Source organism: Sorex fumeus, unplaced genomic scaffold, assembly GCF_029834395.1.
Source record: "Sorex fumeus unplaced genomic scaffold, SorFum_2.1 ptg000030l, whole genome shotgun sequence".
Classification (NCBI taxonomy): Eukaryota; Metazoa; Chordata; class Mammalia; order Eulipotyphla; family Soricidae; genus Sorex; species Sorex fumeus.
The window spans coordinates 5,765,475-6,053,832 of record NW_026606087.1 but is presented as its reverse complement, the minus strand read 5'-3'; the positions used below and the strand labels follow the sequence as shown (position 1 = coordinate 6,053,832).

The window sequence follows — 288,358 nt, the reverse complement described above, 5'->3', positions numbered from 1 at the left end:
TGTGGTGAAAATGTAATCTCCATGTATGAATGATGAGAAGGTAATGACTAAATGAAAATGACTAAAATTTTAAAAAATGACAAAACCAAGGAACAGAACCATGTTTTGGCAAGGTTGTAGAACAACTGAAACTGACCTATGCACTGTGGCAAAGCAGAATGGTACAATAATTTAAACATAGTTTTACAGTTTCTTATAAAGTTAAACATACTTTTCGAATCTGAAGAAGCAATCAAATCCTTCATATTTACACAAGAGAAATGTAAACATATGTCATCACAAGATTTATGCAGCTTTATTCATAATAGCCAATAGCTAGGAACAATGCAATTGCCCATAGGTATATAAATATATAAACAAATTATGGTATATTCATGCAATAGGATACCATGCAAAAGATGAAAATTAATAAACACATATATGAAAACAAATAAATCACAAAAAGCACTCTGCTGAGCAACTGGAGTAGAGAACAATAAACAATAATCTTTATAGTGTTAAAAAGATCTATGCGATAAAATATTTCCCAAAATTACAAGCAATATTATCTAGTTTAAACTAATAAAAACTAACTTATCAGGAATATTAATAAAAGGTTTTAAACCTTGAACTCATTGATAATGAAAACTTGATTATACAGCTAAAATGATCTTCAAAAATTATGTTCTTAATATGCATGTAGAAAATTCAGGAATTACTCCTGGCAGTGCTCAGAAGACCATATGGGATGCCAGGGATCAAACTGAAGACTGCCACATACAATGCTAGCACCTGCTGTACTATCTCTCTAGCCCCTAACTAATTTCAAATCAACTGTCAGCAAGTTCATTGAATTTTCTTGAACTCAGTTAAATTGTTGTTTAGATCACTATTGAATTTTCAGTTGTATTATTGTGTTCTTCAGCTCCAAAATTTGTATCGATATGATGGCTTCTGTATCTTTGCTGAACTTTTCATTTTGCCCATTATTCAGTTTTCCTTCCATTGGTTTCCAACTTTTCCATTTATTTGTCCATCCATACTACCTTGTGGGTTACTAAGATCCTTTATGATAATTATTTTGAATTCTTTGTCAGGTATCTGATAGGTATTCACTTCTTTTTGGGTAGAAACTTCCATTAATTCCTTTTATTTATTTATTTTTCTTGTTTTTATTTTTTTCTTACTTCAATCCTATTTTGTTTTATCATGGTTCCCCAATTCTTCATGTCTTTTTAAAACTTTGTTTACTGAAGTACTCTGAGATAGTCCTTTACAAGATTCTTCACGTCTTTGTGTCTTGTATTGGTGTCTATATGTTCAAAGAGTTCACCTCTTCCAGTTTGACAGTGAAATCTTTGCCATTCATTCATCCTGACCAGAGATTACGGGATTCCAGGGTTCACTGAAAATAGATTCACTGTTAGGGTCTGCAGGTTAACTGCTGAGAACCTTGAATGCTATTGTTGATAGTTCCCATCACTTTTTTTTCCCTTAGGGCCACAAGCAATATAGCCATTAGTAAGATTTGCTCTATGTTCTGGGTATAGTAGAGATAGTTCTCTTAGATAGCACCTCGAAATGATGAGGAACACAGACATTCACTCTCCTTTACTCCTGTGGGAAAACCTGAAGAATAAGAGGACCACTGCACTATGTCACCATGGGTGAAGGGTGATATGGGTCAAATGAAACTCCTCACCTTTACTTTATGACACATTTTTTTCTCAGTTCTGTGCTCCATTGCTCACAGGGTTTTTTATACTCTTTTGTTTTGTTTGTTATATATTTTATTTTCATAAAGTTGTTCACAGTAGTTTATTATAGATAATATTCAAACACCAATCCCACCACCGAGCACCTTCCCACCAAAACAAAAGGAAAGAGTATGAAGGTTGATGTAATTCATTCAGGAGCCATTTAAGCCCTTATATAAGAGAATACAAGCAAGTATATTAAAACCAAACAAATGTGTACTACTTTTGGTACATCAGTGGGCTAGAGTATAAAAGATCTAGAAAATTCTGCATCACTCTCTTCTAGGAGCTTTATTTTATAGTCTCTGGATCTGGGCTGTTGATGCGAATACATGGCATGTGGGTAGAAGGGGGAGTTTGTGGATGTTACTGCCAAGCTACTGGAAAATTGGGGAGCTGGGAGCTGGGGGGAGGAGGCCCAGTCCCAATCTGAGCGGGCTTGGAGAGCTCAGTGATGGTCCTGCATGCCGAGAGAGAGAGAGAGAGAGAGAGAGAGAGAGAGAGAGAGAGAGAGAAAGGAAGGAAGGAAGGAAGGAAGGAAGGAAGGAAGGAGAAGAAAGAAAGAAAGAAAGAAAGAAAGAAAGACAGGGAGAGAGGAAGGGAGGGAGGAGGGAGGGAGAGAGGGAGGGAGGGAGGGAGGGAGGGAGGGAGCAAGGAAGGAAGGTCATAGAAAAATTATGTTGACACCATACAATACTTCACCATATTGCACACCATACAATCAATTTTGAATGAATTGTGTGACTATGAATGAGCATGACAATAAATCTTCTAGAATAGAATACAGAGAAGTATTTTCATGACCTTTTGTTTGCCAAATATTTCTTAAGCAGAAACCAAAATTAATAACCATAAAGAAAAAAGATTGATAATTTAAGTACCTTATAATTACATATAAATATAAATATATTATAAATTAAATAAATTATATTTGTGCAAAAGTAACACAGAGATTGAAGGACATGAGACCAAGCTTTAAATTAATAAAATAATATGCATAAGTAACCTACAAAAAATTGTATCAAGAATACAAAAAAGATATCAAAAAGAAAACAACAATGAGAAAAGGGCAGACAGTCAAAGGCGGGTTCCCAAATTATAGAAAACATCAAAATTTCAAGAAAACCAATTATAAATAAATACCAAGACCCATCTAATATAATGTTAAAAGTTTCATTTTTAATTTAAAACATTATCAGATTTTGTCAAGAAAGTAGAGCAACTGAAACTTTCAGATACTATGGCAGAGAATGAAAATTTATACTATATTTTAGAAAACTGTTTAGTAGTGTCTGTGAATGTTAACTGTATTCATAGCCCATGATTTGACAATTTCATGAAAATATAAAACAATCTAAATGCCCATGAATAATAAAATGGACAAAGAAAATGCAGTAAAAAATAAGCTGGACAGAATTCTGGGTATATGCAGCATCATGGTTGAATCTCATAATATAAAACTGAATGAAAAATAGTTAAGTAAAAAGAATATTGGGTGATTTTATTTATAGAGTTATAAAGTTCAAAACACAGCAAACAATCAATGATTCTAAACTTAAATTTAAACTCACCTTCAGTAGAGAGTGGGACTTATGGGTGAAGGAGGCCTTGGGTGTCTGTAGGGGTGCTGTCACTACTCTTTGATCTTGTTAGTGCTTACATGGTCATGTTTCCTTTGCAAAAATTCATGAAATTCACTTAGAATGCATGTGCTTTTCCAGATGGATGCTACCTTTCAACAAAAAGTTATTAAAAAGTCAAATTTGAAATGGTGATGCACAGCAAATACTGGGCAAAAAGGGAGGCCGAAACGTATAGATCTAAATTACCCCAGGGAGGATGCCAGGAAATACCAACCACCCAGGGAGCCCAATGCCTGGAAATGAGGAGCTTATCAGAATTCACTGCCAGGACCCAAGAGCAGGTGGAGCCAGGAAAGAGAGCCAAGATACCAGACCAGGAAGAGGTGAAGCTGAAAGAGCCCTGACATGCAGTGGCTGGCACACAAGGTCAGAAGCTGAAAACACTTTTAAATGAAAGAACTGATGCTCAGGTGAACATTCAAAGGGGGAATTACAGAGCAATGAGATGCTGGGAACATGACTGAAACCTGATCATGAACAGCTTTGTGATTGTATATCTCATGGTGATTTAATAAAAAAAATTAAAATTAAAAAATTGGAAAAAACTAAAAATAAAATAAAGTACAACTTATCTTACTTATGTTCCACTGTCACAACTGTCATCCCATTGTTCACCGATTGCTCGAGCAGGCGCCAGTAACATTTCCATTTTCCCAGCCCTGAGATTTTAGCAGCCTCTCCTTACTTGTCCTTCCCAAGGGTGCAGTATTGGAGGCTCTTTCAGGGTCAGGGGAATGAGATCCATTGTTGTTACTGTTTTAAGCATATCAAATACGCCACAGGTAGGTTGCCAGGCTCTGCCATGCAGGTGGGATAGTAGCTTGCCGGGCTCTCCGAGAGGGACAGAGAACGTATATAAGGAATACAAGCAAGTATGTTAAACCCAAACTCATATGTGCTGCTTTAGGTACATCAGTGGGCTAGACTATAAGAGGACATGGGGCCACAAATGCAGCTACATGCTTCCGAGAGCCTGTTTTATAGTCTCTGGATCTTGGCTGATCTTACTCATGTATCCCACCATTATTTCATTTCACTGTGCAGTGCTTCTTGGTTCCTAGCTGACACAGGTCTCCTCACAATCTTAGACAACAGAACTTAACTTCCATCTGACATTTCCCGGAAGGATTGGGGGTGGGAGGTTGGGTGGAAGAGAGCTATCACTGACAGATGATAAGTATTCAAAACCACCCTTTCTCTCTGTCCTTCATCTTTGAAAAACCAAGTATGTTTATAATACAATAATGAAATAAAAATAAAGTCATTCATCAAGAACCCTGTATTTATTTTCTTTATGTCTGAAGGTTGTTAAATCCTAATTATCCTGAACTATTTTCATACTGCTGAGCAGCCTCCACTTATGAAGTCAGTAATTAATATTCAATTTGCCTAGAGCTTTCAGATTTGCATGTTAATTATTGATTTCTTAATCACCACGATGGGTATTTGAGAGCTTTAGAAAACACTGACATTTTGGTAAATGTTACAGCGATCATCTCTGTAGATTGGAATTTTTAAGAAAATATTTTGCAATCTTTTGTTTTCAGATTTCCTCCCCACCTGCAGCTCTGATTCTTTTCCTGCGGCATCTGCTCCCGCTTGGCACCACTGTTACTGATAGAATTGTAAGTATACTTCAGAAAGGGACAAACCACCATTAATGTTCTCAGCCAGGCCACTCTAACCTGGTGTCTTCCTTCTAACATGGTAGAGCGAAGAACATTGACAAGTTGAAGAACAGAGGCATATTGTCCACTTATACATGGAATATAGGGAAAAATACAAACTTTTAGAAACAGAAAGTGGACTGTTGATTGCTGAAGGAAAGGGGTGAAGAATAAGGGAAATGAAGAAGGACCAAAAAGTACAAATTTCCGATTCTAAGATAAGTTCTGAAGATGCAATGTGCACTACTGTAGCTGTGGTCAATACTACTCTGTTGTATATTTTAATTTTCTAATAGAGTATAACTTAAAAGTTCTCATATCAAGAAAAAAATTGCAACTGTGATTTGACTGATGTTAAATTTATTGTAACAACCATTTATATATGTATGAGTATATAATCATGTTATTCACTTTAAATTAGTACAATGTTAACTTTCAATTATGTATTAAAATGTTGATCTTATATTTATATAATAAAGCTGGGGGAAAGAATAGAGGCAAAGGCAGTTGGGGTCAGTTTGGAAAGTTTGGGAGAAGTGACCTGAATATAGTTACTTGACATATTTGGATTATTCAAAGTGACTTAGTTGGGTGACCGACAAATTTGATAGGAGGAATTTGTGATAGTAGGTCACACTTGAAACTCAGCAGAAGTACCAAATTGCAGTTAATCAAGTCTTTCACAGCAAGACACAGTAAGTCATTCAAGTACACAATAAGTATGTCTATACAATTCGCAAGAGAAAGGGATTGACAAAAATGGAAAAGTTCTTATGAACTTAACTGAATGGGCTGTTTCAACAAGAACACCAGGGTTGGTGTTAGAGAAGCAACACACATACATACATACATACACACACACACACACACACACACACACACATTCACTCACTCACTAGACGCATTATCACTGATTCATTAGAATGGGGGTGGGGGGAGGCAGTCAATGAATGGAATAGTGTATGACTGAAGGAGGGGTAAGACCAATATTCCAAACCTACCCAAGTTGTGCTTCTTGAATTAGTCAAGAAAATACTAACCTAGAAAAAAATGTATTTTGTTGAGTATTGACAGAAGTGGACTTGAAAGAAAAGACAATACAGTGATGTAAGAAGTTGGATGACAAGCAAGCAAAGAATGGCTATGGAGTGCAAGATAGCTTAAAAATGTGTCTTGGAAATACAACTGCTAAATCTTTCTACTTGGGGCTTTACAACCTATGCCCAGATTAAGGTTCCAACTAGAACTGTAGAACAAACACTATGGTTTCGAGTTCTATAGTAATCAACCACACTAAAATACCAATTCTACAAGTTTGTAAGAAGTTCTATCCTGATTGGGAGTGATATAAATTTAGCTCCTGCTCTCTGGATTGACTAAGAAATGAGAGAGCCTAAATTCACAGAAGAAAAAACTGCATCATACAGATGAAAGGAAGAAGTACTAAAAGAAGTCTACATAAAATTCCAAGTTCCTAATCAATGTTGACCACTGTATTGATTTTACTCATGGAGTTGATCCAAAAATGATACTTACCAGCAAGAAACCTAACCAGCTAAATAACATAAATATCAATGGCTATATATCTTTAAATATTGAAAGCACCTGAATTTTAATAGACTCGTTAACTATCCATCCTATAAGAGAATAAATTTTAGAAACTTTAAATTACCCAGGGTGGTAAACATGAAATCATTCTTTTTTTCATTTTTTACTGTTTTAATGAATCACTGTGAGAAAGACCCTTCCAAAGCTCTTCATGATTAGATTTCACTCATACAGTTTTCCAACACCCATCCATGCACATTTTTGTTGTCAAGAGGAAGGCCAGTTGCACATGCTGGGGGAGAAGGCAGCTCAGAAATCACTCTTTCAGCAACTTTATGCAACATTTAAAACCTTAAAACTGGGGTACCAGAGTGGGTACAGTAGGTAGGGCGTTTGCCTTGCACATGACCAACCAGTGTTCAATCCTTGGCATCTGATACGGTGCCTGGAGCACTGCCAGGAGTAATTCTTGAGTGCTGAGCCAGGAGTAACCCCTACGTATTGTCAGATGTGACCACAAAAATAACTTCAAAACTGGGGATGGGAGTGGGTATCGTGACCATAGTAATCCCTAGGTATTAAGTATCTGAGAAGGAGTCAGATGCTGCACAATGTCATGGTCATTGAAGTATATCCATCTTTAAATTTCACTTCATCCTTTTCCTGTGACATTTTCCCCCATACTGAGTCTATGCCTGGTTTTAACCAATATAACACAGATTCAATGTAATAGTCACTTTAAGATGGCTCATCCAATGTGCAATTCTGACCCCGCTCTCTTCTGTTGCAGTACATTATATTAATTATGATAATTCATAATCCCTAATCTCTTTCCTGTGACATTTCAATCTTTCTCCTATGAAGGCAAAAATTACTTCCATACCCACCCTCATTCAGCCCCAGGTTGGGTTCAGAAACGTTCGTTGCTTTGTTAAAGTATATGTGAGAGGGCATGAGTAGAAAAAAGGTTTGGAAGGACCTTTATAATCTTGGCTACTACGAACCTTCTAGATCTCTGACCTTCTCTCAACTAATTCCCATCTCCATCAGAAAGACACAAGAAATACAAGTGTTATCCTTACTTCTTGGGCCAGCAGGAACTTGAGAGAGCTTTATAGGATTCTTTTTGCTCCCTTTACCAATATTTTAGTCCTGCCCCTAAACTGCGACAGCCTAGAAAATATAATATTCCACGATTCCACTGACAATATAACCATCATTGTCTTGTAGAGTTTATAACCTCAATATTACCAATTTGGAACTAACACTTGCCAGGTAGATCTTTCTCCAAAAATGTCACCTACATGTACCCAACTCCTTCACTCTCAACTCAGTTTCTCTCTTCAAACCCAGAGGTTTTTCTCCTTCTACAATTAATAGAAATAGGGAGGAAAAGTATTTGACAAATCCATTCCTCATGTCAGGATAATTCTTTTCTGTTTGTTTTCCTTCTTATTTTCTGCTATAATGTCCCTTCCTCAAAGACCAAGGTTTAGTTTGAATGGTTGTGGGAAAGAAAGCAAAAAAACAAAATTGAGGTAGTAACAGCAAGAAAACAAGCAGAAACCATTTAGTCCCACCTGTATACCAAGTTAGTGTCAAACCATGGACGGGGTCAGGCAAATAGACAACTCATATGAGGTATTAAGTCAAAATCAGGGGCTCAGAAAAACTATCAACTTATGGACACCAAATTAAAGCAAAGCTATTATGCTCTTTTGAATGTGGATCATAAAGAGATCAAATGAAAGAACCAAGTAAGAGAAGATTAAATATGAGGCTCCAAGCTCTGTCTCAGGTATCAGAGTTAGCAGAAAATAATCAAGACTGAGCTCCAATGTAAATATGCAAGGGCAAGTCAGATGCATGAGTATTGTCAATGTTGCTTGCTGTTTCAATTAGCTCATACCTCAACTGTACCAATGGTACTATTCCTAACAGCCATGTTCAGAAACCTCTATCTAACAATTATAAAGAATCTAGAAAGAATATGAGTTTCTCCCCCAAATGTATTTTAAACCAGAACTCCTTACTTTCTTGAATTTGTTTACATTGATCTTAAGTATACTTTGGTCATATAACCATAGGTGCAAATATTGCTCTCCTATAACCTAACTATATTATATAACAAGCCATCCCTGAAGTGAATCAACCCTGTACTAACACCAACCTGATATTTTGAGTGTTCTGGAGGATTAGAGCCAAGCACACATCAGATGATATGCTGATCTATTTGATCTTCCTACATCGGTAATGATAAAAGATAGAGGCCAAGGCCCATCCAAGCTCACAAGATCCAACACACTAAAGCAAAATCCCCTTTCCCTCTGAGACATCTTCCTGTAAGTTCTTGAGGCTCTTCCTTTATTATTTCTCTTCTCCCAAAATTGTTCCTTACATACTTGTCCACTTTTCAAACATGGGTGTAATTTCCTGACTCATCTCTACTCCCAGGCTGAATCAGGGTCCCCTGCCCTATGCTCTGTCTCATGCATCACTTTGCTACTGACTCTCCCATTATTTCTAAATCCTCTTATTATAAGCGTCATTGAATTGAATATTCCCACAAGGAGTTTCTAGGTCTCTTAGTCTCTTCTCTAACTCGTTCATCTCTATACTCCATGACCAACCTTCCATGGAATCTGGTATAGACTAGACCTCAGAAATACAGTGTTGTCATATTCCACAACTTAAATATTATTAAATTTTTTTAATCACTGAGATACAGTATAAGAATAAGAAGGAAATTGTCTGCCATAGAGGCAGAGGGAGGAGTGGGATGAGGTGGGAGGGATGTTGGGGATATCGGTGGTGGAAAATATACACTATTGGAGAGATGGGTGTTCAATCATTCTATGACTGAAACTCAAATATGAAACTTTTGTAACTAGCTCATGGTGATTCAATAAAAAAATTTTTTAATAAAAAAAAGAGCCAGAGCCCAGTAGCTTGCAGCAGAAAAGTGAATGGACCATGTGTTAAACTATGGTGCCATGCCTCCCCGGGAGGGAAAGGGTGTTGCTCCCTTCCGCCTTTCCTCCCTCCCCCCCCCCCCCCCCCCCCCCCGGGCAGCAAGGTAGCTGCCGCCTCAGAGCTTATTGGAAAGCCAGGAATGAGCTGGCAGTGATGGGGCAACTGCAGTCTCATGGAAAGGGGGACGGTACTGGCTCTTTCTTCACACCCTACCAAGGTCATGAGTTGCCCCACACGAGCGGCTCTCTGGCACGGCTATAACACCAGATGCACAGAAACCAATCTCGTAATTATCTGGCTCTTTGCAGAAATCCAAAATCAAGAGGCTGTTATTGCAGCCACGTGAGATTATATGATTCTCATAACCAGCTATAGAAAACAAAGTATTTCACAATGCCTTTTCAGCAATTCTGATTGTTGGGAGGCAAATTCTAAACAATAATGGTGCATCTTTTATCAAAATAATGAATGCAATCAACGTAGAGAAGAGTTAAGTGGAAATCACCTGCCTCACAGACATTGGAAGGGGTGGGAGGGGGGTATATTGGGGTTCTTGGTGGTGAAAAATGAGTACTGGTGAAGGGAGAAGTGTTCGATAATTGTATAACTGAGACTTAAACCTGAAAGCTTAGTAACTTTTCCCACAGTGATTCAATAAATAAATATAAGAAGAAAAAATAAATAAAATTATGAAAAAAAAGTAAGAGAGAGTTTATGCCCAATTCAATCAGCTAAATAAATAGCTGAATAAATAGCAGTATGCCTACATTAAAAAATAAAGAAATTTAGTGCTGAGTACAAACAGAGAATATAGGGGTTTAGATGTTTGTCTTGTATGTGACCAACTTAGATTTGATCCCCAGCAAAATATATGGTCCCCTGAGCACCTCAAGGACTGATCCCTGAGGACAAAACCAGGACTGAGCTCTGAGCACTGCCAGGTGTGGCCCAACATCCCTCGTTAAAAAAAAAAAGAAAGTTACAGTTATAAATAAGGCACACTTGAAGGTAACTGTAGCACCTTTGATTCTAGTCTAAAAATCTGAATCGTGGCTTTTGAGATCTTCCTGGAGCCACTGTCAGATTTTTTTAACAATTTCCTGTTAGGGCCTTTACCCATTACCCTGATCATGAATCAAACTGCCCAGACACTCCCCCAAGGTTCTTATATTGACTTGGACTTATCTTTGTTCATATCTCAGCTTATCACTGAGACTCAGCCAAGAGTCTCAACACACTACAAGAAATCTCTGGAGAAGAGAAAAAGAGAAGCATTTGAGTACATATAGTCTGAGCACCATCAGAAACAGACCAGGAAAGAACAAACATCCTCCATCTGTGAAGCAAAGTGCAGCACTCTGGGCTGCCTTGGCAGTGAGGCAAGTGCAGAGTGCTGTCTGGGTCAAGAATGATCATTATTTCTGTGGTCTGGGCCACTGGAAGCCAGATCCATGACCCCGATGCATAGCTTCCATCTTTGACATCTATTATTCTATGAATTTTTGATGCTTCAATCTGTGTGCTTTGGGGAGAATAGCGGTGATTACAAAAGCTCACTTTCCATTCTCCTGGGTGCATGATAGATGGTCGGCTGCCGAGCGTGTCTGCAGTCTGGAGAGGCTGCGGGGGCATTCAGCGAGCTATGAGCTCTTCTGTGCACCATTTCTAAAAGGTAGGCAACATCCTTTCAAGACAGAAAGCAGCGGGTTTGCCTCCCCCCAGTTCGGCAATTATCTTTAGGTTTCTCTTTCTGACGGTTATAGAGTGGTTATTTGGGATTAAAGGAGCAAGTGAATCTGTATCAAAAAATAAGCTGGAGATGTTTCACACACACACACACACACACACACACACACACACACGGCAAACATGTTATCACTGCCTTCACAAAAGGGGCATTTACCTGTCTGTCAGAAATAGATTTTGTGTTCGTTTTTTGTGTAAAATTCTTTCACATCTGCAGACGCTCCTGTGGAATAAAATGAATACTCCTGACTGGCATTTCCCAGGAGGATGCTCGAAACTTCGCTTTGCCCAGGTGGGTCCTGGCCTTTCAGCAGCACCGTTTTGTTGATGAAATTCAGCCATGGCCCAGTGTGCTTTAAAAATAGAACCCCATGGGTTTCCTTCATTTCCAAGGTCTCTGTGGCTGCCCTCACCTCACATGCTATTTAAAAGATTATTTTCCTGAACAGACTGACTAGTTTTTCATGTCTCCAGAAATAAGCACTTTGCTTATTTGAAAGGGAGAGTCCAATATGGCTCTGTCCCTGCTGAACCCTGGTTAAAGTAGATCCTGGGACGGGACGCCCAGTCTGTTTCCAGGATGTGCTCTGAACAGTATCTTCTGTGTGAGGCAACCAGCAATTCCTGCTCTCACCCCTTGTACTTTGTGAGCATGTCCTGACAAGAGCTAGCTCAAGGGCTGGAGCGAGAGTATGCAGGTAGTGTGATTGCCTTGTAAATTGCCAAGCCAGATTCACTCCCCAGTACCACATATGGTGCCCCAAGCTCTGCCATAAGTGATCCCTGAATACAGAGCTAGGGGCAATCCCTGAGCACCACTGGGTATGGCCTGAAAACAAACAAAATAAAGCCAGTTCAATAGCAGTGCTAATACCTAACTGGAGCTTAGGATTTGTACTGTCACTGTCACTGTCACTGTCCTCCCGTTGTTCATCAATTTGCCCAGTAACGTCTCCATTGTGAGACTTGTTGTTACTGTGTTTGGCATATTGAATATGTCACGGGTAGCTTACCAGGCTCTGCCGTGCGGGATACTCTCGGTAGCTTGCCCGACTCTCTGAGAGGGGCAGAGGAATCAAACTCGGGTCGGCCATGTTGGCCACTTGCAAGGCAAACACCCTACCAGCTGTGCTACCTCTCCAGCCCCAGATTTATACAATGTTTTATATTCACTGCCTCTTGTGCATTTTAATCATCTTAGGAAATAAATGTTTTCCCACTTTCCAAGTCAGAAAATAAAGGTTTGTTGAGGGGAATGATAGCACTGCGGGTAGGGCATTTTCCTTGCATGCAGCCCACCTGGCCGAACCAGGTTCGATTCATCCGCCCCTCTTGGAGAGCCCGGCAAGCTACTTAAAGTATCTCGCCCACACGGCAAACCTGGCAAGCTACCCGTGATGTATTCAATATGCCAAACACAATAACAAGTCTCACAATGGAGACGTTACTGGGCCCACTCAAACAAATCAATGAACAACGGGAGGACAGTGACAGTGACAGTGACAGTTGAAGGGAGAAGTCTTGCAAAAAACTCGAGGCATGGCCAGTTCTTTAAAGCAGGTAACCAGAACTCCTTCCACTCCCAAATTTAAAATGTTGCCAATTAAACCAAAAGCTTCAGGTCTGGGGCCTGAACCTGGGTGTAGGGTAGACACTCAGGCGCTCTCTCAGTCTTCTAGAGGATACTTAACGTAAAGGCAGAGCTGAGAACAGCTGCCCTCTGCCACACTCCTTCAGCTAGAAGCCAGACTAGGCTTCAGAGAAATGATGGGAGCAGTGACTTTGTAAACAGGAACCGCTCAGGGGCCATGTGTACGTGTGTGCGTGTGTGTGTGTGTGTGTGTGTGTGTGTGTGTGTGTTGTGGGAGAGGGTAGGAAGAGATATCTAATCTGCAAACACACCTCTGAAAAGTCAGGGCAGTCAGGGTCCTACTCCTTAAGTATCTTAGGCTTATTAAAAAGAAATAGCAAAAGAAATTTGGAGAAAGGTCACAAATTTAACACAGTGTTTGTATATTAAACATTTATTTTATTTCAGAGTTTTTCACCCCCTGCATTGAAAATTGGAACCAACTAATTCTTTTTTTTTTTGTGGGAAAGTGGGGTGTATGTGCCACACCCATAGGTGTTCAGGGCTTACTTCTGGCTCTGTGCTCAGGAGTCAGTCCTGGCAGTGCTCAGGGAAATTACATGTGTTGCTGGGTTTCAAATCTGGGTCTACTCTGTGCACGTCATGTGTGACCTGCTATACTATGTCCTTGGCCCCAGGGCCAGTTATTTCTGAATAACAGCAGGTATCCTCTGTATTGTAGGGTTCTTAGCAACATCCCTGACCTCAGGTCTTTAATATCAGTATCAAACCTCTCCTCATAGCTGTGAGTTATAAATGTCTCCAGATTGTTGGGGACTATGTTCAAGTCATTCAACCCCAGTCTGCAACTACTGCTTTATTTCATATAATGTGTGTTCATTCGTCTCCCCTCAACTGTGCACTCCTTAAGAGCAAGGGCTATGCTACACCCCTATCCATGTTCCCCAAGTCTGAAAGCTCACAGTAGAAACCATGAAATTCATAGAGGTCACTTCAATGTGTTCATCTCAGGAATGAGAGGTTCTGGAGGTCTGCCCCGGTCACTGGGCCTTATTTAATTGGTCAATTTAAATTCCTAATTCAAACACAGTGAATCAGATCTTTTCTCTACTGTTGGGACCAGGACTGAAATAGACCACATCATTGTGGGCTGGATTTTTTTAAATGGATGTGCTGGGAGCTGAGAGCAGCCTTGCACCTGTCATATGAACTGAAACCTAGAGAAAGTTAGTCTTCTGAGAAATAGAAATGAAACAGATGTTCAAGCAGAGACCAGGGCGGAGATAAAAGTACTTCTGGCTCATGGTGGCTTTTCAGATACTTCCTAAAAATGTTTCCAGTCTCTTTCTGGGTCCTGGTTGCATTGCATTTCTGCCCTCAGGTTCTTCATGAAATATCCACCCTTCCATCCTTATGACAATTTCCCTTTATATTGCAAAATAGCTTGAATTTCATCCAAAAAATACTATTTGTTTATAGGATAAGGCACTCAGTAGACAGTCAACAGTTTTGTGATTATTAAATATATTTTAATGCAGAAAAACAACAATTGGTACACTTCTAGAATTGAAATTGATCATAGAAAGGCAGTGGTAGAATTTTACAAGAAAAATAAAACAGCCAACCGTATCAAAAATTAGGGAGAGGAGGTGAACAGAAACTTCCTCAAAGAAGAAATACAAATTGTCAAAAGGCACATGAAAAAATACTCTAATCATCAGGGAGATGCAAATCAAAACAATGAGATATCATCTCATACCACAGAGACTGGCATACATCCAAAAGAATAAGAACAACTAGTGCTGGATGTGGATGTTGGGAGAAAGGGACTCTCTTTCATTGTTGATGGGAATGCTGACTGGTCTAACATTTTTGGAAAACAATATAGACATTCATTCCTCAAAAAAACTAGAAATTGAGCTCTATTTGACCCAACAATGCCACTTCTGGGAATTTATCCTGGGGTCCCAAAAACACACCTGCACTCCTATGTTCATTACAGCATTGTTCAAATTGAGCCAAAATCTGGAAACAACCCAAGTGCCTGAAAACAAAGAAATGAATAAAAACTATGGCACATCTACACATTTACACAATGGAATACTACACAGCTGTTAGGAAAATGACATCATGAAATTTGCCTATAAATGGAGAGTATCATGCTGAGTGAAATGAGTCAGAAGTAGAGGGCAGATATAGAATGACTGCATTCATATGTGGTATGTATTTTTTAAAAATCATAGAAAATTAATATCCAAGGCCAGGGAAAACAGGGGCTAGGATAAAATTTCAATGGTTGGAATCTATCACAGATATGTATGGGATAGAGGGTAGGTAAAATACACACCAGTACGACAATAAATAGTTGAAAATGATCCTGCTGGACAAGAACTGAGTGTTAAAAGTAGGCAAAGGGATATAAATTACAACCTTTCAGTATCCGTACTGCTAGCCACAATGCCCAAAAGGACAGAGAGAGAGAGAGAAAGAGAGAGAGAGAGAGAGAGAGAGAGAGAGAGAGAGAGAGAGAAGAAAAGTGCCTGCCTTTGTTCTTTTGAATGTGGGCCAGTCTCTGAGGTGTGAGATGGTATCTCATTGTGGTTTTGATCTGCATCTCCCTGATGATTAATGATGTAGAGCATTTTCTCATGTGCTTTTTTGCCATTCGGATTTCTTCTTTGAGAAAGTTTCTGTTCATTTCATTGCCCCATTTTTGGATGGGGTTGGATGTTTTCTTCTTGTGGAGTTTAACCAGTATTTTGTATATCCTGGATATCAACCACTTGTCAGATGTGTATTCGGCGAATATCCTTTCCCATTCTGTAGACTGTCTTTGTATTTTGGTCACTGTTTCTTTGGAGGTGCAGAAGCTTCTTAGTTTAAGATAGTCCCATTTATCTATCTCTGTTTTCACTTGCTTGGCCAGTGGCGTGGCATCTTTGAAGATACCATTAGCTTCAATATCATGGAGGGTTTTGCCAACTTTATCTTCAATGTACCTTATGGTTTCTGGTCTGATGTTGAGGTCTTTAATCCATTTTGATCTTACTTTTGCTGGCGTGGATGTGGCGAGAAAGGGACACTCCTTCACTGTTGGTGGGAATGTCGACTGGTTCAGCCCTTCTGGAAAACAGTATGGACGATTCTCAAAAAATTAGAAATTGAGCTCCCATTTGACCCAGCAATACCACTCCTGGGAATATATCCCAGAGAGGCAAAAATGTATAGTCGAAGTGACATCTGCACTTGTTTGTTCATTGCAGCACTCTTTACAATAGCCAGAAACTGGAAGAAACCTGAATGCCCAAGAACAGATGACTGGTTAAAGAAACTTTGGTACATCTACACAATGGAGTACTATGTAGCTCTTAGAAAAGATGAAGTCATGAAATTTACATACAAGTGGTACAATATGGAAAGTATCATGCTAAGCGAAATGAGTCAGAAAGAGAGGGATAGACATAGAAAGATTGCATTCATCTGGGGGATATAAAGTAACAAAGTATGAGATTAATACCCAAGAATAGCTGAGATCAGCACCAGGAGGATTACTCCATAACTTAGAGGCCAGCCGGGTATCCTAGAAGGAAAGGGCAGTTCAGATAGAGAAGGGAGCACCAAATAAAGGATGTTTGGAGGATCCTCCCAGGAGGGGAGATGCATGTCTAAAGTAGACTATGGACTGAACATGTTTGCCACTCAATGCCTCTTTTGCAGACCACAACACCCAAACGGAGAGAGAGAACACAGGGGATTGCCCTGCCACAGAGGCAGGGGGGGATGGGGGGATGGGGGTGGGAGGGATATTATCCATGGTGGTGAAAAACGGGCACTGGTGGAGGGATGGGTATCTGATCATTGTATAATTGAAACCCAAGCACAAAAAATTGTAAATCTATAACTGTAAAAAAATAAAAATAAAAAAAAAATAAAAGAAAAAATAAAAAAATAAAAAAAAAAAAGAAAAGTGCCTGCCACTGTGGGGAAGACCAGGGTTGATGAGAGCGAAACTGGGGACACAGGTCTTGGAAAATAATGTATAGTGGTGGAAGGATGAGTGTTGAAATTCTGTATGAATGAAACCTAATCATGAACAGCTTTGGAAGGGTCTATAGCACAGTGATTTAATAAAAAGAAAAAAATATTGGAAAAGTGATTCTATAACAAAGCTCCAATATTAAAAATACTCAATTTGTGTGAAAATTCTTTTAAAAATCTGAGTCACCACGAGATATACAGTTACAAAGCTGTTCATGATCATATTTCAGTCATACAATGATCCAACATCTATCCCTCCACTAATGTCCATTTCCCATCACCAATAATCTCTCTCTCTCTCTCTTTCTCTCGTTATCCAATTTTGGGCATTATAGTTTGCAGTACAGATACTGAGAGGTAGAGGTTATCATGTTTGTTCCTTTACTTACTTTCAGCATGCAGTTCTTATCCAGAGTGATCATTCACAACTATCTTTTTCATAATGATCCCTTCTCTATCACAGTTGCCTTCTCCTCTCACTTGAAGCAGGCTTCCAACTGTGTACTAATCCTCCTTGCCCTAGTTTCTACTGTCCTTGGGTATTAGTCTCATATTATTTTTTATATTCCACAGATGAGTGAAATCATTTTATGTCTGTCCTTCTCCTTCTGACTCTTTGTATGAAAATTATTATATCTGATGGTGATGATGCTTGCCTAAGAATTTAGTAAGCTGTTTGTTGCTAGTTGAGCCATCTGTGTTATTGTTTTTTGTTGTTGAATTTAATCATCTTTATGTTACTTTCCCATCTTATTTTGCGTGCTCCTGCTGGAATTTCATTATTGAGGAATTAGGAGATGTCCTAATAGGCGGCTATGCTATCTAGATACTTCAGGATCTACTATGGTCTGGGCTAATGAGTTGGTGCAGCCCCAGAGTTTTCAGATGTGTGGACCAGTGACTCCATCAATTTCAGCTGCTTAGCATGCATCTTCTGAGAGACTTAGTCAGGAATTGGTAGAGCAAGGTGATGGGTGAGTCAACATGGTGACAGTAGTGGGAGGTAGCCCTGGTTGCTGGGACTTTCAGAAGTACTGGAGGCTGGGAGGATGCTACCCACCCCAATTCCAAAAACCACCAGAGTTCTCAGCCTGGGAACAAAGTACCTGAAATTATTCGTAGTTTGACATCTCTGCAGAGAATATTTGTGAAGTGTGGAGTTAGGCACTTAGCATGACTGCAGCGATGAGAAACAGGTAGGGCTGTTAAAACTTCTGCTGGTGATATATTCAACCTGTCAGCATCCCAAGGGTGCTCCAGAGTTTTCAGCTCTCGGGGACAGTGATTCCATAAATTGTAGCTGCTTGGTGTGAATCTCCTGGAAGATGTCAGTGGAGAATTGGTAGAGCAGGACTAATGGGTGAGTCAACATGGTGGTGGCTGTTGGAGTGGTCCAATAGTCAACAGTTTTACTTGAGTAGTTGATTGATTCATTAATGGACCAGCCATCCAAATCAACAGGCAATGAGAACAATAGGGTTCTCCAGAGGCCCTCCAACAGCCACTTTAGACTCACTGTGGTGGAGAATTGACTCCTCACACCAGACAATTCCTCATCCTGCCTGGAGACCTCTAGCTACTGGGAGAGTAGGAGTTAGGAAGCAGAGACATGCAGTAATAAAGTCAAGAGAGTGCTCACGAGAATCCAGTCCTCAGAGATTTTCATCCAAACCACTGAGTTTATCTATCTGGGCCCTTCCCAGGGAAACAAGACTCTAGTTGGCTACCAAAAAAAATCTGCTGATCCACTCAACCACACCTGCTACTCTTAAATCATTTCCTAAAGCAAATTCCCAGTTCTTAATCATCCGGCAAGCTACCGAGAGTATTCGATATGCCAGACACAGTAACAACAAAGTCTCCAATGGAGACGTTACTGGGCCTGCTCGAGCAAATCATCCACACTGTACTGCAATCTCAGCCCCTGAGAACTTCCTAGCATAAGCAGGCACAAAGAAGACTCAATGGCACAAAGCAAGCAAATGTCACCTCTTCTTTGGCCTCTGGAAAGTAAGTAGATGAGTCTGAGTGAAGGGAGCAATTTCTGTAGCAACCAGGAAGCTCTACATCATTAAATAACAAGGTCTTCTGAATGTGGCACCAAATATAAGAAATCAAAACCCAATTCCTGAAACATTAACTGCTGTTCAACTTTACTAAGCTTCAGAGATGTGTAGATCAAAACTGCACTGAGACACAATCTCACATTAAACAGACTGGTTATTGCATATATATATATATATATATGTCATTTATACATGGCATACCGTTAGTTGAAATGTAAAATGGTGCAGCCAGTATGGAATCTCCTCAAAAAATTCAAAATAGAATTACCACATGATCCAATTCTGCATTTCCACTTCTGGATATATACCAAAGAAATGGAAACAAGGTTTGAAAGAGATGTTTGCATATTCATATTCATAGCAGAATTAGCAATAGCCAAAAGTGGAAACAGCCCAACTGTCTATCACCAGATGAATTGATAAATAAATGTAGCAGATACACCCAACAGAATATCCTCTGCCTTAAAAGATGAATGATAATCTGATATATATTGAGACATGGATGAACCTTGGACATTATGCTAAATTATTTTATATATTATATTATACTATATATACCACTCACAAAATGCAATATTTTATTATTTCTCTTATATGAGCAGTCCATAGAAATAACAAGCAGAATGTTATTGTCAGGGGCTTGGAGAGGGGAACTAAGAATTCTTCTTTAATAGATATAGTTTGAGTTTTGCAAGATGTAAAGAATCCTAGGGATTGGTTATTCTACAATGTGAATATGCTTATCATTACTTAACTATATACACTTAAAATGGATAATATTAAAAATGTCCTGTTATGTGTATTTCAATACCACTTTTTCTTCAACAACTGCAGCGTCTGAAAGAGGTACCAATATGTGAAGGCTTAAGGAAGCAGGCAACCACTGTTTTGCTCACAGAGCTTCAAGGGCTTTGCAAACAGTTCATAGCATAAGATAAACAACTGTTCACCCACAGTCTCATCTAAGGGTCTTATCTGCCTGGGTAGTTTCTCCAGGACACTGTTTCTCTGTAAATCCTGCCAGGCATTTTCACAGCACATTCAGCATCCATTTCCACTTATCTGTTTTACCATCTAAGGAAGATGGAGAGAGCAAAGGCAACCCATAGAGGAAATGCTGTCAGCCATGTAAGTGTGAGTCAGCCAAAAATTTGACCCCAGAGAACATGTAAATAAGAGAACTTTGGCACTGTTCACGCTGAAGACCACTGAAACCACAGAACATTCGAATAGATACTACCATAGCTGCATATATTTTAATTGAGAAGTACAACTTTGGTGTCTTGAAAGAGTAGCCTAGAGAAAAGTGAGTGATCATGAGTTAAACTTCCTTGATGAGGATGCTCACAGTGGGCATCTGAGGTATGACTCAGCCACAGCTATGATGAGCCCTAGGCAGGAGGAGCCATTTTCAAGATGGGTAGATCCTCCTCGGTCCAACCTTCCTGGGACACCTCCACCATAGAAGGTCCAACCTTCTTGAGGATGCAGTGATTCTACAAAGTCCCAATTCAACTCACTGTGCCTTATTTCTCAGCAGTCTTCTTGGACATTAGGGGCAACAGCCATAAATCACCAAGTTTGCTGTAGACATTAACTAGTCAGGGACACAGTTCTTGATGGGGGCTGCATACTGGAGTTTCTTCCTCCTGACCCAGTCATCACAGAGAGGACCCAGAAAAAGCCTGAGGGATCTATATTGCAATTGAAATAAAAACTCCTAACACCTAAATGGCAGCTGTATCTTGAAACCCTTGTGGAGGGATTGGTATAATACTCTGTAACTATAAATTTACAATTCCAATGCTACTACAAACTGTGATGCCTCAATTTTTTAATTTTTAAAATGAAATTAAATTAAAAATACAAACTTTCTAATGCCTCCATTGAAGTTGAGGGACTGCAGCAGTGAAGAAAGAATTAATCTTTCCATACAGAATTCTAAGGTGAAAAAATTATCTTCCTATTCTGATTTACAGAGAGTCAGAATTAGTACAAGGGTTAAGGTGCATTGTCTTGCATGTGACAAACCCTGGAACACATAGTTCCCTGAGCATTTAGGGTGTGGCCCTGGAGTCCTCATCCCAGTAGCTCAGGGTGGCCTGGGAAATCCGAACACTGCAGGGCCCCTGGATTGATCCATCTGCCTGATTGACCAAGAATTGTTGGGTGGGAACCCTGGGTTCCCTGAGTTCCCCCCAAAAAGCTGATCTGCTTCTCAGGCCAGTCACAATAAAATCATGGATCAATTACTCCAAGCAACTAAAACAATTTGATTCTCATTACTGATGGAAGTTGACTTTCTGATATCTCTGTTTTCATGTCTATAAAAAGGAATCAGGGGGCTGGAGAGATAGCACAGTGGGTAGGGTGCTTGTCTTGCATGCGGCCAACCAGGGTTTGATTCCCAGCATCCCATATGGTCCCCTGAGCATCTCCAGGAGTAATTCCTGACTACAGAGCTCCAGGAGTAACCCCTGAGCATCGCTGGGTGTGACTCAAAAAGCAAAAAAAAAGGGGGGAGGCGAATCAGAGAGACAGGACAGTGGTGGAGGGTCCATAGCACTTTGATGTAGTAGAATGCAGTAGTTTTTCATACCGATGCCATAAATTGACCACTGTTGTAACTTCCTAAACTGTCACTGTCACTGTCCTCCCGTTGTTCATCGATTTGCTCTAGCGGGCTCAGTAACGTCTCCATTGGAGACTTTGTTGTTACTGTGTTTGGCATATCGAATACATCACGGGTAGCTTGCCAGGCTCTGCCATGTGGGCGAGATACTCTCGGTAGCTTGCCGGGCTCTCCGAGAGGGGTGGAGCGATAGCACAGCGGTAGGGCATTTGCCTTGCACGCAGCCAATATGGCCGACCCGAGTTCGATTCCTCCTGAACTGTAAAAAATAAAATAATAATAAGGATCTCAACTCCCCAAAAGTCTAAAAACACATTGAAAGAAGTCCAAAATTTAAAGCACTGGCATGTGAACCTCTCAGGAAATAAGTTTAAAAAAAAATCAGTACCTTCTCTAGTTCCTGTGAGTTGGCGCTCTCTTCTCACACCCTAGACCCAGTTCCCATATGATCATCTACAGTACCCTAAATACACTTCCTCACCCTACCACGAAAGTATTATCTCGCCCAAATATCTACTGTCCTCATTTCTACCTTCAGGAGCTGGCCTAAGGATCATAGGCCAGTGAGTTTCCATACTTCCCTGGAAATTCCAACACCAGGCAGAACTGAGTAGTACAGAACCCTAAAATGGAATCCTGAGAATCAGAAGACATTCAGAGCCCCTGAAACTCAGTCACCCATTCCACACACTCTAGGGCAGTCCTTGAACAATGAAGCAATGACTCAAAAATCATCTACTGACAGGCCACAGTGATCAATTTTCTCTAACTCCCCCTTGCTCTTTTCCTTCCCTTTTTCAAGACAGGCTGGAGGATGGATGAATTGCCTATTTATCTGGTGGTGCCTTCTGATTTTATTGCAAATTAAACATGCACACATTATAAACAAACAATAGCTGTCTCCAGAGGAAATTCATAGCTTTCAGACCCCCTCATAAATTCTTTAAGAGCAGCTCTTTGCTGCTTATGCCTCAATATAGTTTTGTGTGAGTTACAGCTCTGTGTAGATGTCAAGAGACTTTTTGTGCAAAGGTATGGAGAGTGACTGTCCACACTCCTCCACTGATGCAAACTTATTCAGAGTTGGAGTTTGATGATGTTCTGATATCCAGTAGGCTTACTATTACTCTTTTTTTAGGACAGAGAAAGAGAAAGAAGAAAAGTGCCTGCCACAGAGACAGGCTGCAGGGAATGGAAATTGGGGGGCGGGGGGACTGGGAATATTGGTGGTGGGAAATGTACATTGGTGGAGAGATGAATGTTAGAGCATTGTATGACTGAAACAGTTTTTAAATGGTCTAACTTACAGTGATTCAATGAAAAACAAGAAAAAGATTAATATTGGCTATGAGATTTTTATGGATAGGAGTTACTAACTTGAGAAAGGTTCTTTCCACCCCGATTTTACTGAACTTTATTTTTTAACATGAATGGGAGTTGAATCTTGTCAAAAGCTTTCTCTGCATCAACTGACATGATTATATGATTTTCATCTTTCCTTTTACTGATGTGGTGTATTATGTTAATTGCTTTGGATATATTGAACCATCCTCATAACGCTGGTATGAATCCCACTTGATCACAGTGTATGACTTTTTGATGTGCTGTTGGATTCAGTTTGCGAAGATTTTGTTGAGGATTTTTAGCATTGATGTTCATCAAGGAGATTGATATGAAATTTTCTATTTTGGGGGTGGGAGGGCATAATATCTCTGTCAGCATTAACTACCCTTATTTAAAAAAAAAAAAAAACCAAGAAACCTCTCACCCTTCCACAAGGTGGTGAAGATGCTGTCAGAATAGTCACTGTAAACCAGGATGCAGTTTTCTCATTACATGGGACCAGTCACACCTGGATCCTGCTTCCATCACTGTGACAAATACATTCTTAAGATTTAAACCATATACTTGACAGCAATTTTCTATAGAAACCCAGTCTATCTTCTCTTTACTTTCTTTTTTTTCTATTTTTAAATAATACATACAAATGTTAGAGCAAAATAATATTTTTAAAATGTGCTTCTAATGGTGCCAGAGTATTAGAGAAGATAATCCAGTGTTTAGGATTTGGGTTCAAATAAGACTTGGGCTTAAGCATTAAGTACAAGTCAATTATTCATTGTTTCATTCCTCTCAACCTCCATTTCTCTTCCTTGGGGGATTGTTTCCCCTTTTATCCAGTTTGGATGAAAATAATATATACTCTTCATAGTCAGTGTGATATTTATATCAGGTAAGGTTAAAAAGCCACCTTTCCTTCCACCTGATGAATAATAAGTACTTCTTATATTTGCTATTATTTTTCTCATCATTACTGCTTCTTTTGCTATGTTTCCTGAAGGATTTATGAGTGCTGATAGGATCAAACAGCTTGGGTCCTTCATCTTGGTGGACAGGATCCCATGGTGAAGATGAAGATGAAAGAGCTAAAGGGATATTTGAACTTTGGGTTACAAAAGAACTACTGGCTGGTAGAGAAAAATAAATGAAGCTCAGAACCAAGGACACTGGCCAGTAAGCTAACCTAACACTCTGCTTCAATGAGTTTTTCTGGTTCCAGATCATGCAAACTGTCACTGTGCAGGAGGCTCAGTGTGTGGAAATTTTCTCAAGGAGAAAGACTCAAATTGTTTCCCAGAGTAATATGTGTTCTTTTGATTGGAACCTAAATTCATATCTTATTAGGGATGTTCCTGCTGCCCAAGTTATTCATCAATAAATGATGAGATATCGGGCAGTATCACAATAGAATGTCAAATAGCAATTACATTTCTCTGAAAAACATGACTCCTTCATGTCCAACAGACTCTGTTAGCATCTTAACACTGAGAATTTTTGACTGTGAAAATATTGGTAGTTTTCCCAAAGTGACTTATTTCCTTTAAATAAATGGATTGCCTTTATTTTAGGTTCCCAACTCTAACAGAGCAGATTCCAGTCCCTCACAGCTCTGGTCTGAAAATCGTACTGTTCACCTACAGCCTTGAATCTGTCTGCATATTCTACAAGCAGGCACAAGAAGGGGGGTCCACAGGGAAGACGTTCTGCCATTTACAAACCTCAAGTATGAAGGCGGTTTCCAGAATGAAGATGAAATCTGAGAAGTTCCACCAATAAAGAACTTTAGCAATGCCTCAAGGATCTGTGACACTGAAAGGTTTCTATCTGAAAGGTAAGTGAATGATATACTGTTGTTTTAAAATAACTGTAAATCCACAGAGCCCAGAACCATCTGTCCTTTTTCAAGATTAATGGTGAGTACATCCATCCCAATTTGCCCACTCTCTGTCTGAGTGTCCAGGACACTCTGTACCTCTGACCATCTGTGGTCCTCTCACCCATCACTAGGCGACTCAGGCCCTGTGGGGAAGCTAAGGGAGCTCAGTGCCAGAGAACAGGAATGGTTTTTTTAATTCTTTGTTTTGTTTCACTGTGGCAACCTTTCCTTTTCTTTGCCCACACGGTCACTTTTTTTTCCAGGGTTGGTGGAGGCTTAGAAAGAGTCAAGTTGGTTTTATGGAGTATGCGTTTTAATGAATATGAGTACATGTTTACCCCCAATTCATCCTCTGCCTTTTGGCAATAAAATCTGACTGCCTCTGAAGGAGATTTTCATAGTTCTGTAAAGCAAGGCAGCTTATAGTACCAAAAGCCTAAAGAAAAATTTTAGCCGGGGGTGGTTAAAAAAATAGTTCCCATATCCCTTACAAGAAACAAACTATCCTTCCCTGCCCAAGGTCTTTGCGATTTGTAGCAGGAAATCCTCCTTGTATTTGATGATTCCATTTCCACGGTGATTGGAACATTTCAAAGGCACAGTGAATGCCTTTCTTCTAGCTTTCTTCCCAGCATGAACATTATTACTGCCATCACTGTTAGGTTAGGCATCAGTTTTGCCCGTAGCAACAAGCCATGAAAGCCTCACAGTCTTCCAAGCTCTCCCTGAGTTATCAACACATCTGGGATGTATCTTACATTAACATTGTTGTATGCTTATTTCTACAAAGCTGGGACTCTTCAAACAATCTGAAAAGACTCCTTCCTTTGTGAAGAAAAAAGCATTTCCAGGCTACATCAACTTTTCCATTACCTGGAGGATTCAGAGCCTGGTGTTACTGTAACCTGAACTGACCAGGAAATTTCATTGCTTTCCATCTCCCATTCATTCTGTACTGGCCATGAGAAAGTCAATAATTCTAGAATGAAGACTTAGATGTGATACCCGATGGGCTCTCAGCCAGCAGAAAAAGAAGAGCGATTATGAGGAAATTTTATCAGCTCCTGGAAGCAGGCACTCGAACTTGGTTTTTGTTCTCTCGCACCTCGTGAAGGTGCTTAACTGCTTGCTGAATTTCAATCCCATCAACTGAAAAGGCTGATGCGACAAAGTCAACCAAATAGTCCAATATTCAGAGTCTTGGAGATCTAAGAGATGTACAGGAGTTTTTGTCTTGCTTGTGGCTAAACCTAGTTCACTCCCCAGCACTGCATGTGGACACTAGAGCACTGAGCCAAGAACAACTTTCAGCAGCTCTGAGTATAAGCCAAAATCCAAAAAACAAACCAAAGCCTCAGAAGCCAGAGAGACAGTACAGCAGTCAGGTCATTTGCCTTGCACACAGCTAATCTAGGTTTAATAACCAGAACCACAGATATTTCCAATACCACTACCAGGAGTGATACCTGAGCACAGACCCAGGAGCAATAGGAGTAATCCCTTAGAATAGCCAGGTATGTTCCCATAAAGAGGCCAGAGAGATAGTAAAACAAGTAGGGCACTTGCCTTCCATGTGGCTGACCAGGGTTCGATCCCCAGCATCCCATATGATCCCCCGAGCACTGAGTGAAGAATCAGGATCAATTCCTGAATATCACCAGGTATGCACCCCCCCCCCAAAAAAAGACTAAGCATAAGCAAGTATCATTGCTCTACACTGACTTTAGCAAGATATGGTTGTAATGTGATAGAGAATGGAAAAGAGGAAGCAGGTGACAGAGTACTAAAATGGCAGGATTTAATGTGGAGAGAGATGCACATAGACCAGTGGGAGAACTTCTAGTGATTCATCCATTTCTAGAAGCCCTTCACCCAAAAACTAAGGAGGGGATGTTCAGAAAAGAGATGTTAGGGCCTCCCCACCAACATCTCCAGCTAGGAAGAAAGAAACTGAATTGGCTGTGCATCCCAAGCAGAGAGACTTAGTTTAAGTTGGGTGCCAGTCACAAAGAGTGATTATACTACAAGTCACAGCAGTCAGGCTACCTGGAAGGAGTTTAGGAAGCTGCCCAATCTGGCAAGGTCCAATACTGAATCAAGAGGTGCCAGAACTGGGTGTCCCCTCAAGAAAGTAGAGCTAATCCTTGCCACTGAAAACAGTAAGCCTAGAATTGGGAGTTAACTCCAGCCCCTAGTAAATAGCATCAAGCTAGAAATGTGAGCTGTTTCATAGTCAGAAATAGCTAGGCGTCTAGGAGGTTCCAGATCTATACGTGGAGTTGAGAGAGATAAGCAGTTTAGTCTCCCTGATCTGTTTCTACAAAGGCTGCAGAAACATGGTCAGGGCTGGGGAGATAGCTCAAAGGTTGAAGGGCACGCCTTGTACATGGTTCCTGGGTTTCAATCCCTGGAACCGTATTTCACTCCACACACAAACCCAAAGCATCACTGGGCTACTGGGCATAGCCCTGGAGGCTCCTGAGCACTGCTATCCATGAGCAACACTGTAGTATTATGTCCAAAAATCAAAATGTCAGTCTACACCACCACTGGGAGGTCCTTATAAATAAGAAAGGAAGGAAAGATAATCAATAAAAGATGATCCTGTCCTGACTTCTTTGTTATTTAAAGGAAAACAGGCTGTACAAAATCATCTGTTTTTTCTATGTAGAAAATATACGTTTTTGGACTCCTTGATTTCTGACACAAAGTTTGAAAAAATTATTGAGCAGGACGGATGCTGGGGCAAATCTTCCTCAGAGCCAGTGATGAACTCTAAGCATTACCAGGCCACTGGATAATTTTATCAAGTTGGCAAAGATAGGAAAACAGCACAGATCTCCTAAAGCTATATTCTTGGTGGCTTCTGGGAGACAAGTACAAGGAAAAAGGAGAGAAGCAAATCACACTCACAATAACCAAGTACAGATAATAAGGGAAGGATATCTGCAATTTTCATTTTATATTTTAAAATGTTCTTTTCAAAAGAAATGGCAGAGGTCAAGATGGGAAGAATGAAAAATTTTTTCTTAAGATGTAAGGTGTCTAGGGATTAATGATGATGTGCCTCATGAGTCAAACTGGAATATAAAAAAAAAAACACCTAGAACCTCTCCCTTTTCCTCATTCCACAGTCACCCATCTTTGAGTTTTTTATATTCACTTAATCACTTAACTTCCCGTTAGTCGTCGATTTGCTCGAGCGGGCGCCAGTAACGTCTCCATTTGTCCCTGTCGCGTGCTAGTGTAGCCCAATGGTATCTCTTCGCTCCGGGAACATGGAGGGCCTCAAACCGATCGTTCATGATCTTGACAAAGAAGTCTGACCATCTGGTAGGTGGGCGGCCACGCGGTCTCTTGACATCCCGTGGAATCCAATCAGTAACAGTTCTAGTCCAACGGTCGTCTTTAAATCTCATTACGTGACCAGCCCATCTGATTTTCGACACCTTGGCATATGAGACAGCGTCCCTGATCCTTGATCGTCGACGGATGTCAGAACTCCGGATTCGTTCTCTCATTTGAGTGAAACGTGATATTCCAAGCATAGCTCTTTCTATTCTTCTTTGGGAGACCTGAATGGCGTTCTCATCTTGTTTGCGTAGGGCCCAGGTCTCTGAGGCATATGTTAATGCAGGAAGAACAGTGGAATCAAAGAGATGTGCCCGGAGCCGGAGGTTCTTCGTCCTCTTAGCTATTTCTTCGACGTTCTTGAAGGCGTTCCAAGCCGCTCTCTTCCTCCTGCTCAGCTCGGGTGCCAGGTCATTTCTCATGTTGACTTCTCGACCTAGGTACACATAGCTGTTGCATTCGGAGATGGTCGTTCCATTGAGAGCGAATGGGGCGTCAGGAACAAGGCTGTTTCTCATAAACATTGTCTTCGTAAGATTCAGCTGTAGTCCTACCTTTCCACACTCACGGTCAAAGTCGGCCAGCATTTGTGCCGCTTGGCTGATGTTTGGTGTTATTAAAACAATGTCATCAGCAAAGCGGAGTTGGTGTAGTTGCCGACCATCTATCTTCACTCCCATTCCTTCCCATTCCAGTCGTCGCATGATGTTCTCGAGGGTGGCACTGAAGAGTTTCGGTGAAATGGTATCACCCTGTCGCACCCCTCTCTTGATATCAACGATCACTTCTTTGTAGAATGGTGAGATCCTGGTAGTGAATCCGCAATACAGCTCACGGAGGATCCTGATGTATTGGGCTTGAATGCCCTGATTGGCTAGGGCTTCAATGACCGCTTCCGTCTCAACAGAATCAAAGGCCTTCTTTAAATCAATGAACGTTAAGCAGAGCGGCATCTTGAACTCCCGAGAAACCTCAATGAGCTTGGTTACCGTGTGGATATGGTCGATGGTGCTGAATCCTTTGCGGAACCCTGCTTGCTCGCATGGTTGTCCTTCATCTAGTGTTCTGCCAATCCTATTCAGGATGACTCGAGTGAACAGCTTGTAGATGACAGACAATAGGCAGATCGAGCGATAGTTGCCAATGTTTTTTATATTACAGATGATATTCCATATTATTTTCTGGGATGGAGCGATAGCACATCAGTAGGGGGTTTGCCTTGCACGTGGCTGACCCAGTCGACCCGGGTTCAATTCCTCCACTCCTCTTGGAGAGCCCAGCAAGCTACCAGAGTATCTCGCCCGCACCCGCACAGCAAAGCCTGGCAAGCTACCCATGATGTATTCAATATGCCAAACACAGTAACAAGTCTCACAATGGAGACGTTACTGGGTCAGCTCGAGCAAATCGATGAACATCGAGAGAACAGTGCTACAGTGCTTCCATATTAAGATTATGTTGTATATTAATATAAGAGGCATTATTTCCTACGTCCCTCTCCAAGTGCCCAGCAAGCTACCAAGAGTATCCCGCCCACATGGCAGAGCCTGGCAAGCTCCCTGTGGCGTAGTTGATATGCCAAAAACAGTAACAAATGATGGTCCTCATTCCCCTGACCCTGAAAGAGCCCCCACCACCACTAGGCTACACTAACATGCGACAGGGACAAATGGAGACATTACTGGCGCCCACTCAAGCAAATTGATGAACAACGGGATGACAGTGATACAGTGATTAATATAAGAATTTATATACACACTGTCCTCCCGTTGTTCATCGATTTGCTCAAGCGGGCCCAGTAACACCTCCATTGTGAGATTTCCTGTTACTGTGTTTGGCATATTGAATACTCTCCATATTAAGATTATGTTGCTAGGTTCTCCGAGAGGGGCAGAGGAATCAAACCCGGCTTGGCCGGGCTGGCTGCGTGCAAGGCAAACGCCCTACCGCTGTGCTATAACTCCAGCCCATAATATAAGAATTAAAGAATTAATATTGTATTCTATATTAAGATTATATTCTATATCCCTTTGATTAGCCTGAGTTCAATAGGAAAAAGAAATCAAGTTTTCCAAATGGGTAATTTTGTTTTATATAAGGGAGTGAGAAATAAACACAACCACCGAAAGGAGGTTGAGGAGAAAGATCTGTGTACCAGCTATTAGATCATAAAGTGCTACTTCCTCGTTCATGAAATCAAGAAATGACCACTGTCCACAATCCCAATCAAATGATCCAAGATACCTCCGAGTGGAGCTGCACACCTCAGGAACTACAGACAAGTTGCTGTCTTGGCTACTTGCAAGAAGTGGTTCACACAAACTCATGGGGAAACCTAAGTCTTTCCTTTGTCTAGAGGTGCAGCAATTTTCACATATGCCCTTCATCATGCCAGGGAATGCTGGTTTCTCCTGCCCAGCCACCTTTGACTTTCACAATTGTTGCCAATCTATCTCAGAACCATCCTAGAGAAGAATCCAGGAAATTCACTTATAGGTGTCTCTGTAATAGTGGTGTAAAGATAACCTTGAAGCAGAGTAGATACCTGCTTAGAAGAAAAAAACAATCTGGAACACTCATTTGAATGAAAGCCTTGTTTAGCCATGGTGTCACTGTCACTGTTCTCCTGTTGTTCATCGATTTGCTCGAGCGGGCCCAGTAATGTCTCCATTGGAGATTTTGTTGTTACTGTGTTTGGCATATCGAATACGTCACGGGGAGCTTGCCAGGCTCTGCCGTGCGGGCGAGATACTCTCGGTAGCTTGCCGGGCTCTCCGAGAGGGGCGGAGGAATCGAACTCGGGTCGGCCATGTTGGCTGCGTGCAAAGCAAACACCCTACCGCTGTGCTATCGCTCCAGCCCTTGGTAAAGAGAGAAAATTCATGCAAAGCACTTTGTAGAGCACCTGTAACACTATAAGTGAAATGGATCATCATTTTTGGGCTTTTGGGATACAGCTGGAAGTCCTCAGAGTTTACTCCTAACTTACTCAGAAATCACTCTTGGCAGTGCTCGCTCAGCAGACAATCCATATGCAGTGCCAAGGGTAGAACAGACTGCAAGACAAGTGCTTTAATCTCTGTCCTACCTCTCTATCCCTCGAGTAGATTCTCATTATTGTTATTTATATGTTTAAACATTATCGGGGGGGCCAAATACACCATTGGGCTACACTAGCACGTGACAGGGACGAATGGAGACGTTACTGGCACCCACTCAAGCAAATCGATGAACAACGGGATGAAAAGTGATATAAGTGATATTCAGACATAACTGGTTGTTATGCACTGCCCTGAGAAGCTGGTGTGGGTACAGCCTGGGAGGTGAAACAAGGTGAGTACAGGATGGGGAACCACTGAGTTTCCATATTTGCTCTGCCTTTTATCAGCTGTTACAGCCTAGTCAAATTCTTTTTTTTTTTAATTTTTATTAGTGAAACACCATGAGGTACAGTTGTAGATTTACAATTTTTTGTGCTTGGGTTTCAATTATACAATGATCAAATACCCATCCCTCCACCAGTGCCCATTTTCCACCACCATGGATAATATCCCTCCCACCCCCATCCCCCATCCCCCCCTGCCTCTGTGGCAGGACATTCCCTTTTGTTCTCTCTCTCCTTTTGGGTGTTGTGGTCTGCAAAAGAGGCATTGAGTGGCAAACATGTTCAGTCCATAGTCTACTTTAGACATGCATCTCCCCTCCTGGGAGGATCCTCCAAACACACTTTATTTGGTGCTCCCTTCTCTATCTGAACTGTCCTTTCCCCTAGAATGCCCGGCTGGCCTCTAAGCTATGGAGTAATCCTCCTGGTGTTGATCTCAGCTATTCTTGGGTATTAATCTCATATTTTGTTACTTTATATCCCCCAGATGAATGCAATCTTTCTATGTCTATCCCTCTCTTTCTGACTCATTTCGCTTAGCATGATACTTTCCATGTTGTACCACTTGTATGTAAATTTCATGACTTCATCTTTTCTAAGAGCTACATAGTACTCCATTGTGTAGATGTACCAAAGTTTCTTTAACCAGTCCTCTGTTCTTGGGCACTCAGGTTTCTTCCAGTTTCTGGCTATTGTAAAGAGTGCTGCAATGAACAAACAAGTGCAGATGTCACTTCGGCCTAGTCAAATTCTTTAACTGCAGTTTTCTCACCTAGAATACTGGAGGAATGGGCTATGCCCCTGTGCTGTTATGTGAAATAGATAGAATGATGCCTTTGAAAAAATGCTGGGAAGGCACAAAACAGTAGTTGCCCTTACCTGTGGATTTCCTGAATATTTCACTTTTTTTTTTTAACTAAACAGATTTTATTTGGAGGTTTTAGGAGGGAAGGAGGAAGGGATAAGCGAGAGAGTGGAGAGTAAGACAGACAGAGTAACACGCTCAAGAGAGAGCATGGGCTTCTAAAAGGGTGGAGAGAGCTATTTCACTTTCCTTTCCTCAGTAATCTATCTACTCCTTTTGGGCCTTCTTCCTTTTTCTAGTGAGTAACATAGGTCAGAACTGAGTAAATGGAAGATGAGAAAATTGGCTTGATCACCTGTCCATTTATCAGATTTTGATAATCCTGTACCACTGTAGGGGAAGTCATACCCACCTTCGTTCAGGCGCTATTCCTTGTTCTGAGTTCATGTGGTGCTCAATGAACTATATGTGGGACTGTATGTGGTACCGATGATTTGAACCAGGGTTCTGGCCAGTGCAGCCACATGCAAAACAAGTGCCTTCCTCCCATCTTCTCTCTCTCTCTCTCTCTCTCTCTCTCTCTCTCTCTCTCTCTCTCTCCAGAACAAAGGGGAAAGTTGAAGACATTATTGGCTCACTGCTCATACCCTGGCAAAGTAATTTTTCCCACTTTTCCCCCGCAGAATAAATATAGCTTAATATGAAGATCTGTGTTCTAACTTTTAGAAATATCCTTATTTCACTCCCTTCACACCTATGTGGTCCTGGGTGAATTGGTTAACTTCTTTGGTTAAACTTAAATTCTTCATCTATAAAGAATTTGGTGGCCAAATACACACAAAGGAATAAACTTGGACCCCCAGCTAACACCATACACAAAGTTAATTATAAATAGATTAAAGACCTAAATATTAGATCATAATTCATAAAATATGTTAAGTAAACCATAGTCAGAGCTCAGTTCTCCATATTTATTTCAGAGATGTTTCCAATGATTCAACTCAACTGCAAAAGCAAAAGTAAACAAATGAGACCAAACAAACTGAAAAGATTTTCTACAGCAAAAGAACCTAAGGCTGAAATAAAAAGGCACCCTACTGAATGAGAGAAAATATTTACCCATCTTACATCTGATCAATGATCAATAGCCAAAATAAAACACAGAGCTCAGCAACAAAAAAACCAACAACCCCATCAAGAAATGGGAAGAAGAGATAAACAGACACTTTATCTCTTTGACAATCTCTGATAATTTTAAATACTCAGTTATGAGATGAAGTTTTATCTATTGCTACAACCTGGATGAAACTATACAAGACTTATGATAAATAAAATAAGTCAGAAGAAGAACAAATACTGAATGAGCTCATTGATATGTGGCAAAAAAAGAAAGAAAGCAACAGAATGTTATAATAACCTAAAAGCGATATCTAATAACAGCATACCCATATGCTTTGATTTCAAGCAGTGCATGGAGAAGAGTGATGGGGGTAAGAAGAGGCAGACTCGGGGCTGGAGCGATAGCACAGCGGGTAGGGCATTTGCCTTGCACACAGCCAACATGGTCGATACAGGTTCGATTCCCAGCATCCCATATGGTCCCCAGAGCACCGCCAGGAGTGATTCCTGAGTGCATGAGCCAGCAGTAACCCCTGAGCATTGCTAGGTGTGACCCAAACAGAAAAAAAAAAGGAAGAGGCAGACTGGAAGTGACACAAACACTGTAGTTATTTGGAGGATCTTCAGTATTTGGATGGTGGTGGAGGGATAGTAACTTTGTACACTGAAAGCACAAGCTTTCACTATTGTCACCACATTACCACAACTAACATTTATTTTTTTTCACTTAATCACTTAATCACTTAACTTCCCGTTAGTCGTCGATTTGCTCGAGCGGGCGCCAGTAACGTCTCCATTTGTCCCTGTCGCGTGCTAGTGTAGCCCAATGGCATCTCTTCGCTCCAGGAACATGGAGGGCCTCAAACCGATCGTTCATGATCTTGACAAAGAAGTCTGACCATCTGGTAGGTGGGCGGCCACGCGGTCTCTTGACATCCCGTGGAATCCAATCAGTAACAGCTCTAGTCCAACGGTCGTCTTTAAATCTCATTACGATAGCACAGCGGTAGGGCGTTCACCTTGCACGCAGACAACATGGCCGATCCGCGTTCGATTCCTCCGCCCCTCTCGGAGAGCCCGGCAAGCTACCGAGAGTATTCGATATGCCAGACACAGTAACAACAAAGTCTCCAATGGAGACGTTACTGGGCCCGCTCGAGCAAATCGATGATCAACGGGAGGGCCTTTACCTTTTACCTTTACGTGACCAGCCCATCTGATTTTCGACACCTTGGCATATGAGACAGCGTCCCTGATCCTTGATCGTCGACGGATGTCAGAACTCCGGATTCGTTCTCTCATTTGAGTGAAACGTGTTATTCCAAGCATAGCTCTTTCTATTCTTCTTTGGGAGACCTGAATGGCGTTCTCATCTTGTTTGCGTAGGGCCCAGGTCTCTGAGGCATATGTTAATGCAGGAAGAACAGTGGAATCAAAGAGATGTGCCCGGAGCTGGAGGTTCTTCGTCCTCTTAGCTATTTCTTCGACGTTCTTGAAGGCGTTCCAAGCCGCTCTCTTCCTCCTGCGCAGCTCGGGTGCCAGGTCATTTCTCATGTTGACCTCTCGACCTAGGTACACATAGCTGTTGCATTCGGAGATGGTCGTTCCATTGAGAGCGAATGGGGCGTCAGGAACAAGGCTGTTTCTCATAAACATTGTCTTCGTAAGATTCAGCTGTAGTCCTACCTTTCCACACTCACGGTCAAAGTCGGCCAGCATTTGTGCCGCTTGGCTGATGTTTGGTGTTATTAAAACAATGTCATCAGCAAAGCGGAGGTGGTGTAGTTGCCGACCATCTATCTTCACTCCCATTCCTTCCCATTCCAGTCGTCGCATGATGTTCTCGAGGGTGGCACTGAAGAGTTTCGGTGAAATGGTATCACCCTGCCGCACCCCTCTCTTGACATCAACGATCACTTCTTTGTAGAATGGTGAGATCCTGGTAGTGAATCCGCAATACAGCTCACGGAGGATCCTGATGTATTGGGCTTGAATGCCCTGATTGGCTAGGGCTTCAATGACCGCTTCCGTCTCAACAGAATCAAAGGCCAAGAAGAGCCTGGCAAGCTATCCGCTGTGTATTCGATATGCCAAAACCAGTAACTACAACTGGTCTCTCTTATTTTTTTTAATTTTTAAAAAACAAAAGTATAAAAATAAAACAAATATGATAAGTACAATGAAAAATAACAATGGGATCACGCATCCTTCTCTCCCGAAAGGGAGCAACATGAAGCTTGCCATAACCATGCCTCCAGACCCTGTGCCAGGCTGTTTCACTAGGGACACCCCAGAGTTGGGCAGGTGAGACCCCTCCCCACCCCAAGGGACCCAAGCACTGGCGGCCGAAAACCACCAGAACTCAACCGCCACTCTCCACATGTGAACCTTTTCTTGGACCGTGGGGCTGACACACTTCATAGGACACATCCTACCCATACCCCAAGAGTGCCACACCACATTTGAGGGGTTTCAAAGTAGAAGACAACCAACCTTAGAAAGAAATATATTGTTTTGGTTCTGCTTTGGTGCAGGGATTAGGGTTTGGGATGGAAACACCTGAAATATGGTGGTGGGAAGGTGTAATGGTGGTGGGATTGATGTTTGAATATTAAATGTAATCAAATATTGTGAACTACTTTATAAAATTTTTTTTAAATTTAAAAAATACAAATAGGACTAAACAGACCTAACAAATAGGCTTATGAGATAGGTAAAATGCAATTATCTAGGTAAATTTGAAATTACTAATGGTAGTTATTCTAAATTGAAATATTTATTTGAAGTTTTTCAGATCATCTTATGGCAATGATTTTTAGTATTGCCAAGACCTTTTCAGGAAGTTCAGTGAGGGCCCAACCAGCTGACAGACACCAAATGCAACTCCGTCATTGTATGCCCTATCCTTTAGACCCAAGCCTTACTTCCTCAAATCACTAGACTACACACAGCTTTCTATAGCCACTTCCAAGCTACTTGCTTTCAAGCTAGCAGTTTTGACCATCACAGCTGCATGTATCAACAGGATTAATCTCTCTCCAGAAACAGTGTTCTGTCTGTAAGGAGTGCTGAGAGCTACTGTGTGCAGGCGAGCATTACACAGAGCCTTGGAGATCATTTCTACGGAACACACAGATCCCGCCACCCACGAGAAGCAGACCTGTCCTTAGCAGCAGTGCAGGCCCCAGGACATGATGGCACAATGCCTGAAGCTCCAGGGGGAACAAACACTGCCACTGAACAGCCAGTGAAGGTGATTTTTAGAGGCCACCACAAAGAACGGGGGAGAGTATGACATGTGATTGTGGAAAGGAATAAAATCTGAGCAGAATGAACCAAAGTTGCAAAGGCATGGGGACAGGAAGCAGGAGTGGTTTGGAGTGGCTGAAATGTTGGAGGCTGAGGAAGCAATGAAAGAGGAAAGTGACTAATGAAGCTGTCCCAGAAACAAGGATAAATCTCCAAATCAGACATTGTGCTAAAGGGAGCAGGGAAGACGTCTCTGAGGCTGCATCATCGGTGCTTAGCAACCAGAAGACAGTGGTGGAGAGGTGAAGTGGGGCGGGCATCTATGATGACAGTGCTTATGCATGTGAGCAGGAGGCTGGAAGGGCTGGGAGCTCCCTTAATAGAGGTGGAGCCCCGCCAGAAGGAGCAGGTGGCTGCCCAAGTCCCCAGCTCAGCCTAGCAGTGGGGGAGTGAGAGATGCTTGTGTGACTTCCAGGCCAAGGAAAGGGCCCCTTTCAGCTGGAGTGTGTACCATCCACCCTAACCTGTGGCCATGCCCACAGCCAGCCATGCTGATGCATCTGGACTGGACAGAGTATCTGTGTCATCCTCTTCAGGAAAGCTGCTGAAGTCAGTAGGTGGGAAAGGTACTCTTTTTTTTTTTTTTTTTTTTTTTTATATATATATTTTTTTTTATTAGTGAAAAACCATGAGGTACAGTTATAGGCTTACAAATTTTGTGCTTGGGTTTCAGTTATACAATGATCAAGTCCCCATACCTCCACCAGTGCCCGTCATCCATCCCCATGGGTCCCAGCATCCCCCCCCCCATCCCCCCCCCCCCCCCCCCGTCCCATCCTGCCTCTGTGGCAGGGTATTCCCCCTTGTTCTCTCTCTCTTCTTTTGGGTACTGTGTTTTGCAAGAGAGGCTTTGAGTGGCAATCATGTTTGGTCTATCGACTACTTTTAGCATGCTTCTCCCACCCTGGGAGGGCCCTCACAACACCCTTCATTTGGTAATCTCTTCTCTATCTGAGCTTCCTTTTCACCTAGAGCCTGTGGCTGGCCTTCCATTCATGGGGCAAAATTCCTGGTACTAATCTCAGCCATTCCTGTGTGTCACTCTCACTTTTTGTTGCTTTATGTTCCCCAGATGAATGCAATCTTTCTGTGTCTATCCCGCTCTTTCTGACTCATTTCGCTTAACATGATACTTTCCATGTAGTACCACTTGTATGTAAATTTCATAACTTCATCTTTTCTAACAGCTACATAGTACTCCATTGTGTAAATGTACCAAAGTTTCTTTAACCAGTCATCTGTTCTTGGGCACTCAGGTTTTTTCCAGATTCTGGCTATTGTAAAGAGTGCTGCAATGAACAAACAGTTGCAGATGTCACTTTGACTATACCTTTTTGCCTCTCTGGGATATATTCCCAGGAGTGCTATAGCTGGGTCAAATGGCAGATCAAATTCTAATTTTTTGAGAGTCGTCCATACTGTTTTCCAAAAGGGTTGGACCAGCCGGCATTCCCACCAGCAGTGAAGGAGGGTCCCTTTCTCGCCACATCCGCGCCAGCACCGGTTGCTTTTGTTCTTGTGGATGTGGGCCAGTCTCTGTGGTGTGAAATGATATCTCATTGTGGTTTTGATCTGCATCTCTCTGATGATTAGTGATGTAGAGCATTTTCTCATGTGCCTTTTTGCCATTCGAATTTCTTCTTTGCGAAAGTTTCTGTTCATTTCCTCACCCCATTTTTTGATGGGGTTGGGTGATTTCTTCTTGTGGAGTTTAACCAGTACCTTGTATATCCTTGATATCAACCCCTTGTCGGATGTGTACTTGGTGAATATCCTTTCCCATTCTGTAGGCTGTCTTTGTATTTTGGTCACTGTTTCTTTGGAGGTGCAGAAGCTTCTTAGTTTAAGATAGTCCCATTTATCTATCTCTGTTTTCACTTGCTCAGCCAGTGGCGTGACATCTTTGAAGATACCATTAGCTTCAATATCATGGAGAGTTTTGCCGACTTTGTCTTCAATAAACATTATGGATTCTGGTCTGATGTTGAGGTCATAAATCCATTTTGATCTTACTTTTGTGCATGGTGTTAGGCAGAGATCTGAGCCCACTTTTTTGCATGTAGCCGTCCAATTTTGCCAGCACAGTTTGTTGAAGAGGCTTTCCCTGCTCCATTTCACTTTTCTTGCCCCCTTATCAAAAATTAGATGATTATATGTTTGGGAGGAAATGTCAGTATATTCAACTCTGTTCCATTGGTCTGCAGCTCTGCTTTTGTTCCAGTACCATGCTGTTTTAATTATTACTGCCTTGTAGTAGAGTTTGAAGTTAGGGAGGTTGATTCCTCCCATTTTCTTTTTCCCAAGAATTGCTTTAGCTATTCGTGGGGGCTTATTGTTCCATATAAATTTCAGGAGTGTTTGCTCCATTTCTTTGAAGAATGTCATGGGTATCCTTATAGGGATTGCATTGAATTTGTATAGTGCTTTGGGAAGTATTGCCATTTTGATGATGTTGATTCTCCCCATCCATGAACAGGGGATATTTTTCCATTTCCTCGTGTCCTCTTTTATTTCCTGAAGTAGCGTTTTGTAGTTTTCCTTGTACAGGTCCTTTACTTCCTTAGTTAAGCTGATTCCTAGATACTTGATTTTCTGGGGCACAATTGTGAATGGGATTGTTTTCTTGATGTCACTTGCTTCTCTTTCACTATTTGCGTATAGGAATGCCATGGATTTTTGGGTATTGATTTTATAGCCTGCCACTTTACTATACAAGCCTATTGTTTCTAGGAGTTTCTTGGTAGAGGTTTTAGGGTTCTCTAAGTATAGTATCATGTCATCTGCGAATAGTGAGAGCTTAATTTCTTCTTTCCCTATCTGGATGCCCTTAATATCTTTTTCTTGCCTAATCGCTATTGCAAGTACTTCCAGTACTATATTGAACAGTAGTGGAGAGAGTGGGCATCCTTGTCTCGTCCCTGACCTTAGGGGGAAGGGTCTCAGTTTTTCCCCATTGAGGATGATGTTTGCTGTAGGTTTGTGGTAGATGGCTTTAACTATATTGAGGAAAGTCCCCTCTATCCCCATTTTGGCAAGGGTTTTCATCATGAATGGGTGCTGGATCTTGTCAAAAGCTTTCTCTGCGTCTATTGATATGATCATATGATTTTTATCTTTTCTTTTGTTGATATGATGGATTATGTTGATTGATTTCCGAATGTTGAACCATCCTTGCATCCCTGGGATGAATCCTACTTGGTCATGATGTATGATCTTTTTGATGAGTTGTTGTATTCTATTGGCTAGTATTTTGTTGAGAATCTTCGCATCCGTGTTCATCAGGGATATTGGCCTGTAGTTTTCTTTTCTTGTGGTGTCTTTGTTTCCTTTTGGTATTAGAGAGATATGGGCTTCATAGAAGCTGTTTGGGAGAGTTTCTGTTTTTTCAATTTCCTGGAAAAGCTTGAGAAGAATTGGCAATAGGTCAACAGAAAGAGCCTAAATCAGGCAGAAGGAAAGAGATCATAAAACTTAGAGCAGAAATCAACGACATGGAAAACAAAGAAACAATCCGAAAGATCAATGAAACCAAGAGCTGGTTCTTCGAGAAAATAAATAAGATAGATAAACCACTAGCAACACTCACAAAGAAACAGAGAGAGAGAATCCTAATAAATCGAATCAGAAATAAGAATGGGGATATCACAACAGAAACTAAAGAAATTCAAGAGATCATCAGAGACTACTTTGAAAGTCTCTATGCCACGAAACACGAGAACCTAGAAGAAATGGATAAATTCCTGGATCTCTACCATCTCCCAAAGCTGAATCAAGAAGATATAGAGTACCTGAATAGACCCATTCACATCAAGGAAATTGAAACTGTAATCAAAAGTCTTCCCAAAAACAAAAGCCCAGGCCCAGATGGATTTACTAGCGAATTTTTCCAAACATTTAAAGAGGGGAAAGGTACTCTTTGGGGCCTCCCCAACTCACTGCAGAGGGAAGAGCTCATGCCTAGAGCTTGAGGAAACGCAGCTGTGGCTTGACCCTCTAGGCACAGCGCTCCTCCCTAGCCACCTCGTCTTTTCTGTAATGCTCACATCTTTCTTCCTTTCATCTCCTCCTCCTGCTGCTCCCTTGCAGCTTCCCGTGAAATGCTGGATGAATTCTAGCTTAGCGAGTAGGCTAAACCCTCCACTTAGAAAACAAGCCGGAGCTTTTATCTTCCTCTGTGGGTTTGGGTCTGCTAGAATCAAAGGAACATTAGCACAATTTGTTTGGATTAGCATGAAGACATCTAATCCGCTCCTTTGCAATATTCCATATTTTAATAACTTTAATAATTACCACTTCCTTTTTCTAATTAAGAGCTTAGAGACGGAGACCTTGGAGAAGGACCAAAACGGTGGTGTTTGGTGCTGCAGAGAATGCAAAGAAACGTGTTCAGAGCAGAATCAATATTCAGAGCCAGATAAGAAGCACTTGGGTTTCTATTCCACAAGCGCTACTGTGTCCCAGTGTGGATGAGGCCTGAATACTAGAGATGCCAAGGTAGCAGGGGTGCTCTCCATCCTGTTTAGATGAGAAATCTTCATGCTCAATCAAATAAAACAAAATGGGGCACAACCAGGAGGCCTCAATTGCACTCGAACCACAAGAGCATCAAAGAGAACAATATCCTCCAAGAAATGCATCTAGAAGTTTTACAAACTTACCAGAGAAATCTAGATCATCTTGGTTCCACCTCACTCCAACTCAAGGAGTGATCCAGGAGACTGCGCAGAAGTTCATGAAAGGGAAACTGCCTTGTGCTCCTTATGCTCACTTCGGCAGCACATATACTAAAATCGGAACGATACAGAGAAGATTAGCATGGCCCCTGCGCAAGGATGACACGCAAATTCATGAAGCGTTCCATACTTTTTGAAACCGAAGCACAAAAATTTGTAAATTTACAACTGTACCTCATGGTGTTTCACTAATAAAAATTAAAAATAAAAAAAGATTTTAAAAAAAGGGAAACTGCCTTCAATTCACAGAAGTAACTTCAAGTCCTCAATCCCCAAGCAATTGAGAGTGTTCCTTGCCACCATAAGTGAACCCAAAGGACCTACACAGACCCTCAGGACCCCAAAACTCATCTTCTCCCTGCTGCCCAAGAATGAAAGTCATGGCAAAGGCAAGCTGCAGCCTGCAAGCTCAGCAGAGGGAAACAAGCCATCCCTTTGGGTGCAGTGCTCACCCTTTGATGAACCAGCTGGAGTTCAGAGGCAGCGGCAAGTCTGCTCCTGCTTCGCCTGGCCCAAAGGGAGCCTTTATGTTGTAAACCTTTCAGTGGGAGGCCCATCTTGGGGGAGGAGGAGGTCTGGGATCCCTTCTGGCTCCCCTAACTAGAATCATCACCCTATTCTCTCCTGGCGCCTGGCCACAAGAGATAAGCAAATTTTATTTTGAATTCTCATACTTAGACTTTTAGTATAGCCTTTCCCTTCCATTACACTACTCCTACTCTCTTAGTCACATCTATCTTTAGTGATTTCAAGCAACTTTCCCTTTCAAAATTGTTTTCTATTAAAATTCCGTGGCTTACAATATAGCTAATAGTGGTTTCTCATGTACACAATTCCAACACCACACCCATCACCTTTGTAGCCACCCCTCCTCTGAGGACTCCAAATCCCCTTCCTCACAAGCCCCCCACCACCACCACCAAAATCAATTGTATGGATTGGTTCTCCCTTTATGTTGCCTTTGAACCCTTATTGCTACGTTTCTGCATATCTTTAAGTCTCACATATTAGAGAAATCATTCTGCATCTGTCCTTTTCTTTCTAACTGACTTTACTCAGCATGATATTCCCCAGTTCCATTCATCTTGCTGCAAATTGCATGACTTCATTCTTTCTTAAAGCTGCATAGTATTCTATTCTATATATATACCAAAATTTCTTGATCCATTCATTTATCATTGGGCATTTCGATTGTTTCCATATATTGGCTATTATACTAAGTGGGATGGTGAATATGAGTGTGGATATATCAGCTGTGCCTTTCTAAAGGATACTATACAAAGGAATCCATTGCCCTCTAAATGCCAGCCTTGTGTTGGGAAAAGTATACTGGTGAAGGGACCAATGCTGGAACATTATCTGACTGAAACCCAATCATGAACAACTTTGTAATTGCATATCTCACTTTGATTTGATTAAATAAATAAATTCTAGCCTTGGGGAATCAGAGATGGCTTGCTGTACCCTTCTCAGAGGAAAGGAGGTGAAATCTGCACAAATTCGATTCTAGGAGGGACTCTAAACACTGGTGATCAATTTGATGCCCCGTCTGCCCCCCTAAAGACAGCACACATGGGCAATAATACTCTCACAAAGCTGAATATATTGAGTCTAAAATATTAGTTCAGAACAGTCCTCATTAATTCGATTTTGGTGAATAGCAGATAGTTTAACAGAGGGGGTATTTGATCTAGTCCTTTGGAGATAGAATTTAGGAGATGCATAATTAAGGAAGTGGTTACCAGGACAGGGTTTCCAAAAAGTCAGCCACGGAAGCTTAAAAATGCAAGATTTATTCCAGGAAGGGTCTGGTATTGAAAAAAAGCTGGGTCCCTACAGACCTGGCTGGCACACGGGGCTGAAATGCATTATGGTATCCCATTTTGAGGCCTGGACAGCTGTGGTAAGAAAAGAGCTACAGGGGTTATAAAACCACCAAGGCGAGTTTCACAAGAGGGGAAGTGACCCCACCCCTCCTCAAGTGAACAAACTTTGAATAGGTCACTGCTCATCTGCTCATCTTGCGAAGTCTGGAGACATTAGAAGCAGACGCTAAGTCTGCACATTGGTGCTGCCTGCCCAGCAACGAGAGACAAAATAGAAAGACAGTAGAAAGCAAAAGGAAAGATGGTAGGGAGGCAGTCTATACATATTTGCAACTGACCAGCTGAGGGATCACTGTCTAGTTATACATTTGATCACTCCCACATCCCACCATCACCCCTAGAGCACAAACCCCGTGAGCATGGAACCATACCTTATTCATCACTCTATCCTTAGTTTTTATCTCAGCTGACTCTCAGTAGACATCTTAACTTGGGCATCGTAGGGTTTCAAGAATGTCCCTCCAAATCATATGTGGCATTCTACATCTACGTCTCCACATACCTTTTTGTTTGGGACGGTCTCAAGCTTTTATCACAATCTCTAAAGTCCCTGTGATCCGGGGTTGGGGGTGAGGTAGAGGGGGGACAGTTAGGAATAACTGCTCTAGAAATGTGTTGCTTTCATAAATGCTCCTACCTCTTGGTTTCTGCTTTTATTCTTTCTCTAAGTACCCATTTCATGTTTTTTAAAAAGGACAGGCTTAACATCATTAAATGGGTGCTGTGACTATTATTACATTTTATTTGTAGTTAAAAATCCAACATATTAATTCAGCCCAGAGTCAAAGTTATGCTGGCACCCTGAAAGCCATTTTTTCCCCTGCCCACACCTGACCTCATTCTCTGGTAACACACAGTTTCAGAGCCTACTCTCTAATAGCTGGTGCTGCTATATGAGGATGTGAATCAATTTTAATTTGGACTTTAGCTTCTGCAGCAAGTGCCTTTGAAAAAGCACCTTCCTGAGAAAGCCAACTTGCACCTTTCAGTTGATTCTGTAGAATTAGGAGAGGCTCAACCGCCACCCATCCCAGTTCTCAGTGGGTTCCCAGTTCTCAGTGGGTGAGCTGGGCAAACAGGGCATTTCTAGGTAGTAGACATCTGCCAAATACAGAAAGGGACCATATTATCCAAATCCAGACCAAAGGAGTGTCTGCATGTCAGAGCAGTAAGGGAGATGTGGCTTGGCTACCAAGCTACTGGGTTTTCTGTGCCAACCTCATGGTTTATAGGGTCTACACAGTAGAGAACTTAAAAAAGAGGGGCTGGAGCGATAGCACAGTGGGTAGGGCGTTTGCCTTGCTCGCAGCCAGCATGGCCGACCCAGGTTCGATTCCCAGCATCCCATATGGTTCCCCGAGCACTGCCAGGAGTAATTCCTGAATGCATGAGCCAGGAATAACCCCTGAGCATCGCCAAGTGTGACCCAAAAAGCAAAAAAAAAGAGACTAGCCTAGAAAATCTGAAACATATTTTCCTAAAAGAAATCTTAAGAAAGCATGCAATCTAGTTGAAAGGATATGATACATACCTAGGGGCCAGAGAGCTAGTTCAACAGGCTAAGCACAAGCTTTGTATGCAGGAGGTCTAGGCTAATCCCTGGCCCCACACAATACCTGAACATGGCAGAGAGTGACCTTCAAGCAATAAACTTAGAGTATCCCCTGAGCACTGTCTGTTGTATCTCATAAATGGAAGAGAGAGAGAGAGAGAGAGAGAGAGAGAGAGAGAGAGAGAGAGAATCCCAGGACAAAAGAAGGGTACACTTGGCAAAGGGTGAGGAAGTGGTTTTTTTGAGGTGTTTTTTTTTTTTTTTTGGTCCAAGGTAAATTATTTAGCTAAGAGGTAGGGAGCTTATAGGAAGTCAGAGAAAAGAAATGTCACAGTGTAATGCACAAAGAGAAGAGGAATTAGAGAGAGGACAAAGGCAAGCAGTCAGCACAGTATGCACCACACACCTTCACCCTGAACTTAATTTCTTTTTTTTGTCCATGGTTGGAAGCTTGCCACAAGTGGGGCAGGGGTTGCAGAGGGAGGGCAGTTAGAACAGAGAGGAGACCATTATGATAATGATAGTTGGAAATGATCACTCTGGACAAGAACTGAGTGCTGAAAGGATGTGAAAGAATATACATGATAACCTTTCAATATCTGTATTGCAAACCATAATTCCCAAAAGGGAAGAGAAAACGAGAGAGAGAGAGAGAGAGAGAGAGAGAGAGAGAGAGAAGAAAAATGCCTTCTACAGAGGCAGGTGGGGGGTAAGGAGTGGGAAGGAAACTGGGGACATTAGTGTTGGGAAATGTATACTGGTGAAGGGATTGGTGTTGAAACATTGGATGAATGAGAGCCAATCATGAACAACTTTGTAACTGTGTATCTTTTAATTAAAATTTCAATTAAATTTTTTTAAATCAAAATCTTGGAAATTGCAAAAAAAATTACTTTTTCCTCTAACAATTCAGGTACTATATGCTACATACAGGCCAGGTGACCTCACATATATCACGTTAGTCCTGATGGTGCTATGTAAGGTAGAAATTGATGCTGTTGTTTTATGAATTAAAACTAAAACTTAGAGGGGTATGGTACGACCAACAGGTCAACCTGTAACTGCGAGGTGAATGCATCAGCAGCCTGATGGTGCCTTCAGGTTTCCTGATACCCCAAAATTGCTTCAGTGCCTATGGCCAGACCCCAACAACTTGGGACCAAGTTTACCAAGAAATTAAACAGCCAAAAGTTAGGTATGTGTGAGGCATACCCACAAACCACCTCCGGCTCAGCTATACAAGTTCATTTATTGGCCTTATTTCAGAGAGCCATAGATAAATCTCGAAAGAGATCAAAAGCCACAGTTAATCTTGGGCCCGCACATGACTCAACAAACTGAGGTAAATCAGAGGGGAGCAGGTTGGCCCGGTGGCCCGCCCAAGCAGAGCCCCCAGCAGTCATTTGCTTCCACAATCCAAAATCATTGCCATATTCTAGGCTGACTCCACCATCTCAGGACGAACCTCACCAAAATAAAATCTGCTGAAAATTCTAGCATGAAGGTTTTGTGACTGAAATCTCCAGGCTTTCTCAGAGTTTAGGTTGGCTACCTCTCCCCACTTCCCAATACACATGGAAGCACTGGCAGTCACCCCCATGAGCCAACTCTAGCACCTACCTATAAGCTCTACTGCCGGCCTTGCTTCAGAGACCCCTAAACAAATCTTGAAAGAGATCAAAAGCCACAGAAAAGCTCGGACACATGTATGGCTGATCTAGCATCTGCCCCTGGCAGGCAGGCTTGAATGGTGGTGGGAAATTTCAAGCAGCCCAAAATTAAATAGAGAGTATTGGGAAAATTGTCTGCCATAGAGGCAGGGTGAGGACTGGGATGTGGGTGGTGGAAAATGTGCACTGGTGGAGGGATGGGTGTTTCATCATGAAACACCTGAATCTCAAACATGAAAGCTTTGTAACTCTATCCTCCGCCCCTCTCGGAGAGCCCGGCAAGCTACCGAGAGTATTCGATATGCCAGACACAGTAACAACAAAGTCTCCAATGGAGACGTTACTGGGCCCGCTCGAGCCTTTAAGGTGATACAATTTGGGAAAAAAAAATGTGGAGTTCATGCCCAATTCAATCAGCTTAATCAATGGTTGAACAAATAACCGTACTCCTTCATAATTAAAAAAAATACTAAAACTCAGAAATAGTGAATAACTTTCCCAAGACACATAACCATGAAGTGGCTGAGTTAGAATTTAAGCCCAGGGCTGGTAGAAATGGTGACATAGCTAGAAGTGCCTTCCTTAAAGATGTGAGGCCCTGGCTTCAACTGTTAGAGCTGTTCACATGCATCTATTGCTGTCCCGGCAGCTCTGCTATCTGCAATGCACACCACAGCTAAAGATGTTCCAGCCCTGAACCTGGAAGCACACCCTGCAGGGTGCTCATGTGAGAGCAGCATGGGAACCCATGGGGAGTGCTACAGAACATACATAAACAAAGCCACTCAGAGAGTTCAACCCCCAACAACCACATGTGCAGGCTTCAAAACTAAATGGTACAGGCCCCCAATGAGCACGAAGGGTAAGTATAGGAGCACTGCAACCAAATGTGTAACCACAATGTACACCACCACGAGTTATGTGAACATGTGTAGCCTGGTCCTCATAACACTTGGAGCAAAGGGAAGGTTATGAGGCAAAGGAATAAAAACTCATGCTTTTCTGACCCAAGTAACTATTTCCTTTCATGTCACACTATGGCCCCTAAAAGCTTTGAACCACATGGATGAACCCAGAAAATCTGATGCTCAGTGAAAGAAGCCAAGTGAAAGAGGTCACCTCATATAAGATTCCAATTGTTTTAGGTATCCAGAATAAGTAAATCTATTGAGACAGAAATCTAGTGGACCCAGAATCTTAAAGAGTCAGGGCAGAAGGGAGGAACTGCTTAAGGAGTTTCTTTTTTTGGTGATAAAAATAACTTCAGGCTAGAAAGATATGACGGTTTCACCAAGAATCAACCAAATGCCACCAATTAGCACACTTTGAAATGATCAGTCATCCCTTTTTAAGTTATGTGAATTCCGCCTTAATTTTAAGGGTATCAGGAAATATCATTTGAGGAGATGAAATGAATATTAAAACACCCTTAAACCACCTGTGGAGAGAAGAGTATGAGGACCTGAGCCAAGTGGAGCAGCATTCATGCTAACGTTTTTCTTCTGAATTCAAGTGAAGGATTGGAATGAAGACAGGAGATACTCTTTTTGCTCAGCATGAGGGTTCCCAGATGCAGGCACCTGCCTTTCCTGATCATGAACCAAAGTGGCTTCCATGGTTCAAAATTCCTCAGAGCATCCTGGTCCTGTTGAGGGGTGAAGAATGCTTTTGCTTTTGCTGGGGCTGGAGCACAGCAGGGAGGGCATTTGCCTTGCAAACGGCTGACCGGGGTTCTATTCAATTCCCAGCATCCCATATGGTCCCCCAAGCACCGCCAGGAGTAATTCCTGAGTGCAGAGCCAAAACTAACCCCTGTGCATCACTGAGTGTGATCCAAAAAGCAAAAGATATAATATTCTGTTTTCAAATTTTCAGATGATTCTAAGAACCATGGCATATGGATTCTTCTATGTTCCATAGGCACAATATTGACATTTTGTAGACCTGAAATAACGACCCCACTCAGAAGAGCAGCTAGAGTGCAGTGACTCTCACAGAGGATCTGAGAGGTCTCTCGAAATATCTGCTTCAGTTTTCTTGCCTTGTGGAAAATGACTGGCCTGCGTTTTATGCAAGCAACCCATTAAACTGGGAAGGGAGCAGGGAGGGAGCAAACCACTGGGATCACTCTGTAAGTCAAGCCAAGGGTAGGCCTGTCCCAGAACTGCAATCCCCTTTCAAGGATCCCTGGGAAGCGTTTGCCTCTGCTTCTTGCTTCTCTCAGGAGTATTTATGCTATTGACAGTTGTTTCCAACAGTCCAGAGTGTCACACAGCAAATGATCACTTTCAAAGTCTTGTGGTCTTTCTGGGAAGAAGACAGAGGAGGTGAATGTGAACAAGTTCTGCCATTCTCTTGCCCTCCCAGGTCTCAATCTTCCTCATTGCCCCAGTTAGCTCAGAGAGCCTGGCAGAGAAGACCTGACTCCCCTCCTGGGTCTGGAGTTGGTTTCCCCACACAGCACACACTCTGTTCCTGAAGAGTGTCCATACCCGGTGTGGGATGCAAGCACCAAACTCTCTAGCCACTTATTTACACCTATTATTGGGGTCATGGAAGTGCTCACAAAGGTGTGCCTCCTGGGAAATAACTCAGAGTCATCCACATAACAATGCTGGTGTTGATAGTCACAACCTGTGTCAATTCCAGGACAGGTCCACATATGTTGGATTCTATCTGGTGCCTAATTCGGGCCCAGTCAAGTGCTCTACACGGTGGCTGCCTGAGCCAGTAAGGAATAAGTCTGAACATGCAGTCTGAATAGGTTTCATCATCCCAGACATAATATTTGGTCAAGAGTCCTATGTCACACTCAGCAAGACTTCCTGGTATGCTCTGGACCAGATACAGTGAGAGGTCTGAGGTGGTCCTCGTGCCAAAGAGCCTATAAATTGAATGTTACAGAGTGAATGGTCTGCAACTCCCAGAATATGACATATCCAGCCAACACGTTCCCCTGGTCTTCTGTTAATTTCAGTCCCACCTCCAACTTCTCCATAGGTTCCTAACGTCTACAGAAAGCCACATGTATCCCTTTTATCCACATAAACAGGTTGGTTCCAAACCTGAAGACAGATAAGAAAATATAACAAGTCTCCCCCACCCTCCCAAAATGACTAAAAAACTTTTTCTTAGCTTTGAGATTCTTTTTTTATTTTTTCTAAAATTACATTCAAGGGGTGGGAGAGTTATTGCAGGAGGTTTAAGGCCAGCCGACCCCAGTTTCATCCCAGCAATGTAGGGACCAACTAGCACAGCATTTTGGACCTTGCATGAACCTAGAATTTTCAGTCTAAGACCACTGGGAGAGACCTCCGGAACTCCTGAGTAACATTTAGGATTCTTTACCCCTTCCCTCCCCCAACAACAAAATCAGTGAAGTAAAACTTGTGAATACTTGTAAAGCAAAACAATATAAGAAAATAATATAGAGATCTACTAAGTACAAAGTAAAATTTTTTGTTCCCATTCTTTACCCCCACTGCCCCCCATCCGCATCTCCCATCAGGCATTCTTTTGGGAAAGATTGCATTCATCTGGGGAACATAAAGTAACAAAATAGGAGACTAACATCCAAGAATAGCCGAGATAAGTACCAGGAGGTTTACTCCATGGCTTGGAGACTAGCCACACACACTGAGAGAAAAGGCAGCTCAGATAGAGAAGGGAGCACCAAATCAAGGGTGTTGGGAGGATAATCCCAGGATGGGAGATCCATGCTGAGAGTGGACTCTGGACCGAACATGATTGCAACTCAATGCCTCTGTTGCAAACCACAGCATCCATAAGGAGAGAGAAAACAAAAGGGAATGCCCTGCCACAGAGGCAGGGTAGGATGGGGGGGATGGGGGGTGGGAGGGATACTGGGATCCGTGGTGGTGGAAAATGGGCACTGGTGGAGGGATGGGTGTTCAATCATTGTATAACTGAAACCCAAGCACAAAAATTTGTAAGTCTACAACTGTACCTCATGATGTCTCACTAATAAAAATTTAAAAAAAGAATGGGTAAGAGGAGGAGAATGAAGAGAATCCAAAGGTGGAATGAGGAGGAATCGGGGGAAGGTGAATCAAGAGAGAATGGAGATGAGATTGGTATAAACTGCAATTGATGCCAATCAGCCTGGCCCTCATTTTATCCTTCATCTGCCTTAGCTGCCCTGGGGTGGGGGCATGACAGAATTATACAGTGATCAAATACCCATCCCTCCACCAGTGCCCATTTCCCACCACCACGGATCCCAGTATCCCTCCCACCCCCCATTCCCCCCATCCCAGTGGTACTACATGGAAAGTATCATGTTAAGCGAAATGACCCCTTACCCATTCTTAAGACCTTAGTTATCTCCCAAATCATGAGGGGGTTGGGGTAGCAATTACACCTAAATGTGGTCATACAATCAATGGATATAAGGTCCCTCCCTCAGGGAAAGCCTCTTCCCAAACAAACTTTCATTCAGCAAGAAGACCCGCCTAAGGGCAAAATATCATCTATGTGTGAGTTTCTCCTTTCCTTAGTCCAACAACCATTTAAACATTCATCTTATTTCTACTTCATAATAATATTAGTCATTTGTATGGACACAATAAGAGATACATTAAGCTTATAGGATGGGTCTCCCCCTGGAGATCTCAGACTATAGTGCTCAGGCCAGATTAGTCTTTCCTAACCCTAGTAGGGTCCTAATCTAGTTGTTACTTTTTTGATCATAACAGAATTTGTCCATGACCATGGTGTTAATTATAGTTAAGTTTTATGGCGCTTGGCCTGGCCCATTTCTATGCCAGAGTAGTTCACAACTTGCCCTGGGTCCATTCAGTCCCTTGTAGAGTGCTAGGAACTAAGGCCAACTGAGGCTTAAGTCAAGAAAACATGAGTAAGCTTTATTCAGAGTCAATTAACTCCCAAGTTACAAAAACATAACATTTGTGTATATACAAAAAGGGACATTGCTCTAAAGCAGCTATGCAAAGGACATAAGGAGAAGAGAAAAGTAATATTCCACTTACAAATACAAATCCAGAGTCCTAGAAGGATCTGACCTTACAAGTTAACAGAGTCTGATTGTGGATAGAGGTGATAGACTGGTTGGGGAAGCTGAGCACAGAGAAGAGGTTACAGATAAACACAGAGGAATGGGAGTGCCTCAGGAGCACTGTGATGGGTATTACTCAGTAAACCTAAACTCACTGCTGTCAGGGAGAAAGGACATACCAATGTTATCCTACAGAAATCCAATCATGAACAACTCTTAAGGGTCTATCTCACAGTGATTCAATAAAAAAGTTTTAAAAAAAAAGTACTATTACTCATTTAACCAACCCTCAGTCAATGATGTCTGGATCACTTCCATTTTCACTGCAATCTATATGCCCTACATTTATTTTTTTTTCTTTTTTTTTTATTTATTTATTGAATCACTGTGGGAAAGGTTACAAAGCTTTCAGGTTTAGGTCTCAGTCATGCAAATGTCAAACACATTTCCCTTTACCAATACTTATTTTTTACCATGAAGAACCCCAATAAAACCCCACCCCCCACCCCTCCCAGTCCCTGTGAGGCAGATGAATTCTAGTTAACACTCTATCTGCTTTGATTAGATTCACTGTTTCAATAAAAGATTCACCACTATTATTTAGAGTTTACCCCCCCCCCAAATCAGACATGCTGAAAAAGCATTGTGAAGTGATTTGCTTTCTACAGCTGGGTTCAAGAATTAAATGTTGGTTTTGGATTTCTGCTATTTTACCTATTGACCCTGGAAGTATTTCTACTGAAAGTCAGATAGTTAAGAAATTGGTTTCTGTGTTCTGGAGTTGTGGCCGTGCTGGAGAGCCGCTCGTGGGGGGCAACTGGTGGCCTCGGTAGGGCGTGAAGGGCGGACCGAAACGCCCCCCTTCCCGTGAGGTTTTAGTCGCCCCCACACCCCCGGCTCATACCTGCTGTCCACAAGGCTCCCATGCGGCCGCCATCTTTCTTTCCAGAGAGGAGAGGGCGAATGGGGCAACACCCTTTCCCCTCCGGCAGACTTGATGGCCTGGATTAACGCATAGTCTGTTCACTTTTCTGCTCCAAGTTGCCGGGTTCTGCATTAAGTCCTTGTGCTTCTGGGGCCGTGGCTGTGCTGGAAAGCTGCTCGCGGGGGGCAACTGGTGACCTCGGTAGGGCGTGAAGGATGGACCGGAACGCCCCCCTTCCCATGAGGTTTTAGTCCCCTCCACACCCCCGGCTCATACCTGCTGTCCACAAGGCTCCCATGTGGCCACCATCTTTCTTTCCAGAGAGAGGAGGGCGGAAGGGAGCAACACCCTTTCCCCTCCGTATATGCCCTACATTTAAATAATATTATAAGATAAAAGGATCGTAACACTTTACACTTCTCCATAACAAATGTTACACAAATCTCTCCATTGTTTTCAGAAAGTCACCAGCTGACCCTATTTGAAGAGTCCCAGGAGTCAAGAGGTTCACAAGAGGAAGTGCTCATTCTCCCTCTATCACTGGTCTTGTGGATGGTTCAGGTCTTGCAACATGTGAGCTGCAGTCATGTCCTTGGCACTGTCCCTCAGGCATGGTGCCTGACCTCTCAGTCACCAGCAATGAAGACCTGTCCATTCTCAGTACATAGCAGGCAGGTGTGGTTCACATACCACCGGGATCCTCAGTACTCCCTCTGCCCCAGAGACTTTGTGAGCTGAACCCTCACTGAGTACAGAGTCAGAGGCCATCTCCAACTGCACAGAGCAGTCTTTCTGTCCATCCCATTGGTTTCTGTCCTGGTCCCTAGCTTTCCCTCCCTTCCCCACTAGGAAAGGTGCCCACTGACTAGGTCTCTACCTTTTATTTCTCTTCTCAATGCTACTTCCTATAAACTCAGCACAGCCTCTGTCTCAGCATCTTTATCACCTGTGCTCATGGAGACATTCTGGAGCTCCACCTGCTGTCCTGAACCAGATCAGAATTCACCTCATCCCTCGAATCGGGATATCGGATAGTGTATGCTCTCCAACATTCATCCTAGGCCCTCCCCTACCAGCCTCTGCTCCTCAGTCTCCTTCAGAGTCTGTGCTTCAATCTACCCCTCATTCAGTCATTCATTCAACAAATATTTGTTATATGGCACTAAACACAATATATATTTGTCTCCAAATTGCAAATTCCTAAAATAAGCTACAAACACATTGAACTCTGTATTGTTACTATAATACAGATGAAAGTTATCAAAATTCTACAGGTGGATTGGTAGTATAAGTAGTCCATTTTTAAAATTGCATCCCTTGGTGCAATTCAGTCCTCTTTCTGGAAGAGATGTTCTTCATGAGTTAACACTCTAGTACTCTATCTTTATTTGCTGGTCTATTGTAGAATAGCAGTCACCAAATGTGGGTTGAAAGAATGAGCCTGTATTGATACTCCTCACCACAATAATCCCATGAGATAAAAACTATTGTCATTCCTACCCTATAGGCAAGAAACTGAGGCTCAATAAATCAGCCAATATCACCCTGGCTGTAGTTAACCAAGTCAGTGTCTAAACCCCAAGCATTTGATATCAGAGTTGTCTTAACCACCACAGCCCATTCCAATGTGTTCTTTTTATATAATACCCCTGGGCAAAAGGCAAAAGAAGAAAAACAATGTGGCAGCTTTGAAGAAATCTGAAAGCAGGGTCCAACAGGATCTAAGTTAAGAACAACATCCCTAAGCTGGAGAGATAGTACAGCAGGTTGGAGACTTGTGTTGCATGTAACCAACCCTGATTCCATTCCTGGGACCACAGGAATGCATCTATTGGTCTCCTAGGCCTCACCAAGAGTGATCCCTGAGTGCAGAGTTAGGAATTAGCCCTGAGCACTGCTGGGTGTAGCCCAAAAACAACACAACAACAACAAAAGGAAAAAAGAATAGTAGTCCTGGATTATGGGCAGTGAAATTCCTTAGCAAGCCCAGGGTTCTGAAAGCAGTTGGGCACCATTTTTTTTGGCATTTTTATTTATTTATTTTTTTATTAGTGAAACACCATGAGGTACAGTCATAGACTTACAAATTTTTGTGCTTTGGTTTCAGTTATACAATGATCAAGTATCCATCCCTCCACCAATGCCCATCCTCCACCATTTTTACCTGGCGTGTTCCAGTGATGGATGAGGCCAGGTTTGAGATCACAGGGCTCTCAGCTCTCTCCCGCTGCTATAAATTCTGCTCATGGGAGATAGCTATTTGGACTTCCTTTTCTTTCATCCCTGGAGGATAAAACCTTTCACCTCCAAGTGTCTCTGCAAAGTAGTTAAGAGCTCACAGTGAAAACTAAGGGAAACTCTGGGATAAGGGAGCCCAGGTCCATTAAAACTATGGCCCTATCACTCCATAGATGTATGTCTTGAGTTTGAGTCAGTAAACATGACTGACTTGACTCGGTTTCCAGGTGTATAGTGGTGAATGTAACAGGATCTTTCTTAAGAAGATACTATGAGAGCTGAAATACCAGACATCTTACAAAATAGGTTAAGGGACCAATAAATGCAAACCATTCGGAGTTTTTTGGTTTGTTTGGTTTGATTTTGATTTGGGAGCCACGCCTGACTATGCTCAGGGTTACTCCTGGCTCTGCACTCGGAATTATTTCTGGCAATGCTTGAGGGACCATATAGAATGCTGGAAGCAGACCCTGGCCAGTGCAAGGCAAGCACCCTACCCACTGTACTTTTTTCAGCCCCAAACAATTCTTATAAACATCCCTCAGGCCTGGTGACCATCTGAGAGCAACTTCGGCAATAAACACAGAACTACAACAAAAATATATTCTCTCACATGGGTGCTCTTCAAGGTGCATTCAGAACGGCGGGTGGAGGGGAAGTGACCTGTGCAGGAAGGGAGAGGGGGAAGGCCATCAAGTTCAGTTTGAATGAAAAAAGAGCTGTATTCATTTGCTAGGGCTGCCATAAGAAAAGCCACAGACTCAATGGATTAAACAACAGAAATTTACTCTCTCTCAACTCTGGGGACCAGAAGCTCAAGGCTCCAGAGCAGGTGTTCAGCAGGGCAGGTTCCTTCTGAGGTGGTAAGGGCAGGATCTGTTCCCAGGCCTTCTCCTTTAGCTGCAGATGACCGTCTTCAAAATATGAACCTTCAGGTGAGGCAATTCAACCCCATAACAAGAATTCATGAGATAATCCCCACTTACTTGGCAACTACCATGTGTCAAACCCATTATAAACTCTATAAACCCTGACTCTTTGTTATACACACAGGTATCTAACTGAGAAAATTGAAGCTAGAGAGTTATCATGATTTGCTCAATAATATACAGCTAAGCATGGGTGAAGCTAAAATTTGGATTAGGACTACAAATTCATGCTCTTGAAATGCCAAATAGTAATGTCCTTTTAAAGTTTGTTTTTTCTAGCCAGTGACTTAACATGACTCCTAAATTGTGCATGGACTTATCTACTCTCCATGTTCCTCTGCATAAGAGGGGTGTCAGTTCCATTCACACTGAGATTCCTCAGACCTATATCACTTGATCATTTGACATCCCGTTACTCATCGATTTGCTCAAGCGGGCGCCAGTAATGTCTCAATTTATCCCTGTCGTGTGCTACTGTAGCCCAATGGCATCTGCTCATTCTAGGAACACGAAGAGCCTCAAACCGATCATTCAGGGTCTTGATGAAGAAGTCTGACCATCTCATAGGTGGCCACACAATCTTTTGACAGCCCGTGGAGTCCAATCAGTAATGGCTCTAGTCCAACGGCCATCTCCAAATCTCATTACGGGTACAGCCCATCTGATTTTCGATGCCTTGGCAAACAAGACAGCGTCCCTGATTCTTGATTGTCGACAGAAGTCAGAACTCTGATTCTTTCACTTGAGTGAAGCATGATACTCCAAGCATAGCTCTATTGATTCCTCTTTGGGAGACCCAAATAACGTTCTCATCCTGTTTCGTAGGGTCCAGGTCTCTGAGGCATATGTTAATGCAGGAAGAATGGTGGAATCTAAGAGATGTGCCCGAAGCCGGAGGTTCTTCATCCTCTTAGCTATTTCTTCGATGTTCTTGAAGGTGTTCCAAGCTGCATCTCTTCCTCCTGCACAACTCAGGTGCCAGGTCATTTGTCATGTTGACTTCTCAACCTAGGTACACATAACTGTTGCATTCAGAGATGTTCATTCTGCTGAGAGAGAATGGAACATCAGAAACAAAACCGTTTCTCATAAACATTGTCTTTGTGAGATTCAGCTGTAGTCCGACCTTTCCACACTCACGGTCGAAGTCGGCCAGCATTTGTGCCGCTTGGCTAATGTTTGGTGTTATTAGAACATTGTCATCAGTGAAGCGGAGGTGGTATAGTTGCCGACCATCTATCTTCACTTCCATTCCTTCCCATTCCAGTCATCGCATGACATTCTTGAGGGTGGCACTTAAGAGTTTTGGTGAAATGGTATCACTCTGCTGAGCCCTTCTCTTGACATGGATGATCACTTCCTTGTAGAATGGTGAGATCCTGGTAGTGAATCTGTAATACAGCTCATGGAGGATCCTGATGTATTGAGTTTGAATGCCCTGATTGGCTAGGGCCTCGATGACCGCTTCCGTCTCAACAGAATCAAAGGCCTTCTTTAAATCAATGAATGTTAGACAGAGCGGCATCTTGAACTCCTGAGAAACCTCAATGAGCTTGGTTATCATGTGGATATGGTCGATGGTGCTGAATCCTTTGCGGAACCCGGCTTGCTCACATGGTTGTACTTCATCTACTGTTCTGCCAATCCTATTCAGGATGACTCTAGTGAACAGCTTGTAGACGACAGACAACAGGCAGATTGAGCAACAGTTGCCAATGTCGTGGATGTCTCCCTTCTTGTACAGTAGTACAGTCCTGCTGGTTTTCCATTGGGACGGAACCTTGCATTCAGACAGGTAGCACGTGAAGAGCTGAACTAGCGTATTGATAAGAACTGACGGCAGGTTCGGGTCTGACCTTGTCTGGGCCAGGTACTGTTCGCTTCTTTACTGACGAAGTGGTGTGACAGATATACATGATAGACTGGAGGAGCAGTAAGGAATCTCTGATATCAGCCCTTTCATTTTCTGCTTTACAGACAAAAAGGTCACACAGGTAGAAAGGAGTAGTCCTGAATCAGCAATCTGCCAACACAGCCCTGGATGAAAGAAATCCTGAACTTCGCTGGTTGGTCTAGTTTACTTACATTGTTTAACAGATTTAAGTCATTTCTATCAAGTCATAAGATTGATCATTTTTCATCAAACACAGCCTGACACAGTTTGAAACAGCCACGGGCAGCTCTGTCATGCAAACAGCCTTAATTACTCCATGGCTGGAGTGATAGTCAGCATTTCCCATTTATCACCAGAAGCATTAAACTTCTCCGATAACTTATTCTCTACACCGAGGCATTGAACAATAAGAAATATGGGAAATGGTAATCTGTTCTTGTCACAGGAATTGCTACATTAAAGAAAGGAGAAAGGTATGGAATTTCTATTTCCCTTCTCCACACTGCAGACCCCGAATTCCTGCAGAATAGCATCCATCCTCTCTCCCTAGCTAGCTCCAGGGCACAACCATCTGACCAGCATCTGGGGCAAATTTCCTGTCATGCTGGCTTTTTCTGACCCAGAATACGGTCCCCGCTTCTCGGGCACATTCATCAGGCATAATATTAAGAGAATCAGCAACAACTCCTTCGCAAGAGCCCTGGTAGCGACAGGTGAGTTCCATCAAGAGTCAAACATCTAGTTTATAACCTAGTTCTGCCTTTGAAAAGCATCACAGCCTCAGAAGGCAGAGTATTCTTGCTTCCTAAAACTCCATTTGCTTACTTTAAAATGGAAGAAATCCTGGTCCATGTGAAAGATTTATAAAGACATGAGAAAATGCACAGTGCTATGGTGGGCGCACAGTGGGACTTTGCTTTTATTATTTTTTAATGAAGGTGTGTGACAAATCATCTGTTTCCCTTCCTTTATTCCTATACAAATAAGACAGGATTTATTGTTCCTTCCTTTATTCCTATACAAATAAGATAGGACTTGAGTTTATGAGAGCGCCCTAACAACCCATCTCTGTGCTATTGCTGCCACCTGCTGGAAAGTCAAACTCCCACAGATATTTCCAGGAAAGGCACAGAAATTAATGGGGTCCTAGATGAGGTGCATGCTCCCTTTCATTTCCACCCTTGGAATCTGAACAAATAGCAAGCTGGTCTATCTGATCCTAGGACTGGAGCCAATTTTTTTTTGTGGGGAGAAGATCCGGAGATGCTCAGGGGTTACTCCTGGCTCTCCAGAATCATTCCTGGCAGTGCTCAGGGGACCTTATGGGATGCCAGGGATTGAACCTGGGTCTGCCTTGTGCAAGACAAGTGCTCTATCCACTGTATTATGTCACCGGGCCCGCTAGTCAAATTTTCATTGCAGGAGAGACTTTACAAACCACCCATGATCCAGAGACTTATAAATAAATCTCAGAAGAGATCTTCTATAGGAGATTACTAACCTGTTGCAACAGGTTAAGCCTTGTGTGTTAATATTTTCTTATTTGAGATTGATTGCCTTCTACTTTACATTCCATCCAATGTGGTGTGCTACTCCTGGTACATCAGTGAGGCATAGTAGATGTCACTCCAGGAATTCTAAAATTTTGTGGGGTTAAATTTTTAACTGGTTGGTGACTTTGGAGTCTGGAAGCATCTCTGAAGCTCACTGATCTCTTCTGAGATTTATTTATAAGTCTCTGGATCATGACTGGTTAATGAACTTACATGGTGCCAAACCAGTTCATGGGCATGACTGCCAGGCTCCCAGAAAAACAGGGGGATGGTGGGAGGTCACCCATTCCCTACTCCATGGGAGCCTGAAGATTCTGGTCACAAAACTCACATACCTCAGGTTTTTCAACAGATTCATTCACAGATGAGGCTAACCTGAGCCTTTGGAGTCTGTCCGTGAGTTTTGTGGCAATTGGGTTCTGGAGGTTTTTGGCCACCAGGGTTTTCTATCTGGAGTTTCCTATATCTGAAATTCAGCTTGACTTGGAGTATGGAGGCATCTCTCTGAGTAATTTTCTATTGTATATATTTGCCACTTTTCTTTATCCATTCACCTGTCATTGGGCACCTGGGTTGTTTTCATATCTCGTGTACTATAAAAACCACTGCAATGAATATAGGTATGCATATATCTTTTTGAAGACACATAACTTCTGGTGAATTATTTGCCTTACATAAACTTTATGCCTCTATTGTTAATTTTGTTCTCATTTTAAATATGTAATGGGCCAGGGAGAGCATATAGGGAGTAAGGCATTTACCTTGCATGCAGCTGTCCCTGATTCAATGCCTGGCACCACATATGGTTCCCTGGAACTGAGCACCACTGAGTATGGCCCAAATTAAAATTATCATAAAGGGGTTAAGAGATAGTACTCTAACAGGGGAGTAGAGTGCTTGCATTGCATATGGCCAACCCAGGCTCAATCCCCAGAGCCACATATGGTCCCCCAAGCTCTGCCAGGAGTAATCACAGAACTCAAAAGTCAGGAGTAAACCCTGAGCAATACTGGGTGGGCCCCAAGATAAAAAAATAAAATAAATAAAACTTTGTTACTATGTTCTTGTTAACATCTCCAATTATTGTTATTTATCTTATAATGTCTTACTTTTACTTATCTTTCATCTAGATCCCTTGATATATTATTTTATTAACTCTAGAAAACTTTTACTACAGTTTCTTGGATTTTCCATTTATATAATTACTTGGTGATTTTAAAAAGCAGTTTTTTTTCTTTCTTCCCAGTGTTTTTAACCAATTATTTAATTTATTATATTTGTGAGAGCAATATTTATATGATAATGTTAATAATTATGGCTGAGCAGATAGTCCTCTCTAGTTATTGGTGTGAATTAACATAATTATAAAGAAATGAAACAATCCCCTATGTTAACAAACCCTTAGATGTGAACAATACAACTGTGATCTGAAGAAACTGAGGGTGAAGGAACCCTGGAATAATTGTGGGAGGGATCCTGGCTCTGGGAGTTGGTGTGGTATTGCCACACTGCAAGTATAAAACAATGTCAGTACCACTGTAAACTATGATACCCCAATAAAAACCAACTAAAATAAATAAAATAATATTTGATGTTCTGATAGTGTTTCTATTTACCAGTTAAGATAATATTTTCTGTTCATTTTTGGCAAATAATCTTTATGTTATTGAAATTTTTCTTAAGAATAGTTGCTAATTTCAATAGTTGATAACTTTCAATGGAAACACTGATAGGGGTTCTTTATTAGTGTAGTATATTGACAGATTTCAAATGTTGAACTATATTTTTTCTAAGAAAAAACTATACTTGTTCTTATTAACCTTCAATTTATTACTAGATTCTATTTGATAAAATTTAATTAAGTTTGTGGTTTTATTCATGTGTACCCAAATAAGTTTATCAAACATTTGAGCTACCTATTTTAAAATGAGAAAAAGTTAATCATGATTCTCTCTGGTCATGCTGTTTTCATCTGTCATCACTTTTTCTATCACCCTTCCAACATTTTGTATAACAACTGGAAAACAGACACCTATATTTCCTACTCATTCCTTTGGGGGATTTGTATTTCTCTAGGAAAACCAACTATTTTCCTATTTTCAAAAGAAATGCCATGGAACAGCACAGAGCATTCCTTACAATTACTTTACTCTATAATTTCCAATTTCACACTTTTATTTCTCCCTGTTTTTTCTTTCATCATAGACTCAGGACTTGAACTCTAATATTTTTACATTAAAACACTGCTCCTCCATAGTACACTAGAGATGAATTAGGCCTGAATCTATGTATGTAAATCACTTTGCTTGAAAGAATTAATCAATTGCAGAAATTATATCTTTACAAAGCTTAAATTATTCTAATTTTTATTCAAAATAGCTATCTTGGCATAAGTGGGATCAGCATTAATACATTCTTACTCGTCAAAACCTTGAGAAATCTTCATTTGCCTTTATTTAGTAAGCAGACTTATTGTTTCTTTCATGCTATACTGGTTTTTGACCAGTACAAGTAATTTCTACAGAAGAAAGCAAGACCCTTTTTTTCTGAGACGATGAATGTTATTTAACTCTTGGAAATGGTATTCAAACTAACATGAAATTTTATTCTATTTAATAAAATACCACCTAATTAGAAAGAAGCTTTACTATTATCTCTAGAGATATATTAATATCATTAAAAAGAACATATGGTAGAGAAAGTTGTATGTACATTTATAACTTTGTTCCCTTCTGAATATGAAAGACTATTTAATTAAAGTTATTACTATCTTTAAAGCTTTTTCCTCAAAGGAAAAATATTCTTCATTCTAAGCTACATATCTTCTTTGTAAAACATTCTGAAATTCTACAAGAACACATCCCTGGTTGTATTCAAAAATTCTTTTGAATGCATTCTCATTTTCCTTCTTTCATTGTATATCTACAGTAAAACATAAACCAAGATTGATTGCTTCTGTTTGCTTTCTCTCTTGATGACAATTTTTAGCAACAATTTTCACAAGTAAATCAGTAAATTAAGCCAATTCTTCACCTAACTCAGGCAAAATTTTTTAAAAAGGAAAGTAGGGTCTGCATGAGGACACAAAATAGTCCACTCACAGACCTACACATGGGCACAAATCACTGGTCCCTCCCATTTTTCTTTGTTTTCAATACAAACATTTTCTTTGCCCTCAAACAACTTCAATTTTTCCTGTGTACTGTTTCCTTCCATCCTGAAGTTCTTATTTTTCTGTCTCCTTTTCTTCCCAGTCATATCAATTTCTATTCACTATCACATCAATTATTAGTAGTAATAATTTTTTCAAATAATTCACTTTTATCAAGTTTATACTGGGTGCAATCCTACAAATTTTCATTCCATTTCATAGATGAGAAAATTAAGTCAGCAATATGAAGAAACTTGCCTGAGGGTCACACAACATGTTGCAGAGCTAACACTGGTTTAAATTCAGGTCTGTGTGACTCTAAAAAGCAACGTCTTACTTTCACTCTGCCTTCCATTCCTTCCCTATAGAGAATAGATCTCCACCCTCTTCTGGGATCTGATACAATTCTATTGCTCTTTCTTGTACTTGATACACATGATCTTGTATTCTGTATCTATTGAGCCATTTCCCTGCCATACTCAAGCCTGAATTTCTACCTCTACCTCCTTTGTTGAAATCAGAACTCCTCCCACTTCCTTCCAAATATATGTAGCTTCCTGCACTCCCTGTTGGTTTCACAATCTTCTCAGGACCCCATGCTTGGATATCATTTTGACCCATCTCTGTCCCTTGCCCTCTTTCATAATCAACTGCCAAACTACATTGGTTCCAAAACATGCATGAGGTGGTCCATTTATTGCCTACATCCCACCTGCCTGAGCTAAGTTAATGGTGGTTGGTATCTCTCCTTATGCCATCCATCCCTTCCCCCAGCTCCTGTGGGCACTAAACAAAGCTTCTAGAAGTTAGAGAAATAAAGCAGCCTTCCTGACATGCTTTCATCCAACAAGGCTCTGCAGGTCAAATTCAAGTTTAGTGCAGGCACTCTTCTTCTTTGAAAAATGTGCTCCAGATCTATCACTGGTGGTTGGGTTCTTATCTATCGCCAGTGGTTCCTATCACTGAGCTCACTTTACAATATATTAATTTATTTTTGCCTTTAATTCTTACCAGTTTCCTCCCTCAACTTCAGTCATTGGTCTGCATATCTTACATCCCCTACCAGACTCTGAGAGTGTGGAGAGCAGGGTCATGCTGTAGCACTTAACATAGCATGCAGCATGTGACGGGGGTTCAGAAGGTATTGCTTGATTCAGTGGTGGGGAGAGGGATTCCCCAGAAGTGCTCAGGAGGCCCAGGGGCTTCACAGGCAATTCTCAGCCCATGGTGATTCCAAACAAGGGCATAGGATGCATGCTCCTAGGGCCCTGAAGTTCTCAAAACTGCTCCACAGCTATACCCAGCAATGTTTAGAGTACCATGTGTTGCTGGGGATCAAACTGGAGTTGATGTTTATCATCGTACTATTTCCCAGTTCCTTGCTTAATTTTTAAAGTCTCAATGATGTTTGAACCAAACTGACTGAGTATTTGAACGTTTGAAATTCACAGAGCTCAGACCAGCTAAATCTTAAAAGTAGATTTAAGTCACCAAAATCAGCATTTGACTTGGTTCAGCAGCTACCACGGCACCTCCCTCCCCCCACTCTCCCATTCCTCCCCTCCCCCCCCCCCCCCAGCCAGACAAAGGCTGTTATTAGCGCAGAAATCCTGCCTCTGTTCCCCCAGAACATTCAGGTTCAGGCACCTAAGCCTTTTTCTCATTCCAAACAGACTTTGAAAGGTCAGGACATGTTATTATCCTTCTTCATGTTATCAGCCTACAGGATACCCATACCTCTTTGCAGTGATAACAAAATAACTAGTGCCAGAGCACTTTGAACTCTGCATGTCCCATTCACCCTCTGGTTATGACCGTTCTCGTGCCCAAAGGCCACCACTAGGAGGCTCCTGAATGTCCCAGGTGGTTCAGAAAGTCCATTAGAAATTAGAATAAAAATTTTAAACTCTTGATTTCCAGTCTCAAAGCATGAGAATATTGGACAATGTTAAGTGGCCATCCACTAAGGTGCACAGCCAAGAAAGGACTCGACGCCCTCTCCTCTCTGGAAAGAAAGATGGCGGACGCATGGGAGCCTTGTGGACAGCAGGTATGAGCCGGGGGGGGGGGGGGGGGGGGTTGGGGGCAACTAAAACCTCATGGAAAGGGGGGCGTTCCGGCCCGTCCTTCACGCCCTACCGAGGTCACCAGTTGCCCCCCACAAGCGACTCTTCAGCATGGCTACGGCCCCAGAAGCACAAGGACTTAACGCAGAAAATCAGCAGCTTGGAGCAGAAAAGCGAACGGACTATGCGTTAAACCACGCCATCATGCCTGCCGGGAGGGGAAAGGGTGTTGCCCCATTCGCCCTCTCCTCTCTGGAAAGAAAGATGGCGGCCACATGGGAACCTTGTGGACAGCGGGTATGAGCCGGGGGTCGGGGGCGACAAAAACCTCATGGGAAGGGGGGCGTTCCGGCCCATCCTTCACGCCCTACCGAGGTCACCAGTTGCCCCCCACGAGCGGCTCTCTGGCACGACCGCGACTCCAGAGCACAGAAACCAATCTCTTAATTATCTGACTTTCAGTAGAAATACTTCCAGGGTTAATAAGTAAAATAGCAGAAATCCAAAACCGACATCATTTAATTCTTGAACCCAGCTGTAGAAAGCAAATCATTTCACAACGCTTTTTCAGCATGTCTGATTTGGGGGAGGGGGGTAAACTCTAAATAATAATGGTGCATCTTTTATCGAAACAATGAATCTAGTCAAAGTAGATAGAGTGTTAACTAGAACTCATCTGCCTCACAGGAATTGGGAGGGGTGGGAGGTGGGGTTCTATTGGGGTCCGTGGTAAAAAATAAGTATTGGTAAAGGGAAATGTGTTTGATATTTACATGACTGAGACCTAAACCTGAAAGCTCTGCAACTTTTCCCACAGTGATTCAATAAATAAATAAATTATATAAAACACACACACACACACACACACACATACACACACACAAAGTGTAGGCTTGTTAAAAAAAAAAAAAGAAAGGACTCGATTGTGCTGAAAAGTTTGAGATTTCTGAAAGGTAGGGAGGAAGAGGGCATGGGAGGGGGCAAAATTTCCAGGCAGGACTTAAATCCAAAAATTAGAGAAGAGCTGGTAATTTGAATTGTTAACCAGATCTAATTGCTCTTCCCCAAGGTCAAGAAACTGCCAGAAGTCCTGTACTAGCTTCACTATATTATAATTTAATATTGTTAATATTGACATGCTAATAAAAATAGGTATAGTTTGTTGATGCTGGCTACACTTTAGCAAATATTGCACTTTATTATCTGTATATGATATTCTTTCACTTTCACAACACCCTTGTAAAAATGTTTATGAGAAAACTATGATCAGAAGAATATGTAAAGTCCTAAGGTCACACAGCTTTCAGATAGAAAGTTCCAAGACAAAGTAGAAAGCAAGAAACAAAAATAAAGCGGGGAAAATCCAAAGTATTTGTGAGATTTGCAAGGAGTTTGGGTGTTCCTAGAGAGTAGAGAATTGAAAGGCGCAAAGAGGAAGGCATTGCCCTTATATGCTGTCAGGCAATGACTTTTTCCATGCATATGCTTGGGAACCTTTGAAGAGTTTCAAACTAGGAGTGACAGGACACTTTAGGCTTGAGTTTGGAAACTGAAGTTGAGAATAATTGGAAAGGACAAGATGAAAGGCGGGAAGATCAGTTGGAAAGCTTTAGTAGTTGACAAGGAAGAGATGATGACACCTCTGTCCATCCATCCCTTTGATGAGAGGGGGACAGTGTTGCCATAAAGAATTACATGGAAGATAAAATCAGCAGGGCTTGGGGAAGTTTACACAAAGCTTCAGTAGATGACATCTCCAGCCTCTTTCACAGGGCCTCAAACACACATATCCAGTGACCTGTGTACTGTCCAGGTGTATTATGTCAAACAGTGCAGGGGAAACAGTTATGAACCAGACAGAGCTTCTGATCACCTTTAAGTTAGGACAATGCTTAATTTGGTTTATTTTTTTAATTTGATAGAAACAAATGTTATGTAGAAAATTAAATTAGGCGGTGTGATAGGGTTTGAAGAACTTAAAGAAAAGTCAGGAAAATATGTGTGAGTAAATACCTTTTATGCCACTGCTAAGCCCATGTGAAAAACTGGGGGGGGTAGTGACTTACAGGGACCAGAGTGGGGCACTTGCTTTGCATGTGGCTGATCCAGGTTTGATTCCCAGCTTTCCATAGGATCCCCAAAACCCTCCAGGAGCAATCCCTGAGCACAGACCCAGGAGTTATGGTATGCCCCCCACCACCGTACACACACACACACACACACACACACACACACACACACATGCACAAATAAGTGGCTTACTATTTTGAAGAAATCCAGCAAAGTCCAGTGTGATTTCAGTAGAACAGGCAACAGAGGAAAAAAAAAAAAAAACAAGCTGAGAGAGGTAGGCAGTGGTCAGATCACATAGATATTTGTAAATAAGTTTAGGAAATTTAGGTCTAGACTTGGAGGGAGGGGATCAGGAAGCTAGCTCAAAGGGATAGAGTGCATGATAAGCATGAGACAACCTTAAGTTTGAAATCCAGCACCACTTGGTTCCCCCAAGTACCCCAGGGAACAACCCCTTAAAAACAGACCAAGGGTAGCACCCAAGCACTGCTGGTTGTGTGAAAAAATAAAAATAAATAAAAAGCAAAGGAGTGATCTTACCTAGCATGAGCTGCTAAGTGATCACATTCAGCCGTACATAGAAAATTTAGGCAATAAAAGTGTGAAAGCAGGAAAACATTTGTATTTGCTTCATTTAAAAAATTATGGTGGCACAGAGAAAGGTAAATGCATTAAGGATCTGTTTTGGTTGGTTAAATGTGAAAAGCAAGAGAGACAGGAACCAATGCTGATTCCATTATTTAGCTTGGGCACTGAGAATAGTGAAGGCGATGAAGAAGTAACTTGACAGAGAGAAACTAAGATCTTTGTTTTAAACACGCTAAGTTTGTTTTGTTGTTAGGTGTGGGAGGCCACAGTTAGCAGAGCTCAAAGGTCAGGCTCACTCTTGGCAATGCAGTGAGTGGGGTGTATGCAGGGCCAGGGATCAAATTCAGGGCATCACGCATGTAAGCCAGGTGGTCCACCTCTTGACTCACACCCCTGGTTCTGGATAGGTTAAGTTTGGGATGCCTATTGACACACAGGAAGATTCCAGGAGAACAGAAAATGTATACTTGGAGATGACTAATGTGTAGACACTCTTTATCATCCCACAGGATGGGAAAATGTCTGGGTGACCAAAAAATCTGAGAACTGAGCTCTGAAACACTCAAACACTTGGAATTCAGACAAAAGAGAAGGAGATGGGGAAGGAGATGGAGGAGTTAATAAATGGGAAGAAGCCAAAAGGAGTGGGGTGTCTGCAAAGCAAAGAGCAGTGGTCAAGCAAGGACAAGAGATCAAGTGTGTCAAATGCTATAAACAAACAGCTCAGGTTATAAAAGGACTGAGCCCTGACTGCTGGTTTGACCAGACAGATGCTAGTGAAGCAGTTGAAAAGGTATCTCAGGACAAAGTTCAAGCACAGTTAGGCAAAGGAAGAAATGAAGTAAGAAAAAGGTCCTGGTGTTCTTAGAGAGGAAAACCTCTGCCAAATTTGGAGGGGGTGCGGTTCGGGGGTTGGGGGATGGGGGAGGAGTTGGACAAAAATGGGCTTGAGAGTGGTGAATGCACAGAGTCTACTCAGGGACTCTTAGGGAAAGACTAATCTGGACAAGATAAGAAATGTACAGTCCTGGGGATGAAGCCATAGCACAGTGGGTAGGGCATTTGCCTTGCACGCAACCGAGCTGGGTTCCATTCCCAGCATCCCATATGGTTTCCCTGAGCACCGCCACGAGTAATTCCTGAGTGCAGAGCCGGGAGTAACCCTTGTGTATCGCCAGGTGTGACCCAAAAAGAAAAAAAAAAAGATTAAAAAAAAAAAGTGTATCCCTGTCCCAAGGAGAGGGAAACAGAAATCAGATCCACAGACCATGTGGTTTGAGCCTGTTTTTCCAGCAATCTCAGCAGCTTGGGAGCTGAGTTGAGACTCTTGCTGATCTTGAGCTAAATTTTTGAGTTCAGCACATGGAGGGAAAATGATAGACATCCAAGTGAGGACAAGAAAGAGCTCGACAGTCAGCCCTGTGGGTATACAAGGCCCAGAGAGTACCTTTGGGCATGACTTCCTACTCCTGGAGAAGGGCAGGTGGGGAAGGAATGAGCTCCCAAGAGAGTGTCTAAGAAGCTGCCAGAGTCAGAGCTGAAGGTGCTCTAACCAGCAAAAGCCTGAGCAGTTCCTGAGTTCACCAGGGCAGGATCTACGTGAGCAGTGACTTCTCTTTATCAAGGACACCAAGGCTAGTCCTTTAACCTCTCCTGTTCCTCACTATTGCTTACATGAAGCAGCCAACCCCACTTAGCTGGTCTGCACTACTACCTGAGGGTCCTGGACTGACCTTCCAAGGACCTCTCTGCTCTTAGTAATAATATCTGCTTTTCTCTTTCAGAAAAGCACATAGTCGCATTCTTCCAAAGCAATCCCATCTGGTCTTTGCAATGTTCCCAGGAGTTCAAGCTTGGGTCCAGTGAACAATTCAAGAGAGTTTTATGCTCAGAAAGGCTTCCTCCTCTCTAAAGATGAGGTCTTATTTCTTAATTCAAAACCTCTGTATTAGGATATAATGCCTTCTTTCCTATCTTCTGCAAATAGACCCCAGATATATTTACAACTTCACACATGTCCAAACATACTTGGGCCCCTCACTGGAGAAGTGAGGAAAGAACATTATTTGGGGGGGGGGGGGGGGTGCACATAACATATTCTTGATAAGATTTTGTTTATAAAAGAATGTGCTTTAAAAGGGGGGGAAATGGCTCATCATCGACCACCATCCAGATCACAGGCTGCTTCTCCCGGTAGGGAGCATAAAATGAGGTCCTCATAGCCATGCTAGCAGATTCCGTGCCAGGTTGTTTTCACTCGGGCAGCCCCAGAGTGGGGCGGGTGAGAACCCTCCCCGCCCCAACGGACCCAGACCCAGCAGCCAACCTCCACAACCCAACTGCTGCCATGTTCCAGGCCACTCCCCACATGCTCGGGCCAAGCCTTACATATGAGTAAAGGTATTCCTGAATCACATGGCCTTTTCTGCGACCACGCAACACATCATAGGACACTTCCTACCTATTCTCCATAAGTACCACACCATATTTGACGGGGTTCAGACAGTAAGCAACAAATTATAGAGGGAAATATATATATATATATGTGCACATATACATATTTTCAGATATATATATACCAAAGCTCACATCACCCAAACAACATGTTAGTGATATCCTACAGAATATCTTTTTTTTTTTAATTTTTATTAGTGAGACATCATGAGGTACAGTTGTAGACTTACAAATTTTTGTGCTTGGGTTTCAGTTATACAATGATCAAATACCCATCCCTTCACCAGTGCCCATTTCCCACCACCACGGATCCCAGTATCCCTCCCACCCCCCCATCCCCCCATTCCACCCTGCCTCTGTGGCAGGGCATTCCCTTTTGTTCTCTCTCTCTTATTGGGTGTTGTGGTTTGCAAAAGAGGCAATGGGTGACAATCATGTTTAGTCTATAGTCTACTTTCAGCATGCTTCTCCCATCCTGGGAGGATCCTCCCAACACCCTTTATTTGGTCCTACAGAATATCTTAATGGCTCCTGCCAAAATAGAGTGATCTTCACACTGTCTCCTATATGAACACTTTTTTGTAAGCATGTTCAGCAGTTCTTCATAACAAATAATATAAAATATATTCTTTCAGTTGTGTTTTGGGACAGGGATTGGGGTTTAGGATGGAAACATCCCGAATTTGGTAGTGGGAAGGGAAAATGGTGGTGGGATTGGTGTTTGAATATTAAACGTAATCAAATATTGTGAACTAACTTATAAAAAAATGTTTTAAAATGTAGAAATAAAAAGGGAGATATGGGGAGTGCTGGAAAGATGGAACAGCTGGTAAGACCTTGCACACAGCTAACCCAGGTTAGATCCCCAGTACCACATGTGGTTTCCTGAATCTCACCAGGAGTGATCTCCAAGCACAGAGTCAGCAGAAAGCCCTGAGTATGCCTGATGTGCCTCATCCACACACATGCAAAGGTGGAAGAGGAAACCGGAAAGAGAGAGGAGAAAAGAATTCAAAAAAGCACAGAAGACTGGTAAAGGAGAAAGAAAGAAAAATGAAAGTTAGAAAATACAGGGAGGAAATAAGTGAAAATGAAGATAAATTTGTGATAGAGGAGCTAGTGAGGAGCACAAATAAAGGCACTAACCAAGGCTCTGTGGTCACTGTTCCATCAAAACATGGCTGCAAACACAAAGAACAATTGCTGAGAGTTGTTTGGCTGTATAGATAACAAAAAAAAAAAAACCTTAATTCAGGTCTCACTGCTGAATACACATCACCATCATGGACCAGAGGTTAGCAGAGCAGAAAAAAAATGTTCAGGGAATATTAGATATACTTGAATAGGCAAGATATTTTCTCAAACTCAAAAATAACATTTCTACCTTTCCACCTAAAAGTTTCATATCTATCACTGCCTGCAAAGAGGTTTTTGATCTGGAGAAAATGTCCCTGTGCAGGGCTGAGGATGTAGCTTAACAGTTGAAGACTTGCCTTGCATGTGTGAGGACCTGGGTTCTATCCCAGGATCCCAGGCACTGTAAAAGCAAAAAACAAACAAAAAAAATCTAGAGCCCAACAAGTTTGGCCACACAGATCGTACAGGGTTTAAGCATTTGCCTTGGATCCCACAGATCCTTGTTAAAATCCCCAGCATCACATTCGGGACCTTGAATACAGACAGGGGTCACTACTGAGCACAGAGTCAGGAAAGGGTCCTGAATGCCACTGACTGTGGCCCCTTCCCACCTCCAGAAAAAGCCTCCTAATACAGATAAATGAAAAGTGATATTTCAGTGAAATTCTAGTGTAGTGGATTTTACTAAACAGTTTTCAAAAAGTGAGACTGAAATTACCAGTATTTTAATGTCAACAACAAAAAGTACCAACATACTATGGTATTTTGTCCCAATAAATGCATCATAAAAATGAAAATATGACTTAGCCTAACCTGCCTTACATACACTCGAAATTCTTATATTAGTCTAGAGTTGAGTTAAATTATCTAACACAAAACCTATCTTATAGTAAAGTGTTGCATAGGTCACGTGACTGACTGACTACGACACTGAAAGTGATTAACAGTCTGCGGAGACTTGAGTATTGGCTCTCATGATCCTGTGACTGACTAGGAGTTAGAGCCACTTCCCAGTACCACAGAAAACCTGTTCCCGGGGGCTTTATTTCAAGTGAAGTGTGACATGAAAGCCACTGTCACTTTTTTGGAAATTAATATTTAACATAATGAGAAATGTGTCAAAATTGTATGAAGAATCAAAAACATTGGACAGGTACTGTGTCCTACAAACTGTAATTTCCAGTGAGCCCCAAAAAGGGGCATCTACCACACCTCTAGATTGTCTTAGCATGGATGAAAGCAAACAGAAAAATATTATGTATGATGGGAGACACGACAGCCATTTTGAAAACAAGTAACTTTCCAACGACATTTATATTATATGCTCTTCTATTGTATCTACACTTTTTCATCAAAGAAAGCTATACAATGCAAGAACGACACAAAAATACTACTTAAGATCCTAAATTCTTAAACAGTGAACTTTGAACCTCAGGAAAATGTTTGGAGTAATATAATTTTACTCTTCAATAATACCAAAAGACCTTGGCAATATTATCAGCAATTTAAGCAATCATGAGGAGTCAGACTCCCAGGTTTTGTTCAAATAAGTATTTCTCACATGGTAAGGAAACCTAAAAACAAGTATCTAAAGACGTCAAAGACTGAAGTAGATGTGATATGGTCATTTTGTTTTGTTGTTTGGGTTTGATTTGGGGACCACACCTGGCAGTGTTTAGGCACTACTTCCAGCTCCGTGCCCAGGGGACCATGTGATGCCTGGGCTCAAACCCAGGACTCCTGCATACAAAGCATGTGCTCCAGCCTTTTGATTTTACCAACCCTGGGATCTGATCATTTTTACATTTCCAAAAATTTCTTTGTCTGTGATCAAGTCTCCTGCTCCCGCACCTGATTGTCCTCGCCGCGGCCCCTTGGAGGGGAGCGGGTTGAGCTTTCCTCCCCGCTCCGACCAGGGCTCCGGCAGCTGAAGACCTCCAGGACCAGCCACCACCATGCTGAGACCACTCTCCGCACACATGAAGGTACTGGCAGAGGGACAAAGCCACGCGGGTTCCGGGGCTGAGATCTCCAAGCTACTCGGATTGGGGCCGAGCATCCTCCACCCAGATCCTCCAAATTCCAGTAGGCTGGGGTCACACCCACCAACTGGCCCCCTGGCGCCGTGTAATCCCATCAATGGCCAAGACTCAGAGACTATAAAAACCAGCTCCCGGACATCTTATTATGACATCTTATTCCTACTTTGGACAAAATGGCAGGCTACCGAATGTAGCCTGCCCACACGGCAGAGTCTGGCAAACTCCCCGTGGCGTACCCAATATGCCAAATACCAGTAACAATGATATGGGTCTCATTCTCTTAAAGAGCCTTGAATATAATCTCAGGGCTAGGATGAAGGAGACGTTACTGGGGCCTGCTCAAGGCAATCGACGAATAACAGGATTATTTGTGATTTGATTTGTGTGATTTTGTGATCAAGGAACATATTTTTTTAATTAACTGTTTTTTCCAAATAAACACAGTCACCCTGAAGATAACTGCATTTTTTCAAAACATTTTTTTTTTCTGAAAAGACAGCCAACTACTAATACTCCTTTTTTTATTCTTATTCAAAACAAAGGTCAGCTCCTCTTAGAACCTGTATTGTAAACCATAATATCACAAAAGGAAAAGGAAAGAGCGAGCAAGAAACAAAGTGCCTCCCGTGGAGGGAGACTAGGGGTAAAGGAGTCGGGAGGCTGGTGATAAGGGAATGGGGTATTGGTGGACGGTGGTAGGGAAATAGAGGACATTGGTGGTGGGAAATGCACACTAGTGGAGGGATGGGTGCTGAATCATTGTATGACTGAAACCCAAGTATGAACAGCTTTGTAATGGTCTATCCCAGGGATATTCAATTTAAAAAAAAATTTTTTTAAGTAATATGAAGTTCATGCTCAATTCAATCAGCTTAATCAATGACTGAATAAATAGCAAGACTCCTATATTATTATTTTAAAAAAGAGGTCAATTGACATTGCCTTCTCGACATTTTCTCATAACTCGATATTAAATCCCAAGAATTTGCTGTTCTCCTATTTCCACATGGCATTTCCTAATGTAAAGCAAAAAAAAAAAAAAACCACTAAACCTCCAAATTTTATGTGTGTGGTAAAGGTATGTGTTTGTCATGCTAAGATTTTTTAATTTTCTTAATACAAAATAACATTTCACCATTAAAATGGAAGCATTCAGCTTTGAAATTTAGATTCACTTTATTCCTGGGTAAGTTCTATTTAAACACTTTCTTTGTCTCATTTTTATTTTCACTACAGGCTCTTTAGGAATATTCATATCATGCTTAGTGTTTAAAAAGAAAGGATGAATTCAATTTTGTCTGAATATGTTTCATCCCATCTGTTCCTTCAAACACATTTTCCCCCTCTGGCTATCATCACTAAGGTCTATAGTCATTATACCCAAGCCTACACTATTGTCTTCTATCAAACTCATCACCATCTGAACCCCAGCACTACCATCCTGCTTCTAACAAAACACTGCTGGCTGTGTGGAGAATATTATTTAATTACTTTTACAATTTTAATAATAATAATACTTTTTATACTAATTTAACAATTGCTTAAATTGGTGAATGTATTGTCAAGGGCTTTTGCTATTATTGAATAGTAAAATTAAATTATTTTTACTACTTTTATTTTTAAATAATTAAAATTATTTATCTGTTTTTAAATTAAGTTCAACCAGACTCAAGATTCACAGGCTCCACATTCAAATATACCTTCTCTCTGAAAAGCACAGAAATGACTGACGTTGAAGAGTTATAGAAATCTCGGACCTGCCTGACCTTCTCTTGGATGAGCATATGATTTCTAATTATCTTAGGTCTTAAGTTGCCCTGTGTGAGATGACTGGACTCATGTACAGTTTCTCACTTAAAGATTACTGTCCACCTTCTGTAGAATCATCAAAAGATGACTTCCTTCCCTACTTCTGTCCCTGACGCCCTCAGGAGTTGCTAAAGACAAGTAACTACAGGGATTGCTGTAAAAATTGGGGACAGCCCTCAGTGCTTTTTCCAAACGAGTGTTTTGTGTTAGAAAAATCTCTCCATCAGAATTGCTGTCTATTTTGTCAGAACTCGAAGCACCTATTTGAGAAGGCCTCTTATCTTTCAGACTAGCTACCCCAAATTCATCTTCTGAGTTACATGTTTTTAATTCCAGCACATATGGAATGGTTGACAAAGAAAGCTCTATTCTATGAGGACAACTGTTTATTGCAAGAATGGTAACTCCTAATACAAGGCCAACAATGGTTTCCTTGTGTGCCTTTTTCTGTTTTTTTGGAATTTGCCAGGATACTATCATCAAAACAGTATGAAGTAGTTTCAAGATTTTCATTGCAATTACCTCTAGAAATGCTGACTACCTGGTGTTCACTGTCTTCATCTTGACAAGAAAAAAAAAATATACATATATATATTAGTATTTACACAGCCCTCATGATTTAATCTTGTTTTTTGTTTTTTGGGGTAATGAAATTTTTACAAAGACTTTTGAAAAGTTATGTCTGAGAATAAGCCTTGGAAGAGGTTTCTTTTTAACTTCTTAGTTATTTTTTATTACAGTATTTCAGTTATTTATTATTATTAAATTTTTACAATCTCTACTTTGCCTTTCTTTCCCCATCCTCTTCTCAGGCAGTTATATTTTAATTTAAAATGTTCACTGGTTCGTCTTATTTTGTTCTGGTTTGCTCATCACTTTTATTTCATTTTTAAACTTTTTATCTTTTTAAGAGATCATACCCCTGGATGGGGCACACAGGCAACCAGAGCTATACCTGGCAGTGTTTGTGGGTCATGAGATGCCAGGGATCAAACCCAGTGTCTCTCACATGTAAGATATGTGCTCTACGGCTGGAGTGATAGCACAGCGGGTAGGGCATTTGCCTTGCATGCGGCCAAGCTGGGTTTGATTCCCAGCGTCCCATCTGGTCCCCCAGGCACCGCCAGGAATGATTCCTGAGTGCATGAGCCAGGAGTAACCCTGTGCATCGCTGGGTGTGACCCCAAAACAAAACAAAACAAAAAAATCATACAATACTGACAAATCAAAAGGCAGAGTGAAACAAAAGTTCACTGGGTATGTGGACTACCCTCTATCCACTGACATATACAGCAACAGAGAAGGAATAAAAATAGAACACAACTCTAGATTTCATTGGCCAATTTAAACTGTGTATCATTTCACCTTTAAATCTGGTACTACAACCCAGTGGGTTGACAAGTCCATGGAGTAAAGCTTAGAGAATAATCATGTGAGAAAGAGAGAAAAGCTGTATAGAACAACATACCCAGAAAGCCCCTCTTCAAATAATGGCAAACAAAATGATTGTCACAGAAGAAAAAATAACAACCTGTTAAGTGAGCAAAGGCAACTTGCTTTACAAATATTCTTTTTCTTGGGCTCCTTATCAGTTTGCCTGTCAGTTTCTTTTTTACAATTCTTTAGTCCTTATGTCTGAACCCCAGTCATTTATACGTCCCACACTCATACTACCCTGCAAGCCTTGGAAACAAATAAAATAAAAATCTTCAGTGTAAATCAGTTGACCAGCTAATCTTATCAGAATTTTCCAGATAAAATCAGATGCCTGGAAGTGAACCTAGAAGGCGTGCCCCCTCATTTCTCATCCTCTGCATCCATTCTTCTATAATAATCCCCACACGAGGAATCCAGCCTCTGAGTAAACATCTCTTGATTATAAAAATCAGGCTTCCTGGGGGCAGCCCCATTCATTTCTAGGCTGCTGTAGTCATTAAGGTTCTCAGTCATGTCAGCCAAAATTAGCACCCTCCGGTTTCTCTTCACTTGGGAAATAGAAAATAAGTCCTTCTCCTCCTGGCAGCCTTTCACTTTGTTTGAAGGCAGCTGTCGCCTCCCCAGTGAGTATTATGTCTCTGAAGTTCAATTATGCCCAACTGTTCCTCATTGACATGATTTATGGGCTCCTGACCAGTCTGTTCAGTCTCTCCTGGTCCTGCTACAGTATAGTAAGAAACTTTGTATCCCAAAGGAGATCCAAAAACATTTCCTTTCGGGATTTGAGGCTCCAAAAGTGTTCCCCCCAAGAATAGAATGCAGTATTTGAGAAGAGACCTAAAAATTGATTGAAAGCTTTAAACCATTGGTTAAAATATGGCGGAGTCCAAAGATCACACGAAGGAAAGAAGACTTTCTGTTGTTATCACAGGTTTTGTTTTTTGGGTTTTTTGAGGGACAGTGAAGGGTGATGGTTAGGGATGAGGATTCACCATGCTTTACATTTAGTGATTCAATAGCAGCTACAACCATCTAATAATGTAGCCACAAAGCCATGATCTGCTGCTAAGGTACAATAAATACCTACATAAACTTCCCCCCCCGAGGACTGAATGACATTCCTAGTAGCAATTTACACTTGTACAGTGTGTTTCTGCTTTCAATAACACTTTCACATGCCATACCAATAAATGAAAAGGTGATTTTGAAATTAAATTAAAAAAAATGAGAGTCCATGTGTAGAAGGACCTCTGCTAAGGGCTTTTGGAGAAAATCAATGAAGCCATCACCCTGAAAGAAGTCACCTTTATTACTTGCCCATCTCTTCAGGTCCACTCAAGCACAATCTTGTAGGACTTTTAGTAAGGTAGTTTGTATGGGCCATTTGGGCTAGAGCCCCGGACACTTGGATGAACTTGGCCTGGCCTCAGAGCAGGCCAAAATATAAGCTCCTTTTCTTTCCTCTGTCTTGTCCCTAGATACCACACACCTTGTGGCAGTTCTCCCTGACTCCTTGACCCTGGGGGCCCTGCAAGAACAGAGGGCCCTTCTTGTCCTTGATGATCTGGAACTTGCCCGTCTACACCAGTGTCATAGGACCTCACTTCTCTTTGCCACTGGAGCCAACCTGCAGAAGGGACGAAAAGCAGGCATCTGCCATCCCAAGATGAAGGTATACACCCTCCTTAGGTCCATTGCAGACTGCCTCTTCCAGAACCAGAACTACAAAGTCTTGGGGATCAGTTACTTAACAGAGGACAAATTGAGGTTCAACCCCAAAGGCTAATTCCTGTTAATAAGCATGGACTTTTGATTCCCAGCTAGGAGTCCTTTCTGTCTGTTTTTTTAATTTTTTTTTTAATAGCACTGTAGCACTCCTTTCGTTGTTCATCGATTCGCTTGAGCCGGCACCAGTAACGTCTCCATCGTGAGCCTTGTTGCTGTTTTTGGCATATTGAATATGCCACGGGGAGTTTGCCAGGCTCTGCCGTGCAGGTGGGATACTCTCGGTAGCTTGCCGTGCTCTCCGAGAGGAATGAAGGAATTGAACCTGGGTTGGCCGCGTTCAAGGCAAACACCCTACCTTCTATGCTAGAGAATTTTAATGTGTTTGGTTTGGTTTAATTTTAAATGTCGCCACCAGAGGGGCTCAGTCCTGGCTCTGTGTTCAAGGGTTAGTTCTCACAGTGTGGTGCTGGGAGAGGAGGATGAAATTTTGTGCGTGTGCGCTGAGGAAGGTTGAACCACACCCGCTGTGCTCTTGGCTGACTCCTGGGCTCTGCGCTCAAAGACCACTATTGTCGGGGCCACAGAGGGACAATTTGCAGTGTTAAGGACTGAATTAGGCTGACGTCATGCAGGAAAAGCACCTTGCCCCCTGCACTATCTCTGCAGCCCTGGGCAACTATTTTACAATCACTTTTTTTAATGTAAATTAAGAAGTGGCTGGGTGTGCACAGGACTATCTCTTCCCCTGAATTTTTTGATAAATTCTTGTCCAATCACGAAACTCCAACCATACTCCAAGCATCCAAAATTTCCAAGTCTCCTACCTCTTTCTTCAGCAGAGGGCGAGGAACCGCAGGACACACGAGGTGATCTCGAATTTTCTGTTCTGGAGGCCATACCAGGGCCCGGACTCACTGGCCTGAGACTGGGGCAAGGGACAGAGTAGGGTCAGACACACGACCACCACACAAGCCTCTTGGGTGAGAAGTGCGGTCAGGCCGGGGTTAGAGTCAGGCGGGGATTTGGGCCCATTTAGGGAGTATCGAGGGAACCTTTTGCAGCTGCATCAGGAAGGGTCCTGAGACCAACCAGAGTGCACCCCTTCCAGGTCACGCCCCCTGATGACCACGCCCTCTTTAAGACACGCTTCCTCCCGGCCACGACCCCAAACCATGTGCTTGTTCCCTTCAACCATTAGTCCCCTTTGCCTGCCCTCATTCATCCTGCTGTGCCCATTCCCAGCTATGTTACTCCTCTACCTTTCAGCCTCTGACTGACTGGACCGAGGCAGAGGCAGTACCTTGCCTACTGGGTTGACTGGTGGAAATGAACGTGTACCCTTACCCTCAATGTTCTTGGTTTGGGGTCCTCTGGTAAGACTTGTGTATCCTTCCTGAATCAGTGAAATGGAATATAAACCAACGGAGAATTCTGTTGGTTACAAGTTCTGTTCTTGCTTTATCCCTATTTTACAAGTTGGGCCACCGAGGCACAACATGGTCAAAAACTTAAGGTCAATGGATAAAGCAGAAAATGCTAGGTTCCTACAATAGAATACTTCTGAGCGACGCAAAGAAACTAGCAACAGCTCCTCTCAGTCCCTTCCTTGAATCTCAACAACATCATCATGTCCTTAGGCCAGAGAGAAAGTACAGCAGGAATGTCACTTCCCTTGCCTGAAGCTCAAACCCCGCCCCCACCCCGGCCTCCACCCCCATGGTTCTCTGAGTCTTGCCAGGAGTGATCCATGAGCACAGAGACAGGAGTAAGTTCTGAGCACCGCTGGTTGTGGTCCGAAAACAAAGAACAGAAGTAGAGTATGGGGAATATTGTCTGCCATGGGGGCAGGGGGAGGGTGGAATGGGGAGGAGTATACCGGGGATATTGGTGTTGGGAAGTGTGCACTGGTGGAGGGAAGGGTGTTTGATCATTGTGTGATTGTAACCCAAACATGAAAGCTTTTAACTATCTCATGGTGATTCAATAAAATAAAATAAAAGAAATAAAAAGAAATAAATCATGCTAAATGAGAGAAGTCACACAGAGACTTTGAGAACACAAAATTCCGTTCATATGAAATTCTAAAAAAGGCAAAATTAATAACAAAAAGCAGATTAGTGGCTGCTTGGTGCCAGAGAAGGGGCAGCAGGAAGATCTTTGTGGGGAATGATGAAGTGTTCTAAACGTTAATTGCATAACAGCAGACCTTTACCCAAACTCATGCAATAGCGCATTTAAAAATGGAGTACCTCAGAATAGTGGGGAGGAGGAAAGTGAATAAGAAGGAAGAGGAAAGACAAAAAAGAACCCTAGATAACATTAAGGATAAATCAAGAGGAAAGTTGACAATCAATGGCCAGAGAGGTGTGCGATAAAGGCACAAGGCACCAAAACTACACCAAGCTTTACACAGTGAATGCCTGATGCATGTGAAGTACCGAATAAATGCTTGTTGGATGAAAGAATAAGCAGTGCCAGGAGGGAGAGAGTGGTGGGCTCAACACAGAGATCCTGGAGGCTGAGAGTTTTGAAGAGGCCCCTGCTAATGAACTAGAAACAGCCTCAAAGAAAAAACTTCTTTGACTCAGCTTCTGTGTTCTGAGAACTGCCAGAGAGAGAGCTATATGAGAATGTGTTGCTAGCAACAAATCCATTCATAATATAGTTACAAACAAAAAACAATGGGAAAGTGGATTTACTTGTGATTTTCCTATTATATAAATATTATGGAATCTAAGTGATCAATATAAAAATTCATCATTTTTATATTTTAAACTTTTGTTATATAATATATATTATATATTATATAACAATATATAATTATTTATATAGCACAGCGGGTAGGGCGTTCGCCTTACAAGCGGCCAACATGGCCGACCCGAGTTCGATTCCTCCGACCCTCTCGGAGAGCCCGGCAAGCTACCGAGAGTATTCGATATGCCAGACACAGTAACAACGAAGTCTCCAATGGAGACGTTACTGGGCCCGCTCGAGCAAATCGACGATCAACGGGAGGGCCTAAGTAAGTAAGTAAGTAATTTTGTTAATGGTGGTGGGAAGGTGTAATGGTAGTGGGATTGGTGTTGAAATATTGAATCAATTAGTGTAACAATTGTAATCAACTAATGTGAACAGCCTTATGAAAATAAAATTTTAAAATTAAAAAAATTAAATAAATAAAAACATTTCGTATGTGTGTGTTTTGTTACACAAAATTCAAGCAAAATTTAAGGCTTACTATGGAGATGATCAGGGGAACATATATGGTACCCAGAAAAACACTATCTGTATTAGTTCTCTACTTCCTCCAAATGTTTTTAATACCGCTTGATCAACGGCTTGAAAGGGGGTTGATCTGTCCTGTACTGATCTGTCCTATACTCTTATCTTTAAGATATAGGCTCATGGCCTCCAAAGACTGATAATCCTAGAAGATAAGTCCACTGCCGTGTGGAATTCCTGACAGTGACTTCCGTGGGTATAATTAGCAGTCTATGTGGTATTCAGTGAAGCTGGCCATAGAGCAGGCTACCCAGACCTCATGTTTCTTTACAGAATCTGACTCACAGTGACTAATGGAAGAGAGTGCTGCCTATAAGTTAAAGACTGTGGACTGACTAATGATCTCAGCATGAGGTTTTGGGTCTCTAACCTCGACAGATCATTAGCTTCCAGAATATGTCCAGCCTCTGGAGGTCATGGTTATTATTACAAACCAATAAATACATGAAAACATAAAACAGGGTAAATGGCCTTTTAAAACACCAGGGATATTTTAAAACTAAGTTGCATATTTCCCTGAATATAGAGTCATGTTTGTAGCATAAATCCTCCTTAGATTTCACAAACCCAAAGCAGAGACCATTAGAAGAGTCATACTTCACTGTTAATGTTGCATTAAATTTTAACCACTGCCGTCATGGTTAAAAAGATATTTTCATTATAATTTGGTATTTTCAAGACCTTGCAATTTAACTTAGTTCAGTACTCTCTTTTGGCAAATTAATTATATTCGTATTGGTTTCTTACTCGGAGACTATGACTGGTTTAAGTTTGATAAAACATAATCAGTCTTTAAGTTTATTTAAATGTTAAAAGAGAAAAATCTCCCCCCACACAATAATATGTATTATATGGAGGAAATATAAAGCCCCTATAGAAAGGAAACATTATTCAGCCACTGTTTCTTTGTTATTTGGTACAATATGTTCTAGTGAAAAAAATATGTATAGTACCATTATGAACTTGCAGTATGTTAAAAGTACCAGAAGCTCCAGACTACTAAAATTATTGTCTACTTTTTCACTTTCTACTTTATATCTTCCTGGGGGGAAAATATGAAGTGGCTAACAAAGAAATGCAAATACAATAACGGGGAAAACAATCAAGGGGGGAATGGGCAGACTGCAACTATTCCAACAAAAGGAGCCACTTCAGTTCTTGGGATGCTGCCAGGGACCTAGGTTCCCTGGTATGAGGCCCAAAGGGAAACTTGATAACCTAACTGTCATCAGAGAGGAGAAAGTATGTTTGAGAGCCTTCAGAAATACAACTAAATTTTAGAAGACTGCTAAACACATAATCATGTCTCATTCCCTTTATTCATTAAACTGTGGGTCCTTAAGTGATACTTTGCAATGAGGTAAATTTAAATTCCTATGTCAAAGTTCTAACTCCCAGTGTGACCATCTCTGGGTAGGGTCTTGAGGAGAAACATAAGAATTTCATATTTTTCTGTCATTCTGTTGCCGGTAGGCCCCACAGGTGACTTATGTGAAGCAGGGATGAGAAAGACTTTCACTTATGTGAAGCAGGGAGGAGAAAGCCACTTTCTCCCCATCCGCCTCCACTACGTGGGACCCAGGGTTACTGGGTTCTTGTCTCGCCTTGCAGAAAGGAATTTCAGGAGTAGACAAGCAGCGAAGTAAATAGATTTTATTTGGAGGGTTTTTGAAGGTGGAGAGAGAGAGAGAGAGAGAGAGAGAGAGAGAGAGAGAGAGAGAGAGAGAGAGAGAGAGAGAAACAGAAAGAGAGAGAGAGACAGAGAGAGAGAGAGAGAGAGAAACACATTCAAGCATTCAAGAGAGAACACGGGCTTCTCCCAGGTCAGAGAGAGCCCCTACACATATCCTAGCATCAGACATGAAAGTACACATCTCAAGAGGGGAGATGTGGGTGACACATGTGCTCGGATACCATATGTGCTCAGCAACATGAGCGCAAGCAGGACATGACTCTCAGCCCCTTTGTTCATGGTAGCTTTTATAGAGTTTCTCCAACCTGCCCCGATGTGGGGCTTCTTCCTAGGTAAAAGTCCATTACTAAGGAGGTTACCAGGGAGGTTGGGAATGGTGATGGTCTTCTTTGGACTGAATCACTAAAGTTAGGGTATTCGAGGAATTTTCTTCATGGGGAGGAGTCCAATCTCCTCAGGGTCTGTTGCTGCTCCAGGTGTTATCAGACCTTAGTTCCTGCTTTTCCTGTTTTCTGTAAGGTCGGCTTTTGCCATTGCCTTTGGAGGGGGCCTTCTCTATCCTATCCTACGTACATCAATTCTGCTCTGTGAGCACACAGTAAGAAGGTGGCCTCTGTAATGCCAGAGGACAATGACCACCAGGATCTGATCTTGCTCACTTCCTGAGCTCCCAGACTGACTCCAGACTTCCTATTGCTTAACTCATCTAGTATATGGGTCTCTTCTTATGTCAGCAAACTCTCATGAATACCTTGATGTAATCCAGGCTGTTACCCCAAAGACAAGAAGACACAATATACCTCCAAGTGTCAGTAGAACTGAATCTTGTCCTGGCTCTTTATCTTCTCTCATGACTTAGCAATGTAGAAGACAACAGGATATAATATAATTATCTACCCTGTAAGTCAAAAATTCATTAATGAATAAAGCAAGCAAACAAAAATAATAAAATTCTACTTCCTTATTGTCATACAATAAAGTCAAAGGTATTTATTAGCAAGCTAAGTTCTTCATTTCCATCTGTCTCCATATTGCAATAGTATTTTTTTAAAAAACCAAGGTGTCATATAGATGTCCAAGAACAGAAGACTAAGTTTTAATGCTTTGACTTTTGACTTTGAAATCTTTAGAAAATTTTGAAAAATATGTTAAAATAGGTCAAAAGAAATGTGATAGTGATTGGAGATGTTCATCTCACAGTAAAAATCAAAATAGTCTATTATTTTAAAATAAGAACAAGATAAGACAACAAGACAAGAAAAGACAACATAGCAATTGTGAGAGTGTAGTGACACTTATTACCTTTGACAGGGGTTGATAATCAAAATATATAAAGAACTCACACACTAATAAAACAACCCAATCAAAAATGGGCAAAAGATCTGGCTATGTACTTATTCAAAGAGACATACAAATAAATGGTCCATAGACACATGAGAAAATACTCAATATTACTTATTAGAAGAAATATTCTAATCAAAACCACAAGAGATTATCACCACACACCAGTAAGAGTGGCAGATACATTACAAGACTAGAAACAACAAATGTTGATGAGGATATGGAGTAAAAAATATCTCTGGTAAGAATATAAATTGGTGGAACCTCTATTGGAAATAGCATGGAGATGGCTTTTAAAAATAAATTATCCAGTAAACTCTCCAGTAAATTATCTAGCAATAAATATCTTTTAGGCATTTATCTAAAGGATGAGAAACATTAGTTCAAAAAGATACTTTGCACTCCTATGTTCTTAGCAACATTGTTCCTGATAGCCAAAACATATAACCCACCCAAATGCCCATGACAGAAGACTGAATACTACTCTGCCATTAGAACAGACAAAATTGCAATATTTTAGTCCCAATAAACAGAACTTGAGTAGAAAAGTAAGATAGCAAAATATTCTTATTTGATAGTTTCACTCATGTAAAATATAAAGAAAGTGAACAAATTGGCAAAACACAATAAAACTAATTTCTAAATGTAATGAAAACTCTGGTGGCTACTAATAGGCAAATTATGTGGGGGGGAGGAGTAAAATTAATGGGTAAAAGAATGTCTTTGATGATGAGATGACATTTGAATTTTTTTTATTATTATTTTTGAGCAACCCCCAGACCTGCTCAAGAACTATTGCTAGCCCTGTAGTCAGGAATCACTCTTGGAATGGGTTGGAGACCATATGAGGTGCTGGATCAAACCCATGACAGCAATGTGTTAAACAAGTGCCCTATTGCTCTGGCCTTGGCACTCAATATCAGTGGTGTTTGCGGAGATTCCTGTATCTTTATAAATGTGTAAAACTATATTCTGAACTTTTGTAATATTATAGATTAATTATAATCCCCTGCGGAATTTGATATGTGTGCAGGTGGACGTGGCTATCAAAGAGATCCGAGTAGAAGTCATGGATAATCTTCTTCATTGCCCTTCTGAAAGATTGGCATCAGGACGTCGGAGGGCAGTCATCTTGGTCTTGTAGTTGGAGAAGGACAGGTGGGCGTTGCGAATGCTTTTCCGGCCTTCTGCCAATCTGCCAGCACTGCTGCTCTTCTATCTTGAGGTCCTCCTTTATCACTTCTCTGCACTGCTTTGCAAGCTCAGACGTTCGCTTGAGGTTCCCTGATGCTTGCGCCAAGCCTTGGTGGCAAATGAGCTCAAGAGTTTTCGAAGACAGGCATCTTTTTGTGGCTATCTCTCTCGGCATTCCTCGCACAATCATGGAGGTGCTGAATCAGTCGATCAGATTCTTCATCAATGTTGTCATCGACGACGACATCTTCCCATGTTGCCTCAGTAGTGCCACAGAACTCCCAGTTGATGGTCATTCTGGAACTCAGATAGTCTCTCACCCTGTTCATTCCATTCTAGGCCATGGGTCCCGATGTGGAGTTCTTCGACTGATTTTCTCAGTCCTATCTTGGCATTAAAATCACCCACAATGATCTTGTAGAAGGTGTGGTCTTCTTTATAGAACTTCTGCAGCTCCATGTAGAAATTCTCAATTTCTCCTTCATTATAATTAGATGTTGATGCAAAGTTCTTAAACTTTGCAGCCCTTTCTCCCAGCTCCATGAAGTAGAATTCTGCATGAAGGAGACGGTGGTCCGATCCCGTTTGGAATTTTGAGACAATAGTGATATCGGTCGGGCAAAACTGTCGATTGAATATGATGTGGTCAATTTCGTTGTAGAACTATCCACCGGGACACTCCCATGTCCAATGTTTAGATTTGGCCTTCTGGAACTGTGAGTTACCATGGAAGGTCTTGGTCAACATGATGAACTCAGATAGTCTCTCACCCTGTTCATTCCATTCTAGGCCATGGGTCCCGATGTGGAGTTCTTCGACTGATTTTCTCGGTCCTATCTTGGCATTAAAATCACCCACAATGATCTTGTAGAAGGTGTGGTCTTCTTTATAGAACTTCTGCAGCTCCATGTAGAAATTCTCAATTTCTCCTTCATTATAATTAGATGTTGATGCATCTAACGAAGATAGAAACTGCGGGCAGTGAGTCACATCTATTCAAGTGTAATTGTCCAATTCGGGTTGTTAGGCATTCGAATGAATCAATGCTTATGGCCAAGTTTGTGTTGACAAGGACACCAACACCACCAACACCTCTTTTGTCACATGTTCCGAGCAACAGTTCTTCTCCAGTGTCAAAAACAGCATGATGTGATAGATGCCTTTTTGTCTTGGTCAGACCAATGGTGTCGTGCTTGATCTTTCGCGCTTGCACCATCAGGTCCTCGATGGATGCACCTGATACCAGTGTACGTGCATTGAAAGTATAGACAGTCATTTTTGCCCTTCTTCATTTTGGTAGCCTAGTTCGGCCTTGAGATTTTATCAGCCTGTCCTTCCTCATCCTTCTTAATACTGTCATATTGGTGTCTCTTTCAGCATCCAGGGAATAAGGCCCATTATATTTACTGGTTTTGGCATATCAAATACACCATGGATAGCTTTCCAGGCTCTGCCATGTGGGCTCTGTGGGGCTTCACTCGTGCATGAGTCTTAGCCCAATCATCAGGAAAGCAGCCTGGAGCGTGGCAGTGGCTGGGCAGTGGAGGTCGTGGAGGTGGTGGAGGTCTTCCGATGAGGTATTTATCTGGTACCGGTAGGGTGAGACTTCTGGGTATAACCCCTGAGTCGCTGGAGATTGGTGGAAGCAGGCAGGACAGAGTAGGTTGGGTCTTCTGGGTTTAATCCCTGGGTCACTAGAGATTGGTGGGAGCAGACAGAGGATCTCTGTTCCCAGGTCCTAATGAGCCTGGAGTTCAAGGTCACAGAATTCCGCTTACCTGGTTCTGTGGAGCCTCACTCATGTGTGAGTCTCTGCCCGAGCGTCCGCAAAGTGGCCTGGAGTGTGGCAGCGGCTGGGTAGTGGAGATAGTGGGATGGATATGTTGTTCCCACGTTCTCCCTTCCAAGATCCGACACACCATTTCATCGGTAAAGAAGCGAACAGCACCCAGCACAGACAAGGTCAGACCCAAACATCTAAAGAATCTGCCATCAGTACTCAACAATACACTGGCTCGCAGAATCTGGAAAAAACCTGAGTGCCTGAGAACAGATAACTGGTTAAAGAAACTTTGGCACATCTACACAATGGAGTACTATGTAGCTGTTAGAAAAGATGAAGTCATGAAATTTACATACAAGTGGTACTACATGGAAAGTATCATGCTAAGCAAAATGAGTCAGAAAGAGAGGGACAGACATAGAAAGATTGCGTTCATCTGGGGAACATAAAGTAACAAAATAGGAGACCAACACCCAAGAATAGCCGAGATAAGTAACAGAAGGTTTACTCCATGGCTTGGAGGCCAGCCACATATTCTAGGGGAAAAGGCAGCTCAGATAGAGAAGGGAGCACCAAAAAAAGGGTGTTGGGAGGATCCTCCCAGGATGGGAGAAGCATGCTGAAAGTAGACTATAGACCGAACATGATTGCTACTCAGTGCCTCTTTTGCAAACCACAGCACCCAAAAGGACAGAGAGTGCCCTGCCACAGAGGCAGGGTGGGACGGGGGAGATGGGTGGTAGGAGGGATACTGAGATCCATGGTGGTGGAAAATGGGCACTGGTGGAGGGATGGGTATTTGATCATTGCATAATTGAAACCCAAGCACAAAAATTTGTAAGTCTACAACTGTACCTCATAGTGTTTCACTAATAAAAATTTTTTAAAAATACACTGGTTCAGCTCTTCACACACTACCTGTCTGAATGCAAGTTTTCTTCCAAATTGAAAATCAGCAGATCTGTACTACTGTACAAGAAGGGAGACATCCACGACATTGTCAACTATCGCCTGATCTGCCTGTTGTCTGTCATCTACAAGTTGTTCACTCGAGTCATCCTGAATAGGATTGGCAGAACACTAGATGAAGGACAATCATGCGAGCAAGCCGGGTATCGAAAAGGATTTAGCACAATCGACCATATCCACATGATAACCAAGCTCACTGAGGTTTCTCGGGAGTTCAAGATGCTGCTCTGTCTAACGTTCATTGATTTAAAGACGGCCTTTGATTCTGTTTAGATTGAAGCGGTCATCGAAGCCCTAGCCAAACAGGGTGCTCAAACTCAATACATCAGGATCCTCTGTGGGCTGTATTATGGATTCACTACCAGGATTTCACCATTCTACAAGAAAGTGATCATTCATGTCAAGAGAGGGGTTCGGTAGGGTTATACCATTTCACCAAAACTCTTCAGTGTCACCTCGAGAATGTCATGTGACAACTGGAATGGGAAGGAATGGGAGTGAAGATAGACAGTTGGCAACTTCACCACTTCCGCTTCGCTTATGACATTGCTCTAATAACACCAGGCAGGACAAATGCTGGCCAACTTCAACAGTGAGTGTAGAAAGGTCAGACTACAGCTGAATCTCATGAAGATAATGTTTATGAGAAACAGTCTTGTTCCTGACGTTCCATTCACTCTCAACAGAACGAACATCTTCAAATGCAGCAGTTATGTGTACCTAGGTCGAGAAGTCCACATGACAAATAACCTGGCACCTGAGTTGCGCAGGAGGAAGAGAGCGGCTTGGAATGACTTCAAGAGCATAGAAGAAATAGCCAAGAAGACGAAGAACCTCTGGCTCCAGGCACATCTCTTCGATTCCACTGTTCTTCCTGCATTAACATATGCCTCAAGAGACCTGGGCCCTACGAAAACAAGATGAGAACGCTATTCAGGCCACCCAAAGAGGAATTGAAAGAGCTACATTGGAGTATCACACTTCACTCAAGTGAGAGAAAGAATCCAAAGTTCTGACCTCCGTCGACGATCAAGAATCAGGGACACTGTCTCGTTTGCTAAAGCGTCAAAAATCAGATGAGCTGGACATGCAATTTGGAGACGACCACTGGACTAGAGCCATTACTGACTGGATTCCACAGGACATCAAAAGATCATGTGGCCGCCCACCTATAAGATGGTCAGACTTCTTTGTCAAGACCCTGAACAATCAGTTTGAGGGTCTTCGTGTTCCTGGAGCGAGCAGACACCATGGACTATACCAGCAAGCAACACGGATGAATGGAGATGTTACTGGTGCCCGCTCGAGCAAATCGATGAGTAACTGGGTGTCAAGTGATCAAGTGATCAATTATAAACCCCAAAAAAAAGGGGGGCTGGGAGAAATTTTTTTCATGCCAAAAAAAATGAAATGTTATTCTTAGAAAAAGGGATGTTTTTAATTTTTACCAAAGCCAGTAAGCATAAATCACAAAGACCTCTCTACTTAGTCATTTATTCATTCAATTGACATTTAACAATCACTGATAGCTTAACAATTAAATTCATAGCAATTAAACCAAACTTCCTGAGTTTCCATTCTATGACTTAACTTTGGTTGTGATACTGTGTTAAGATAAGTTAGGTGTGCCATTGTGTCACAGTTCCTTTGGGCTGTTATGCCATAGACTGAGTGTCTTGAAAGCACTTAACATTTACCTCTTGCACTTCTAGAGGCTTCACTGAAGGTGTGCTGATTGAGCTGATTGAAATCTGAGGGGGTGGGGCCAAAATGATAGCACAATGAGTAGGGTGTTTGCCTTGCACACTGCTGACCCGGGTTCAATCCCCGGCATCCCATATGGTCTCCCAAGTACCGCCTGCAGTAATTCCTGAGTACAGAGCCAGGAGTAACCCCTGAGCATCACTGGGTGCAACTCAAAAAGGAAAAAAAAAAACCAGAAAGGAATCTGAGAGGTAGTGGAAGATAACGAGGCAAACGAGATGAGAACAGGAGAAAGAATAGGATAAAGAAATAAGTTCAAACATGTGCCAAAAGAGTTAGGGAAGGGAAATGGGACCATCTCAGGAACCAGAAGAATGTGAAGCTGTTGGAAGAAAGGTCCAAGGAATCTGGTGTGCAGGTAGGACCAATTGCAAGGGGCCTTGCTTACCAACACTAACATCCAGCCCTTTAACTTATAAATAACTGTAAGTATTGAAAATTATATTGAAAGTAAAGAAACAATTTATTCCCCAAATTTCATTTTTTTTAGTAAGATCATTTTTTAGTGAGTGTGGAAAGGTCAGAATACAGCTGAATCTTCTAAAGACAATGTTTATGAGAAACAGCCTCGTTCCTGACACCCCATTCGCTCTCAACAGAACGACCATCTCTGAATGCAACAGCTATGTGTACCTAGGTCGAGAAGTCAACATGACAAATGACCTGGCACCTGAGCTATGCAGGAGGAAGAGAGCGGCTTGGAACGCCTTCAAGAGCATCGAAGAAATAGCTAAGAGGATGAAGAACTTCCGGCTCCAGGCACATCTCTTTGATTCCACTGTTCTTCCTGCATTAACATATGCCTCAGAGACCTGGGCCCTATGCAAACAGGGGATGTTTCCCAAAGTGGAATTGAAAGAGCTGTGCTTGGAATATCACGTTTCACTCAAATGAGAGAAAGAAGCCAGAGTTCCGACCACCATCGATGATCAAGAATCAGGGACGCTGTCTCGTTTGCCAAGGTGTCAAAAATCAGATGGGCTGGTCACATAATGAGATTTAAAGATGACCGCTGGACTAGAGCTGTTACTGACTGGATTCCACGGATGTCAAAAGACCGCGTGACCGCCCACCTACCAAATGGTCAGACTTCCTCATCAAGATCATGAACGATCGGTTTGAGGCTCTTCATGTTCCTAGAGCGAACAGACGCCATTGGGCTACACTAGCACGCGACAGGGACAAATGGAGACGTTACTGGTGCCCGCTCGAGCAAATCGACGATTAACAGGAAGTCAAGTGATCAAGTGATCATCTTAACTGCTGTGTGAAAAAGGTATTAGAAGGAGAGAATAGAAATAATAAGCTATTTTATAAGTCCTAACTGAGAGAGGATACTTAGTTGGTCTAGCTTGTGGCAGTGGAGATAGAAAACCGAGAAGATTTGTGATATATTTAGGAAGTAGAAATGACAAAGAACAGAGACCTGAAAATTCAAGCTTAGTGTTTAACTTAGTGTTTAACTTGGTATTTTTAGAAATGACGTTATTGTCATTGTTTCAGACATTTATGCAGGGTTTTATGACAAGGTCAAATTTTATGCCCAAAGCCTAACCCTAAAATTCTGGGTTGTTGGATACATGTATACACATATATAATCAGATTTTAATTTTTATTGTATATATCATACCCTCATTCATACATGGCTGGAGCGATAGCACAGCAGTAGGGCGTTTGCCTTGCATGCAGCCAACATGGCCGACCCAAGTTTGATTCCTCCGCCCCTCTCAGAGAGCCCGGCAAGCTACCGAGAGTATTTTGCCTGCACTGCAGAGCCTGGCAAGCTACCCGTGACGTATTCGATATGCCAAACACAGTAACAACAAAGTCTCCAATGGAGACGTTACTGGGCCAGCTCGAGCAAATAGATGAACAATGGGAGGACAGTGACAGTGATAGTGAGATCATTGGAAACTTAACTATTGGGCTGGAGCGATAGCACAGCAGGTAGGGCGTTTGCCTTACATGCAGCCAACATGGCCGACCTGAGTTCAATTCCTCCGCCCCTCTCGGAGAGCCCTGCAAACTACCGCGAGTTTCTCGCCCGCATGGCAAAGCCTGGCAAGCTACCCGTGATGTATTCGGTATGCCAAACACAGTAACAAGTCTCACAGTGTTACTGGGCCCGCTCGAGCAAATCAATGAACAATGGGAGGACCGTGACCGTGACCATTCATACATGTTCACATAATATGTGAGTAATATGTTTTTCATTTGTTAAAATTCTATTTAACCCCTATTCATACATGTTCACATAACATGTGAGTAATATAGAATGGGAAAGAATATTCACCCAATACTCTCCAATAAAGGGTTAATATCAAGGGTATACCAGGCACTGACTGAACTCTGCAAGAAGAAAACATCCAATCCCATCAGAAAATGGGGCAATGAAATGAACGGAAACTTTCTCAAAGAATAAATCAAAATGGCCAAAAGACATAAAAAATGCTCTTCATCACTAATCATCAGGTAGATGCAGATCAAAACAACTATGAGATATCATCTCACACCACAGAGACTGGCACACATCCAAAAGAACAAAATGATTTTGGCATGGATGTGGGGAGAAAGGAACTCTCCTTCACTGCTGGTAGGAATGCCTACTGGTCCAGCCTTTGTGGAAAACAATATGGACGTTTCTCAAAAAACTAGAACTCGAGCTCCCATTTGACCCAGCAATACCACTTCTGGGAATATATCCCAGAGATGCAAAAAAGTACAATAGGAATGACTTATGCACTTGTATGTTTATTACAGCACAACAATAGCTATAATCTGGTAAAAACCCGAGTGTCTGAGAACAGTCGACTGGTTGAAGAAACTTTGATATGTCTACACAATGGAATATTATGCAGCTGTTAGAAAAGATGAAGTCATGAAATTTGCATACAAGTGGATCAACATAGAGAGTATCTTGCTAAGTGAAATGAGTCAGAAAGAGAGGGACAGACATAAAAGGGTTGCACTCATTTGTGGAATATAAAGTAACATAATAGGAGACTAACACCTACGGACAGTTAAAATAAGGGTCAGGAGGACTGCTCCATAGCTTGATAGCTGATCTCATGTGCTGGGGCAAAAGGTAGCTGGGATGGAGAGAGGAGCACTAAATAAATGATGGTTGGAGGGGACGCTCGAGATAGTAAATGCATGTTGAAAGTAGACTATGGACCAAACATGATGGCTGCTTGTTACCTGTATTGCAAACAATAACACCCAAAAGGACTGAGAGAATAAGAGGGATTGTGCCTACCACAGAGGCAGGAGGTGGGAAGGAGGAGGGTGAGGGATAATGGGAGCACTGGGGATGGAGAATGAGCACTGATGGAGGAATGGGTACTTGAACATTGTTCAACTGAAACACAATCATGAAAGTCTGGAAATCTGTAAATGTATCTCACAATGATTCATTAAAATTTTAAAAAGTGAGTAATATATTTTTCATTTATTATCATTCTATTTAAATTAATTAATACAATTATATAGCTTGTATTATATAAATGATTATATAATATGGAAACAAAATTTTACCTTTATGGATATATGTGTATATTCAAAATGTATTCTTGAGGACAGTAATGAATTCTAAAATGTTAGGGCATATTTCTGTTGAACACTGAGCCACACATATTAGTCTACACAGTCCAATTGCCTTTCTTGGAAAAGAATGAAAATAGTTAGAGAATGTGTTGTATTGTTACGCACATTGTAATATTACATAAGTTACATTGTCCTACAGATTTAATGCTATTTTTTTTCTTCCTCATTCCTGAGAGAAGAGGGTTTGTAACAGCAACAACCGCTGATTTCCAGGGAAGCCAGACACAGCAACTGAAGAGAAAAAAATATCTGGCTGCCTTCTTGTCCTTCTGCCTTCTGGAATAAAATTTTTCCCTGGCTCTTGAGAAAGTCTGGATTGCGAAAGATGAGTTATGACCATCTGGTACTTCTGGGGAGGGGCGTGTTATGGATCATGAAGAAAGCTCTCAGCTAGGAGTTAGGAAATAGGAAAGCTAACTCCAGTTTTAAACCTGGCTTCCTGAACTGCCTTGAGTAGATTACTTGGCCTCTCAGCTGTAGCTCTTTTGTGGTAGAATTTGCTGATTTAGGTCTAGAGTGCTCATAATATTCATCCTATAATTCTAAGAGTCTGAAGCCTCCTATCTGACATTCTATGCCCACAGTTCCTCTAATCATTCATCAATTCTTTAGATATATGAGAACTCATTAGATGTAGGTATCAGGAACATGGCAATGAAGAAAACCATCCTTTTGGAATTCAGATACTAGTATCTGTAGACGTTGAAATCCTAAATCATTCAGAATAACATCTTTTTTTTTTTCTTTTTGGGTCACACCTGGCAATTCACAGGGGTTACTCCTGACTCTGGCTCTTCACTCAGGAGTTACTCCTGGCCATGCTCAGGGGACCATATGGGATACTGAGAGTCGAACCCGGATCAGCCACATGCAAGGCAAATGCCCTACCCGCTGTGCTATCACTCCAGCCCCTCAGAATAACATCTTTAACAGTTTAAAAGTAAGTTTTGTGGACCAGAGCCCTAGCTCAAGGGGGTGAGTGCACAGTTTGCATACCAGAGGCCCAAGTTCAATCTCAAATCCTGCCTAACCTCTCTCCACAAAAACAAACAAAAAAAAAACCCAGTTTTTTTTAAACTGTGAGGAAAGAAACTTTGTTCTTTTAATATTAATCACTGGCACCATCTCCCTCCTCTCCCTCGTCTAGGAAGCAGCTCCTAAAAGACTGAAAGCAAGTAGTTAGCAAGTAGTCCCTTCTACAAATTATAGCATTTTACTCAATGTGATTTGTCCGTAATGTGGAGGCATATGCATATATGAATAGATGTAAATCGTTTAATTACAATTGACATTTTAGACTAGCGTCTGTCCCCTCAGACTGCAAACTCCTTGCAGAAGTGACTGGGTTGCCCCAGTAAATGATCAGTGTACACATGCTGAATAGCTCCAGTTGAGAGAATATGTTGGGGCAGAAGTCAAGCAGCCTCATGACTTGCCCCAGAAGAGCCGTCAGAGCATGAGCACCTATAGCTAAACCCAACAGGAGTGCTTGCCAGGTTTCTTGGTCCCGCCTTTCCTTCCCATCCCATGATTCCTACTTCCTCAGTTGTCAGCTTTGCCTGGCCTGTTGCACCTCTAAGATGCGGTAGGGAAATCACAGTGCCCTAGAAAGCCACTGAAGTGTGAGGAGAAAGGCATTAGAACGAACAATATGACAAGTACGTGCATTTTACTTTGTATTGAAAAATGGGAGAAAATTAAGATTAAATAGCATTTGACATGTGGATTGGCATTAGCCCTCCTAATGGCAGGCATGTCGTCTTCTTGGCACATACTATAACCAGGTCACGTGGAAGGGACTGGGGAGGGCATCTTCCACAGCAAAAGAGGGAGGTCACAGAGAGTTCAGTAAGGCATATTCACAGATAATGTTATCTGGCCTTAATTAATTTTGCTCTATAACTTCAATAAATTTTGCTCTCACAAAATTTAAAAGTGGCTTGCATTGTTTTGTCAGTTTTTTGTTGTAAAGATTTCTGACACAGGCTGGAGAAATAATACAAGGGGTAAGGCAGGTGCTTGCCTTGCCTGCAGCGCACCCACATTCTATCCCTGGCACCACAATGGTTCCCCAAATTATACCAGGAATGATCTCTGAGCACAGAGCCAAGAGTAAGCCCTACCTCAAATAAATAAACAACCTCTCCAAAAATCAAAGATTCCTGACCTCAAAAAATGCAGTTGGGATGTAATATCAGTAATGTTGAATGTTTACTAGTATTTACTACAAAATAGATTTCATCCTAAGTGTTTCATCCTAGTGACTTATTTAACCCTCACAGAAAAGCCTATGAAGAAGGGATTTTCAAATTTCATATTAAATATGAAAACAGGGAACTGGGAAGCATAAGGAAGTTACTAGTCAGCCAACGGAGGATTCCTCCACATGGTTTGCCTCCAGTTGGTGCTCTTAACTACAACAGACTCCTCTGAGTGAAAGGAAACTTGAAAATGGTGGTGCTGTTGGAACACCTCTCTTCTGCGTTCAACACTTCACTCAGACACCTTGAAAAACTCAAGTCTGACTAGTTTAATAGTCATAGACTCTTTCACGGAAATAAGAAAGTATTTGAAGGATATGGGAGTTAGCCCAGCAGTTTAGAGCAGCCGCCTTGCAACCTGGAGGCTTCAGGTTCATTTACTGGTGCTACCATTTGGGCTGAGGGAGGCCTAGTTGGTTCTGCTGTCTGTGATCCTTGGCTCTGCAAATGATTCCTGGCCACAAAGTTACTGTGTGCAATCACCACAACTAGAAGGAGAGGAGTGCGGCCTGCTGTATGTACCAAGCCTAAGATGATGTGCAAACACTATGGTGGGGAAGTGCCACTCAACAAACACTGCAGCCAGTATACACTGGAGCACCCCCGCTCACAGAGTTTGCAGGAGTAGGGTATTACAGTGGAATATGTGACTCAACAACCAGATCTTTGACCCCTGGCAAGCAGCACCAGAAAAAATGTGTGCCCCACAATCAGGTCTGTGTGTAACTCCCTCCCCCATCATTAACAACAAACGAGGATGAAGAGGAAAAAAAGGAGGGACGAAAAAAAGAAAGTATTTGGCATGTTGCATTCACTATTCTTAATGATAGACTTTACTTTGCTTTTATTGGGCTGTATTAAATAATGGGAAGTGTTTTAAATGCGTAAATAAAATTATCACATGTATGAGTGCTTGTTAAATATATACCAGGTTAGAAAGGTTTGAAGAACTCTGCCCCAGAGATTCAAAGGCAGCTAAAAAACTTCTTATCTGGACCAGAAGTTTATCCTTCAAAACTGTCTGGGGCCAGAGCGATGGTATTGCAGGTTGGGCACTGGCCTTGAACCCTGTGAACCCTGGTTTGATCCCTGGCATCCAATGTGATCCCCCGATTGCCACCAAAAGTGAACCCTGTGGGCAGAGCCAGGAATAAGCCCCCATCACTGATGGGTGTGGCCCCTAAACAAATAAAAATTCCTTATTGAGGTCAATTTCTAGGAAGTGAGATTGTGTGTGCAAATAGTTCAAAGATAAAATACACACATCTTACTTAGACTTAAGTAATATTGGAATTTCCCAATACATCATGAATCATTTTATAAGGAAAATTTTTACCAACAACCTTTGTTTGTTTGTTTGATTTTCGAAGGTGCCAAGGGGTCAAGTTAGGGCCTTAAACACAGAAAGGACTTCTGCACTCAGGAAATCCTGGAATTCAGTGTTTCATGTACAATGATCTTCTTCAGATCTCTTGATGTCCTGTTTGCTTTTGATGTCCAGGACTTTAGTTTCACTCGTGTGTCTTAGAAGGTCAGCATTCAACTGTGTCTTCAACCACTGTATGAGGGATGTAACCCATTTTGGACCAATCGTTTTCTCACCCATTTTCTATTCACCATCTGAGGCTCAATTATTTTGTCCTGTATAACCTATTTCTCTTTTGTCACAGGACTTTTTCCTGTGTTATATCTTTTTAAATATATTTATTTTTGTCATGGAGAGGGTTGCCATTTTGGTTATACAAGTTGCATAATGCACACAGATGTGTGGCTAACGGTAAGTGGAGGCTGAAGTTTAGCCCAAGCTTTGCTCACCATGCTAGAAACCTCAGAACGACTTTACCCACTGTGTACATTGACTAGCTATGTCCTAACTAGATAGTAATCTCCCGAAGTGTAGGGGGCATTCTTGTTCATCTGTCTAGTTTAGTTGCTGGTGATTGTAGGATAACATTGCTTTGTCCTTCTTCCACAAGAAGCTTAGGTTTATCTGGTTACACCCATCACAGTGCTCCTGAGGCACTTCCATTCCATTGTGTTTATCTGTAAACAGTCTTCCCTATGCTCTCTCCCCACCCAGTTAATCAGCTTTCCTCCTAATCAGACTCTGTTCATTTGTAAGGTCAGATTTCTCAGAAATCTATGATTTTATATGTATGAGTGAAATATTGCCTTTCTCCTCTCCTTATGCCTTATGAACAGTTTACTTTAAAGCAATATCCTTTTTGTATAGATACAGGAAGACCGTTAACATTATGCTTTGTAATTTAGGATTTGATTGGCTTTGAATATTATTCACTCCCAGTCATCTGCTTTCTCGACTTAAGACTCAGTTGCCCTTAGTTCCTAACATCCCAAAAGCAGGGTCTCGAGGAGGGACTGAATGGACCCAGGGCAAGCGGTGAGCTACCCCGGCAACGAAATGGGCCAGGCCAAAGTGCCATGATTCTTAACTATAAGTTAAGAATTTGATCATAGACAAATGCTGTCATGATCCAAAGGTAACAACAAGACTAGGATCCTGCTAGGGGTGGGAAAGACTATCTGGCCTGAGCACTGTAATCTGAGATTGAGATGGCCCTAGGAGAGCAATTCTATAAGTTTAAGATATTTCTTACTGTATCCATACAAAATGATTTATATTATATATTCTTATATACTTGTTGGACAAGGAGAGGAGAGACACACCCATAGGATCCCGCTCTAGGGTGGGTCGTCCTGCTGAGAAAGAATCTGTCCTAGGAGTGGCTTTCCCTGAGGCTAAGATTTCTATCCCTATTGATTGTGACCACACCTATGTGTAATTGTTCCCCCAATTCCTCATGGAGAGAGATATAATGAGACTGTAGAATGGGCAAGGGGAGCAGAGGCAGAGAAGGTAGACTGGTGTAGATGGAGAGAGGATCGGAATAAACTGCAACTAATACCAACCAGCCTGGCCCTCGTTTCCTTCCTCTGTCTGACCATCGCCATCGACCTCCCCGGGGTGGAAGAAGGGTGAGACTACCGAACGCGAGCGGCGGGAGAGATAGAGCCATCGCCGCTGTGTGCTGTGCCCCCTTTGTGTGAGTTTACACAGTGATGAAGTGATGAAGGCAATGGACTACTAGCAAAGTTCCTGGACACATGGCATCATAGAAGACTGTTAATAAATATCTATTGAGTCGAGTTTCAGGGTTCATTTTCATTTTTAAGAAATACTAAATTGGGTAGCCAGAGAGATAGTACAGCTGGTAGGGTCTAGCCTTGCACATGGCCAACCTGGGTTCAATACTCAGCATCCCATATGGTCCCCTGAGCACTGCCAGGAGTAATTCCTGAGTACCGAGCCAGGAGTAACTAGTGAGCCTAGCAGGGTGTGACCAAAAAATAAAACAAAAAATGTTTTTTGATTAATTGATTAATTTAGTGAAGGGTGGGTCACACCCAGTAGTACTTAGGTGCTATTCCCGGCAGTGCTCAGGGAATAGAAGTGGGATCAGTTACATACAAGGCAAATGCCTTACCTCATATTATGTCTACAGTCCCAGAATACCAACTTCCTTGGGGTGTTTTTGTTTCTTTGTTTGTTTGTTTGTTTGATGGTAAGGATTGGGGACTTACCCAACTGTGCTCAGGACTTATTCTTGGCTCTGTGCTCAGGGATCACTCCTGGTGCTGCTCAGGGGACAATATACACTGCTGGATATCAAACCAGAGTTGGTGGTATGCCAGACAAGTGTCTTAACCCATGTACTAGTTTTCCCACCCCCCAGACTAGATTTTCTGACATAAGACTCTTACGTGTATCAGGAGATGATTCAAAGGACTGTAGTACATGCTTTCTATATTGGAACCTTACTTAAATCTCTAGCACCAAACTGTCACCCAATCACTGGCAAAAGTAGACAGTGAGCACCACAAAAGGAGTGATTTCAAGTACACAGGAAGTACTTGAAACCCCTATGACCAATTCTTACAAGCATCATTGTTTTTAATCCTCTTTATTCAATTATATAGGATAGAAGTCACCACAGTGACTTAAAGATTTCTTAAGCACCCATCATAGCATCAAACACCTTAGAAATATTTAGTGAAGATTGAGTTATTAAAATGAATAACCCCTGATCACTTTCCATTCTTTCAATACACTTTGTAATCTATTTTTATGATAAATTTTCTAATTTTATTTATTTTTTTTATTGTTCAAAGAATTGTGAATGATCATAGTACTTACACATATATTTTGCACTTTTCCAGTTAAATAAAATGCAATGTTGAAGTTGGCTAAAAATTTATAGATTCCCATAAATAACAGTGTCTTGCGCATGGAGGAATTCAATAAATGTTGGTGATGGACAAGAATGATAATAATAATTGGTGTAAAAATTTGTGCTCTTCAGTATCATTTCAGTATAACTTCAGAAAAGTGAATGAGATAATTGTTGTAATTTCTTAAATGTTTTTAAAAAAATTCAGATTATCTAATGATCCATACATGAACAAATTCTACCAACAAACGTATGTCAATTTAAAATTTTCTATCATGTAAATCAATGAGAAAACATTCCTTTACTAACTTATGTTGGACTGTAAAGAGTAGCAATATGAAAGGAATAATAATTGCTACTCATCTTTCTACTCTTTTTTTCCTTTTTTGGTTATTGTACATCTGGTAATGCTCAGGACTTACTCCTGGCTCTGTGTTCCTTGCAGGGCTCTGGGTACCATATGTGGTGCTGGGGAGTGAATCTGGTTGGTCATGTGCTAGGCAAGGACTTTCCTACTATACTATCACCCCAGCCCCCTCTCTTCCTAAAGAACAAGTTGACTTTGAAGACACCCAGAGAGACATTGATAGTCCTCTAGAAATTAGTGACAATAAGGATTTAATAAAATCTCTAAAATAGGATGAGGAAGTGGGCACATTTCATCTAATGAAAACTATAAAAAATTAATTTAAGCTATAAAAGATCAAGTAGCAGAGACTTTAATTAACCCAAAGAAACAGAAATTAAACCTGGTAATACAGTACTTTCTTTCACTGATGGTTAATTATACTTAGCACATAACCATAAAATTAAAACATATTCTGTAGAAATATACACATTAGGGGCTGGAGTGATAGCACAGCGGGTAGGGCATTTGCCTTGCATGTGGCCAACTTGGGTTCGATTCCCAGCATCCCATATGGTGCCCTGAGCACCGCCAGGAGTAATTCCTGTGTGCATTGCCGGGTGTGACCCAAAAAGAAAAAAAAAGAATTATACACATTAAACCACATTCTATAGCATCTATAGATGTAAACAAGACTTCACCGATGTTGAATTTTTGTTTGCTTGCTTTTACTTTTTCTTGCATATATTTTATATTTATTTCTGGGCCATAGAATTTTTGCTCCTTCTGTTTCTTCTGTGAAACCTCTTCTTCTGGTTGAATCTGTGCTTTTTCAATCTAGATCAACTCCACACACCAAGGAGAGGTCATGGCAGTGTTAATACAACCATTAGCCCTGTACATCTGTGGCACACCTTGAGGACTTTGCTCACCTGGTTATGCTCAGTGATTAAGAGATTTACATTCAACCTTTAGTTCAGCACTATTTTCAACATTTTCAAAACATGTGCAATAAAATTTCAGTTCTCCTTTCAGATTACAGCTCTGTGTTCAACCCCACTGCTTGATCTGGTGCACACTTACTGCATTATAACCACAAAACTGTACAAGTTGCTTCTGCAGAGTGACAGCCCTTAAATCTTAGTGGCTCTTTGAATATGCATGCCATTCATGGCCTGGGTTATTTCATGGGCATTCTTAGAATGATTATGAATAACTGAACCTCTTAATTTCCATGATTCTGTTATTTTTCGGGTCAAATAACTAATGAACAATTTTAAAAAAACATTTTATTTATGCATCTTATTTACAAAACTATTAATAATAGAGTTTCAGGTATACAATGCTCATTGTCAGTGTTCCTCCACATTAATCAAGAGTCCCACATTCCCATTCCACCTCCTTAACAAACCTTATATATATATATAAACTTTATATATACAAATGTATATATATACACATTTTTTTTTCACTGTCCTCCCGTTGTTCCTCGATTTGCTCGAGCGGGCCCAGTAAAGTCTCCATTGGAGATTTTGTTGTTACTGTGTTTGGCATATCGAATACATCACGGGTAGCTTGCCAGGCTCTGCCGTGCGGGCGAGATACTCTCAGTACCTTGCCAGGCTCCCCGAGAGGGGCCGAGGAATCGAACTGGGGTCGGCCATGTTGGCTGCATGCAAGGCAAATGCCCTACCACTGTGCTATCGCTCCAGCCCATATATATACATATACTATATATATACATTTGTATGCTCGAGCGGGCCCAGTAACGTCTCCATTGGAGACTTTGTTGTTACTGTGTCTGGCATATCGAATACTCTCGGTAGCTTGCCGGGCTCTCCGAGAGGGGCGGAGGAATCGAACTCGGGTCGGCCATGTTGGCCGCTTGTAAGGCGAACGCCCTACCCGCTGTGCTAAAAACTTTATACATACAATTTTTTTTAGTGTATGTGCTGCAAGGGGCTGGAGCGATAGCGCAGTGGTAGGGCATTTGCCTTGTGCGCAGCCAGTCCAGCCAAGCTGGGTTCGATTCCTCTGCCCTCTCGGGGATAGCCCGACAAGCTACCAAGAGTATCTCGCCCACACAGCAGAGCCTGGCAAGCTACCCGTGATGTATTAAAAATATGCCAAACACAGTAACAAGTCTCACAATGGAGACGTTACTGGGCCTGCTCGAGCAAATCGATGAACAACGGGAGGACAGTGTTTTGTTTGTATATATACAAATGTCATTCCCAACATTCTACCTTCCGAAATCCAACACGCCATTTTGTCGGTAAAGAAGCATACAGCACCCTGCCCAGACAAGGGCAGACCCGAACACCTGAAGAATCTGCCATCAATACTCGTCAAAACACTGGTTCGGCTCTTCACATGCTACCTGTCTGAATCTTTTTTTAAAATTTTTATTAGTGAAACACCATGAGATACAGTTGTGGACATTACAAGTTTTTGTGCTTGGGTTTCAGCTATACAATGATCGAGTACCCATCCCTCCACCAGTGCCCATTCTCCATTACAATGATCCCAGTTTTCCTTCCACTCCCCCATCCCCCCCCCCCCCCCCCCCCCCCCCGTCCCATCCCACCTCTGTGGCAGGGCATTCCCTTTTGCTTTCTCTCCTTTTGGTTGCTGAGGTTTGCAAAAGAGGCATTGAGTGGCAATCATGTTCGGTCTATAGTCTACTTTCAGTATGCATCTCCCATCCTGGGAGGATCCTCCCAACACACTTTACTTGGTGTTCCCTTCTCTATCTGAGCTGCCTTTTCCCCTAGCATGTGTGGCTGGCCTTCAAGCCATGGAGTGAACCTCCTTGTACTTATTTCGACTATTCTTGGATGTTAGTCTCCTATTTTGTTACTTTATGTTCCCCAAATGAATGCAATCTTTCTATGTTTATCCCTCTCTTTCTGACTCATTTCACTTAGCATGATACTTTCCATGTAGTACCACTTGTATGTAAATTTCATAACTTTATCTTTTCTAACAGCTGCATAGTACTCCAATGTATAGATGTGCCAAAGTTTCTTTGACCAGTCATCTGTTCTCGGGCACTCGGGTTTTTTTCCAGATTTCGGCTATTGTGAACAATTCAGCAATAAACATTCAAGTGCAGATGTCATTTTGACTATACTTTTTTGCCTCTCCAGGATAAATTCCCAGGAGTGGTATTGCTGGGTCAAATGGGAGCTCAATTTCTAATTTTTTGAGAATCATCCATGCTGTTTTCAAAAAGGACTGAACCAATCGGCATTCCCACCAATGGTGAAAGAGAGTCCCTTTCTCGCCACATCCACACCAACATTGGTTGCCTTTGTTCTTTTGAATGTGGGCCGATCTCTGTGGTGTGAGATGATATCTCATAGTTGTTTTGATCTGCATCTCCCTGTTGATTAGTGATGTAGAACATTTGCTCTTGTGCCTTTTTGCCATTTGGATTTCTTCTTTGAGAAAGTTTCTGTTCATTTCATTACCCCATTTTTTGATGGGTTGGATGTTTTCTTCTTGTGGAGTTCAGCCAGTGCTTTGTATATCCTTGATATCAACCCCTTATCAGATGGGTATTGGGTGAATATCCTTTTCCATTCTGTAGATTTTTTTTTGTATTTTGGTCACTGTATCTTTTAAGGTGCAGAAGCTTCTTAATTTAAGATAGTCCCATTTGTTTATCCTCTTTTCCACTTGGGTGGTCAGTGGAGTGTCGTCTTTGAAGATACCATTAGCCTCAATATCGTGGAGAGTTTTGCCGACCTTGTCTTCAATGTACCTTATGGATTTTGGCCTGATGTTGAGATCTTTAATCCATTTTGATCTGACTTTTGTGCATGGTTTTAGATCAAAGTCTAAGCCCATTTTTTTATATGTGGTTTTCCAGTTATGCCAGCACCATTTGTTGAAAATGCTTTCCTTACTCCATTTCACATTTCTTGCTCCCTTATCAAAGATCAGAGGTTCATATGTTTGGGCTTGTGTGTATGGATATTCCACCCTGTTCCATTGGTCTGCATCCCTGCCTTTGTTCCAGTACCATGCTGTTTTAATTATTACCGCTTTGTAGTAGAGTTTGAGGTTGGAGAGGGTAATGCCTCCCCATGTCTTTTTCCCAAGAATTGCTTTAGCTATTCTTGGGCATTTGTTGTTCCATATGAATGTCAGGAGTGCTTGATCTATTTCTTTGAAGAATTTCATGGGTATCCTTATAGGGATCACATTGAATCTGTATAATGATTTGGGGAGTATTGCCATTTTGACAATGTTAATTCTTCCTATCCATGAGCAGGGAATATGTTTCCATTTCCTCATGTCCTTTTTTATTTCATGGAGTAGCATTTTGTGGTTTTCATTGTAGAGGTCCTTTTCCTCTTTAGTTAGGCTGATTCTGAGACATTTGATTGTCTGGGGCATGATTGTGAATGGGATTGTTTTTTTCCTGTCACTTTTCTCTGTCTCATTCTTTGTGTATAGGACATCGTTCTAATAACACCAAACTTTAGCCAAGCAGCACAAATGCTGGCCGACTTCAACCGTAAGTGTGGAAATCGTACTGCAACTGAGTCTCATGTAGACAGTGTTTATGAAAAACGCACTAGTTCCTGACATTCCATTCACTCTCAACAGAACGAATATCTCCAAATGCAGCAATAATGTGTACCAAGGTCAAGAACTCAACATGACAAATGACCTGGCACCTGAGCTGCGCAGGAAGAAGAGAGCAGCGTGAAACACCTTCAAGAGAGTAAAAGTAATAGCTAAGAGGATAAAGAACTACAGCTCCGGGCACATCTCTTTGACTCCATCATTCTCGCTGCACTAACATATGCCTCAGAGACCTGGGCCCTACAAAAACAGGATGAAAATTTGATCATTGTATAATTGAAACCCAAGAACAAAAATTTGTAAGTCTACAACTGTACCTCATGGTGTCTCATTAATAAAAATTTTAAAAAATTTTTAAAAATTAAAAAAAAAGAAAATGCTATTCAGGTCACCCAATGAGGAATCGAAAGAGCTATGCTTGGAGTATCATGCTTCACTCAAGTGAGAGAAGGAATCCGGAGTTCTGACCTCCATCCACAATCGAGAATCAAGGATGCTGTCTCGTTTGCCAAGGCATTGAAAATCAGATGGCTGGACATGTAATCACAAATCACAAATCACAAATCATCCTGTTAATCGTCGATTGCCTCGAGCAGGCCCCAGTAACGTCTCCTTCATCCTAGCCCTGAGATTATATTCAAGGCTCTTTAGGAGAATGAGACCCATCATTGTTACTGGTATTTGGCATATTGGGTACAACACAGGGAGTTTGCCAGACTCTGCCATGTGGGCAGGCTACATTCGGTAGCCTGCCAGTTTGTCCAAAGTAGGAATGAGATAATTCGCGGCCGCGCGGTTCCGGGAGCTGGTTTTTTTAGTTTCTGAGTCTGAATATTCCCAAATATTAGGAATTGCTTTATTAATGTATTATAATTTTAAATGTTTTTATTTTTTATCAACAGTTGGAATAGGGTTTCAAAGATTTCAGACATTTTAACATTGTTTTTAGAGCATTTGATTTATCATGTTACAAACATATTTATACAATTTTTTAAATTACAGTTTTGACAGTGGTGATTTGGGGGTGGTTTTATTTATTTTTTTATACTCTTGTATGTCATTTATTTCTTTTTTTATGTAAAATATATTTTAATTTCATTTTTATTTTATTTTTTTAACTTTTTTTTATTAGTGAAACACCATGAGGTACAGTTGTAGATTTCTAAATTTTTGTGCTTGGGTTTCAGTTATACAATGATCAAGTACCCATCCCTCCACCAGTGCCCATCCTCCCCCAACACGAGTCCCAGCATCCCTCCCACCTCCCATCCCCCCCCTCCCCCCGTCCCACCCTGCCTCTGTGGCAGGGCATTCCCCCTTGTTCTCTCTTTCTTCTTTTGGGTACTGTGTTTTGCAAGAGAGGCATTGAGTGGCAATCATGTTTGGTCTATAGACTACTTTTAGCATGTCTCTCCCACCCTGGGAGGGTCCTCACAACACCCTTTATTTGGTGCTCTCTTCTCTATCTGAGCTTCCTTTTCACCTAGCACATGTGGCTGGCCTTCAAGTCATGGAAGCCATCATTTTCTTAGTGATCCCTTCTCTATTCCATCTGCCTTCTCCCCTTTGCTCACGAAGGACTGCACTCATTTGTGGAGTATAAAACAATATAACATGAAGCTGACACCTAAGGATAGTAGATACACGGAACAGGTAGATTGTCCATAGCTGGAAGCCTGCCTCACGTAATGTGATTTGAAGACGACCGCTGGACTAGAGCTGTTATTGACTGTGTTCCACGTAACGTCAAAAGAATGCATGGCCGCCCACCTACGAGATGGTCAGGATTCTTCATCAAGACCCTGAACTAACAGTTTGAGGTCTTTTGTGTTCCTATAGCAAGCAGATGCCTTTGGGCTAGACTAGCATGTGACAGGGACAAATAGAGACAAATTGATGAGTAACAGGATATTAAGTGATCAAATAATCAAGATATATACAAATATGTGTATATATATACATTTTAAATATTGTGCTTAAATTTTTACAATACTGTTAATTATAGTGTTCCATGCATAACACAACCTCACACCACACCCTACCCAATGTGTCCACTTCCCTCCACTATTGTCCCAGTTTCTTCCCCTCACTTCAATCACTCCCTATTCCTATTAACTAAACCCGCACTAACTCCTACATTTAACCTATGTCTGTTTTGTGTGTGTGTGCTTTTAGTTGGTTGGTTTTTGGCTTGGGGGCTCCACCCAGATGTGTTCAGGTCATACTCCTGGCTCTGCACTCAGGGATCACTCCTGGTGGTACTCAGGGGTCCATATGTGGTGCCAGTGATTGAACCTGTGAAAAATGTACAAGACAAGCAACTAACTGTACTATCTCTCTGGATCATCCATATTTGCTTTTATTTTGCCTTCTCACTCTGTTTTTAACAACTGCACGGTATTATATAGCAAGTGTATGCCACAATTTACATAATATTACTAGCAAATTTTCATGTTGTCTGGGGTTATTATAAGCAATATTGTAATGAGTGTCATTATGTGTATATCTTTGTTCATCTGTGTTGAAGGATAATCTTGGAAATACAATCAGTGTTAAAAGATGTCTATGTTTTGTATGTAATTTTGTTATACATATTGCCCTATTGCCTCCAAAGACACCTACACTAATTCATATTCTACAAAATTCATATTCCACAAAATTCAAATGAGTTCCCATTTCCCCATAAGTCTTTCTAATCAAAGAGTGAAAATGGGATTTTTGTTGTTTTCATTTGTAGTTCTTTAATGATAATTAAAATACTGCATCTTTTCCTTCCGATGTATACCAGCAATTTGTGTTTCATTTCTTTATGAAATGCCAATTTATCTTCTCTAAGCATTTTCTCATACAGTTGTTCATCATTTCCTTGTTGATTTATAAGAGCTCCTTCAAATAAGGAAGTTAGCAATTTTTCATACTTTTTGCAAATATTCTTCATCTGATATTTTACCTTTTGATTTTGTTTTTTCATATTTTGCTAAACCTAAGAACTACCATATTTTTCATTACACTTTGTTTTTTTTTAATTTTTGTTATTTTTTGGAGTTGGGGTTACACATGGCAGGGCTCAGGTTCTACTGCCAGTGTGCTCAGGAATCATGTGGTTCTAAGGCACAAACCTGGGGCTTCCTTGTCCAAAGCATGTCCTCAAGTCATTGAGCCATCTCTCTGACCCCCAAACCCTTTTTCTTTTCTTTTTTCTTTTGTTACTGAATTTCTTCAGCCCAGAAAATGGCAAACACTTCTGTTGCAATAGTTTTTTTTTCACTTTATGTCAATAGAAAAATTCTACTTCAAGCTCTTGAATCAATCTTTCTTTGAGATCAAAGTGAGTTGAGAATTCCACTAATGTCTTTAGTCTATTGCTTCATAAAAATATTTGTTCATATTCCTAAGTTTCTTCTGGATTAAATTTTCTTGAATATCCCATTTCCTGTTCTTATCTTTACACTAAAAGTTAGTGATCTTTTTAAAGTTTACCAGAATATGGATAACTTTGTTTTCTGGTGGTGGAATAGCTTCACTAAACGCATTTCCCAATTATTTTTTATTTTATTATTGATTGTGTCATTTCTATGTTAAATAAAAGCCACAGATATTTTACATATCACTTTCTGATCTAGCCCAGAGAATCTATCTTGTGCCAGGACACTGATTTATTAATTTCTTTAACCTTATTGCTAATACTTTAATTTCTTTCAAGGCATTTAGCACAAAACTTTAAGCATTTTCATGAAAATACTAGGTTAATGGAGAAGAGTAGTCAACAATGAAATGTCAAGTATACTTATTAACTCATTAACAAGATTAATTCACTAGCTAAATGCCTAGCCAATTAAAAAATGTTTATTAGCACCTGTGCCAGGTTTAGAGCTGTGTAGTTCCTCATAGATCTGGATGTATAACTAATATACAGTGATTTACTATATTTAATATACCCCAGGTAGCCTTCAAAAGCTTTATGTCAATCTCCATACCTGCAAGAACAAGGGAAACATGTTCCTTTTCCTTTTTTTTCTTTTTTTCGGTATGGGGACTGAACCCACGGCCTCAGGGCCTCAGGACCTTGCTAAGCCACATCCCCAGTCAGCGATTTGAAACAAATTTTAGTTATTTTAGTTTTGAGATAATTATTATTTTCCTTACTATCTAATATAAGTTTATAAGGTGGGACTCTGTTTTTCAGCTATACCCAGAAATGCTCGGTGCTTACATTATTACTGTTTCTGTGCTCAGGGTTCACTCCGGGCAGTACTTAATGGACCTTAGGTGGTACAGGGAATCGAACTGTAGGCCAATATAAGGCAAGTGCCTTGCTCACTGAATTAGCTTTCCAGCTTTGTTGGACTATTATTATTATCTCTGTAAGATAACTGAATCTTGTGAATTAAAAAGACCTATCTAAGCAAGGTCATATAGTTAACAAAAGTAGGATTCAAATTCATATTAGCAATTTTCAGTTTCTTTCAATCAGCTGCATGCATCATACACTAGGCAATATATAAAATGAAAATTTTCTCTTCTGTGCAATTAAAGACGACTGCACATCATGAATTTTTCTGGTGAAAACTGCAAATATTAGAATGATAAATGTCAAAAGTCTATATAAAAATCTACATGTTCTAGAATAGGAAGGAAGATTCAGTTAGATTTTATGGCAAAATTGATAGAGCACAGATTTCAAAATTGGTTGGCTTGCTCCAAAGTGATAAGTACACCATCTAAAGATGTTTTCAACTATTTAAAATAGTCATGCTTGTATGGACGATTCTCAAAAAATTAGAAATTGAGCTCCCATTTGACCCAGCAATACCACTACTGGGAATATATCCCAACAAGGCAAAAAACGTACAGTCGAAATGACATTTGCACTTCTATGTTCATTGCTGCACTATTCACAATAGCCAAAATCTGGAAAAAACCCGAGTGCCCGAGAACAGATGACTGGTTAAAGAAACTTTGGTACATCTACACAATGGAGTACCATGCAGCTGTTAGAAAAGATGAAGTCATGAAATTTACATACAAGTGGTACTACATAGAAAGTATCAGCTAAGCGAAATGAGTCAAAAAGAGAGGGACAGATATAGAAAGATTGCATTCATCTGGGGAATATAAGGTAACAAATTGGGAGACTAACACACAAGAATAGCCGAGATAAGTACCAGATAGAGAGAGAAGCACCAAGTGAGGGGTGTTGGGAGCACCTTCCCAGGATGAGAGATGCATGATGAAAATAGACTATAGACCGAACATGATAGACACTCAATGCCTCTTTTGCAAACCACAGCACCCAAAAGGAGAGAGAGAAAGCAAAAGGGAATGCCCTGCCACATGGATGGGGTGGGATGGGGTGGGGGATGGAAGGGATGCTGGAAGCATTGGAGGTGGGAATGGGCACTGATGGATGGATGGGTACTCAATCATTATATAACAAACCCAAGCACAAAAAATTTGTAAGGTCAACAAGTGTACCATATGGAGTTTCACTAATATATAAAAAATGAGAGAGAGAGAGAGAGAGAGAGAGAGAGAGAGAGAGAGAGAGAGAGAGAGAGAGAGAGAGAGAACAAAAGGGAATGCCCTGCCACAGAGGCAGCGGGGGATGGGGGGATGGGTGTGGCAGGGATACTGGGATCCATGGTGGAGGAAAATGGGCACTGGTGGAGGGATGGGTATTTGATCACTGTATAATCGAAACCCAAGCACAAAAATTTGTAAATCTACAACTGTACCTCATGGTGTTTCACTAATAAAAAGAAAAGAAAAGAAAAGAAAATAGTCAGGTTTGTCCTTCCTTCTCACATTACAAAATACGTTTATATTATTAATAGATAAGTTATGGTGAACATTATCATTAGCTCTTAAATTCTCTTTTAGTATATTTTAGTATATGTCTCAGAAAAATTAGTTTAGGAGCGCTCAAAAGGCTAGTGTATATGTTTTGCATGCTGGAGGCTGGATTTAATTCCTGGCACAGAATTGTTCCCTGAGCATAGCCCCTGAGTACCATCAGCTGTGGCCCCTCAAAAACAAAAGTGATAATTTGTTTCAAAAACAAAAATGTTTCACCAGAAACAAAGATAAATACCTTAAATATTTTCATGAATATTTACAAGTACAGTTTAATTTCAAATAAATTTTAGATTTGCAGAAAAGTTAAAAATAGTACAGATTGTACATGTTGTACTCCTTCTAATTTTCTTCATGGTTTTAATATCTTATATTACCAGTACACATTCATCAAAACTAACAAACTGAAATTGGAACATAATAGTAAGCAAACTACAGACTTTATTTGGAATTCACCAGTTTTTCCACTAATGTTCTCTTTCTGTTCCAGAATGTAATCCAGGGTACACATTACATTTACTTGTTATGTCTCCCTGGTCTCCTCTGGTCTGTGAGAGTTTCTCAGACCAAACCCAGCACTGTTTTTCTTACTGGAATCATCTGGAAGAACACCCTCTATTTGCCTCTAAGTATTCACCCCACCAATCTGGGTCTACCTGATATATTTTCCATTTTTTCAAACGGGCTTAAAAGAAAAATGTTAAAAAGCTTTAAAAAGTAGCAGAAGAAGCAGGTCTCGTAAAACTCATATGTATGAAGCCTGGACCAGATTAGATCCCAGTAACAAAATAACAACAACAAAATACCAACCCTCCCAAAAAACATAAGGTAAAAAAGAAGTCTCCTTTCCCTTCTTCTCTCCTCCCCTTCTTTCCCCTTCTCTCCCCACTCCTCTCCTCTCTTCCTTATTTTGGCTTGTGGGCTACCTGCTGGTGCTCAAGGGACCATATGTAGTGCCAAAGATTGAACTGGATCTGTCTGCATGCTAGACAACAGCCTAAACCCCTATACTCCAGCCCTGCCGTTTATATTTTACATGAATCTCATCTGAAACAACTCATTAGTTCAATGCAATTTTTTAAGTGTAAAGGTTTGGTGTAATTATAAGTTTAACTTAGGCAGGATTATTTAAAGTCAACACATTTTTATTTAAGCCATTTCACATGGTATCGTTTCCTCTAAAGTTTGAATCTTGCTCTTCAAAATTTTGCTCTGATTAATCTTGTTTAATCTGATTGTCACAAAAATAATTTACTAAGGAAGTATCTATTGTGTCTGTCACTGTTCTAGGTATAGAGGAAGTACTAAGGACAAAAATTCTAGGTGGAATGGTCATGAATGTCCTCTCAGAATAAATAGGGCTGGAGTGATAGTGCAGTGGGTAAGGTGTTTGCCTTGCACGCAGCCAAGCCGGGTTTGATTCCCAGCATCCCATATGGTCCCCTACTCACCACCAGGAGTAACTCCTGAGTGCAGAGCCAGGAGTAATTCCTGTGCATCGCCAGGTGTACCGGGTGTAACCCAAAAAGAAAAAAAAAAAGGCTTAAATAACAGGATAGGAGTAGGTAGTGCTGTCGCACTGTCCTCCCACTGTTCATCGATTTGCTCTCTAGCGGGCCCAGTTACATCTTCATTGAGACTTTTTGTTAGTGTGTTTGGCATATTGAATATCTCACGGGTAGCTTGCCAGGCTTTGCTGTGTAGACAGGATACTCTCGGTAGCTTGCCAGGCTCTCTGAGAGGGGCAGAGGAATCGAACCTGGGCTGACCAAGTCGGTCGCGTGCAAGGCAAATGCCCTGTCCGCTGTGCTATCGCTCCAGCCATAGGAGTAGGAGTAGGTAAGAGCAAAGATTTCGAGGAAAAACATTTTAGGAAAAAAGAAAAACAAAAAACATATTTGGCAAAAAGAATTTGTTGTAAATTTAATGCATTAAAAATTCTCTAAGCAAGGCAGAGTAGTTGTGTCAGTATAGAAGAGAATGGTAGATAAGACGAGCAATAGAGAGACAGCTACTGGGTTTGATATCCCATGGCAAAGAATATGAGTTTTATGACAAACATGGTGGGAAATAGTTGAAAGGTTTTTGCTAAGAGAGGGACCTAATTTTCCCAGTTTTATTAAAATCTGACATATTTGTAGGTTGGAAGGGAGACTATGCCTGGCAGTGTTCAGGGGCTATTCCTGATGTTGCTCTGAGAGTCATACCGTATTGAGGATACTATCTGTACTTCTGCATTCAAAGCATGAATTCTAGTCCTTTAAAATATCTTCCTGACCACAAACATAATTTTAAAAGATTACCCTAGAGCAGAGGTTCCCAAACTTATTTGGCCTCCTGCCCCCTTTTCAGGGGAAAAAAAAAATTGCTGCTTGTTCCCTGGGAGAATAAACAGAAAGTGTCTCCCCACCTCGGTGCACCAGAAGCTACAACTGCCGCCTGGATTATTCCAGAGTTCCCCTGGGGGTGGGTGGTATTTCGTGTTGTAAAACATGGCTCTAGATGCTGTTTGGAGTACAAATTGTTGGGTAAAAAGAGTAGACCCCTGGGCTTCAGTAAAGAGATATCTGAATGGTCTTGGCAAGAGAATTGGAATGAGATGGTGGGAATAGATTTGGAATATATTTAAGAACAACACCAGCAGCATTTAATTGAATGTAAGATGAAGATTCTCCAGATTTTGATAAACTGAAGGCACAAAATACAGTAGTGGGATAAATGACAGAATATGTAGTACAGGAGAATGGTGGGTAGATTTGGAAATCAAATATTTGATTTAAATTTGTTTAGTTTGGTAAATTTGTTTTGTTTGGTGAAGTTAAATTTGAGGTGTTTTGAATCATTTAAAAGTAAATAAATATTTGAGTTTGGAGCCATTGGGAGAGTATACTTCTCTTATGGAGTCACAGAAATCCATTTATAAATAAACAAATATAAGTGTGATCTAAGTAATTTAATAAGAAGAGTAGTCAAACATCTCTATTTGTTCATTTATGTACTAATCAATTCAGACATTCACATATTTAGTCCATAAATATTTATTAAAATTTAAATATTTATTAAAGCTACCTCCCTACTAGGCTCTGATATGGTCAGACCACTATCTTCTAAAACCTGTATAAATAAAGAAGATGAATCATGGAAAGAAAATATAATATTATGTTTATTTCTACCAAAAATAGCTTTACAAATATTTTGTATGTAGATAGACACTGGTAACTCACCATCAAGAAGCTATACAACATTGAGAATTCAGGAATTTGTTTTTTTTTCTTTTACTATATTTTGACTTATTCGAATTTATGTGCTAGGTTAAGCAGATTTTCTGAGCATATTATTTCATTTAAGTTAACCCTGACTACAGCGTAAGTGGTTGAAAAAATTTTTCTAGAAGGAAAACATGAATTGGAGATAATACAAGCATAAGCCAAAGGGTGGTGGCAGATGACAGGACTACTTCTACCAAGACCTCTACAGATGCCACCTTGTTCAATGGGGATGGCATTTTAAGATGGAGTATTTGAAACTACTTCATTGTGTGATTGTAATGCAAAATTATGTATGTGTGCTATTCAAGTCAGTGACTACAGCAAGCTATTCATTCACCTTAGATGCAAAATTTCAGGGATAGGCCATGCTCAGAAATCAAGATAATATGGTCTGCACTATTGAAAAAAAAAAAAAAGAATGCAAAAATCGGCAATGAAAAAATATAAAAAATTTAAAAACAAAAAAGAGTACTTTTTATCAAATGTATATATGTACACTAAAACTTGAATAAAACCTTTGCCTATTTAAAAAGTTCAAGTAATCGATTCCAAAGAGTTTTGAACCCATTTGTAAAAAATAATAGAGTATGTATAAATATCTATACATATTCATACATAGCACTGTAGCATTGTAGCACTGTTTTCCCGTTGTTCATCGATTTGCTCGAGTGGGCACCAGTAACATCTCCACTGTGAGACTTGTTACTGTTTTTGGCATATCAAATACGACACGGGTAGCTTGCCAGGCTTTGCCGTGGGGAAATTCGTACATACATACATATATATGCATAACCTTTTGGTTGACATCAGTAAGAATGGAGACTTACACGAGTAGAAACAGCCTAAAATGTAGTACTTCTTCCATGAGAATCTACATAGCTCTGCAAATTCTTTCCCAGCTTATAACAGTCATTAACATGCAAATAATCTGAATGGGGGAGTGGGACAGAATTCAGTGATAGAGAACATGCCTTGCAGTATGACCCCAGGGTTCCATCCCTGACATCAAAAATTGTAACTTTTAAATCCAATGAAACAATTATTTAATCATAATATTTTAAGTAATATTAATGTTTTCAGTAATTGTGTAGTTTTCGAGGACTTATCTCATTAATAGAATTATTTTAAATGTTTCATTTTATCTCATCCACTTACTTAAAATATAGTGCCATACACAGATGTGTAAATATACAAGTATCAATTTGGTTGTTGACAGGGGAGTGTGCAATCAAAAACAATTTGTCTGGTGAAGACAGAGGACTCGGATTAAAGGTGTGGAGCAACAGCACAACGGGTAGGGCATTTGCCTTATTTGCCTTGCACATGGTCGACCCCGGTTTGATTCCTGTGTCCCTCTTGGAGAGCCTGGCAAGCTCCCCGTGATGTATTCGACATGCCAAAAGCAGTAACAAACAGTCTCGCAACGGAGACAATTAGTAGTGCCCGCTTGAGCAAATTGAAGAACGATGGGAGGACAGTGCTACAGTGCCTTGCAGGAGGCAGATCCCTGCATGGTACTGTATTTGGTTCCCCTCCAGCACTACCAGGGCTCACCCTTGAGCACAGAGCCAGGAGCAAACCCTGAGCACGGCTAGATGAAGTAGCCCCTCTCCCCAACAGAGGGGCACAGTTAAAGGAGTGCCAAGGCGGAGGACAACACAAGATGGGGTTATATTCTCCAAGGCCTTAAAACTCCACTCTATGGAACAAAGACCACCGCGATCCAAGTCTTTCTAAAGGCAACTTTGAAGAACGGGCAGAAAAAATATATGTAACCATTGCAGCGTTGGTTTAGCACCTACGCAACAGAATACTTCCGACGGAGGAGGTGAAACCCTCCTGAAAACATTGTCAAGACGATCCTGGGCCCCAAAGGGAGCCCCACTCGCAAGCTGTCCCACTCCCAGACTGCTGGAGGGGGCCGGGCTGTCCCCGCGGGCGCGGAGGGAGGACGGGACTCGCTCCTCCGAGGTGGGGCTGCGGCCCGCCCCAGGAGGGCTCAGGCCCGGGGACGGAGCCTGGGATCGGGGCCGTGCAAGTCAGGGCGTGGGGGGTAGGGGGCAGCAATCGCAGCCTTCCCCGGCCGGGTGCGAGGCGGCGGCGCTCTCTGCTGCAGACTGTGGCTCGGGGCGGGAGAGTGCATTGCCGACACTTGGAAAGGGAAGGGGCCGGGAAGGGCCGGTGGGCTCCGGTCGGGCCCTTCCTGGAGAGCCCGACAGCTCGGAGGACACTGAGGCCTAGTTCCTTCCTTCCCGGCCGGCAGAGGGAGCCTCCAAGACAAAGATCCTGATTCCCTTTCACCAACACCAAAAAAAACCCAAAAAAACCAAAACCACCCAAAAAACAACGCTCATCAGCGCCAAGCAGCGAACCGGGGTCGTCTTTCGGCGGGACGAGGGCGGCGATGCAGAGGCGAGAGGGGAACACCGTCCGAGCCGCCCAGCGCCCGGCCCCGAGCCCGACGGCCCGAATTCTCGCGAGAGCGGCGCCGCCATTTTTCCATTGATTGCCGCGGGCTGGGGGAGGGGCCGACGACGACGACGACGACGACGGCGGCGACGACGACGACGACGGCGGCAGCGGCGGCGGCGGCGGCGGCGGTGCCGGCGGAGCAGCCGTGGGTCGGTGTCTGCGCGCTGGTGTCTGAGGCCCCGACTGAGGCCTCCGCGGTTGGCCGGGCCGCAGGCGGCGGGGACGATGACGGCTGTGGCCTTTCTCTCCTGAGAGCGCGCCGCCACCCGCCTGCCTCCCTCCCCCGGCCGGGCGGAGAGGGGCGGCCGGGAGTCGGAGCCATGGTGCCCGGCGAGGAGAACCAACTGGTCCCGAAAGAGGTGAGGGGCCGGCGGCGGCGGCTAGGCCCGAGGCCTGCGGCCGCCCGAGTCCACGCAGGCCCGCGCCGAGGCCCGCGGGGCGGGGGGCGGCCGCGATTGGGGGCGGGGGCGCGGGGGAGTGCGCTGAGCAGTTGGGAGACCCCCCACCACTGGCCCTCGGTGTGGGGAGGAGGTCGGAGAGCGTCCTCCGTTTGCTTTTTTTGTTTTTTAATTTTGGGGGGGGGGTTCGTGGGACTGGACGCACACACACAAACACACACGCAAGCGCGCGCGCACACACACACACACACACACACACACACACAAACACACAAAAAGGAGCGGGCAGGAAAAAGAATCAACCCCCGCAGAGTCGAGAGAAGGCGGCCTCAAGTCTCAGTCCTTATTTACCATAATCGTGCAAAGCTAGAGAGGGAATACAGGGGAAAAATTTTTTTATTTTAATTAAAAGAGAAAAACAAAATTGCCTGGGCAGTTGCTGATGGGCGCTCCGGGGTGACGCTGCTGCTGCTGCTCCTGCTGCTGCTGCTGCCTTTGCTGTTGCTGCTGCTGCTGCTGGCGGTGACAGTGGCGGCGCCCGGAGCTGCCCGGGCTTGGGAAATCGACGCGTTACTGGTCCGGGGTGGGAGGACGCAGTTAACTGTTGGCGCTTTGGGGGCAACTCCTGCTCCGCGCCGCTGGGTCCTGCGGGCGCCCGCCGGCGTGGGTGCTGCCAAGCCCTGGGCGGCGGGCCGGGGGGACCGGGGCGAGAGCGGCTGGTGGCGTGCAGGTGAGGGAGATGGGACGGGGAGTGCTAAACATTAACATATGGCGAGCGGAGCTGCTCGCTGCCATTGGGCCGTAGCGGCCGGCGGGGGCGGCTGCTGCGTGTCTTAAAAGCAAGTGATAGGAGAAACCCTTTTTTTTTTTTTTGGCTGCTTTCGGATCGAGGTAGATGAGTGGCTGAGTCCAGCCCTTGGCCAGTGGATTTCGACATATTAATAGTCTTTCTCTCTCTCTCTCTCTCTCTCTCTCTCTCTCTCTCTCTCTCTCTCTCTCTCTCTCTCTCCTTATTTATAAATATCTCCAGTTTATCCAAACGTGTATTTTTAACTAGTTGGTCATCAGGCTAATGCTTTGGATTTTTATTTGTCATATACCTTAAATAGAGGGACATGCAGACTTGAAACGACTTCTGTGTTCTTCTGGATGTTTCTGAGTGATTCATGAATTTAAAAAAATCAAAAAGACAACTTTTGGTTTTCTTTCCTTTTTTTTTTCTTCTTTCGTTGCTTTTGTAGCAATTTGTTGCTGCTCACTGAAGTAAGATCGGGCCGTGCAGTTAGTGTATCTGCGATATAAGTATTTTTCAGTTTTATCATATGAGAGTTGTTTTGCAAGGACGACTTTTTAAAACCTCAAGTTTAGTGTCAGTATTTATCAAGCATTGATAACTTCGTGCATCGATGATTTGGATAAATTAATTCATTAGAATTCTTGCCTGGGGAGTTTTCTAATCTAAGAAAGCAACACTAGCCCTGCTTTCTTACCTTACGCTGGTTGCTTTTGCAACGGATGTTATGAAATAGGTGCTGTAAGCTGCAGATTTGCATTAAGAGTTACACAGTGCTTGTTTTTATTCTTGAAAAAGCAAAATTAGTTAACTTTTTGACCACTAGAAAAAAGCAGGGTGTTTTTTTTTGCTTTAAGAATGACTAATTAATTTTAATAAGCCCAATATTATACATGTATTTTTAATTTTATAGAAAGCGTGGTATAGGCATATTTTTTATGGAATTGTAAGAAAAAAAATGTATACTGCAGTGTTGCTTTTCTCTTTGGGTTTTAATGATTTAATACCTCTTCGGGGTAATTTATTTACCTGGGACTTCAAGCCCATCAGACTTTATTTTCTCTATTTTCCTTGAACCGTATGCCTTTATTTTTTATTGCCTAGACTCGTCTTCAGCATTTCTTTTTTTCTGGTTTCTTATAGCATTCCTGGGAGCATGCATAATGTTCTCAAATCTTAAGACTGCTTTTTGAAATACTTTTCTCTTGGTTTTACTTATTTGTTAACTAGCATGTTCCTCTTTTGATAGTCAGTTATGTTGAATTAGTCTTTTCCTTAAATTTTTTTGTTGCACTTGATACTTAAAAATATTTTTTAATTTAAGTAATACTGTAGTTTCTGTTTTCCCCCTACCTGTTAACTGCCTGCTTAGTGCCTTTCTCTTCTGTGAAAATCATCACTTTTGACCAGCCTTTTTTAGTAGTAGCAAATAAACTAACGTAATTTACTATAGTAAAGTTGAGGGGGAGAGTAGAATGATTATTCAGTAATTTAAACCCCTTTACTTTAGAGATGATGAAGTTAGGACAGAAGATTGAAAGTGACTTGATTTTCATTTTTGGACCATACCCTACTGTGCTCAAGGATCACTACTGGCACTGTTCATCAGACAGCATGGCGCTATTAGGGATTGGACCATTGCAAGGCAAGCACCTTACCCCACATGCTATCTTTCTGGCCTGGAAAGTGACTTGTTTTTAATATCACCATATGAGTAAATGACAGAGTTAGGATTAAAACTGACATATCCCCCGATGCTGTTCTTATGTTATATTCTATGTTATAGATCCCTCCATTTAACCTAAAAGCTCTGTAGGAGTAGTTTGTAAGTACATTTGCTATGTGAAAATAAGTCACACAATTTAAAAATGTCTTGGTTCTCTTTATCATCAACAATCTGGAGACTTTTTTGCTTGTTTTTAGCACCTTTTTGATGGGGGGGTGTTTGATACCTACTGGATTTAGATCTTGGTTAAAATTTATACATTTATGTGTATGTAGTTGCTGAATGAATTCCGGTTCCCGAAACTCAAAAATGTACCTTAGAGCAGTGGCTTGCAACCACTGGTTTGAAGAAATTTTCTGAAATTTCCTACTGGTTTATAAAAAAGGTATTAACACTTGCTTTCAGCTGTCAGTTTGTGTACTGTTGCTGGATTGCAATTGTTAAAAAGTTAGAAACCCCAGCCATATAGGACTGCTGGAGAAGGCAACTCACTGCAGAATAAGGGTTAGTAAATTATGGTCTATGGGTCAAATTCAACCTGCAGTTTGTTTTCACATGGCCCATGAATTAAGAATGAATTAAAATTTCAAATTTTCAGATTGTTGAAGTAAAGAAATGGCATTTCATGACAAATGAAAGTATATGAAATTAAAATTTCAGTGTTCATAAAATCTTACTGAAAGCCAACAATGCACATATAATTACTCTTGCCCGTGGCTGAGTTGAGTAGTTGCTAGAGATCAGAATGCAGAATAAGTTTGAAACTACTTAGTTTGGTATTCAAGGTCTAGTACAGTTAATTCTGGCCACAACCTGCCTTTCAGCTTATCTCTTCTCCCATGAAACAAGTTTTTAAGGCAGCCAAACAGGTTTTTCTCTCTGACTTGCTCTCATTCGATTGGTATTGTCGTCTTTCCTCCATTTTTGCACCTGTTAAGAATCTTCATACACTTTTTTTTTCTATAAGTATCTCATTTATTTAAAGGAACATTATTTTCCTGACCATTTTAGCCATGAAAATTTCTCCTTAGAAGACTTTAATATCTCTATAGCATATAGATTTGGGCTGGAGTGATAGCACAGCGGGTAGGGGTTTGCCTTGCGAGGCCGACCTGGGTTCAGTTCCTCCGCCCCTCTCGGAGAGCCCTGCAAGTTACCGAGAGTATCTCGTCTGCACAGCAAAGCCTGGCAAGCTACCCGTGACATATTTGATATGCCAAACACAGTAACAAGAAGTCTCACAATCTGTTGTGAGACATTACTGATGCCCGCTCGAGCAAAATCAATGAAAAACAGGAGGATAGCGCTATATAAATATATATTAATAGCATTTATGCATTATTTATTACAAATTCCTTGTCAGTAGAGCTCTTTGGGCTATTCTCATTGTTCTGTTTGCAAGTTATAAATTAGGGAATGGGACAGTATCCTTCCTGGGACAGATACTCAATATTTATTGATGACACATAATACTCAATATTTATTGATGACACATAGGATTGTAAGAAAACTTAGAATCCTAACAATTTAATCTTTGTTTGGATATTTTGTACAGCATCATTAGCAGCCCACATTCATGACTAATCTTCTGGTTTTTTTTTTTTCTTAGTTATTTTGTTGAGAGAAGTCTAAATCTGAAGCTACCATGTTTTGGAAGGCAGCAATGCTTACCATTATACCATCAATGTAGACTGGAGTTGCCATCTTTTGATAATTGCCTCTGTACTACAGGGAAATTTTAATCATTAGGCTGGAGTGATAGCACAGTGGGTAGGGTGTTTGCCTTGCATGTGGCCGACTCGGGTTCAATTCCTCCACCCCTCTCGAGAGCCCAGCAAGCTACCAAGAGTATCTCATCTGCACAGCAAAACCTGGCAAGCTACCTGTGATGTATTCGATATGCCAAAAACAGTAACAACAAGTCTCACAGTTTGTTGTGAGACGTTACTGATGTCCGCTTAAGCAAATCGATGAAAAATGGGAGGACAGTGCTGCATAGAATAGCTTTGGGGGGTATCCCAACTCTACTTTCTCTTCCTGGCTTTGCTAAGAGGACCGTCCCAGCTGTATTGGCCACATGCAAGGCAAGTGCCTTTAACCTTTGTGCTATCTTTCTTGTTTCTTGCTCAGGAACACTTTTTTGTTTTTGTTGAAGATGGGGGTAGCTAGCAAAGAGCAGCCAGCCCAGCCTCTCTATCTTCCTTTTTTTTTTTTTTTTTTTGCTCCTTGGGTCACACCAGCGATGCACTCCTGGCTCTGCACTCAGGAATTACTCCTGGTGGTGCTCAGGGAACCATATGGGATGCTGGGAATCGAACGTGGGTCGGCCACATGTAAGGCAAACGCCCTCCCTGCTATGCTGTTGCTCCAGCCCCTTAGTTCTTTATAACTGTTTTTATTTTGTTTTCTCTTAGACATAGTCTAGTGTTCCTCTTTACTGGTTGTATCCAGAGAAGAGTGAACAGAATGTGATCTGGCTATAGTTAACAACAAGGATTTTTTTTTTTTTGATGGTTTTTTAAAAAATTTTAAGTAACAACAAGGATTTTGACTTCACTTTTCAATGTGTTTTTACTTTTATAATTTTTTTGTTTTTATTTTTTGGGTTTGGGACCACATCTAATAGTGCTCAGCGATAACTCTTGGTAGGACTCATGGAACTTGGTAGGACTATGGGGTGTTGGAGATCAAACCCAGGTTGACTGCTTGCAAGGCAAGTGCGTTATCCACTGTACTACTATTGCTCTGGCCCTTCTATATGTTTTTAAACAGATCTTTAATAATCACTGGAAATTTTTTTTTCAATGCTTTATTTTTGTTGCTGGGTTTCTTTCTTTTTTTTTTTTTCTTTTTGGGTCACACCTGGCACACACTCCTGGCTCATACACTCAGGAATTACTCCTGGTGGTGCTCAGGGACCATATGGGATGCTGGGAATCAAACCTGGATAGGCTGCATGCAAGGCAAATGCCCTACCCTACTGTAGGGCTATTGCTCCAGTCCCACTGGAGTGATAAATTTTTTTTTTTTAATTTAGGCACTCTGGTTTACAAAGCTTTTAATAAGTTCTGAGCATATATACTGTTCCAACTTCAAACCCAAAACCAGTGTCAACATCCTTCCATCATGACCCGTTATTCATTCCCTCCCCCACAGCAAACTCATTAAATTTTTAAAATTCATTATAGTTTGAGTCATACATTTATAATAGTTTTCACTTTTATGTTTTTTATGTACAGTTACTTCACCTCTAAACCACCAAAATGTCTTTGACTTGTAGCCTGTGTTACAACAGCCTTCTTCCTCCATCCCCTTCCTCCCTTTGCCCCCACTTCTTCCATGGCATCTTATTTCTAATAATTCAGAACCAAGGGTTTCCCATCATTTGATACCTTCCATTTCTTCCTCATCCCTTTGTATACCACAGGTGAGAAGATCGATATTTTCTCCTTCCTCTTGACTTTGCCATTTCTATCCAACTTGCAGGGCACTGCATGATTTCGTTTTTTCTTGTGACTACATTGTATTCCATTGTGTATGTAATTCCATTTGTTTGTTGCTGACCATTTGGGTTGTTTCCGTATCCTGGCTATTGTACTAAGCACTTCAGTGAACAAAAGTGTGCACGTATTTTTTTGAATGAAGGTTTTGGGAGTTGATATGAAGAAGTGGAATTGCTCTATTAGTTGTTTGAGAAATCTCCACATTGTTTTCCATAGGGCTGAACCAGACATTTCCATCAACAGTGAATGAGGGTTCCTTTTTAACCATGTCCTCACTGTACTGGTTGTTTTCCATGTTCTTGATATTTACTATTCTTACTGATATGAGATGATACTTTATTTTTGCTTTGCTCTGGATTTCCCTGACAGCAAGTGGCAATGTTCAGTTTCCTTAAAAGGATTTTTGGCATTAGTACTTACTGAGCTCTCACTGTGCAAATAGAGAAGATTTAAAAGAAGTAGCACTGTAGCACTGTCCTCCCGTTGTTCATCAAGTTGCTCGAGTGGGCCCAGTAATGTCTCTTTTGTGAGACTTGTAGGCATATTGAATATGTCACAGGTAGCTTGCCAGGCTTTGCTGTGCGGGCGAGATACTCTCGGTAGAAAAATACTAGTTTTCCTCTTTTTTATAAGGGACATCTTTCTAATATTTTTAAAATTATATTTTTGGGACCAGAGAGATATTATCATGGGTAAAGCATTTGCCATACTTACAGCTGACCAGGTTTTAATCTCCAGCACTGCATATGGTCCCTCAAGCCAGCCAAGAATGATTCCTGAGCACAGAAACAGGAGTAAACTGAACACAGCTTGGTGTGACCCCAAAATGAAACATCACAACACAAAACAAAATTATATCTTCATTGCAGTAGGACTGCATAAATGTAGAGAAGATGAAAAAGCTGAATAAAAAGTATAACTTCCGGGGCTGGAGTGATAGCACAGCAGGTAGGGCGTTTGCCTTGCACGTGGCCGACCCGGGTTCAATTCCCAGCATCCCATAAAGTCCCCTGAGCACCGCCAGGAGTAATTCCTGAGTGCAGAGCCAGGAGTAACCCCTGTGCGTAGCCAGGTGTGACCCAAAAAGCAAAAAAAAAAAAAAAAGAAGTAAAACTTCTCATCAGTGTATTTTTTTCTGTTTCTCCTTTGCATACAAAAACAACTTGAATTTATGATGATAATAACAACCAAGATTTATTCAGCATTTATTGTAAGTTAGATACTGTTAATGTCGTATGTGATCACTATTTGATTTTAACTGTGACTCCACAACTTTATAAAAGTTGTGAGTATTCACAGCTCCCAGAACATCAAAATGTATGTTTTTAAATAACTTAAAATATTATCAGGATTTATTATGGAACTTGTTAAATATTCATTTTATTCTAATTAAATCACTTGACACATACTAAGGTGATCATTCTTGATTTGGGTAGTTAGTCTTTACCCGTAAATTTGGAGTGTTGCTTTTCCTCTACAAGTATTTATACTAGGTATTTATGTGCTCGCAATGGTTTACATAAATTACTGTTTAAATGAGCTGGAGCGATAGCACAGCGGTAGGGCGTTCGCCTTACAAGCGGCCAACATGGCCGACCCGAGTTCGATTCCTCCGCCCCTCTCGGAGAGCCCGGCAAGCTACCGAGAGTATTCAATATGCCAGACACAGAAACAACAAAGTCTCCAATGGAGACGTTACTGGGCCCGCTCCAGCAAATCGACGATCAACGGGAGGGCCTTTACCTTTTACCTTTACTGTTTAAATAAAATCATTAGTATTTCAAGTACTATAGAAAATAAAGTGAAGAAACTGAAAGCATTTTGATACCTGATTCCAATTTTCTCTTGGAAAATGAACCATATAGAACAGTATCCATAGAATGATTAGAAGGAAAACTCTGAAATATTTGTAGTTGCTGCTTATGGATAATGGATTGTTGAGCTATTCTTAGCTTTTCTTTCCTATTTCAGCAGTGTCCACTCATTAAGAAATTTATATGGTCTGATTATAGTTTTTTTGTTTGTTTGTTTCTTTTTGATTTGGAAGTCACATCCAGCAGTGCTAATGGAATTAAGTCCTGGCTCTGCGCTCAGGGATCACTCTTGGTATGGCTTGAATGGAACCATATGTGGTACTGGGATTGAACTGCTTATGGTTGTTCCTTTTTAAGGGGGGGTGGGGTGGGTTGGGGCACACCCAGTGGTGCTCAGGGCTTACTCCTGACTCTGTGCTCAGGTATCACTCCTGGCTGGGTTCCCGGGACCATATAGAGTAACCAGGATCAAACCCAGGTTGGCTGCATACATGGCAAGTGCTCTTCTTGCTGTAATATTGCTCCAGCCTTATGGTTGTTCTTTTTGTTATTTGTATTTTACACAGACGAATATGAGCCATTTGTATTGCTTCAGCCTTTGATTGTAATTTACATATCTGTACCCCCAGTCTTTGCCATTTTTCTTGTAGGTTTCAGATTTCTCTTGTATAGTGGTACCTCCGAGATCTCCAAGCCTACTTGGATCTGGGCCGAGCATCCTCCACCCAGATCCTCCAAATTCCAGTAGGCGGGGGTCACACCCACCAACTGGCCCCCTGGCGCCGTGTAATCCCATCAACGGCCAAGACTCAGAGACTATAAAAACCAGCTCCCGGAACCGCGCGGCGAAGCGTGACATCCTATTATAACATCTTATTATCTCATTCCTACTTTGGACAAACTGGCAGGCTACCGAATGTAGCCTGCCCACATGGCAGAGTCTGGCAAACTCCCTGTGGCGTACCCAATATGCCGAATACCAGTAACAGTGATGGGTCTCATTCTCCTAAAGAGCCTTGAATATAATCTCAGGGTTAGGATGAAGGAGACGTTACTGGGGCCTGCTCGAAGCAATCGACGATTAAGAGGATGATTTGTGATTTGTGAGTGGTACCTCTATTTTGTGGTACTTAAATTGGGGGGGCTGGAGCGATAGCACAGCGGTAGGGCGTTCGCCTTACACGCGGCCAACATGGCCGACCCGAGTTCGATTCCTCTGCCCCTCTCGGAGAGCCCGGCAAGCTACCGAGAGTATTCGATATGCCAGACACAGTAACAACAAAGTCTCCAATGGAGACGTTACTGGGCCCGCTCGAGCAAATCGACGATCAACGGGAGGGCCTTTACCTTTACCTTTTAAATTGGGGGGGAGGTCACACCCGGTGATGCTCAGGGGTTACTCCTGGCTGTGCACCCAGGAATTACTCCTGGCAGTGCACGGGGGACCATTTGGGATGCTGGGAATCGAACCTGGGTCGGCCACGTGCAAGGCAAATGCCCTACCCGCTATACTATCACTCCAGCCCCTGGTGGTACTTAAATTTGTCTCCTTTTTAATTTAAAAAAATCGTTTATTGAAGTTTGCTTATTTATTGAGCATCATACCTGGCCATATTCAAATATAATTCATACTCTGAGCCTTTGCAAATATCCTTTTTCTGCTTATGTTTCTCTCTAATTTTATTATCTTTGAATTTTTTTACAGTTGTGTTGTTTTAGTGCTCTCCTCTTAAAATCTACATTTATTAATTGAAACTTTCTTGGAGAAGAGTTGTTACGTGGTTGTTGATAAAGCTTAGTATTAGAATACCTGTATTGCACTATTGTACTTAGAATGTACTTCTGAAAGCCTGCCTCGGGTTCTGGGAGAGAAGGCAGCTGGGATAGAGAAGGAACCACTATGGCAGTGGTAGTTGGAAATGATCACTCTGGGTGAGAACTGCTTGCTGGAAATACGTAAAGGAACAAACATGATAACCTCTCAGTTTCTGTATCACAAACCATAATGCCCAAAAGGAGGGAGGAGGTGCCAGAGGAGGAGGGAGAAGCAGGAGGGAAGCTGGAAACATTGGTGGTGGGGGAAGGATGGATGTTGGAACACTGTATAAATGAAGCCCAAATATGAGCAGCTTTGTAACTGTGTGTCTTACGGTGACTTAATTAAAAAAAAATTTAAAAACTAAACAAAAAGAATGCCTGGGTTTGATTTCACGCACAGATACACACACACACACACACACACACACACACACACACACACAGAGAGAGAAGGGTTGTTTCTTTATGCCTTTTTTTCACTTCTATTGCATAACCTATTGGATACTTATTTTATTCTTTAGATTATTTTTATATTAAATATTTTATTACTCTATTTCAGGGTCCACACCCAGCAAAACTTGCAGGGCCTGGAGCCAGCAGTTCTCTAGGTTGCCAGGGCTGCATCTGGCAGTGTTGGGGGGACAGGGCAGTGCTGGGAATTAAACTCCGGGCCTTGTCCATGCTAGGCATTAGTTGTTCTACTGCCGCTATTTCCTTGGTCTTATTTTTGTGTGTTATAACGTAATACTGTTAATTATCTTGTTGCTCAAATTGTTCCAGCCTTGACCAGGGGGAACTTTTCCTGATTGGCATTTGTGTTCATCCTTGCATTTTACACGCTGCAATACGTCATTGCTTGCACCTTACAGTGTTTCACATCCTATATTTTTCTTGCTCATCTCTAACATTTTCCACTTCTACAAAGAGTTTAAGACTTTTTAAAAATGAAAATATAAGTACTTTATAAACCAGGTGGTTCTGGTTTTTCTCTAGGCTAATCCAGATTCAGTGTTCCCCTGTGTAATGGTTATCAACATTTGTTCAGTTTTCCAGTTTCTAAAATTGAATTTCTGGTTTCTTTTTTTGCAGTGTTAGGGACCAAACCCAGGGCCTGACACATGCAGGATGCCTATTCTCCCACTGACCTCTGTCTTTTGCCCTGTTTTTGGTTTCTTACTAATTTTTTGCTGAAATGAAGGGGAAGGTATAATATTTCAAGAACTAGAGTGTCATGGTAACGCAGGTTGGAAGAAAAGATTTTATCGAACATAGGGGTTGGTATTTCCAGATATGCTGTGTGCTTTGATGTGTGGCTTCTCTCTCCCTCCTCTGAGTGATTAATTGTATTTTTTTTTTAATCATTCAGGTTTTTTTGAGGAGGTTGTTGGATATACCTGGTTCTGCTCAAGGACCATATATGTGGTGCTGGAATTTGAATCGGAGTCATTATAGTCAAAGTGCGTCAACCGTTCTGGCCCTATTGCCAAGTTTTTAGGGAATTTTAAGTGGGTATACTCTGATTTTATATAAAAACTATTTAAGTACATTTTAAAGTATTCTGTAGGATTCTTGGCTCAAAAATAAAAGTATGATTTTTATTTTTCTCTTTGTAATTCATGACAAACTTTTTCTCTTAGTGGTTGACTGATTTTTTGCTGAAATGAAGGGGAATGTATAGTACTTCTAGAACTAGAGTGTCATGGTAACTCAAGTTGAAAGAAAAGATTATATCAAACATAGGGGTTGCAGAAAACAGCGTTAAAATATTTTAACACCTATTATAAATTAAGATTCCAAAAGACATCTACTTTTAAAACTGATTCATTGGTGTTCACCTTCAGTTAAGGCAACTTATTTAGGTGTCATGGTGTGTAGAGGCATTTTTTTTTTTGAGGCATTTTCTTTTATGAGGCTTATTGACTTTTAAAATGATCTAGCAAGGCATTGCTTGCTTAAAATCTAATTTTGTGCAAACATTTTCCTGTATAGTCTTTGTCAAAATGATAGTGATTAGAAATGATTGGAAAAGTGATCTTTCGTGTGTGTGTGTGTGTATGTGTGTGTGTGTTAGCACTGTAGCACTGTCCTCCTGTTTTCTCCTGTTGTTCATCAATTTGTTTGAGCGGGCACCAGTAATGTCTCTATTGTGAGATTTGTTACAGTTTTTGGCATACTGAATATGCCACCGGGAGCTTGCCAGGCTCTGCCATGTGGGCAGGATACTCTCAGTAGCTTGTCGGGCTCTCAAAGAGGGACGGAGGAATCAAACCTGGGTCTGCCATGTGCAAGGCAAATGCCTTACCCGCAGTGCTAGAAAAACAAGGTCTGTGTAGATAGCACAGCGGCAGGGCGTTTGCCTTGCACGCAGCCAACATGGCCAACCCGAGTTCGATTCCTCCGCCCCTCTTGGAGAGCCCGGCAAGCTACTGAGAGTATCTCACGCGCATGACAGAGCCTGGCAAGCTCCCCGTGACGTATTCGATATGCCAGACACAGTTACATGTACTTAAAGGCATATATATATATAATTTATGTATGTAATTTATGTTATATGTGTATATATACAACAATATGTTATATATCTAATTTTTGTTTGTTTATTGGGGCACACCTAGTGGTGCTCAGGGTTTATATCTGGTTCTATGCTCTATGCTCAGGGATTATGCCTGCAAGGGATATGTGGTGCCCTGTCAGCTGCATGCAAGGCAAGCATCTTACCCTCTGTATTTTCGTTTTGTCCCCATATATCAAGATTTTTAAACAGTATATAATTTTCTTTTTTTTTCATAGTTGTATTTATTTATTTTTTGTCTTATATTTATTGAATCACTGTGGGAAAAGTTACTAAGCTTTCAGGTTTAAGTCTCAGTCATACAATGATCAAAACACCTTTCCCTTCACCAGTACTCACTTTTCACCACCAAGAATCCCAATATACACCCCCGCCCACCCCACCCAATGCCTGTGAGGCAGATGATTTCTACTTAACTCTTCTCTACATTGATTACATTCATCATTTCGACAAAGGATGCACCATTATTGTTTAGAATTCCCCCCCCCCCCCCAGCAATCAGAATTGCTGAAAAGGCATTGTGAAATACTTTGTTTTCTATAGCTGGTTATGAGAACCATATAATGTTGTGTGATTGCTATTGTGGCCACGCAGTTTTGGATTTCTGCAAAGAGCCAGATCATTACGAGATTGGTTTCTGTGCATCTGGTGTTATGGCTGTGCCGGAGAGCCGCTCTTGGGGGGTAACTCAGGACCTCGGTAGGACATGAAGGACGAGCCGGTACCGCAAACCCCCCCCCCCCACCCCGTCCCATGAGACTGCAGTTGCCCCATCACCGCCGGCTCATATCTGGCTTTCCTATAAGCTCTGAGAAGGCGACCACCTTGCTGCCGGGGGGCGGGGGGGCGGAGAAAAGGCGAAAGGGAGCAATACCCTTTCTCTCCCGTGGAGGCATGGTGCCATAGTTTAACGCATGGTCCATTCACTTTTCTGCCGCAAGCTGCCAGGCTCTGGATTAAGTCCTTTTGCCCCTGGAGCCATGGCCGTGTATGCAGTCCTGCCAATTGCTGCTGGGTTTCGAGATTTGTTTCTGAGTCTCTGGGATCATGGGCATTAATCAGCTTGATCAGGGGCCAGAGAGGCCATTTGTAGGTGGCGACTTGGGGTCTCGCTGGGATGGGGAGGAAAGGGCCTGTTCCACCCCCATCTGGTAAGGCCCCGCATGTCTTGTCACTGCAGGCCCAAACCTGACTGTCCAGTGGCCTCTGGAGGATGATGGTCACCAGGCCAAGGCACGAAACCTATTCCCACCTAGAGTGGCCCAGCCCCAGTAACCTACTGCAGGAACAGGACGCATTTCTGCCAAAAGCTTTTGGGTTCCAAGACTCGTTTCTGAGCCTCTGGGATCTAAGCAGTTTGATCAGGAACCAGAGAGGCCCTGCCTCCAATTATATAGCTGAGCCAGAGGTGGTTTGTAGGTGTGTCTCCCACATACCTAACTTTTGGCCGTTTACTTTCTTGGGAAACTTTGCCCCAAGTTTTTGGGGTCTGGCCAAAGCACAGCAGCATTTTTGGGGTATCTGCAAGCCTGACGGTGCCATCAGGCTGCTGATGCACTCGCCTCACAGGTACAGATTGACCTGCTGGCGGCATCATACCCCTGTATATAATCTTCTTAATAGTTCTTATATTGACAGAGTGGTAAGCAAGTGTTGGAGATAGGAGATATATAGTAAGTAGGTATCACTTCTCTGTTCCATAGTTTATATCTGTGTTGTAGAACACTAATTTTCTCTATTAATGTAACTAATATGAATTATGTTTTTATATAATAATGAATATGAGCATTTTTATTTACATAAAACTTGCTATAACTCATTGGTGAGAGATTACTTTTCAATAAAAATTACTGATATGTCTTGAATTTTGCTTTTTTGTTTAAAAACATGTTCCTGAAATGTTCCTATACAACTCTTAAAATCCTGTGCTCTTTAAAGTTTCTCACTGAAAACATTTCTTATTAGAAACTTTTCCTTTGCTCAGATGTGGCTCAAAGGTGAAAGTGCATGCCTTGCATGTTAAGAGACCTGAGTTTTAATCCTTGGCACAGCAAAAAACAAAGTAGCAAAAATTCCTTTTCTGATCATCTTCAGTATGATTTTATGTTTCTAATGCTAAAATTTAATTTGCTAGATTTTTTTGACATTTGAATAAAGTTTGCTCCTTTATTATAAGGTTACTGTTAATTGCATAATTATCATTATTAGATTAGAAGATCTTTGAAGTCTTGGTTAAAGCATCAGTTTTGTGACCTTGGGTAAGTAATTTAATTTCCCAATACCATAGTTAAGTGAGGATGCTGGTATAAGGAACATTAAAGTGCCTTCCACATAATAAGCGTTTATACACGTTAACTGTGGCTGTTACTATCCTTATTACCATTACTATCCTTATTATAATCTTGCATTCTTCCTGGAAACCAGTACAAAGTACTATACAGTTTTGCCCAGTAAATATTTACTGATTAGATGAAAATGAAGCCAAATTGCAGTTATTAAATCTGATAATAATATAACTTCTCTTATACTTTGTCAACATCTTAATGTGTATAGCATAAATCCTAAGTGAATGTGAGATCTGGCAAGTTCTTTTATGTCATAAAGCAAAACCTGTTAGCATTATTTTAATTGAGAATTAGACTGTGGAACAAAAAATTACAAATATTAAAATTTAAAAAGATTTGAGTCTAAGAAGTTCTTGGAGAATAAGTCGCTTATTTATAGAAATATTTGTCAAAATTCACTGTGAAATGTTATTTTAAAGAAGGATCCATGTGAAAATTAGAGTCTGAGAGAACTTTGTGTATTTGATAATTCTGATGGGGATGAAGTTCCTCCTAAGCATTGCTCAGGGGCCACTCACAGTGCAGGTTGGGTAGTTGGGCTTGATGGTTCAGTGCTTAACTTACCAGTGCCTGTGGTACTCAGGATACATCCAGGGGTACACCTCGTGGTCCTTGGGAAGCTGGACTCGGGCGACCATATGTGTTGCCAGGGCTTGAACTCTATCGTCTGTGTATAATGCATGCACTCCAGGTCACTGAGCTCTCTCCAACCCTGCCAGTAGTAAGACCTAAAACTTTGTCAGCAGGTTATCCAATTGGAAAATTAAAGATATTTCCAAATTTTTCTTATCTGATAGAACTGCTACTATCCTGAAAAATATTTTGAAACTTTAAATATTATAAATTATAAGTTACCACAGTTGAGGATTATATATTCAATCTATTATGAAGTTAACCAGTTGTTCTATATTAATGCTTGTCGTATGTTACTGTACACAATCATATTTTATGTACATAGAGCATTTTCAACATAGTCTCTTTTTCTATCTTTAGAAAAACTCTTTGTGAAACCTGAGAGTGTTAGCTGATTTACTTACACAGGATTGCACAGCTAAAAAAAGGTAGCCATTTTGATCAGTCTAGCTTAAGTTTGTTGCCACTGCAATACTCTAGAGGCTAGATTGGAGGCTACTCTAACATATAACAGGAATAGTTTTTAAATACTTACACTTTACATAATAATATTTCTTTATAGTTTAATTCACGTTTAGAATACTACAGGAATGTAATCTTCATGCTTGCTTAGGTCAAAAGTATGGCAAGATAATATAAACAAGTTTCTTCAATTTAGAAATAATGCAGTAGAACATTTAAGTCCTGTAAACAAGTCTGTTATCACAAGCTGAGTCATTGCCTGTCAACAGCAATCTACTCGGAGAAGAAAATTTAACTGTAATCAAAATAAAAGTAATAGAAATAGCAAAGGGCATATTATTTCTCCTCCTAAGAGTAGTTTGTTTAGTTTCTAAAGTTAGAAATCTACAGTGTATTATTACTTGGTTACCCATTACCATTTGTAAAACAACTGATGAAAAGGAGTAAGGCAGACATGAAGAGTATTAAGGTAGAAGTGAGCGGGAAAAGAATTTCATAATAATGATAATTTCTCATGCCTAACATTATGAAATAAATTAATAGCTATTTCTTAGGAGATCTTATTTATATGTGACCTTAAGTCACTTCAGGTTTCTGTATTTTTTTCATCTGTAAGTAAAATAAAATTGCTCTGATTTCCAAAGATTCACAGGATTTATTATTTCGTTTTTGTTGTTGATTAAGGGAGCCACCAGGGCCAAACCCTGTGGTGTAGCTGTGCAGTGCCAGGATTGGACACATGGAAGACATGCGTTCTACCCACAGAACTACAGACAGCTCCCTACCCAGCTTCAGACATTATAATTCTATGCCATAAATGATTAGTCATTTGATTGGCCTTTACTGCCAATTAAATTGGTTTTTCATAGTTAAATGATTAACTAACACTGATAAATTGCTAAAACTTGTATTTGACTTAATTTTACACAAATAAAAGTAAGTTATAAGGGACCCAGAGAATTTTGCATATTGATATGTAAGCAATAGCACAGCGGTAGGGCGTTTGCCTTGCACGCAGCCAACATGGCCAACCCGAGTTCGATTCCTCCGCCCCTCTCGGAGAGCCCGGCAAGCTACCAAGCACGGCAGAGCCTGGCAAGCCACCCGTGATGTATTCGATATGCCAAACACAGTAACATCAAAATCTCCAATGGAGACGTTACTGGGCCCGCTCGAGCAAATCGATGAACAACGGGAGGACCGTGACCGATATAAACTGATATAGAGTTTTCTAATTATTATGGGGGTTTGGTGTTTCTTTTTATGGGTACTTTAATATGATATGTATTGGAGCCGGAGTAATAGTACAGTGGGTAGGGCGTTTGCTTTGCACACAGCTAGACCAGGTTTTAATTCCTGGCATCCCATATGGTTCCCCCAAGCATGCAGAGCCAGGAGTAACCCCTGAGGATCTCTGGGTGTGACCCAAAAAAGCCAAAAAAGGGGGAGAAGTTGTAGTTATTTGAGGACACTTGAGTACTAGAGCACTAAGAGTGGATATTAGAACTTTTCTTTTTTTAATATACTACCCAAATGACATTGTTATTTATTACTTGAGTGTTGTTTATATTGGCAGTAAATGTTTACAAGTATTTAAACTGAAAATATTTAAAATTATAAGTATTTAAATGGGTAACTGCTGATTTTTATAGTTAATCAGAATAATAAAGTAGAAAATACTTACACTTTAGGTTTAGACTAAATTTTTAAAATAGGTGCAAAGCTTTCTTTTTGACAATTTGTATATGAAGATTTGAATTTAGAAAACAAGTAAAGTAGTTGGTGATTCTTATTAAGCTTCCTTTAAATAGTAGCAAAGCCTTTGCCTAAAAGAATTTCGGATTTCAAGTTTAGTTTGGAAATATTTCAGATATTCAAAATCAAGTTAGAAATTTAAAAGTTGTTTTGATGTACAGCGGGGGGATCAAATGCAATACCACACACATGCGTTAAAGTTTTACAAGCTTAATTTATGCTTTCAAAAGCAGAAGCTATAAAATACATTGAAATTATTTTCCAAATGAATACATATATCATTTGGTATTACAGATTTATACTTTCTACTTTTGTGATTTTTCATTGGTTATAGTACAAACTTTAAAAAAATCCTTAGCTATATGAAATAACTTTTTGAGATATTTGATCCTAAAAAATTAATATTTTGAGTATAAATTGATTATGATAAAAATGTTTGGATTAGAGAATATTGGGGATTAGCCATTTAGAACAAGAGGGAATACCAGTGGAAATGGAGTTGAAGATAAAATGGTTCTAAGAAAATAATGACATTTTAAAAATAAATAAATTTAAACCTGTAGCACTGTAGTACTGTCCTCCCATTGTTCATCAATTTGCTTGAGCGGGCACCAGTAACGTCTCCATTGTGATACTTGTTACTGTTTTTGGCATATCGAATATGTCACAGGTAGCTTGCCAGGCTCTGCCGTGCGGGCAGGATGCTCTCTATAGCTTTGATTATAACAATGCATAGAGATATTTTATTAGAAAAGTGTGGTGCATTCTTAAACCATCTTGGTAGCATCGCTCTACTTGGCTTCTAAGGTATGAGGGAATGCTATAGAAATTGCAGGGGAGTCCAAAGGGCTGCGCTTCTCCTGTGGCTCAGTCTTATTTCATACCTGCGACATAATTAAAAATGGTGGTGGGGGGGGGATATGGTTATGTAGGATAACTACCATAGAACTGGGAATGAAATGAGAAATGTGATGTATCTAGTTTTATTTATTGTTCTTCTTTAATTAGTCACTGTGAGATTACAGACTTATTCATACATTGTTTCAACACCAATCCATTCACCGGTGCCCGCTTCCTAACACCAATTCCCGCCCCCCCTTTTGCCTCCCACCCTCCAGTCTGCCTCTGTGAGAGGCGCTTTTTAAAAATAAATGTTTCTGCATTGTGCTTTACTCTCCTGTTGCCGAGAGTAGCTCCTGTTGCTACTCTTGGTAGCTTGCCGGGCTCTCTGAGAGGGACGGAAGAATCGAACTCGGGTCGGCCGTGTTGGCCACTTGCAAGGCAAATGCCCTACCGCTGTGCTATCGCTCCAGCCCTTTCATTTACATACTCAATTGATTTCTAACTTGAAATAGAAAATATACCAAATAAAAAGTTAATGATTCTATTTTTTAAATGTGATCAGTTTTTTTTTGTTTTGTTTTTTTGATGGTACCATGGGCCAATGCAGACTTCATACATGAGTAATCTTTCTGATATTAACTGTCATATTGAATAAGTAATTTTTTATCAGTACATTTTTACTTTGTTTTTATTGAATCACCCTGAGACAAACAATTACAAAGTTGTTCATGATTGTTTTTCAGTCATACAATGTTCCAACACCCTTCGCTTCACCAGTGTGTTTCCCACCACCAGTGTCCTCAGTTTCCCTCGCACTACCACATTCCAACCTCTGTAGCAGGCACCTCTCTCTCCCTTTCTTTCTCCCTTCCTCCCTTCTTCCCTTTTGTCCATTATGCAATACAGCTTCTGAAAGGTTTTCATGTATATCTCTTTATCTACTTTCAGCACTCAGTTCTTGTCCAGAGTGATTATTTCCAACTACCATTGTCGTACTGGTCCCTTCTCTATTCTAACTGCCACCCTTCGCCCCCTCCCCATGAACACACACACACCACCACTACCATTTGTGGCAAACTTCCAGCTATGGACCAGTTCTCCTGGAGGACTGAATAAGTTATTCTTGTTTTGATGTTTAGATTATTCCAGATTTGACTAACTGGCTCCTGTGTTCTCATTACATACTCTGCCATGTATGTTTGGAGTACTTCCTCACTTTCTAGCAATACAGGTTATTCCAACTTTTCTTAATTTTTCCAGTCTTAAAAGTGAAGTCAGCTATTTCTGCAAGTGATCTCTGGGTCCTTTTTTGTGGAGAACAGTATTTGGAAATTAAGATCTGTGTCTTAGATCTGTTTATTGCTACAGGGCTATGATTACGTCTAAATGTTCTTATTGGAAGTAGGTAGAAAATATGCACTTCGCACTGTAGCACTGTCCTCCCTTTGTTCATCAATTTGCTCGAGCGGGCACCAGTAACGTCTCCATAATGAGACTTGTTATTACTGTTTTTGGCATACCGAATACACCGTGGGGCGCTTGCCAGGCTCTGCCGTGCGGGCGGAATACTCTTGGTAGCTTGCCAGCTCTCCGAGAGGGACGGAGGAATCAAACCCGGGTTGGCATGTGCAAGGCAAACATACCCTACCTGCTGTGCTATAATTTTTGCACGTAGATGAATGTAGCACTGCACTGTAGCACTGTCTTCCCGTTGTTCATCGACTTGCTCGAGCAGGCGCCAGTAACATCTCCATTATGAGACTTGTTACTGTTTTTGGCATATTGAATATGTCACGGGTAGCTTGCCAGGCTTTGCCATGTGGTCAGGATACTCTCGGTAGTTTGCCGGACTCTCTGAGAGGGGTGTAGAAATCGAACCCAGGTCGGCCTCTTGCAAAGCAAATGCCCTACCCGTGTGGTACTAAGACAAGAGCAAATTTCAGAATAGTCCATTTAGAATGAAAAAAATTGTGTATTGAAAATAGGACATTTATGGGGGCTGGAGTCACAGCACAGCCGGTAGCGTGCTTGCCTTCCACACGGCCGACCAGGGTTTGATTCCCAGCATCCCATATGGTCCCCTGAGCACAGGTAATTCAGGGGTAATTCCTGAGTGCAGAGCCAGAAGTGACCCCTGTGCATCGCCGGGTGTGACCCAGAAAGCGGAAAAAAAAAAGATATTTATATGGGCACAGAAAGATGTCCCAGAGAAGAAGCCAAAAAAAAAATGGGTTTTCGAAAGAGCAGTATTTATTTAGGACTCAGTCTTTTTTGCATTTATTTTTATTATGCTACATAAATTCATATAGGAATTTAAATTATATGAAAACCCTTAAAAGGCAGGTTTTTTTTGGTTTTTGAATAATAAAAAATCAATTTTATCTTGTACTTGTGTTTTCATATATAATTTATTGTCAATGTATACTAAGTATAATGTAGTCATTGGAAACCCAGTTTGATGACAAGGTTGCTCTTTCTCTAACTTATGGTCATAAGTTTTCTAAAAAAAAATTGTGGTTTTTTTTTTTTTTTGGGGGGGGGGTCAGGCCTTGCACATGGCTGACCTGGGTTTGATTCCTCTGTCCCTCTCGGAGAGCCTGGCAAGCTCCCCATGGCATATTCGATATGCCAAAAACAATTAACAAGTCTCATAATGGAGACATTACTGGTGCCTGCTTGAGCAAATCGATGAACAACGGGAGGACAGTGACAGTGCTTTTTGGGTCACACCCAGCGATGCACCAGGGTTAACAGGAATTACTCCTGGCGGTGCTCAGGGGACCATGTAGGATGCTGAAAATCGAATCCACGTCGGCCACGTGCAAGGCAAACGCCTTACCCGCTGTGCTATCGCTCCAGCTCCTCTGAAAAATTTAATTGTGGTAAAAGTACTAACATAAACTTTACCATCTTTGCCACTTTTCCCTCTCCCCCATCTTTGCCATTTTTAAGCTTGAAATTCAGTGTTATTAAGTGCATCCACATTCTTTTTGTTTTGTTTTGGACCACATTCACTGGTGCTCAGGGACCATTGACTAGCAGTGCTCAAGGAACCATATGCGGTGCCCAGTGCCATGGTTTGTATCAGGGTTGCAGCCACAGCCCCATGCTAGGCAGGCTCCTTAACCTTTGTACTCCTTCTGGCCCCACATGTTTACATTCTTACACTACTACTTCATCATCAGCAATTAAGAGATCTTGCAAAACTGTACCCATTAATAATTTTGCATTCTCTTACCCACTCCTCCACCATCAACTGCCATTCTATATTTTTTACCTATAAATTTGACTATTCCAGTTACCTCATTCAAGTGTTACTATGTTTGTCTTTTTGTGACAGGCTTATTTTGCTTAGTATAATGTTCTCCAGAAGGTTAACCATATTGTGGCATGTATCATAATTGCTTTTCTTTTTAAATGCTCAGTACCATTCTGAATTGAAATTGATTTTTTTCTGTTTGTTTTAGGGCATATCTGGTAATGCTCGGGGTTCTTTCTGGCTCGGTGCTCAGGGTTCTCTCTCTGTGGTTCTTGAAGTACTTTGTGGTGTTGGGGCTAAGACCCCAGCATCCTGCATGCAAAACACATTCAGTCTGTTGCTCTGTCTCTTTGACCTCTGTGTTAGCTATTGTGAATATTGCCTCTATAAACATGGGGTTGCTAATATATGAGTTCCTTGTTTCATTTCTTTTGATTTTAAACCCAGAAAAGAAATTGCCAGAACAGCAGGAAGTTTGAACACTTAGAGCTGGTCATGTTTTGGAAACCTTTTAAACGAAGCTGATGTGTCTTTCCCCTCTTTCTCCTTTTTCTTTTAGTATTTGCATAGCATGTGAATCGGATAAGGTTCTGTCTGTTAAATCTAAGACCTGTTAGACCTTTAGGTGCTGGAGACTGATTTAAGTTATTTTTCTTTGTCCAGGTAAAGATTTCTATTGCTCTCACCTTCAGACACTGATTCTTTCCAGTGTAATTGTCATTCTGGTTTTAAACCCACCTAGTGAGGTTTAATTTTATGTATTTTATCTGCCTTTTCCCCCTTTGACTACACTCGTGATGCTCAGGGTTCACTTTTGGTTCTGTATTCAGGAAACACTCCTGGCTCAGGAGATTTGGTTGCTGGGGATCAATCAAACCCCAGTCAGCCATAGGCGCCCTACCTTCTGTACTATTCTGTTTGCTGTTTCTTTGCTGATAGTTTTTTTCATTTACTTCATGTGTGTTCCTAATTTTTATTATGAACAAAAAACAGTGTTTTGTACATTTTTATAATGTCTACTCAAAATTCTTGCCAGATTATTTCAACATTCATGTCTTCTTGTTGGCATCTGTTAAATGCATTTTCTCAGTGAAGTTGAGATTTTCGCAGATCTTGGTATGAAAGGGGATTTTTTTTTCCATTTTATCCTGGCATTTGGGGTTTTATGAGTTTCTGGATCCTACATAACTCTCATATTTTGAGAGATGTTCTTTTAAACTATGACAGCAGGGGAAAGTGAGCATATGCTTGTTACTGTGAGGTAGGGTTGAAATTCCAGGTTTTTATCTGCTTTTATTTACAGCCATTGGTAGGAGTGGTGCCTTACTCTTGCTGGGTAAGGGTAAAGTTCATGCAGTTGCAGCCATAAACTTCAGTGTTCACCTGCCCTGCTATGGCAGTAAGGCACTTTGGTATTCTTCCCCATTTGACACCTGCTAAAGTTAAGGGTGCTTCTTGCCACTAAGCTCTGATGAAAGTCCCCACTCGGTCTTCACTGACTCCATTCTGTTGTGTATGAGAGAAGGAAAGGACTTCCTTATAACCAGGGGAGTAAAGAAATCAAGGCTTCTCTCTTGATCTAATGTTTGGGGAAGGGGCAGGCAGCAGTTGTTTATTTTTCCTGTGGTGTTGGGCTGGGAGGGTGTGTTAATGTCTAAAAATGTCCTGTTTTTTTCAGGTCGCTCCTTTCTTGATATTTTTGAGGAGACAGTCTTTCCTTGTGGTTTTTTAATTTATACCCACTCAGAATGACTATATTAAACAAAAATCTTGAGGATTAACTGTCATGTCCTTTGTTCTTGGGATCCTGAGATTCCTAGCCTGTTTCCTGTACAACTTCTGGTACCTTTTTAATCTTTGGTTTATATTAGTATGTCGTATAATGAATATACAATGTAGATGGTTTTAGTTTTTCAAGAATAACTAGAAAGACTGGGGAGATGACTCTGGTCAGAGTCACATACATACTTTACATATGCAAGTAACCAGGTTTGTTTTCAGACTTTTTTTTCTATCTTCTGTTGTTTTCTAGAGGTTTTCTGCCTCTCATCTTGGAACTTTTTAATTATTTCCTCAGCTACCGTTATTCTGCTGCCCAGATGTTCTATTCATTTTTTTTAAATACCATCTACTGTATTCCTATAGTCACTTATGATTGTAGAGTTCTCATTTCTGTGCTTATAGTTTCTTGTACTTCACCATCTGTGATACCGTTTCTTTGCTCTTATAAAACATCCTCGACATGTCACTAAAATCACTAAAATCATTCTCTAAGAATTTACAGAACTGGTTGCTGGTTGTTGGTAGTTGAGCTGTTACTGTTAACTCACTGAGATTGGTGGGCTTCTAAGTATCTTCCCCATTGGACTTGCTGTTTTGCTGGGAGGATGGGGAAACAAGTAGAATTTAGGAGATATGAAGCTGCTGATATGGTGGAGATCAGGTGTGGGTGCTGTGAGGACACAGATGGAAGGGAAGGGGATTCTGCTGGGTTCCATAAAACCTGGAAAATGTCAGCCTGGAGATTAATCTCATCTGGGAGGATGGGAAGGCATTCAGGAGATGTGGAGCTGGGCCTATTGATAGCAGGTTTTGTTATACAGGAGGATTAGGGAGAAGTGCCATCTACTCCCATTTTTATTTCAGCAATGAAAACACTTTACTTTGTTTTGGTTTTGGATACACCAGGTGGTATTCAGGACTTATTCCTGGCTCTGTGATCTAGGATCATTCCTGACAGGACTTGGGACCTTATGGGTTGCCAGGAGTTGAACTCAGATTTAAGTCCGTGTGCAAAGCAGGTACCCTACCCGCTGTACTATCTCTCTAGCTTGAAAATATTAAGGAGTAAAATACAGTGTGTGTCTCTAGGACTATAAATTATGAAAGTTCTTTTTTAAGTCACTACATAAATTTATACTATTCATTTTAAAATTTTTCTTAGTAAAGACTTCTGCCCTTCACATGGTTCTCTCCTCTATTATTCCAAATAAATATTGATTGATGATGATGTTAAGTTCACAATTATTATGAGCTTTTGTTTTATGTATCTTTTCAATTCCTTCAGCTCTTCGTTTTTGGGGTGGTGGTGGGAGGGTGTGGAACTCAGCAGGCCATTGGACATGGCACTGGGATTCTTCGCCAGCTGGGTCAGTGATTTGGTGATAGGACTGGGGATGTTTCTGTTTAGACCGTGATAGTCCTGGGAATTACATATATCACTGTGGTGTTGCTCAGAGGTCTCCTGGACAGCACCAGTGGTACTTGGGACTAATCAAATGGGGTCATTTAGCTGCGTACAAGTCAAGTGACTTACCTCCTACACTTTTTCTAACCCCTACAGCTCTTGTGTAGTATTCCCAAATGTTAGTAATCCATCTATTATTTCCTATTGATGTTACCTACTCTTTGACTGTGATAGTTTTTGTTCCTTTTTTTCTGTAGAAACATTATTCAGTTAGCTTATACACACTTAGGAGTGTCATCCTTGAAACCCCCCAAATTATTTTTATTTTTACTGCTGCCTAGGCAGTTTGCTTTCATTTTCTTATCAGGAAGTTTTAATTTGTCTCTTTTGATTAAAAGTGTAGGAGGGGCTAACACTTCATAATCGTCACCTGCAAATGCCAAGCTACCCCCCTCCCCTTTTTGTTGTTTGAGAGGGTATACTCACCACTGCTTTGGGACCACAAGGGGTACACTTGGAAATGCTAGAAGCCAGTATCCAGGACCTCACAAATGCAAGGCGTCCCCATCAGTTTTATCAAAGCCAGAGATTAGCTCACTGGAAGACATAAACTTTGAATGTATGAAGCCCTGGATGTGGTTCACAGTGTGTATAAGTGTGTGTGCTCATGCCTGTACATGTGCCCCCACACACTTAGGTTTTGAAATAAATACATATGCCCTGCCAAAGAGCAGAACATAAAAGAAAACATAAAAGAAAAAGGTAATTTTTTTGTCAGATTTTGTCCCTCAAGGACTTTGTTCTGTGCATTTTTTCACAGAATGCTGTTCTGTTACATATTTTAAAGCTCACCATCTTTTGGGGACTGTTAGTGTTTCATTGGCCAAAGCACCTGTTTTGCAAGCTTGAAGGTGTAGTGTTAGATTCTGGTGCCGCCCATTTGTGCTGAGTACAGTTCTGTAGACTCTTGTTTGGAATCTTTAATGCTGCACACTGTGGTGATCTTCATCACTGCACACAGGTGTGTATGAGCACAGCAATTAACAGGTATGACCTCAGTGAGCACCACAGCAACAAAGGGAAGAAAATGGGGAAGAAAAAGTACAATTTAAAAAGAGTAAAAATTATTTTTAAAAATCTAGTATTATTTTTAACTCATGTGTGTTTACTATTTTTATCAGTAAATGACATGTACCATTTTTCAAATCTGAAATATATCTACTGCATATATGTATATTATATATGTATGTATGTATGTGTGTTTGCATAATTTTCGTATAAACTGTTCCCTTTGGCAAATCAACCAACTCTCATGTTGCATAGGGTGTTCTGATAAGCATCCTTTCATGTTCATGTTTGATGATTGGCTCTATCCTGGGTAAATTTTTTAATATTTTTAATTTAAAGTTTTTAAATTGAGGAATCATAGTTTAGTTTTTTTTTAAATTTTTTTATTAGTGAATCACCGTGAGATACAGTTACAGATTTACATATTTTCGTGCTTGTGTTTCAGTCATACAATGCTCGAGTACCCATCTCTCCACCAGTGCCCACCCAGTTTACTTTAGTATTGAAGTGGCTCCTCTAAGCTCAGGGTGGCCCAGGCACACTCTTGGCAGTTTTTGGCCAACCTGAGTTGATGGTTCAATGTTAGGGGTCCTTTAAATGGCACTGTTTGAGCCCACTGGTGCTGGAAACCTCCTGGGGCTACATCTGGTGATTCTTGAAGGACAGTATTGTTCTGACGTTCTGTCTTGGGTTCTTGTTCATATATGAACAAGCCTCTGATTCCTGAGCTTTCTCCCTGCCCCCATGGAACTTTAAAGATATAGAGGGCTGGAGTTATAGTATATCAGATAGAGTGTTTGCTTTTGCATGAAGCCAACCTGGATTTGGTCTACAGCACCTCAAATGGTCCCCTGAGCCCTGCCTGATGTGATCCCGGAACACAGAACCAAAAGTTAACCCTGAGCACCATCATGTATGGCTTCCAAACAAAAAAAATAATAAAAGAGAAAATTGATGAATTGCCATATATGTCTGTTTCATTTTTGGAACAAAAAATGGGCTTTATTTCTAGTAGTTTTAATCTTTGTTTGATCCTGTTGATACTTTTGAAACTTGATTCTATTTGATGTATTTAAGTATTGATTATTGAAATTTAGCTTTTTTTTTTCTGGTTTTGAATACTTTTAATACTGATTTAAACAGGGCCAAGGACAATTTTTTGTTGTTTTTGGCCATACCTGGTGATGTCAGGATTTACTCCTGGCAGTGTACTCAGGACCACACTTGATACTTGGAATTGAACCAGGACTTCAATGGCAAATCAAGCACCTTAATCCCTGTACTGTCTATCTGGGCCTCAGGGATACCCATAAGACATAATTATTTAGTTGGGACTTTAGTTAAGTGGTATAATTATGTCGGCACATTTTGCCTTTTTATTCATGTCAGTGTTATAAGTAATAATGACTGGAGTCATGCTTGGTTATGGTGCTTAAGGTTTGCGTGTGGGGGGTGGTGTTACATTTCTGACTGAGGTATTTGCTGGAAGTTGTATTTTTCTTTTGTGTGGTTCTAAAATCCATGAATAGTCTCAGTCGCATATTAAATATGCAAAGTCTGTGCCTCATTAATTGGCACTACATGAGCTCCTTGTTTAGACATCTTATATACACTGAATTGATAGTAGCACTGCACTGTCCTGCCCTCCTGTTGTTCATCGATTTGCTTGAGCGGGCCCAGTAATGTCTCCATTGTGAGACTTGTCATTACTGTGTTTGGCATATCGAATACGTCGCGGGTAGCTTGCCAGTCTTTGCTGCTCGGGCGAGATACTCTCAGTAGCTTGCCAGGCTCTATGAGAGGGGCGGAGGAATTGAACCGGGTGTGGCCTGGCCAGCAGCTGTGCTATCTCTCCAGCCCGAATTGATAGTGTTTTGTTTTGTTTTGTTTTGTTGCTTTTTGGGTCCTACCCAGAGATGCACAGGGGTTACTCCTGGTTCATCCACTCAGGAATTACTCCTGGCCATGCTCGGGGGACCATATGGGATACTGGGAATCGAACCTGGGTTGGGCTGCATGCAAGGCAAGTGCCCTACCTGCTGTGCTATCACTCCAGCTCCCGAGAGTGATTTTCCAGAAAGATCTCTTCATGGTGATATGATTATGGTATCATATAGTTGCACTCCAACATGATTGTGGTGCTGTATTGTTTAGTGGAAATGAGTTATTGTTCACTGTCATTGGGAAAGTTAGTTAGATGAGAACTTACTTATCACCTTTCCTTTAGTATAACTTTTTCTGCCCAAACATTACGTCTTCATGTCTTCTATTGCAGTTCTAAGTGCAAGAGGTGCCTCAGACTTTTCAGATTTTTCTTGATGATGACAATGAAAGCCTTTAGCGATCTGTGAATTGACCTGCCTCAGTGGAGTCTCTCTCAAATGGAGTCTCTCATATAGTTACAGTCTGATGTTGACTGGGATTTTTAACCTTGAGAAAACATTAGTAGACAGGACAAAACATTAAATGTTTGGGAGTTGGCTTAGAAGTTAGTAATGACGTATACTTTTTTTTATGGGTATTTTCAATTAAGAATCTACTAGTAACAAAACTTATTTCTGAATAACATTTTTGCTATATACAATGGAGACATTACTGGGCTTGCTCGAGCAAATCTCGAATGGGAGGACAGTGACAGTGACAGTATTCTAGGATAAGATACTCCCTCCCCGCCACTTAAAAAAATTGGAAGTATGTTCCAAGCTTCTGGCTTCCAAGTTTGCTTTTGAGAAATTATCTTTCAGCTTTATTGATTTTTACTTTAATGTCTTTGGCTGGGTGTGGGTGGTGTGTGTGTGTGTGTGTGTCGCACACGCGCGAGTGTGTGTGTATTGAGTATCATGTTCTATATTTAATAAATTTGGTGTTAAATTTTACTAATTGAAAGTATCAGTTAAATTTGATACATCATATTCTGTAATATGATTTTCTGTGGCTGCATTTAAACTCTTAAATTTATGCTTGAGATTTGTTGGGTTTTTCTTAATTTGACTTGGTATTTTAGTCCATTCTTGAAATTTCTTAGTCATTCTCTATTTATTATATCTATTTCCAGTCTCTCTTCTCCTGGCTGTATATTAGATCCTCTTACACTATGGTTTATGTGTCTTAATGCCCAAGTGTTCTACATCTCATGCCACTAGTGTCTGGAAAATTTTAGTTTTATCATGGAGTTCAATAATTCTTTATTTGTTTTTTTTCCTTAAAGCCGTTGAGTTCTTGCTTTAGTCTTCCATTACATTTCCCCCGGGGATTTTTTTGATAATTTTAAAATCTAGTTTGCTGCTATTTGCTCAGCAATTGAGAGTTCTTTAGAAGTTTCTTGTGGGGGCTGGAGTGATAGTACTGAGGGTAGGGCGTTTGCGTTGCACGTGGCCGATCCGGGTTCGATTTCCAGCATCCCATATGATGCCCCGAGCACCACCAGGAGTAATTTCTGAGTGCAAAGCCAGGAGTGGCCCCTGTGCATCGCCAGGTGTGACCCAAAAAGCAAACAAAAAAAAATTTAAAAATTCTTGTTATGCTTTATCTCTGTTTTTTGTTAGTTTCTAATTCTCATGATACTTTTTCCTTACATATTTAGATAATTTAAATTTTTCTGGAAATTTGTGTTTTTTTCCTCTATGAAAGTAATTTTTATGGAAATTATTTGAACTTTAAGATACAGCGAGAGAGATTCTTCGAGGAAAAAAAAGAAACGGATTGTTTCTGTCAAGCTCCTGAAATCACTTAGCCATTATTTCTTAGCCATTACCTATTTATTACATTTTAAGTAATAAATGTTAAGTCTTGGTGTGGAGTTTTATACCATCCAGTGTGTGTGTGTTTGGAGTTTTAGACCACCCCACCACCTGGTGTGTGTGTGTATGTGTGTGTGTGTGTGTGTGTGTGTGTGTGTTATGTCACCCAGAGGGGTGTGTGTGGGGGGGGTGAGACTAGAAGGGAGAGAGGAAGGAAATGGACAAAGGAAAGAATACAATTAATTGATTAAATAGGAGCTGCATATGTCATCATGAAAGCCAGCTGTGTCTATCCATTCTCAGGAGTATTATTCTCACCCTATCTTCCATTTCCCCCCTTTTCATCTCCTTTTTAGGTTTATTTATTTATTTATTTAGTCTCCCGGGAACAGGGAAAGAAATAGTAGGTTGGGTGTGCTGAGGTTTTTTTTTTTAATTATTATTATTAAATTTAGTTTTGAGATAATTGTAGATTCGTCTGTAGTTATGTAAAATAAAAAAGGGGCCTTCTGTATTCTTTACCCCATTGCTTCCAGTCCTCCCACCAGTACACACTCTACCTGTGTCTACCTCACTTCACCATTTTTAATAGTTTCTACTGCTATTTTCTTTTTGTTGTTTTTTGGTTTTGGTTTGGAGGGCATACACAGCAATGCTTGTGGTTTATACCTATTTTTTTGTTTAGGCATCAGTTCTGGAGGTATTCGGGGGATCACTGTGCAGTTCCAGTTTTATCTCAGATATACTACTTATTCTAAAATGGAAATTTGAACATGCAGCTTCCTTTTTAGATTGTAAGATTGAAAGGAAGCCCAATATGGCTAATTCCACTGTTGAGGGTCTAATGACTACTTCTCATGGCCCTAGTGTTGTGTGTGTGTGTGTGTGTGTGTGTGTGTGTGTGTGTGTGTTTTAATTTTTTTAATCTTGGAGAGCCTGGCAAGCTACCGAGAGTAACTCGCCTACACGGCAAAACGTGGCAAGCTACCCATGACGTACGATATGCCAAACACAGTAACAAATCTCACAATGTTACTGGGCCTGCTCGAGCAAATCGATGAGCAACGGGAGGACAGTGACAGTGAAACTGAATCTGTCAGGTGGTAACCATTATGAACACCTGTGGTTTTTTTCAGGTAATATTCTCCCTGTCTTAGGCAATGTTTTCATAAGCTTATGCTGGTATGTACTGAGCTGAATACTCAAGGCAGACTGCTCTTCTGGTCTCTGGAACTTGTTACAAACAAGAAAGCCTAGCTTTCTTCTACCCAATATTCTCTTTGTAAGTTGTAGAGCAGATGATCCTTTTGAGACCACAGTTTCATCTCTTCAATTCAGAGAGTATTGGACTCACTACTCTGTTTCTCTCACAGCAGCTTTGAGCTGATTTATCTTGTTTTCTTTGCTTTCATAGGGATTGTTATTTTGTGTTGTCAGTTGTCTAATATTTAAATACTGCTTACTATACTAAAGTAAGGAATATGTATTTGCTTTATTTTGTCTTGTATGCAAGTAATATATAAACACATGTATCAAGTGTCTATAAGTACTCTATAAGTACCTAAAGCAGGAAGGGACGTGAGTATTATTTGGATTATAATCTTAAAAAAGAATGTTGAGAGAAGGGCACATTGAGTGAGATATTTGATGATCCAGTTGTCTTTCTCTGTGTAGTCTTTCTCCAAAAGCATTGATTTTTCTCAAAGATAATGCATTTTGTGCAGAATTGGCATGACCAGCTTGCTTCTCCCTAGCTGGCATCAGCTAGGGCAGCTGAAAGTCTGGGGGCTGGTTTCATCTGAATGCTTCCTCACTCATATGCATGGTGGTTAGTGATTATTGCCAGCTGGATCTTATGTAGACTGTGACTAGACCATCTACATATGACCTTTCCCTTTGACAGCCTAGTGGCCTGCTTCCAAGGGCAAAATCTGAGATAGCCAAAAACCTATTGCCTTTTTTTCCTAACCCAGCCATTGTAAGTCATATTGTGTTTCACAGAAAGGCACTAAAAGAAGCCCATGTTAGAAACTGCACATAGATTCTTGTGCTTGCTAGGAGGCATGTCAAAGATTTTGTGGACATAAAGGCACCACAATGAAATTGAGTCAAGGAGGAGTCTTGGGGAGAAGAGCACTTCAGGTATACTGTACAGAAATGCAAAGGTTCTGAGGCTGGTGAATGCATGGTGGTTTAGATTTGTTTATGGTTGAATTTCTGCTTTATGGTAGTAGCATTTTGAGAACAAAGGCTTTGTTCACAGCTATTTTCCCTGCACCCAGAACAGTGTTTGACAAAGAATTGCAGTTCAATACTTGTGAAGGAGAAAATCTTGTTTTTTTGCATCATATTATAAAAAACCCTAAAAAATGAGTATGAACTTGTAATTCTCTGGGAAATTATATTTTAGAGAAAAAAATGGTACAAATAACCAAAGATTTAGAAAAATGAAGGTTCCTAAAAGCCCATTAATAGTAGTTAGAATATAAGATAATGAAGTTTATTGATGTAGGTGGAAAAAACCAAATATATTAGGAATGTGGAATTATGTGGAAGATTTTCTAAGAGATTATCTTTCGATTATAAGTTGTCTTTATTTTTATATATGTGTATATGTATCACTGTCACTGTCACTATCCTCCCATTGTTCATCAATTTGCTCGAGCGGGCCCAGTAACGTCTTCATTGGAGATTTTGTTGTTACTGTGTTTGGCATATCGAATACATATACATATGTACATGTATATGTATATTTTTTGCTTTTTTGGGTCACACCCAGCAATGCACAGGGTTACTCCTGGCTTTGCACTCAGGAATTACTCCTGGCAGTGCTCAAGTAACCATACAGGATGCTGGGAATCGAACCTGGGTCAGCCGTGTGCAAGGCAAATGCCCTACCTGCTGTGCTATCTCTCCAGCCCCTATATATTTTTCTTAATTGTTATGATAAACTCATCATACAATAAGGCTATTTATATTAAGAGAAAATGTAAGGCATTTGCCTTGCACGCTGCCGACCCAGGTTCGATTCCTCCACCCATCTTGGAGAGCTTGGCAAGCTCCTCGTGACGTATTAGATAATGCCAAAAACAGTAACAAGTCTCACAATGGAGACATTACTGGTGCCCATTCGAGCAAAATCGTGGACAGTACTAATTACTTGGTAATCATGGTCCTCCTGTTGTTCATCAATTTGCTCGAGCGGGCCCGGTAACGTCTCCATTATAAGACTTGTTACTGTGTTTGGCATATCGAATATGTCACGGGTAGCTTGCCAGGCTCTGCCTTGTGGGCGAGATACTCTTGGTAGCTTGCTGGGATCTCAGAGAGGGGCGGAGGAATCGAACTCGAGTCGGCCATGTTGGCTGCATGCAAGGCAAACGCCCTACCGCTGTGCTATCGCTCCAGCCCTCATGGTCACGGTCACGGTCCTCCCGTTGATTGATTTGCTCAAGCGGGCCCAGTAACATCTCCATTGTGACAACTGTTACTGTGTTTGGCATATTGTTTGGCATATGTCACGGGTAGCTTGCCAGACTTTGCCGTGTGGGCGAGATACTCTCAGTAGCTTGCCGGGCTCTCCGAGAGGGGAGTATTACTACTACTTGGTAATAATACTTGGTAATAATTATTAATAAAATAATTAATAATTATTACTACTTGGTAATAATACTTGGTAATAATGTTAAGCAGCCTTTAAGAATACCTGTTGTGAAAGACCTGGCTTTATAAATGAGCAAAATTTGGGGTGTTGGTTTTTTTCTTCAGAATTCACCAATGATTAAGAGATATTTATCACTAGACTTAGAAAAATCACTATCATATTATCATATATATATCTAATAAAAAAAGAGAAAAAGCTAAATTCAGAAACCGACATATCGGTGGTTGCCATAGTCAAATAGTTGAGGCTTTTTGAGGGTGGAGGAAAAGCATGAAGTGGGAGAGGATATCAGAAATTACAAAACTTCTAGTTATAAGACAGGTAAGTTTGGAAATTGCATGGTTTCAGTATTCACACAAAAGTAATTGAGACCTAAGATAAAAATTCTGTAGCACTGTCCTCTCGTTGTTCATCGATTTGCTCGAGCGGGCACCAGTAACATCTCACAACAAATTGTGAGACTTGTTACTGTTTTGGGCATATCGAATATGTCACGAGGAGCTTGCCAGGCTTTGCCATGCGGGCGAGATTCTCTCGGTAGCTTGCCAGGCTCTCCGAGAGGGGGCAGAGGAATCGAACTTGGGCCAGCTATGTTAGCCGCTTGCAAGGCAAATGCCCTACCCGCTGTGCTATCGCTCCAGCCCAAGATAAAAATTACAATTTTAAATTCTGAATCAAATCCTAGATGGTATAATAATACTTTTTAACACTAAGTTTGTAGCAAAAATGTTTTTAGGTAATTCACTGTCATACCTTTATTTAAAAAAATAATTTGTAATTCATTTTGTTCTTATATACCATAGGATGTGTTTTGGAGGTGCAGACAAAATATCTTTGATGAAATGAAGAAGAAATTTTTACAGGTAGACTGCTGATGTAATTGCTTTAGTGTGACAATCAGCAGAGCAAGTAATGGCATGTTAGTATTTTTATTAAATAACACGGCATGGCTTAAGTTTTATTCTTGTTTGGCTAATTTATTTGTACCTTATTTTAATAATAAAGTCATCTTAAATATGTGCCCAATAACCCCTTTTTTAGCACATCAATGAAGGGAAAACCATATCATAAAACCCAAAGAACCCCTTGTTTTGACTTTGGGGAATTTATTTTTTAAAGATAATGTATATAGTTTCTGGACTATTAATAGTACCAGATTAAATAGCTAATATTTTTACAGTCAAACCCCAGAAGTCTAATTTGAAGTATTAAATAAAACTATTACCTTACTGACAGCTTGTATGCTTTGCAAATCTAAATTTTTCTCTGATGTGACTTCCCATTCTAACATTCACTTAATATGATAATATACCTCCCCCCACCCCCACCCCTTCTGTCCACTTACAATGATCTCTAGCTAGAGACTACTTTGAAAATGATCATGTAACTTCAGAGATATGCAGAGTGTGGGTAGTGTGGAGGAGGAAGTATTTTAAAAATAAGGTAATTTTTTTTTCATGTAAGTTAGGAACCCCTATTCTGATTGTCACTTGTTAAACTAAAAATGCAGTCTGAATGAGGCTGATGAATTTAATAAAATCAGCAAAAATATTTCCACCATCAATTCTTTTTTATTAAAATCCATGGCCTTATGTTAATCACAAATGATGATTCCCAGAAGTATAATATTTAAGATAAATTTCTTGATTTTAGAAGCTTTTATACCAAGAAGTAGATAAAAATTGAATGGGGTGTGGAGAGGAGAATTATTCTTTGTAGTAACATAACAAGAAGTAAGTTTTAAGAAAAACATGTCTTAAATTTAGAGGTAATTATATCCCTTCATAGTCATTAAAAACTAAATTTTTCTCTACAGAAATCTGGATTTGGATAACTTTGAATTTTGTTTGCTATTTTTTTCCACATGCTAATGTCATACTGAATAAAAAACATCAGTTGTATGCCTTTGTGTATTTAAATTAGATGCACTTAGTATTTTTCATAATACAAAATTTATGATTTTAACTTAGGAGAACTGTTAAGATTTGAATGTAGAACTACTAAAATACCAAGAAGAGAAGGCAAGATTACTTAAGATGTACATATGCTTTGGATAGGCTTTACGTACAATTTCTTACAAAAACTTTTGTGTCTGTTACTTATAGACATTGAGCCTCCAAAGGAAGAAAAACAACTTTTTGTTTTGTATGTGTTTTACCTTTAGTAATAAGACTATGATATACTGATTTTTTACTTTACCTTTTCAAAGATTCTTAGTACTTTCCTAGGAAATCTAGTGTTTTCATAGTGCATAGACACAGAATATTCTCTTAGCGTATGTCATGTTAATATTAACTTCTGTTCTCAAGTATACTATTGCTTTCCATAAAGTATTGATTTTGTACTTTTTTGGGGTATATTTTTCTCTAACTTGTTAGATTTTCTGTTTAGAAAACTTTGTGCATCTGTTAGTAGCTCACCTAAGTTATATTGAATGTTTTCCCAAGCAATAGGCAACTATAACAATTGCTTTCTTTTATTCATCTTGACTCGAAAATTGGGCTTACTTTCCTAAATTACAACATAGCTTCAGATACCTTAATTTAGTGTTGGTTGTAATAATTATTAGGACGACATCTTTCCCACTTCCAATACCATCATTGTTATTTACAAGTAGGGCTTGCATGTACTTAATATATATGGATATATTTTTCCTATCTGTTCAATGGAATAAGTCTATGCCCAAACTTACTGACTTCAAACAACTATTAGTTTATAAACTCAGAATTCTGTGGTGGAGGATTTGTACCAAGACTCAGATGGACACTTTTCCTCCTTTTGTGATATCCTGTGAAATCATTAGTTTCCTTCACTTGATCGTTAGCTGACTTATGTCCTGGAGGTTTTTCTGAATACTCAAGAAGTCTCTACTTTCTCTCTGTGTGGATTCTAATTCTGATGTGGCTTCTTCACATCACAGAGATCGTAGGGTAACTGGGTTTCTTTTTGTGCTTTCTGGTTTAAAGAGGGACATTCTAAAAGATGCAAAAGCAGAACCCATTGATTTAAGGATTCTTCTTTAAATCACACTATCATTTCCCTCATATTACATTGGTCCTAGCTTCTCTAAGGCAAACCCAGATTCATGGGAAGGGGGGAAAAAAGTTGCAAAGACTTTTTTTTTTTTTAACTATCTTTAATTAACCTCAGTCTTGTTTTTTCTTTGGTTTAAGTTGGATCAGCTGTGTGTAGAATGCCAACAAAATCAAGAAGCTACCTCATGTTCTCAGTTCTGATATATTTAGATGATTTGAAAATCTGCATATTTAATTCAGTATTCTAAAGGGTTCTTTTTTCATGAAAAGCTGTTATAAAATTATTGTTGCTATCTTAGGAAAAAAATATCAGTTCTAAATTGGGGATTATATGAGAAAGATTTCCATTCATTTTGATAAATGTTGGCAGTAGTGATAATCAAGAATTTAGATAGTTTATTGATGATAATCACATATTGCTTAAATTAGAAATAAAAAATGGTCCAGAAGTTTAAATTTCAAGTAATAGGTTTACAGGTGTCCAGCTTTTAGCTTTAAGGGAAAAAAACCCTTTGTTCGCTTGTTTTAATTTCCTGTAAATGCGAAAATAAAGTATGATTGGCCGAGAAGTTTTAATAAAAACAATATAAACAAAAAAGTTTTGTACTGTGGATATTCACTGAGTTCCTTCACTCTTTTTTCTTCCACAGAGTTTTGTAAAGTGTAATAAAATTTAACCTAAAAGTCATAAGTACTATTATGTACCTACATATGTGTATAGTACTTCATATAAGTACTTTGTACTAGCATACTATTCAGTTTATAAAATAAGTGAAATAAAATTGACAGGGAAAGATTGATTACATGATTTACTTGGAAGTAAAGAAAGAAATTACAAGACAAAGTATACCCTAATTTGATGCTTGTGTTTAAAAACAAAAGAAGAGGGGGGCTGGAGCGATGATAGCACAGCAGGTAGGGCGGTTGCGTTGCACACGGCCTACCCGAGTTCGATTCCCAGCATCCCGTATGGTCCCCTGAGCACCGCCAGGAGTAATTCCTGAGTGCAGAGCCAGGAGGAACCCCTGTGCATCACCTGTTATGGCTTCAGAAGAAAAAAAAAATCTTCATCGAAAAACAAAAGAGGGTGCATGTGTCTATGTGTGCTTTTAGAGGAAAAATATTCGGAAGAATATTCACCAAATGTGAATAGTTATGTGTTTTATAATGCAGAGATGATTTCTGTTTTTGTGCTTTACTTTTCCTGTTAAAGCAAAAAAATTTATATTAACAAAACTTTTACTAAAAGAATAAAGGATACACTTGAAGATAAATTGCATTTCTTTAGTGCATTTGGACTTCTAGTGAGATTCAATTAGAGATTAAAATCTGGCCATTTTATTTTATAGTTAGAGATCTTGAATCTGCCTCTTATATTTACTACTGAAAGTAGTGTGTGAAAGTAGATTTATTTTTGATAATTGAATTTTATTTTTTGTTTACTATTGTAACCCAGAAATTTTTTAAAAAGATGCAAATTTTTATCAGTTTTGGATTGTGTGAAAATAGTCAATAGTATGTTAATAGTAACTTCTTAAAAATCTAAAGTTATATATGGCATAAATAGTAATTTTGCCTCACCAAACAAAACAAGTTGACTGCCCCATCTTTACTACTACCCAGTGATAATTATTATTTAAAAATAAACAATATGAAAGATACTAGAGGTTGGAGTTGATATCATTGTTCTTTAAAGAAGAAGAGAAATAAAAACTTGTATACAGCTCCACTCTGTTAATGTTTTAGTTATATATAGCCTTTTGGAGGATAGTGAGAGAAAACTCCTCAATTAAAAGGCTACTGTGCTTGACTTTGCAAGAGAGGAAGCATTTTGCATATTAAATTAGCACAGTGGTAGGGTGTTCGCCTTACAAGTGGCCAACATGGCCGACCCGAGTTCGATTCCTCCGCCCCTCTCGGAGAGCCCGGCAAGCTACCGAGAGTATTCGATATGCCAGACACAGTAACAACAAAGTCTCCAATGGAGACGTTACTGGGCCCGCTCGAGCAAATCGACGATCAGCAGGAGGGCCTTTACCTTTACCTTTACCTATTCTGGATTGAAGTGTTGCCTGTGTTCCTTAGTTATAAATTTTGCCATCTGGATTGAAGGAGTAAGTCCTGAGCACTGTTGGGTATGTGCCCAAAACCCAAAAATTAAGATTCTGTTACAGAAATAAAAAGAGAGAATTATAGATATTTTGAGAAGTTAGAAATTGTAATATATGATGGATATGTGAGGGAGGAAGAGGAAAGAGATGAGAAAGAGGCTTGGCTCTGTTTCCAACAGATGAGAGGTGATGGTACATTCCATTGAGTGAGACATTATAGGAAAAGTAGGCTACTTCTTCCACTAAAGTATCTGAAAAAATCTTCTGGCCCTATGGAAAGTGGAAGAGGAAAAGGAATGACTTTATAGCCTGAGGACTAGCTTCTCCGAGAAAGTCTCCTTTAAAAATTAGTGTCTTGATAATTACTGACTTGCATACTAGATGGTAAAAAAACAAGAAAGGAAAATTTGTGACTCTTTACTCTATTTAGTAATAGAAAAGTCTTTGTTGTTTTTGTTCTTATTTCTACCTCTCCATTTGGATAAGCATGTCATCTTCTAACATATTGATGGACTTTGGAGTAGCTAGTCAGTGGATACATCAGGCCTGTGGTTGCCTGTGTCCCTTAGTTATAAGTTTTGCCATCTTACCAATCCTTCCTACCTACATATCTATACTTTATCTTTTCAGTTTCTTCAGGAGACCCAGAAAATGGCTTGGATTTGACTGTGTTAGTGTGGTAATGACTTATCTTTAAGGATCACATTTTGTTTCAATGAACAGTTGCTCAAGTTTTCTTTATGACCTGTTGACTATTAACTTGCAGTCTTAAAAGATGATAGGAAATATCCAATAGAATGGCTGCTGATTCTTGATATGCCTCAGTCTTTCCTGTCTCCGGTCTTTCCAGAGCAAACATGCATTTTTTTTGTATTTCCAACATGTCCATGAGAGGTTTTCAGACATGACAAAACAGTAATACTAACACAGAGAAAATAATATTTTGTGGATTTATTTGACATTTAATTATAGATACTGGCCAACTGCAGTTATTTTTCTTCAAAGATTTTTTTTTTAATTTCAGATAGAAAATGCTGCTGAAGAACCTAGAGTTTTATGTATAATACAAGATACTACAAATTCAAAAACAGTGAATGAACGGATCACTTTAAATTTACCAGCTTCTACTCCAATCAGAAAGCTCTTTGAAGATGTGGCCAACAAAGTAGGCTACACAAATGGAACCTTTGATTTGGTGTGGGGAAATGAAATCAATACTGCTGACATGGTAAAAATCTAGACCTTAATTATCTTCTCCTACCCTGTTAATAACATTAATTATGTTATGTATTTTTCACGTCTCTTTCTTCATTATGGACTCAATATTTGCTTATCCTAAAATTTGCATAATGTAATTTCCTCAGATTTAAAATTTTTAATGGCTCATATAAACTACAGCAAAATTTCCAGTAATGAAAGTTACATTTTTAAATGAAAATACAGATATAATATAAAATTTTATGTTCTGATTTTTAAAAAGAGAATAGCACTATAGCACTGTCCTCCATTTGTTCATCGATTTGCTCGAGTGGGCATCAATAGCATCTCCACTGTGAGACTTGTTACTGTATTTGGCATATAGAATACACCACGGGGAGCTTGCCAGGCTCTGCTGTGCGGGCAGGATACTCTGGGTAGCTTGCCAGTCTCTCCGGGCAGAGGAATCGAACCCAGGTCGGCCGTGTGCAAGACAAACGCCCTACCCATTGTGCTATCGCTCCAGCCCAAAAAGAGAATAAAGAAGAAAGGATATATACTTCATTGTAGCACTGTAGCACTGGCCTCCCGTTGTTCATCGATGTGCTTGAGTGGGCACCAGTAACGTCTCCATTGTGAGACTTGTTACTGTTTTTGGCATATTGAATACATCACGGGTAGCTTGCCAGGCTTTGCTGTGCGGGCGGGATACTCTAAGTAACTCGCCGGGCTCTCCGGGCAGAGGAACCGAACCCAGGTCAGCCATATGCAAAGCAAACGTCCTACCCATTGTGCTATTGCTTTAGCCCATACCTCAGTGTACATTAACAAATTATTATGTCCCAGAGTGGTATGCTTCTGGTTATACTGGTTGGAAATATTGTAGCATTTACTTAGAGAATCTCCTAATCCAGTTATAGAGACCAGCGGTGTGCCAATAGGTAATTGCAATAACATGTTTTTAAGTCCTTTTTTTTTTTTAATGTGAGAGGTTGTTTTGATTTTTGGGTATACCCAGCAGTGTTCAAGGATCATTCCTAGCAGTGCTGAGGGAATTGTATACTGTACTGGGGATCAAACTTGGTTTGGCCATATGGAAGGCAAGTGCCTTAAGCCTTGAATCTATTTGCGCCCCACCCCCCTTAAAAAATAATTTTCTGGGGCTAGAACTATAGTGCAGCAAGTAAGTAGGGCACTTACCTTACATGTGACTGACTTGCATTCGATTCCCCAAACCCTATATGGCCCCCTGACCCTGTCCTAATGTGATCCCTGAGAACAGAGCTAGGAGTAAGCCACAAGCATCACTTGGTTTGTCCCAAAAAAGAACACAAAAAATATAATTTGCTGTGAGTGCTGAGAGGAGATCTTGATTGGTATTACATGGTGAAGGAAACTATTGAGTTAGATCTCAGTTTTACTATTAGAGTAGTATTATTAATAGTCTCTTTCATTTCCTGTCTCAGGTTAGATTCACCCTGTGTATTGCTATTAGAATAATCTTTATCTTAAATAATAGCACTCATGTTAACCTTAATTGGGGCCAGAAAGATAGCCCAAAGAACTGGAGCACGTGCCTGACATATATAGGACCTTAAAATCTATTTGCATGGCCTCCCAATCACTGTTGACCCTTGAGGGCTGATGACCCACAAGGCCTCCAGCACTATTGGACCCAGGCAGCTCTGATTCCTGAACTGGAGCAGTGAACTATTTAGCTGGGTTGGTCCAATATCGCTTGACAGGGTAGTGGATCCTGCTGTGCCACTGGGTGATTTCTCCTCTACTCTAATAAAAATAAAATAGGTTCATTTTCTCTGAAGTTGATCAATAAATCTGGTAGTCCACAAGGTAATCAGTATTTAATCTGAAAGGAGAAGCAATATTTATTTATTGAAAATTTGAATACTTCCCATTAATATAACTATGTAATTTATAGTTTTGCCTCCATGTTGCAAGAATAGTTTATTCAAGTCATACCTACTTATTTTTAAGAATCCATATGTGATGTTTCCTCATGCCATTTTAAAATTAATCTTTTTCTCTTTTTCCTCCTTTAGTCTCTCCATCACTTAATATAGTGTCCTTTTATTATAATATTCTATATTGATGTCTTTCCATGTGGTAAAATGACTTTCTATATGATAGGATTATTGTGTTGACTAGAAGCTCATAGTATAAATTTGGTATTCTCCATAGATACTTACCACCAAACATTCCAAATATGCTAAATTATACCTAAAATCATTTAAAATAGCTCTGTATCAAGATTATGTATGTTTTCAATAGCTATGATTGTTCTCATGCACCCAGTTTTTATGTGTATTTATATATTTTGTACATTTCCACAAGTATACTCTTTTCACTTGCTTCACAGTGTTGTATGTATTTCCACAAAAAGCCCAATAGACTTATTAATTGAACTGTATTCAAGGTTTATCATCTGATCTTTTTAATTGCCACAGTTCTAAGAGACTCAAAAATCCAATACCTTTATTTTTCATGTGGCTTCTGTTAGCTTCAGTCTTTGTGTGTCCATTTTTTTTCCCCCCATAGATTTCTGAGTCAAAGTCAAAATTGAGAGATAGGTTTCATAAAGTGAATTATTTTATTTGCTTAATACTTGATTTGTACTTATTAACAGAATTTACCAGACAGTGTTTTTAAAGACTGATTTGAATCCAATAAATGTAGATATATGTTTATTATAATTAGTGTTTCTTGTAAACTATTTTATTTTATGTTTATAGGGTCCGCTGGATCATACCAGTGACAAGTCTCTTCTTGATGCTAATTTTGAGCCAGGAAAGAAGAACTTTCTGCATTTGACAGATAAAGATGGTGAACAGCCTCAGATATTGCTGGTAAACTAAAAAACCAAATTCTTGATTTTTATGCACTGTCATCTTCTACTTTGGAAGCAGTATTTTCAGAGAAAGGGATATATTTTGTAATTTAAATATGATAAATTATTTTTACATTTTATGTTGGTATAGTAAGTATGTATGTTAATAGTATACTGGGAAATTTATAGTACTATGACATCTGTATATAGTATGATGTATATAGTATGACATCTGGTTGCTGTCCTCAAAATTGTTGCCATAGGAATAGCAATGAGTCTAAGGTGAATAAAAATGTTAAAAAAAAATAAGAGCTGCAGTTGTGTTTCACTAGTCCTTTCTTGGCTAAGCTTTCTCCAGGTTGCTGTAAATGCTATCAATTTTACCCAGAATTTTCAGTAGTTGGAGGCAGGGAAAAATCATTGTCATTTTCATGCTCTCGTTCCATCGCTTAGAATGACTAGTTTATAAGTTATATGTTTTGTTCAAATTTTTTTCAGTGTTTAGCCTAATTAAGATTTTAGTAGATTTTTCATTTTTCCCAGTGACCTTAAGCCTTACTAATTTAGTAACTAGTTTCAATATATTTTCTCAGAGAGTTTCTGACTTTTGAAGAGGTGGACATGTGTCCATCAGTTTATAATCTATGCTTAAAAATATTTTTCATGTATATTAAAAACTATGGAGGTTTTTAATGTTCTTTTTAAGTAGAGAATATGGATTATAAAAGGTAGTTGAAATTTGTCTGGGTTATCTTGCAATCCAAAGCCTGAGGAAACTAAGACTTAGTTCAGAATCTTTTTATTCTCGAAAAATACTTCTTTTATCTGGTGCTTTCCTTTGAGAAGTGTTTTGTGATACAGTGTGCCAGTACATTAAACAGTTAAGCATACGACATTCTTACTGAAAATGTTTTCTGATCTTTCTCTATCTCATCATTTATTTTTATGACATCACAAGATTTTGACTAATTTGAGTGAAATTGAAACCTAAATGAGCTATTGAGGGAATTTTATGTTCACATTTTGGGAGTTCATATTTTAAAATGAATGATAATTACTATTCAATACTATCTTAATTGTAGTGCTGATTATAACCTAATTCATTTTGATATTTTCCTCATAAATAGGGAGTTTATCTTACACAAAATAAATGGAGACTATGCATTCATCTAACTATTAATGAGTGTCTTCTATCTGCCTCCTGGGAAAAGGCATAAGAAAAAGAATGACAGACTATTAATAGTATTTTTTATTCGTCAGTACCCAGAATCTTTGAAGTAAACAAATTTTTGTTTTGTGTTTTGGTTTGGGGCCACATCTGGCAATACGCAGGGGTTACCACTGGCTCTGCACTCAGGAATTACTCCTAGTGGTGTTCAGGAGACAATATAGGATTCTGGGATCGAACTTGGGTGACCACATCCAAGGCAAGCACCCTACCCATTGTACTAGCACTTTGGCCCTTGGAGTAATAAAATTTAAAAGAGAATTAAAATTGAGACAGTTAAAAGCATGGGAAGGATCACAACATGTAGAGGGCATCTTTCAAATTTTCTAAGAGGCAATGGTGACTATTTTATATGCCGTTGAAACTCATGGTTGCAACTGTAATAATACTGATATTTTGATTTTTTGCGAGTATTTTTTGTCTCAGCAGTTAAACTTTTTTTACTATTATTGTTTTAGCAATATTTGCTATTTACTGAATATTGGTTTTGCTGCATTTTAGGAGGATTCCAGTGCTGGGGATGACAATGTTCATGACAGATTTATAGGTCCACTTCCAAGAGAAGGTTCTGTGGGTTCTACCAGTGATTATGTCAGCCAAAGCTACTCCTATTCATCTATTTTGAACAAATCAGAAACTGGTAAGGTATATTAGCTTTTAAGAATATTAGCACATTGTAATAAGTTGGAATTTTCAGAACTTATGCATTAGAAAACTAAGATCTAGAATAAGATCATTAGTTAGCAGAAGCAAAATTAGAGCTAGAGTGTAAATTCCTTTTCATCAGTAATCATTTTACAGTATTGTTATTGTCACAGTTTAGTGATAAACACCATTATGTTTTGAAATAAGGTCTTTACAGTTTGTTTTGAATTGAATTTTAAAAGATTAGCAGTTGACTTCCTCTGCAAAGAAATGTCTATCTCCTTTTGGATTAAACCACACTACAGGGCATGTTTCCATTTTCAAGCAGGCTTGTTTTACCAGTGGTGGTACAAGACTGATCATGCACCTGAAAATTACATATTTTTAAAAAATTTTTTTGACTTTTTGGACTGGTGAAGTTAGTTGCTTTATTTTTCACACTAGTGATTATCCATACATGCATGCATAAGATTACCTAAAAATATAATCAGTATTTTTATGTATCACTTAATCACTTAATTTTAAAACAGATCTTTGCACTATGTAGGCATATTTATGTTAAAAGAAATGAATCTGGGTTTTAGAGAATCCTTTGATGTCACAATTTGATATTTTGTGCTGGGTTTGACTTTAGAAACCTTACTGTAGAACTTTAAAAGATACTGTTTTACATACTACATGCCAAATACTAATAGAAGGAAAACTAGTTACATTGCAGTTTGTTCTGATGTGCTTTCAATTGACTATAGTCTGTGATTAAGAGTAATTTCATAATTAATTATTTATGTAGGCTTATGGTATATATTTTTGGAAACAGCATGGTCCCTTTTATGTTTGGTAATTTAAACTGTTCATATCACTGAGATTTATTGTATCAAACTACCAAGAATATAAAAGAGTGAGAAATTATTTTTTATTTCAGATTATGAGTTGGTAAAGGTGTTTTTTATTATATAGCATTGATTTTTGAATTTTTACAATTTTAACTGTAGGTTCCAAGGTAATAATTTTCAAAATATTAGTATTTAAATACTCTGAAATGGGTTGGATAAAAATGCATTTTTGTAGTATATATATTTTAAATAATCACCTTAGATATATTAAGATGAAATTGAGAAAGTTCTGGGTTTACCAAATCAGAATTGTTGAAGTATTTGCTTTGTATTCTGACAATCAGTTGAGTCATTTATGCAAGAAGTATTCACAGATTGCTCTTGTTTGTGGGGAAGGATATGTTTATGTGAACTACGAAGGAATAAAATGTTTTTCTTACTATTCATAATCTGGCTAAATAGAATACATGTTTGTGTTACTTGACTGTGCACCTGTTCTTGTGCTAATAAGTAGTAGAGTAGAGAGATAAATCAGATTCCACTTTCCACAGTGATGAGGAAGATAGGTCATTGCTGCACAGTGAGATACAGCTCTCATATGGATGTAGGACAGGATGTTATGAGAACAATACAGGTTGTCTTGGTCAGAAGTTGAGTATTTTAAAATTGAAAGATTTTAAAATAGATTGAAATAGATTTAAAATTAAAATAGATTTAAAAATAGATTTAAATAAATTAAATTTTATTTTAATTAAATTAATTAATTTAAATAATTGAATTACATTTAAATAATTTAAATTTAAAAATAGATTTAAAAGAGAATGAAAGGCATTCGAAACCAAAGTTTGAGTCCAGAGTGAAAGTTGGGTAGCTAATTTGTCTTTCCTTATGAGCACCTTAAGTAAATATAGTATATAGAAACTATCTCTTTTCCTCAACTAATGTTTATCATACACGTTTGTGGTCTTTTTATTTTCATAAAGTTGTTCACAGAAATTGTTTACATTCAACATTTCAATACCAATCCCACTACGATTACACCTTCCCACGACCATTATTTCAAATTTTTCCTCCACCACCCAAGCCTGCCCCCTAGGCAGATGCTAAATAATTTATTTTATATTGTTTGTTATGAATAGTATGAGATGTCATGTGCCCACAAAAGCGGATGAGGGCTCATGGAATTATAAAATTTTTTAGATATTTGGAGCCCGGGGGCAACTCTGCTGAGTGCTGCTCTCTTCTGAGATTCATTTGTGAGACTCTGAACCATGGTCATTAGAGCACTTAAATGGTGCCCAGAGGCAATTCTTGGGCCTGACTGCCAGGGAACCAGAAGGCGGGGACATTGGGGGAGGTTGCTCATCCCAAACTCTGTGAAACCTGGAGTTTTGGGTCACTGGTCCCGCATACCTGGGTTTTTCAGTGGATTCATTCTCATGCATGAGGGGCTCAGGACAAGCCTGTGAAGGTTGGCTGTGAGCATGGCGGCTATTGAGTTCTGGAGGTTTGCGGCTGCTGGGGTTCATTCGGGGCAGGCAGAGAGACACACCTGATCCCTTCTGAGATGCCTGGTAAAATCAGCCTTCCACAGGGTGCAGAGACATCTCTGCAGTGTGCTGCTTTCCTCCAAGATTCATTTGTGAGTCTCTGAATCATAGCCATTAATGCACTTAAATGGCATGCTTTTGATCTCTTTTGGGATTTATATATATATGGGTCTCTGAAGCAAGTCCGATAAATGAGTTTGTATAGCTGAGCTGGAGGTGGTTTGTGGGAATGACTACCACATAACCTATCTTTTACCCACTTAATTTATCGGGAAACTTGGTCCCAAATTGTTAGGGTCCAGCCAGAGACACAGTGGCAATTTTGGACTACCAGGAAGCCTGAAGACACCATTAGGCTGCTGAGGCACTTGTTCTGCAGGTATAGATTGACCTGCTAGATGGCACCATACTCCTCCCCTACCCCCATGCTTATATTTTAAAAAGGGGTCTTTTTAAAGTTATTTTGAATCACCGAATTTCCCTTTTTTTTTTTTTCTTTTTGGGTCACACCTGGCGATGCACAGGGGTTACTCCTGGCTCTGCACTCAGGAGTTACTCCTGGCGGTGCTCAGGGGACCATATGGGATGCTGGGAATCGAACCCGGGTCGGCCGCGTGCAAGGCAAATGCCCTACCCGCTGTGCTATCTCTCCAGCCCCGAATCACTGAATTTCAAGGTTAAAAAAACTACGATTGAGTTTTAGCTAGATCATACTTCATCAATACCATTTCCTTCACCAGTGCCCACTTCCCTCCATCAATGCCCCCAGATTTCCTCCCAACTTGCGTCAATGGCAGGCAGTTTTTCCTTCCACCATGCCCTATGACAATGCTCCTCTCTGACCTATTCCTCACCCTAACCCATCTCTTTCATTCCAGTTTAAGCTTCCTACTAAGAATCACTTCTCATGCTCTTCCTTTCTATTGCCTTTGGGTATTTGTTATTCCATTACTGTGTTTCCCCATGTGAGAGAGAGCTTTCTTTGTTTCTTCCTCTCCCTCTAACTTCACTCAGCATAGTGCTATCCAGATCCATTTACCTAGGCAGCAAATTGTATAACTTCATTTTTTCTTACAGCTGAGTAGTATTTCATTGTGTGTATGCACTGTAGTTTCTTTATCCAATCATCTCTTCTTGGATGCTTGGGTTGGTTTTAGATCTTGGCGATTGTGAATAGTACTGCAATGAACATAGAAGTGCAGAGATCTTTTCTGTATTATGTTCTTGGACGCTTAGGGTATATTCTAAGGAGTGAAATCACTGTATTGTTTGGAAGCTTAATTCTTTCTTTTTTTTTTTTTTTTGAGAAATATCCGTATTGTTTTACTAAAAGGCTAGACCAGTCAACATTGCCACGAGCAATGAATGAGGGTGAAAAGGGATTTTTATATGTATTGTTAATAAAAATATTTTTCAGGCAGTAACTTTAACTTCTTAAATTTTACACTATATTGATTCTTGTTTATAAAGTTTTCATTTAAGTATTAATTTATGTTTATTTGTGTTTTCTTTTTAAAGGATATGTGGGATTAGTAAACCAAGCAATGACTTGCTACTTGAATAGCCTTTTGCAGACACTTTTTATGACTCCAGAATTTAGGAATGCACTATATAAGTGAGTATTCAAAATATTGTTTAAATTAAACTGAATTAGGAATGAAACTATATATAGTTTAACTAGTAAAATATAATAAATTAGAATGAAATGTAACTTACCTTCTTGTGCTTACTTGTAATGTCCAGAGGCATTATTTTATGAAACATGAATTGAGCAGTATATATGAAAAAGATCATGATGAAAGACTGGGGCCAGAAAGGAAGTATAACCACTGGTCACTGCCAACCCAGGTTTAATCCTGGCACTATCTGTGGTGCTAAACACCCTCAGAAATGACCCCTGAGCCTAGAACCAGGAGCAACTTCTGGGCGCTGCTGGGTGTGGACCCCTCCTCCCCTCCATATGCAATTTTTGTGTGTGTGAGGAGAGAATAAGTAGAGCGTAGACATAAAAATTATTTTTATCAAATCCTCTTCAAAGCTTTAGCGTATTTTTAAAGAAATATTTAATTTGTTTTCTTTTTGAGATAGTCTGAATATGTAAACCATATTGTTTCCACTTCAGTTTAATAAAGTTGTCATTTTAAATTTCTTTCCTCCCTTTCTCTCTTCCTCATTCCCTCTCTCCCTCTCCTTTTCTCTCTCTTCCTCTTTATTTGAAACTTATTTAGAAAGATGTGAGGGGAGTAAAAGGGAGAGCTTGGTGTTCAAGAGAGAACACCCACTTCTCCAGAGTGGAAATAGGCAAATGAAGAAGCATAAGCAAGTGAGATACATTTTCAAGGGAGAACATGGGCTTGAAGAGCCTACCAATTTGCTAGTTTATTTTCAAATTAAACTATAATGCAATTGTTCTTTATGGAAAGTGTGAGTGTGTTTCTAAAAGACAATAGATAATTGAAAACTCTTTGTGCAAAAAGAACTTATTTAAATAAGTCCCGGGTCGGACATTTGTTTCTGTATGTTCTATTATAATCCACTTACATACCTTTGCTTTAATTTTTGTAAGGCATTTTCAAGAATAAAGACTCTTACAGTTTTTTATTACTTTTGAGTAACATTTTAGAAATGACTTTAAATTTGTAAAGTATTTTAAAGGAAATTTTAATAATATAGCATTTTTCAAATAATATTGTTACTATTTACATTCACATAAAAATTTGTCATCAGAACTTGCAAAAGTTGACATGTTCTTTATTCAACAAGTATTTGCGATTCTAATGTTCATGTACTGAGCACTTCATGTTTAAAGATGCTTTGAGTAATTTGCAATCTTTTTACAGTAGTAGTAAATGTATGCATGATACATTTTAACATTTAAGGACAGCCAAATGTCATTCAGTTTAAAGAGGAGGGAGATTACTGAAATTTGGAAAAGTAATTTACCAGAGAAAGTTGAAATAGAAGTAGGTCAGTGAAACTAGATATAGATGACTGAGTTGAGAAGGAAGGACATTGCAGACAGAACTTTAAAGCAAAAATGATTGACTAGTAGTAAGTGTTGTCTAAGTGTTTGTTATTTCTATCAGACACTGTTCTGAGCACTATACATAAAAACTCACTACTCAATTCTTAAGTTAACTGTATCCACATTTTGTAAAGGAGGTAACTGAGAAGGCATAGAGAGATAAGTACTTTGCCAGAGGTCATAATACTAGAAGTGGCACACCCAGTAGATGCTGAATCCACTACCCATTGTGCCTATATTGTAGTTGATGCTAATAAGTATATATTGCAGCAGCCCCAGGGTATCCAGAGTAGTTGTCAGAGTACTGAAAGTGATGGTTAATAGATAAGTCTAAATCCTACTCTCAGAGCTGGAACAAATGAGTCCTACATGATATGCCTGCTTTAGCACATATGAAGGAATATCAAGGAATTTGATTAACCATGGTGCTAAGATTTTTTTTTTAATTCCCTTGGGCTAGGGGTTTGAGGTACTCCGAGGGTCCTACGTAGGTCCCTGAAGGTCTGGAACTCCTCCTAGCAATTTTTGGCCATCCAGCAATTCAGCACAAGGGTCTGTGGATGCAGTGCTGCTCAGGCCCTAATTCTGGGCATTACCCAGGCCGCTGCAGCAGTGTTAGGGGACCTCTAGAGTCATAGCCCACAATGCTCGGAGCCTTGGGTTGGCTTTACCCTGCTTATGGATTATGTGGTGCTGGGAATCGAACCAGGGTTGGCCATATATAAGGCATGTGCTTTAACTCCTATGTCTTTTCAGCTCTTAACCATGAGGGGTTTTTTTTGCTTGTTTTTTTAATGGGTTGAGGATTTGGGGCCACAGTCATTGGTGTTCAGGAACAATTCCTGACTGTGCTTAGGAATGACTCCTCGCGGAGTTCAAGGAGACCATATGTGGTGTCATGGGTTAAACAAGTCAGCTGTGTGCAAGGCAAGTGTCTCCTGTACTGTCTCTCTGGCTCCGTTAATTAAGGGTTTTGATATGCTGAAAATAGTCTGTAACCCTCTAAAACTGAAGAATAGAGAGTATAGCCAGAGTTATTCATTCAGCAAGCTTACGTTAGGTATTTGCTTTGATAGATACATAGATTATGGTGGTGATGAAAAGAAAGTTCCTCCTTTAGCCATTCCATAGAGGATACTGTATAATTGAGCTCATTTCACACAGTCCTATATGCTATGAAGAAAATTAAGTAGGGCTACGTGGAGGTAGTATGGTGAGTAGTAAGGAGGGGACTGTCTTAGGAAATATTGTGTGAATGGATGTCCTAGGAATCACTGTATCACTGTCATCCCGTTGTTCATCGATAAACTCAAATGGCACCAGTAATGTCTCTATTCGTCCCAGCCCTGAGATTTTAGCAGCCTCTCCTTACTCATCTTTCCCAACGATTGTAGGCTCTTTCAGGGTCTGATCCCCTGACCCTCCTAGGGATCATCCTGTGAAAAACAGTGGAAAGAGTGTTCTCACAGAAAAAAAAAAATTGCAAATGCAAAGAACTTTGAGGAGCAAAAAATCCCACCATTTTGGGACCGGAGAGATAATACAGTGGGTAAAGCACTTACTTGCCTTGCACATGGCCAAACCCAGTTTGATCCATATGTAGTCTCCAAACTTCCCCAGGAGTGATCCCTGCACTCAGAGCCAGGATTAAGCCCCATGTATGCATGCGCTTGCGCGCGTGCGCACACACACGATAAAAATTTTTTTCCAATGTGGACTAGGGATGTGGCCTATCGGTTAAATACTTGCCTTGTGTGTGTGAGGCTCTTGGTTCTGTTCCTGGCACCAAATTTTTTTTTTATTGTGACAGGAGCAAGTGAGGATGGGGAGTGAGACATAAATTTAGAGAGGAAGGCTTGGAGATTGTTAGGAGAGTGAAGTTTACTGCAGATGAGGAAGCAAAGCTTGAGAGCACCAGTGATGTTTCATCATACAGAACTGAGGAAGGGCCGGTTCCTTAAGAAGTCTGGACCTCTCTGGACTAAGAGAAGCTAAGACTAGTATGACAGCATAAGGTTCTGTTTTTTTCCTTCTTTATTTGTTGTATAATAGGCAACAGAGAACATGCCACATTGGATTTGAAGGCATGTAAGTGATAAGTACATTATTTTAGGAAAGTGTATGTATTGCAGCATGCAGGATTGATCTTAAAAGATGGGGAACTCAGAAGCAGCCTGTTACTAAATGAGGCTAATGGTTAAGGATCAGCATGAAGGTGGTGGTTATGGTTATGACATTGTAGATTGGCAATTTATAAGACTTAGTGACAAATTTTAATTAGTAGTGTAGGAGCATGAAGAATCCAGTATGTTGCCTAAAGTTTCTTAATTTTGGTGACTGGTGGAGCAAAGTATCATGAAGATTTAAACCCCTTGAAGGTACGTGTATCAGAAATAAAGATCTGTTGAGAATTACTGGGAAGAGATAGTTCAGTACTTGGGCTGCTCACATGGGCATGGTAATATTGGGGCGCAACAGGATTATCCCAGCAGTGCTCAGGAACCACCAAAGCTATATCCTAGGGTGCTGGGAGACATTAAGGCTTCAGCACCCGACTTGTGTGTAGCAGGGATAGAGGTGACCGTACTGTGCCAGGGATAGAATTCACTCCTGGGTCCGAGTCCGCCCCAGGGTGCGCTGTGGCTTGGATTGGAGGGAGCAGTTGCATCTACAGAGGGTCGACTGGGGGATGGGGCAAGAAACGTCTTGAGGGGTCCCAGAGAAAGCCACACACAGCCATCCCCCTCTTCTGGCGCAGGAGACTTGAGGGTTCCTAGAAGCGCTCCCATTACCTACACCCCGCACCCGGGTCGTTATTCCGCACCAGCAGTGCCTTGCCAGGGGGTCCTGGAACTCCCAATCCTCTAATAGCCATTAGCTGCCGCTGGTAGAGGGAGCACTTCCTGTCTCCCTCCCACCCCCATCCCAGGCTGAATTTCATTTCCCCCAGAAGGGAAGAAGCAATCAGGCCAGTGGACACCCCACCCTGGGGGTGGGGGGACGGTGGTTCCCCAATCCGCCGGAGGAAGAGGGTGATTTCAGCGGGTTTTCTACCAAAAATACGGGCTGAAGGCTGGTGACCTCCCCTAGCTCGTGCCCTTCCCCCCACTCCGGGGAGGTGAGCGGGACCACCCTGCCTTAGTCCGGGGCCGCCAGGTCAAAGCAATACAATGTGATGTTGGGGGTCCCTCCCCCGGAGCTGCCCGTGGCTTTATTTATGAACCTGGTGTGTCGGGTGGCCAGGGGGACGCACGATACCCCACCTTCCAGGAGCCAAGACTCAAAGGGTGCTCGGACTTTTGTTATACACACTTGCTTTGTGTAAATAAATGTTTACAGTTTTATATTAAAGATGGAATAAGCGTTAGAGCTTCGGACTATATTTTTTACTTTTATAGATTTTTAAGAACTATGATCCTTTATGTTGGGGGGGGCGTGGCTATGATACGTTTTCTGCAAACGGTTGGTATTGTTGATTTTATATTGTCGGTCAAGTACAGATCTGCTTGTCCCCCACCGACTCTCCTTAACTCTGCTCCTTACCCCCAAAACACAGTCTTCACTTTTTTCCTTGTTTTCTTATTCTGAAATAATAAAAGTATTTTGCTAGTACGTAAAAAAAAAAAAAAAAAAAAAAGATCTCAGAGTCTTTTGTGTGACTTGTATGCAGTCCAGTCCTTGAGCTATCTCTCTGGCCCCGAGAATTTAGTTTTATATTGCAGTTGTTCCTTCTCACTGGTAAATTTCCCTTGAAAGAAGAGCATTTAAATTTTTCACTTTTGAGTTCCTTCACTGCTACCAGGAAAATTTTAGATCCTATGTCAATTTTAATTCCTTTCTACTAAGGAAAGTAACAATAACTCCTTCCTGCTTTATAGATACCAAATAGAATACACTTTACTTTCCCTCCCTTAGGACTTCCTTGTAAAAATCTTTACTCTTTATCTGATGTCTGTTTTTTCCCTGTTCTTCTGTAGCCAATCCCTGGCTCTCTAGCCTGTTAAAAAAAGGGGCAAGATCAGTAGGTTGCAATTTCTAAGCCTTGTAATAAAAGTGAAGTATAAAATAAGAGAACTATTAGATACCGAAGCATCCTGTCATAAAGAAAATATAAGCCCATTATTTGTAAACTGCCACAGAAGGAAATAAATGCTCCAGCCTTCTTTCAGAACTAAAGTCATTAGTGAGGAAATAGAAAATAATCTTACTGTTAGCTTAAGATATAGAAAATATTAATGTTGTTATTAATTTTTCTTCTTTGTTTTATTGTCTGTAAAATCATTTTAAGGGCTTTTGTAGTTAGATGTTCAGCTTTAGCTCCCCAATCATTTTTTTCCCCATATGACAATTTTAAGTTTTTTCATTTATAAAATTGATAATAAGATAATTCCTAAAACTGGAGTTAGACTAGTGTTTCTTAAAAGTTTGTGAAGGTAAAAAACCTTAACTGCATTCTTTCATCTACTCTTTTCTATTTTAGAAATTTATTGAGGAGTCTGGGGGGCTGGAGCGATAGCACAGCGGGTAGGGCGTTCGCCTTACACGCGGCCAACATGGCCGACCCGAGTTTGATTCCTCCGCCCCTCTCGGAGAGCCCGGCAAGCTACCGAGAGTATTCGATATGCCAGACACAGTAACAACAAAGTCTCCAATGGAGACGTTACTGGGCCCGCTCGAGCAAAATTGAGGAGTCTGGGATATGGCTTTAGTCGTAGGGTACCATCTGTAAACTATAATTCAGGTCAATGTTGGTATTTCTGATTGTCTCGTAATTTCAAACAATCTGTTAAAATAAGAGTGTATACAAGAACTATTGATTTTGACTAATAACCCTTAGTTTACTTATTCCTATTTTAATCTTTTATCTTTCTATCTTCTATCCTTGAAAATATACAAGATGAAAACTGCTGTAATTTGTTATGTTGTTTTCCAACTTTGGGTTTTGATGTTTGAATGCCATAGTGTCATTTAATATATTGTTCTTTTATTCCCTGATGTTTTAGCAAATCAACAGTCTTGATCAGTTAAATTTGAGAATGACTTTAAAATGAGCCTGTCTGGCCCGGAGAGATAGCACAGCGGGTAGGGCGTTTGCCTTGCACGCGGCCAACCCAGGTTCGATTCCCAGCATCCCATATGGTTCCTTGAGCACTGCCAGGAGTAACTCTTTGAGTGCAGAGCCAGGAGTAACCCCTGTGCATCACCAGGTGTGACCCAAAAAGAAAAAAAAAAATGAGTCTGTCTTTCATTTTGTTGTCCCTTATGCTTTTTCTTTTTAATGTTCCTATAATGTAGGAATGAAAGACTTATGTTAGATGTTAGTAGATTCAATTATTTCAGAAACTCAGTATAGCCTCCTTGAGTTAAAGTTTTATGTTGATAATAATACTTTAAGGAAAAAAAATACTTTGCAAATAATTTTCAAACATTTTATTCCAATAGGTGGGAATTTGAAGAATCTGAAGAAGATCCAGTGACAAGTATCCCATATCAACTTCAAAGACTTTTTGTTTTGTTACAAACCAGCAAAAAGAGAGCTATTGAAACCACAGATGTCACAAGGAGCTTCGGATGGGATAGTAGTGAGGGTACTATTTTTCTTTTAATAGTATTTCTTATAAAGGATTCTGGAACACAGTATTATAAATAGCGAAACAGAATTAGCTTTACCTCAAATCTCTGTTGATTTTCGATGGTATTTAATAATTTATTTTTAAATTTTAACCTTTTAGATAAATTTATGGTTAGTCCAAATTTCACTATGTTATCTACTTAGAAGTAAAAATTCAAAGTTGTTGTATGTTTCTTAAAATACATTTTTAAGTCTATAGTAAAAGATTAAGAAATAGCAAATACAGTGGAAAAAATATATTTATAAAATGCTTTTGATCCCTGTTTTTTTTTGTTTTGTTTTCTTTTTGGGTCACACCTGGCAATGCACAGGGTTACTCCTGGCTCATGCACTCAGGAATTACTCCTGGCAGTGCTTGGGGGACCATATGGGATACTGGGACTCGAACCTGGGTCCGCTGCATGCAAGGCTAACGCCCTACCTGCTGTGCTGTTGCTCTAGCCCCTTGATTCCTATTTTTCCCTTTTTGAGATGAATGTACATTCTGTATTTAAAATTTAGTGTTATTTTGTATAGACTTTTCTGTCTTTCTGACAGTTTGAAGTAAATTGAGTTTTATAACATTAAATATTTTACGGTATTTTTCTTAAAATAGCTTGGCAGCAGCATGATGTACAAGAACTGTGCAGAGTCATGTTTGATGCTTTGGAACAGAAGTGGAAGCAAACAGAACAGGTAATTTATATTTAAAATGAGAAATTAAGTCTTATACATCTTGTCTCTTAACTTTGAAAACTATATACATGTACATAGACACTTTTATATAATTCAAAATATTTAAGTAAATTAGGTCATATTCTTTGTAATGTACTGTCTATACATTAAGGATTACTATCATTTTAATGAATAAAGTATAGTCATACTTTTGACATGTAGGCCCTTTATTAATCCAATTCTATTCTTATCCAGTGAAAAGAGGAATTGTTTAAAGTGGGGAGAACATTAGCTGTGCCACCGGTGCAGCCAACCTTACAAAATTCAAGCAGTCAAATCAATTCCTTCACAACTGCATCCAGTGGAGATAGTTGTACATAATGAGTCAAACACAGTGACTGCATGCAATAGGACTCCCTGGCCTTTTTATTTAAGTATGATATCACCTTACCCTTGACTCCATGACAAGGGCTATTCTTTACCTAACATACATGTTAAAAATTGAGGCTGGGGCTGGAGAAATAGCACAGTGGGTAGGGCATTTGCCTTGCCCGCGGCCGACCCGGGTTTGATTACCAGCATCCCATACGGTCCCCTGAGCACCGCCAGGAGTAGCCCCTGAGTGCAGAGCCAGGAGTAACCCCTGTGCATCGCCAGGTGTGACCAAAAAGCAAAAAAAAGAAAAGCTGGAGTATTTATAAAACTGTTGCCATAGAATGATAAGCACTCAGCAAATAACTTTAATATATAGCACTGAAGTTAAGATAATCTCCTCCTATTCTGCCCAGGTGGGCCACTTAGGATCGCTGCAGAACTTAGCCATTATAAATCTACCTTTAGCTATTTTTATCTAGAGGACTGCCTGACCTGGGTTTTTTTATTAGGGGAATAATGATTTTCAACAGTTGGAATGAGGAGTAAGGCTAAACTGGTGGGTCTTAAACCCAGTACAGAGTGGTATTTTATACTGAAGGTAATAGTAGAGGATCATAGGGGTTCATAAAGAAAAGTGTCTGTAGAGGTGCCTGAAAATTTTGTTATAAGATTGGAATAGTTTCAATTGTGTGGACCAGAGTTTTTCAAACTTTCAGATTGTAGTCCAGTCACAGGTTATTAAATCAGTTTAATGAGTGTACACTAACACTTAAAACATCATAAAATACAGAGGGAACTATAAGAGCATTGTGAAAGTGAGGGTAACTTGTGAGGCTTTTGTTACAGCTAAATATTCTAATCTCTCTCTTTCTCTTACTCTCTTCTCCCCCTTCCCCCACTCCCACCCCCACCCCCAGTTTGCAATACAGGTACTGAAAGGTTATCCTATATAACACTTTACCTACTTCCAGCACTGAGTTCTTGTCCAGAGTGATCATTTCCAACTATCGTCTTAGTGGTCCCTTCTGAATTTTTTTACTTTATTTTCTTTTTTGGGGGGGGGGGGGTCCACACCTGCCCATGCACAGGGGTTACTCTTGGCTCATGCACTCAGGAATTACTCCTGGAGGTGCTTAGGGGATCATATGGGATGCTGGAAATTGAACCCAGGTCGACCACATACAAGGCAAACGCCCTACCTGCTGTGCTATCGCTCCAGCCCCTTATTTCCTTTTTTAAAAAACTTTTTTTTAATTCAGTTTTATTTTTATAAAGAAGTTCACAATATTTGATTGTATTTAATTTTTTTTTTCCCTTTACCAATACTTATTTTTTACCATGAAGACCCCAATAAAACCCCACCCCCCACCCCTCCCCGTCCCTGTGAGGCAGATGAATTCTAGTTAACACTCTATCTGCTTTGATTAGATTCATTGTTTCAATAAAAGATTCACCACTATTATTTAGAGTTTACTCCCCCCCTCCCCCCCCCCCAAATCAGACATGCTGAAAAAGCATTGTGAAGTGATTTGCTTTCTACGGCTGGGTTCAAGAATTAAATGTTGGTTTTGGATTTCTGCTCTTTTACCTATTGACCCTGGAAGTATTTCTACTGAAAGTCAGATAGTTAAGAAACTGGTTTCTGTGTTCTGGAGTCCTGGCCGTGCTGGAGAGCCGCTCGCGGGGGGCAACCGGTGGCCTCGGTAGGGCGTGAAGGGCGGAGCGAAACGCCCCCCTTCCCATGAGGTTTTAGTCGCCCCCACACTCCCGGCTCATACCTGCTGTCCACAAGGCTCCCATGTGGCCGCCATCTTTCTTTCCAGAGAGGAGAGGGCGAATGGGGCAACACCCTTTCCCCTCCGGCAGACTTGATGGCCTGGATCAATGCATAGTCTGTTCACTTTTCTGCTCCAAGCTGCTGGGTTCTACATTAAGTCCTTGTGCTTCTGGGGCCGTGGCCTGTATTTAATATTTAAACACCATTTCCACCACCATATTTTGGATGTTTCCATCCTGAATCTGACCCAAAGCAGAATCGAAATAATTTATTCTGTATTGTTTGTTATGAGTAAACCGCTGAAAATACTTTATTTGGAAAATCAATGTTAAACCTTGAATTTTTTAACAGAATTTTACATGAGTTGCAATGTCTTTCAAAAACTTCAGCAGTCAATTCTGTACCTTTTGAATCTTTCTAAAAAGCAGGAATTACTGTTTTCCCATATTTAAAGTTATTTTAAAAAAAATTTTTTTTTTTTTGGCTTTTTTTGGGTCACACCCAGCGATGCACAGGGGTTACTCCTGGCTCTGCACTCAGGAGCTACTCCTGGCGGTGCTCAGGGGACCATATGGGATGCTGGGAATCGAACCTGGGTCGGCCGCGTGCAAGGCAAATACCCTATCCACTGTGCTGTCTCTCCCACCCCAGGAATATTTTTTAAGATGTAAATGTTCTTATTTCTAGGCTGATCTCATAAATGAACTCTATCAAGGCAAACTGAAGGACTACGTGAGATGTCTGGAATGTGGTTATGAAGGCTGGAGAATTGACACGTATCTTGATATTCCATTGGTCATCAGACCTTATGGATCCAGCCAAGCATTTGCTAGTGTGGTGTGTACCTTTCAGCTGACTGCTTGTGTTTCTGTACACAGAATGCATAATAGCACAGTGGTATAATCTGTTATAAGGTAAGTATCATCCTAGATACACCTTCTTGGGTTGTTAGTCATGCCTGCATTTAAACTAACAAGATACCGGTTTTTGACCCTTCAGTGAGTCCTAATAGTGCATGTATGAAGTAAAAAGTGGATGTAAATGTACTGCCTCATGGTTTAGTTAGTATTTTATTTGCTTTTTGTAGGCAAATAGGTCATTTCACTTTCATCACTGTCTCCATTTTTTATAACCCGTACAATTTTAGTTTTTAAGTTCATTTTTGTTTTTTGTTTGGTTTTTTTTTTTGCAATTGGAGTACTTCGTGTTTCAAGAGTTTTGTCTTGTTCCATACACATTATAAAATTGGAACAAGAATCTCAGTTTTTTAATGACAGAGACCTTATTTTAAAAAAGAAACATCCCTATTCTAAAATTTGATTTAGAATAGCACACAGAGTATTGAGGAACATTTTAATCTGTTGTGGGTCAGGAGAAACTTAACTGCTAGGACAGTTAATTTTTTTTCTTCTTTTTTATTTAATACTTTGATATGGTTATGAGGAGATAATGAGGAAAAAGGTTACAGAATCAACTAGTGGAAATCCACTAAAAGCACTTTTGATGAATTGTGGAAGATCATATCTCTTTTTTCAACTATTTTTCAGTCATCATGTGTAAATTTGAAAAATTTTTGTTAAATGTTTAATAGCACCTTTGTAAACAGCCATTTTATGTACATGAAAAATGACCTAGTTTTCAGTAGCTAGTTTTAGTTTTCTTCATTGTTTCACTTTTTTGTTGTTGTTGGGGAAGCAGTTTAAGGTGGAAGTTAACAAACTGGAAAACCATTAAACAGTTTAACTTTTTTTTTTTTTTTTTGAGCTGGGAAAGGGGAGTCTGGCGGGGACACACCTGTCAATGCTCAGGGATTCCTCCTGACTCTGCACTTAGGGGTTACTCGTGGCAACACTTAGGGTACCATGTCGAGTCCCAGGGATTGAACCTGGGTCGGCCGCCTGCAAGGCAAGTGCCCTCCCCACTGTATTCTCTCTCCAGCCCCAGAGCAGTTTAACTTTCATTATCTGATTTCCTAGCATATTTTAAAGCATTGGTATTTCTTTAGCACAGTATACTGTGGAAATGTTTGGTAGTGACTTAAACTATTTTTCTATTTTTAACAATGAAAGTATTGAAGTGTCTCATTTTCAAATAGAATTCTTCAAAGTTATTTTCTCTTAACACTGATGATTGTTAGTGGTAGGTGATGGTAATTATTCATTGGGAGGTTACAGCTATGAAGCAGTTTATGAGCAAGTTTATAACATACATGCACTAATAGGGCTTGCAGAAGGGAATTAAAACTTTCTAGACTTCACTGGAATCTACTGAGAGAAATTTCAGCAGGTGAAATGACCCAAGACAGGGTTTCTAAGGAGGATACTTACCTTCAGAGAATTTTAGTGAGAGGTAAGTGATCTATTTTTTTCTGAATTTAAAACCCATAACTTATAATTTTTAAACTATAGAAATTACACAGCTTTTAAAATTAGTTTTATATCACTGCTTGCCATTGTGTATTTTGTTAATGCTATATGTTTTTAAAAGTTTTGGTACTGTTTTAAAATCTCATTCAGGCAACATATTTGATGTATTTGATTTGAATTGATTTCAGGTTTCTTTTCAGATTTCTTTTCTACTATTATTAAAGATATATAGACTTACTAGATATATATAGACACACCCAAGCACACATGAATATACATAATGACACAATGTTGATAATTATATTTTCTATTGTAAGTTCTGTTCAGTGAGCTACAATACTACGAATTTGTGTTTATAGTAAAGTTAACCCCGGATATTTAATTTCAGTAGCTGACTACAAGTCTCTGTTACATGTTATAAATTTTAAAATTTTTTGGGAGAGGGCAGTCTTCTCAGTGCTAAAGATTGAACCCAGGGCCTCATGCATGCGAAGTTTATACTCTACTGTTGAGCTGCATTCTCAAAAGTTACAGGCTCGTTAAAGGCTTCATCTCAGACATCCAGTTTTTAGAGTTGTTGTACCCACATGTTGAGACATACTGAGTTGAGAATAATATTTAAGATTGAAACATGAATGAAATTATCCTATAGCTTGTAACTAATAATACTTGTAACACCTATCATCAGTTTTGTTAGCATTATTGTTAAGTAGATTTGTAATGAGGCCTAGGAATCGCTTGAATTTAGAGCTTTTCATCATCATACTTGTTGATTATAATACTTAAAAAACTTTTTACTTATATTAGCTATATACTCATTAACCTACTGATTTTACTTTTCCGGGACAAGTATGAAATCAGTACTTATAGGCTCTTTGCCATTCTCTGTCTCTTAGATGGAATGCCATTCAACACTGATTTTCTTTTAAGAGGTGTTTGGAAGAAGGCTTCTTTGATTAAAAAAAAATATTGGGAATTAGTGTAATGGTAATCATCTTTGAAAATTTAAGTTGTGATTAATTTTAAGTTCCCCTGAGGATTTCTGAATCTGATGATTTACAGAAAATTATTAAACTGCTTTGAACCTAACATATTCTTTTTCTGTGAGATATCTGTTAACATATCCTAGGATTCTAAACATATTTGGGGAAGCTTTGCATTAGGTTAAAACTTTTTTATTAATCCTGAGAAAGTAGTATCAACTACATCATTAGTCTTTTAAATATTTCATTTCTAATGATTAAGTAATAAAGATTTTTTAGATTTATTTTACTGATTCAAACTGTATATATCTAAGTTTCAGAATCAAACCTCGAATCTCCTTATTCCCAAATACATTTGAGAATGTAATGTTATAAGGAAATAGTTCTAAATTTTCTGATGGTACATAAAAATTGGTATATACACAGTTGCAGTTGTTGAATTATGAAAGCATATCTCACAGATTAAAACGTTATGCAGCCTTATGCTTGACATTAGCCTGAAAAGTTATTCTCTGTTTATCAGTAAAAGTTTAGATACTACCTTTTTTTAGTTAATTATTATTACTAAATTACTTGTTTTATGGTAGGCACTGGCTAGGCTGTTTTTCATTAATAATCTTTTATTTTATTGGGTAAGTACATTTAAATATTTTTATCATGGCAAAATGTGCTCAAGGTGTGATTGGATTTAGTTTAATAACTTTATGTAGTTTTGGAAAGCGCAGATTATGCAAGACTGTTCCCTAAGTTAACATACTGTAATAATTATCTTAAAGTCTTGAATGGGAAATTGTTTAATTCATAGACATTTATGAACTCATAAATTTCATGTATGCACAAGTTTATATTAGACTTACCCGATTTAATAGGTGATTCAGACATTTTTTTATATGGCTGACTCAGCCAATAATTTGGATGGCAGACTGGTCCATGTTTGTCCAAGTATGTAAGCATCACATAAAGAAAAATATCTTCCACAGAATTTACCCTCATTTTTCCAGGAATTTGTGTGGTTGGACTTAGTAGGAACCAGTTTAAAGAGTGGGGACTTCTGCTTTCAGGAAGATGGAGTAGATGTACATTGCCCTATTCCTTCCGTAAAACAACTGAAAATCATGAACATTATATGTAAAATAAACATAAGAAGACTCTGAAAGGTGGAGAAAAGGCATAAAGACTAGGGATCTCAGGACTCAAGGAATGATATGGGGTGAGTTCCCTAGGTTTTCTTTTTGACTAATACGTCCCTTATTTTGGCACTGAAGAAGCTGGCAGCCTGGAAACAGTGTCAGGTACAGAGTTGATAAACCTACTGTCTCTTAACACAAAGACCAGGATAAGGACAACCTAATAAGGTAGAAAACTTTCAGACAGTAACCATTTTGCTCTAGCCAAACACCGTAGCAACCCACCCCAATCCCACTGACAAGTGGAGACTGAGTGGGGAGCATAGACTGGGAAACAAGTGATAGTGACACTGTAACAAAGCTTCCCAATCCACCTCACTCCCCAACCCCACCAGAGTGGTTTCTCAGAAGGGTGAGTAGAAAACTAGTAGTTTAATGCCTGCAGGGTAACAATCTCCTCACTGTCCTTCCCTTGTGGAGTGAGAGTCTGGCTGTCCATTTCTACCTTTTAGTATAGCAGTCTCTTTTTCCTCTCCATCGGAGAAAACCTGGTGGAGAGTTAGGATTTTCACCAGCTCTTGCTGTGGTATCAATGAATACAAGAGAAATAGAAGTTATGTATCACTGGCTCTCAATGCCAAGGTGATATCAGTAGGTATCTACAGAACAGCAGAGTCCCCATCCTTGACCAGCATTAATGAAGAACCTTATACCACCTGGATTCTCAACAAACTTCAAATGAGAAACTTGTACACAAATCTGATAGCAGTTAGGCAGGAACCTTTTCTCTAGCTGGGCAGTCTCAAAGTTAGCTAACTAAGCCAGGAGATTTAAACAAGGTTTCCCTTACATAATCAGATTTCAAGTTAAAAAAGAAAACTTTAATGCCTAGGATGTGGGAAAATCTTACTTTGCGTGAAAAACTATAGTAGCACTCAAATGTCATGTCAGAATTATCTTGATGACTTAAAGCAGCATTATAGAAATACTCAGTAAAAGAATTCAAATCTACCTGAAACAAATGAGAAAATAAAAAGTTTGAAAGAAAAACAGAATGGTAAATTTACAACTGAAAAAGGCAAAAACCAAAACTTGAAACTCAGTGTATAGATTCAGTAGCAGAATAGAGGAGGTAGTGCAAAGAATATTACGGAGAGTTAGAGAGATAGTACTGTACGTACTTACTTGCCTTATGTGATTGACCCAGGATTAACCGGCACCACATATGGTCCCCAAACTCCTGCCACCAGTCATCTGTGAGTGTAGACCCAGGAGTAAGCCCTAAACACAGCTAAATGTGCCCACTCTCCCCAACAAAAAAGCTCCACGTGTATGTGCCCCACCCCATCAATAGAAATAGTTCAATTGTAATAGAAGAGAGAAAACAGTCTCTTTTAGATAATAAAAGGCTTTCAAAGGACTGTAGGACTTGTTACATTGGAATCTGGGAAGAAGAAATGAAGGCAAGACTAGAAAAAGCACTCAAGTAAAGGTAAAACTGTCCCAAATTTAGGGCAAAAGCAAAACTTACTGAGCCAAGAAGCTGGGACCTGAATAGGATAAACCAAAGGAATTCCGTACTAGTTCTAATTGCAGTCACATGTCAGAGGTAGGATATGCTTTGAGAAATGAGTTGCTAGGTTTTTTTTATTGTTGTGCCACTATCATTGAGTATAAGTTCACAAATCTACATAGTTCCATGCCTTCCTGTCTAGGCTATATAATAATATAACTTATAGGAACCCTCAGGAAATGTGGCTTCCATCAACCATTTATTGACTCGTGACTGTAGTCAATTTTCTGAGAACTAAAGTTGTGTCTTGAAATACATCTTGAAAAGTAGCTTGGAAAAGAGAGAAGCTACCTTATTTCTAGCAGTTAAAGACTTAAATTCTATTTTCTTAGTACTTGTTAATAGAAGCTCTGGATAGGAAATTAACATACAGGACTAAAAAATGCCATCAATTTGGTAAAATAATAGATATTCCTAAGATGATTCTTAGAGATACCAGCGTCATAGTGCACCTTGGTTGAAGTATTTGTGTGTTGTATACCAAGAAACACCTTGCTTTGTCCATAAAATAAATCTCGTATTTAAAAGAATAAATTATAAAATGTTTTTATTAATATAATATTAACTTGAAAATCAGCAGAAAGATAACAGGAAAATTACCAAACACTTGAAAAGTAAACAGCATGATACATGGGTCAAAGAGATGTCTCAAGGCTAATTGAAATAGTGTATACTTGGGCTGGGAAGATCACTCTTTAGAACTGTGTATGCTTTGGTTTCACATGCCCCATTCACCCACCCCCATCCCCCAAGCATTGTTAGGAATGACCCCTAAGCAGTGGGTTGGGGCTTGGTTGGGTCCCCTTTCCCTTGCATAAACTTCAAAACAAACCCACAACTGTGAAGTGAAAGAAAGTAACACTTTTGCATCTCTACTTTCTGAAGTTCAGCTAAAGCAGTTTTTTTTTTCTTTTTTTTTTTGTTTGTTTGTTTTTGCTTTTTGGGTCACAGCCAGCAATGCTTAGGGTTTATTCCTGCCTCTGCACTCAGTATGCGTGGGGGATCATATGGGTTGCCAGGAATTGGTTGGCCGTGTGCAAGGCAAATGCTCTACCCTCTGTACCATCGCTCTGTCCCTAGCAGTTCTTAAAAGTAAAAAAAGAACTATTATTTAGTAAAATGCTTTTATTAGGAAATAAAAAGAAAATAGTCTCATTAAATATCTTAAGCTTCCACTCAATCTAGAAGAAGCTAAGAAGTTTTGGGTGTTGGAACACTGTATGACTGAAACCTAATCATGAACAACTTTGTAACAGTGATTCAAATAAAAAGAATTTTGAAAGAAGGAATAAAAAAACTTAAGAAATACAATAAGGAAAAGAGCAGAAATCAATGAAAATTAAAATGGAGATGTAGAGAAAAACCAATAAAATATTTGGAATGACCAATAGAGAACCTGTATTAAGAATAATAGGGACCGGGAGAAAATATATCATATATGGCGCTTTCCTTACACACAGCATACCTAGGCTTGAGCCCTGCGACCCCATAAGATCACCCAAACCATGCCAAGATTGATTCCTGAACACAGAACCAGGAGTAAGCCTTGAGCACTGTCAGGTGTAGCACAGAACTCAAAAGGTAAAAAATTAAAAAATAAAGGAAAGACAAAATTTTCAATATTGTGTTGTAATTTCCACTTGCAAACATCAAAGGGCTTATAAGGGACTACAGCACACAACTGAACAAAAACACAAATTTGTGCACTTAGATGAACCAGGGTGATACACAGGGGTTACTCCTGGCTCACGCACTCAGGATTTACTCCTGGCGGTGCTCAGGGCACCAATATGGGATGCTGGGACCATATGGGAACCCGGGTCAGTTGCATGCAAGGCAAACACCCTACCCGCTGTACTATTGCTCCAGCCCCTGCTTTGAATTTTTAATCACTAGTACATCTCAGGAATAAATCCCATTTAGTTATAGCATATAAAAATGAAAATGAAATACTACATAATCCTTTTTAAAAAAGAAATGACAACTATTTTCAGTGTATTTTATGAAGCTAACTATATTTTGATACTCATCTAGACCAAGACAATTAAAAGTCAAACTATAATTAGTCCAGTTATCAGTCTTTAATAATTGCAGTAAAGAAAAATTCTTAACTGTGAATAGAAGTAAGCAACAAATAAAAATAGTTTTGCATCATGACCAGTAGACTTTATTCCAAATATTTAAAGGCTACAAATATTTAAAAAATCAGTTTTTATAATCTGTCTATTAATAGGCAATAGAAGAAAATCCAGATATGTGTGTGTGCGTATGTAGAAAATCCATATGATCATATCATATCAGACTTACAACAAACATCATATCCTCTGTCCATTCAATAAAGTGAAGAATAGAGGATATTCTTGTCAAGTTGTTAAGGACCTGCTTTTTAAAATCTAGGACTAACATCTTCCTTTGCAGTGATAGTGTTTTCCCCTAGAATTTCAGTGATGTCTAGGCAAGAACATCTGTCGTACTCATTATAGAAAGACCTAACCGATTCAGTAAAACAGGAAATTTAAAGCATACTAATTAAAGGAAGGAATAAAACTGCTTATTTTTAAATAGTATTAATTAAATAACACTCTAGATAACAGAAGTTCTTTAGAAAGCAGATTTTCTATATTGAAAATTATCATTCTCAAAATTCTACATACCCCTCTCCCCAGAATCCTTAAATTAATATGTGTGTTTAGCAAGGTAATACGAAATAGTATCAATTGTATTTCAATATAATGCTAGCAAAGACAATGGAAACTGAAATTTAAAATGCATTGCAATTTATAATTGTAAGGAAAAGATCCTTAATAGTAGGTCCAACAAAATATGTATTGGATTTATATACTGGAAATTACAAACTCTGAAAGGAAGGTTTAGACTGGAGAAACATATTGAATCTTCCCTTTGATTGGAAGATTCTTGTAGTAAAGATATCATACATTTCTCCCCCAAATTTCAATTTTTATTGCTTTCCTCTTAAAATCTGGAAAGATTTTTGACCATCAGTCTACACAAGTTCATTCTAAAATTTATATAGAAGGAAGAGGAGCTCAGAATAACTACAGAAACTGCAAGAAATTTTAAAAGAAATGGAGAAATCGGTATACTTGATTTCAAGATAAACTCTGTTGCTACGGTATTCAGCACTGTGTGATATTGGTAGAGAAAAAGATCAACGAAGCAGAATAGAAAACTTGACAAATTGGATATAATCAAAGTGGCAAACTGATTTATTTGTTCTTTAGGACCCATGTTAAGAGAATAAAAAGTGAAGTCACAGATTGAGGGAACATGTGTCATCACATATCTGAGTGAAGACTAATATATTGAGTGTGTCAAAACGTTTCAAAATACAATAGTAAAAAAACAACTGACAAAGATGATAGACACTGGTTCATTAAAGATAAATGTGATAAATATAGGAAATGATGGTCAACATCACTTAGCGTAATGCAAATTCAAGCCACAGTGAGTTACCACTCTCTACCTACAGAATGGTTAGAGCAAAAATTGACAGCATAGAAAGTTGACAGCAGTGTGGGTAAGCTAGGTCACCCAGACATTCATGATTGTAATATGAAATATAATCTCATAAAATTAAATATACAATTATCATCAAATCCAGAAATTGTACTCTAAATTATTTATCCCAAAGAAGTAAAAACTTAACATATGCATAAAAACTTATACATGGACATTCATAGCATTTATTTCAGTATCTTAAAATTGGAGTAAATCCATATGTCCTTCAAAAACTTAATTGTTTGACTTATACATACAAACTGTAGAAAACTATTGAGCTTCAGTGACTCTGAAGCAGAGCAGAGAAAAGCAACCGTAAAGGGTTGTATGTTATATTCCATTTATATTGCAATGTGCAAATTTGAGAATTGAAAGACAGGTGAATTATTATCAGATTTATAGAGTTGAAGGAACAAAGGGAAGGCACGGTAAATAAATGGTTGTAGCTTTAAAAGGATAACATGAAAATTTCTTGTGGTACACTAGGCTATTCAGTTTCTTGATTTTTCGTGGTAGATAGAAATTGGGTAGAACATGCAGACAAATGAGTACACTAAAATTAGGAAGAAACTGAGTAAAATAGATTCTGTCAATGTCAGTATCCTGGTTGTTATCATTTTGTTAGTCATTAGAGGAAAGTGAGCAAAGTATACAGGGTTCTCTGTCCAAGTGTGCACGGGTTCTCAAAATACATAAGGAGTCTTTGTTTTGCTTTGTTTTGAAGCCACACTCAATGTGTGCACAAGGAACTTACTCCTGACTCTATACATGGGAGTAACCCCAGGCAGTTCTCTGTGGACCATATGTGGCAGGGATCTGAACTGCATGCAATACACCTTCTGTACTGCATCTGCACTCTCTGGATTATTTCTTAATATTGTGTATGAATTATCTCAAAAATAGGAGTTGTAACAGGTAGATGGTTTAGGTAAAAGTATCTGCTAAAACCTTAGATACTCTTAGTATCTACTGAAACAAAATGAAAGCACAACATAAAGACTCTATCTTGAGTATGAATATTATTTGTAAGGAAGACATATTGCTATATGACACTTGGCTACATATTGCTAAGTACACCAAAATCAACTAGGAATAATTAGCCCAATCATCTTTTGTTATTTTGTAAAATAAGTGGAAAACTTCAGATACTTCATAAAACAAAAGCTTAAAGGACTTCAAACAAAACGTTGCTCTCAGAGTGAAATTCTATACAGTATTATTGTCAGAATATAGAATATTGATTATAGACTGGGTCTTGGCAGCTGGACCTTGAACACATGATAAATTATAGAATTAAGGATTAAATGAAACAAGGAAGGATTCATGGGTAGAGAATAGTTAGAAAATGGTTTAGTTAGAAAAATTAGGGACCAGGGAGTACAGCATGTAGGGTTCTTGCCTTGTCCATGATTGACATGACTTAGCACCCCAGATGATCTCCAGAACCTCCCTGAATGGAGCTAGGAGTAAGCACTGAGCACCACTGGATGTGCCCCTCTACCTCTACCCCTTACCCCACCAAAAAAAAAAAAAAGAATATGACTTTAAAACGACAAGAAAAGGAAAAGTGAACTACTGGAAAGGAGATGGATGGTACCATTTAAAATAAACCAACCATATACTAAAAACTTAAGTAAGAAGAAAAGAGGATTCAGGACTCTAGGACAAAAATAAGAAGTTTAAAATACACTAGAAAAAAATAGTGTTCTCCCTAAGTACCAAAAAATATTGTTGTTTTATTAATTTTGGGGTCACAGAGTAGCACTCATGGCTTACTCCTGGCTTTTCGCTTAGGGATCATTCCTAGTGGTTCCAGGGGCCATATGAGGTGCCAGGTCAGCCGCTGGTGAGGCAAGTACTTAATTGCAGAGTAGACAGCACATAGAGGTAGGCACACAGTAAATATTTACTTAACACTCAGCGTACAGTAGTGACTGAGATGAAACAAAATATGTCACACCAAGTATCTATTGAAGGAAAAGAATTTTCAAAGTATCTCAAAAAACAAACATCCTACTAAAATTTGGTCTTAGGATTGGCAAGAATTAATAGAGGATGATAAGTCTTTGTTAAGATTGAAGTTTTTGCATGGTCTTGAAGTACCCTTAAATTTCTTATTAGCTGCAGGAGTTAAATAGTGATTAGATAGTAGAGAAAATGAGCAACACTTTGGCCATGTGATCAGTAGTAGAGATAAGGAAATTTGAGAACTTCTGTGACTCTTTTTGGAAAAGACACTTTGTTAATAGTAAGAATAAATAACCTGAATTTAGTAATATGGAATATCAGACAATCCTACAGGAATCTTTCATAGAATAACATATTGAGAAATACCATTGTCATGAAAAAAAATTTAGAAGCATTTCAGAAAAAAGGACAAAACCAGATCTTTGATTCTTCACTGAGTGGGAATAAATGCTATAAAGGATATTATTAGAATAATTAGTAGAATTGTAATAAAAACTGTCACGAATGAGCAATATTAAATTTGCCTGAATTCAGCAACTACAGTTTAAAAACATCCATATACTTAGTCAAATTATAAATGTTAAGAGTAAAAGTTAATGTGTGGACTATTCTCAAATGATTTCAAAAAATTTAGTGGTAAAGTGTGTGTGTGTGTGTGTGTGTGTGTGTGTGTGTGTGTGTGTAGATAGCAAAATGTTCAATGTTGGTGAATCCTGAGTAAAATGTTTATCTGAATTAAAAAAAAAAAGATGACCCTAGCTCTGTAAACAATTATCTAAAGACCAGTTTATACATATCTTGTTCAATAAATTAAAATTTGAGTAGCAGAAATGTCTACTTCCTCCCTTTTCTCCCTACTGCCTTTTTTTGGTGGGTTTGGGGGTAGGGACACACTTGTGGTGCTCAGAATTACTCCTAATGAGGCTCCCGGGACCATGTGGAATTCCAAAGACTGGACCAGTTTGGCTGCATGTGAGACAAACGCCCTACCTGCTGTACTATTGCTCTGACTCCCTCCCCCTTTATTCTAGATAACTGAGGTTTTTATCGGTATAAATTTTCTGTTCAGAAAGTTTTATTTATTTGGTATCAGTTGCCGTGACCGTGTTGTCAATCCGCAGATATCATTTCTCTTAAGCTTTTATCTTTTTTTCTGTTTTTCCAGAAGTTGTCTTTGTTATTATAAAAATATACCTTCGGGCTAGTGCCATAGCACAGTGGGTAGGGCATTTACCTTGCATGTGACCAACCCGGGTTCGATTCTCAGCATCCCATATGGTCCCCAAAGCACCACCAGGAGTAATTCCTGAGTGCAGAGCCAGGAGTAACCCCTGAGCATTGCCAGGTATGACCCAAAAAAAGCAAAAAAAAAAAAATGCCTTCACTGTCGCGGTCACTGTCATCCTGTTAATCATCGAATTACTCGAGCAGGCGCCAGTAACGTCTCTATTCCTCCCAGCCCTGAGATTTTAGCAGCCTCATCTTTCTCGTCTTTTCCCAATGATTGAAGGCTCTTTCAGGGTCAAGGGAATGAGACCTGGTAGAAAATATATACCTCAAAGAAAAAAATACCACTTTTTAAATGTGTTGTTTCTTATTGCCTCATGTAAAATGCTGGTCCAGTGGGGGGAAAATAACCCTTCTTATTCCTGCCTACTCCTTACCTCTATGTTGCTTACTTATATTTTGACAGCAGAATAAGAGATGGATATGGTCAGGAGCAGTGTACTTGGATAGTAGTTAACAAACTTGGCCAGTTTTCTTTTCACAAAGTGAATCCATTCTGCCAGGTCATGCTTCTTTATTTACCTTTCACAGAATAATATGTACATTATTAAAAAATTTGAAGATACTTTGTCATAATGATTCCACTTCTATTTATGTGACATTGTTAGTTTTGTAAGACTGTGATGACATGAAATTGATGAAATGTGAGATTGTGCAACCCAACCTTATGTATATCAGTGAAAGTTACTTAATTGAAAACTGATGAAAAGTTATTTATTCTCACTGCTTATTCAAAAGTGTTCAGACTCTTGCTTCTATCTTATGGCTATTTGGAAAAAAAACCCATATGGTTCTACTCGGTGAATAAGGCAGGAGCTCTCATTCTACATTTTAAATAAGGCAGTATCAGACATGCAGCGGGAAGGTTGCATAATACTTTTCAATCTTTATAACTAGTGGTATGGTACAGTCTTGACTAACCTTAATTATAGTTATTAAAAAATGATCATTATATTATAAATGACTGGATATTGTAAATTTTTCAGAATTTGTGTTATTCAGAAATGTTTCATCTTACAAGAAAATTAAATACACATAACTGCTTTTCTGAAAAGTATGAAATTACTTTAAAATCTAAAGCAGAGTTTTTATAATTTAGCCAAACACTGTGATATGCAACACTGGCAAAGACATATATGATGCAAAGTGGAATAATTACTTTTTTATGAGTTTTTATATTACACTGTGTTGTGCAGTACTGGGAATGACTTGTCTGATGCAAAGTGAAATAAAATAGTAACTTTTTTGATCAGTTTTTAAAATAGTCTTTTGTTATTGACTATTCTTTCGTTTCTACAACTTGTATTGCTAACTTTCTAGGCATTCTGTTTATGAGTATTTTTGATGATTCTACTGTTTCTATTTCAGAGCTTTATCATTAGTGTGTAATATTTCTAAGTAGTTATTTTTTTTCTAATTAGGAAGAAGCATTACATGCATTTATTCAGCCAGAGATCCTGGATGGCCCAAATCAATATTTTTGTGAACGCTGTAAGAAGAAGTGTGATGCACGAAAGGTAGATGCCATGTAGAAATTAATATTTAATTATTTGAGATAATATTCAGTGTTTAACATATTCTTTTCCTTTTAGGGTCTTCGATTTTTACATTTCCCTTACTTGCTGACCTTGCAGTTGAAAAGATTTGATTTTGATTATACAACCATGCACAGGATTAAATTGAATGATAGGATGACATTTCCTGAGGAGCTAGATATGAGTACATTTATTGATGTTGAAGATGAGGTAAATGTTTCATTTTCTTGTTAAAAGATCTTTTTTATTAATGCACTTTGATCAGTCATGTGTTTAAAAGACTGATTTAACATAGGGCCCTTACTTTTAAAATTGTGTTCGCTTATCCCATAGAGTGTTCCATAACTGAATGTGGGGGTTATGAAAAAATTGTAACAGTGAAATGTTTATGAATGTGGGACAGCCAGAAATTAATTTTTAAAATCCATATAATGAATCCGAGGTGTTTCTGGTAGTGTTGCATTTCTCAGGAAAAAAAGCAGGGTTGCTACTAGAAAAATTTAAGAACTATCTTCAGAAATTTCTGGGTTTAAGAACTGTTAGCTTTATTCCCTGCAGAACAAGTTCTTGGAAAAAATGTTGGTACTTCTTATTTATTGTTTGAATAATTCAAGAACAAACATTCTAAGAACCCACATTATTATGTAGTTGTAATTAAGGTGATATGTTTGTAATGGTGTTGACATTTATGGTCTTGGTATATATAGTTGCTTCACATCATCACTATCTGGGTGTGCCAGACCCCTGTGAATTCAAAATGTGGAAAAAATTTCAAAATTTGTTTGGTGACCAAGAACCACCTCCCCAGGCCTCCCCAGCAGAGTAACATAGAGACAGGGACCACAAACTGATGGTCAGTATGGCCCATTTAATGCAGAGCTGTTAGCATACTTATAGCACATCTGAAGGGATTCCAGGTATGGGACTCCATGTAAGTGTGATTGATCATTTACAGAGAGGTAAAGGGTTTTGGCGGAGGCAATTCTCTTGGGAGTAAAGACTTAAGGTGAAGACACTGTGTCTCCCAGGGACATCTGTATTGCTTTTCTCCTTCCCTTTAATTGTACATATTAAATAATTAAGTTTTCTTCTTATTAATACTTGGAGTTGTTTGGATAAACGCAGTAAAATATAAAGATTTCAAAACTTAGTTCTCTGGGCTCTAAGGGTGAGCAAGGCTTTAACCGTAAATCTCAGACCAAGTCCTCAGGTCAGTTTCGCTTGTCCTTCCCCATGGAGAGCTTGCCACTTAAGTCATAATGGCTTGCATCAAGACCGTGCTTTTATGCTTTCTAGACTGTCCCATTTCGATGCCAGGGTAGCTTTGTTGCTCGGCCCGGGTCTGTCCAGGACCCACAGTGGGACCCCACTTTTGAGGTGTTAGGAATTGTGACAACCAAAGCCTGACTCATGTAATTATGACAAATACCCAGGAGTATATATATTTCAAAGTTAGTCAACTCCCAAATTTTGGAGCACAGCATTGATGTTCTTTCTTTGTTAAAGAGCCTCCTGGAAGGCTGTGTATTTAGAGCTCACCCAGTAGTGCCCAGGGTAGTAATAGTAGTAGTAGTGGATTAAACCTAGACTGGTTTAATCTTTGTAAGACAAGCACCTCAATCCCTGTACTATCTCTCTGGCTCAGCTGTAGTAGAATTTTGTTTGTTTATATCTTGTATCTAATATGCTCCATAGGGATCACTCCTGATATGTTGAGGATAGAACCAGGGTTGGCTGCGTGCAGGACATGCTCCTTGCCCACTTTACCGTCTCTCAAGTTTCTGTAGTATTAGTAATGTTTCCTTTTGGTTTTGGGGGACCACAGCTGGCAGTTCTGAGAGCTTACTCCTGGCTCTGCTCTCAGGGATCATTCCTGGCAGAGCTCAGGGATCAAACCCAGGTTGACCATGTACAAGACAAGTGCTCTGTTCCATAGTATTATCACTCCAGCCCCAGAATTTTTATGTTATTCTGCGAGAATGCTCACTGTTCTGATTTTGTAATAATTAGTACAAGCTAAATATCTGCTGTAATAAGACCATACATGTGTCCCCAGATCTGGTTCTTTACCTACCTAAATCTGGTATTAGAAATGCTTGTGATAAATCAAGGAGGATGTGGGGGAGAAGCATTTTTATGTTAATAGAAGTACTTGGAAAATATTTTTTGTTTAATTTTGTTTTTGATGTCTTTTATTAAGAGAATGTGATTAATAAAAGTATCTTAAACTATGTAAAAATTTAGCAACACAGGAGCTGAAGAAATAGTGTGATAAGTAAGGCACTTGCCTTGTAGGTGGCTAACCTGTGTTCAATCCCTGCCACCCCCATATGGTCCCTGAGTTCCACCAGGAGTGATCCCTGAGCAGAGCGAGGCAAAACAAAAAATTAGCAACACATAGACTTAAGTTATGCTGTATTTTTTCCCTTTTTTAATTTGTAATTGTAAAATTATTATTTTATTAAGAAATCTCCTCAGACTGAAAGTTGCACTGATAGTGGAGCAGAGAATGAAGGCAGTTGTCACAGTGATCAAATGAGCAATGATTTTTCTAATGATGATGGTGTTGATGAAGGAATCTGCCTTGAAAATAATAGTGGAACTGAAAAAATTTCAAAACCTGGACTTGAGAAGGTACGTTTTATAATTTATAGTTTGTAGAGTTTGACTAATCTCTGAGCTGCTACACAGTTGTATATTTTTTGACTGACACATTTTTGGGGGGAAATTTAATTTTTAAAAGCTGACTTTGGGTGTGAGATGTTCTTCTGAGCAGTGCATTGAGGCCATGTCGTGCCCTAAATCAAACTGGGGCCTACAAGCCTGTTTATCAGTCCTTTGAGCCATCTCCATAACCCCTGAACGATGCATGACTTTAAACGTGTGTGCACACACACACATACACACACTCACATATATACACAACATTTTCATTGAGGTACCGGGGTTTTCAATGCTCTTGTATTTTTATATCTTGAAGTATAGTTTTCACGCATGTTGTATATACATTATTCAAGCACCACGCCCATCACCAGAGAGAGCCTACTTCCCTCTTCCACTTTCCCAAAGGGGTCCCCACCCTCTTGTAAGCTCATTTTCAGACAAAACTTTCTGGTTACAGTGATTTGGGCCATTTATTGTTTCCTTGCTATGTTTTGAAAGAAGACTTTTTTGAAAGTTATTTTTATGCTTGTGTTAGGGGTAGGAACTTTCTAATAAGAACCGTTTTAATGTTTATAGCATCGTTTGTGGGCCGTCCAGTACAAGCAGATGAGAGAAGCATTCATTTCTGCCCTGTCGTGCATCACAGCCAGACCACCTGATTTTTTTTTTTTGGTTTTGGTTTTGGGTTTTTTTTTGGGGGGGGGGGTCACACCTGGCGATGCACAGGGATTATTCCTGGTTCTGCACTCAAGAATTACTCCTGGCAGTGCTCAGGGGACCATATGGGATGGTGGGAATCGAACCTGGGTCGGCCACGTGCAAGGCAAATGGCCCTACCCGCTGTGCTATCACTCCAGCCCCCAGACCACCTGATTTTGAGGGTCATAATGTCCCGTTGACCATCTGTTCTCCACACCTGAATATGTGACAGTAACCATATGACCTACCAACAATGATTTTTGATATTGTAGACAAATTATGTCACTTTGGACTAAGCGCTTGTCTAATGTAGCTTTAAGTTGCTATATATTTTGAAAACTTTAAAATTAAATGTATTTTGTTTTTATCTGGAAATCTATTGTCAGCTTCTTATTTGAAGAATCATGACCATTACAGTTAAATAATATTGTTACTTTATTACACAGTAAAAGAAAACAATGTTAAAATATGTTTCATTGTGATTTTATGTAGAAATCATATTACTAACTTGGATGAATTCACTCTTCTCCCTCTTTTTTTAATTTGAAACTATGATTTTTGCCTTTAGAAAACCTCCTTTAAATAGATGTATTCTGTGAGATTATTTAGTCTTTTCGCAATTTATAATCTGCAAGATGTTGCCATTATAATTTTCCAGAAAAAATATGTTTTCTTTTGCTAATACTAATTATGGTGAAAATTTAAAATTATAGATATTTATTGGCAGAGTTTTTTTCTGGTTTCTTTTAGCTTTTTTGTAGGGGAAGACTTGCTTTCATGGCTATTTGTGTTATTTAAAGATTTCCTCCCCTTTTGGTGCTTTGACCTGTTCTCTATGCTTACTGAAGTGATTTTAAGATTTAATAATGAACAATCTATGATAGTAAACTACATACATACTATAGTTCTGACTATAGTATTAGCTTGAAGGCCCGGAGGTACCATGATTTAAAAGTTTACTGATCTGAACATAAATTTTGAAACTTCCTATCTGTGCAGAAATTTTAATTTTAGGAGTGAAAACAGGAGTGACATGGTAGTTTTCAGGTATTTTCAGAATTCTTGAAATTATAATCTTAGTAATTATTAGTAATAATCCACTGAAAATTATTTTCTGGATAAATTAGAATGTTGAGTCATAATTTACCATTGCTCAAATATTTTTTCTAAGCAAAAGATATAAATAAGAGACACTGGTTTTTGTAGAAATTTATAGCACAGCGGTAGGGCGTTTGCCTTGCACGCAGCCAATATGGCTGACCCGAGTTCGATTCCTCCGTCCCTCTCGGAGAGCCTGGCAAGCTACCGAGAGTATCTCGCCCGCACGGCAGAGCCTGGCAAGCTCCCTGTGACGTATTTAATATGCCAAACACAGTAACAACAAAGTCTCCAATGGAGATGTTACTGGGCCCGCTCGAGCAAATCGATGAACAATGGGAGGGCCTTTATTATTTATTTAAATAAAAGAAAACTTGATTATTGTAAACTAAAGCCTTTTCATGTAAAGCTGCCTTTTTAATCTATAAACTTCTTATTTCGATATTTTTTTCTAGTTTTTCTTGGGATGGTATTTTTATCTATAAGATTTCTAGTATCTCAGACTGTCTCTGGAATGTGCCTGAACTTCTGATAGAAAAAAATAACCTGAAACTTGAAAATAAATTTTCAAATCATATACTTTTATTCCATAAATTATTCCTCTATTCCTATTTTTCTTCAGCAAATACTAGATATTTAGTTAAAATGGTCTCTTGTTCCAAGTAATGCAGAATCATTTTACAAAAAAAGTAAATAATTTTAATTTGACTACAGATTCAAAGTTTAAAGTTGTCAAATCAGTAGATCATTGTGTTGTAGATAATCTATATATACATTAAAATATGTTCCATATCATTTTATATTTCATTTTTTGTAAAGGAAATAGAATTTTATTTGAATAAGAGATTGGTATTTGGGATTTATTTTTAATTTTGACTACACATAATCAAAACAGTCTTGTATTTAGCACTTCTAAAATTATTTTTCTCATATAAATAACTTTATATTTCACATGTTTATTTCTAGGGAACTTCACATATTTGAAAGGTGAAGAACTATACTGATTGAAAGTTGTGTTACATAAAATCAATGTTGATTTGGTGTTTTAATTAATTTAAAGCAAAATTTAACATAAAATAAGGACATAGCATACAGAGAAACTAACTTGTATTCATAGAGAATAGGAACTATATACATAATTATGTCTTTTATGTTTCTTTCTTCTCTGAGTCGTTTTTATTTTCACCCCTATAGAATTCGTTGATCTATGAGCTCTTCTCCGTTATGGTTCATTCAGGGAGCGCTGCTGGTGGTCATTATTATGCTTGTATAAAGTCATTCAGTGATGAGCAGTGGTACAGCTTCAATGATCAACATGTTAGCAGGGTAAGGAGAATTTTTTTTTTTTAATTAGTGAGACATCATGAGGTACAGTTGTAGACTTACAAATTTTTGTGCTTGGGTTTCAATTATACAATGATCAACAATGATCAAATACCCATCCCTCCACCAGTGCCCATTTCCCACCACCATGGATCCCAGTATCCCTCCCACCCCCCATCCCCCCCATCCCACCCTGCCTCTGTGGCAGGGCATTCCCTTTTGTTCTCTCTCTCTTATTGGGTGTTGTGGTTTGCAATAAGGAGAACTTTTAAATTGAAAAGTATTTTTATGAAAACAGTGCATGATTTTTTAAATTTTTGGTATTCGTTATAAACCTATATCTGCATATAAATGACAGAATAAGAGCATTTTTTTAGTTTTCGAAAAATGAGTTCTAGCAGTCGAAATCTCACTCCCCACTCTTCCCCCCCCACCCCCGCCATTGATCTGAGGTAAAATACTTGCAACAGTTCCCATGTTAATTGTTTTAAGAATATTAAGTAATAAGCAAGCCGGATTCTGAAAAGGATTCAGCATGATCGACCATATCCACATGGTAACCAAGCTCATTGAGGTTTCTCGGGAGTTTAAGATGCCACTCTGTCTAATGTTCATTGATTTAAAGAAGGCCTTTGATTTAGCTGAGGCTGAAGCGGTCATCGAAGCCCTAGCCAGACAGGGTGTTCAAACTCAGTACATCAGGATCCTCTGTGAGCTGTATTACAGAATCACTACCAGGATCTCACCATTTTACAAGGAAGTGATCATTGATGTCAAGAGAGGGGTTCAGCAGGATGATGCCATTTCACCGAAACTCTTCAGTGCCACCCTCAAGAACGTCATGCGACGACTGGAATGGGAAGGAATGGGAGTGAAGATAGACGGTCAGCAACTACACCACCTCCGCTTCGCTGATGACATCATTCTAATAACACCAAACACTAGCCAAGTGGCACAAATGCTGGCCGACTTCAACCGTGAGTGTGGAAAGGTCGAACTACAGCTGAATCTCACAAAGACAATGTTTATGAGAAATGGTCTCGTTCCTGACTTTCCATTTGCTCTCAATGGAATGAACATCTCCAAATGCAACAGTTATGTGTACCTAGGTCGAGAAGTCAACATGACGAATGACCTGGCACCTGAGTTGCACAGGAGGAAGAGAGCGGCTTGGAACGCCTTTTCAAGAGCGTCGAAGAAATAGCTAAGAGAACGAAGAACCTCCAACTCCGGGCACATCTCTTCAATTCCACTGTTCTTCCTGCATTAACATACACCTCAAAGACCTGGGCCCTACGAAAACAGGATGAGAATGCTATTTGGGTCTCCCAAAGAGGAATCGAAAGAGCTTTGCTTGGAGTATCACGCTTCACTCAAGTGAGAGAAAGAATCCGGAGTTCCGACCTCCGTCATTTCATTGATGAGTAATGGGATGTCAAGTAAAATAATCAAGTGATCAATATTTTTATGAGATACAGGAGTGGGAATGAATAGTTTATTAAAATTGAGCAACTTAAGTCTTTTCTAAGAAGTGTTTTAAGACCTGTATCAGATCAGTCTTTCCTTTTTTATATAAATGTCCCGCGTTAGTTATTTTTGTTCTTATTTTTGTGTTTCTTTGTTTCAATTGGGGCTTGCTGACTGTTCCCAGAGTGCTGTTCTTACCCTGAATCTTTGGCTAACTGTTCAGGTACACTAGAACTGATTGACCTACATACTATTATTAGTCACTTTTGTGATTGGTGTCCATGTAATTTATTTACTTCAGAATCAGGTTACATATTAACAGAAAGATAATGCTGTTATTGAGTTTACAAAAAAGTAATGTAACTACTTAACAGATAACACAAGAAGACATTAAGAAAACACATGGTGGATCTTCTGGAAGCAGAGGATATTATTCCAGTGCTTTTGCAAGGTAAATTAATTTCTAATTTTTTTTGTATTTATAAGATAAAATTAATTAAAATTCTCACTTTTTTTTAAACCATTTAAGTGTTTTAACCTAGAGGTTAACAAACTATAACCTTTCCTTCAGTCTGCTTCCAGTTTTTGGAAATGAAACTTTATTGGAACATAAACTCATCTCTTTAGATGTTGTATATTTTTTTTACTAGAATAGCAAAGTTAAGTAATTGTAACATGGGGCCTGTAGAACATAAGGCTTTAACTAGTATCCTTCCAGAAAATACTGACTCCTGAGTTAACTATGGTGATTGCTTTTTGAACTTTTTGTTTTGAAAACTTTTATGTTTCAAGAGGAGCTATGAAATCTTTATTTTGATTTTTAAATGTAGTAATACATCAAATTTACAAATCAAAGTAAATTTCACCCAGTTTCTTTTGAATGTATTTAACTTGTCCAGCATTAGGAACGCAATTTTTTAATTGGTTGAGACTACAACCAAAAATGTAACTTAAAATGAATATTTGATGCTTAGAAATGGCATCTTTATAATATACTTTGTATGCCTGTTTTGTTTTTACTAGCTCTACAAATGCATATATGCTGATTTACAGACTGAAAGATCCAGCAAGAAATGCAAGTATGTTATTATTTGATTTAAATCTCTTATGTTTATTTTGCAAATTTTATAAACCTAGATAACTTTTTATAGTTTGTTATACCTTAATTTTAAGACTTGCTATAATGATGGATTAAAATACCAACCTAAACTTACACTACGCCCAGAGGATAGCTCCATGGGCTGAGTTCATGCTTTGTATGCAGGATGCCTTCACAGCATTGTTCACCAAGCACTGCTGGGAGCTAGTTATGCCCAAGCACAGAGCAGGAAGTAACCCCAAGCACCAAATATGACCAAAAACAAACAAACTGGACTGTAGAGATAGTACATCAGGTAAAGTACTTGACTTGTACATGGCCAGCTCTTTTGATCCTGGTACCACATATGGCTCCTTGAGCCCCGTGGCCCTTGAGCACAGAGCCAGTAGTGATCCCTGAGCTGCACCAAGTATGAAAACAAAACAAAAGACCTTAGGTAACATGTTCTGGACCTTGCATATGTGAAGATCTGACTTTGATTCCTGGCACCAGACACTCACACTCACAAATAACAGCTTTATTGTAAATTAAATATTTATAAGGTAATACTATATGCAACTTACATGGTTATTATATATGATAGTATATGACCAAGATGCCCTGAATACAGAGTCAGGAGCAACCCTGAATCTCTGCTGGATATGACATCACAACAACAATAAAAGTAAAGTTTTTTAAGTCTAGTTTGCATTTCTAATTTTTAAATTTTATTAAGAATCTTTGGAATAATCCTATGTACAAACATGAATATTTTTCCTTTTTTCTGTAATTATTTTTAAAATTGTACTTCCTATTTGTTGATTCTGATGTAAGTAGTATTGCAAGTAGATAGGGATATGTTGTGCAGTTACTTTTAATACAGATTTATACTCATGGGCTTGCTCATGTTTTTTTTATAATTATATCACTTCCTTTGGTATCAGCATATTTCCTTTGTCAGATACTACCGAACTGTCAGTAAATGTTTTAAGCAATATAATGCTTTTTGTTTCTGTTTTTGTAAACCACCATTAGTTTGTAGCTCCAACTGATTAAGGCTTAGGACTTAGTTTTACTAGTGATACACTGTCATACTGTGGGCTATTCAATAATTCACTATAAATTTGATGAAAAAAATTGAAATTATCATTTCAGAATGTGAATTTAAATGATAGCACAGCGGTAGGGCATTTGCCTTGCACGCAGCCAGCATGGCCGACTCGAGTTCGATTCCTCCGCCTGTCTCGGAGAGCCCGACAAGCTACCGAGAGTATCTCGCCCGCACGGCAGAGCCTGGCAAGCTTCCCATGACGTATTCGATATGCCAAACACAGTAACAACAAAATCTCCAATGGAGACGTTACTGGGCCCGCTTGAGCAAATCGATGAACAACGGGAGGTCCTTTACCTTTTACCTTTTTACCTTTAATTGAATCACCTTGAGTTACAAAGTTGCTCATGATTGGGTTTCAGTCATACAGTGTTTCAACACTCCCTTCACCAATGTACATTTCCCTACCCTCAGTGTCTCTCCTGTAACCTGCAGCGCCCCCACCAGGCCTTTATGATAGGCTCTCTTCCTCTCTTGCTCTCTCTCTCTCTCTCTCTCCTCCTCTCTCCCTCTCCTCCTCTCCTCTCTCCATCCCTTTTGGGCATTATTGTGGTTTGCAGTACAGGTACTGAAAGGTTTTACATATATATATATATATATATATATATGTGTGTGTGTGTGTGTGTGTGTGTGTGTAAAGTCAGGAGCAACCCTGAATCTCTGCTGGATATGACATATATCATATATATGTAAAAGTTTTAAAGGTTTTGCATATATATATATATATATATATAAATCCCTTTACCTACTTTTCACCACTCAGTTCTTGGCCATTTCCAACTAATATTGTCATAGTGGTTCTCTATCCTGACTGCCCCCACCACCCCACCACCACACACATACACAAACACTTGTAGCAAGCTACCAACCATTGACCAGCCCTCCTAGCCCCAGTTTCTTCTGTCCTTGGGTATTAGTCAAGTCTCATACTATGTTTTCTTATATTCCGTGAACGAGTTCAGTCATTCTATGTCTGTCCACTTCTCTTTCTGATAGAGTGCTTATTCTTATTCTTCAGATAAAGATAATATACCTCCCAAGATAATTTGTCCTGGATCATAGTTATCAGGATACAGAGGCAACGTTGGATCTTTGTGTGTGTCTTCTGTAGTACCCAGCCCACCAGAGATACACAGTAGTTGAGTAACTTAGTAGCTTCCCTTTATCCTCTTTTCACACATTTTGTGATGAAGCACCAGAGGGCGCTGTATGTTTAAGATGGATTTTTCTTTTTTAATTTAAGAGCTTATGTCTCAAACAATGGAATTTTCCGTTTCATGGAGGCATGATTTCATTTATACTTTTACCTATTTAATACCTAATAATTATTGGTGTTAGTAAACAGTGTCATGGTCTCCTGTTTAATATTTTTTTTCCGGGGGGGGGGGGGGCGGTGGCTGCCACACCTAGCAACACTCAGGGATCATTCCTGGTAGGGCTCAAGGGACCCTGTAGAGTGATGGAAATCAAATCCAGGTCAGCTGCATGCCCACATATGGTTCTTTTAATACTTGAAATTAACATGAAGTTTTTATTTTAAAGAAGGCAGCTGAAAGATTACTTAGAGGACAAAGGAAAGAGAATTTTATTAGTGAATATTAAGCAGCATTTTCAAGAGTAGTAGCAGCATTTATTTCATTTTATTATATAGCAGGCAATGACCCTATGGGGTGGGTGATGTTAAGCTGTTAATAAACTAAAGAAACCTAAGGCTTAAAAAGTAAACTTGGCCAAGAAAGATCACACAGCTTGAAAGATCACACAGCTATTTGAAGTTAAAAATTATTTTATTTCCAAGTCTTGAATTCTCCATTGTAAAAAGTTTGGTTTATATACAAGAGTTATCTTAGAGCTGAGAGTTATTGCAGATAAATATGACAATTTGTGCGTGTGTATGTGTGTGTGTGTGCATTATTTGTAGGTTCAGACCCAGGGACTCACCCATGCAAAGCATGTACTCTACCATATTCTCCATTCTTCCTTCTCCCTCTCCATGCCTCAGACATGTTAGACATGTACATCACCTTGTGCCTTTTAAACACCAGATTTGTCACATGTCATTATCAGATACCCCTTCACCTTTAACTGAAAGAAAATCATGTTCCAAATTAAGAGATTGGTGTAATGGAGATATGTTTTGGTAGAAAACAAAAGTATTTATTGTAGTAACATCATAGAACAAAAAGAAGCACAAGTTCATTGGTAACATCTATATTTTTATTAATTCATAGAATTTCTAGAAGTAGATGAATATCCAGAACATATAAAAAGCTTGGTGCAGAGAGAAAGAGAATTGGAAGAACAAGAAAAGAGGCAACGAGAAATTGAACGCAATACATGCAAGGTTAGATTTTATAATTTTGCTCTTAATTGGAAAGTCTATTGAAGTCTAACTGCAGTTTTCTTGACTAATTGGGTTCTGTAGAAAATATTATGCTATGTGATCATTAAGCCAGTTGTATATATTGAAGCAGAGTATAATTTTATTCTAATAAAAGCCAATAGCAGGGGCCAGAGCAGTAGTATAGTGGATAGGGCATTTGTCTTTCATATGGCCTACCCAGATTTAATTTCTGGCATCCCATATGACCCACTGACCCCTGCCAGGAGTTACCCCCTGAGCGTAGAGTCAGGAGTAAGTCCTGAATACTGCCATTGTATGCCCAAAAATGATAATAAATTTAAATGTAGCATATAGTAATAATACTCAGGAGTGGTGAAGTTACATTGAGCTGGGCATTGTCATAATTCTGGCACAAGAATAGTAAATTGGTGGAGCCCTTTTGCATAGAACTTGAGTAAAATTTATTAGGAGCTTAAATAAATTTATATTACCTTATGATTCTCTGAAGAATTATAACATGCTGTAAAAATTTTGACTACATTTACATTCATCTCAGTCTTTTCCAAACTAGGGACAAAAGAGAAATGAACTGAGTCTCAGTAGGGGAATGATAATGTAATATATTGCACATGTTTATAAAGAAATATGCCTTCATTTAAAAGTTTGTGAATTTTTAATAATATCTAATACAGTCACTGTAAATTATTAAGACATGAGAATGATTCCAGCTTTTTTTAAAATTTTATTATTTTGAATAATAGGAAAATAATTAAACTTTGCTGAGCTGATTTGATGGCGTTTTATATTTTCTAGATAAAATTATTCTGCTTGCATCCTGTGAAACAAGTAATGATGGAAAACAAATTGGAGGTTCATAAGGATAAGACACTAAAGGAAGCAGTAGAAATTGCTTATAAGGTAGGTTTAATTATACTCTTGGTATTTAATTGTAAATATTTTGGAAAATAGTATTAACTGTTTTTCAGAGTTTTTATTATAATCACTCTAAGTGTGTTACCGTAATCCTGATTTCATTTTAATCATATATCTCTAAGAGATATAACTCTCTTTTGTAAGATAGTTGATTTTGAGAATTTTCACAGTCTGAAAGCTAGTTACGCTTTCTAGAATTCAAGTAGAAGTAGACTTTATGTTTTTTGTTTGGGGTTACAACTGTTAACGCTGAAGGCTTACTCTTCACTTTGTACTCAGGGATTACTCACTCTTGTAGTGCTTAGAGACTTTTTGCTTGGGATAGAACTAGAGTTGGTCACATGCAAGGCAAGTACCTTAACTTCTGTTCTATCTCTCTGGCCCTTAAGAATATTTCTTTTTTATGGGGCTGGAGTGATAGCACAGCGGGTAGGGCGTTTGCCTTGCACACAGCCGACCTGGGTTCGATTCCCAGCATCCCATATGGTCCCCTGAGCGCTGTCAGGAGTAATTCCTGAGTGTAGAGCCAGGAGTAACCCCTGTGCATCACTGGGTGTAACTCAAAAAGAAAAAAAAAATTTGTTTAGCTGATACTTATTGAGGGCCTATTATATAAGACCTTAGAGAAACTCAATCACTTAACTTCCCGTTAGCCGTCGATTTGCTCGAGCGGGCACCAGTAACGTCTCCATTTGTCCCTGTCGCGTGCTAGTGTAGCCCATAGTCATCTTTTCGCTCTGGGAACATGAAGAGCCTCAAACCGATCGTTCATGATCTTGATGAAGAAGTCTGTTATAGATCTGTATCTTTAACAAGAGATATGCTTCATTATCCTCACAGAATGTATACTCCATTAGGGAAAACCGAAAGAAAATATGTAAACATTACAATTTACAAATGTTTAAATCAAAGTTTCCAAACTTATTTGGCCTACCACCCCTTTTCAATGAAAGCATTATTCACTTCACCTGGCAAATTGATCTTCTTTAAGCAAACAGAAAGCATCCCCCTTTAGGCTCCACAGATACCTCCCCTATGTTGTTCTAGTGTTCCTTGGTGATCAGTAGTATCCTCTTCCAGAAACATTGCTTCAGATGCTACAATACCCTCATTCTCTGAGTGGGAATGTCTAGTTCAGTCTCTATGGAAATAGTAGGGAGACTTCTCATAAAAGTAAGGATAAACTTCCATATAACCCAAAATTTTACTTTTCGGCATCTATCCCAACAACACAAATCATTAACTTGAAAACATATGCACAACTGTATATGAGTTTATTGCCACACTAAGCACTATGGTTAGAATATGGAAACAACTCAGATGTCCAGTGATAGAGGAGTAGAAAGACTCGGCATATATACACAATGGAATACTATACAGCTATAAGAAAAGATGAAATCTTGCTGTTTGCTTCAATTTGGATAGAACGGAAAGTGTCATAAGTCAAGAGTAAGAACAAATAACTGAATGATCTCACTCATCTGTGGTATATAAAAAAAACAAAAGAACAGACAGTATCGAATGATTAAAAACTCTTGGCCCTCCAGGAACCGAAATGGTAATACAGCAAGTAAGGTATTTGTCTTGCAGATAGCCAACCCAGGTTCTATGTCTGTCATTTCATATGGTCACCTGAGCCCACCAAGAGTGATCTCTTGAGTACAGAGCCAGGAGTAAGCCCTGAGCACAGCTGGGTATGGACCCCAAAATGAATAAATAAAATAAACACTTGGCCTATCACTACAAAACTGAGGTTACCAAACAGTTGTGGACGAGGGGGCTGGAGTAGAAGGAGAGGCAGATGAGAAGTGACAAAAGGATGGTGGTACAGTGGAGGAGGGACTTGGACACTTTGGTAGTAGTGGTGCAGTTACTATACATCAGAAGTATAAATAGAGCAGGAACAATAATAACAGCAGGCAAGATGCCTGCCTTGAACTCAACCAATCCAGGTTCAATCCCTGGCATTCCATATGGTCCCCATAGCACTGTAAGGAGTGATGCCTGAATGCAGAGCCAGGAATAAGCTCAAAGCACCACCAGGTGTGCCCCCACCCATTCAAAGAAGGGGGAAAATCAACCTCTCCCATAAACGTTAATCATTTTAAGCAAGTACCTCAATTAAATTGTAGATATCTTGAAATTCCAGGTACTTGAGGCCTGAGAGATAGGTCAGTGGTCTTTGCATATGCACTGGCATGCAGGAGACCTGAGTTCAGTCCATGGCACATGTTCCCCTGAGCACCTCTGGAAGCAACCCTTGAACAGATCCAAGAGTAGGCTTCATAAAAAGGAGTGTTGCTCTCAAAAAGTTTGAGAGCCACTTATGTCCCTCTATAGCACTCACTAGTATTAAGGACCCAGAGAGATATGTCAAAAGCCTTAAGCACTTGTTTTGCATGCAGGAGCTCCTGCTTTGAACCCCAGGACCTCATGATCTCCTGAGCACAGCTGGGTGTGGCAATAATAAATAACAACAATAATACAGTTGTACTAGTTACATGAGGCAGTTCTTCTTGAATCAAGAAATCAGGGCCAAACCTATAGTACAGTGAGTAGGACATTGACCTTTCATACAGACAACCTGGTTCAATCCCCAGCATCCCACATGGTCCTGTGAGCACCACTAGGAGTAATTCCGGAGTGCAGAGCCAGGAATAACCCCTGAGCATCGCTGGGTATGACCCAAAATGCAAAATAATAGAGATTTTAAAAAATCAAAAGATACATGCTCTAATGAATTCTTTCACCCTCACATGTTCAGCTTGAACAGTACCTATAGTAGATTGTCTTTAAGTTCATTAGTTTAGAAAGTTCACCTTTTTCAAATTCACAAAGTGTAAAATGTTAGTGCTTAGATTGTATTGTTTGAGGAATAATGAAATTAGTCATTTAACATATTGACACGGGCGCTGCCATGATTTCAGCCACAGTCAAGAGGTGAGCCATTGGTGGTATGTTCTGGTGTCAGTGTGTTAAATACAGCATCTAAGTTGTTCTTTAACTTATTTGAGCTTTGGTGCAAATTATAAGTATAAATAATACAAATTTCATTATAAGGACCTGTGGGCCAGGGCAGGAGGTGGGGGCATAGGGGGGCACTAGTCAAACCAGTTACACATCAAGACTAAAGTACTATTTTTTTTTTCTTTTTTCTGGACGGGTTTATTTTCTTACCTTAGATGATGGATTTAGAAGAGGTGTTACCCCTGGATTGCTGCCGCCTTGTTAAATATGATGAGTTTCATGATTATCTAGAACGATCATATGAAGGAGAGGAAGATACACCCATGGGACTTCTACTAGGTGGAGTTAAGTCAACATACATGTTTGATCTGCTGTTGGAGACAAGAAAACCTGATCAAGTTTTCCAGTCTTACAAACCTGGAGGTAAGAAATTATAAGGTAGTAGAGTTGTATCGGTCTTAAAATTTTTATCCCTGTGAATCAAAAATTTTTTGTGTACTCCAAATTGTAGAATAATCTTGACAGGTAGAGAAGTAGCAGCAAGCTTGGAGTTATGTTCTAGATCAGTGTTTCTCGGTCTTTTTCAACTTATCATTTTCTTTGTTACCTCTCTGGTTTTCTCATTCCTCACTTTCCTCTGTGGTCCACTCATCTCACACCATGGCCAGATGTCTCCTGGTTGCAAGCTCACTGATCTAGATTACTTCCAAAGAGTCAATACTGATTTTTAAAAAACAAACAACAAAGCTTCTAGTTATAGTTTTGTTTTGTTTTGTTTTCATTTCTATTCATTTGCACAGGTTCCAGGACGTCAACTTTTCCTGGTTTCCATTGCATGTATTGCATTCCCCCTGCACCCCCCTCTCCCGTTTTTCTATTAGGATTAATTTGGCATCGAAACACTATGCTCCTTGATTACCTGGTGTAAATAGATAAATTATAGAGAATATTTAATTATTTTCAGTAAATCTTTACCATTTCTTTACATTGTTATTAATCAGAATTCACTTAGTTTAAGAAAAAAGAATTCACTTAGTTTCTGCTTTTATCATTAGAAGTTAAATGAAATCTTTTGCTTCCATTTTTGCCCTGTGAATTCTGTATACCTGCATTTTGTAATAAAATCTTTTTAAAAATACTGATTGATGTATTTTCAGTGTCTCCCTCATTTGGACTCTGCCCTATGGTGTAGTGTTTTTAACTTACCAAGTACCAAGTTCCATTGCCATCATACTATAAATATGACCCACCTACTACTTCCTCCCACTGTTTTTTTCCTCCCTTTTGTAACTGTAAGGTTTTTAACAGAGCCTGTTATTTTTGTGTGTGATTTAACTGTTTACTTTATATATATATACACATATACTACAGTTGAGTGAAAATATTTAGTAAATGTCTTTCACTTTCTTACTTTTGTTTTACTTAGCATGATCACCTCAGTTTTTATCCATATTGTCACAAAAGAAGTAACTTAGTCACTTTTAATAACTGAGTACTATCCATTTCTTTGATTATATTTACCACTTTGTTTTATTTGCTTTTGCTCCACACCCTTTGGTGCTCAGGGATTATTCCTGACTTTTTACATTTAGGAATTACTCCCCGTGTGCCAGGGGAAAATATGGGATTGCCAGAGATCAAACTGGGTTGTCCATATGCAAGGCAAATGCCTACCTGCTATATTATCACTCCAGCCCTTTATTTACCAATTTTTAAATCTATCAGTGGATACATGTTCTGACCATGTTTTGACTATCATGAGTAATAATATTGTATTTGTCTTTCATTATTAGAGTTCTATTTAGATAAATGTTTACAAGTGGTATTGCTTGATTGTATGACGTTTTTCAGTTTTTTAAGGAGTTTTATATCACAAAATAACTTTTTTAAAAACTATGAATATTAGTATAGGTTATAAATTTGTAGTTCGGGTCATCTTTATTTACTCTTTATTCACCTTACTGTAGCTATTGAAACAAGACTTCAGCAGGATACTTTGTTTTATTTGGGTTAAAAATTAAGGATTGGGACTGAAGCAATATCTCAGCGGGTAGGCCGTTTGCCTTGCTTGCGGCCAACCTGGGTTCGATTCCCAGCATCCCATGTGGTTCCCCTGAGCACCGCCAGGAGTCATTCCTGAGTGCAGAGCCAGGAGTAACCCCTGTGCATCACTGGTGTGACCCAAAAAGAAAGGAAAAAAAAAATGAATCGACAAACTCATGTTAAAATATTAAACTAAGAAATATTAAATGTATTTGGAGATCATTTCTTTTCTGGCAGCTACAAAACTTGAGATATCTATGTATGATCTCCTACAAAACAGAATAGAATAATATGGGATTAACTCTGAAGAATTCAAACATGTAAACCAAGATAGATTTTATATAGAATTTTTCACAGAAATTAGAAAATACTATTTTGAGCAGAATATGACTTTAATTACAAAGTGTCTTGATAGTTTTATGAAGTATGTTCAAAAATAAGTAGCTCTGTTCTAGCCCTGTCATACTTGCTTTGTATCCTCCGTATATTATTATTATATATTATTTACATACTTTTGTGGTTTCAGTATATATTTTAGAGTACTTCAGATGTAATTTTAGTATGTTTGAAAATTTTGATAACGGAATTTGTTTTGATTTGGGGGTCATACTGGTAGTACTCAGAGGCTCCTCTTTGTTTTGTGCTCAGGTTCCTCTCTGGGCAGTGTTCAGCATACAGTGTGGTACCCGGAAGTGAATCTGGGCCTTCTGCATGCAATGCATATACTTCAGCCACTAAGCCATCTCTCCCAGGGTCTTACTACAAAATACAAACCATGACATTTATATTTTTTTATTCAGAAACTTTTTAATTTTTTTGCTTTTTGAGTCATACCCAGTGATGTTCAGGGATTCCTCCTGGCTCTGCACTCAGGAATTACTCCTAGTGGTACTCGGGGGACCATCTGGGATGAAAGAGATATCACTGTCACTGTCCTCCCGTTGTTCATCGATTTGCTTGAGCAGGCCCAGTAACGTCTCCATTGTGACACTTGTTATTGTGTTTGGCATATCAAATAAATCACGGGTAGCTTGCCAGGCTTTGCCACATGGGTGAGATATTCTCAGTAGCTTGCTGGGCTCTCTGAGAGTGGTGGAGGAATCGAACCTAGGTTGGCAGTGTGCAAGGCAAATGCCTTACCCGCTCTGCTGTCACTCCAGCCCTTAATGAGATATAGGGAGCTTTTTTTTTTTCATATTTCCAATTCTTTATATATGTTTATGAGGTTTTAAAATTGTGAAATGGAAATTTTAATATGCGTATTTGTGTGACATAGCTATTTTTGAGATAATTAGGGAAAATGTTATCTTATCCATTAGAAACATATTAGGATGACATTGCTTTAGTAGTACTGTTGTAAATCACGATACTTTACAGTAACATTTTCAGACCAATAAATAATTGTATTGCTTATATGAAAGACATTTTATAAAATAACCTTCAGTTTTTTGTTTTGTTTTCAAATGTGACAGAAGTCATGGTGAAAGTGCATGTTGTTGATCTGAAGGCTGAATCTGTAGCTGTTCCTATCACTGTTCGGGCTTACTTAAATCAAACAGTCATGGAATTCAAGCAGCTTATTTCAAAGGTAAGTTTTTTAATTGGTTAGTGATTGTTTTGAATGTCTGCTCTGTACAAGGTACAGAAGCCAGTAAGTGCTTTCATAAATCAAATTTTATAGCTAGAAGACAACTAGTTCATAGAGAAGAAACATTCATGTGTGGAGGAAGGAAAGTGAAACAGGTGCTTAAAATAATGAGTGTTTTCAGTGAAGCTCGTAAAGTACATGCCTGGAAATACATGTTCAGTTTATTTCACAGAGGTTTCTAAAATAGTTCGACAAAAGCTCAGGCTTTATTTGATTGAGGCAGCAGTAAGTAGATTTTTTTGTTTTTCTAAGTACAGAGATGGTATGATGAGCACTCTAATGTCATCATTGGTAAGTCTGGCAATGCCAGACTAGTGTTCCAAATATATTGAGCAGAGGAGTCATGAATGTAGATGAGGAAGTTGTCAATAATTCAGGTAAAGGTCTATGATCAGAAATGAGAGAATTTGTATATTGTAAAGATAATTAAGTAAATAGAATCTACAGAACTAATGACTGGTTAATGTTGGGGTAAGACAGTGGCACAGATGACCAGGAGTTTCATACTTCAGTAACCAGAAAGGTGGTAATAGATTTATAGAACAGAAGAGTTTGCAGATTTGACAAAGAAGTTGATATTGGACACATTTTGCAAGCAACGTAGCATATGTTCATTCAGAATTTTTGAACTAGAAAAATGTGATTAAAACATTTCAATTTCTGGGCTGGAGTGATAGCATAGCAGATAGGGCATTTGCCTTGCATGTGTCCGACCTGGGTTCGATTCCCAGCATCCCATATGGTCCCCTGCGCACCGCCAGGAGTTATTCCTGAGTGCAGAGCCAGGAGTAACCCTGTGCATCACCAGGTGTGACCCAAAAAGAAAGAAAAATTCCAATTTCCTTGAGCTAAAAGACTAGTGTATTCCGGAGAATTCATTATTTCTTTACGGAGGTCCTGTACCTTATAGAACACAGAGCACACAAACATAAGCAAAATTTCTACAGGGTTGCTAAACCCCAGGTAAAGATTCCTGGGTGTGTTGAAAATCTTTATGAAATCCTTAATAAGGTAAGAAACAGCTCAGTTTTTAGTAGTTCACCTTATTTTAAATTTTATTTTAAAAATCTTTTAAGTTATTTATTATTATGGTGGTTACTATGGTGGTGATAAAGGTGGGCAGGGAATGACATGTGTTCTACCACTTGATCCCTATCCCTGGGGCTTCATCTGGGTTTGTAAAATGCTGTTTTTAACTGGGTCATTGTAGAAATCAATAAAATAAATGCTGTGCATAAAAGTTATGTAAAGTATTATATATTAAAATGTTGGTTTGTTTATAAAAAGAAACAATGACTTTTAACACTTTTGCCAGAGTACTAATTGGAGAAAATTGGATTTCATAGTGTGAAATCATAAACTATGACTGAATAGCTCATAAGATTACATTTGTGTAATGCTATAATGTATTTGTTTAGAGTATGAACAGGTAGGTTATCCAAAAACTAGATTACAGCCCTTTCTTGAGCAGCTAGTTGACCTTATTGGGGGAAAATATGCCTTTAGAGAATAAAGCAGTTATATACCGTTGTGCCAGTCACTAAATGTTTAAAATATAACTAGACTGCTTAGGAATTAGTTACCATTAATTGTATTTTGAGAATCAGTTATGTTATTTAAAATGTAAATTATTTGTATTTTTCTAATTTTGTGTGAGATTCACAAAATGATACCAAAAATTAAGGACGGGGATTTTAGGATAACTTAAAATGTTTTAGTACTAATTTAATTATTATATAAAAGAGAATCGAATTAATGAAAGTATTAAATAAGGGCCTAGAGATAGTATAGCAAGAGGCAAGGCATTTACCTTGCATGTAGTGTGGCAGCCACAACCCTCCTTCGAATCCCCTTCACTATATAAGGTCTCCAGGAGACTGCCGGGGTCACTCCTGAGCACAGAGCCAGTAATAAACCCTGAGCACTGCCATCATGGCCCAGAAACCCAAACACCATTCCTCTCCCTCAGAGTATTAAGAGTTCAAAAGAACTCTTAAACTCTAGTAGTTAAATAGATGTTGGTTTGACAACAGTTGTCAGTAGTTATTTGGTTTCTTTGGATTCAAAAATGATTTATTAGTAAATACAAGAAAGTTTTTATTGAATGAAATTTACTTAGAATGAGGGTAGGGAAAGAAAAGAATACATGTTTGAGAGAGAAGATGGCTTGAGAGAGCAAGCTTAGAACATATATTTGTAAGTATTACTACTGATTTATGGCATTGATTAATGGTTGGAGCTAATATTTTTTCCCCTTGTCTTTGAAAGTTTATAAAGTTCTAGTTGTTTTAAGTTTGTTCCATTTTTAAGAGAAATTCATCAGTGTTGAACTGATGTCAAGCAGAATTTTTTTTTTTTTTTTTTTTTTTAGTGAAACACCATGAGGTACAGTTGTAGATTTACAAATTTTTGTGCTTGGGTTTCGGTTATACAATGATCAAATACCCATCCCTCCACCAGTGCCCATTTTCCACCCCCATGGGTAATATCCCTCCCCCCCCCCCGCACCCCCCCATCCCACCCTGCCTCTGTGGCAGGGCATTCCCCCCTGTTCTCTCTCTCCTATTGGGTGTTGTGGTCAAGCAGAATTATTTTTAAAGAGAAGGTTTTTTTAATTGGACCATTTTCATTGCAGGCCATCCATTTACCTGCTGATACAATGAGGATAGTGCTGGAACGCTGCTACAATGATTTACGTCTTCTCACTGTGCCCAGTAAAACTCTGAAAACTGAAGGATTTTTTAGAAGCAACAAGGTATGGTTTTTGTTTTTATTTTCATTATTATCTCTGTATTGTTACTGTGTCTGGCATATCCAATACTCTCGGTAGCTTGCCGGGCTCTCCGAGAGGGGCGGAGGAATCGAACTCGGGTCGGCCATGTTGGCCGCTTGTAAGGCGAACGCCCTACCGCTGTGCTATCGCTCCAATAAAGGTAAAAGGTAAAGGCCCTCCCGTTGATCGTCGATTTGGTCGAGCGGGCCCAGTAACGTCTCCATTGGAGACTTTGTTGTTACTGTGTCTGGCATATCGAATACTCTCGGTAGCTTGCCGGGCTCTCCGAGAGGGGCGGAGGAATCGAACTCGGGTCGGCCATGTTGGCCGCTTGTAAGGCAAACGCCCTACCGCTGTGCTATCGCTCCTGAAATTAGGTTGAATGATATAAGTGGCCCATTTGACTGCCCACCATCTTTGTAACTTACGTTTAAAATTCTTTTTTTTTTTTTTTTTTTTTTTTTTTTTTTTTTTTGCTTTTTGGGTTACACCCGGCAATGTACAGGGGTTACTCCTGGCTCTGCACTCAGGAATTTTCCCTGGCAGTGCTCAGGGGACCATATGGGATGCTGGGAATCGAACCCGGGTTGGCCGCGTGCAAGGCAAACAACCTACCCGCTGTGCTACCACTCCAGCCCCACGTTTAAAATTCTTAAAGCCTTATAAAGTCTTACCTTCCTACTAAATTTTTAAGGAACCATAACATCTCCCAGATAGAAAGAACACAGTGGGCTGTGCTCAGGGCTTAGTCCTGGTTCTGTGCTCAGGGATTAAACTCCAGCCAGCCACATCCTTACCAGATGTTTCATCTGAGGCCCCAGGATTTCATTCTTGATAACTTTATTGATACTTTTTTCGTGCCCTGGGTGTGGTCCAGCCTAGTGAATATTCCATATGCACTGGTGAAGAATGCATTCAGCTTTTGGGGTGCGGAGAGCCCCGTAAAAGTTCCATTCTTCCAACTACTTGTTTAAGGCTGTTTCATGTTGATTTCCCTCCTGGTTGATCTGTCCAGTGGTGAGAGTGCAATTGTAAAAGTTTCCTGCTATTACTGTGCTCCTACCAGTGTCTCCTTTAAGGCCTAGTAGAAGCTGAATTGTATATTTCAATTCCCCTTCTTCATGCATGTGGAGAGTGGTCTCAGTATGGTTGTGTCTGGTTCTGGAGGTCTTCGGCTGCTGGGGCTCTGCTTGGGGCGGGGAGGGAAACTCATCCTGCCCCCTCCATGGGACCCCTATGAAGACAGCCAGGCGCAGGGGCAGGAGACTCTGTGCTGTTCTCTTCCAGGAGCTGGGTTTTATAGTCTCTGGGTCTTGGCAATTGATGGGATTACACAGCCGCTGATGGGATTACACTCTCCACATGCATGAAGGTACTGGCAGAGGAACAAAGGCATGTGGGTCCCGGGGCTAGATCTCCAAGCCACTTGGATCAGGGCTGAGCACCCTCCACCCAAATCCTCCATCTTCTAGTAGGCAGGGGTCACACCCACCAACTGCCGCCCAGTGCCATTGTAATCCCATCAACGGCCAAGACCCAGAGACTATAAAACCCAACTCCTGGAAGCACGTGCCCGAATTTGCAGCCACGTGACATCTTATTATCTCACTCTTACTTTGGACAACCTGGCAGGCTACCAAATGTAACCTGCCCACACGGCAAAGTCTGGCAAACTCCCCGTGGTGTACCCAATATGCCAAATACCAGTAACAATGATGGGTCTCATTCTCCTAACCATGAAAGAGCCTTGAATATGGCACTTTTTAAAATCTCAGGGCTAGGACGAAGGAGACGTTACTAGTGCCTGCTTGAGGCAATCGACGAACAACAGGATGATCATGATCAAATGTCCCTTCATTTGATGTAGATGTTAATTTTCAATTGAGTAATTATATTAAGCACAAAATGCATGCCAGGTACTGTTTGGTGCTAGCACACATAGGCAAAACATACTCCCTATTTTTAGTGTACATTCTTCTAGGAAGAAAATTAAGATGAATGAATACCTGCCATGAAATAAACACAATGTTTAAATATTACGGCAATGTTAATTCACCCAAAAGACGATTTTAATTTTTGTTTGGGGTCTTGCAAACAGTCTCTTTCCACAGCTCTTGCCCCAGAAAAGGAAATTTTACACTCGATAACTTTGCTGCAGTTTCTGAATCTAAAGTAAACTAAAGGGTATTGTGATTTTTAAGGTATTCACTACAGATGCGAAGCATGTTATTCAAGACAAGACAGTCACTGTCACTGTCACTGTCCTCCCATTGTTCATCGATTTGCTTGAGCGGGCCCAGTAACGTCTCCATTGTGAGATTTTGTTGTTACTGTGTTTGGCATATCGAATACATCACGGGTAGCTTGCCAGGCTTTGCTGTGTGGGCGAGATACTCTCAGTAGCTTGTCAGGCTCTCCGAGAGGGGTGAAGGAATCGAACTCGGGTGGGCCATTGTTGGCTGCATGCAAGGCAAACGCCCTGCCTGCTGTGCTATGGCTCCAGCCCAAGTCAAGACAGTAGCTTACTTGTTTTGTTTGGGGGCCACAGCGGTGCTCAGGGATTACTCCCAACTCTGCTCAGGAGTCACTCCTAGTGGTCCTCATGGGACCATATGGGATCCCTGTGATCGATCCTGGGTTGGCCACAAGCAAGGCAAACGCCCTCCCTGCTGTACCATCACTCCAGCCCTGTAGCTTGAATTAGGTCTCCAGGAGACATCTCCTGAATCCCCACCTTGCCACTTTATGTGTATGGAAAACAGGAATGTATCATTAGAACAACACAAGCCCAGCCACTTGGGAATGTCACTTGAGGGCTTAGCTCTCTCTTAAAAGATCATGTGTGCTGAGCAAGGAATCAGTAGGAGGAGAGATGTCACCGACAGAGCCTGTCTAAAATCACTTAAATTCTCCCTATTCTGTGACCAGAGCTAGAGCGATAGCACAGTGGGTAGGGCGTTTGCCTTGCAGGACGCCCACCCAGGTTTGATTCCTCCACCTCTCTCGGAGAGCCCGGCAAGCTACCGAGAGTATCTCGCCCGCACTGCAAAGCCTGGCAAGCTACCCGTGACGTATTCAATATGCCAAAAACAGTAACAGTAAGTCTCACAATTTGTTGTGAGATGTTACTGATGCCCTCTCAAGCAAATGGATGAGCAAGGAAAGGACAGTGCTACATTGTTAATGAGTGTAAAATTCTCTTTGATTCCTGGTCACTATATGTTGTGCCCCCTATCCCAGGTAATTGAACCCAGGTCCTCATACTTATAAAGCGAGTGTTCTGCTTTTGAGCTATGTCCCCATTCCCTAGTCCCATTTTTGACTTACTACCTTTTTCATTTCGAAATCTATTTTGTCTGATATAAACATGACTATCCCTGCCTTTTTTTAAGCTGCTGTTTTCCTGTACAGTTATTTTTCAGCCTTTTATTTTGAACCTGTGCTAACCATGGAATCATGTCTTCTGTGAGAAGCATTGGATTTTCTTTCCTGGTTTATCTGACCATTTTCGTACCTTTTGATTGCAGAATTCAGGCCATTAAGCACTTAGTTCAGGCCAGTAATGCTGACATTGGTGTGAAACTTGGTGTCATATAGGAATTTATTGCAATTTTTCTATATGATTCTGGGTGTTTTTCCAATTTATCTTTGTTTCTTTGGTCCTACTCCCTCCTCCCCCTCCTGCCTTCCTGCCTCCACCCCCCCCCCCCCCGCCCCCGGTTGTACTTTGATATCTGTGTGTTGTGTAGTGATCAGGTCCCATTTAAATCTTCGTGTTTATTTTATCTATATATTTTTTTGTCCTGTGATCACCGTGAGGTTTCAAATCTAATGTTCTAAGCTTATATTATCTTCTAAATTTGAAGAAGTAAGTCATTAATTCATGCTAGGAGTTGAATTAGAATGGACCCACATCATTACTTTCTTTCATGAATTTATACTTTTTAAGTATTTTACAATTTAGAAATGATATTTCATTGGAAAGACCTGGATTAGTGGTAATGAAATACTTTAATTGTTGTTTGAGCAGTTTTATCACTCCTTTGAATCTGAGTTATAACCTAGCTTTATAGAGTATTCTGGATGGGAGGTCTTTTCCATTCAACATTTTGCCTATATTGCTAATTCCCTCTGGCTTGTAGATTTCCAGTTGGTTGCTCCTGCTATGAGTTTTCTGGGGGAGGGGGGGTTCCCTTTATATAAGACTTTCTTCTCCTCTAACTGTTCTTAGCATTCTATCTTTATCTTTGGCCTTTCCTTTTAATTACATTGTGTCTTATTGTGTGTTTGTTTGGGTTTGTTTGAAAGCTTTGGGTTCTCAGCTATCCCCTACCCCACCCCAGATGGGAAAGTTCTCTGCTGTTATTTCAACTAAGAATAGTTTTCTTTTTCCTCTCCTAAAACCCTCATGATGCAAATACTGTTCAACCTAATACTCTCGCCTAAATTTCATGTTTTCCTCATTTTTTCTAAGTTATTATTATTATTATTATTATTATTTTATTATTTTGATGGATTCCTCTACCTTATCCTTGAGTGCACTGGTTTGATCTTTGCTTCTGCTGTTGTGTTCTCTGTTGTATTTTTTATATTTTTGTTATATTTTAATGATTTTTTGCTGCTTATTTAGGATATTATTTTGCAAATATTCAACTTTCTCTACCACCTCTTTTTACTTTATGTTTTAAATTGTGGTATAGGTAACATGATTATGATAGTGGTAGTAACTTTTATGGTTTTTGATATACAAAACCATGTATTGTACCTTTAACACCACCAAAGAGTGTACTCTTTTAAAGAAGCTATTATTTCAAGTTTTATATTTACTCTTGATGTGGTAGTATTTTTCTGATTAATAAGAATGTCATTAAATGTACTCATGATACACTATAGCTCTGTCTTAATTTTTTAGGTGTTTGTTGAAAGTTCTGAGACTTTGGATTATCAAGTGGCCTTTATAGACTCTCATTTATGGAAACTTCTCGACCGGCATGCAAATACAATCAGATTATTTGTATTGTTACCTGAGCAATCTCCAGGATCTAACTCCAAAAGGACAGCATACCAGAAAGCTGGGGGTGATTCTGGTAATGTGAATGATGACTGTGAAGGCATCAAAGGACCTGTGGGAAACCTGAAGTCTGTGGAAGCGATTCTTGAAGAAAGCACTGAAAAACTCAAAAGCTTGTCTCTACAGCAACAGCAGGATGGAGATAATGGGGACAGCAGTAAAAGTACTGAGACAAGTGACTTTGAAAACATCGAGTCACCTCTCAACGAAAGGGACTCATCAGCATCAGTGGATAATAGAGAACTTGAACAGCATATTCAGACTTCTGATCCAGAAAACTTTCAGTCTGAAGAGCGGTCAGACTCAGATGTGAATAATGACAGGAGTACAAGTTCAGTGGACAGTGATATTCTTAGCTCTAGTCACAGCAGTGATACATTGTGCAATGCAGATAATGCTCAGATCCCTTTGGCTAATGGACTTGACTCTCATAGTATCACCAGTAGTAGAAGAACTAAAGCAAATGAAGGGAAAAAAGAGACATGGGATACAGCAGAAGAAGACTCTGGAACTGATAGTGAATATGATGAGAGTGGCAAAAGTAGGGGAGAAATGCAGTACATGTATTTCAAAGCAGAATCCTATGCTGCGGATGAAGGTTCTGGGGAAGGACATAAATGTATGTACTTAAGTGAAAAAAAAGACTCATTGAAAAAGCATCTTTTTCTTGTAGTCTAAATATTTAGTTAAGGAATCAGTTGAAAAGAACTTCATTCCAAGACCACCTGTAACTTTTCTGGATTATAAAATTATCTTTACTGCCTTTGCTTTCATTTTTTTATACAATTCCAGTGAAGAGTGTTGTAAGAGTGTTATAATTACATAAGTGTGTTAGACCTATGGCAGTAATATGTCATAGCTCCAGTGAGAAAAGTTTTTTTAAAAAGAATTTTTAAAGGAAAGAATTGTGGTAAATTCTAAGTGAAATTTAAATAGCTTATAAGGAAAGAAGAAAAAAACCCATGTTCCTGCCGGGGTGGGGTGGGGGGGGAAAGCCATACACTGTAGAAAGTTTAATATTCAGAGTCCAAGATAATTTTAATTCCTTCATCCCCCAAAGCGAATAACACCCTTTCCACATTCTGTAGATAGCCATAAGTAACTCAGAGAATGGAAACTGCCCCACTCCTTTTTTTTTTTTTAAAGTTCAGAATTTGAAGGAAGCAAAATGTAAATTGGGATTCATAATGTCATGATCTAAAAAATATGGATCGTGTTTGTCAGTTTGGACATTTGGGACAAGCACCAGCAGCACATATACACCACAACATTGTCTGACGGTTTCAAACCATAGAAAAGCTTACATAAAACCTCAGATTAAAATCACGGAACTAAGAAAATTAGGTACAAGAAATAGTAACTTTGTTCCTTCAAGTCTAAAATGCAGTACTCTGAAAAATGAAATGCTTTTTGTTGGTCTTTAACAATGCAAATATAAACATCATTTTTCTTCATATTTTCTCATTCTCACTTGAAGCTTTCTTAAAATTAATAGGGCAAAATACCAGCATCTTCATTTGACAGATAAGAAGGTGAAACTCGAGGATAAGTGACTTGCTTGAAAATCCATGAATAGCCAGTAAGACGTAAAATTGTTAGAATTTAAGGCTCTCTAATTGAATGCCTCTATTATTTTTGAAAGAGAAGCCAGTTGTTCATCCCTTCTCCTAATAATTTCTGAATCTGTGCTATATGCAAGGTCTTGCGTATCTAGGAGGTGTATAGATGATGAAAATGCAGCCTGTATTTTCTATAGTGGCAAGCAAACAAGCCATCTAGACAACCACTATTAAAAGCTAAAGGCTGTGATGCTTGAAGTCTCAAGTTTTGGTCTTTTAAGGGACTAAAGCAACAGTACAGTATTGAGGGCATGTGCTTTGCATGCTGTTGACCCAGGTTTGATCCCTGACACCGCATATAATTATCCCTAACCCACCAGGAATGAACCCTGAATGCAGTGCTGTTCCAAATACAAACAAAATAAAATTTGGTCTGTTAGAAAAGGGAAATAAAATACTATAAAACTAGAAGTAAACTTACACAAATTTGTGTTTTAAATGAATCAGATCCCTATTAATATGAAAGCCGTGCTTTGAAAGTATAGTTTGATAGGCCAAAATGAGCATAGAAACTCCATTATAATACTTTAAGTTCCTGTGGAGTTTTTACATCATAAGGAAAGTGAAGGTTTTATTTCATCAACTTAGATTTTCTCATTTAGTCCTCTAACAGCGAAACATTGATGTTATTAGATGCTTTGTTGATCATTGAAATGGTACTCACAGTGTAAATAATTAGGTTTAGGTCACAAAGCTGCTTAGTCACACTGCTGGGTATCAAACTCAGATATTCTGATTATAAGACTAATGTACATGCTCCACCCTGTAGCAACTACTGCTTCTCTGAATTGTAGTAAAGGAAAACTTAACAAGTAAATACTCCGTTTGCTTACCGTCTTTAACCCCCTTTGCATACAAAGATATTTAAAGCAGATCTATTTAGAAAAAGCTTTGAAATTTCATTTTTAAGTTACTCAGAATAATGTACTGAACATTTGATGGATGTTACCAACCTTAAAGAGTTTAAGGAAAAATTCTTAATTTTTTTAAGATCCTTAAGATTTAGGTTTTTGATTAAGAATTGGGTCTTGAGTGATCTCATTTCTGTTGTAGAATGGTTGCTGGTCACCTTTAATCCTTACGGAAATTCACAGGGGTTAATTTTCCTTTATTATAAAAATCATAGTAATGAAGAGAGTAATTACAATATAATGAGACTTTCAGAAGCCACACAAGATCTGTTTTAAAACAGTAAAAACATTGTTTAGAATACCTTTTCGATCTTTAGAAGTCTGACTTAGAGGACAAGGAATAGATATAACCAGGGGTTTCAGTAGTCAGTACTAAAATGATTTGGTCAGGGTTCCCCCAAGGCCTGGAAGTAGATGCCTGAGAAACATGGGGATGATAAGTAATAATACAGATTCTTAGAAGTGATGAAATCAGTCACTTTAGCAAGGCATAATAGGTAAATGAAGAAATGAATCTTTAAAAACTAATATGCTATGTATAATTTAGGCATTTTATGTAGATAAGTGAAATTGCACTTAATGGTTTTTAAGCTATCCTTTATAATTCCGACATTACTTAAGGGAGTAAGATTAAATCTCTGAAAATGCTGCTCAGGGCTGACCTAGTTATAGCTTGCAACCACTTGGGGAAGACCAGGGTAATAAAAACGAGTACTACTTTAGCGATGAAATTCCTTTTTGTGTGTGGTTTTGCTTTATGAACCACAATCTTCTGATTTGACTTACTTCTGGCCTTCTGGCTTTGCCAGGATCACTCCTGGCAGTGCTTCAGGTACCACATAGGATGCCAGGGATTAAATTAAGGTCAGCTTTGTGTAAGGCAAGCACCTTGCCTATTGTACTCTCTCTCTGGCCACTAAAATTTATTTTTGGTTTCTACCTCATTCGTTATACTTAATTCACTGCTGGGATCAAACCCAGGGATTTTAATTATAAACCTGGAAGGTGTTTTTGAGATTGTACTGTGAAAGGACTGAACTCTTCAATTTAACCAACCCTTCATATGAAAAATTCTGTAATAGTAAGCTATAGATCTGTGAAACAATTATAGCCAAGAATTAAGGTAACACTTTTTGCCATGGCTTTGTTACTTGTTTTGTATGTATTTACCCCAAAACACGGGCTGGAGTGATAGCACAGCAGGTAGGGCGTTTGCTTTGCAAGCGGCCAACATGGCCTACCCAAGTTCAATTCCTCCGCCCCTCTCAGAGAGCCCAGCAAGCTACCGAGAGTATCTCGCCCGCACGGCAAAGCCTGGCAAGCTACCCGTGACATATTTGATATGCCAAACACAGTAACAATTGTCACAATGGAGGCGTTACTGGGCCCGCTCGAGCGAATCGATGAACAACGGGAGGACAGTGACAGTGACCCCAAAACACATGGTATGAATATTATTACTTCCATTTTATTGGACAGGAAATTTTTGTACAAAGAAGTTAAGAAAGAGTCACGAATCTAAGAGGTGAAACCAAGAAATTCATTCAGGCTAGGCCATTAAATCAGTACCATTTGGTCCTAATCACTGTATTAAACTATTATCAATAGCCAGCAAACTTGTGTGTCATTTTGTAACAAGACATTACTAAGAGAGGAAAACCAGAGCCAGATGACAGCATTTGTCATAACTTTAAACCAGTGAGATTATGTAGTAATTATCTCTGAGGGAAAAGAGACTCAGATAATTTGGTGACCCTACTTACAGTTATTTACAGCTGACTGTGAAAAATCCAGCCCTGGGTTTTTGATTTCTGATGTCAGTTTTCATTTCACTTTTCTCAAGAAATCTGGAGTTTTGCTAGATAGAATAAATAGAAGCTTGTTTGCCAAATGCTGGATTTTTCAGGGGTACTCTTTAAAAGCTTAGAAATGGATGTGCTAAACAATTAGAGAAATGCTGCTGTAAAGGTAAAAAAAGTTGATAATTGTTAATACTTTTTTCTGATTTGTACTTGCCATATTTTCTATTAAGCTATATTTTATAACCAGTAAATATTAACTTGTTTGAAAATACACTTAGAAAAATTAACCAAAGTGTTAGGATTATGAAAACATAGACCGGGAGTATTTTAGGGTTTCATATTTCATCTTTGATGTAAATTTAACAGAAAACCTTGATCTATTCCAGTATATATAATACACACTGTCTTTGTACAAAATGCTGTACTGGAATATGACCAGAGTAAATAGACATATTGTAGAAACGTCTTCGTAAATGACCTATAAAATATTAATGGTAGAAAAAATAAGCTCATCAAAGACAACCCTATTAGAAGCTAAAGAGCTTAATTTGAAACTTAGAGATGGAGGGTATTTCTGATCTATTTAGATTCTGTTTTTATTATAGATAATCAAAATGAAAAGAGTCTTCATATGCTTATCTTAATTTTTTTCTGGTAGAAAATCCTGAACTAGATTTAATGACAATTTTGAGGCAATTTCTGTATATCTGACACTGTGCTAAAAAACATGATCAATTGAATTTGCACTGTAGTGTAATGAGGTTGGTGCTGTCATCTCCATTTTTTCATGTGATGAAACGAAAGTCTCAGAGAGGGTAGATTACTGTGTCCACTGAATAGAGAAGTCTAGAGTTGGAACCCAGCCAGAGCTCACATTTATTACTGTATGCACTAGAATTAGACGTGTTTAAGAAGAATTCTTAGAAGTTCGTTTTGAATGTAGCAGGCAGAATAAGTACTTAAATACCTCAGAACTTTTAAGTCAGGTCTATTCTGTGTCTATTTTCATCTAATTAGTGTAGTATATTAAAAGTCATTACTGAAAATTAAATAATTACTGAAACCAGGGGAGACTTTCCTCTACTTATAGTATAATTAAATGTTTATGACATGTTTTGCTTATATTCTAAGATTCTTATGTTTTTGTTTGTATGTGTGTATATTTAGGGTTGATGGTGCACGTTGATAAAAGAATCACTTTGGCTGCTTTCAAACAACATTTAGAACCTTTTGTTGGAGTTTTGTCTTCTCACTTCAAGGTCTTTCGAGTGTATGCCAGCAACCAAGAGTTTGAGAGCGTCCGACTGAATGAGACCCTTTCATCATTTTCAGATGACAATAAGGTTGATTAAATAATTCAAAATAATTAGTCTTTTAAATAATAGATATGAGAACATATTACACTACTTCCAAGTAAGGTGAAAAATATATATCCTAAAATGTTAATTTGCTATTGTTTAGTGGTTTTATGGAATTTGAGGGGAGGTGGGTATTTTTCATTCATGTAACAAGTATTTGTTAAGTGTTAACTATGTCAGTTACTATTCTAGGTGCTGTGAAATCAGAGGTAAAGATAAGCCTGCTCTCTAAAAATCCATAATCTAGAGAACTATGGAAAGCAAAACTGGGCAATGGGGATGAGAATAGGTTATTTATTCTCCTGAAACAGTACATCTAAAAAAATGTTTTTAATTTATAGATTACAATTAGACTGGGGAGAGCACTTAAAAAAGGAGAGTACAGAGTTAAGGTGTACCAGCTTCTAGTCAATGAACAAGAGGTAAGTAATATACTGTTGGACCATTATTTAAAACGTATAGCACAGAGATTATGTTAGTAGCCATTGCTTTGTTGGATTTGCTATCTATAAAGCATGGATTGGCAAATACTCGGTTTTGTAAGCAATGCTGCTTCTGCTGCCATGGTAGCACAAAAACTACTCTTGATTCTGCTACTGTTGCACAAAAGCAGATACAGATAATGAAGAAGCCAATAGAGGTGGCTGAGTCCAAATAAAATTTTATTAACAAAACAGGCAGCGGATAAATACGAACCTATGAACCTTAACGCCACTTTTTGTTGTCTATTCCCTGAATTCATGACATAGTAGGTAATGAATACATCATTCTAACACCACACTCACCACCAGAGTGTCTGCTTCCTTCCATCCAGTGTCCCACAACTAAGCCCAGAGCACTGCTGGGTGAGACCCCAAAACAAATGAAAATAATAATAGTAATTGTCACACTGTAAAGTGCAATTAAAATTTCCCGCCAATCCTTTTAATGTATAATTAAAGCTTTAATTTTTTTTTTTCATGTTATATTCCTAGCCATGCAAGTTTCTGCTAGATGCTGTGTTTGCTAAAGGAATGACTGTGCGGCAATCAAAAGAGGAATTAATTCCTCAACTCAGGGAGCAATGTGGTTTAGAGCTCAGTATTGACAGGTAAATTACAGTATAATCAGTGATATGATGACTATCCACTTAATACGGGCTGATAGGATTTTCTAGAACTGGAAGAATGAATAATTCCTGTATTGTTCAGATTATCAGCATTACAGATTAATAGAAGTCAAAAGTATTGTGTTTGGACTTTCTCTATAAGAAACCAAGTTTGAAGTATCAAGACCATTTTGTTCCTCCAAAATTTTAATAAATAGCCACTTTTGCATTTGAACATGATTTATTTTTCTTTGGTGTCAGATCTATTTAAATTAATTTTTTTTTAATTACAGTAGCTTAAAATGCATTATATTTGTAGGTTTCGACTAAGGAAAAAAACATGGAAGAACCCTGGCACTGTCTTTCTGGATTGTCATGTTTATGAAGAAGATATTAATATTTCCAGCAACTGGGAGGTTTTCCTTGAAGTTCTTGATGGTATCACTTTTTGGTTGGAAAATATTGTTTAGAAATGCCCTAGAGCTGATTGAAACTATAGATTTTTATTCAATAATGAGTATCCTCTATCCACTGGGCCCCTTGTGCCTTTTAAATACTATTTTTTTCCCTTCTATCTTGAGATTGTAAAGTCCTTGTTTGGGAATTATAATTTCAATAATGAATTTTTAGTACTAGTTATAAAAAATTGTTAGTCATGTTTGTTATTTGCTTTCTCTTTTTTAATGCCTTGTTTTGTCTTGAGAGCATGGTACTTAATGATTTATCAGAGATTTTGAGGACAGTGACTACATTTCTCAAGACCATATACCATATTCCACAAACTCAGGGAATGCAGGGCTAGAGCAACAGAAATTTATTACCACTGTTCTGGAGGCTTGACATTTTGAGATCATGGTGTCAGTAGAATTATTTATTTGGAGGGCTCTGAAAGATAATCTGTTCCAGACCTTCCTCCTAGCCTTTCGTAGTTATAAGTTCAGGGATAATTTTATACACGATAGATATTTAATTTTCAGAAAATTTAATAATATACCTCACCTAGATCTGGTTACTTTAGATCTCATTTGATTCAAAGTTCAGTAGTATGGGGCTGGAGCGATAGCACAGCGGTAGGGCGTTTGCCTTGCACACAGCCAACATAGCCGACCCAAGTTCGATTCCTCCACCCCTCTTGGAGAGCGCGGCAAGCTACCGAGAGTATCTCGCCCGCACAGCAGAACCTGGCAAGCTACCCATGATGTATTGGATATGCCAAACACAGTAACAACAAAGTCTCCAATGGAGACGTTACTGGGCCCGCTCGAGCAAATCGATGAACAACGGGAGGACAGTGACAGTGACAGTATGGGTCCAGCGAGATAGTCCAATTGAGCACATGCCTTGCATGCAGCTGACCCAGGTTTGATCCCCAACACTGCATATGATCCCCCAGGCACCCCTAAAAGTGGTCTGTGAACACAGAGCCAGGAATAACTCCTGAGCACCTTCAGGAGTGATCCAAAATCCAAACAGAGTAAGAACCAGTGAGTGCTCTTCAATTTGCCAGAGTCTGTTGGGAGAACCAGAACTACAACCCTGTAATTTAGGGGCTGGAGCAAAAGTACAGTGGGTAGGGCATTTGTCTTGCACATGGCTGATCTGGGTTTGATGCCCAGCATCCCATATACCCCTGATTACTGCCAGGAGTAATTCTTGAGTGCAAAGCAAGAAGTAACCCCTGTACATCACTGGGTGTAACCCAAAAAGCAAAAAAAAAAAAATGACGGTTGAACTGGTTTGAGAGTAAATGAAAACAGTTAAGGATGGCTTGAGTGAAAAAGTAAATGTGAAGATGATTTTATTTTGGATTGTGGGATTATAATCAACAGAAGCAATTTTTGGAGAACGAAGATTTTAGGAGTAGTGGTGGAAGGAGAGCTCATCAGAGTTAGGAGTCAGCTTTTGAGATTAGAAGAAAAAAAGTAAATATTTCTTTCTCAAACTTTCTTTAGGATAATTGCCTACTTTTAAAGGCTACTACACAGTAAATCTGTTTAGTCATTCAATACAAGAAAAATCAAGTGATCAGTCAGTCTTAAAGATATATAGAATGATGACCATCTTATATATTTATAGGGGTAGAGAAGATGAAATCCATGTCACAGCTTGCAGTTTTGTCAAGACGGTGGAGGCCTTCAGAAATGAAGTTGGATCCCTTTCAAGAGGTTGTATTGGAAAGCAGTAGTGTTGATGAGTTGCGAGAAAAGGTAAATTCAAATGAACTTATATATATTTTGGGTTTTTTTTTTTTTACATAAGAACTAGCTTAGGAAATGTCAAAGACGCTGATGTGACAAATTTCTCTTTCTCACATCTTGTATGACCCTATCCCTATCTTAATGCTCCTGATGTATTGAAAAATTAAATTCGCTCTCACCAACCAGAATATTGTTTGATTCAGCTTGTCCTAAGTGTGGGGCCAGAGGGATACACAGCAGGTAAGGCACTTGCCTTATACTCAACCAATCCAGCTTTGACCTTCAGTACCATAAATTGTTCCCGAGCACCACCAGGAGTGACCTCTGATACAAAGCCAGCAGTCAAATCCTACACTTTTCCAGGAGTGCCCCTCCCCACACCAACCTACACCACCACCACCCCCCCACTAAAAAAAAAAAAACATTGTCCTAGTAATTAGAAACTTCTTTACCAAAGCGCTGTGTATATTTAAAAACCAAATGAGGTAGAACTGAATAAAGAATCCAAGTGAAGATCTCTTTTATATTTTCCCACATTAAAAAATGAAATTCTAAGAAAATTTTTATTGGGAAATTTGGGAGGAAAGGGGTGAAGATAATTTGGCATTGGTTTGGGTTGATTTGGGGGGGGGTCCATTTCCATAATTTGCAGCAAACACACAAAATAATTTTATGTATATTAATAGATTCTAAATATATTTTAAAATACACTAAAATGATAAGTACTGAACGTACTAAAATATTTTTAGTCTTGGAGAAGTGACTTTTAAGCATAACGCTAAAAGACAAAAGTAAAAAAATATACCACTTGAAAATTTAACTCTTTTGCAGACAGAAAAATGTTTATAAACATAATGTCCATAATTTTTATTTTTATTTTATTTATTTATTGCTTTTTGGGTCATACCCGATGATGCTTGGGGGTTACTCCAGGCTCCACACTCAGGAATTACTCTTGGTGGTTTTCGGGACCATATAGGATGCTGGGAGTCGAACCTGGGTTGGCCACATGCCAGGCAAATGCCCTACCAGCTGTGCTCTCACTCCAGCCCCTCCATAATTTTTAAACAGCTACAGTATTAATAAAATAAAAAATGTATTTAAAAATAGATACCATGTGTAAACAGTTAATAGAAAAAAAGCAGATAAAAACATTATAACTTTTTCATCCCTTATAAATTGGGTGAAAGAGTGGAGAAAATAACTATCATACAATTAATTTGATAGAATATTTTTTGTTCTATCATACAATTGATAGAACATTTTTATTGTTCTGTCATTATTTGTAAGGATATGCATAGATATCAATTTATTTACAATTTATTGATTGTAAAAAGAAAAATTTTAAATTCTCTATCAGTAAAAAATAATTTATTGTTCACCTGTTAAATAGACTGAGGTAATTCTGCATTCTGTTTGTACATGTAAGTTATATAAAACTGTGATGTAGAGATATTTTATAAATATAATTTTACACATTGTGCAGTCTTCTTATATAGTTTACACTGTATAGGAAATAGCAATTTATTTCTGGGACATGTGTGACATTTGCATTGTGGACAAAGGAAAGTATGGTGCTTCTGGTTTGTTTGTTTTTTCCCTTTATAAATTTTAATACTTCATTGAATAATATTAGGCTATTTCTATGTTTGTTAATGGGTAAAATTTTTTTCTTCAGCATATTAATTTTTTAAATAAACTCATAAAATATTTCCTTTTACAGCTCTGTGAAATTAGTGGAATTCCTTTGGAAGATATTGAGTTTGCCAAGGTAAAATACCTAAAAACATTTGCATCTGAAAACTCATGCCTGCTAACTCTGACTCGTAGCATAATTTGTTCACTGATTCTTTTCTCCTTAGGGTAGAGGAACTTTTCCCTGTGACATATCTGTCCTTGATATTCATCAGGATTTAGACTGGAACCCTAAAGTTTCTACCCTGAACGTCTGGCCTCTCTATATCTGTGATGATGGTGTTGTCATATTTTATAGGTAACACTCGGATTTTGTTTGTTGTTAATTCTAGTGATGAAACTTTTTTTGCACAATAAATATCTTTTATAAACGCCTTTACTATTATGATTAGAGCAGTCCTGACCAAAAGAATCAGTAACACATTTCTAGCCTAATCAGATTATTATTATTATTACACGTAATACTAAAATAATTCATGATATTTTTACATTCTGTCTTGTAAGTCTCAGAAATAGCATATGTATGTTACACTTTTAGCAAATCTCAGTTTGGACCACATACATGTCACTCAGTGGGCACATGTACTAGTGGTTACCTTCTTTGATGATATAGATGAAAAGAAACATGAACAGTCATTGAAGATCAGCAGGTGTAGGCTTAGAATTAGTTTATTACTACCTTGCTTCTCTTCAGTAAAATGGAGGCAACAACAGTAACTTTGAATCGGGAATTTATGAAAATTAGAGCCGTTGCAATTTTTAATGGTATTCTCTCTTATGAATAAATGTTCAGTAAATGATAGTTATAAGTTACTCTGTGCCAGTTTTCAAATTGAGGTCTATGTATATGACACATTAGAAATCTAGGGTTATGAGATTATTTAATTCAATAAATTATTATTTTAAGTTAAAATTATTTCATTTAAACCATGAGATTATTTCATTTGTCCAGTGACAGTCAAATTGTATTTTCTCCTTGGGGAACATATAGCATTCAGACACAAAGAGTAGAAGCACAGGTCCATACTGGTCTAATGTATTGCTAATCTTTTAAATATAGGGATAAAGCAGAAGAGTTAATGGAGTTGACAGATGAGCAGAGAAATGAACTGATGAAAAAGGAAAGCAGTCGACTCCAGAAGACAGGACACCGTGTAACATACTCACCTCGAAAAGAGAAAGCACTAAAAATATATCTGGACGGAGCACCAAATAAAGATCTGACTCAAGACTGACTCTACTAGTGTAGCATTTTCCCTGGGGAATTTTTGGTTTTAATTAGACGGTTCACTACTACTGTGTAGTGCCATTATGGCCGGACATGGTTAGGGGTAACCCAGTGACACCAGCACTGATTGGACTGCCGCCCTTCACCAATCAGAAGCTCAGTGCCCAATGGGCCACTGTTTTGACTTGGAATCATGTTGTGCACTATAGTCAAATGTACTGTAAAGTGAAAAGGGATGTGCAAAAAATTTTAAAAAATTTTAAAAAAAAAGCAAAACCTGCTACTAGAAAAAGGGGAAGGGGAATGAGTAAACTTTCTTTGCTGACAGATGTGCACATAGCCGCTAGTAAAACTAGCCTCAAAAAGGATGCTCATAGCTTAATAATAAAAGCTGTGCAAAGGCCATGAGTGAATTAATTTTCTGTTTATTTCACTGATACACACATTACCTCATTGACAATTAGAAGTAAATACAACGTGTGTTGACTCTTGGAAAGCAGCAAAACTAGAAAGTGAAGAAAGAAAATTCTTAGAACCAGCTGCAACCCAGTAAAGAATTGTGAAGTGTGTTTTTTACTCTGTCTCATTTTTTGCCAAGTATTAAGAACATTATTCAGAACCATCACACTGTTTCCCTTAGACCACTCCCAGCAGGCAGCAGCTCAAATTGCTGCAGTACTATAATTATAACTGATTGTACCTAAGTTATGGATGTAGAGAACGTTTTACCCACCCAACATGTAAATAAAATCGATCCTATTGAGTTATAATTGCAGTCCAGCTATTTCCCATGATCATTCTTTTCACATATCATTCACGATGTACCTTGTGTACATTACGAAGTAGAACAGTCTCCATCAATGTAAATCCTCAGTGAAGTTCCTCAGTGCTGGGTCCCATACGATTGTATTTGCCCTTGTTAATGAGGTTTTTCTGTTCAGTGGCTTCAATTATTTTTTCTTCTTTGTACATTTGTTTTTGAAGATTTACTTCAAGTTTGAATCTTCTAGAACCCTTGTAAGTCCCATTTTAATTTTTGGAGTTGATTTGTAGTTTCGTGTAGTTTAACTTTGGGAAAATGTCTTAACATCGTGTTGAATAACTTGCTAGTAAGTCAGGTCATGGCACAGCTGATGCAGTCAACATGATTTTAGTGCAAAGAGTAGAAGAATCAGCAAGTTTTTGCTTTGCTAAATATAGCTATTCAGTGAACACAATTCTACGTAAATTTTGAAATGCCATCTAATTTATAAAAATCAACAAAAAGGTTTTGGTAAAACTTTTTCATGCCAGATGCTGTTTACAACAATGAACATGCCAATAAAACATTTGTTCATTCTGTTGTGTTATTTTAGTCATTAAACTTTTGTGAATGAAGAATCTGGGTTTAAGAATAGATTTGTTTTCTTTAAATAGAACATTTTATAATGTGTATTGAATAATCTCACTTCTATAAGGTTTGTTTACAGTAAAGTTCTCATAAAAGAGAAGAAAATATGTTAATATTTAACTGATGAATCCTGTCAATATTTCAAAACCAGATTTCTACCCCCCTTTTTTTTTAAGGAAGAATATACTAAGAAAAAAGTATTAGCAGATGTTGGCTCTGCAAATAGAATATAATGATTATTAATTCCATATATTATTGGTCTCTTGGAGTCCACAGGAAATTTTATTTTCTCACACTTTTCTGGCTGATTTTTATTCCATGTAAACTATGTTTCATTCTGCTAAATTTTATTGAAGTATTGTCCTAAGTTTTCAATAAGTGGAATTGGTGGTATTCTTCGAGATAATGCTAAACTTTGTGATGTATTGTCTTTTGGATCCTTTGGATTTTCTGATGTAACATAGCAGCTTTTTGGTTCTGATACAGGCCTGCTTATTTGGGATATGGGGGTTAATAAATAAGGTTTCTGCTTTTGATGACTGACTCTGTGGAGCAGAGGTCAAGTTGTAAACAAAGTAGGCTTGGGTCTGGTTTGGTTTAGTGTTCCTATAAAAAGTAAATGGTAAAATTCTTCTCATCTCTGCTCCTCATTCTGTGCCTTCAGCCCTGTTTTGTATTGAACTGCTCTTTCTGATTGCAAATATATTACAAATACTAAGAGGAAAGAACATAGTGCTATACTTGAGTAATTTCCGTGAAAGGATAGTGAGCTTTACAAATGGAGTTTGTGGGTAGGGGAGCCATCATTTTTATGAGGGAGATGCCCTGTGCACTGAGTTCAGAATGAAGTCAACACCAGGAAGCCCAGAGTCAGAGCATGAGTAACTGTAAGCATCTAGTGCCCTGAGCCCCCAGGGTCAGAGCAGCCTGGTCATTCCCAGTCTGCTGTCTGCAAGTGCAGTTCCTCACCTCCATGCTGCAAATTGTAACCCTGTTCCCATCAAAGGATTTTGCCACCCTTTGAAGAGCCTTTACCACGGGCAGATGGGTTTTTGTGGGGCAAGCCCTGTGAGAACCAAGCCATCTCTCTAGGGCTGGTAAAAAAGGTGAGGGAGCCATTCTTACCAAAAGAAGCATAAGCTGTGAATTCCAGAAAATGCCATTCAGCTCGCCCTATTAAAGTTTCTAGTTGAAGTTTCGCCTCTTAAATTGAGGAATTTGACTTGATGGATAGAAGTCTGAGCTCAAAATGGTGAGGAAAGAAGCTGGTAAGATCTTGTAAGGAAAAGTGTCTTAAAATACTGAGAAGATGGTTGACCCAATGTCACAGCTTGAAAATATAGTCAAATGGCACTAGTGGCCACACTGCTGGGTTAGAAATTGTCCTGTGACTCATCTCTCAGTCTGGAGAGGACAGAGATCACACCTCCATGCAACTCCAGCCTCTGCACCACCCTTAGTATTTCCTTTGCAGCTGGCCATTTCCCTCTGAATTGTGTCCTTTGGCATCAAGGCCCTAACTCAGAGACCTTTGTCTTGCAAAGCCTAGCCTGGAGCAAAGCTTAAACTTTTCCACGTGCAACCCCTTTGCTCCTGAGAATTTTTTTACATCACCCTCTATATAAAATAGGTATGTATACAAACCAAACATTTACTGATAAACATTGTCAGATGCTATTTGCCCATTACCCACAGTTTAAGAAACTAAGACCTAGAGTACATGGAATAATCAGAACTAGAAAGATTTTGCTGAGAGAAACTGCATCAGTTCTGTATCAATTTTGAAAATTTGCAAGACTGCTTACTAGCAGTGAAGAGCCTTTCAAATATTAAATGTATGTAGTTTTCTAGGTGACTAGTAAATATATATATTTTTTTAATTTGGGGGCTACACCCAGTGGTGTAGTCAGGATTTACTCCTGACTCTGCTCAGGAATCATTCTTGATGGGCTCAGGGGACCAAAGGTGGTGATGCCCAGGATTGAACCCCAGTCAGCCACATACAAAGCAAGCATCCTGCTGGCCATACTATTGCTCCAACCTCAGTGAATGTACCTTACAAATCACGTTTGCAAAAGTGTGGCCCAAAGCAAACTCCTAAGCAGGCTTTAGTGTACATGGAATCAGAAGCTGCACCTTTGTGGAAGTTCATGGTGGGGCAGGAGCAGTGGATGTCAGTGGTTATTGGTTAGTGAGTGTTCCTTTTTGAAACCTGGTTCTCAGGTTGTTTTAGAAACAATTCTTGGTTAATGTCCAGTGTGCAAGCATATATGACTTTAGAAATGAATGTAGCAGAGCCACGCTTGGTGGTAGGTGAGACAGGGGAACGGGGGTACATAAAAATGTCTGTGAGGGATGCTCAGCTTTCTATGACATATTCCAATACCAGTTAATTTGTGCAGAAGCTTATCTTCTGTCTGGTCAGAACCTACCTGAGAGTTCATGATGTGGACCCTGTAATTAACCCCTTCTTCCTTTGCTCCCAACATGACCCTTCCCCCAGTACAGAGGGCACTTTTGGTGTTTGGCCCTTTATTTAAAGAGTAATAGTTCAGTGAGATACCCAGAAATGTGATTTTTCCAGTGATGCCCACCAGCACCACCACACAAGCACACAAAGATTTTGGCCAAAGGAGTAAGTTTTATTGTCCCTTCCCAGTGGGAAGTTAGGAGAATAAGCTATTTTCTAAACTTTGCATTCTCAAATCTTGTTTCCAGTTGGCAGTAGTCTTGATGGCTGTCAAGGGTAATCGCAATAGGGCCAGAGATACAGTACAACAGGAGGGCCCTTGTCTTGCCCAAAGTCAACCCAGGTTTGATCCCTAGCACCACAAATGATAAGAGCCCTGCCAGGAGTGGTCCCTGAGCACCACTAGTTGTAACCCCCAAACCAAAAGCAAACAAGTAGTCACAATATCCTAGCTGTATTTTCTGGGAAAGGTAGAGCACTGTAGCACTGTCCTCCCATTGTTCATTGATTTGCTCGAGCGGCCCAGTAACATCTCCATTGTGAGACTTGTTACAGTGTTTGGCATATCGAATACATCACAGGTAGCTTGCCAGGCTTTGTCATGTGGGCGAGATACTCTCGGCAGCTTGCCAGGCTCTCTGAGAGGGGCAGAGGAATCGAACCTGGGTCGGCCTCATGCAAAGCAAACACCCTACCCGCTGGGCTATCGCTCCAGCCCAAAGGTAGAGCCGTGATAGGAATATTTAATGCCCCCTTCATCTCACTCTTACACTGCATTAGACCCTTATTTCTCCCAACTCTCATCCTTCTGCCCAGTATGTCTTTTAAAAAAAAAAAAAAACAGACCAGGGGTTGAAATGGTAGTACAGCATGTATCACACCTTCCTTGCACATGACTGACCCAGGTTCAATCTCCAGCATCCCATTTGGTCTCCTGGGCACCAGTCAGGAGTACTTCCTGAGCACAGAGTTAAGAGTAGCATTTGAGCATCATTGGGTGTGCCCCTACCCCCGCCCCCCAAAAAATAAAAATCCAAAGACTAGAAAAACAAGCTTGGAAGAGGGGAAAGGGGTTGGACAGGAAGAGAAGCTGAAAAGTCAGCAACTTCTGTTTTGATGGCTGCTCAGAGGGCTACTCCAGGTTCAGTTCTGGGGACCACACTGTACTGGTTGTCCTGCATACTTTGCATGTACTCCACCCCAGCCCTTTGAGAATTCTCCCTGTTTGGAAACAACCATTTGTTTCCTGTAATGCTCACTCTTCCTCTGAGGCCAGCTGGGTGAACAGGCCAGCCTTCCTCATCTGTGCAGGACACTGCGGAATGACCGATGCCCAAGCATTTTATTTGCTAATCTTGCTTTTCACAGAGGTCTACACGAGGGCAGGAAAGTAGGTGGGCTGAGATAACTAAAGCTGTATTTTTATATGTATTTTCCATTCCAAGATGGGCTCCCCATGAGTGCTCAGAGTACCAGAGGTCCCAGCAGGGATTTTCGACCCAAGGCCACCTGGCTGATGCTTTTGAGGCATCCCGGGCCATACCAGGTGGTTAAAACTGCATCATAATTAACAGCCTCTTATCCAAACGCATGTTCTAATTTCTCTGGCCTTCCAGCCATGGTGAATTACTTGTAGTTCCCTTGTGGTGTCCGTCCAGTATTCCCCCCTCAGTCTATGGCTCATCCCTCCCTCTGACCTTCCCTTATCTTGATGAACCATCCTCTATAAGAGCCAGCTTCTCTGCAGCTCTCAAGCATGACAAGCCTTGCAGAGTCCCAGGCCTCAGTTCTGATACAGGCTGGTGATGTTTTCATTGGTCACACTTGCTTAGTGGGTCTTCTTTTGTTAGGCCTTTCAGATAGGTTCCCTCCCTTGACCAGCTGGGCCCTGTGGAGTCTATAGTGGCCTCTGGTTCCAAGCTGGCTCTCAGAACAGATTGATTGTATCATAAGGATCATTCTGATCATTTGACACAAATACATAACAGGTCTCATATTTGATCTTAAAATTCTCAATATATACTGGGAACTCTATACTAGATTTTGGTTGATGCCTAGTTCCATTACTTCATCTTTTAGAGCCTCCACTTCTTTATCTGCTAAGTGGAGTTTTAGTTAATTGTAAACACTCAAAATATTTAAAGATTCAATGAGTTCATGTGGGAAGACTGCTCGGTGCTTACCAATCTGTTGTCCTATGACAATGATTGTAGTCTCTTGATCATTGTGTTAAGTCTCAGGAATGGGTTTAATTAAATAAGAATGACCCAAAGTGGGCTGCTATATTGCTTTCTAACTCAAGAGATGGTAGATCATGATACCTTAAAGACTAACATGTATCTAAGATACTAAATTGGGACCAATGACATAGTACAGTTGTCTTGCTTGTGACTGATAACTGCAACCAGCTCAAATTCCCGGCACCACATATGGTCCCCTGAGCACCTCTAGGGGTCACTCCTGAGTATAGAGCTGGTAGCCGTTCCTGAGCACCACCAGGTGTGACACACTCTCGAGACCCCCAATAAATTAATAAAATACAAACCAAAGGAAACTAACCCTTAAAAATAAATGAATAAATACGGATATTTCTAGAATAGTTTGATGCCCAAAGAAATGTATTTCAGTTGTCTGACAAATTTACTTATAGCTAAGATTTTTTTTTTCTTTTTTTGACAATGCAGCTTATTCTATTTTGTTTGGCTAAAGGGTTTTTATATTTATTCAACATAAAAAGAGGGGGGGGAAAGTCCAAAAGTTACCAGAGTAGTTTAAGTGATTTATGCTTGATTTCTAAATGCAACATGTATTTATACACAATTGAAAACTCAAAGCATGCTTATACAATCATGTGCAACTTCACAATTAAGTAACTCTGGAGAAATGCAAGATGGAAACAGCCCGGGGTAACTAAGACTATTATTTATGGAAGAGCACAGACCCAGTGCCCTGTTTGAATATTACAGTCACAATCCACTGATCTTGCGTGGCTTCACTTGCTCCCAGTGGATAATAGTCTACAGTTGCTGATAGGGTATTTTGAAAATCCTGGCCAACAGCAATTTTAAGTGCTGTTTCTGGTAAGGTAGCATACTATGCTCCAACCAGGGTCCTTCCAAGACCCAGGTGTGACTAACCACCCGTCCCCTTCACCCCCAGTGTAACTAACTGCCCTCGGGGACAGAGTTAACACCGCCTATCTCCATCAACACCACACTGGAGCATGTGCTGCCATTTCTAAGAGCAGAATTTTAATCTTAGAGGAGTGCAAGAAATTCCAGATGTGCCTCAAAGAAAAAAGAAAAAACCCATTCTTCCTTCTGAAAGAGGGTGTTTATGGGAGCAGCAAGAGTGCTGGGAGGTGGGGTTCGGAGGATGGGGGCTCAGAGGTCTCCCTGGATGTCATCATGCCCTGACTTCAGTATCTTGCGTAAAATGGGGGCAGGCAGCTACGAGCCAGCCCTTGGGGAGACCCAGACCCCCTCACCAGGCCAGGGCCCCGAGTGGTCCTGGCTGTGCAGCAGCTGCGCTGGCATGGAGGTAGGAGCAGAGAGACACCACCAAGGGGAGGAGGAGGGCAGACACGAAGCACAGTGGGACCAGGGGGCAGCACTGCAGCGGCTGAAGGCACAGCTGGCCGGGACCCCCGAGAAGAGCTGCCTGGGAACGCCACAGGCTGTATTTCTTCGGGACTCGTGCTTGTGAAGCAGGACCCTGTTCCTGTGCAGGAGAATCAGCACTTCCCCAGAGCCCCTCAGCATGTGTGGGGAGAAGAGCAGGAGTGGGGTGGGGTGGGGTGGGGTGGGAGTGGTGGAGTTCTGTGTATTTTTCTATCCCCTCCCCAACAATTCTCAAGGTGATGCTGAACAGAATGAAACGTGCCAAGCAGTGGAGGCAGCCGGAGCTCCAGACTGGCTGGACTTTCCGGCTTGGTGTCTCCTTCCTACACCAGCACTGTGTGTTCCTTCCTACACCAGCACTGTGTGTGTGGCGGGGGGGGGGAGGGGGGGTTGTTTTTTGTTTTGTTTTGTTTTGCTTTTTGGGTCACACCCGGCGATGCACAGGGTTACTCCTGCCTCTGCACTCAGGAATTACCCCTGGCAGTGCTCAGGAGACCATATGGGATGCTGGGAATCGAACCCCAGTCGGCAGCGTGCGAAGCTAACGCCCTACCCGGTGTGCTATTGCTTCAGCCCCCGACACCAGCACTGTGACAGGGGTGCAGTGCTGTTTGCTTCAAGCCAGAATGGGAAACGTGCTGGGGAGCGACCGTAGCGGAAAACCCACACGAGAGGGCACAGCTGGGGAAATAAATTAGCTCCTTCCACTGCCCCAGCCCTAAGCCTCCCTGCCGGGCGGCACAGAGGCAGCCCCCGGCTCCTCGCCCTGTGGCGTTTCCAAGGACAAGCTCCTTTCCAGGCTCTCCAGCTCCTGCTGCACCTCCTCCAAGAAGTCGTCCCTGTTGTACTCCTCCAGGGCCTCTCGGGACACCAGGCTGTCGCCATCTTCGTCCTGGCTGCCAACAAAAGTCGGCTGGCACACGTACACCAGGCTGTGGCTGGGGAGAGATGGGGGCGGGGTAAGAGGAGGGCACTGGCCTCCTGCTGACGGTGGTCTCATGGTCACGTCCTCCTCGAGCATCTCAATAGTCTTTATTGGGGGTGGGGGCCATTGGGCCATTCCTAGTGATGCTCAGGGGCTACTCCTGGCTTGCTCTGTGCTCAGGGACCACTCCTGTGGGTGCTGGGTGATCATGCAGTGCTGGGATCAGGCCCATGTTGGCAGCATGCATGGCAGGTAAGTGCCTTACCCCCTGTACTATCTCTCTGGTCCTCAACTGAGTTAACTTCATGTCAGCAACTTCTCTTTGAGGAACGTACTAGGGTCTGGAGAGGCAGTCCAGGGGGAAGCCACATGCCTCGCTTATGGCTGGCCCTAATTTTTTGTTGTTTTTTTAAATTATTATTTTATTTATTTATTTATTTTTGCCCTTTTGGGGGTCACAGCCAGCGATGCTCAGGTGTTACTCCTGTCTCTGTACTCAGGAATTACTCCTGGCAGTGCTTGGAGGACCATGGATCCATCGATGCTAGGAATCGAACCTGGGTCAGCTGTGTGTAAGGCAAATGCCCTACCTGCTGTGCTATCGCTCCAGCCCCAGCTGGCCCTAGTTTTAATCGCAGACTTCACATATGGTCACATATGGTCACTCAGCACCGGCAAGGGTCACTCCTGAGCACCAGCCAGGTGTGGGATGCCCAGAGAAGCTGAGGTCATTTTGGGGGACTAGACTTGAGAGTGCCCTCACACACCTCCCTGTGAGGTGGGTCCTCCTCACTGTGAGGGAGGCACCCATGGGCCCTGAGAACCCAGGACTGGGTTTACAGTGACTTAGGGCTACTCCCGGCCCCCAAGCGACTTGGTGAGGGGGTGAGGGGGTAGGGTTAACCATTCATCAGCAGAATCTGGGGGAGCCCTGTGTGTTGGAGCCAGGAGGGAGACTTCTACGTGCCCAACCACAGGGTTCTGTGTGTGACGGGAACAGAGAACATGACAGACAGAGCCACAGCCTGAGGCTACTCTCCTGTCAGCCTGACGCCACTGCCTCAACTTTCCTCCATGCTCCCGGCTCCCCTCTCACCATTCTGATGGTCATCTCACTTACCTCTACAGTCTCGTTCAGCCCAGCCCCCTCCTTGTGACGGGGTTGGGCTCCCTCCCTGGCCTCTCCCAGACATACATGCACCAGCTCATCCCCCTCTCAGGGACAACTGTCTCAGTGACAATTAGAACTGATAGATATTAGGAAGGATGAAAAAGAAGAAAGAAAGAAAGAAAGAAAGAAAGAAAGAAAGAAAGAAAGAAAGAAAGAAAGAGAAGGGAGGGAGGGAGGGAGGGAAAGATAAATAAACAGAGAGGGAAAGGAAAAGATAATGAAATAAACAGGAAGAAAAGAAAATGAAGGCAGAACTAGACAGAAAAGTAAGAAAAAAATTTAAAAAAAATTTAGAAAGGAAGGAGTAAGCATTGTGCAAATAAGAAAGAAAGAATGAAAGGAAAGAGTGAAGGAAGACAGAAATATTGGAGATAAAATAAGCAAGCAAGAAAGAGAGAAAGGAAGAGATAAATAAGAAAGAAGGGAGGAGAAAGAAAGAAAATGAAAGAGAGAGAGAAAGAAGTAAAGAAAGAAATATAGAGGAAATGTGAGAAGAAACTGGGATGAGCTCAATCAGGCCAGTGAAGCCTCTTTCAGCAACTCCGTGGTTCCCACTTCCTCTCCAGGCCCCATGGGAGGCACCTCACCTGTGTGGCTGGCAGAGAAGGCCACTGGCACATGGGCACCGATCCAAGGCGCCTTCGGGCTCCAGCTCCCAGGTGATGAGGTCCAGAAGCCGGCTGGAAGGATCGTGGCACAGTTCCCCCTCCACGGGCAATGGTGTGCACACCGGGAAGAGCAGACCTGGGACCAGAGGCCAAGCATCATGCCAGTGTATTCAGCAGGCGCAAGGGGAGGGAGCAGGAAAAAGATGCCCTTCCTGCCACCTTCCACCCTTTACCCAAGAGAGGAGGCTGGATGAAAGGAAACACAAAAAGGCACCATGACTCCTGCAGGAGAAAAGGAGCCAGGAAGGATGGAGCAGTCAGGGAGTAGTTCCTGGAAGAGGCGGACTTGTGCTGGATTTTGAGGTCAAAGGCATAAACCAACTGAAAGTGGGAAAGGGATGTTCAAGTCGGGCGTATGATACTAAGAGACCCTCGAGTTGAGCTCAGCAGGAAAGGGGGAAGGGGGCAGGGAATGCCCTCAACAGCCAAGGAAAGAAAAAAGAAAGATGAGTTGGAGCTGGTCAAGGCCTGGTCAGGCCAACTGAGGGCTGACAAGGACAGGACAGGACAGGAAGTGCTGCAGTTCGGGGGAGCGTCCCCGAGAGCTATTCTTGAGGCAGAGTGGGGGGATGAGTGTGGGAGGCAGCGCAGCAGGAGCTTTTCTATTTTGTCTTTCCAGAAATGCAAATGGGAAGGGAGAGCGCAGGCACTGGCCTCAGGGGGAGCACGGAGAGGAGAGGACTGAGCTGGGAGAGCAGGAAGTCACGGGGAGAGGCCTGGGGTGTGGGCATGGGGGCGCGGGCAGAGAGGACCAGCTCCCCGCCTCCACCCCGTCTAGGAGTGTCCTCCCATCTGAGACCCGCTGTCCTGAAGGAGTGTGACTTTCCGAAACATCTCTGTTGGGGTGGGGGGAGAGAGAGGGAGAAGGACAGAGACCAAGACCGAGACCAGGCCGGGCAGGCCCCTGGCAGGGTTGGCCCAGGTGGGCGGTGCCCCGGGAGGCCTGCAGTGGGGCTGGGGGCAGAGCTGGTCCTGCCCTGAGGCTTCCCTCACCTTTCTGGAAGGCGCAGCACAGCCCAGGCTGACAGTCCCTCTGGTTGTCACAGATGGTCCCGTTGCCCCCTTTGGAGGCCACTCTGGAGCAGTGTCCCCAGACGCACAGCTGGTCCCCGCAGCACTCAGTGTCCCGGGTACAAGGCTGCAGCAGCGGGGTGGGGGCGATGCGGTTGAGAATTCGGCAGGGGAAGTGTGAAGGGGTGGGGGGGGTGGAGAAACTCAGGCAGGAGGAGGGGCTGTGAGTGGGCGTTCAGGTGCTGGGCTGATGGTGTGAGGGCAAAACTGATGCCATGACAAGCTGCAGCTAACATTAAGTCTCAGCTCTGCCTCAGTTTCTGTTTCCCGAAAGCAGGACTTGCAGTTGCTGGTCAACTCCCAGTTGAGTAATTTGCCAAGATAAGGAATTGGGCAGTTGGGTCTGGCCGGTCATGAAGGGTCACTGCACCCTCCTTAGAAACTGTTGCTAACCATTGCCTAATTGCTGACCACCATTGTAATAGAGCCAATGCTGAAATTAGATCAGTATATAAATTGCTTTTAATTCTGAACCCTATATAAGCTGCTTGTGATTTGGAGTCAGGGTCCTTGTCAAGACTCCCCTGTGTTGGATGAGACTTGAACCCTGGCTCGGGCTAGTGCTGGCTCGGGCTAGTCATAAAGTTCCTTTGCTCTTGCATTATCGTGTGTGGAACTGGGTCTCTCTGTGATTGGGGATCGGAAACTTGGGCACAACAATGGGTGGGAGGGACACCAGGTAAAGAGACAGGGCGGGAGGTGGCGTCTGCTACGGGGATGGCGGCCTCTCTTCCCGTTTGCCCTTGGCTGACATCTTGCCTCTGTCCGTTAGGCCCCTAGGCGGGCAGGAGGGTGTCTGCACCACCAGAGGTGCTCCCAGACTCTAAATCTCAGGTTCCCAAACAAAAGTTTGGGCCCTTTAGACAAAAAAGTAGAAAAAAGCACTCAGTGTCTCCCTCAGCACTGTCTGGGTGCGTGCTTCCTCCAGCAGCCAGCAGAAGGTGCCACCCAGGGGTGGGGAGGTGCTCCCCAGCACCCCAGGGCCCTACAGCCCTACAGGGGGGAACTCTGACCCCACAGCTGGGGGGCCCATGGGGACTGGGAGCCTGCAGCCACGCATGGGAAGGGTGGCTTGGGAGCGTGTGGGGTCCCCCTGGCTGGCAGCAGGCAGGAGGGTCAGGGATGGCCGCTCCCCACCTGGGGGCCATGGTAGTGGTGACAAGCCCCGAGCCCTCCCAACACAGCTGGGCTTGTGACTTCACTCGAGAGACAAGGGTATCTGTGAGCTGCGTGACCTTATCTGAAGTACTACTGGGCAGGGGGTTGTCTTCTCTCCTGGGCTTTGCACTTCTTGGTGGGAACCCCCTGGAGAGGTGCCCAGTCCTCCTTCCACCCTGACCATGGGGACAGGTGAGCAGATGGCGGAGGACATGGCTGCTGTGTCCCCAAGGGCTGGGGGCCGCTCTGTGTGTCATCTCTGCGGGACTCATCCCTGTCTCCCGGCTCTGTGGGCACCAGAACAGGGGTGAGTGGTGGGGCTGCAGGTGGCCTCTGGGTTGACTCCCTGTTCCCCTGCAGTAAGGGGAGTATTCAAGGGGCCCTAAATGTAAACAGGGATGGGGGGGGGCAAAGATGCTTCCAGAAAGCCCAGTGAGAGCTGGGCAGGGCCACTCACCACCTCCTGCTCCCGACATGGCTGGCATGTGGCCTCGAAGCTGGCAAACTGGCAGTAGCGGGCGGGGCCGCAGTCCTCGTCGATGATGCACTCCTGAGGGGAGCGGTACCTTGTCAGGGAGGGGGTCCCTGAGCCACGGCACGTCACCCCGGGTGCACAGCCCCCACTTTATCCCACAGCTGCACCCCACAGACTTGGGGCAGGGGTCCTTCCCGGGCTCCAAGGCTTTCCCCTCCAGCCACCCAGCCCCCTGGTCTCCAGGACACCACACCAGGCCTCAGTCTCCTCCTGGGCCTCACGTGCCCTGGGCACAGCCGGGTACAGCTGGGCAGAGAGCCAGGTTGTTGCCACGGGCCTATGGGTCCCGGTGGGAGATAATGAGTTCCAGGTCCAGGAAGGAATGCTGGCAGCCGCAGACCCCAAGGGCCCCGCTGAGGACGGAGAGGGCAAGGCCCAGAGACAGCACTGCTGCACCCCAGGGAGGCCTCCTGGGGTTGGGGTTGGGGCTGCCAGGCAGCAATAGCTTCAGGTGTGTGGCTGCTGCCTGGTCAGCTGAGGAAACAGGGGCCAGCAGGGAAGGGGCCGTCCTCCCACCAGGTCACACAGAGTTGGCTCCAGTGACAGGTGCAGCAGCTCCCGATCTGCCATCGGGTCAGGAGGGGAACTACAGCATCGGAGGGGAAGGTGGATGGCAGCAGGGTACTGCGAACAGCTGCTGACCCCCGCTAGAGTCTGCAGCCTGGACCTCAGAGGGGAAGCACGCAGGATCCCCACTGGGAAACTGGAAAGAGAGGTGAAGGAGACCCCCAAGATGGCAGGGTTAGTCTGGAGTTAGAGGTTCTCTCCCCACTGCTGGGGTGAGGGGCCTCAGGGCTCTGGGTCAGAGGCAGGTGGAGGAGAAAGACCCCGAGGCGGGTCCCCGGAGCCCGAGTGACCCAGAAGGGCCCGAGTGACAGGGCAATCTCCAGCCGCGACCACAGCCCCTCCGAGAACTGGGACACAGGGACACAGAAAGTCCTCAGTGTCACCAATAGGTTCTTGTGAATAGTAACTTAAAACAGCACATAAAGAAACCAGTTCTACCACAGACCAAAGGCGGTCAAGAATAAAGCTCCCACAGCATATTTCTAGTCCCCGAAACATCACCAGACTTCTAAATAAAACGGAAAACACGCCCAACATGAAACAACGCTTGTATTCATCTACACGTTCACTTTCCAGCTGGAATAGATTCATTCTTGCTATTCAGAGTCATGGGAGGAGTTAGCCCATGTCAGCAGCTCCAAACTCAAGCCTCGACGTGACATCTTTCCACTGTAGGGGGCACACGCGCACACACACACACACACACACACACACACACACACACCACTCACACACACAAACTCAAACAGACTCACATACACTCAGGCTCACAACACTCACACAGACACACACAGACTCACACAAACTCACACAGAAGCTTACTCACATGCCCCACACACACACATGTACTCATACACTTATATACTCAATATACATACACTCATACACACAACCTCACACAACTGCACACTCACGCAAACTCGTACATACATGTACTCACACTCATAAACTTACACACATTCACACATGTACATACTTTCTCACACAGACACACATTGACATACAAACTTACACACTCTCTTCTACACTCATGAACTCTCACATTCACACAATTCATGCACTTTCTCACACTCACATGCTGCTCACACACTCACATATATATACTCTTACACTTACACATTCACCCTCACATCCCTAGACATACACTTGCACATAACACTCATACACTTTACTCTCATACACACATAAACTTTCTCACATACATGCACTTTCTCACACACACTGGCACATATACTCACAACATACACACGGTCTCACACATTCTCATACATGCTTTGCTCTCAGGGTCAGACTGGGATGATTTTGCCACATAAGGATTTTGGCATGCACATCTGTGGGAGGCTGAGAAAATGGAGCCCCCTGAGAAATCCCTCTGAGACAGGAGACCCTATAAATCCCACAGAGGCAGCTTCACCAGACAGGAATCAATATATATATATATATTGATTATATATCGATTATATATATATATATATATATTCCTCATCAGTGTTACAACAAAATGTCATTGAACAAAAGGACAATATTTAAGGACATGCCATACAAGTCACCTGCTGGGGCAGGCACTGAGTTCACCTCAGGTCTCCAGAAGACACCAGGACTGGCTCTCATAATAATCATAAAACTAATAAAATCTTCATTCGAAATCCTCAAAAAGTGTCAAGGACAGCACATGGCCCTAAGTCATGCACAGTAGCACTGTAGCACTGTCCTCCCATTGTTCATTGATTTGTTTGAGCAGGCACCAGTAACGTCTTCATTGTGAGATTTCTTACTGTGTTTGGCATATTGAATACGCCACGGGGAGCTTGCCAGGCTCTGCCATGCAGGCAGGATATTCTTGGTAGCTTGCCGGGCTCTCTAAGAGGGACAGAAGAATCGAACCTGGGTCAGCCGCGTGCAAGGCAAACACCCTACCCTCTTTCCTATCACTCCATCCCCAATACCTGAATGAACATCCCCTTCCCCATGTCTCCCCAGGGGCCTCTCCAGGCCCAGCAGCTCCTCCGGGAGCTGCCCACCTCTTTGATCCAAACAGCAAGGTGGGGCAGCTCAGTGAGCAGGGCCTCCCTCTCAAACAGGGCTCAGTGCCAGAGGCCCCTCCATGCCTGCCTGCCCCACTGTTGGTATCCCATGTGACCCAACTCAGGCGGAAGGAGCTCCAAGGCAAGGGGCTGAGTGGAGACTCCCCACTTGGGAAGTGCACAGGCTTAAGTCAGCCCCGAGATGCTCCTTGTCTAAGCCCGCACAGCCTCCAGACACAGGCTCCCCTCAAGGGCCTCCGCCGGAAGCATCTCCACAATTCTTTCAAAGTAGCATAGCAAGAGGGGGGCGGTCTGCAGGCCTGAGCCCCTGCTCTGAATGAGCCCATCTGTTGATATACTGGACACAAATGTGGGTATGAGAAGGTTCATAAATTTAACTCAAAACAGATCAAAAGAAGGCAGCCTAATTGAAAAGGAGATGAGAGTGCCAGCCAAACACTATGAAACAGAACTATTTTGTCTCTAGGGGGGACGGGGGGTGGAAGGGATACTGGGATTCGTGGTGGTGGGAAATGGGCACTGGTGGAGGGATGGGTATTTGATCATTGTATAACTGAAATCCAAGCACAAAATTTGTAAGTCTACAACTGTACCTCATGGTGTCTCACTAATAAAAATAATAATAATAAAAAAACTAAGATAAGGTTAAAAGAAAAAAAAACGATGCTCAGTTTGGAGCCATAGTACAGTATGTAGGGCACTTGCCTTGCACACAGCCGACCTGAGTTAGATCTCCGGCATTTCATACAGTCTCCAAGTACTGCCAGGAGTAATTCCTAAATGCAGAGCTAGGAGCAAGCCCTGAGAATCACCAGGTATGACCCAAACAAAAACAAAACCACATACAAACAAAAACCCCAAAACCCACAAACAAAACAACAACAACAACAAAACATGTTCAACCTTTCCAATAGATAAGAAAATGCAGCCTCAAAGAACAGGACAACCTATTTGCACTTGTATTTCAAAGGTGGCAATTCCTGCTGTGGGCAGAACACTGGGCGCAAGTGTCCTCTCTCTACTCCCTAGACTATGGATGTGCCAGTGCAGAAGGAATGGAAGTTGCTGACCCTCTGTCATGGGAACAGGAAATGCAACTGCGGACTGGAAGTGTCCAGAAGCTGAAGGAACCATGGGCTCTGAAGTCGGAGGGGCCCAAGGAAGCACATCCACCCCAGAGCCCCTTCAAGGAACAGAACCCTGTAGCCACTAAGATTTCAGTCCTGTGAGAACATGTTAGACTCACCCCTCTACTACAGTAAGATTCATGTTGCCTTAAAACCATCTTAAAGTATTTTGAGTTGTTCAACAGCAATAGGAAACATTAACTACTCATGTGTTGGCCGGAAGTTGGCCCTGCCAGACACCATGGGGCTCTCAAAGTGGACTGATGGTTTTTAGTGGATCGTTTCTCAGCATCTGTCAGTGAACTGACGTGTGTATTTCCTGTGGCCCAGCAGTCCCCATTCCAGGTACAGACCCCCCTCAAGAACCTGTATCTTCAGGCTGGACTCAAAGTGGCAGGCGCATGTCCGGCCTGTCTCTTGTCCTTAGTGGAGTCTCTTCCCCAGCACCATGAAGCTGTGGTAGGTAGTGCCCAGCACTGCCAGGTCCTGAATCCTGCTGCATGTACCCTCCACCTCTCTGAAACTTCCTGAGTACGGAGATGCATATCGCTTATAACCCAGTGATCAAGGACATGACTAACAACAGGACAATTCTGCAGTTTCTTCATGGGAAATACCACCAAGACTGGAAAGAATGAGATCACTCTTTACATCTCCACATTTGCGGTACATCCCAAAGTAATACGAGTCAGTGAAAAGGCCCCAGAACCCCACGTTTGTGAAGCAGAACCACATTGTGGATGGGCTTGTGTGTAGCCATCTCAGGTCACAGGGGACACACACCACTGACACGTGGGTGGATGAACCGGCTCACATGTCATCAAAATGGGCTACCAAAATGCTTACTGTAAGCAATGAATTGGGAACCAGTGCAAAGAACACACAGTTCCAGAATCCTGTTGACAGTATACTTATTCTTCCAGATATTTAATTTAAAGGGGAAAAATAAATTTGAGCTAGGGGTCAGAGAAATAGTACAGCGGATAGGGCACTCACCTTGGATGTGGTCAGCCTGGGTTTATCCCCAGCACCACTTACCCATCCTAGTTCGCCACCCAGTAGGAATGATTCATGAGCTCAGAGGGGTACAGCCCCTCTCCCCCAAAAAACAAGCAAACAAAACTGTGTTAAGTCCCTTCCAGCACCCATCCCTGGGAGGCCTTGCAACGAACAATTCTCCACCAAAGGAAGTATCTCTTTCCTTTAACAGAAAATCATCCTTTTCCTAAACTGACTCCCATATATGACAATAAAACTTCCGTTCAAAGCCACAGGGAAGCAATGAAATTTTTCACCCTAAGGATGGAAAACGCTGGTGCACATGGAACCTTGTCAAATACTTTGGAACATTCCAACTAGTATAAAGGACCTAGCATTGGCTCACATGCTTTTGTACCCACAAGAGTGTTGGTGGGTTTTGTGTGCCATGGTTTTGCTCCCTTTGAGAAAGCTCTTGCGCTTCTGTCTGGGGACCATCAGTCTGTTTGCTGTGAAGGTGCCTCTCCAGCAATCCCTAGCAATGCTTCCTAAGAACTGTGATCAGGAGGTAAACCTTGGAACTCCGAAGTGTGAAGAAACTCTTGTAGCCTAGAGCAGAGTTTTTCAACCCTTTGACTCCTGTAACTGAAAATCACTCACTGGAGAAATAACCCCAAACAGTCTAAGTACATGCTTTGCATGGGGGAGGCCCAAATTCCATCCCCAGAACCACCTGGTTCCCCAAGCACCACCAGGTGTGTCTCCAAAAAAAAAAAAAAAGCCACAAAATCACTGGCTTACAGAGCACCAGTGTGAATCCTGAATTTCGCTACATCTTGGCACTGTCCCATTAAGCTCCTGAGACCTCTTCATTTCCACTGAAAATAGGGCTGTTCCTGGGTCCATTTCATAAGGCTGTCGTGGTGGCTGTGTCCTGTGAATGGTGATGGTGGCAAGGGAAGCTGGCATCCCTCCTCCACCTGCTGCCTGGCATTCCAGGGGCACCCCCTCCCCGCCAGCACGTGGAAAGGCAGGTCTGAACAGTGTCTTTGCCAGCAGTGCTGCACCCACAGCCCTGGCATCCCATCTGGTCCTGACCCATCTCCCCCTGGAGTGTTGGATGAAGGCAATAATCTGTAACCTGGAGTCAAGTGCCTGTACCTGAGTGGCCTCTCGGGGTCTGGTGTCCAGTCCTGCAGCGAATACGGCTGCTAGTTTGAGGATCTCTCCTGGGGACCCCCCTCAGAGCAGGCACCTATCATTCCCAGTGTCCAGGGGACAGGTCAGGTGCTCCTGCCTTTAATAGAAGTAGAGAACAGAAGTAGAGGACATGGCTTCATGCCCACGTACCAAGCTGACCTGGACCTAGAGCTATAAAAGTCACGCTTTCATTCTTTTCAATAACTTCAGGGCTAGAGGGATGGTTCAGTGACTTCAGGGCTAGAGGGATGGGTCAGGAGCTTGCCTGTTGCGTGGCTGACACTGACTGGACCCTCAGCAGTCCATATAGTTCTCCAAGTACCACCAGGAGTCACCCCCAAGCACAGAGCCAGGAGCAAGCCCTGGACACAACTGGGGTGATCCCCAAAGAAAACAAAGTAGTCATTCCAGCTTCTGGGATTAGGGAGACAAGCCAAAGGCTTGAGTTTAAGCTTTGCAGATGAGGGGCCTGGGTTTGATCCCCAGCAGCCTGTAATTGTCCAGGCATTGATGGAAGTGATCTCGAAGCCCTGAGCCTGGAGCAGCCCTGGAGCACTGCCAAACAAACTAACAAAAACAAATAAGACCAGATTCTCTGACCTGTGCTCCTGGGCTTTGCTCCTACCTGTATTTTAAAGGGTCCTAGCACCCAGAGGTCAACATGATAGTACAGCAGATAGGGCGCTGGTCTTATATACAGCTAACCAGGCTTCAGTCCTGGGCATATAGTCTCCATATAGTCCTCCATTCCAGCCTTTAGCTCCTCTGGAGTGGTGTGGCTTCCCCCCAAAAAACCAGACAAATAAAAAAAAACAAAGAGGCAGGGTTGAGCACCCAGTGGGCAGGGCAGGGTGAGCTCTGAGGAAGGGTCCAGCTGCTTCCCCACCCAGAATTCTGGGTTGAGGGACCCTCTGACACCTTCAAACTAACAAAGGGACTCCAGGAGTCCCTGGAGCAGAACCCAAGAGTGCCCATGCGGAAGGCGGGGTGCTGAGCACTGCAGAGCAGGGGCAGAAGGAGCACATGCCGAGCGCCCGCTTTGGCAAACTGTGAGGAGGTCCCCTCAGGGTCTGCCACTTGGCACCAGTTCCCCATGAATCTCTCAGCCTGAGACAACATCCTCAATCAGATATGGAAGCTGAGACTCAGGGCAGAACTGGCCCCAAGTTACCACCATCTGCGGGGTATCAAGGTTCTTGTCAGGTGGCCCCTAAAACAGGCTCTCTGGGGACGGGGAGAGGGCGTGGGCATGGGGATGTGAAGATGGTGCAAAGGGCTGGGCTCATGCTCTGCCTCATGTAGTTCCCTGGTTGAATCTTTTTTTTATTTTTTAATGAATCACTGTGAGCCACAGTTACAGACTTACAAACTTTCGTGCTTACATTTCAGTCATGCAATGATTGAGTACCCATCCCTCCACCAGTGCCCATTCTCCACCACCAATGATCCCAGTATCCCTCCCACCACCCCCACACCATCTCCCCCACCCCACCCGCCTCTTGGTCTCTCTCTCCTTTAAGGGTGTTATAGTTTGCAATATAGGTATTGAGTAGCCATGATGTTAGGGCTATAATATAATTTCAGCTCGCATCTCCCATCCTGAGCGAGCCCTCCAAGCACTCTTTACTTGGTGGTCGGATTGGATCTTATGTTCTGCTCATGTGATTCAGTTCCACAAATGCCCAGAACAGCACCGGGAGGCAGAGAGGCTCTCTCCAGCCCCTTCCAGGAAGCCACCCTCCACCCTCCTTTCCCTCAACTGAGCAGAGCCCCTGGGGACAGGCAGACCCCCACATGCCCTTGCAGGTACTGAGGGCCAAGGTCATGACCTGGGCGTCAAGTGACATCCTTACCACTTAAGGCCCAAGACAGCAGTCAGTCCCAGAGTCTCAGGGGTGGGCCCCGCCCTGTCCTTCCCGGCCTGTCTCTGCTCCTCCTGCTCCTCCGCCAGTGCTGGCCGCCCTCCATTTGGGGAGCTGGCCTCTGTCCTCTATATTTAGAAAGCTCCCGGCCAGCTCAGTGAGGTGGGGGTGCTGGCGGGGCCATGGCTTGTGCCTCCCTGCAAAGCCGAGAGTAGGAAAGAGCCAGAGTTGTTCGAGATCCACTGTGCACTGCATGCTTTATGAGAGGACTTGGTGACCCCAGTCCAAAGCACACAACACAGGAACCCTGGAAGGGGGGACATGGTGCTTCTCACACAGGCTGGAGGGCCCTCTGCCCACATGCTTCTGAAACCCAGATTCTGGAATCTTCTCCATTCTGGAGGCCAGAGGAATTGGGCACCTGCTTCCCAGGAGGGGCCTTCCTCTGCCTCCTTTCAAGCCTAAAGCTCTGGAAAGAAGTTTCATGGTGGGGGATGGGGGACCTTCACTTAACACAGAGCTTTGCTGCTGCCACTGCAGTGGGAGGAGAGTGGGGGAGTCCTGAGTCAGAGACCACCTTTGCACCTCTGCATGTGCCCACCTGGGCTCTCATGGGCTTTGATGTTTGCTCTGGAGTCAGGCATCATCATCCACCACCCTACCCCACCCCACAACCCCAGCCCCTGCATGCAGGTACAGAGCTGCCAGTTAAAGAAAACAAGAGAGAATAGGATCAGAGGAGCTAGCCCAGAGGCTGGAGCATACTCCTTGCATGCCTAAAGTCCTAGGTTTGATCTTGGTACCTCAGCCCAGCCCCACTCCACCCTTGCAGTCCCACCCTCATCATGGCTGGGTGCGGCTGGGGCAGCTTCCTGGCCTTTCTGGGCTGAGGTATGGGCCATGAGGCCATACTGGTGGGCTGAGCAATGCAGCACCCTTAAGCATCGCTGGGGAGACCCATCTCCAAGAAAGCGGGAAAGGCCAGAGAGGCAGTACAGCGGTTTAGGCATCTGCCTTGCACATGGCCAACCTGGGTTTGATCCCCCCATAGTGTACAGTCCTCCAAGTACCACAAGGAGTGATGCCTGAGCACAGAGTCAGGAGAAAGGGGGCACAGGGAGGAGACAGGGCAAGAGACCTGGGGCCAGAACTGACCCCCTGAGCAGGAAGGACAGGGAGTGAGAGGTGAGAGAGAACAAAGCAGCGGCACTTTGATCATCCCAGGAACTGCGGCCCCTGGGCCTCATCACTGCCTCGTGGCTCTACTCTCTTCCAAAATGGACAAAAAAGGCCCCATTTTACAGATAAGGCAACTGAGGCAGGAAGACAGAGTTGCTTTCGAGACTGTGTGAGAAGCAGCAAAGCTAGCACCTGCCGGGAGTCCTGATGGATCCTCGAAGACATGAACAGAACCGGGGACCCCGCAGGGACATTGGGGGGCCGGATGCACAGACCTCCAGTTCTGCCTCTGCAGATGACAGGGTCCCTGAGATTGTTGCAGAGCCAGGAGACTTAGAAGAGAGGTCGCAGTCAGGGCCTGAGGGTTCCCCGTCACTCCAGAGTTTCTATGGCAGCTTTTTCCCATTCTCCAGAGTCCTTGGTTGACCTTAATACAGGCCAACAGCAGAGGTCTATAAAACCCACATTTTCCTTCAACACAGCAAATTGCCCCCAGCCTCTCCTGGACACGCCCCGGAAACTTTCAGCCAGCGGAGCCCTGGAGTGGCCAGCATGCAGGCCGCAAAGCACGGAGACTGCTGGCCCAGAGGAAAACCTCAGGCAAGAGTCTGAAGCCCGAGCCAGTAATTCCCTCGTCTCAGTGTGAGTCCAATCCTGGTTGCTGAGGCTCCTGCCCATCCCCTCCTCCCCGAGCCCTGTGCTCCCTGAGAAAGAAAAACGCACCCAGATAGGCTGGGCACTCCATTTTTGTTTTTGGGTTTTTTTTTGGCGGGGGGGCGGGTTAGGAGAGGGTCACACCCAGCGATGCACAGGGCTTACTCCTGGCTCATGTACTCAGGAATTACTCCTGGAGGTGCTCAGGGAACCATATGGGATGCTGGGAATTGAACCTGGGTCGGCCACATGAAAGGCAAACGCCCTACCCACTGTGCTATCGCTCCAGCCCCTAGGCTGAGCACTCTGGACGGGAGAAGAGCTTCTCCCCGTGCACCAGTGCAGGCCATTCCGGAAACAGCCTTGGAGCTCATCGTCTCCTCCTGCCCACTCTCCTGCAGCCCAAGCCCAGCCCCAGACCTCCGGGGTTACCCCCACTCTCCTAGCACCCAGCGAGGGCCTAACATCTACCAGAGCCCAGGGATAAGTGAGGCGTGTTTCAGACAGAAGCCTCTTCCCTCCTCCCGAGACCCATCTTGCAGGCAGACCACAGCAAGTCAGTTCCACCCCCCAGTTCTGCCCCAGAACATGCCTTCTGGGAAACCAGAATCCATACACGCTAGCCTCTGTGGGTATCTCAGGCCCAGGAGGGCTGTTGCTCCCCTCCATCCTGGGGTCATGGGACTACGCTGCCCCCGCCATGTCAAAGCTGGACAGACCCTGCTCACAATGCTCCCCGTGGGACAGGTGCCTGCTGCTCAGGATCTGGGGAGACAAACTGGACATGGGGACTGAAGGGGCCACCAGGCTGTGGCACCTGGTCCCGTGGCTGGCGCCATCTCCCAGCACGAGGAAGGAGGCCAGGTCCCGATGCCCAAGAGCTCCTGGCTCCAGGCCACTTGACCAGCCCCTTTTGAGGGTCTCAAAACAGGACTTGCAGAATTTGCAAATAAAAAATACAGGATGTCGAGGGGCTGAAAGGTAGTGCAGGGGTTAAGGCATTTGCCTCGCACATGGCTGACCTCAGTTCAAACCCTGGCACCACATGGTCCCTGAATGCCCCTCAGGTAGAGCTGGGAGTAGCCCCAGTGCCATGGAATGTGACCCAAACCACCCCACCCCTGCCACCAACTCTCTAGGATGTCTGATAAAACTCCAACAAGAAACTTACAGTCACAAAGAACCCTTTAGTAAGTATTTCTGCAATACTGCATGGAACAGACTTATACTGAAAACGGCTCTAGCACTGCTCAATTGTCTTGCATTTTATCTGCCAACTCTATCCACGTGGGAAGGTTCAACAGTTGTGTTTCTTGGAACACCGAGTGGGGCAGGCCTGGGTGAGAGAGAAAAAAAGAGAGAAAAAGACCAGGGACCAGGGGAAGCAGCATAGCCTCAGAAGCATCCAAAACGACAAGGCAACAAGAACACCCACAAGTCTGCTCCTGACCGTGGGCCCTCGGCGAGGGCCAGAAGGACCCTTGGGGTGGCCCCTCCCAGACACAGCTGCTGCTGCTGGACTTGCATGAGACGCTCTGGACTCTGTCTCAGGTAGAGAGGCCGTAATGGTGACACAACAGCCAACACTTAGATCTGGTTTCCTGTGTGTCCGAGCTGGCCTGCGGCCTCCGCATCAGTCCATATGGTCATCACAACACGCCATGGAGCTAAGCACCACGATTGTGCTTTCCGCGTGGGAGGGACGCTGGAGTCACATGTCCAGAGTTATGGCCTGAGAGCCGCAGAGCTGGGGGACCCACGGGCTCCCACGCCAGTCCTACCCCAAATGGTGGCAGGAATGAATCAGGCTATGTCCCACAGGCCCTAACCCTGCCCCTGAGAACTTCCCCGGGAGAGGGTGGAGAGGGTCAGCACAAGTAGGGCAGGGTCAGAACCCCAATACCGGAAAGTCACAGAGATCCCTGACCTTCACAGCTGCTCAGCCTCCTGCTGCTCATTGAAGGCCAGTGCAGTCCACCCAAGGCCCCAACTGCCCCCCCACATCAGGGACATGGAGGCTGGGTCGGGGAACCCACAGACTGAGCTGTGCTGTAACCCCTGTGGCACCCACAGCCTCCAGACCCTGGACACCTCGAGTGAAAGCTCTGGGAGAAGTGCTTGGGAAAATGTGCTTCAAAAGTGCTCCAAGAAGGGTGGAGCAATAGCACAGTGGGCAGGGCATTTGCCTTGCACGCAGCTGACCCAGGTTCGATTCCCAGCATCCCATAGGGTCCCCCGAGCACTGCTAGGAGTAATTCCTGAGTGCAGAACCAGGAGTGACCCCTGTGCATTGCCAGGTGTGACCCAAAAAGCAAAAAAGTGCTCCAAGAAAAGTGCTCCGAATAAAGTGCTCAGAGAGCCTTGCTCCAACCACAGGACATAGCCGCATTCTTTTCTTTTTTATTTTAATGTAGGAGTATTGCTACTTATTCAGCCATTGATTAGGCTGATTGAATTGGCATAGCCTCATTCTTGTCAGGATCCAGGGAACTGCTGTGGAGGCCAGGGAGAAACCAAGTTGACTTCTCTCCCTTTCTGCCCCTGCTCTAGTGAGGCATGTGGAGGGGCTCAGCAGGCCAGGGGAAGGGTGAGGCTGCCCTCCTGGGGGTCCTCAATGCCCCTGCTGCGGTCACACCTCAGCCTCAGCATGGCCGTGGGGACAGAGAGATGAGTGGGCAGCCACCTGGTCTCTGGCTCTAACAGCTCCTGCTACAGCTTCTCCCTGACACAAAAGCCTGGCAGCACCCCCCTCTCCAGCCCACCTTCAACCTACCCTGATGGAGAGGGGACATGCTTTCCAGGCCCGGGAAGGGCCAGAGGCATCTGTGTGCTTGGCAGAAAAATAAAGAGACAGTGATGACAAAAGGCCAGGCAGGTGTCCCAGGGGACTGATGTCCCCCACTTCCCCCTTTTAGTGCCCTTCGCAGGGAGCACTGTGCCCAAGCTGCGGCATCTGGAGCCACCACTGGCCCTCAGCTCTATGGGCTTCCTCTCCTGCACCCCTGTCCTCTGTTACATCCCCCACCCGGGTGGCCATGAGCCCAGCAGGGAGGGTCTGAGTGGGTGCTACCGTGCCTCGCACTGTCGCGAGGTGCTCCCTCTCCCGCCCAGGGGAAATCCCGGCTCTCGGGCTAGGGCACCCGGGGGCTGGGATGTGTGCAGAAAGAGGACGATACCCACTCTCTGCATCTCAGTGTTGAGGGGGCCTGGCCCCATCACCAGGGACGCCCGTAGCCTGAGGACACACTGGCTGTATCTCACTGTCCACCCACCACCTGCCCTGCGGGCCAGAACACCCTGCACCTCACAGGCCGCCTACCAGCACATCCTCAAGGAGAAGCACAGGGAGAGGAGGAGGCAGAGTACATGTCTAGTGCACCCAACCAAGGCCCTGAGTTCAATCCTTAGCACCAACCCTGTGACCGCTGGGGGAGGCCCCATTGGCCATCAACCACCAGCCTGAGTACTGCTGGCCTGAGTCAGGGTAAGTTCTTCCAGCATGAACACCTCCTCCCCACTCACCCCCCAACACATACTATCCTTGTACCCAGCCAGTATCCCTAGCAATGGCCCCTATTTTTAAAAGGAGCAGCACAGGGGTTGGTCCCAGGCCCTGTGGTGCAGGAGCCCCCCCCCTCCCAAGCACAGAGCTAGAAGTGGCCCTTGATACCATGATGCCAGGCCCTGCCCTCCCTTCCTGGGAACCCTATAGGATGCTGGGAATCGAACCTGGGTCAACTGTGTGCAAGGCAAACGCCCTACCCACTGTGCTATTGCTCCAGCCCCTCTTGGAGCACTTTTAGGGAGGAAACGTTTCTTGAGTGGAGAGATAGTACAGTTTGGTCCCTGACACCATATGGTTCCCCAAGCACCTCTTGAAGCAGTCCCCAAGCACAGAAGAACCCCCAAGCATCACTGGGTGTGGCCCCAAAGCCAAGCAAACAAACCAAAAGAAGCAACACAAATGTTCCGTCATGTTACAGGATCACCTTGTTTTCAAGTTAAGATATTAATGGCGTTCAACTTAGCCACATTGGCCCCAGCTAAGCCTGGTATCGGACTTCCACTTGAGTGGTAAAGAAAGAAGAAGGCAGGAGCTGGGGGCAGAGGAAAGGCTGGGTCTCTGGGGAACACAAGCACCCGCTTACGCTGTTCAGGACTCACACAGAACAAAGGGAGCACCGAGAAAGTTCTTGCGGTCCAGGTCCTTTTGATTCTATTCTGACCCCGCCACGTCTCTGCGGGAGGATGGGAGTGCCCCACATTTCCTCACACCATCACGTGAGTCAGAGCACTGACCCTTCCGATGGGCTCTGCTTGGGAAAGCAAGTCACGCACATGTCCTGACCCACACAGCCTGACATCTGGATGCGGCGTCTCTCTGACGCCCCGTTTCTCAGGATGGGGCATTCTTGGCCGCAGTGGAGAGAACTGTGGGGGTGGGGGAAGCCTTGTCTTTCTTCTCTGTGTCCATCCCCAAGACTTGAGGACAGAGGCAGGCGGGGGGGATGGGGTGGGGACAGGAAACTGGGCTCACAGTCACTCCCAACACGCTGAGCATCTCCCGGTGTCTGATCTGTGTGTCCTTAGGCTGGGAGAAGGCACTCAGGGGAGAATTGAGTCTCTCCTGGGTGTGAGGAGCAGGGGAAGCCCAGACACTTGTAATAACCTTGGGACCCCAACATTGAGCATGGACCCCACAAAGCTGGAGGTCAGAGTTTTCAAAATCAGTGCCTAGGTTAAATGACCTGCATGGAGGCTGGCAGGGTCCATGGGGCTCATGGGCAGGAGGGTTAAGTCTGTCTCCAATGATGGGGCTTCCCCTTTGAGACTGAGAGGGACGAGTCCCCCATGAGGACGGGAGACTGGGTCTAGCTCTGAAGGACAAAGAGGCTCCAGGCCTTCACTCTGAGTCTCTTCAGATGTGGCCTCAGAGGCCTCTTTAACTTAAAACAAAAATTTTCTTTGTTTGGCTTTTTGGGCCACACCTGGCTCTATACTCAGGAATTCTCCTGGCAGTGCTTGGGGGACCATATGGGGTGACGGGTTAGCTGTGTGCCAGACAAATGCCCTACCCACTGTGCTATCATGCTGGCCCCACAGTGGTCTCTTTATTTATTTTCTTTTTGGGTCACACCTGGCGATGCACAGGGGTTACTCCTGGCTCTGCACTCAGGAATTACTCCTGTCGGTGCTCGGGGGACCATATGGGATGCTGGAATCGAACCCAGGTTGGCCACGTGCAAGGCGAATGCCCTACCCGATGTGCTATCGCTCCAGCCTCACAGAGGCCTCTTTAAAACAGGGGACAGGGACAGATAGTTGAGAGGTGAAGACTCTTGCCTTGAGAGCACCACATGACCCCCTGATTGTCCCTCACGATCCTGCAGTACCACTGCAGGCCCCGGGGTCGAGGCAGAGCTTCCAAGCAGCAGGAAGTCCTTGGGGGCCAGAGCCATACTACAACAGGTCAGGCACTTGCTTTGCACACGCCTGACCTGGGTTTGAACCCTGGCACTCCATCCTGTCCCCTGTGTCCCACCAGGAGCGATCCCTGAGAGCAGGGCTGGGAATAAGCCCTGAGCACCACCGCCAGCTGTGATCCCTCAAATAAAAACAAACAAAAAAAGAAGTGCTCACACCATAGTCAGGGAGAGAGCATGACTCAGGCGGCTGTGTCAGGGGGCTTAGGGCAGGAGAGAGCTCTATATGAGAGCACATGCCTCACATGCATGCGGCCATGACTCTACCCACTACATGCCCTCCCACCCCACACCTCACAGCACTACTAGGTGTAGCCCTGGGGGTCCCCGAGCACCACTGAGCTGTAACTCCAGGACTGGGAGTCACTGCAGAGCTGGATGTGGTTCCTATTAGTAAACGAATGCACATAACAATCAGAAAAAAAAGCAGATGAGCCTGTTTTGTGCTAACGACTTATATGATGATGTACTGTTGCCTTTACATAATAATGCATTCAGATGAATAATAATAATCATAGTTTAAAAAAAAACCACATCACAAAGGAAGATGATGGCAATCTGAAATATTTTGAGCTACAGTGTTTTGTGGGCATCTTTTCTAATATCCCCAACAGGAACATCTGGCAATGCTGACAAGGGTCTCCATGTCTAATGACCAGAGTAAGAGCTAGCTCAGGGCATCTGCAACACGCGCCACAGAAGATGAATCACCAGGCAGGTTCTTGGGGCAGAGGCTCCTTCTAGCAATCCCCTGACCACCACCTTAGGGACTGGAGGAAGAGCCCATGTGAGGGCGGATTTAGGGTCACTCTCCTGTGAGTTCCAGCTGAAGTGACTCCAGTGCCAGCCAACAAGCACTGAGGGTTACTCCCACCTCCACCCGCCTCCAAAAATACACCGCAGAGATTTCCTTCAAGTTCTTGACTTTAAAAAAAAAAAGTCACTGCACTGTCACTGTCCTCCCGTTGCTCATCGATTTGCTTGAGTCGGCCCAGTAACTTTGTGAGACTTGTTACTGTGTTCGAAAATAAAAAAAAAAAAATGAAGGCAACATAAACCAAAACAGAGTTGTTTTCCCCTGCACAGAAAAAGCCTCTGCCCAGCGGCCGCCCTAGCCGCCAGCGTGCATTCACTCTAGGCCTCTGATGAGCCTCCAAACCCTGCTCCTGGCCTCCTGCCTTCCTTGGCGATTATTCTTTCTCTTCCCCCACGGCTACCCACAAGTTTTGACCACAGTGAGGACTGAAAGAGGGGCTTGTGGAATTGTTCGAGTCAGACCATTTCTGTTAATGAGCCTGGAAAAAGCCTTAATATGTTTCAGTTGTGGAAAAACATATGCTTGACTTCATTCTGTTCAAAAGCAGCCACGTTGTGTTTGGTGCACAGAGGGGAGCGGGTGGGGGTCCGCTCCCAGGCTGGGGGTGGGGGTGGGGTGGGCGGGCACCGTGAGGAGTCCTTCTCTTCTCTGCACACTCGGGACCCATCCCAGCATCGCTGAGCGCCACCGAATCCAGCGATACCACCGGGTTGGGCCCAGATCTGCAAAACGAGACTAGGCCACAGAGCTCAAAAGGCTTCTCCCTCTCCATCCACATCAAGCCCCCAAAGCCACCTCCTTTCTTCACTCTCCTCAGTAGGTTTTGATTCGGCTTCTTAAACTCACTGGGCCCCAGACTCAACATCCAAAAAATGGATGGTGTGGGGCTGGAGCGATAGTACAATGGGTAGGGCGTTTGCCTTGCACATGGCTGACCCAGATTCGATTCCCAGCATCCCGTATGGTCCCCTTAGCATCGCCAGATGTAATTTCTGACTGCAGAGCCAGGAGTAACTCCTGTGCATTGCTGGGTGTGACCCAAACAGCTAAAACAAACAAACAAACAAAATGGATGATGTGACCAGAAAGACCAAGGGTGCCAGCCATGCCCATGCTGAATGTGGTTACAAGCACTGGCTTTCTGTTTGTGAGGATGTGTTATAAAGGAGCATGGACTAAGAGCAGGAGACTCATTTCCAAATCCTGTTCGCCACTGTTAAGGCAGGATAGAGGCGGGGGCGGGTAGGACAGCAGGTAGGGGGCTTGCTTAACACAAAGATGGCCCAGCTTTGATCCCGTATGGTCCCCCAGCACCACTAGGAGTGATTGCTGAGTGCAGAGTCAGGAGTTACCTCTGAGCATTGCTGGTGTAACCCCAAAACTAAAAGAAAAAAAAATCCTCAAAAACATTAAAAAAAAAATCGTAAAGCAAGATAAGGCTAAGAGACAGCCTCGGGGCTGGAGCACAGGCCTTGCATAGGCCCAGGTTTGACCTTCTAATCCTGGGAATGACCCTCAGCTCTGAGAAGGGCTATGTCCTGAGCACTCTGGACAAACAAGCAAAACATAACAAAATGAAGTCAAGTAAGTGAAATAAAGTCGCATGAAACAAATAAAGCAGAGAAGATGTGGTAAGAGGAAAGGAAAACCCGCTAATAAGAGCCTGCTAATAAGAGCGCTAGTAAGAGCACTCACCCTGCGCCCACGGTGCCCGGCACGGAGTAGGTGCTCGGTACCGCTAGGACTGTCAGCTTCAAAGCCCAGCTTTGCCCACTCAAGCCCTAGTGCCCGTCCTGACCTTTGACCTCGCTGCCGCAGGGGATTGGGGCAAACCTGCGGATATGGTAGGAACGATGAGACCCGGAAGCAAAAGTGCCTTTTGGCGGGATGTGGGTCCTGCCAGCTGCCAGGGGAAGGACGATGCCTGCAATCTCCACCCATCACTTGGGAGCCCCCGGTGGGACGCAGCCTCCTCCACCTTTGCTCTTGGGCCCTGACTACCAGGCACAAGGCGGCTGGCTGCCCGCCTCCTGGCCCGCCTTCCCTCATGGGAGGCCTTGAGTCAGGGGACTCTGGGAAATGCTATCTCCTCTGTGGCTGCATTTTCCACATTGCATCACTGAAATGTGTCTGTGGTCAGCCTCTTCACACACAGGCTCATGGCACCCACTTCACTGCTCCTCATCAGCGGTTCAGAATGTTTCTCCTCTGATGGTCAGGCACAGAGGAGTCAGAGAAAGGTGGGAGACCCACAGCCTCCTAGCCCTGATCCCTCTGGGTCCTCTTGGCCCCTCCAGGCTAGGCTGACCTGTGGCTGGGGGCTCTAGTACCGCCACACCTGTTTTGGGGGTTGAGTCATTCACTCTGGGTGTTTGCTGGGAGGAGAAGAGGCTTAGTGACTCGATATAAATAATAGGAATGGAGCCAATGTGCAGTAGATTGGTGACAAACCTCTTCAAAATCACCCCAGAATGATAACTGCAAACCCAAGTGTTTTTTTTCTCCCCCATTCAAAACATAACATTTTCTTGAAAGGACCAAATTTTATATCTGGCTTGTATTCTAATTCAATTCTTTCACTATCTATCATCACTTTGGGGATTAAACTTCTTTAAACTTTGATGTATTCATTCATAAGATAATATCCACATCTCAGAATTGTAATAAAAGTATGTGATATTATATATCCCAGAGTAAGAGCTAGTTCACGGCATCTGCAACACTCGCCAGAGAAGATGAAGCACCAGGTGGGTTCTTGGAGCAGAGGCTCCTTCTAGCAATCCCCTGACCACTGCCTTAGGAACTGGAGGAAGAGCCCATGTGAGGGCGGATGGAGGAAGAACAAATGGGCGTCCCTCTCCCGTGAGTTCCAGCCAAAGTGACTCCAGACTGTTGTCAGTCCTTCCAGATGTTCCTGTTTGGGACATTTGAAAAGATGCCCACAAAACACTTTAGCTCAGAATATTCTGGATTGCCATCATCTTCCTTTGTGATGTGGGTTTTTATTATTATTATTATTATTATTATTATTGGGCTGGAGCGATAGCACAGCGGGTAGGGTATTTGCCTTGCACGCAGCCAACATGGCCGACCCAAGTTCGATTCCTCTGCCCCTCTTGGAGAGCCCAGCATGCTACTGAGAGTATCTCGCCCGCATGGCAGAGCCTGGCAAGCTACCTGTGATGTATTTGGTATGCCAAACACAGTAACAACGAGTCTCACAATGGAGACGTTACTGGGCCTGCTCGAGAAAATCGATGAACAATGGGAGGACAGACAGACAGATTATTATTATTATTATTTATCTGAATGCACTATTATGTAAAGGCAATAGTACATCGCCATATAAGTCTTTAGCACAAAACATCTGGGGCCATCTGCTTTTTTCCTGATATATATATCTTGAACTAGCTCTTACTCCTGGTCTACAGTTCAACAAACAGTTGACATCAGTCCTGGTGATGAATAAATGAAGCAAAAGCCTGGAAAGGATCATTTTTCAAGTAAACGAAGCTCATTTCCACACAGCTAGTCCTTTGTTGAAGCTAATCATTATGGACCCCCGCTTCTGAGTTCCCCAAGCCCATCCTGGGGCTGCGGTGTGCACTGTTCAGGGTGCTCACTCCTGCCCCATGCTAATACAGATGGACACACAGACAGAGAGACAGACAGACAGACAGACAGACAGACTCCATCCTGTCTTCTTCTGGGTGGAGGGGTAGCCTAGAACAGAGGTTTCCCACCTGATTTGGGAGACCAATCAAGCTCATCAAATTTGGGGCAAAAGTGTGGACTCCCCAAGAGCATTCATTAATCGTGGCCCTTTGCGTCCCCCAAGGTTCCTACCCCCGACCCCAACTCTGACCTTTTCTCACCACTGTCGGCGCCTGTAACCAATAAAGGCCTCTAATGGTTCATGGTTCTGTCCTTGGTCAGCCTCCCAGCTGGCCACCACAAATCCCCCCTCCCTGATAACCCTCAGAGTTTGCAGCGTGACAGAGATGTGGAAAGTACCAGAAGCCTCTGGATTCTTCAGGGAAAGAAGGAATCATGGGGGCCTCTCCTATAGGCCAGGGGAGAACGCTGGTTTTGAATGATCGAGAACAAAGTTTCTCAACCTTTTATAACAACCCACTTCTGACTCATTTTTCTTCCTGTGTCACCCCACACCCCCTCACTCATCTTACCAGTTGCCCCCCTAGTTTTGATATATCATGGCTCACCATTTATACAAATTTTACTCCACCACCCCCCTTAGAAGATTATGAGGTCACCCAGAATGTGGCGCCTGATTAAGAAACATGCTCTGAAAAGCACATCTTTGATCCTGGATGTAAGGCTCGAGACGAGCCTGGATGGCCAAACCTGGCTGGGAGCGGTTTCTAGCATGTTGGCTGGAAGTGTGTACTTGGAGTGGGGGAAGGGATTCACTGTCAGCGGGGTCAGTTTCACCTCAGAGACATGCAAAGACCATGGCTGCCATCCTTCAGCGACAACAGTAGAAAGTCAAGTGAACTGCCTTAGCCAAGGGCTGCAGTACGCAGGGATTGTGGACATGCCCGCTCAGACGGGGCCTCAGGGACCCCAGTCCCAAGGAGGCCAGGAGGGGAAAAAGGGCCCCAGCTCGGCTCCCGCTCACAGGGATGTACCACACAGCCTGTGCAAAATCAGGCCAGGTGCCTCCAATGGTTAAATGGAGATTACAGTGGAAAGGAGGCAGTTCTGGGCTTAGTTCCGTCCCTGGAACTGCAAGGTCCTCCTCGGCCAAGCACCATCAGGTGTGGTCCTGGTGGCCTTTCAGCAGCACTGGGGTGGCCCTCACAGGGCCCAGGCAGCATCACATCCTTGGCGCTAGCACTGAACTGCTGGCCCAATTGGCCAAGTAATGTTGGAAGTGGCCGGCGGCCCCATGAGCCCTGCTTGGAAAGCACCCCCAAATACATTATGACATAATCCATCCATTCCGTGTCTGTCTAAACCCCAAAGAGATAAAATGTGGGGTTCATGTGCTATCTGCCCGCCCGCCCTTTCTCATAGGCGCATTCTTCCAAAGGTGGAGACAACCCAAGTGTCCCTTGATGAATGGGAGGAAATAAAGTGTAATATTTTCAGCCTTAATAAGGCAGGAAATTCTGACACATGTTTCAACATGGCTAAACTGTGAGGACATTATGTTAAGCAAAAATAGCCAGACACAAAGAGACAAAAGCCGTCTGGTTCTGTTTACGAGAGTGGTAGCCGGAGTAGTGAAATTTGCAGGGTCATTAAGGAGGGAAGTTGCCAGGCACTGGGGACTACTTGTGAATCATAGAAACTCAGTGCTGGCAAGAAAGAGCTCTAAGATAGAGTGTGCCCCAATAAATGCCCTGAGCAACACTGAACCCCACACCCCCAGTGCTTGGGGCGATATATTTCACCTTACGTATCTTTACCATCTTCCTCCCGACTCCCCAAAATTCCATTAAGAACATGGTTTATAGAAGCTTGGAAATCCCAAGTGTTTTGTTCTCTTTGTCCTAGTTCTGAACCCACTGTCTCTGTAAATAAACTCCGTGAGCCTCAGTCACTTCATCTGTGAAAGGGGACCCGAGGGTGTCTGCCTTCTAGGGTTGACATATGACCTGAGGGGAAGCTGGCCAGGACCCAGCACCGTGCATGGCAGGGGCCGGCCTTACCTTCCTCCTCATCTTTGCTACTATTTTCACTATGGCCATGTATTATTAGCAGCACGGAACCCTATCACAGTGGGGTGGGTAGGTTCATCCCAGGATTCACCCAAGAGGTGGTGACTCGGCTCCTTCTGGGTCACGAGGATGAAATGAGAGAATCCTAGGAATGCTGTGGTTTTTGATGGATTCAGGAAACTTCATAAGTTTTTCCTCAATGAAGTCAAAAGACAAGCAAGGGCCAGGCCACGTTCCTTACACGCAGGAAGCAAAGGGCCCACCGTGAGAGGTGTCTAGGCTGTCTGGAAGGATCCCAGGCCCCGAGCACAGTGGACAGCCACACCCCTACCTGAGGAAGCTCTTCCTGCCATACAAGGGCACCTCAGAAACAGGCGGCTCTTCAGCCATCACTTCATGAATTTTCTATTTTTTTTTCCTTTCTGGTTTTGGGGCACTCCTGGCAGTGCCCAGGGCTTGCTGCTGGTGTTGCTCAGCAGATCTAGGCAGTGTAGGGATCAAACCTGGATCAGCTGCGTGCAAGGTAAGTGCCTTACCCACAGGGCTATATCTCTGGCCCCACCTCACGAATTTCAGCTCTATCACTTCACTTCTTAGGTCGGCCTTCTGGCACCAAGCAGAAGCACAGTGTGCCCTTTCTAAGTGAAAGTTTCAAGCCTGCAAGCCCTGGAGTCAGGCTTTTCCCAGGAAGCACTCGGCAGCCCCAAAGGGATGCAAAGGCTCAGGCCTGTGAAGCTCTGTCGCTACCAATGTTTCGACAGTCCAAATCCCAGATTCCTGGTAGTATACATATAGGATAGGGCACCCCAAACCTTTATGCCAGGCCATTTTTCTAACTCAACAAGAACTTCTCTCTCCTTGGCTCTCCCAGCCCTCCCTAATCTAATCCCTGCCTCTCTGCATTTCATTTGCTGCTCCCCTCCCCCAAAACATACCTTCAGCCCTGGCATTCGAAAGGATGTAGTGGTCCTCAGACATGTTATTTTAGCATGCCTCCTGGTCTCTGAATGCTTCTGCAAAAATGCCCTTCCTACCCACCATAGAGAAGTTCGAATCACTGCTCAAAATGCAGCACAAAGGTCACCATTTTCAGGAAGCCTATCTGGGAGTAGGACTTCACTTGCAAAGTGACAGATTTTGAAAACACCAGTGGAAGACGTGAGCTGCCTGGGTCAGAGACAAAGGACATCTCTGCTGAGCCCACAGACATAGCATAAGCTCTCTCTCTCGCTCTCTCTCTCTCTCTCTCTCTCTCTGTGTGTGTGTGTGTGTGTGTGTGTGTGTGTGTGTGTGTGTGAGAGAGAGAGAGAGAGAGAGAGAGAGAGAGAGAGAGAGAGAGAGAGTTCCACACAGCAACCCAGGTGGAGGCTGTGCATGCAATGTCTGTGCCTCACGGTGGAGGAAGGGCCAGTTTACAGAACCACAGCCAGAACCACAGCTTCCATCAAGGACCGCAAGCAAACCTGACACGCACCTAGAAGGACACCTGTGCTTTTATCTTCCAAGGCTGCGTACTATATGCACACCCTAAACAAAGGGCCTCTACTTATACAGCAAGTAGAGATGACTTCTCTGACACAGTAGAGAAACTTCTCTGACACAGGCTCTGGAGCCAGACCGAGGCTCCCTAGGAAAGAGGAGTCCTGCCTGCCGTGGCCTGTTCCCTTCCCCTGCCCTCTCCCAGGTTGGGTTCTCTGTGCTACAGACAGTCTTTGACCTTTCTCAGCCAGACACACGAGAAGCACTCACTGTACGTGCGAAGAAAAATCAATACCAGGAACGTGGGGTGCCTAGCAAGGGACATCGACATTTACTGACATTTACTGTCACTCTTGTTTTCTAAGCCTGTGTGATGTGTCCGTGACCCGAATAATTTACGTTTTTAAAATTTTCTTTTGCAGTCCCGGAGACGGAACTCAGGACTTATCACAATGCAGGTGCTCCACCACTGAGCCATACTCCAGACTCCTCCTTTTAGAATTTTTTTTAAATTGATAGCCTCAAGGCTACAGGATGTGAATGAAATGTTTAAGGACTTACTTGACAGACTTAGAGCCGTTAAGAAAGTTTTCCAGGAGCCAGAGAGATAGCACATCAGGAAAGACACTTGCCTTGCACATAGATAACCTGCATTCCATTCCTGACACCACATGTGACTGCCCAAGCCCCCACCAAGAGTGATCTCCAAACACAGAGCCAGGAGAAAGCCCTGAGCACAGACAGATGTGACCTAAAAAATACCCCGCCCCCACCACTCCCCGCAATGAAAAGAAAAGAAAATTTTTCCAAAGTCACATTTCCCCACCCCTTGGCCACCTGACAGCCAGACTGAAATCCATCTTTTCCCAGAAAGCATCTAAGCATGTGGGTGTTTGTAGCAATCATGGAGGACAGCACAGAGGGAGTGTCTGGGTTTCTAAGGTGAAGGCAACCCAGCAGTCTGTCCCCAGCATCTGCTCTCTGCTGTCACATCACAGCCCATCAAACACCTCGCCTGGCTGCTGCCTGCTGATAGCAGGGGGGGACAGTTCCCTGGGAACATCACACCTTCCTAATCTACCCTATTCTGACATCCAAAATGACCTTCTGCCCTAAAAAATTGAGAGAAGAGCAAGATGGAGGTGTGAAGCTCCCTGTTTGCTCTAACTCACACTTCAGCAGTCTTCCTCTGGTGGGTGAGGGAGGGTTGGTGGCCCTGGGCCCTGTCATTGGTCAGAGGTGAATCTGGGCCTTCTTGCTGCAGGGAAATGTGGCAGCAACTCTCAGAATGAGAGATATGTGCATGATTCCACCTATCAATTCAATTTCTAGGATTTACAAAATGAGTGTACTTGCTAATCCATCCAGAAATAGAACTGTGTGTAGCAAAATTATAAAAAGGTTATGATCATTTTAAAAATCACTCAAAAATACAGATATCTGTAAAAGAAAAGTCTAGGGGCTGGAGCAATAGTACAGTATGTAAGGCACTTGTTTTGCATGCAGGTAACCTAAGTTCAATTCCTGGCACCATATACGGACCCCTTAAGTCCTCCAGAAATGATCCCTGAATGCAGAGGCAGGAGGAAGTCAAGCTATAGCCCCCCACTCCCTCAAAAAAAAAATCATCCTCTGTAATATCCACAATGACAGTAGATATTTTCCCTTTTTAATGTACTTGTTTTCAAAAAATGATTTCATATACAGTATGTTTAAATATATATGTATATATTTATATATTTAAACATACATGATATGTTTAAATATATACTTTATGTAGTACATGTAGCATACTGTACAGTTTTTTTTTCACTTGGTGTCACAGCAATATACATGTGGTCCCCCTAGCATAGCCAGGAGTGATTCCTGAATGCAGAAACAGGAGTAATGCCTGAGCAGAAACAGGAGTAACCCCTGAGCACTGCTGGGTGTGGCCCAAAAACCAAACCAAAACAAAACAAGTTTTTGCTCAACTTTTTTTCACCAACTTACATGAAACCTAAACCTACTTGCAACATATTTATGAATTTCACAGCATTTTTTTATGTGGGATGTGGAATAAGTTATGCCATAAATTTTCTTTTGAAGGATATTCATGGTGGAGAATACAGCTTAATACAGCGAGGTCATAGCTAAACAATAAGTGCTTTCTCTTAAAGACTTAAAGACTGCTCACCTAATGGGACTGGAGCGATAGCACAGCCTTGCACACGGCTGACCCAGGTTCAATTCCCAGAATCCCATATCGTCCCCTGAGTACCACCAGGAGTAATTCCTGAGTGTAGAGCCAGGAGTAACCCCTGTGCATAGCTGGGTGTGACCCCAAAAGCAAAATAAATAAATAAAAGCCAAGACTGCTCACCCGAATAGACCTGGTTTGTTTGGAAATTGCATGTCTATTTCTCATAATGACCCTGGGCTCTTCAGTTTTCCCTATAATGGTTTCCAATGAGATGAATGCCTGAGGTACTAGGCCATAAATCATACAGCCAATGACAAGTACAAGTCTAGAAATGAAAAAATACAGTGTTGGGTGCTAGGACTGAGGCCAAGTGTCCAGTGACTCAGTCCTCTCCCCCAGAACCACATGTCTTCTGCTTCCATGAGTCTCTACATATCTGCCCACCTCGGCCCCATGCTGCCTATCAGGCCCTGACCCTCGCCTCTTCTTCCTGCTGCTCGTCATGACCCAAACTTCCTCCTGCTTGCCTCCCCACCCGACTCCCAAACCAGACACATGACAGGCAAAGACTTGTCACAGAAGGGTGAACATCACACGTGAGGAGGTTGACTCACATACGGTGAGTCAGAGGGCTGTATCGGGTTGCACAGAGAACCCCTTGACTCAGAGGGCGAGGCAGATGCTAGAGAAGTAAACTTAGATTAGAAGTAAACTTAGATTGCACGCACCAATGACAAGAGGCCAGGGGAATCCCAGAACACAGCCTCAACTTCTGTGCAAATTCTATTCTTTTAGCAGAAGGTTGTGTGGAACCAGGGAAAAAGCCCATTAGAAACCAGTTCTAATTTTCTTTTAGGTAGAGTAGGATGTTTATGAACCAGGTGTCACTCCAGCATCTGGGAGTCTTATCCAATGCTGCTTTGGGGGACCCTGTGATAGCACTGTCTGTAGCAGTGTCCCACTGTCCTCCCATTGTTCATCGATTTGCTCAAGCGGGCACTAGTAATGTCTCCATTGTGAGACTTGTTATCGCTGTTTTTGGCATATCAAATATGCCATGGGGAGCTTGCCAGGCTCTCCGAGAGGGACGGAGGAATCAAACCCAGGTCAGCCACATGCAAGACAAGCACCCTACCCGCTGTGTTCCAACCCTGGATTACCTTTTAATAATAACCTGACCTTGGTGGGAAATGGGCACTGGTGGAGGGATGGGTATTTGATCATTGTATAATTGAAACCCAAGCACAAAAATGTGTAAGTCTGCAACTGTACCTCATGATGTCTCACTATTAAAAAATTGTTAATAAAAAAATAAATAAATAAATAAAAGTAAAAGACAAAACCAAATTATTAAAAAAAAATTTTGGAATTTCAAAATTGCACAGCCACTACTGCATCCACGGAACATCATATGTTATTCATAACCAGCAATAGAAAACAAATTGTCTACTGTTGCTTTCTCAGTAGATCTGAGTGTTGGGGTAAAATCTCAAATAAAATAATGGTGGGTCTGGTGTCAAAATATTGAATGTAATCAAAGTAGAGAGAGAGTAAGGTGGAAATCGTCTGCCCCACAGATGGGGGAGGGTGTGGTATGGGGGTATACTGGGGGTTTTGGTGGTGAGAATGGGCACTGGTGAAGGTACAGGTGTTTCATTGTATGACCGAGACTTAAACCCGAAAACTTTGTAACTGCTCTCACAGTGATTCAATAAATAAAATTTTAAACAATGAAAAAAAAAAACCTGACCTTACTAGTTCTTACCCAGGTTTGTGTTCCAGGGATTATTAACTCCTTTTGAGAGAGAGCAGAGTTTGAAAGGGCCAAAGCGGAGCATGAAGCCAGTGCACCTCCCTCCCACCTGATATCACTTCTCCTGTCTGCCTAGAGATGGACAGACACCAAAGGCAGCATGTCCCAGCACTTGGCAGCTCCTTCCCTGTTCACTCTACAGGCCCTTCCTGGATGCAGGTCTTCAAGAGCATACCTGGCTGCCCTTACAGGTCCATGCTCTCTCCTAAGGCATTTCTGTTCAAATAATCCTCTACTGACTAGTCATTGTCTGGCTCTCTGCAATTCCAGAACATCAATGGAGCACAGGAGCAGAAACCAAGACACAAGAGTAAAGTCAGTCCTTCGCCTCTGGAGCTGAGAGAGACAGGAAGAACTGGGGTCATACAACTCTCTCCTCATGTGGCCTGTCAGTCTCTGAGCTCTGAAGTGACAGGATGTTTTCTGTTCAATGGAAAACAACTTTCTGGAAATGCACAGCCTTTGTTTAACATCTTTTCCCCAGTCATTAGCACCAATCAATCACTGATGCAGCATCCTGAGCCCGGAGGAGACACTGATGGCATCTGTGTAGAATTCCTTTGTCACTTCCCACAGAACACTGTCTGTGTCCACACCAGCCGTTTCTGGGACAACGAAGTCACCTGGGCCACTGAAATGGCTATTTCTTGAGCATTTCTAGTCGTGAAATTTGATTACCTGAGGCCTCAGAAGTCACTATCAAATTATCTTGAAATTGCTAGAATATAATTAAACCTACAGATTCAAATTTGGTATTTTCAGTTTATACTTTTTTCTATTATGTTCTTTCTCTTTGGGCCCGGTTGTACTCTGAGATTATTCCTGGCTCTGCACTCAGGGATTACTCCTAGCAGGGCTCAGGAATTACGTGTGGTACTGGGGATGAAACCTGGGTTGGCTGCATGCAAAGCAAATGCCCTCCCCGCTGTACTACTGCTCCGGTTCCTATATACTATTCTAAAGTGAAAACAGAACAGACAATTGAAGTGTAATGTGCTAGGAGCAGGATTTTATTTATATTTACTTGGGAGTGAGGAGTTACTGCCTCTGAAGGCTCAGGAAGCCCAAGGGTCCTACTAGTGGTTCTTGGCCAGCCAGGCTGCTGGGTCAATGAAGATGTGGTGCTGCTCAGGTCTCGAAGTGCTGGGGAAAAGCAGGACCACCCCAGTGATGCTGGGGAACCTCCAAGGCCACACTAAGTGGAGCTCAAGGACCTCCCTCCAGGAATGGGACCTTCTTTTAAACTGCCTTTCTAAATGGCACCATGGCTAACTGGGTCAGATCTTTTATCTTCGAGAACACTGTTCTATAAATAAAAGCACCCCCATTGAGCACAATAGACCGAGAGCCCCGCAGCTCTCCTGGGAGCTTGCACAAAAGTAACACATCCATGAATGCAGCCAGTGGCCTGTGAACGCAGAAGAGAGAGAGGTTACAGCAAGCTGCCTCTGTGGGACACTCAGGTGAAATAACCAGTCCTTGGTCCCTTTGCATTTGAATGTGAAAACAGACCAATGCAGGGCACAGTACTGGGTGAGTGCTGCGGACCAGCATATAGTATTACAGGCTGGGACTTGGCAGGAGCCTCCTCAAGTTACCACCAAGCATGCTAATACCCACACCAGCACTGGAGGAGAGGAGAGGATGGGCACTGGTGACTCCTTTGCACAGAATTCATCTGGGAATTTTCAATTCTGGAATTTTAGCACCTGTTTACATGTTTTAAACAGTTTATGATTTTGTCCTCTGAATGGCTGCAGTACCATTTCAGAGAGAGAGAGAGAGAGAGAGAGAGAGAGAGAGAGACGAGAGAGACGGCGCAAGTGTCTATGCATTTCAGAGCCCACTGCACAAACCAAGGGAATTATAAAATCAGGAATGAGATAGTGGAGACAACGTTCAATTAGCCACAGTGCACGAAGGCAAACCCACTCTTAGGGCTTCCTGCTCCGTGCCAGGAGCCTCATCTCTGGGAAAGAAGCAGAAGCCACCATCGACCCCCAACTTCTGCCCCCTTTGCAACTGGACTGCAGTAACCCAGGAGCCAAAGGCATGATGAATGCAAAAATTTCGTGGGCCATGGGCGTCTGCAACTGGACCTCACTCTGACTCTCCAGCCCCCCTGACGATGAGGTAAGAGAAAGCACCAGCATTCCTGCCACAAGAGGTCCCTTTCCCTGCCGGCTGGAAAACGGTACCCTCTGTTCTCAAGCAACCCCTGGGGCTCCCCAAACACTGGCTAGCCAGGTATCAGATTCTCAGATCTCCTGTCAAGCCACTCCACCTGGAATTCATTCTCACAGGGAAACTAGCTGCATCAATATTCCAAGAACTGAAGATGGAGTCAGGAAATTTGGTGAGTTTCTTCTTTCTGGCTTCTGGAGGTCTCTCTCCTTGCCAACTTGTCTCCTGCCTCCTTCAAGCCTTCTGGTTAGGCCTGCCATAACCAGGACCTGAAGCACCACACAAGGGTGCTGCCTGGATGTGCCAACCACACAAAAACACGAGATTGTGGGACAGATGTGGAGATTCTGGGTTTCCAGCTGAGACTGAAGTGCAGACACCTAGGCTGATGGGACCAGACACCCTTGGGAGAATGAATGGGTGTGTGGGAACTCAGGTATCTGAAGCTAGAGTCACCTGGACCGTCAAAACAAAGGGGTGTGTGCCCTAGAGGGCAGGGACGGGGGGTCTGACTCACGTGGTTCCTTTTGCCTTCATCATTTCCCATCGAAGTGATGACCGTCTCTGAATAGACCGTTTGTCCAGTATGGTTGTTGGTGACCTAATAATGCAGAACAAGCACAGTGATGGTGAACTGGGCAAAGCTTGTACATTTTGTTTGACTCGGTTTTCACTTTTGAAAGCAGAAGCATCCAGGATGCCTCCACCTGCTTTCCAGCCCAGCTGTCTGCCATCTGACAGCCTCCCTTCCCTGTAATGAACAGGGCCAACCCTGGGTGTTGTCTGGGAGGAGGTGGTAGCAGAAAGCTCTCTGCACAGAGCCAGTCACCTAACTAGCATTCAACTGCTGCTCTTCTTCCCACTCCTGGGGCTCCTCAGCCGAAAGTCAATATCTACTTCCTTCTTGACAGTTGCAGGTCTGGTGTCTGAGGGGACATCTTTCATAAGTAGCGAGCAGTTCTCAGCTAGGCTGTCCCCTCCTGCTCTGGTGAGTGAGCTTGTTTCAACAAGCAACAGTGGAATGAACATACTTGGAAGTCCCCTCTCTCCCCTCCCTTCCCTTCCGTCACTAAGAGCAAGCACCTCACAGTGAATCTTAGCTATAGCACCTGGACCTGCAAGGACGACGATGGATTTGGTTCTGGTTTGGGTTACTTCTAGTTTGAACGGGTTATAAAGAATTCTGGCTTGGGAGCTAAAAGGTCTGTTTTCTTTTGTTTGTTTTTTACTTTTTATTTTTTTGAGCCATAGCTTAGCAATCAATAACTATTTAGGATGCCATTTAGAACAACTCATTTCTCCGCTCTGATTCAGTTTTCTCACTTCTAGGTCATCTTTAAAGTTCCTGCCAAATCTAATATCTCAAGAGCCTGCATTCGAACAAAGAGAAATGCTTAGCCTCATTCGCATGAAAGAAAGGATTACATCTTCAATAACATCTGCTATTTTTTTTATCAAAACAATTCCTCTCCACAACAAAAAGATGGTTGTCTCATCCCTCCATGCCCGATTTGTACTGATAAACTGATTATTGTATGTTTCAATTGATTATTGTATGTTTCTATGGTGCTGTGCATGTGGGTTGCAGATTTTCTCCAAGCCTTTATATTACAAACAGGTATTTTGCTATCTCTATGAGAAATACATAATGTTTTCAAATACATCTCTTCACTACTGAGATCTCTTTCATGAAGTACTACACCAGATAGATGTTCCAGGGAACTCACCTGAGAATTACCTGACTGTGCTGATTAAGGAACTTTAAAGACCTGAACCACGGAAAAATGCAAACTACTTATTTTTGCACATCATTTAATTTATAATGATTCTTATATACTGCAGGTTACTTGACCTCACAATATTGTAGGGGTGATATTGACATCCCTATTTCATAAATATGATTAGCAAGGGTCATGGAATTCAAGGTGTTTTTTGTTTTTTTTGGTTTCTTTTTTTTTTTTCCAAATAAGACTCATTACTGGTGGAACAGATATGAGGTATTCTGACATCTAATGGAGCAATGTTAAGAAGCAACTGAGGGACCAGAGAGATAAGAGAGGAGTTAAGGTTCTTGTCCTGCACTTGGTCAACCTGAGTTCAATCCCCAGCATGACATATGGTTCTTCTGACCACTGCCAAGAATGAGCCCTGAGCAAAGAGCCAGGAGTAAGCCCTGATCATTGGTGGATGTGTCCCCCTCCTCCACTACACACACACTCTAAAATAAATAAAGCAACAGAAATGAACAATAAGAAGCTAAAATTATTGGCAAATTATTATCAGAAAAGAATACATAATATTGTTTCGGGCAAGAATAAAATAATCCCTTTGAAACCATGTTGTAGTATATCAGAAGTGCAAATCTGAATGGTTCTGCTTATCTAGGGACTCATTCATTAGTCTGCAGTCAAGCCTACCAATAAGCTGTGGACAGTTGTCCCCCACGAGTGGCTCTCTGGCACGGCCACAGCCCCAGAAGCACAAGGACTTAATGCAGAAGCCAGCAGCTTGGAGCAGAAAAGTGAACGGACTATGCGTTAATCCACGCCATCATGCCTGCCCGGAGGGGAAAAGGTGTTGCTCCCTTCCGCCCTCCCCACTCTGGAAAGAAAGATGGCAGCCGCATGGGAGCCTTGTGGAGAGCAGGTATGAGCCGGGGATGTGGGGGCGACAAAAACCTCATGGGAAGGGGGGCGTTCCGGCCTGTCCTTCACGCCCTACCATGAGCCCCCCATGAGCGGCTCTCCGGCACGGCCACGACTCCAGAGCACAGAAACCAATCTCTTAATTATCTGACTTTCAGTAGAAATACTTCCAAGGTTAATAAGTAAAATAGCAGAAATCCAAAACCGTGCGGCTGCAATAACAGCCACGCAACAACATTTAATTCTTGAACCCAGTTGTAGAAAGCAAATCATTTCACAACGCTTTTTCAGCATGTCTGATTGGGGGGGGGGGTAAACTCTAAATAATAATGGTGCATCTTTTATCGAAACAATGAATCTAGTCAAAGTAGATAGAGTGTTAACTAGAATTCATCTGCCTCACAGGCATGGGGAGGGGTGGGTGGTGGGGTTTTATTGGGGTTCTTCGTGGTAAAAAATAAGTATTGGTAAAGGGAAATGTGTTTGATATTTGCATGACTAAGACCTAAACCTGAAAGCTTTGTAACTTTTTCCACAGTGATTCAATAAATAAATAAATTATAAAAAAATAAGCTGTGGAAAGAGCAATGGCCATGCAAAGACTATTTTATAATCTAAGCAACAGGTCATGAAAATGAACCCCCTTATGAACAGAAACACTGTTTCATTCATCTTATTACCTGGACAAGAGTAAGACTTTCTGTGAGAGTCAGCATAATCTTGCATAGAGGAGCTGAGCTAAGACAGAGGTCAATAGCCTTCATGTTCACCCAAAAAAGTCAATTTTACAGTCCCCAACCATTACACTGAATATGTGCTCAGCAGACAGTGCTCACAAGAGAATAGCTTGCATGGTTTGCTCTCAAAGTACTGCTAAAAGCAAGTCAGAGACAAACCAGAGTCAGACCAATGCCACTGACCTCTAGATTTGCAATGTTTTCTTCCTCGGGGCAGGCTGGGAACAAGCCCACTTGTTCCTCATGAAAGACATTAATTAGACCATGAGACACTCAGACATGTAGTAGGTAGGATGGAAAGAAGTCAGAATTAGAAGTTTGACTGGATACCCAGCAAATGAATTCCACAACCTACAGCAAGAAAGGCCTCCACTTCTGAAATGGAACTACTTATAAGTTCCTTCTAAGGAGACAGAGAAGGTCTATTTATCAACTACAAAACTGTACCTACTTCAACTCCCCACTAAAAAATGCATAAATCCTCTCAGATAAATTCCTTAAACTGAATATTCGGAAACCATCTCTCTAGATACCACTTGATTTTTTTTCCCCAAATGATAAAAATCCTTGAACATTCCTCTGCCATTGGACTGGCAGGAAGCCTAGAGTTAAATTTATTGTTTAAAGGCAAAAGCAATTTAGTTTTTTGATACATATCTCTTCCCTTTAAATAGTTCCCTCTGGTTTTAATCCTCATCTAGGTTTTTGACATGTGTATCAAATATATAAACAAGTCCTTGAGTTCCTGAAAGAGGGAAAAGAGGAAGGGCTGACCTTGACGGGCCTTACCTTGTGAATTTCTCGGTGCACATGGACAGTATTATTTCCGATCTTGGTTTCTGTATAGGTCTCATTGTGATAGTTCGGAGGCAAGTTTGCCAGGTTTACTTCTGACGATGCTTTAGTAGCAGCTTCTTCTGCCTCCATCTATGAAATCAAAGAACGTAATGAGCAAACTGTAGCACACTGTAGCACTGTCCTGGGGTTGTTCACAGATTTGCTTTAGCGGGCCCAGTAACATTGTGAGACTTGTTGTTACTGTGTTTGGCATATCAATGTGTCACCGTAGCTTGTCAGGCTTTGCCTGTGCAGGGGAGATACTCTTGATAGCTTGCCGGGCTCTCTGAGAGAGGTGGAAGAACCGAAGGTCAGCCGGGTCGGCTGCATGTAAGGCAAATGCCCTCCCCGCTGTGCTATCACTCCAGCCCATGAGCAAACTATCTTTTCTTATATAAATCAGAGTCCATTAGGAAAAAGGGACTAATGTTAACTGTTGCATCCCGGTGAGTGTCCACTGGAACACCATATTGTATCGAATATTTAACAAATATCCTAAGCTAACATCTTTCTGTGAGTGTGAACTGCGCCAATATTACAAATGGGGAAAATGAGGCATAGGTAGACCAGATCATTTTACAAGACCCTTGGTGACAGGTAGAGCTGGAGGTCAAGCATGTAGTCATTCAACAGTCTCACTCCTCTACAAATGGGGCCCTACCGACCTCCTCATAATCCAGGGGCCCTATGCATTCGATTCCATACAGGATAACCTCTCTCTGTCTCTCTCTGTCCCTCTCTCTCTCTCTCTCTCTCTCACTGACAGCACACATGACTACAGAAGTGCTCATTCTGCCTAGACCTCGCACCACATGAAGGGAGTTTACTCGAACAAAGTGCAGACTCTGGAAGCAGGCAGAAGAGCTCCTCCTCCTCTGTATGTGAGTCTCTCTCCCAGGATCTCAGGGGATGGAGCCTAGTGGGTCTTGGTAGTAACCTGCTCAGTAGCACAGCCATCTTGCCTTTCTTCCCTACCATTTCACTTCCGTTCTCTTCTCTGTTCTTGATTCTGGGATAACACCCCAAATAAATGATTTGCTCTTATGTCCTTGTAGCAGAGCTGGGGAAAGGCATGGCAGTGGTAATGGAGGAACTAGCACAGCTCTTCGGGCTGGAGAAAGAGCTCAGTGGGATGAACACTTGCTTTGCATGCAGAAGGTCCAGGTTTGGGTTCTAGCTCCACCTGATCCCCAAGCACCACTGGGAGCAACTCCTGAGCACAGAGATTGTAATTGTTCCTGAGCACCACCAAGTGAGCCCGCCAAAAAGAAAAAAAAAAGAGGCAGCTCTTTACCCTTTGCAGGAATGGACCAGCTATGTCCCCCTCTTTGGGTAGAAGCCCCACCTTTTGGGTAGCAGAGGGACCTCTGCAGAGACACAGAGGGTCTAGTCTTTTGGATCTTCTCACACTTGTTCTCCAGTGTTGGGTTTCTGAGGCCACTTTCCACAGACACCCCCCCCCCCGACTCTTCCCATCTTCCCACCCTCTCTGTAAGATCTATCAGCCAATAGCCAATTTACATCTCCCAGTTTCCCCAGCTGAAGGAGCAGCTGCATGCACCCCATTCACAGTTGCAAGGCAGGCCACATCATGACCTAATTGAGCCCTAAATCTAGGGATCTAAAAGGAGAGTCAGAGAAGTTCTAGCTGCTGGTGGGGGGTATCCCAGGACTGTTTCTTTGACGATGGGCTATCTACATTCCTTAAAATTCACCCTCAGACAGATTTTCCTCTTTAAAGATCTGGTCCTCCATCCTTTTTCTGTTACAGGAGACCCCTTCTTTTCCTGACTCTTCTAACCCAATTTGCTGAGTTGGGGGCTGGAGATGGGGAAGAATTCCCAGGTATCAGTGCTACACAAAAACACTGAACTTAGAAGGAAAAAGGAAAGGAGAGGGTCAGTCTGAAAGACTCAAACAACCACTGTGTGTGCCCCTGAGGTAGCTGCTAAGTCTCTGGACACTTCATCGTCCAGTTCATGGTGATGATCAGCAACCCCATCATCTTCATCATCATCATCACAACACAGCCCCTGGGTTAGGGCAGCAGCTGTATCTGGGCCCTTGAATGAGCCCCCTTCCCTGGATATGGAAGATCCAGACCTCCCCAGATGCTTCCAGCAACCCTGTGAGGAAGGAGTTCTAGACTGCCCAAGAAAGTTAATATCTGTCTGAAAAGGAGGCTGAGAGAGGCAAAGGAATATGAAGTGTGTAAACGAATGGAAAAGTGAGCACAAAGAGCCAGGACAGTGGGATGAAGGAGTCTACCTAAGCTTATCACAACATCACACAACAAATACGCAAGCTTGTGCCCTGTTGTGTCGAGCTCAGCTCTGTTCATTGGAACGAAGCACCTTTCCCTGCAGCCCTTCTGCCTGTCCCCTGGAAGCACAGGCTTTTCCCAGGAGAGAGCACAGCCCCACACAGACTAGTTTCAAGATGATGATGACCACTCCGAGAAGCAATTTAGAGGTTGTAAAAACAGAGTAGAGGGGCTGGAGTGATAGCACAGTGGGTAGGGCGTTTATCTTGCACGTGGCTGACCCGGGTTCGATTCCCAGCATCCCATATGGTCCCCTGAGCACCGCCAGGAGTAATTCCTGAGTGCAGAACCAGGAGTAATACTTGTGCATTGCTGGGTGTGAGCCCCCGCAAAAAAAAAAAAAGTAGAAAGGTTTGTGGGAGGAAGAGACCAAACTGAGCAGGACTCAGGAACAGGGAGAACCTAGACAGAGAAGGGCAAGAGCATGCTCTGTTGTGGCCAACCAGATAAGAATGGGGCCGGCTGCAGACTTGGACACAGGGTGCACGAAGCAGGAAAGGGCGGAGAGGCAGATCCAGAGCAGCTGGGAAGCAGACACAGTGGCTGCTTTTCCAGGACAGAATTGTGTCCATAATTAAAAACATTAACAACAACGCCTCCAACCACCCTATTCTCTCCCTCCTTCAGCCAAATTGTATGATTTGGGGGAAAGCACCTCCCGCAGACATCCACAAACTTCTCAGATAAACCCGAAGCATTTTGTTCCATCCCTTGCCTGTACCCCACGCCACCTCATCTCCCCCAATCCAAGGAATAGTGAGTTGCAGCAAATTCTAAAACATAGTCGGGAAATCAGGTTGACCCAGGAACACACAGCCTTGAACTGCCTCAGATCAACTGATACTGAGATTTTTTTTTTCTAATCGAGGATTCCACCTTTAAGATATCAACCACCATGAATGTCGGCTGAGTCAATCTGTAGATATGGCACCCAATATACTAACAGCGGATTACAGATTATATTCACATCTTTTTATTGATGGTACCCTTAACACTCCTTGTTGTCCAAAGGTAAAACGTAGAGTCCAGAGAAGGAAGAGAGAGAATTCAGGGTAGTGGCTGGTATAGAATCTGGAAATAGAAAATTCATGTCTGGGAAGGGCATTTGAGATAGGAATAGTACTAAATAATTCCAGAAGGACTGGTTTTGGTAAGAACGTGCCAGGATACCGGAGTGGGGAAAAGTGGGGCCAAGTCTCAGCTCTTCCACGAAGCAACTGTGTGATCTTGAAAAGGTATCACATGTCTTTCAAGCTCTGTTCTCTCCTTGGGAGAATGAGACCATCCTATTTTGCTCAAAGGGTTGCAAAATCCAAGAGGTGGGCTCACGGCACCTACCATCCATCAGAGGCAACATGGAGCTACTCTCATAACAGTCTCCAATGGGAAGAAAGATGCTAGTTTGCCAGAGAATGCTGGGGAACAAATGGAAAGAGCAGACAGAGGAGGTCATATGTCTGAAGAGTTTGCGAACAAAGTGGAAAGAAAAAAGGGAGGCAGCCAAGACAGAATGTAGAAAGGGCAAGAAAAGAACTTCAAATTTTTTTGTAAGCAAGAGATCCTGGCATGTTTCGTGATAGGAAATTTACAGCTGGAAAAGCGTAGGAGACAGAGGTGCAACAGATGATATATCCAGAAGGAAAGGGAATGTTTTAATATTTGAAAACTCTCATTGGAATTCGAATCCTTCAGTTCAGCTTTCAAATAATAATGGACCAGTTACCAAATCTAGAGTTTGCTTTGGACTCTTCAGACAAGCTTTTTATAAAACCGTCTCCCTTTCAGCCAGTGGTTATTTCAATAGACTGAGCCAACTTCTTTAGTGGTACTGTGAGCGGAAAGCATGGCTTACAATGGAAATTTCAAATGCAACTCTAACTGCCACTACTAAGAGAAATATAAGCCTGAAGCAACAGGAGTTGTTTCATAGAGAAGGAATGCGAATGTTATTAAAAATGGCACTGAGAATTGGTTGAGTCTGTGTGACTGTTAAACGGACATATAGAGTAAGAGAAAGAGGTGAGGGAGAGCCAGCGGGGTAGCACAAAGGGCTGGAGAATATGCCTTGTATGTGCAAGACTTTAATTCCTATCACCACACGGTCACCTGAGTATAGTCGGGTGTAGCCCTGATGGTCCCTGAGCACTACCAGGTATGATTCTGGGGACCCTTAGCATCACTGGGCTTGGGGAATGTCACATTTCTGGGTCCACAACAAATCCTTTGGCAGGGGTTGTCTGAATATAGATAGGAATGGCCTCAGGCCCTTGAGCATAGTTATAGGTCTTCCCCACCCAAGCAAAGAAAATTAAAAAGAATAAGTGAGGAGATAAATCCCGGCTTGATAGTGGGATTCTCCCTAGGAATAAATGAGGTGATAAAAAAGATCTTACAGGGGCTGGAGAGTACAGTAGGTAGCATATTTGCCTTATATGAAGTTTGATCTCTTGTACCACATAGAATCCCCCAAGCACCACTAGGAGTGATCCCTGAGCACATAACCAGGAGTAATCCCTGAGCACTGCCAGCTGTGGCCCAAAAGTAGACATACAAAAACAAATAAATGAAGGGAAAAAAGAATCTTGAAAAATCTTATAATTTTCTAGGCTGGAGTGATAGCACAGTGGATAGGGAGTTTGCCTTGCACGCGGCCAACCCAGGTTCGATTCCTCCGTCCCTCTCAGAAAGCCCAGCAAGCTACTGAGAGTATCTCGCCTGCACAGCAAAGCCTGGCAAGCTACCAGTGACGTATTCAATATGCCAAAAATAGTAACAACAAATCTCACAATTTGTTGTGAGATGTTAGAGGTGCCCGCTCGAGCAAATCAATGAACAATGGGAGGGCAGTGCTACAGAGCTATAATTTTCCAGTTATAGATGTGACAATGTAGAAGGGGTGAGGGAGAGGGCAGTGAGCAGTTTTATCCTCAAAATACATTTGGGACTTAGAGAGGTAGCACAACGGACTAGAGTGCTGCTTTACACATGGGGGAGCCCCGGGTTTAAACCCTGGAACCAGATGATCCTCCAGCACAACCTGAAGGATCCCTGAGCACTGTAGGTGGAGCAACCCGCGAGTAGAACTGGGTGCACTTCCCAATAAAAACAAAATACACTTAGTAACATAAAGAACGAACCATAAACCCAGATTCATCACCATAACCATAAACAGAAATATTCCAGATTAAATTATCAGTACAATTGTACAGATTGGATCCCCTCACAATGATCCTGCGAATAGTTTATAGTTAACTTGTGTTTCCCCTTAAGAGAAATCAGCAGCTTGAGTCAGCCGGAATACTAAAAGTTCAGGAAGTTGCTTGAAAGCAGATTCATGATGCAACTATGTAAACAAGTAATAAATGCATCTGGCCTGGCCTTTCTGGTTCTTCCTAGGACAGCAAATAAAAAACAAACAATTATCATGCAAAGATGATAATTGTGATTTATGATCTTTCTGACATTCTTTTAAAAATTGGTATGAATAGCCCCAATGCACTAAAAACTATTGTGTATTAGACACTGGTTCTTACTACAATCAATAAGATAAAAAAAGAATCAGAGCCACCATTTTTTGAGAACTGACAATCTTGCAATTGCCTTATACTCACATCCTAAGGATGTTGCTCCAAATCTGACTATTTTAGATGAGGGGAGGGGGGAAGGGGGAGAGAGAGAGAGAGAGAGAGAGAGAGAGAGAGAGAGAGAGAGAGAGAGAGGGAGGGAGGGAGGGAGGGAGGGAGAGAGGAGAGAGAAGCGCTTGTTCTTTTTGTGGGGGAATCTTACTTGTTTCTTCCCTTTACCTAAGGGATGGACATTTTCTCCATATCCAACTCCAGACCTCAGTGCTAGGAATTATCAGTGCTGGGATCATATGAAGGAAGGCTATTTCTCCCATCAGGCAGGTGTTTAGCCTCTCTCAGCCTGTCCCCACTGCCTGGGATGACAGGTAGCTTTGAGGGCAGTCTGCCCACCTGCACAGCTGCAGCAGAGTTATTCATGGAGGCAGGATGTGGACAACTGCAGTCCATAGCACAAATGGCCACAGGATCTTGCTAGTCCCTAAAGGGCTCTGATCAGTAAGGAGCCTGCAAGGTCCCTTGAGGCTCACCTTTCTCCCACCCAGGCACTAGCCTCAGGCTACCTATACATGTCCACTGACCATAAGGGGGTGAGCCCCTGTCTCACTGGGAATCAGTATGCAGGAGGGAGAATTCGAGAACCCAGGGAGAAAACAACACCCTTACCTGGAATTAGAAAGCCCCTGAGCTGAATCACATTTGAAGGCACAGATGAGGTGATGCATCTATTTGAGCCCCTGCACCTTCCATGAATGCACCTCCAGAGTTTGTGTTATCACAGGAAATACAATGCCCAGGGGGTTGGATCTGGCCTGGTGGGTAGATGTGGAGGTTCAACAGCCCAGGGTCTCCTTCACTTCCAGAGGGTGTTAGGAAGGAAGAGGCAGCATTCCGAGTGACACAGCGGGAGGGCAGTACTCAGCCCCCTCTGCCCAGCCCTGGAGGCTCTGTCCAAGGACACTTCCCAGTTGGAGGGTGTTGGGGTGTGTAGAGGCCACAGTCTGCTGCCTGGACATCTGATCTCCTCTCTCCCCCTTCCCTGGCATTGCTGACGTCCGTCCAGACAGGCTGCAGCCAAAACTGGGTCCAACAGGGAGTGCCATGGATAGGGATGGGTACGGGCCAGCCTCCCCTCCCACCTAGCAATGCTTTGGTGCCAACCAGAGGGGAAAGAAACTTCATCCATAGCATGTGGAGATAACGGCAGACAGGCAGGCAAAGCTGTGCTTTGTCAAGGTGCCTGGTATCTGCTGATCACACGTGGGTGATCACACGTGATCACATGTGCTCTTTATTGCACGTCTCTGAAATGCCAGGCACCCACACTTATGGTGGCATTTAATACTTGTGGAAAACTGAAGGAGAGATTTTGGGGGGCAGGGGGGGTTGATGTCTTTGCGGATCAAACTCAGGGCTATACCCATGCAAAATAAGTGTTCTTGGGCTGAAGTGCTCTTGGACTGTGGGTAGGGGGCTTGCCTGGTTCGGAGCCAAGCTGGGCTTGATCTTCAGCACCGCCGAGGCGACTCTGAGGACCACCAGAAGTGATCCCTGAGCACAGAGCCAGGAGTAAGTGTGGTTCCTCCCCTCCCCTCCCCTCCACTCCCCCCTCCCTACATACACAAAAAAGTTGTGTTATCTAGTGCTGAGCTGCCTCCAGGCTCTGAGGTACATATATCACAGGACGTATCCAGTGCCCCACTGGTGTGACTAAGATCTGGAGCCCAAGACTTAAGCCCAAGATTGATTCCAGAACATTCTTGGGTGGCACTGTGAGGCAATCCTTTGCACTGCCTCCCCCCCACCCCCACCTTCAACTCCCAGCCCCTGGTGAGTCACAGGACTGGGATTTGGGGTTCTGGTTTCTTTATTTTCTGTGCCCATGGGGCAGCCCAGAGTTCTCTGTTCCCACATGGCCTCTTAACTGGACCTTGGATGGCATGAGCACACAGCCCAGGGTTAAGACTTGCAATGTCTTCAGAGTTTCAGGGCATCTCTGCGAAACTAAGGGGGCGCTGAAACACCCTGGCGCGCATCAGCGTGTGTCCCAGGAGTGCACAGCGGAGACTACAGCGGGTCTGCAGGCAGGCGGGGACCCAGGCATCGGGTGGGTCCAGCCTGGAGCTCTGCGTGCAAGAGCGCAGAGTGCGGTGGAGACAGGACTCGCCTGTGCAGCCTCCAGGATCCCCGCGAGCCCCAAACTAGCCTCCCGCCTTCGCCAGCCATCCGCGGGCGGGCCCCCGGGGACCCGCTTCCCCGCAGCCGCCTTCCGCGTCTGGCGCCGGGGCTCACCCACCTCCTCCACGGCGCTGCGCAGCTTGTGCTGAGTGTCCTCCATCAGTTCCTCGACCTCGCGGAACATCTCGTTGAGGGTGGCCTCCTCCTGCGGGTAGCTGAGAGCCGGGCCGGGCTCGGCGGGAGCCGAGGTCGCCGTAGGAGCGGGCGCGGGGGCCGTGGGCACCGCCGAGGCCAGCAGCAGGCACAGCAGCGTGCCCCCGAGTCGCCCCATCTCTGCCGCCGCCGCCTGGGGCCGGGAACGCAGTGAGCGGCGCACGGGCCACCCGCCTCGCCCGCTCCCCACCGCGACCGGCCTCCCCGCACCCAGCCGGGGGCCGCCCGGGACCGTCCCCTCCCCTCCCGCTCGCTCTCCGCAGCTTGGGACCCCCGCGCGGCCTTCCTCCCCTCCTCGTGTGCCGGGTCCCCAGGGCTCGTCCCTCTCGGGAGCGACTCCCTCCGGCTCCCGGACTCCAGCACGCCCCCTCCGAGCCCAGATCCGTCCCAGCCTCGAGCTGGGCCGCCGCCTCCCCCCAAACCCACTCCCTACCTCCAGATGCGAGAGCAGCTCTGGCGCCGAACCCCTTCCTAGGGCGCAGATCTGCGACCCGACCCTCCCTCCAGGGCGAGAACCAATCCCACCCGCACCCACCCGGAATGCGCTCCGGGTCCGGACCTGCCTAGCTTGGCGGGGATGCTGCTCGGGTCGCGGGAGCAGGAGGCGCGCGGCGGAGGGGCGCGGGGGCGCGGAGCGCGGCGCTGGTACCCGAGCGCGCCCCGGCCCGCCCCAGCCCCCGCCCCGCCGCAGCCATTGGCCCGCCCCAGCCCGGCCTCCCCTGCCTGCAGCCACCGGGCGGGGAGAAGCCGGCGGCCCACCCCCCACCCCCACCCCCTCCTGCAGCCCACCCGGCCCATTGTCATCGCTGGCGGGTATTCTGGCAGCAGCTTGCGGGAGGGCGGGGAAGGGTCTTCCTACTCCCACCCCCAGCCCTTTCCCAGCACCTCGAGCAGCCCTGCGGGACGCAATCCCAGCTCTTCATCGGTCCCCCATCCCAGGCTATCACAGGCCGGCCTTCACTGTCCTACTCCTGCCAGGAACACCCACTTGTAGCTCCCAGAATAAGTCGCGAGGATGTCAGCAGGCAGCTTGAGGGCGGCCTAGCACAGTGGGTGAGATCAGATCTAGCACCCAGCCTGCCCGCGGGGGCATCGCGGCTCAGCTCCTGACTGCTTAGTGCTTTAGAAATCTGACTAAATTGCCAGAGTCGTGTGCTGGGAAAAAAAAAAAAAAACATCCGGGGGCGGGGGGGCGGGGCGAGGGTATGGGGGGTGCTGCACCTCAGCGCTTCCCCCTTAACCTGCCAAGTCCTGTGGGCTGGGCGCTGCAGGTGCTAAAAGTGTCAGCTCTGTGTCTTAGTCACCCACCGCTGCTTCTATAGCTGCCACTGCTGCAGTTTGCTCAGAAGGAAACTGGCCTCAGGCGCCATAGCTAGGAAGTGAATGTACAGGGATTTAAATCTGGCTACCAGAGCCTTCCACCTTCACTGCCCAACTCCCCTACTGGGTAGAGGCAGTAGGTGGTCGCTGATTAAAACACAGGTAGGGGGAATGGATGAAGGAGTTGAGGACACATTACAACCAAAGAGGCTACTTGGGAATGTTGGTCATTTAAACTGACGACCCAGGAAAAGTAGCAGACGGGGAAAGATTTTCCAAACTCTCCCTTTCTACCCTAAAACGGGCCATGACATTTCCCAGGAGAAATGTATCCTTTTCGAACTGAAAGTGAAGAGCATCAGTCTCCCCTAACCCTGGGACCCACTGCTCAAGTGCATCTGAGCAAACACATCAAGGTAACCCTGCTCTGCATCCACTCCCAAGGATCCCAGGCATTTCTCGGCACTTTTCTACATGCTGTTTCCCTTAGCTCAACTCCTTTGCTTTATGCCTTACCATTTCTTCACAAATACAGGCGCTTTTTTTTTCAACAGGTAAATAAGTTTTCTGTTCTGGCTACTTTCTTGGGTCCTCATTTTTTTGGTGAATACTCTGCTTGCATGTTCTCTCTCTCTCTCTCTCTCTCTCTCTCTCTCTCTCTCTCTCTCTCTCTCTCTCTCTCTCTGCTTTGTTTAGGGACCATACCTAGTCATGCTCGGAGCTGAGGGACCATGCCCAACTGTGCTCCAGGGTACCATGGATTGCTGGGGATGGAACACAGGCCTCTCACATATATAGCATATGTACCAGCCCTTTGAGTTATCTCCCTGACCCCTCCATGTAGTCTTTTGATAAGATTTATGTGTAAGGGTCAGAGTGATAGTACAGTGGGTAGGGCACTTCCCTTGCATACGGCTTAGCTGGGTTTGATCCCTAGCATTCCATATGGTTCTCCGAGCACTGCTAGGAGAAACCCTTGAGCACAGAGCCAGGAGTAACCCCTGAGTATCACTGATATGACCCCAAAAAGCCAATGTAATATATGTGTGTGTTTTGTTAATCTGTTTTCTATCAGCCCAAATTCTAAGGTTTGATACCATGAGTGCAGAGGAGAACTTTTCTCCTCTCTTTATAAACACCGTGGCTACACTGTCATATTCATACATCTGAGTCCTCAGCAGAGTCACTTGGGCAGCAAGCCTACTTGTAAATCCTTAGCATCTAGCACTAAGCACACCCCAACTCCAGAAGTGAGGGTGTGGAGACTCAGAGAAGTCGGAAGTCGAGCTTTCTACCCAAAGATCCTCCCAGAATAAGAATAGAAAGGTATCTTACTGAATCTGGAAATAGGTTTGACCTGGCCTACTTACCAACAAGTGCTCCTATGCTTTCTTCCTGGGACTGACTTTCTTTTTAGGCTTTGCAAGTCAATTCCGGTTCATCTCTGGGCTGTGGCTCCCAACTGTGTTCTCCTTTGGCACCTCCTGGCTAGTCTCCCACAGGTCCCGGGAATCTTCCTCCCAGTTAGCAGCACCCCCTCTAGCCCCTGCGTACGTGGCAGCTGGCATTTAGCTATTCCTTAGCGTTCTGGGGAAGAATGAAACCAGGCAAGGCTCTGGAGCTGGAGGCCTGCAGACCCCCAGGCCCTTCACACTTCAGGAACATGCACTGAAAAGAAACTTGAATAGGAGCTGAGGTTGCTGCTGGGGGCCTCATTGCGGGCAACTCCCAGACGGGAAACACACTCAGAGTGGGCCCTTGCCATCCTTCACACTGTTGCCTCAAAAGATAGAGAATGTGAGAGCCTTCCCTCTAAGATCAGGGACGAGACAGGGATGCCCACTCTCTCCACTGCTGTTCAATATAGTACTGGAAGTACTTGCAATAGCGATTAGGCAGGAAAAAGATATTAAGGGCATTCAGGTAGGAAAGGAAGAAATCAAGCTCTCACTATTCGCAGATGATATGATACTCTACTTAGAGAACCCAATAACTTCCACCAAAAAACTCCTAGAAACAATAGACTCGTATAGTAAAGTTGCAGGTTATAAAATCAATACCCAAAAGTCCATGGCTTTCCTATACGCAAACAGTGAGAGAGAAGAAAGCAACATGAAAAAAACAATCCCATTCACAATTGTGCCCCAGAAAATCAAGTACCTAGGAATCAGCTTAACTAAGGAAGTAAAGGACCTGTACAAAGAAAACTACAAAACGCTACTTCAGGAAATAAAAGAGGACATGAGGAAATGGAAAGATATCCCCTGCTCATGGGTCGGGAGACTTAACATTGTCAAAATGGCAATACTACCGAAAGCATTGTATAAATTCAATGCAATCCCTATAAGGATACCCATGACATTCTTCAAAGAAATGGAGCAAACACTCTTGAAATTTATATGGAACAATAAGCCCCCACGAATAGCTAAAGCAATTCTTGGGAAAAAGAAAATGGGAGGTATCAACCTCCCGAACTTCAAACTGTACTACAAAGCAGTAATAATTAAAACAGCATGGTACTGGAACAAAGGCAGAACTGCAGACCAATGGAACAGGGTTGAATACACTGACATCTCTCCTCAATCATATGCTCATCTAATCTTTGATAAAGGTGCAAGTAATGTGAAGTGGAGTAAGGAAAGCCTCTTTAATAAATTGTGTTGGCATCACTGGACGGCTACATGCAAAAAAATAGGCTCAGAACTCTGCCTAACACCATGTACAAAAGTAAGATCAAAATGGATTAAAGACCTCAACATCAGACCAGAAACCATAAGGTACATTGAAGATAAAGTTGGCAAAACCCTCCATGACATTGAAGCTAATGGTATCTTCAAAGATGCCACGCCACTGGCCGAGCAAGTGAAAACAGAGATAGATAAATGGGACTATCTTAAACTAAGAAGCTTCTGCACCTCCAAAGAAACAGTTACCAAAATACAAAGACAGTCTACAGAATGGGAAAGGATATTCACCGAATACACATCTGACAAGGGGTTGATATCCAGGATATACAAAATACTGGTTAAACTCCACAGGAAGAAAACATCCAACCCCATCCAAAAATGGGGCAATGAAATGAACAGAAACTTTCTCAAAGAAGAAATCCGAATGGCAAAAAAGCACATGAGAAAATGCTCTACATCATTAATCATCAGGGAGATGCAGATCAAAACCACAATGAGATACCATCTCACACCTCAGAGACTGGCCCACATTCAAAAGAACAAAAGCAACCGATGCTGGCGTGGATGTGGCGAGAAAGGGACACTCCTTCACTGTTGGTGGGAATGTCCACTGGTTCAGCCCTTCTGGAAAACAGTATGGACGATTCTCAAAAAATTAGAAATTGAGCTCCCATTTGACCCAGCAATACCACTCCTGGGAATATATCCCAGAGAGGCAAAAATGTATAGTCGAAGTGACATCTGCACTTGTTTGTTCATTGCAGCACTCTTTACAATAGCCAGAAACTGGAAGAAACCTGAATGCCCAAGAACAGATGACTGGTTAAAGAAACTTTGGTACATCTACACAATGGAGTACTATGTAGCTCTTAGAAAAGATGAAGTCATGAACTTTGCATACAAGTGGTACAATATGGAAAGTATCATGCTAAGCGAAATGAGTCAGAAAGAGAGGGATAGACATAGAAAGATTGCATTCATCTGGGGGATATAAAGTAACAAAGTATGAGATTAATACCCAAGAATAGCTGAGATCAGCACCAGGAGGATTACTCCATAACTTAGAGGCCAGCCGGGTATCCTAGAGGAAAGGGCAGTTCAGATAGAGAAGGGAGCACCAAATAAAGGATGTTTGGAGGATCCTCCCAGGAGGGGAGATGCATGTCGAAAGTAGACTATGGACTGAACATGTTTGCCACTCAATGCCTCTT

General features: G+C 41.7%; 2 protein-coding genes and 3 non-coding genes across 7 annotated transcripts; 4 read left to right on the top strand and 1 right to left on the bottom strand.

Annotated features, from left to right (window-relative positions):
• Positions 1-41,586: 41,586 nt before the first annotated feature.
• Positions 41,587-41,693, top strand: LOC130025592 (U6 spliceosomal RNA). Its single transcript, XR_008792728.1, has one exon. It is a non-coding gene; the product is annotated as a U6 spliceosomal RNA (small nuclear RNA).
• A 74,781-nt stretch (positions 41,694-116,474) lies between these two features.
• Positions 116,475-230,404, top strand: USP47 (ubiquitin specific peptidase 47). 3 transcript variants are annotated; one of them, XM_056115818.1, is made up of 29 exons: positions 116,475-116,761; positions 150,786-150,845; positions 156,153-156,356; positions 159,076-159,189; positions 160,900-161,038; positions 164,945-165,041; positions 171,894-172,039; positions 172,679-172,758; positions 175,577-175,726; positions 189,134-189,229; positions 189,305-189,457; positions 191,714-191,881; positions 194,903-195,034; positions 196,873-196,949; positions 197,522-197,577; positions 200,919-201,031; positions 201,845-201,949; positions 205,147-205,354; positions 208,447-208,562; positions 211,258-211,377; positions 216,308-217,085; positions 221,966-222,141; positions 222,498-222,578; positions 223,131-223,246; positions 223,563-223,681; positions 225,320-225,450; positions 227,165-227,212; positions 227,304-227,434; positions 228,197-230,404. In XM_056115818.1, the coding sequence occupies exons 1-29, from the start codon at positions 116,723-116,725 to the stop codon at positions 228,369-228,371; spliced, it is 4,128 nt and encodes a 1,375-aa protein (XP_055971793.1). In that variant the 5' UTR covers positions 116,475-116,722; the 3' UTR covers positions 228,372-230,404. The 3 variants fall into 3 exon arrangements, with proteins under 3 accessions (XP_055971793.1, XP_055971794.1, XP_055971796.1); XM_056115819.1 differs by lacking the exon at positions 150,786-150,845; XM_056115821.1 differs by lacking the exons at positions 150,786-150,845; positions 156,153-156,356.
• LOC130025638 (small nucleolar RNA SNORA14) lies at positions 134,981-135,116 on the top strand. Its single transcript, XR_008792767.1, has one exon. It is a non-coding gene; the product is annotated as a small nucleolar RNA SNORA14 (small nucleolar RNA).
• On the top strand, positions 191,219-191,354 carry LOC130025625 (small nucleolar RNA SNORA72). The gene has a single exon (XR_008792758.1). It is a non-coding gene; the product is annotated as a small nucleolar RNA SNORA72 (small nucleolar RNA).
• A 6,078-nt stretch (positions 230,405-236,482) lies between the features above and the next one.
• On the bottom strand, positions 236,483-284,234 carry DKK3 (dickkopf WNT signaling pathway inhibitor 3). The gene is made up of 8 exons (XM_056115832.1): positions 284,026-284,234; positions 283,046-283,273; positions 274,798-274,935; positions 271,144-271,227; positions 241,295-241,387; positions 239,602-239,746; positions 238,528-238,684; positions 236,483-236,782 (listed from the first exon to the last, which is right to left on the bottom strand). Exons 2-8 carry the CDS (start codon positions 283,256-283,258, stop codon positions 236,563-236,565), a joined length of 1,050 nt encoding a protein of 349 aa, XP_055971807.1. The 5' UTR covers positions 283,259-283,273; positions 284,026-284,234; the 3' UTR covers positions 236,483-236,562.
• Positions 284,235-288,358: the final 4,124 nt, after the last annotated feature.

Coding starts and splice junctions, on each gene's coding strand:
- USP47 (XM_056115818.1), top strand. CDS start 116,723: ATGGTGCCCGGCGAGGAGAACCAACTGGTCCCGAAAGAG. Junction 197,578..200,918: donor AGATCCAGCAAGAAATGCAA/GTATGTTATTAT, acceptor ATTAATTCATAG/AATTTCTAGAAGTAGATGAA. Junction 217,086..221,965: donor TTCTGGGGAAGGACATAAAT/GTATGTACTTAA, acceptor GTGTATATTTAG/GGTTGATGGTGCACGTTGAT.
- DKK3 (XM_056115832.1), bottom strand. CDS start 283,258: ATGGGGCGACTCGGGGGCACGCTGCTGTGCCTGCTGCTGGCCTCGGCG. Junction 241,388..271,143: donor ATGAAGGCAAAAGGAACCAC/GTGAGTCAGACC, acceptor CGCTCCCCTCAG/GAGTGCATCATCGACGAGGA. Junction 239,747..241,294: donor CATGTCGGGAGCAGGAGGTG/GTGAGTGGCCCT, acceptor CCGCTGCTGCAG/CCTTGTACCCGGGACACTGA.